Raw genomic sequence first — 274,121 nt, forward strand, 5'->3', positions numbered from 1 at the left:
TAAAGTAAGGCTACATTTAAGACTCAATTCTCTTTTGAGTTTTGCATACTTGATTCTAGGAAACAAATTTTAATTTATTCGTTTTTTTTCTTCATGTGCTATCAAAGTCCATTAAAACGTGTTAACGACAATTTAAATTTCCAAATTCAGACTCGACTTCAAGTGGAAATTATCACATGTTTCAATTAAAAACATCTCCTTTTGCTTTGTAGTCAAGGCAAAAAAAGTCAACAAATTTGAAGATGATTTCATTAATTTGGAAGAATTTCGTAGAATTATTAAAGCCAAATTTACGTTATTCGAAAAAAATGTTCTTTCATGTGAAGACTTCCAGTTTTATGTCGAATCACAAAACGACTTTATTTAAAAATTTATCGGCTTTTGGATCGAAAGCTTTATGTCAGAGAAATGCGTCTTCTATGCTAAGCTAAGATTCGCATTCGTTATTTGCGCTCACTTTTTTTCACTATTTTTTTTTTTTCAATGTGAAAATTTTTGAATAATTGCTAATGCAGTTTACTGAGTATTAAGATCACTGTTCACAAAGCGAGGAAATCGATGGACCGGACCATCAGTATATGCGTGAGCAGTTTTGCAATGGTAATCCAATTTTTATGCATGGCAGCAGTGCAAGCATTGGTGTTGCATTTTTTCTTCCAATTCAGTATGATATGCCGTCATATATTATATTACGTATCCATGTGGGGTAAGCCATGGGATATGATCAGGCTGAATGGCTTCTTTTAGGTTGAATGGTTGTTACTCCGACACTTGTTACCACGAATAAAAGACCACAGATGAGGACGTGGACATGCACATTTTTCATTTCACAACATGGAAAACGCACTATATTGCAGTCAAAATGCGTTATACGGATTTTAGGATATCTTTCTCGCTCACTCTCGTTCACTAAGCGGCGAACGCATATGTCACTGCCAAGGTGAATTTATGACTGTTTTTTGTCTTCACAGTTTTTTTTTTTTTTTGAGATTTTCAAAATTGTTGTCGCGTGAGTTGAATTTTCGTGCATAGTCTATTTATTATTTGCTATGATGACGTTTTCCGCCCACTAATTTGCCGGTTATGTTTATTTTTTCATTAATTTTTATACAAAGATATTCGTACTTGTTGTACCGAACATGCTGCATGTTGTTTGGTCATTCATGTATGACTGCAAATTGTCGCGTATTACATATTATTATTAATGAATAATTTCATCGAAAGTATTTTTTCGTCTCGTCCACGGGCTGGTGCTTTGGTAATTTTCACTTAAATTATTTTTTTTTTGTTTGGTTTTCAAGCATGAAGTAAAAGCGAAATTTCACTTGTTAAGAAATTGCATGAGTGCGTAATTGAACTTTACGCAATATTGGCAAAGCCCATTTAACAGAAGAAGTTTATCTCAATCAGCAATACAAATCCTTTTGAAGTTGCGTCATTGTTGGTTATGAAGAGAGAGAGAGAGAGAGAGAGAGAGAGCGAGTCCGAAACTGTAGTCTTAAGCGGTTTGGTTTATATGATTCGCAAAGTTATCCAATGGGTTTAGGTAAGGAGGAAAATGAAAGTTTCAAAAAATTATATACATGCTTCCTATACGGTGTTTTTGATATGTAATGCAACAAAGTAAACAGCTAAATTTTTTTCATTATTTTATTGTTCAAAGCAAAAATTTCGACATTTTAACGAAAACTTAATTTCCATGAACTAAATAAAAATAAAATTGACTTTAGTGCCATGGAGAGTTAACTTTTGTTGAGTGTATGAATCCCTTAATTTTTATAATCCATTCGCTTTATCATACTCGTATCATCAGTTTACATTAGTAATCCTTTTACTTTTCGCATTCGCAATTTCCCAATCACTTTATAATATTATCATAGATATTTGAAAAATTTTCCAAACATCTCAAATAAAAAAATCTCTCTGGTAAATTTAAGGATGTTAATGATAATAAATCATTTGCAATAACTTTCTCAATAAACATTAATTCAACATTTGGACATCATTAAACGGATTTGTCCATTCACTTAGTCATTGAGACGCCCCATTACAGTCAAAATCGAAACGATGGCAATAAAAACATTTTTAAAAATCTTGGCCAAATAATTTCATTTCATATATACAAATCACATAGAAATCATTAAAATGCGTGCAGATTAATAAGTGAATTTTTGGCCAAAGCCAAATGCAATACCCGCGACCACATCGTCGGGTCTCTGTATCGGCCTTTCATTTGCCAATACGACTTCAAAGAGTGACAAAACATTATGTTTTTGCTCACGCATAGATTTAGGAGCACATGCGCCCGGTACATTGTACGCATGCGTAAGCCGCCAATAACGATGGCATGGAACGTGACTTAAATTTTCTTTTTTTTTCTTTCTTTTGATATTTTAACGTTTGTGAACCAAAAATGGAAATTTGCCATCCATTTATCATGAATTGTGTGAATGTCATGAAATATAAATAATTTTTGTTAATTCAAAACCTGTAATCATACCTTAGGCGTTAATGTTACTTTTATTATTTGTAAAACATTTCTTTCAAAATGCCTTTTTTGTAGCGGCTCCTCTATAGCCAATATTGGCTTTGACAATAAAAAACTGGATAAAATCAATTAACATAACTTGGCTTGTTATATTTGAATGGGAATTGATAATTGGCGCGTATGGAATTGTAATTAATTACATTTTATAGCCCATTTCTTATACTTAATTTATGGTGATCGTCTGGTATAATTGCTGTGATGGGAAATTATTTAAATTGTGGGAATTTCGTTTTCTGAAATAAAGCAAAGATGCTCGTGTAAAGAAAAAAAAATGTCACCCTAATATTGAAAGTGTAATCAATTAAAAATATTAAAAAAAAAAAAATAATTGATACAACTAACTTTTAATAAAATTAAAAAATAAAAACAGTTATTGCAAATTGTTAAGAACAAATATGTTTGAGACGAAGATTTTCCATGTTCTCCGTGTAAACGTAAAATTGTGCTCTTGAAATCAGTTTAGAAATCCCAAAATTTTCGTGGCAAATTTTTCATTTTGAATCCCGGGATTTTCTGTGATGTTTTCGTCCCCAAAAATCCCCAATTTAAATTCCTCACAAAAATCACCAATACATTTTGGACAATTTTTTTGAAAACAAACAGCATATTAATCCAGCAAGCTGCAATAAGATCAAGATTTCGAGCCACAACACCAAGAGACTGGTGATCGTCTTCAAAATACTGGAGACATGAAAATGCGAGTTTGGAGTTCCTTGTATTTATGAATGAATACAGAAATCAAAATTTGAGAAAATTGTCTATATCAAAAAAAAGGTTTTTGACACAATGTTCTATATAGAAATACAATTTTGACAGAATGTTCTATATAGAAATACAATTTTGACAAAATTTTCTACAGAAATAAAATTTTGATAAAATTTAGTATAAAAATAAAATGTTGATAAAATTTTCTATAAAAATAAAATTTTGACAAAATTTACTATAAAATAAAATTTTGATAAAAATTACTATAAAAATAAAATGTTGATAAAATTTTTTATAGAAAAAAAATTTTGACAAAATTTTTTATAGAAATAAAATTTTGACAAAATTTTCTATAGAAATAAAATTTTGACAAAATTTTCTATAGAAATAAAATTTTGACAAAATTTTCTATAGAAATAAAATTTTTAAAAAATTTTCTATAGAAATAAAATTTTGACAAAATTTTCTATAGAAATAAATTTTTTAAAAAATTTTTGTATAGTAATGAAATTTTCACAAAATTTACTATTAAAATAAAATTTTGACAAAATTTACTATAAAAATGAAATTTTGACAAAATTTTCTATAGAAATAAAATTTTTAAAAAATTTTCTATAGAAATAAAATTTTTAAAAAATTTTCTATAGAAATAAAATTTTGACAAAATTTTCTATAGAAATAAATTTTTTAAAAAATTTTTGTATAGTAATGAAATTTTCACAAAATTTACTATTAAAATGAAATTTTGACAAAATTTACTATAAAAATAAAATGTTGATAAAATTTTCTATAGAAATAAAATTTTGACAAAATTTTCTATAGAAATAAAATTTTGACAAAATTTTCTATAGAAATAAAATTTTGACAAAATTTTCTATGGAAATAAAATTTTGACAAAATTTTCTATAGAAATAAAATTTTGACTAAATTTTCTATAAAAATAAAATTTTTACAAAATTTTCTATAGAAATAAAATTCTGACAAAATTTTATATAGAAATAAAATTTTGATAAAATTTACTATAAAAATAAAATGTTGATAAAATTTTCTATAAAAATAAAATTTTGACAAAATTTACTATAAAAATAAAATGTTGATAAAATTTTTTATAGAAAGAAACATTTGACAAAATTTTCTATAGAAAAAAAATGTTGACAAAATTTTCTATAGAAATAAAATTTTGACAAAATTTTCTATGGAAATAAAATTTTGACAAAATTTTCTATAGAAATAAAATTTTGACTAAATTTTCTATAAAAATAAAATTTTTACAAAATTTTCTATAGAAATAAAATTCTGACAAAATTTTCTGTAGAAATAAAATCTTGACAAAAGTTTCTATAGAAATAAAATCTTGACAAAAGTTTCTATAGAAATAAAATCTTGATGGCTTTGTGATGGCACGTAAGTGGCAATGTGGTATTTTGGTTCATTCCCGGCGAAGCGCCGACTTGAGATGATCCAAACATTATTATTTTTTAGTGTCATCCTCACTCTCCAAAATGCCCCAAGCGCAAAAGTCCAGCGGATTGAGATCCAAAGATTATTGTATCCATTGGTGGGGAAGAAATGAAGCGATAAACCTGATTTTTTAGTCATTCATGGTTGACCCGTATAGAGTGCGCTCAGTGTTGCCAGTATTTTTCTGGCTCTTGTCCCCAACTTATGATGTTTTCGTCCCCAAAAATCCCCAATTTGAATTTAAATTTATCACAAAAATTCACAATGCATTTTTGACAATTTATTTGAAAACAAAACAAACAGTATAATAATCCAGCAAGCTGCAATAAGATCAAGATTTCGAACCACAACACTAAGAGACTGGTGATCGTCTTCCAAATGCTGGAGACATGAAAATGTGAGTTTGGAGTTCCTTGTATTTATGAATGAATATAGAAAACAAAATTTGAGAAAATTGTCTATATAAAAAAAATGTTTTTAACACAATGTTCTATATAGAAATACAATTTTGACAAAATTTTCTATATAGAAATAAAATTTTGACAAAATTTTCTATAAAAATAAAATTTTGGTAAATTTTTCTATATAAATAAAATTTTGACAAAATGATCTATAGAAATAAAATTTTGACAAAATTTTCTATATAATAATGAAATTTTGACAAAATTTACTATAAAAATATAATTTTGATAAAATTTACTATAGAAATAAAATTTTGACAAAATTTTCTATAGAAATAAGATTTTTCATTCGTTTTGTTTTGTTATTGTTGGTTTTTTTCTTTAATCATTGTTGTTGTTTTTGATTTGATCCAACAATAACGAAACAAAACGAATGAAAAAAAGAGGTAGTATGCTTAAAATAAACCCAGCCAACTGAAAAGAGATATGTTTGTACGAATTTATTTCGGCATAAGCCGTCTATCGTGTAAATCTTTTTTCGGAAGGTTCACGTGTGGTTCACTTTTGAGTTTAGTGAACTGCCTGACTTTATTCTGATAATTGGTTGATAGTTTTGCTGCAAGTAGGGGATGCTGATGAGGAATGTGGTAATTCCGAAACGTGCGTCCATCTAACCATTTTGCAGTCTATAGGGCTTTGCCCAAATAAATTTGACAAACATTATTTTCCTCTGTTGGTTAAGCTACACTTGTAGTTTAGTCAATGCATGGTTTTAAGCTGCAATCAAAAACAACAACAATGAAATAAAATTTTGACAACATTTTCTATAGAAATAAAAATTTGACAAAATTTTCTATAACATAGAAATAAAATCTTGACAAAATATTTGACTAAATTTTCTATAAAAATAAAATTTTGCAAAAATTTTCTATAGAAATAAAATTTTGACAAAATTTTGTATAGAAATAAAATGTTGACAAAATTTTCTTTAGAAAAACAATCTTCATAAAATTTTCTATAGAAATACAATTTTGATAAAATTTTCTATAGAAATACAATTTTGATAAAGTTTTCTATAGAAATAAAATTTTGAAAAAAGTACTATAAAAATTAAATTTTGACAAAATTTACTATAAAAATAAAATTTTGACAAAATTTTCTATAGAAAAAACATTTTGTTAAAAAAGATTAAACCGATTTTCTTTAGAAATAAAATTTTGACAAAATTTTCTATAGAAATAAAATTTTCACAAAATTTTGTATAGAAATAAAATGTTGACAAAATTTTCTATAGAAATAAAATTTTGACAACGTTTTCTATAGAAATAAAATTTTGACAAAATTTTCTATAACATAGAAAAAAATGTTGATAAAATTTTCTATAAAAATACAATTTTGATACAATTTTCTATAGAAATACAATTTTGATAAAATTTTCTATAGAAATAAAATTTTGCCAAAATGTTCTATATAGAAATGAAATTTTGACAAAATTTTCTATAGTAATAAAATCTTGACAAAAGCTTCTATAGAAATAAAATCTTCATAAAATTTTCTATACAAATACAAAATTTTGACAAAATTTACTATAAAAATAAAATTTTGACAAAACTTCCTATAGAAATAAAATTTTGACAAATTTTTCTATAGAAGAAACATTTTGTTAAAAAAGATTAAACCGATTTTTCGAAAAAATCCCCACAAAAATCACAATATTTATGGAAATTCCCATCAAATCCCCAAGTCCCTAACTCAAAAATTTCATCCCCATTCACAAAATCCCCAATACTGGCAACACTGAGAGCGATGGTGCTGAGTTGCAGTGTCCATGGTCTGCACTGAAAAAAAAGCATACCCGGTTCCAAAGATTTTGTCTTTACTTTAAAAAATTTGGTATTGATTCCGAGCCAAAAAAGCGGAGAATACAAGTAAGGATACTTTTAAGACACTTGCTTCTAGGAAGCAAATTTTAATTTTTCGCTTTTTCAGCTTTTTTTCTTCATATGCTATCAAAGTCCTTTAAAAACAAGTTAACGACGACTTTATTTTCCAAATTAAGACTCGATTTCTAGTAGAAATTATGCTGTGTTTCAAGTAAAAAACGTCTTTAAAATAAAGTGTTGAAAAACATGTCCTATATTTGAACGATTTTTTGCTTTGTAGTCAAGATGCAAAAAGACAACAAATTTAAAGACAATTTCATTAAATTTAAAGATTTTTTCTAAATTATTAAAGTCAAGTTGACCTTAGCCCAAACATTTTTTCTTTCATGTTATGATATCCATTTTTAAATCAAATCACTTAATTATAAGGACAATACGACTTCATTGAAAAGTTTATCGACCTTTGGTCAAGGAAAAAAAACTTTATACTAGAGAAATGCGTCTTCTATACTAGGCAAAATTTACATTCGTATTTTAAAGACATGAAATCTTTGACTTCACGACAATATTTTTTTCAGTGTGCGGTCGAAATCTTTGTCTGCCCGGAGCTTGAATACTGTATGGTATATTTTTCGATAATATTCGCAGAGAAGAAATTTGATCACCCCAAACATCTTTTAAATGTTATTTTTGTACGGCGAACATTGAATATTTTTGTCGCAAGAATGTAATTTTCTCGGCAATCATATACATGGTTGCCGAAATCAAATCCATATTTTTCGAGAAAGTAGCATGGTGGCGACAAACATGTTCACCGGTCAAAAATAACATTTTGCTCTTAAAATATGTTTGGGGTGATCGTATTCCTTCTCTGGGTCTAGAAGTGGGGAGTGATCATCGGCCGTTACAGTGGTCCACACCATTACCGTCTGGTGGTCAAACGAAGGCATACATTTTCAGCTGACCTTAATGGCATGTAAACCAGATCATTTTGATTGTTCATAAACAGCTGAATTCCTTAAGGGAAAGTCAAAATCTTTGGATCCAAGTATTTTTATTTTTTGAGTGTGTATTCAAATTTTAAGACAATCGTGGAAAATCTTCAAATTTTCTTTTTCTACATGTTCTTAAATAGTTTGCAATTTAGGCAAAAAACTCGAGATGATGCTGAAATATAATTAGCTAAGAGGAAGGAATTTTGTTTTTTGGGTTGATTATCATAATTGGCAGAGCATTGGTGCCTATTGTTTTCTGACAGCCGTTCATTATTAACAGCCTTTCAGATATTTCACGGTGTAATATAAATTGTTTTGTTTTGATTGGTTTAATGGAATACACAAATCATTGATGGATAATTGTTTTTAGACAATTTAAGTACAGCAAGCAAATAAGTTAATTTATAATAATGATCATTTCTGGCGAATATTCATTCATAGATTATTTTTTTCCCTGAAATGAGTATATGTATGTCTGAGACTTCTGCACAAAAATACACTAGCCAACAAGTAGTAATGTTTTCTAGCTTAGAAGTGGAACTTACTAAAAAAAGACAACATTTGCAAAATAAATCTTACGATAGTTTGTTTTAAGATCTTTAGCCCCAACTTCAGGGATTAACAGGTTGGCTGATAAGTCCCCGGTCTAACAAAGAAAAACACATTTTTTTCCAAAATTCGTTTTTATTATTCAACATAGTTCCCTTCAAGAGCGATACAACGATTATAACGACCTTCCAATTTTTTGATACCAGTTTGGTGGTACTCCTTCGGCTTTGCCCAATTCATGAATTTTTGCCATCGTTCTCAATGACTTGTGGCACGGTGCGTTGTCTTGGTGGAACAACACTTTTTTATACCCTCCACCATAGGATGGGGGTATATTAACTTTGTCATTCCGTTTGTAACACATCGAAATATTGCTCTAAGACCCCATAAAGTATATATATTCTGGGTCGTGGTGAAATTCTGAGTCGATCTGAGCATGTCCGTCCGTCCGTCTGTTGAAATCACGCTAACTTCCGAACGAAACAAGCTATCGACTTGAAATTTGGCACAAGTAGTTGTTATTGATGTAGGTCGGACGGTATTGCAAATGGGCCATATCGGTCCACTTTTACGTATAGCCCCCATATAAACGGACCCCCAAATTTGGCTTGTGATTGCTCTAAGAGAAGCAAATTTCATCCGATCCGGTTGAAATTTGGTACATGGTGTTAGTATATGGTCTCTAACAACCATGCAAAAATTGGTCCATATCAGTCCATAATTATATATAGCCCCCATATAAACCGATCCCCAGATTTGAACTCCGGAGCCTCTTAGAGGAGCAAAATTCGTCCGATCCGGTTGAAATTTGGTACGTGGTGTTAGTATATGGTCTCTAACAACCATGTAAAAATTAGTCCATATCGGTCCATAATTATACATAGCCCCCATATAAACCGATCCCCAGATTTGAACTCCGGAGCCACTTGGACGAGCAAAATTCATATGATTCAGTTGATATTTGGTACGTGGTGTTAATATATGGCCTCAAACACCCACGCAAAAATTGGTCGAAATCGGTCCATAATTATATATAGCCCCCATATAAACCGATCCCCAGATTTGACCTCCGGAGCACCTTGGAAGAGCAAAATTCTTCCCATTCGGTTGAAATTTGGTACGTGATTTTAGTATATGGTATCCAACAACCATGCAGGAATTGGTTCCTATCAGTCCATAGTTATATATAGCTCCCATATAAACCGATCGCCAGATTTGACCTCCGGTGCCTTTTGGAGAAGCAAAATTCATCCGATCTGGTTGAAATTTGGTACGTGGTGGTAGTATATGATATTTAACAACCATGCCAAAAGTGGTCGATATCAGTCCATAATCATTTATAGCCCCATATAAACCGATCCCGAGATTTGGTTTTGGAGCCTCTTGGAGGAGCAAATTTCATCCGAGTGAGTTGAAATTTGTGGATGACAGTCTTTCGTAGAAGTTTCTACGCAATCCATGGTGGAGGGTACATAGGATTCGGCCTGGTCGAACTTACGACCGTATATACTTGTTTAAAACTCAATTAAGACTTTAACTTTTAAAAAAATTTCGTGAGTTTTTTTTTCTGTGTTAAGTAAAAATTCAATTAGGTTTTTATCCTAAATTTATTTATAAACCTGTATTTAAAGCTGGGTTGCTTTTTTAGTAATTCAAGTAAACTTTTTCTTTTTAACTGTAAACGTTGTTCATCATAATAATATTGAATTTTGTTTTATTTATTATTTTATTTAAATTTTTTTGTTTTTGTTTTCAATTGCCAAACAGTGTTAATAATTACAAACTTGAAAACTTTATGAATTGAAATTTTAATATAAAGGGTGATTTGTTAAGAGCTTGATAACTTTTTTAAAAAAAAAAACGCCTAAAATTTGCAAAATCTCATCGGTTCTTTATTTGAAACGTTAGATTGGTCCATGACATTTACTTTTTGAAGATAATTTCATTTAAATGTTGACCGCGGCTGCGTCTTAGGTGGTCCATTCGGAAAGTCCAATTTTGGGCAACTTTTTCGAGCATTTCGGCCGGAATAGCCCGAATTTCTTCGGAAATGTTGTCTTCCAAAGCTGGAATAGTTGCTAGCTTATTTCTTGACGTAGCCCCACAAAAAATAGTCTAAAGGCGTCAAATCGCATGATCTTGGTGGCCAACTTACCGGTCCATTTCTTGAGATGAATTGTTCTCCGAAGTTTTCCCTCAAAATGGCCATAGAATCGCGAGCTGTGTGGCATGTAGCGCCATCTTGTTGAAACCACATGTCAACCAAGTTCAGTTCTTCCATTTTTGGCAACAAAAAGTTTGTTAGCATCGAACGATAGCGATCGCCATTCACCGTAACGTTGCGTCCAACAGCATCTTTGAAAAAATACGGTCCAATGATTCCACCAGCGTACAAACCACACCAAACAGTGCATTTTTCGGGATGCATGGGCAGTTCTTGAACGGCTTCTGGTTGCTCTTCACTCCAAATGCGGCAATTTTGCTTATTTACGTAGCCATTCAACCAGAAATGAGCCTCATCGCTGAACAAAATTTGTCGATAAAAAAGCGGATTTTCTGCCAACTTTTCTAGGGCCCATTCACTGAAAATTCGACGTTGTGGCAGATCGTTCGGCTTCAGTTCTTGCACGAGCTGTATTTTATACGATTTTACACCAAGATCTTTGCGAAAATCTTCCATGTGGTCGAATAACACAAACCCAATTGCTGCGAACGGCGACGAATCGACATTTCACGGTCTTCAGCAACACTCTCAGAAACAGACGCAATATTCTCTTCTGTACGCACTGTACGCATTCGTGTGGTTGGGTTAATGTCCAATAAAGTAAACTGAGTGCGAAACTTGGTCACAATCGCATTAATTGTTTGCTCACTTGGTCGATTATGTAGACCATAAATCGGACGTAAAGCGCGAAACACATTTCGAACCGAACACTGATTTTGGTAATAAAATTCAATGATTTGCAAGCGTTGCTCGTTAGTAAGTCTATTCATGATGAAATGTCAAAGCATACTGAGCATCTTTCTCTTTGACACCATGTCTGAAATCCCACGTGATCTGTCAAATACTAATGCATGAAAATCCTAACCTCAAAAGAATCACCCTTTACAACCAACACACAGGGAACTAAACTAAATTACAAGCACTTGAATAGCTAAAATCCCTACCATAATATTAGCATAGCAGATTATTAAAAACAAAATCAAAATAAAACAAAATGATATTTAAACGATACGCTGGTCAATATCGATTCACACTATACGAAAATATTGAATTTAATTCTAAGCAAAAACTTGAGAATGCTAAACAAATGGCCCCTACAGCTATGAGATATGTAGCCACAAATAACAAAATATTTAATCGATTTTTGTGGTTGTACGCTCAATTTTCCCCGCAATCTATCATTGTAGTTTTATTGATGTTGTGTTTTTGTTATTGTTGTTGTGATTATTGTACGTTATATTAATATTGTTATTATCTTATCGTCGTTTAAATAAACCAACCAAATGGAATAGTGAAAATTTTGAACAAGAACAAAAACGGTGCCTAGAAAAACGGGAATAGTATTCCATTACATTTGATACAATTCAGTTCAGTTAAATTAAAGAAACTGAATGAATATATCGGAATATAGTCGGTAGTTTTCGCCAAAAGTTTTTTTTTATACTATAGCAAATGCCTAAAATATAAGAAATCAAGCATATGATAGAAATCGCATTCAAGTTGTTGGTTTTTTTTATCTTAAAAAAAAAAAAACGTTCATAAAAACCTTACTTAAATGTTAATGGAATAATAAAATGCAACAAACTTCCCGTTTGCTATTAAGTTTTCCAAAAAAAAAAAAGATTTAATGTTAATTGTTTGTAACTCGTGTGCATAAGTGTATCTTGTAATTCAAGATAATGTCGATGAATTAATTAATACATACAACATAAAAACTAATTAAAAATCTGTGTGTAACAACAAAAGACCATAACTTTAACCGAAAAGCAAAAATTACAAAATCCTATCATCTTTGGCAAGATCAGAGGCAAGTGTTGAAATGTGGTGCATTTTTTTATAAAATGTATTCGGTTTTTGGTTAAGACATTCGTTCAATACGATTTCTAGTTTGTTATCAACCGGCTCATCTCTTCTCTCACTCTCAGTATGCAGTTTAAGATAAGCATGTGTGTGTGTGTTTGCTCATATGCTTATTGTTTATGACATGCAAACAGCAATCACCGCACCCCACTAACAACTACAACACTTTTGGGAATAACAAAGGTGTGATGTCCATTCACTTCGTGGCTTATTAGTCAGACTCAAAAACTCGTACAAGTACAATGCAATAGGGATGTAAAATTGCGCTAAAATGGAATAAAGGAGTTAAATAAATCATGGGTAAAATAAGAAATAACACTTGTTATACAGTGTTTTTTTTTTTAGAAAATAACTACCCTCACTAAAATTTGTTATTGGTAAAATGAAAACAATAACTCCGACACTCAAAAAAAGTTTACTTGAATCCAAAGATTTTGACCTTCCTTCAATGAGATGCGGATTCTTTAAAATAAGGAAATTTTTTTGCGACCTATCTGGCTTTAAATCTAGGATCTATAAAATTAAAATTAGGATACAGATCTCATTTATTGAATTTTTCCGGTATATTAATGAAGCTATTCACGTACAAAAAAATGCCAGTTTAAAAATCCAAATTATGACGGATATTTCGAAGTACAAAATATTTTGTTAATTCCAAAAAACCTTTAAACCAAAGATGCTAAATCCTCAAAATAAGTATTAACCTATATTTTAAGCGTTTTTATCTTAAATCTAAAGATTCAATATTTCAGTTAATTTAAGGACGATTTCTTTAAATCCAAAATGTGTTTTTTTACTTTAACGAAAATTTGCTTTAGTTTAAAGTCATGCAACTTTAACGAAGGGACGCAAATTTTCAAAATGTGTGTCCTAAATTTAATGAAAAAAATTTTTGAAGCAAAGATTATAAACTTTCTTTTAATTAAAATTTCATTATTTTAAAGAAATTTCTACTTAATAGTGTGTAAATTGCGCATCCTAAAATTGAGGTTGCGTAATCTTTAATATCACGTAAATATTTGTTTCAGTGTACCAAATCTGTCCGTCCAGTGTTAAATAAAGCAACGTGTGAAAATATAACGCTGTATAATAAATTATTTTTTTTTTAGAAAATAACTGCACAGAAAACAATATCATAAAATTTTGTTTTATCAAATTAAAAAATATAGTCAGTTAAAAACTGTTATATTAATTAAATAATGTTTTAATTATATGAACAAATATTCAATTACAAATATAATTGAAAAATTTGTTCGGAAGCAAAATTATTTCATCTAAGGGTAGAATAATTATAAAAAATAACAGGTTGGCTGATAAGTCCCCGCTCTGACTTGGCGTCGCTAGTATCAAATGCATAATATTTTTATATAGTACACGCAGAGAAGGAATATGATCACCTCAAACATGTTTCAAGAGCAAAATGTTATTTTTGTATGGTGACCATGTAACATGTTTGTCACTAAAATGTTATTTTCTCGTCAAATATAACCTGCTTGCCGAAATCAGATACATGATTTCCGAGGAAATAACATGGTTGCGAAAACCATGTTACATGGTCACCACCCAAAAATAACATTTTGCTCTTAAAGCATGTTTGAGGTGATCATATTCCTTCTCTGGGTGTACCAACCTTCAAATGATTCGTGTCAAAATTTGACGTCTGTAAGTCAATTAGTTTGTGAGATAGAGCGTCTTTTGTGAAGCAACTTTTGTTATTGTGAAAAAAATGGAAAAAAGGAATTTCGCGTTTTGATAAAATACTGTTTTCTGAAGGGAAAAAATACGGTGAAAGCAAAAACTTGGCTTGATATGAGTTTCCGGACTCTGCCCCAGGGAAATCAACAATAATTGATTGGTATGCAAAATTCAAGCGTGGTGAAATTAGCACGGAGGACGATGAACGCAGTGGACGCCCGAAAGAGGTGGTTACCGACGAAAACATAAAAAAAATCCACAAAATTATTTTGAATGACCGTAAAATGAAGTTGATCGAGATAGCAGAGGCCTTAAAGATATCAAAGGAACGTGTTGGTCATATCATTCATCAATATTTGGATATGCTGAAGCTCTGTGCAAAATGGGTGCCGCGCGAGCTCACATTTGACCAAAAACAACAATGTGTTGATGATTCTGAGCGGTGTTTGCAGCTGTTAACTCGTAATACACCCGAGTTTTTTCCGTCGATATGTGACAATGGATGAAACATGGCTCCATCACTACACTCCTGAATCCAATCGACAGTCGACTGAGTGGACAGCGACCGGTGAACCGTCTCCGCAGCGTGGAAAGACTCAAAAGTCCGCTGGCAAAGTAATGGCCTCTGTTTTTTGGGATGCGCATGGAATAATTTTTATCGATTATCTTGAGAAGGGAAAAACCATCAACAGTGACTATTATATGGCGTTATTGGAGCGTTTGAAGGTCGAAATCGCGGCAAAACGGCCCCATATGAAGAAGAAAAAAGTGTTGTTCCACCAAGACAACGCACCGTGCCACAAGTCATTGAGAACGATGTCAAAAATTCATGAATTGGGCTTCGAATTGCTTCCCCACCCACCGTATTGTCCAGATCTGGCCCCCAGCTACTTTTTCTTGTTCTCAGACCTCAAAAGGATGCTCACAGGGAAAGAATTTGGTTGGAATGAAGAGGTGATCGCCGAAACTGAGGCCTATTTTGAGGCAAAACCGAAGGAGTACTAGCAAAATGGTATCAAAAAATTCGAAGGTTGTTATAATCGTTGTATCGCTCTTAAAGGGAACTGTGTTGAATAATAAAAACGAATTTTGACAAAAAAATGTGTTTTTCTTTGTTAGACCGGGGACTTATCAGCCAACCTGTTACAGCCTCCATATAAACCGTTCCCGAGATTTGGTTTTGGAGCCTCTTGGAGGGGCAAATTTCATCCGAGTCAGTTGAAATTTGGTACATTGCACTAGTATACAACAAAAATTTTGAATTCAAAAATTAATTGAGGTTTTCTGCGACAAAAAACAATTATATTAATAAGTGAACCAATTAAAAAGGTAACTGAAAATGCCAAAGAAATTATTTAATCTTTACATTAAGTGTATTTTTTACTTCTAATTCATTATGTTTAATTTAATACTATCATTTTCGAGATTGAAGCAATTGCAATTAAAAATTTTATTGAATCAATTAATTTCGTGATTGAATCGCAAATTATTTTTCTTTGTATACCATGGACCGGTACGGAAAATGTCAGAAACAATATAACATTTAACTTCTAGCAAATAATTTTCTTCAAATAAAAATAAGTTAAATTTAGCGTTAGCGTTAACTACGGAAATTTTTTTCTGTGTAGACGTGTAGGAAATTTGAAGTCATTTTTACAAGTTTTCAACTTAGCAGTGTCGTTTGTACAAGGAAAATGTGGGTATTTTGGCCAATTTTGCCGAAATCACAAAAAAAAAACATATATATGGGAGTTATATCTAAATCTGAACCGATTTCAATCAAATTTGGCGTGCAAAGCTACAATGTTAATTCTACACCCTGTGCAAAATTTTACTTAAATTGGATTACAACTTTGACTTCTGTTGTGATATGAGTGAAAATCGGGGGAAAGATATATATTGGAGCTATATATAAATCTGACCCGATTTCAACCAAATTTGGCATGCATAGCTATAATATTAATTCTACTCCCTGTGCAAAATTTAAAGCAAATTGGGGCAAAACTCTGGCTTCTGGGACCATATAAGTGCATATTGGGCGAAAGATATATATAGGAGCTATATCTAAATCTGAACCGATTTCAACCAAATTTGGCATGCATAGCTATAATATTAATTCTACTCCCTGTGCAAAATTTAAAGCAAATTGGGGCAAAACTCTGGCTTCTGGGGCCATATAAGTGCATATTGGGCGAAAGATATATATGGGAGCTATATCTAAATCTGAACCGATTTCAACTAAATTCGGCACAATTTACGACACTATCAATTGTATTTCTTGTGCAAAATTTAAAGTAAATCAGGCTGAAATTCTGGCTTCTGGGGCCATATTAGTAGATATCGTGCGAAAGATATATATTGGAGCTATATCTAAACGATTTCTCAATAGAGTTCTATTTTGGCCCAAAATACATACTTGTGCCAAATTTGAAGTCGATTGGAGTTAAATTGCGACCTAGACTTTGATTACAAAAATGTGTTCACAGACATACGGACGCACGGACAGACGAATTTATGAGTCCGATTTTCCAATTGTTAAAGTTAAAATTCTTATAGCAAAACTATTTTATTCAAATTCATAATAGAAAATATATGAGCTTCGATCACAGCCTCTCTAATTAGTTCCACACAAAGCCTATGATGTGCCAAAACTTTTGAAAATAAAAATAAAAAAAAATTCCGCCCAAGAAATAATTGTAGTCTATATTACATTTCCCCATAGCATTCTCTAAACCTCAATCTCAGTCATTTTGCAAATGCAAATATGTATATCGAATAATAAAATTAAAAAGACTTTGAACATCTACACATCTGTGGCACATGAAATTTTTGCGTGTAAAGTAACAATTAAGTTCAACAATTTTATTTTGATTTTCTGTTATGTTTAAAATTTATTTGTTCACTTTGATTGTATTGTACGATTTAATTTTAATTTTTCTCTGTCTTCAAAGAAGGAAAGACAGTGAAGTACATATATGAAATATTTGCGTTTTTTTTTTACTCTGCCGCTATTGTATTTATTTAGCACAAGCTCATATCTAAAATGGTATTTTGTTATATCTTAACAACAGATGAATGGCTAGCTCCTCGTTTGTTTGCCAACCAGCCTGGTTAGGCTGACTGACTAGCCTGCCAAAATCCATAATTGCATGGTATGTCGGATTGGCGCTATTTAAAATAGACATCATCTAATCTAGTTTAGTACAAAAAAAAAACATTAAAACTCAACCGTTTTTTATTTACAAATTTAATAACGAATTTAAAAATTGGATATGGGACCTCTTACAAAATTATAAAAATCAACGTTATTTTAATTACATTTGGAAGAAAAAATCGGTTCGTAGTAAATGTAATTGTAGTAATTATTCACCAAACAAAACGGAGAATTAACTAAGATAATTTTAATGATATTTCCAACAAAAATATGGAGTAACAAATTGCCAAAGAGAGAGAGAGAGTAAAATTAGGGTTCACTCCCTTTATTAAAATTAGTAGTAGAAGCAACCGCATCCGGGAAATATAAGTACCTCTTACAGCAAAATATATTTTTTTTAGGCGCTGAACATTTAACATAAATGTCGAAACTATGTTTTTTCGCGGACATTATGTAACTATTTTTTTTTTTTAGAAAAAACTACTTTTTTGCGGCAAAAATTGTCCATGTTCACCATCCAAAAATAACGTTTTGGTCTAATATGTAACCTTATTCCTTCTTTGTGTGCATACAATTGCAGTTAATTGAAACAATTAATTTTTTATTTGAAAATTTTATATGAATTGATAGTTTATTAAAATCGTAATCTTTGATTACGATTATTATTATAAAGAAAAATCAATATTGGTCATATTTTTTATTAAATGGCATTTCGATAATACTTAATTAAATGAAATATATTAAAGTAATACTAATTTGAAATTAAATGTTAATAATACATCATTTTTTTATAGTTATTATAGTTTATATTTATATTATATTTAGTTACATTTCTATTATTCTAAATTAAATACACAAAGGATAGATAAATGTTGTGACAACCGAGTTTTCATGATTGTAGCTACAAAGCAATAGTCGTACAATTTACGTCGTCAGTCACAAATATGTAGCCTACTTCACATGAAACTTTTTTCAAATCTAGCGAAACCTTTTTTATAGAAAATGTAATCAAAATTTTATTTTTATAGAAAATTTTGTAAAAATTTTATTTCTATAGAAAATTTTGTCAAAATTCTAGTTCTATAGAAAATTTTGTCAAAATTTTATTTTCATAGAAAATTTTGTCAACTTTTTCTATAGAAACATTTGTCAAAATTTTATTTTTATAAATTTTTTATTAAATTTGTATTTCTATAGATTTTTTTTTCAATAGAAAATTTTGTCAAAATTTTATTTCTATAAAAAATTTTGTCAAAATTTTATTTCTATAAAAAATTTTGTCAAAATTTTATTTCTATAGAATTTTTTCTAAAAACTGTACTTGTATAGAAACATTTGTCAAAATTTTATTTCAATAGATTTTTTTTCAAAATTTTATTTCTATAGAAAATTTTGTTAAATTTTAATTTCTATAGAAATGTTTGTCAAAATTTTATTTTTATAGAATTTATTTCTATAGAAAATTTTCTCAAAACTGTACTTCTATAGAAACATTGGTCAAAATTTTATTTCTATACATTTTTTTTCAAAATTTTATTTCTATAGACAATTTTGTCAAAATTTTATTTCTATAGAAAATTTTATGTACATTTTATTTCTATAGAAAATTTTGTCAAAATTTTATTTCTATAGAAAATTTTGTCAAAATTTTATTTCTATAGACAATTTTGTCAAAATTTTATTTCTATAGACAATTTTGTCAAAATTTTATTTCTATAGAAAATTTTGTCAAAATTTTATTTCTATAGAAAATTTTGTCAAAATTTTATTTCTATAGAAAATTTTGTCAAAATTTTATTTCTATAGAAAATTTTGTCAAAATTTTATTTCTATAAAACATTTTGTCAAAATTTTATTTCTATAGAAAATTTTGTCAAAATTTTATTTCTATAGAAAATTTTCTCAAAACTGTACTTCTATAGAACAATTTGTCAACATTTTATTTCTATAGAAAATTTTATAAACATTTTTTTGCCAAAATTTTATTTTTATAGATAATTTTGTCAAAATTTTATTTCTATATAAAATTTTCTCAAAATTTGATTATTATAGAAAATTTTGTCAAAATTTTATTTCTTTAAAAAATATTGTCAAAATTTTATTTCTTTGAAGAATTTTGTCAAAATTTTATTTTTCTCAAAACTGTACTTCTATAGAAACATTTGTCAAAATGTTATTTCTATACTTTTTTTCAAAATTTTATTTCTATACATATTATTTTTCCAAATTTTATTTCTTTAGAAAAATTTCTCAACATTTGATTTCTATAGAAAATTTGGTCAACATTTTAGTTATATAGAACATTTTTTTAAAATTTTATTTCTATAGAATTTTTTGTCAAAATTTTATTTTTATAGAAAATTATATCAAAATTTGATTATTATAGAAAATTTTCTCACAATTTGATTATTATAGACAATTTTGTCAAAATTTTATTTCTTTAAAAATTTTTGTCAAAATTTTATTTTTACGGAAAATTTTGTCAAAATTTTTTTCTATAGAAAATTTTCTCAAAATTTGATTATTATAGAAAATTTTCTCAAAATTTGATTATTATAGAAAATTTTGTCAAATTTTTATTTCTTTAGAAAATTTTGTCAAAATTTTTTTTCTTTAGAAATTTTTGTCAAAATTTTATATTTATAGAAAATCTTGTCAAAATTTTATTTCTATAGAAAATTTTGTCAAAATTTAATTATTATAGAAAATTTTGTCAAAATTTTATTTTTATAGAAAATTATATCAAAATTTGATTGTTATAGAAAATTTTGTCAAAATTTTATTTCTTTAGAAATTTTTGTCAAAATTTTATTTTTATGGAAAATTTTGTCAAAATTTTATTTCTATAGAAAATTTTCTCAAAATTTGATTATTATAGAAAATTTTGTCAAAATTTTATTTCTTTAGAAAATTTTGTCAAAATTTTATTTCTTTAGAAAAGTTTGTCAAAATTTTATTTCTTTAGAAAATTTTGTCAAAATTTTATTTCTTTAGAAAATTTTGTCAAAATTTTATTTCTTTAGAAAGTTTTGTCAACATTTTATTTCGTTAGAAAATTTTGACAAAATCTTATTTCGTTAGAAAATTTTGTCAAAATTTTAGTTCTTTAGAGAATTTTGTAAAAATTTTATTTCTATAGAAAATTTTGTCAAAATTTTATTTCTATAGAAAATTTTGTCAAAATTTTATTTCTATAGAAAATGTTGTCAAAATTTTATTTCTATAGAAAATTTTCTCAAAATTTGATTATTATAGAAAATTTTCTCAAAATTTTAATTTTATAGAAAATTTTGTCACACTTTTATTTCTATAGAAAATTTTCTCAAAATTTGATTATTATAGAAAATTTTGTCAAAATTTTATTTCTTTAGGAAAATTTGATAAAATTTTATTTCTCTAAAAAAATTTGACAAAATGTTATTTCTTTTCAAAATTTTATTTCTTTAGAAAAATTTGACAAAATTTTATTTCTTTAGAAAAATTTGACAAAATTTTACTTCTTTAGAAAATTTTGTCAAAATTTTATTTCTATAGAAAATTTTTCCAAAATTTTATTTCTTTAGAAAATTTTGTAAAAATTTTATTTCTATAGAAAATTTTGTCAAAATTTTATTTCTTTAGAAAATTTTGTCAAAATTTTATTTCTATAGAAAATGTTGTCAAAATTTTATTTCTATAGAAAATTTTCTCAAAATTTGATTATTATAGAAAATTTTGTCAAAATTTGATTATTATATTTTATTTCTATAGAAAATGTTGTCAAAATTTTATTTCTATAGAAAATTTTCTCAAAATTTTATTTCTAAAGAAAATTTTCTCAAAATTTGATTATTATAGAAAATTTTGTCAAAATTTTATTTCTATAGATTTTTTTTTCAACATTTTATATGTAGAAAATTTTGTTAATTTTGTTAATTTTTTTGTTGTTTTATATATAGAAAATTTTTTTTTTAAATTTAATTTCTATAGAAATTTTGTGAAGTACCATTTAGTTAGAGAGGAATAACATGCAAAATCTACCAAAAAAATCAAGAATTCTACCAATCTACCAAACAGTAAAAAATCTGCTATTTTTGGTAGAATTCTACCAGCTGTGACAACCGTGGTCCCCTCAGTCGTCCTTCTATTGACATATTTGTTGTTCGCTCGGCAGAGGTTGCACTTTTGATCCGGTTTAAATAGTTATAAAACTCTATTTATTTAAAAAAATGATACTTATAACGATTGTAGTTTTATCAAATGCAAAAAAAAAATGAAACAAAACGAAAATTTGGAGGTGTCATTTCAAATGAAAAACGTTTCATTTAAAGTGAAAATGTAATAAAATTCCGGCTAAAAGGAATTTGTGAAGGGATTTAAAAGCGTCATTAGAAACGCGAAAAGCTTTCATTAAATTTGAAAAATATTTGATTTGGGTTAAAACAAAATGTTACATTTGAATTGCAAAATATTTCTCTTAAAGTGAAATTGTTATAAAAAGAGTTTCTGCTTCTATGCTCCCTTTAGACGAAACTTCTTTCATAAAATTCCGGCTAACCTTTATTTGTCTAAAGGTCTTAAATTTCATTTGATTTGAAAAAAGTTTCATTCGAATTGTAAACTATTTAATTTTAAATCAAAATGCTATAAAAAGTGTTTCGTCTAAAAGGGATTTGTGTGGAGGTCTTAGGGTCTCATTTGAAATGAAAACGGCTTCATTTGACTTGAAAATGGTTTCATGTGATTTGAAAAAAAGGTTTATTTGGATTTAATTTGAAGGGAAAATGCTATAAAAAGAGTTGCAGGGATTTGTTTAGAGGTCTTATAGTTTCATATGAAATGAAAATAGTTTCATTTTATTTGAAAAAAGTTTCATTTCGTTTGAAAAAATTGTCGATTGAATTGTAAAATGACTCATTTGGAATCAAAATGGTATAAAAAGTGTTGCGACTAAAAGGCATTTGTGTGGAAGTCTTAAAGTGAGGGAATATTTAAGTGGTTTTATTCAAGTGTCTTCTTATTTTTGTAAATATTTCCCTAAATATGAGGAACTTTATCTAAATGTGAAATGTTCGTATAAATATGCTTAAGCAGTTTATAAACTTTTAAATTTCTATAAAGAATGTAACAATAGATCACTTTTAAAGTTTACGTTTACTCCCCAACCCCAGATAGCAGCTTTTCAAAATTCCATTTGCCAGAGAATTCCAACTATTATCGAAATTTACCACTCTCTAATCATAAGTGTGTTTCGTGATTATTCTAGGACATATCAGTGTTATCAATTCGACTTATATGTACGAGTATCTCAATGAGACGTTTGGTGTCTATCGCTTCAACAACTATCAGTGCAGCTTTCTTCACCCAATCCATTTAACCTAAATGGTTGGTGCATCCGTTCATTGGGTTCCATTACTGGGTGACCATTTAAATTTATTACAACTAAATTTTCCTGAACATCTCACCTCATGCCCTGACCAAGTTTAAGCACGCTGTGCATGTCTGACTGCATGCATCTCTCTTAACAAATTGTCCAAGTCCAAGTCCTGTCCATTTTCCTGTTTTCACTTTAGTTTGGTGGTGTACAAGTGGGGTTCTCCATTTTTGCTTTGGCCTTTTTGTTCATGTATCGTGTCTATATTAGTTTCATATCGAATGAACGCAACGCAATCAGGAGCCTGATCCATATAATGCAGGAGTTTTTTTTTGTGGACTCTAAAGTTTAAGCTCTAAATTGGAGTTAATTGAGATTTAGTTTATGTTAAGATTTGTTTTCAGCTCTCCTGTGTTAACGAATATGCTAGATTTGATGATCAATATGTGGCACTTGCGAAAATGGGATGTGATTGAGCAAAAACAAATTGTGTGTTTTAAAATAGATTTAGGTAAAAAAATATAGTGAGTGATTTTTTTTTAAATATTGAGAATGTGAGTTCTTTATAAATAAACCAATATATTAAAGCAAAATATTAGTCAAATATCCTTTCTTACTCTTATAGCCACATAACAACATGTTCAAGCCTCTTATAAGAAAAATAAATTTTAAATTATTATTATATTCGAAGTATTAATTAAAATATTTTGGCCGCAAACAAGTGGAAAAGTTAAATGATCACGAAAAAATTTACCTGGTATTTGTGACCATACATACAAAAAAAGTTTCCGATTCAATCACGAAATAAATTGATCCAATAATTTTTTTAACTGAAATATCTTCAACCACAAAAATGATAGTATCAATTACAAAATTAATTGAAAGTCAATTTAAAAATTAATTGATCCAATTCAAAAATGAATTGATACTATCAATTTTTGTGATTCATTTTTGTTTCAATTAAAACATTTGTTGAATCAATTAAATTTTTAATTGAATATATTTCTTTTTAACTTAATTAAGACTTTAATTGGAAGCCGCCGTGGTGCAATGGTTAGCTTGCCCGCCTTGCATACACAAGGTCGTGGGTTCGATTCCTGCTTCGACCGAACACCAAAAAGCTTTTCAGCGGTGGATTATCCCACCTCAGTAATGCTGGTGACATTTCTAAGGGTTTCAAAGCTTCTCTAAGTGGTTTCACTGCAATGTGGAACGCCGTTCGGACTCGGCTATAAAAAGGAGGTCCCTTGTCATTGAGCTTAACATGGAATCGGGCAGCACTCAGTGATAAGAGAGAAGTTCACCAATGTGGTATCACAATGGACTGAATAGTCTAAGTGAGCCTGATACATCGGGCTGCCACCTAACCTAAGACTTTAATTGGAAAAATTTTCGTGATATTATTTTTTGTATACAATAAATCTGGGTCTATACACAAAAAAAGTTTACTTGGATTCACAAATGTTGACTTTCTCTTAAGGATTTTAATACTGATTCCGGGCCAAAGATGTGGCTTCTTTAAAATGAGAATATTTTTAGGGACCATTGTAACTTTAAATCTAGATCTCATTTATGGAATTTTCATCCACTTTTTGCGATATATTAATAAAACGATTCACGTAGAAACAAATGCGAGTTGAAATATCCACACTAAAAAAAACTGAACCCTCTATTTCATTAAAGCCAATTTAACTTTATTTTCAGTTCACGGAATTATTGTTTGGAGAAAATTTCCTTCACTTTAATAATTTTTGCGTACGTTAGTTAAATTAACCAAAAAGTTTTACTAAATCCCTACTTCTCACAAAATAGTTCATTATTTCTTAAAATTTGTAAATTTTTCTACAAATGCGCCCATCTTGAACTTCGTATGGCACTAAAGACATTCTTGCAATTTTGAAGTCCGATTTTTGTTTCTTTAACAAGTGAAAATAATTAATTATGTCTAATAAATTTTCTTGAATTTGTCGAAAAATATTTACGTTTTTTTGTGATATCGGCGTAATGTCAGCGTTTGTAATACTCTTTGGTAAAAATTTTTTAAAAATAATCTAAATTTTCTAAAATTAACCAAAACTTTTCTTCCTGGTGAGTTTACTGTTTTTTTCAGTGCAAATTATATCGGATACTTCAAAGTACAAAAATGTTTTCTTTATTCCAAAAAACTTTAAACCACAGATACAAAGTCTTCAAAATAAGTCTTAGTCTATATTTGAAGCGTTTTTATCTTAAATCTTAAGATTCAATATTTCAGTTAATTTAAGGAGGAGTTCTTTAACTCAGAAATGTTTTTCTTTACTTTAACCCTTTCACTACCGATGTCCACTTAGAAGGACATTCGAAAAAGACATCAAATTCTATTTTCCCACTTAGTTTCGATTTATTTCTCGATGTCATTTTAAAGTAGAGGCTTTAATCTAACTAAGCTATAAATATTTTCCATATTGGTGAGCATAAAAATACATTTTTATAAACTTGTTTAACAATAAACGAAAAATATGAAAATTTGAGACAATTTTTCTACTATATGTCTTTAGAAAATTGACATTTATACAAAAACTGTAGCTGATAATTTTTCGGATTCTTTTTTGTATTTTTTCTTACACTTTGAAAAATATTATAGACCAAATAGCGCTTCTTTTCGTAAGGCCATTTGGTCACAATTCAAGAATCAAATTTTCAGAACAAGCTCATATAGCTCTTGAAGTAATTGAGGTAGGATCTCAACATGACAATTTTTGTTTTACATGCTGTTAGTACTAGTAAAAACAAGCGAAAAATTAAAGTGTTTATCCTTAGGTTTATTTCGGTAGTGAAAGGGTTAAGGAAAATGTGCCTTAGTACAAAGGTATACGACTTTAGCAAAGTGGCGCAAATTTCCAAAATTTGTGTCCTAATTTAATTAAAATATTTTTTGAAGCAAAGATTATAAAATTTATTTTAATTAAATTTACATTTTTTTAAAGAAATTTTTCCTTAATATTGCCTAAATTGCGTATTCTTAAATTTAAATTGCATAATCTTTAATACAACGTAAATATTTTTTTTTTCAGTGTATATTGTTTCAAGTTCTATCATATAAATAATAGAAAATGTTTGTCGTATTTTGAGGACCATTCAACTGATTATTGCCACCATATTTTCTTCTCTGCCAGAAAACTCTTTTTCACAAGGACAAAATCGCAAAAATCGCTTCAAGAGTTTAATGTGTTACTTTAACAACGTAACTTGTTTGCCTCAAAAATATTGGTTTCTCGCCAAACATACATATACTTGCCGTAATCAGATACACAATTTCCGAGAAAAAAAAGCATGCTACATGTTCCCCGTCAAAGGTTTGCTTTTGAAATAGGTTTGAAGTGATCACTATCCTTTTCTGGATGTATACAGGGTATATGCGATTCGTTGAAGCCCAATAAACTTTTCACATACTTCTCCTCCTCTACTCCTCTTTCTGCATCTCCTCTGCGTTTGTCCTAACTCGAAAAAAAATTGTCATTTGTTGTGGTCATCGCCGCCATGGTGCTTGTCATCTAGACTAGAGTTACTATTAGACAATGTCGTTGTGTCGTTTATATTTTGCGTTAATTGGCCACGTTAAATCGCTTCTGACCATGTGTGTTCAGTGTTCATTTACTTAAAGTTTTTGTGTTTTTTTTATTTCGTTCAAGAGAAACATTTAATGGTCGCATGGGTTTTTCATTTTGCCATCACCTCTTATTTGTTGTTGCTTGACCGTTGATGTTTCTTATGCTGGTTTTATGCTGACTTGGTTTTAGTTTAGTTTTTTTTTGTTCAATATTTGTCATTAATTATCGCAAACACCCAATCTTGTTTTTAACCTCCTCATTTTCTCTCTTTCTGCCTGTCTTCCTTTAGTATTGAAGAGTTAAGTTTGAAAAACTAAAATTTATTTATAGCGGATTTTCTCACTCCCCTGTGAAAATGGTTAATTTCCATAATCTACAGGGTGAGAAATAAACGTTTAAAATTGATAAAGAAAAAATTACTAACACTCAGAAAAATTTAACTAAATGTATTAGTAGAGTACACAAATAATTATTAAAGTTAAGAAAACTTTCTCATTTTGTAGATTTTTTTTAACTAAAGGTGCACGGACTTTAGGGCCTCAAGTGCTAATTTCTACTTTTACTCAACTTGGCTAAGAAGTTCTTCTACATTGGTGACATCATTTCGTGATGAATCGGGTCCAATGTTGCCCACTCATCAGTGTTCATGACTGATTTGGACAATACATCGAAAAAATATCACCAAATGTGGTATCACAATGGACTGAATAGTCTAAGTGAACTACTTTAACCCATCACCAAACTTTTTCCAATAAACATTTTAATTGAATTTAAAAAAAAAATATTCAATTAAAATTTTAATTGGTTCAACAAATTTTTTAATTGAAATAAAACTCAATCACAAAAATTAATTGGATCAATTAATTTCGTGATTGAATTTTTTTCTGGGTATTGATCTAGCACCTAACTTTATTACTTTACAAGGTAATTTACGTTCGCAGAAACACGGTGACCGAACTCCAATTTTCATTTCTCGAACATTTGGAAGAGGATCACCGCTCTCCTCGAATTGTGTTTCGATGTCTTGATCTGGTTTCACAAAAATTTATATTTATATACTGATTTTCTATAGCAGATCCTATTTCTATAACATTTACATAAATACTTGTCAAACACTTATTGGGGATTTTTATAACGAATTTTAATTGAAATTGAGGATTTTTAGGGACGAAAAAGCATCCTACTATGGGGACAAGAGCTAGAGAAATGCTGGCAACACTAGAGACCATTTAATGAGAGTTTATGGAAGCACATGAGATGGCTACATCGCCTCAGAATTGCACGACGAAAAGAATATTTATGAGATCTAAAATCAATATTTCTATGTTGTTTTTTTTAGAGTGTAGAAAATAAAAAATAGGAAAAATGAATTCATCAGCGTTTTATTTTTCTCAGGGTGATTATTACTTTTATTACGCTACTGTAATCTTTTTTTTTTTGCTTGGAACCTTTTTTATTGCAAGTTTTTTAATGTTATTTTATTAGAAACATGGTAATTTAGTTTAAACCAACTTTACGAAAAATAAATTGTTTCCGTTGTGGAAAAAAGCATGACTGTATGGCAAAAGCAACGCATTGCGCTGTTTTTTATTTTTTTTAATATACCTTAATTATCAAGATCAAACTAGGGTAACATGTTTAAAGCAATAAAAAGTATAATGTAAAACCTACATCATGAGTTAATGTGGATATGACCTAAGAGTAATTAAAATATTTAACTTATAATAGTTTACGGGTTTATTGGAGAAATTTAAAGAAAATACTCGTAATGCTTTGTGGAAAACATAGAGACTAGTAACAGAAATAATTTATATTCCATATCTTCTTTCGTCTCAATTATAAGGGAACTTCTTCTTATAGCCACACGGGGAAAACCGGGAAAAAAGTTTCAAAATTTTTTTCAATATTTTTGAAAAAGTAGTTTTATACCGCATTCTAAAAACCTCATACGGTTCTCGTATTGTAAGCACGGTTACCACGCTTGGTAGAATTAGATTTTTTTCTGTTTGGTACATTGATAGAACTCTACCACAAATGAAATTTTTTTACCGCGTGGTAGATTGGTAGAATTCTTCATGTTTTGGTAGATTTTGCTAAATATTCCTCTCCAACTAACAGGTACAATATTTTCTATATAAATGACATGTTGCCTAAATTAATAAAATTTTGACAAATTTTTCTACAAAAAAAAATTGACACAATTTTCTATAGAAATAAAATTTTGACAATATCTTCTGTAGAAATAAAATTTTGACAAAATTTTCTATAGAAATAAAATTTTGACAAAAAAATTTTCTTTAAAAATAACATTTTAACAACATTTTCTATAAAGATAAAATTTTGACAAAATCGTGTATAACAAAAATGTAACAAAATTTTCTATATAAATAAAACTTTGACAAAATTTTCTATAGAAATAAAATTTTCTATAAAAATAAAGTTTTTACAAAATTTTCTATAAAAATAACATTTTGACAGAATTTTTTATAAAAATAAAATTTTGACAAAATTTTTTATAAAAATAAAATTTTGACAAAATTTTTGTATAAAATTAAAATTTTGACAAAATCGTCTGTAGAAATAAAATTTTGACAAAATTTTCTATAAAAATACAATTTTGACAAAATTTTCTATAAAAATAAAATTTTGACAAAATTTTTTATAAAAATAAAATTTTGAAAAAATTTTTATAAAAATAAAATTTTGACAAGATTTTTGTATAAAATTTAAATTTTGTCAAAATTTTTGTATAAAATTAAAATTTTGACAAAATCGTCTGTAGAAATAAAATTTTGACAAAATTTTATATAAAAATAAAATTTTGACAAAATTTTCTTTAAAAATAACATTTTAACAAAATTTTCTATAAAAATAAAATTTTGACAAAATTTTCTATAAAAATAAATTTTTACAAAATATTCTATAAAAATAAAATCTTGACAAAATTTGCTATAGAAATAAAATTTTGACAAAATCATCTATAAAAATAAAACTTTGACAAAATTTTCTATAAAAATATAATTTTTACAAAATATTCTATAAAAATAAAATTTTGACAAAATTTTCTATAGAAATAAAATTTTGACAAAATTTTCTATAAAAATAAAATTTTGACAAAATTTTTGTATAAAATTAAAATTTTGACAAAATTTTTGTATAAAATTAAAATCTTGACTAAATCTTCTGTAGAAATAAAATTTTGACAAAATTTTCTATAAAAATAAAATTTTGACTAAATTTTCTACACAAAAAAAAAATTGACAAAATTTCCTATGAAATTAAAATTTAGGGAAAATTTTCTATAAAAATAAACAAAATTTTTTATAAAAATGAAATTTTGTTGTTGTTTTTTATTGCAGCTTAAAACCATACACTGACTAAACTACAAGTGTAGCTTAACCAACAGAAGAAAAGAATGTTTGTCAAATTTATTTGGGCAAAGCCCTATAGACTGCAAGATGGTTGGATGGACGCACGTTTCGGAATTACCACATTCCTCATCAGCATCCTCTACTTGCAGCAAAACTATCAACCAATTATCAGAATAAATTCAGGCAGTTCATTAAACCCAACAATGAACCACACCTGAACCTTCCGAAAAAAGGTTTTGTATGATAGCCGGCTTATGCCGAAATAAATTCAAAACAAACATATCTCTTTTCCTATGCCACTGTCAAATCATCGATTTGAATTCAGTTGGCTGGGTTTATTTTGAGCGTGCTTCCTCTTCTTTTTCCTTTCGTTTTGTTTTGTTATTGTTGGTTTTGTTCTTTAAGCATTGTTGTTGTTTTTTTATTGCAGCTTAAAACCATACATTGACTAAACTACAAGTGTAGCTTAACTAACAGAGGAAAAGAATGTTTGTCAAATTTATTTGGGCAAAGCCCTATAGACTGCAAGATGGTTGGATGGACGCACGTTTCGGAATTACCACATTCCTCATCAGCATCCTCTATTTGCAGCAAATTTTGACAAAATTTTTGTATAAAATTAAAATTTTGACCAAATCGTCTGTAGAACTAAAATATTGATAAAATTTTCTATAAAAATAACATTTTGACAAAATTTTCTATAAAAATAAATTTTTGACAAAATTTTCTATAGAAATAAAATTGTGACAAAAATTTCTATAAAAATAAACTGTTAACAAAATTTTCTGTAGAAATAAAATCTTGACACAATTTTCTATAGAAATAAAATTTTAACAAAATCTTCTGTAGAAATAAAATGTTAACAAAATTGTTGTATAAAACTAAAATTTTGACTAAATTTTCTGTAGAAATAAAATTTTGACAAAATTTTCTATAACAATAAAATTTTGACTAAATTTTCTATAAAAATAAAATTTTGACTAAATTTTCTGTATAAATAAAATTTTGACAAAATCTTCTGTAGAAATAAAATTTTGACAAAATTTCCTATAAAAATAAAATGTTGACTAAAATTTTGACAAAATTTTCTATAAAAATAAACTGTTGACAAAATTTTCTATAAAAATAAAATTTTGACAACATTTTCTATAAAAATAAAATTTTGTTGTTTATTTGATTTCAGCTTAAAACCATGCATTGACTAAACTACAAGTGTAGCTTAGCCAACAGAGGTAAAGAATGTTTGTCAAATTTATGTTTGTACGAATTTATTTCGGCATAAGCCGGCTATCATGTAAAACCTTTTTTCGGAAGGTTCAAGTGTTGTTCGTTGTTGGGTTTAATGAACTGATAATTGGATGATAGTTTTGCTGCAAGTAGAGGATGCTGATGAGGAATGTGGTAATTCCGAAACGTGCGTCCATCCAACCATCTTCAAGTCTATAGGGCTTTGCCCAAATAAATTTGACAAACATTCTTTTCCTCTATTGGTTAAGCTACACTTGAAAAACAACAACAATGATTAAAGAACAAAACCAACAATAACAAAACTAAACAAAATAAAATAAAATTTTGACCGGTTTTTGGTAAAATTTGCTCCAAATTTTGGTAGATTATTTTTGGCTCGAGTGGCAACCGTGATTGTAAGACCAAAAATCTTTGTGTGTCAGTGTATTCGAACATTGTGAAAATGAATACTTTATATTCACGTCCATTATAATTATTGTAATTTGCGAATGTAAAATAATTATAATGTAAAAATATTATCTCAAATAATTTGTTTTTTCGTGAAAAATTGTCTTTTACTGTTTTTTTTTTTTTGATATTTTTTGTTCATTTATTAAAACCATTTTTAACAATGTGTTGAGTTTTGCAAATTTATCAAATGTGGTTCTTAGTATCGTAAAAAACGAACGGAATATGATATCATCAGCTATATTTTATTCCATAGTAGCGTTTCTTTTTGGTTGTTAGTGTTATTTTCATAACTTTTTATAAATTATCAAAGTTTCTTTTTAGGGTCTATAGAGTATCTATGTGTGTGTGTTTTTTTTTAATATTCACTATCCTCTATAAAAACAAAAAAATATTGTATATGTGTACATTTCCGTTTTCCAATACAAAAAAAAATACACGCAGAGAAGAAACATGATTGCCACAATCATATTCGAAGAGCAAAATAATATGATAGCAGCTATTTTTGCGGCGACCATGTAACATTTTAACCTGCAACCATGTTGGCTCAGTGAACATGGTTCTAAGAAAAATACAATTGTCCTCATCTAAAATGTTATTATATTGATAAAAAGAATTTTGTTTCCATTAAAAGACAATGGTCACGATCTAAAATGTTATGTTATTCGTCAAAAATGTTTTTCTTCTAGTTAAAAGAACATGGTCACAACCTAAAATGTTTTGATTTTTATGAAAAAACTTTTTTCGTCGTCGAAAAAAGGACGCCACTTGAGAAAAGAAAACACAAAATCAACTTTATTTATTTGTTTTTATTTATTTATAAACTAATTCATTGTTTGTTTGTATTTATAATGTCGTGCAAGCAAACTTCACATATTTTTACACACTCTAGTTTGGTTCAATTTCAACAATAAGTAATCATTCCATATTTACTTCGTGCCCATAAAATGTACAAACGCAGACATCATGTAACTGCAAATAAAAATAAATTATACCATATATCAAAATGCAGAACAAAAACCAGGTATATTTTTTTTCAATTACACTTTCCTTTTTTGTATTCACATAAAACCACGTGCCATTTCTGAATAAATAAATTAACACAAAACACAATAATTCCGTATTCTCCGTCCATTCCAAGAAACAATCAACACACGACTGACGCGCAAAATGAAAATCGTGTGTACCTGCTCAATGTTTTTATAAAATTCTTGTCGCTGCAAAAAAATTAAAAAATTAAATGGTCACGAAAACAATGTACATGGTCTTTATGGCCATGTAATGGTTGTAGACATGTCTATACGTAAACTATAAAAATATTTTTTTCTCTGCAAAAAAGTCAAAAAATTGAATGGTCAGATACATGATTTTCCTGACCATATAATGGTCTCAAATTCTATCATTTAAATAATAGAACATGTTTGCGGCATTTGAGAACCATTTAAATGCTTATTACCAACATATATTTTTCTCCGCTCGAAAATTATTTTTACAAAGACAAAATACATGGTTTTCGCGACAATTACATACTCTAAATAAGCATTAAATGGATGCGGCAACCATGTCCAAACATGTTTTTTCTGTGCGTGTACTTAAAAAATCTATAGAATTACAAACAATCGGCCCCAACACAAACCCCAACTCCCATTTCGTATTTCATTTGAATTTGACTTGAATGTTGAGAAGTCATTTGAAACTCTATAAAACACTATAAAAAACACAAAGCTAAATAGCCAACGTTTCGCTCCAAATAATTTAGACTAATTTGTAATTTCATTTAATCTACATGTGTTTTCCAATTTTATGTTAATTTTGGGTTTTGTTCTAGTTTTTGTTTTTTTTTTTTGCTACCACTTAAGCGAGTTATTTCAACATGCATTCATTGTTAGTTGATTTGAGCTTCACTCCCTTTAGAATAAAATACAATAAATCGAAATTGTTGCTAAAACAAAGGTTAATTATATCAGTTCCAGAGTTTGTAATTTATTTCACGTCAACGCATTGAAGGTTAAAATCATTTAAGGTCATATATGACATATTGGGAAAATTGCAACTACAGTAGATAACGGATATAAGAAAGTCAGAAAAAAAAACAAAATTTTTTGTTTATAAGAAAATGTTTCTTTTGTATGGACCTAAGATTTTATTTTCTTATATAAATACGACTATATTTTATATAGAATAAAAAAATAAAAATCAAGTTATACCTTTATAAGTGTACATAGTTTCGTTTGCTTTTCTGTTGTTCGTGATAGTAGTTCGGTAATTGATTAACAGTCCAGCAAAAAAAGCGTCGCCAAAAAAGTAGTGAAAATGTTCTTTTTGGATCCGGAAGTGGTGCAAAATTGGCGCAGAAGCGATGATTTTAACATGGGCTTGTCATAGGACGGATGTCCACCATTTCAATAACCGTTGCACTGAATTTGCATCACTTCTTAAGGTGTGATGCGAATCCAGTGATTTATATGTGAATTAAGAAATTTTATGATATAAATAATTTTAAAAATTTTTTTATGATTTTTAATGCATTATAACGCTTGTCTGGAACGTTTGACATCAAATATTTTCAAAAATTCGCAATTTTTCTAGAAAGCATTTAGCATTCTTTTCCGCAAAATTTAAATAATTTGCACTATTTTATTAATTTTTAATCTGTTTTTAACCCATTTGAAACAATAAAATTTTAAATTTCCCATTAAAAATATGAAAAAAGCGAGTTATAAAAATTTTACTCAAATGAACTTCCTGGTCAGTTAAAATAAAGAACATCTTTGGGAGGACATTTTTGGAAGCGCTTTTAAAGTTGGGCTTTTAGAAAAACTTCAAATTTGTTTGCTGGGAGGATTTAAATATATTTTTATTTTTCTTTTATTGATATAAAAAGATTTCCATGTTGCTGATTTTAATACCGTTCGATCCCATACTGTTTTAAACAAATTTCAAAGATTCGTGTACTAAATTTAAATAAAAAAATCTGAAAACAAATATTATGGTCTTTTTTTAATTAACAATTCTTTATTTTAAAGAAATTTGTCCTTAATATTGTGTAAATTGAGATTCGGATTCCTTTACTTAAAAATTAATAGAAATTCACTGTAGATACAAACAATTTTTTCCGATTCCATCACGTTTTTGATTGCTAAAATTTTTTAATTGAAAAGTCTTCAGTCACGAAAATTATAGTAGCAATCACAGCAATTTAATTGGGCATTAAAAAAATACTTGATTAAAAAATTAATTGATTTCATTAGCAAATTGATTTTTATTGCAAAACTTTATTATTATTATTTATTTTTTCATTAAAAACGTAACTATTTTCAATTACTTTTTTAACTAACTTAGTGTTTTTAGTTTAATTAAAAATTGAATGTTTGAAATAAATTTTAAATTAAAAATTTAAACAACAATCCATTAATTTTGTTTACCTGACCCAATCTTCCGAGTTTGATTAAAAAGTTAAATGTCTCAATTAATTGTTTTTAATAATCAATTTATAAACTTTCATCATTTTAATTAACTTAATGTTTCTATCTTGATTAAAATGCTAATTGTGTTAATTAATTTATTAATTGAAAAATTTTTCAACTTCAATCAACTTTTTAATTTAACTGTTGGTGATATATATATATTTTTGTATGTAGCGTAGTCGTGGAAAAATACCAATAACCAAATAAAATTTTCTTGTAGGAGTTTTATTTTCAAAAGGATTGTCATCAAGCGTGATTGCAATGAAAAAAAGCATGTCCGGTTCCGGTTGAACGTCTTTTGGGCAAGGAAAAACTTTATATCAGAAAAATTCTAAACAAAGTCGTATTCGTATTTTAAAGACACGAAATTTTTGGCCTCACGACAATATTTTTTTCAGTGTGTAAAATTGTGTATTTATCAGTTCTTCTTATTATGCGAACCGTTTTCTTCAAAAACACCAAATAGACATGGTGTTTCGATAAAATTTTCTTATATGCGTTTTTTTCTTATATGAGAAAACTGGATTGCTTGCTTTACAGTAGGTTACGGATATAAGCACAATCCGTAACCTACTGTAAAGCAAGCAATCCAGTTTTCAATCGACCTATTTATTGTAATAAATATATACATCCCAGTATATGGACCCTGCTATAACCTAGCGCATGATAGTTCATTGAACTGTAAATCTATAAATTTCTCAAAATTTCCTAAAAATGCAATTATTTCATGTTTACACCACACTTATTGGGGCAATAACAATACACTGCTGATACAATGATTGATTACTTTCCTTCGATTATTACTGGGAAATTAGGTTTGCAAAAAAAGTAAATTATATTGTATTTGATAAAGATGAGATCATCGAAATTTCTATAAACTACCTCAAGGCAGAAGGGGCACTATCGCAAAAAACTGGACGAATCAGTAGATCATAAAATATACACATGCCTCAAACACTTCCAGAACATCACAATTTTTATACACGATGTTATACAAGAAACGACTACAGAAAAAAAAACTTATCAAATTGATAAATAATTAATAATTCATTATCTTTGTTTTGCGGAAAATAACATACATATGAGCGGCGTGAAACAGCAAAGACAAGTTCCAAGCAAAATCCATATTAAAAAGAAATTCACCTTCTCCCGAAGGCAAGTGCCAAAACACGTCAGACGATAGAAGAAAAGTGTGAGAATTATGAGGGGCTTGCTATTCACACCCCTTAAAATCTGATAAGAAACCACTTGATAATACATGACAACCATTGCGGAGAAATAGCCAGACCAGACAAAAGGGTGTAAACATTGTCTGGCAGAGATGAAGATTGCAAGTAGATTTCATTGTTCTCGTATGTGGAACTTTTGATTTTTTGCCTTTTAGTCATTCGCTAGACATTTACCGGAAAGCATAATATTAATATTTGCCAAAACAAGTTTTAAAGCGGATCTCTGTCATTTTAGGATATCAAGGAGTGGGTCTCTACGTGTCAACAAAGTTAATAAGAACACTGTTCTTCGTCATCTGAAACATTCTGAAACTTAGTCAATGTGAACAAAGAACCATATAACGTAGATAAAATGAGACCGATATAAATTCTATTATTATTGTTTTCTCAGGGGAGCTGATATATAATGCAATAAAGTAAAGCGCTATATTTTTTTTTTTAAGTTATTGTTCAAAAGCACAAATGTCGGAAATAACACCAATTTCTTGGAATAAATTTAGGTTTGTTCGTTTTGGCAACCTTTGGCAGGAATTATGGCCTTCAAGCGACCGACAAAGTTATCATATCATCGCTGCATAAAAGTAGCTATGCGGTATTTTGGACCGATCCCATCGAAGCATCGTATGGAGATGATCGACACTCTGGTATTTTTTTTTTTGCTTTACTCTCTAAATGGGAGCCACCGTGGTGCAATGGTTAGCATGCCCGCCTTGAATACACAAGGTCGTGGGTTCGATTCCTGCTTCCACCGAACACCAAAAAGTTTTTCAGCGGTGGATTATACCACCTCAGTAAGGCTGGTGACATTTCTGAGGGTTTCAAAGCTTCTCTAAGTGGTTTCACTGCAATGTGGAACGCCGTTCGGATTCGGCTATAAAAAGGAGGTCCCTTGTGGTATCACAATGGACTGAATGTGGTATCACAATGGACTGAATAGTCTAAGTGAGTCTGATACATCGGGCTGCCACCTAACCTAACTCTCTAAATGCCACAGGCGCAAAAGTCCAACGGATTGAAGTCCGGAGAGTTTGGTGACCATTGTGCACTAGAAATTAAGCGAGAGACCTCATTTTTATGCCATTCTCGGCTGAAGCTTGCTGAGTGCGCTGGTGCCGAGCCTGGTTGGACATTTTCCCAATAACATCTGCCGTTACAGCGGCCCTCACAACCATGTTATTTTCTCGGACACTATGTATCTGATTTCCACAACCATTTTATGTTTGGCGAGAAAACAACATGTTTGCGAAAAACATGTTACGTGTTCACCATCCTACTCTGGATATATAACACTGCCAGTACCACAGTACCGAGAAATGTTACGAAAAACAAAAGATTTATTCACATTTAAATACTGGAGGGCTCTACAGATAGCCATTTGTGGTCTTCTAGACAAATATAAAACCATCACACTATCACGCTTCTATTCCAATAAGAATAACATATTTTCTGAATGCAATAGATCAAAATGCCTTTGTAAGGTTGTAAAAAATAATTTGAACTGTCACTGGAATAAGTCTATCAGCTGTCAGAAATGATAGCAACCTGAACTTGGTTGCATTGCATATCAGCCACCCTGTATTGTTTATACATGTTTTCTTGTTGTTACATCCAAAAACATCCAATCTAATGTGTGAATACTATACACGGATCTGAGATGGAAAACATGTTGCTTTTATTTTGAACGCATATTTGATTCCGATTCCGATACACCACTCACTGTAAATTTTCAACTGTGTGTCAAATTCAAATCAACTTCATTGCTTATGCGTAACGAATTCTGTTCTCTTTTTCTTTGGCAAAACATATTTGATCTTTTGACCCCTCAAGCCATGAGAGTGTGTAAAGTCATTGTTTGACAAAATGCAATTTCACCCTAATTTAGATTGTATATGTTTGTCATTCTCTCTCTCGTTCTCTTTCTCTCTTGGTCTCTTTTTATGAGTCTAATTTTCACCGTTAACTACTAAGCCCAACTTAATTCCAGGCAATAGTGTTGTAATGGGACCAATCTTGTATTAGCTTGCCTTTATTTTTGTTGTTGATGGGTGAGAAGAGGGGATTTTTCAAATGTAGGGTGCATTTTGTAACTGTCATAAACTATGACCAGTTGCTTTGTATTTTATTATGATTATTTTTTTATTATGGTCGCTTCTTTCTTTATGATTGAACATTAGTTTCGTTGCCGTCGTAGTTTTGCTATTGTTGTCATCACCATCACTCGTGTTTTATTAATTGTATGTTTTGTTTTTGTATTTCTCAATCATTTCTACTTGTTTTCATATACATACATACGTTTTATTTTGTTTTTTCCTTTGATATTCTCATGTGTATTAATTTCGATGTTGTTGCTCTCTTTTTTCCATTTTCCATTCATCCATGCCTTCTCGGTCGGTGCCTTTGGATTGTTATTGTTGTGGGATTTGCCGCCTTGTTCTCTTCGTCTCTTTTGGTATACGACGGACTCTCACCAACCAACAAACCATAACAACAATAATAATATAAACAGGGTAAAGTATCGCATGAATCCATCAAACAGTTGGTACTCGAAGCAGAGCATTTAGTACGTGACGAAGCTTTGAAAACACCAACCAAGCCAAAGCAGCATTCCATCAATAGCAGTGGTCTAGTGCAGATATCGTCGACCATTAAAAAACGTGAAGTCAGTATAATGCCGGGTCCCATCAAGCGAGTTCAGGTGAGTGTACACACACACACAGTCAGAGACAGACAAACCACAACTAATTATCCACAACATTGTTTTTTGTTTTTGTTAGGAATGGCTCGAACATCAACCCTCAACACCGGCTCAATTGAAATCGTCACACACACAACAGGATCAAAATCATTTGTTAGTACCTTCGCCTGTGAGTTTGGCGGCAGTTAGTCCCGCACGTACCGATGATTGTGAGGCATCGGGCGAAGCCTCCGAAACCGATTCCATACCACAACACTGTTCAGATGATACATCGGAAGGTTTTACTGAATCTATTGCCACTTGCATGCAAACTAGCACCAATTCCTATGGCAATTCCACTGAACGCATGGGTGGTTCAGCTGAACCAATGGTGGTAGCCAGTAGCAATCAAAGTCTGAATGTTAAGGTGGTCAAACGCCAGCAGACACGTCGCAAGTCGGAGAGACCCTGGTCGGTATCTTGCCTATCGCAACTGACCACCGATGCCAAGCAAGTGGCAGCCAAAGTAAGCACCATTACCAATGTCCAGTCCGGTTTGGCTTCACATTCGATAAGTGAATCGGCCTTGGACTCTTTGTCGCCGGGTAGACCACGCACCTCCTCAACGGCTGCCGCAGTCAAAAGCTACGATAGCAAGGGTTCCTTAAAACGGCGTAAGACGCGCAAGAAGAAACTCAACTATGCCTCCAATGCAGGCAAAAAATCCGAAACCAATTCGGAAGATAATCAACAACAAACGGCTGAGTTGAGTAAACATCCACAGCCTATGCTATTGCAGTCTTGCGAATCCATGACGCCTCAACAAATGGCAGAAATTACCCAAGCTTTGCTACAACTACAAAATAGCAACGGCAGTGTTAACACCTCAGAACAAATGGTATACAATTGTCCCACTGCTGGAACATCAACAGCTATGGCAAACAACCATACCACTGGGGAGAGTGGTACAGAGGAGAATCATTTGATGAAGCCCAATTTCCGTGTGGGTTCCATTACAACCGCCTACATGACCAATGAGGCACGTTTGGGCTCCTTGGCCAAACTGGCCAATTACATGAACGACGAGGAACAACTAGGAGGTGAGTAGCAGTGAAGCAATAGTAGTTGCCAAAGAAGTGTATTGTGCCTCTAGGATGATTTATTTCTTTCATAAGTTTATTACATTTGATTTTATGATTATGATTTATACTCTGTTCAAGCATTGGCACCCAGTCTTTTTTTTTTTTTTTTGGAAAAGAGTATTAACTCAAAATGATGAACTCACAGAGATAAGTTGTCATTTTAAAAGAATTGCTTAGAGATTGATCATATTGAAGCAGTTCGGGAAATGTCAAACTAAGAATTGTCGAACAAAAATGTCCACACAGAAAAAAAATCACGAAATGTTTTCCAATTGAATTCTTAATTGACTTTTAAGACATATTCAATCAAAAATTTAATTGATTCAATAAATTGTTTAATTGAAACAAAAATCAATCACAAAAATTAATAGTTTCAATTAATTTTGTAATTGACTTTCAATTAATTTTTTTTTTAATTGATACCATCATTTCTGTGATTGAAGACATTTCAGTGAAAAATTAATGGGATCAATTAATTTCGTGATTGAAGATAAAAATATTTTTTGGGTGACAAAAGTAAAATGCTTGTAGCAGAGAGTTTTTACTGCTTCAAAGAATGAGGCAACCGACAAACATTTCATGATCCGAAAGAAGCAAGGTCACATATATCAATACACCAAGAAAATCGTGTTACATCCAGTGAACAATGATTAAGAGTTTTCTTTTCTGAGGAATGAAATTTCACACAAACACAGTCTTCTATTGACTCCAAAAAAAAAAAAAATTCTTTAAAAGCGAATTAAAATGTTTAGAGCAAATTGTGAAATCGTTGAACATAAATAAGAAAATGGGAATTTCGTTTGTTTAAAAATTCCCTCCAGAAGGAAAAGTATTTTTTCTTTGGGAGTGCCAAACTAAGAATCTGTCAAAACAAAACATGAGCCTATGTTGATACCCTAATACCCTATGGTGCTAATCGAACTTTTCACGAAGTTTCAAAGTTTTATGAAAAAAACTTGATTTTGGCCTACATAAAAAGTTGATTAGTCGATTTGAGTCTATTCTATAATATATCAAAAAACTTGAACCAAAGAACCAAGCCTCAAAAATCTTAATTTTCGATGAGTCAAATCTTCATACTCCCTCATGTTCCGAATAAATAGACGAACTAAATCGACTAAAGAACTAAGTTTAAGTCAATCAGTATTAAAAATTGAGGCCTCGACCAATTCCATCGCAGGACAAGATATGTGATCCGATGCATTATAATAGGAGAAGGATAGTACTATATTGCTGACCTGTGGTACACCTTCTGAAGCCCAGAAAATGGTGATCATCCCCTTTTCGGCCAATCTGAGGTCTTCCGTAACAATGGATCCATATTTATCGACTGTCATGAAATTACGCAGAAACATCCTTGGATTCCGCAAAAATAAACGGAAAAAATTATCTTTAAAGGCTGTACTTGTTGTTCAGTGTGAGCAAAAATGGAACCTATGGGACCGACACGTTTGTCATGCCTGAAATTTCTCGCAGAGTATTCTCCACGTGATCCTTTTCAGATATCGGTAGTCTGCCATAACGATATCCTACATCCTCAAAAAAAAAAATCGCTTCGGTAACATATACCCCAAACACATTTTGCTTCAAGCATATATATTTTCAGGATTGGTCCAAACAAAATATTGTTTGTATTATTCAAACATATTATGTTTCACCTTAGGGCATACACTGGTAAAAAAAATTAATGAAATTTTCTTTGTGTGGATATATTTTTAAGGCGCCATTATTTTACTTGCAGCCAGGGTTGCCAATTTGGTCCGATCGGACCAAAATTTTTCCAAACAATTTTTTTTAATTTTTAAATTTGGTCCGATGGTCGGAATTTGGTTGATTTTGGTCCATTTTCATCAAATCATTAATTCTTCAAAATTTTCTATAGACATAAAATTTTTACAAAATTTTCTGTGGAAATAAAATTTTGAGAAAATTTTCTGTAGAAATAAAATTTTAACAAAACTTTCTATAGAAATCAAATTTTGCCAACATTTTCTATAGAAATAAAATTTTGCCAAAACTTTCTATATAAATAAAATTTTGACAAAATTTTCTATATAAATAAAATTTTGACAAATTTTTTTAGAAATAAACTTTTTTCTACAGAAATAAAATTTTGACAAAATTTTCTATAGAAACAAAATTTTGACAACATTTTCTATAGAAATAAAATGTTGACAAAATTTTCTATAATAATAAAATTTTGACAAAATTTTATATAGAAATAAACTTTTCTATCGAAGTATAATTTTGGAAAAATTTTAGCTCTTGAAATGATATTAATTTAATTTGGAAAAATGGTCCGCTGGTACGAATTTTGGTCCAATTTCGGAAAAATGTTGGTCCAAAATAAAAATTCATTGTAGCAACGCTGCTTGCAGCATACTCTCTACCCACAAAAATTTTTTTTTCTAATTCAGTCACGAAATTAATTGATCTAATTAATTTTTAATTGAAATGTCTTCAATCACAGAAATGATAGTATCAATTAAAAAATTAATTGAAGGTCAATTAAAAAGTTAATTGATCCAATTAAAAAATTAATTGATACTATTATTTTTGTGATTGATTTTTGTTTCAATTAAAAAAAATGTTGAATCAATTAAATTTTTAATTGATTATTTTTTAAAACTCAATTAAAATTTTAATTGGAAAAATTTTCGTGAAATTTTTTTGTGTGTAGGTCTCCCTTTCTAAACACATATATGTTAATAGGCTATTTCTAAATTAATATATGTTTGCATCTAAGCATATTATATTTACAAACATTTTATGTCCCAAACATAATATGTTCTAACATATTAACATGTATGTCTCAAACATGTTATATGCTTGCACTTAAAAATATTTTGTTAAAAAATTTTAGTTCCAAACATATAATTTTTACACCCAAACAGTCTTTTTCGTCCGTGTAGTTTTTTGGTCTCTTTATCCTCCGTTATAGATATTCTCGTAAGATCTAACCGTGGCTCATATATAATAGACGTGCAGCCACTTGGATATCGTTAAAATTTTTTTTGACAACATTTTTGCGGCTCCGTACAAAAATATCATTTTGCTCATGAAACGTGTATACATACGAATATTTATTTGTTAACATCACAAATATTATAGACATTAACATAGTAAAACATTTTAATTTTTAATTAAATTTGAGTTAAAATTTTGAGTAACTGGTGCAGTGCGATTCTTTAATTTTTAAATTAGTTCCATAGATTTTTTTTCTTTTTTTGTTTAGTTATTCTAGTTATTTTCTGTTGAGTATTATTTTTCTTTCTATGCGTATATGCAATGTTATTTATGTATTAATGAAAAAACAAAAATCTTTTATATACTAAACTTTTAATCTTCACATTTCAAGCTGTCACTCCTGTACCACAAACACTCAAATCAAGAGGTATTTCGACACAACGAGTAGAACTTTGCCAGAAACTTTCCTTATATCCTATTGTAGATTTAGACATGTAGTTCAATTGATGATAAATAGATAGACACTTTATCTTGTAGAGACATAGTTTTGAATAACAAATAACAAATTTATAAATCATAAACCATAAAATATATTTTTATTTATTAGCGATCAATATAAACCAAGATCTTACTTATTGGGATCTTCAGTTTCATGGCAAACAAAATTTTCATCGTATAATTTCTTATATCACATTTCATTTCCCAAGAAGGTATTTTGAGGTTATATATACATAGTCTATAACTAAAGAAATCTGTTGGTAGGACTGAATAGTCTAAGTGACCCTAAAAATAACAGGCTGCCAATATACCTAACCTAACTTAACCGCTGAAAAACTTTTTGGTGTTCGGTCGAAGCAGGAATCGAACCCACGACCTTGTGTATGCAAGGCGGGCATGCTAACCATTGCACCACAGTGGCTTATATCGAGTCACCAAACACTCGTTAAAAGTTATGATGAAGCAATTGAGTTAATTAAGTTAGTACACTCATAAAAAAAACAGTCTGCGAAAACAGCAGTCGGGGTTTGATGTTTTATTGTTCTTATTCCTGATCTGCCAAATACATTTTTTTTTTAATTTTTTTGGTTTGAAAATGTTACCCAAAAAATATTCAATTTTCTAAATGCGATCAGCAAACATTTCGTTCGCTTCGTTATGTCTCAATTTAAGAAAATTTCAGAATTTGTAGCAAATACCAGACAGATTGTTTTATTGTGGCTGAAACAATTTTTTTGATTATTTCAGCCAAAGGAGGAGGAGCAGACAAAGTTTGCTAAATTAGCGAACAGCAAATCTTTTCTATTTTTCCACAGATTTTCCCCCTATTATGTTAATTTTAAACAATTTTTTTGATTGTTTCAGCCAAAGGAGGAGGAGCAGACAAAGTTTGCTAAATTAGAGAACAGCAAATCTTTTCTATTTTTCCACAGATTTTCCCCCTATTATGTCATTTGTTTTTTTTTTTGTGTTTACTGCCAAATTATTTGGGTGTATATTTTCTTGCAGCGTTTTATTTAACATCAATTGGAAGAAATGACGAAATGTCCATATTTCATAGTCATTTTCAGCAAACTGACTTTCTAAGATTGTTTTGTTTTTTTACAAAACTGCAAAGTGTTGCAGTAATTCGTTGCCTGAAATTATCTGTTATCTGCTGTCTCTGTAGTCTCTGTATTTTATTTTATAAAATATTACATAAATTTCCCCAATTTTGAATACACACAAAATTTTTTTTTTTCTGATTCAATCACGAAATTAATTGATCCAATTATTTTTTAAATAGAAGTGTCTTCAATCACAGAAATGATAGTATCTTTTAAAAAATTAATTGATACTAACAATTTTTGTAATTGATTTTTGTTTCAATTAAAAAATTTGTTTAATCAATTAAATGTTGAATTGAATATTATTTTAAAACTTAATTAAGACTTTAATTGGAAAAAGTTTTCGGGAAAATTGTTTCTGTGCAGAAATTCTAGTCAAAGCCAGCCTACAAAATCTTTCAAAGTTTAAGTCTCAAAGGTTGAGGATTCGTATTTAGAATTTTTTAAATATTGTACATACATAAATGTTTTCCACTATATCTAATGTAACATAGAAAAACATTCTCATTTAAAGAGTCATCTCTTGCCATTCGAAATAAATATTGGAACTTATTAATTGTATGTTTATATTCCTCTGTAGGAAAATATTAAAAAGAAATTTTTTTCTGTTTTGATCAGTAGTCATTTTCTCTAATCACATTGTAGATTCAAAGCGCTGAGTGCATGGTCAGCATTTTCTTTATATATTGTCATCGAGTACAGTTGTGGTCAAAGCGATTTATTTTAAATCGCGATTCTTTATTTATATAAAGTTTACTATGAAAAAGTCAGTAACATAAACTCTTTTCAATACGGAATAGAATCAGTATCTATCCAAACAAAAAAAACATATCACTAAATTTTTTCAATGAAAAATTTAATAGAAATTGAAAACAAAATTTAATTAAGAATTTAACTGATAAAAATAAACATTAATCTCTGTGAAATCCGTTTTGCAACAATTTAAAAGACTTAAAAAAAATACGATTTATTTTTATCTATTGCAAGAATTATATACATGTAGCATCGGACACCGACTTCCTCTTGTTTACAGTGTTTTTTGTATGACTGGTATAAAGCAATTTTATGTCTGTCTTAAGTTTTATACTTTCTTCTTTTCAAATACACATGTTGTTTTTCTTTATGTTTTTCACATATGCTATTCTTCTGACCACAACTGTATATCTAATACGGACATTGCTTGTAGAATTTTTTCGTTTATTTTATATATAAACAAAACGCAAACATATCAATAAATTAATTTTCCTCTTCTTTTTTTTCTCTCTCTCTGTCTATAGAATACACAACAGGCACAGAAGATCATCACAGTAGTTTTTCAGAGACAGCCTGGGACAATTATCAAGAGAAATATAATTCGGAAAATTATTCCGAAGGTTTTGATTCAGATGCTGCCCGCAAATTGATGGAATTCGGTGATGATTATCGGTAAGTACACAGTTCGATGACATAATTTCTAAGACTTCTTTTTCCAATTGAAGTGAAAATTTAAAATAATTTTAATTTTCTTTGGTGTTTTCGTTTTTTTTTTTGCAGTAATTTCATTGACTCCCAATCGGATTGTTGCTCTTCATTGTCGGCTGCCAACAATTTGGATTCATTTTCACCACCGCGCATGGATTCATTGCAACAAAATGAATCAAAGATTGTCATAACACAAGACGCTATTGTCAGTAGTGTGGATCATGCCAGACGACGTAGAGCTCTTGAATTGGAATACGAAAGACGTCGCAAAAATTTAGAGATCAGACGCAAGTCTTGTCAAGGTAATAACCGCAGATGATGATGATGTGAATACCCTATAAGAAAACAAAGAAACATTGGAAAATTTGCAAAAGTATAAACCAAAAAAATGCTAATTTCGTGCTTATGTGTGTGTGATGAAAGATCAATGTGAAAAAATTGGACATGAGCTTTAGTTTTTCAAGGCAAATTCGTTTTGATTTTAAATATTTGAAAAATAATTTTCTAACATTTTCGCGATTGTCCAATTTTTTTTTTTTCAAATAATCAAAACTTCAAGAAATTTGTTCCCTACATCATCTATCAGTCAGGACCAAGTATTTGTAAACTGGATCTCTACGGGTGGCGCGCCCAATTTTATTCGAGATTTAGTATGCCGAAATGTATGCCGATATTCAAAACCCAGCAAACAAATTTGGAAGTTCTTCTGGTAGTGAGTCGGCTAAAGCTTATATAGGTTTGGCTAGGCAAGCGAAATGGTGACGCGTTTCATATGGCTCTCGAATACAGATGGGACACACGAAAGCTAAACTACTATCAATCACTGCTAGGTAGAAATTAAGGGGTTGGACTTGCCTGATCTTAGTTGGGACAAAACTGCCGTCGGAAGTGATTTTCCTCCGGTGCTACGGGCGGTGGTTGGACTCCGAGAATAGGATTTACCTTATAGCTTCTTACGACTACAGCTACAGTATCTTTACGAACCCTATTCAGGCATGCCTAAAATGCTGCTATAGGCTTTCTTTTGTAACGCTGGATTGGCAATCTAGATACTGAAGATCCACCTTGAAATACCTGGGTGGAGATTCATAAGATGTTGGTTTGGATGGTTACAACAAGAACAACCCAGGAGATACAGCTTTGACAATATGTAATTGTGCCTAGGCACGGGGAGGATCTTGGACTACAGGGGTATACGGCAGAGACAACCAGTCGCAGTTCTAAGGGCAGCGTTCTTACTGATCCGTATGTTATTCTACTGCGTATCACTTATCTGAGGTGTTCACACTGGAGTTGAATATCGCGGAGCTTATCATAAATTGAAGTGGCTGTGGCAGACGAGAATCTTGGGGTAGTTTGAATAGTGTGGCTGAGGATTTGGTGACGCATATCCTCAAATTTCTGTCAGCGACAACAACTGGTAAGATCGGCAATGTAGATGTTTAATCGCTCGCAGATATTATCAACAATGGGCCCAAATGCCATGATTGTCCAGTCGTCCGTCAATAGGCTATTTAGACGAAATGGAGAGGTTGAACAGTGCCGGAAATAGTATTCCACCGTGGGGATCCTTTCACTCTACGAGGTTTAGATTTTTTGTATCTAAATTCCACCTACGACAATTTGACATGGTTGACCGTACCGAAGGCCTTCGATAGGTCAAGCGCCACGAGGGTAGTCCAATGACACGGATTGGACTGGTTGAGTCCTCTAATAACATACATCGCAAAATTTGAAATTTTTTGTTGATTATAAAAAATTTTAAAATGCATCTTAGTATCCAGCAATATGAAAAATATTCGTAGAATGTTTCTATAACATCCCACCGTGGTGCAATGGTTAGCATGGCCGCCTTGCATACACAAGGTCGTGGGTTCGATTCCTGCTTCGACCGAACACCAAAAAGTTTTTCAGCGGTGGATTATCCCACCTCAGTAATGCTGGCGACATTTCTGAGGGTTTCAAAGCTTCTCTAAGTGGTTTCACTGCACTGTGGAACGCCGTTCGGACTCGGCTCGATTCCTGCTTCGACCGAACAACAAAAAGTTTTTCAGCAGTGGATTATCCCACCCCAGTAATGCTGGCGACATTTCTGAGGGTTTCAAAGCTTCTCTAAGTGGTTTCACTGCACTGTGAAACGCCGTTCGGACTCGGGCTTACCATGGAATCGTTGGGCTTACCATGGAATCGGACAGCACTCAGTGATAAGAGAGAATCTCAGCAATGTGGTATCACAATGGACTGAATAGTCTAAGTGAGTCTGATACATCGGGCTGCCACCTAACCTAACCTAACATCCCTTATTTAAAATTGGATTTAAGCTAGACGTTAGTTTGTGGGCTCGCAACTAAAGGTTCCTAACTGAAGGTCCCAGTTGATCATTTTTTTTAATGTTTTCCTTTCGTTTCTCATTAATCTTTAACTCCCATTTATTTCCAGAATCTTTGGAATATCAAAATCCCAAAAGTCCAACTGTGGCCACATTGTCATCGTCCACACAAGCTTTGACACCCAAGAATACGGAACGATTCAATTTCCAACCACACAAATTGGAATCAGCCACAAGAAAATTAGAATTCGGTATGAGTCATTCGGCACAATCGCTGAGACGTACATCGGAGAGTGATACGTCCCAGAGACGTCGCAAGGCCGATGAAAGGAGAAGGTCTTCGCGTAACTTAGAGAAATGCATTAAGTTAATACCAGCCACATCATCATCTTCAGGAGATGATAGTGATGATGAAAAGGAAATACGAAATTTATTGCAACAATCCCATAATCGTTTGGATGATACCAGGGCATTAAAGATACGCTGTCATCTTTTGAGACCCGAAGACTATGTGAGTATTTGTGTTTTATTTTCTATTTTCTTTTACTTACATTTTACGTTATGATTTCAGACTGAAATTATCAATACATGCCGTGACAATATACGCTGTTTGGAGTCGGTTTTGAAAGGTCCTTCTAGTTCCGTACTCTCCTCTCAATGCGTTACCCAATCGAAAGGTGAGTTGAGCGTTTGCATTCATATCGATTGCCAATGTGCGCCCATTACCCGCTTTATAGCCCGCATCATAGATTTCATACTGGATATTAGCAATTTTCTAGAAAATTTTACCCTTTATCGATTTTTTCTCACAACCTTGAGACACTTGTATCGAATGGCCAATTGCCAGTTGAGTAATATTGAAAAAGCTTTAGAATATTTTCGAAATATCCTATAAAGTAAAATTGTATAGCTATAGGGCAATTTTTTTTTTAGAAGAAATTATTTTCCTTTAATATTTAAATATATTATAATATATAATTAAAAAATCACTAGGTGAATACTATGTTAAGATTATAAAAGGGCTTTAAGTGTTTTTAACCAGCTTTAGTTTTATTAATTTTTCTGTTACCTTTCTCATTTCATAAACATATTTTTTTGTTTTAAAAGAAATTAATTGTTTAATCTTTTTTCAAAAAAATAAAATATTTTTGTTAAAACAATTATCTTAAACACATATATTTTTGTTTGTTTTGAATATATACAAAGAATATTGTCATATACCATTTTATATAATAAATAAATAAATTGTTACATTTACCTACTTACAAAAATACACACACACACATCTTTCGATCACACAATGCATTTTCATTATGACATTTATTTGGAAATTTCCATTATAAATTTGATACCTTTTTGTGTTTGTCTTTTGTATATGTGTTTAATTGTAGTAAATGCCCGTATTTATTTGTTTGTTTAAATTGTGTATAATATTAAAAATTATTTGTATATATTTCTATGGAATATATTCCAAAGATAATCGAAAATATTGTGGTATTTAAATGGTAATGGGCTCACATTGTATTGTATTTAGTATAAAATGTTATTTTCTTTATATTCTATATACAGAAAAAAATATGTGTTGGTTTCAATTATTAAAATTTATTTATTCAATTTAAAATTCTTCATTCACAGAAATAATAGTATCAATGACAAATGTCAATAATAATTAATTGATCAAATTAAAAAATTAATCACAAACCTCAATGAAAACAAATAGCTGATCCGGTTACAGAATTAACATAATTTATACAATTCATTTTTGTGATTATTTTTTTTGTCCCAGTTCAACAATTATTTAAATCAATTAAATATTTAATTGAATATTTTTTTTTTTTTAATTCAGTTAAAAATTTATTTAGTAAAAATTTATTAATAATTTTTTTCTGTGTATATATACATACATATTTATTATATCTATTTTATAATATTTTGGGTTTAATGTATTTCAAGAATCCATGTTTCCATTTGAACTTTATTGTTGTCACTTTTTACTTATATAGCTGTTTCAGTGATGATAAAATATTTTAATGTTTATTGGAAATTTGTTAGATTCTGTCTATCATTTAGAATATATTTTGATGTAGAAAAGTTTTACTTAAATCGAATATATTGCATAAAATGTCTCTAGCAGACACAAGGAATGATAAATAGCGTTCTTCATATTGCATTGAATCAGCTTCGTAAAATCACATTTTTTAAGAAGATTATTATCACAATGGACTGAATAGTCTAAGTGAGCCTGAATCTTAATCGGGCTGCCACTTTAACCTAAACCTTTTACGGTGGGAAAAAGCCCTAAAACTGGAATGAATTACTTATTGGTTTTTTCATTGTACCAACAACTTAGTAATGCCAAAATTCATGAAGTTTGGCACCAAAGTCTTATCGATAATTTGAAAACGAAAATTGAATTGAACTATGGGTATTCAAGTCAGTTGACGATGATCATCTCTAGCAATGCGTGACTTACGATCGGTCTCATTCGGGTTAAATACGTCTATCACCGTTAAAAACAAAAATGTACTAAATGTTTCGTGGGGGTACCTTTATTGCCCTCATTATTGGCTAATATCATAATTTTAATTTTGAGGCCTTTGGCGTCAAAATTCTAACATCGCAAATAATTTAATTATTACGCAAGTGAACATTTTTAAAGCCAATTTAACTGTATTTTAGTTCGTAAAAATTTGATGTTTCTAGTTAAATTTTCCCTAAATTAATTATGTTTATATAAGTATGACCTCATTTGTACTATGACGCAACTTGCAATATATTTTTATAAACATTTTATCGTGGTTTCGTGGTAATTTTGTTAATGTAACATGTTACACTCATAGAAAAAGGTCTGTTAAAAATAAAAGTCAGTATCTGCTATCATAATTTTGTAATTCATTGTCTAGGGAACATCAATTGGTCAGAGTTCTAGTTTCTAAAGTGTTATCCAAAGTATTTTCAAAAATGCAAAATACGTTTTAGAATATTCCTGCTCCCTTATATGCTTAAAAGCTTCTAAATGTCATCAGCAAACATTCTGTTTGCTGTTAGGTCTTAATTTGAAAAACATATTGTTTTATTGTGCGCAATCGATTTTAAGAAATAGCAGACAATATTTGCTATTTCAGCAAATAATTACTGATGTCCCTTTTTCAGCAGACTGTTTGCTGTTCTAGCAAACATTACTGTTTTGCCTATTAACAGTTTTTGGGGTGTATGTTTAAAATGTGTAAAAAATATTCCAACGGCAATTTTATATATTTTTAATTGGGATTGAATCAATAATAGGCCATAGATCAGTGTTTTTAGCAGATTTTATATTATTAGGTTAGGTGGCACCCCGATGTATCAGGCGCACTTAGACTGTTTAGTCCATTGTGATACTACAGTTGTGAACTTCTCTCTTATCACTGAGTGCTGCCCGATTCCATGTTAAGCTCAATGATAAGGGACCTCCTTTTTATAGCCGACTCCGAACGGCGTTCCATATTGCAGTGAAACCACTTAGAAGCTTTGAAACACTCAGAAATGTCACCAGCATTACTGAGGTGGAATAATCCACCGCTGAAAAACTCTTTGGTGTTCGATCGAAGTAGGAATCGAACCCACGACCTTGTGTATGCAAGGCGAGCATGCTAACCATTGCACCACGGTGGTTCCCCATTTTGGGGGAATATACATTGAGGGTGTCTAATATATGTTTATGGCATATGTTTGAAATATTCATAGTTTTACGTTATTTGTGAAAACACTAAGAAAATATTTTAAAATATGTGCATTTATGACCATCGTTATATTTAATCCTTTCACTAAACCTACTGTCAAAGATTTTAATTATTCTATAATTATAATTGATTGTAAGAAAGTTATAAAAATTCGTCTTAGCACTCACCAACAGGGAAACTATTAGAGGATATTTAGATAACAGTCCCTATATTAAATTAACGTTGAGAAAAAAATCGAAACTTAGCGGGAAGTTGTAGAAGGTGGTTGTGTATGAATGTCCTCTGTAGTGGACATAGGTAATCAAAGGGTTAATTAGCAATACTATAAAACAACAAATGTTGCGATATACCAAAAAAAAACAACTTTTTGCATTTTGCATAAATGCAAATTCTTTCTTTGGCGATAGACCACTAATTTAACACTATAAATGTTTTGTGAAACCCTCTATATTTGCAATATTGTTTCGGATTTGGATAAACCTCCCATTTTTACTTCAAATGAAAACATAAATCAAATGAAATCTTTAACAAATCAAATGAATCTTATTTAAAAACGAATAAAATAAAAAAAAAATCAAATACTTACTTAGCTTCTACACAATTGCCTTAACTGTAGTGTTCAAATTCATTTTGTTCAGAACAATACCAATTCCTAATAATTAAAGGCTCCACCCCAATGTTAACATACCTTATATTCGTCGATGTAGATGCATATATTATACGATGCCGTTCTGCAAACAAAAAAAAAAAACAAAAATAGGCAAATGAATATGTTAAATGAATATATGGGAAATTAAAAATAACAATTGTTAAATGTTCTGCTTCAGCAATTATTTCTCTTTATGGGTTGTTTAACTTCAAAACGGATAACAAAATCAACGGTACTTTCACATAATTTAAATTTGAAAATCCCATGCAACCGTTTTTTTTTTTTTTGTTTTTGTATAACATTGTCCACCCATATTCTCCATATCTGAAATAGTAGTATAAAAAGCTTTCTCAAGCTTTTTTACTTTTGATAATGTTAATGTTAATATTGTCTAGAGTCTGTTAAGCACTAACATTGGGGATAGGTTTGTGTGGTGTGTTTTGCAGTGGGGAGCTTATTGTTTACATTCAAACACTTTACTAGGTAGCACAGTGGTGTATTTATTGTGCTGCGAAGGGGAGTGTCGCTATTGTTTTTGCGTTTATGTCAACATGGTATGGGTGTAAGAGAGTTTTATTGATTCCTTTCTCTTCTCTCACCATTGTTAACATCTCTTTTTTGTTGTGTTTTTCTCATTGTTTCTATTCTCTTGTCAAAGTCTCTTTTTCAAGTTCATCTTAGCAATGATGTTATATTTTGATGATTGGGGGTCGTTTGGCGATGGCTTCGTCATATGTTTTGGATTGCCACCAAAAAAAAGCTTACGAAGTTAAACAACGTGTTTTTGTGTTTCATTGTCTCCCTCTTCGTTTGTTGTTTGTTATTGATGGTTCGCCGTCTGGTTTCTTGACTATTGTTTGTCTTTTCTGAAGTCACTGAATTATTTTTATGCGTTTTTCAATTTCGATTACCATTTTCAGCTTATGGTGCGCGTTGCTTCTTCCTCCCCTTTTGTCTATCATTGGTCATCTTTATTCTTTTCTTTATGAACGAAATACATATATTTGAAATATATAGTTTCTTTTTATGTTATGACGTAGTGCTAGTTGATTAAATTTATTGTTGGCATTAGTACACGTTCATTGTGTAGTGTTGTTGTTATTTTTTAAGATGTTCCCAAACATGTTTTGAATCACAAAAGGTAAGGGGAGCACGATGCATTTCATTAATGACGAACGTTTGAAGGTAAGCAGAACCTCGCATTTTTTGAAGATGGGCAAGTTTATGGGTCTGTGAGTCTTTTATTACAAACTTATTTAGGCTATTAGACTATTTATGTTGACATACGCTATTGTCGTTTGACAAATTTAAATAACATAACCGATCTTAGGCCACATTTTTGAAAATCCCTCCATATATCTACATATATCCAAATCAGAACATATATTTCTGATAGATGTAGAAGATATGCCCATTTTGCAATTGAATTTTTTTCCAATTCAATTAATTTCCAATTGTGACTTTACAAATTGACAGCAAAGCGTCACATATGGCAACGCCGTCAGTGACATACTTCTTTAAGAAACTCCATGTGTCTTAATAGCAACTGCCGTCTAACCATTTAAGAACTGCTGCTACATTAAAAACACCACACGCCACATTATGCGAAATTGTTTAACCCAATGATGATGATATACCTTCTCTGGACGAACGTTTGAATGAGGAACGACTGAGTAAGTGACTCGCTATGCCGAGCAAAGTATTTGGTCGAGCGGTGAAACAAAACTTTTTGGTTACGTTTTTTTCTCAGTTGCTTGTTGTTTCAGTAACAGAAGAACACACAAAGCCAACGGTTGTTTACGGTCGGATATGAAACAACGAAATTAAATGACCAAACTAGCGAGCTTATATCGAAAGTGTAACGGTCGTAAAATGACGTTAGATATGCGACAATTCATCTAAAATGAAATATCAAGAATCTCAATTAAGTCTGGAATTAATTACCAATCATGATGAAAATTTTAATTATTTATAAACAAAAGAAAATTCCTAAATAATCTGTGATATATTCATTCGTATACTATTTAATAAATGGTAAAATCATATAGCCCCAACAAAAGCAAATAAATGTGTGTGTATGTGCATATAGTGTAAAAAAAAATGATTTTGATTCATTGCCAAAAAAGATGGTTGATAGGGATGAGGAGAAAATGGAAAACCCTATATATTCTCAGAGAGAAAGCCTAATTGAAAAAAGAGAAAGTGAAGAGAACATCAATGACTAGGCAGTTGTGATGTTCTATGTGGTCATTGTTATGGCAAAGAAAATAATAAAAACGAGTTTTTGTTGTTATTTTCTGTCCATTGCATTTTATATATTTTATATTTTTGAAACCGTTCACCAATATTCATTCAGAATGACGCCATGTAACTTTTGGCGATGAGTTCATTTCTTTTCAAGTGTTGTTGTTGTTGCTCTTCCTATAAAAACAATTCGAAAATTATCGCCCAACACTTATATGGAAAAACAAGTGGTTTATATTGAATTAATTACACTACTTTACAAAACGTTTGTAATGTGTTTCACAAAATTTTGGTAATCTTCAACTTTAAATTTCTATGAAGAAATTACTGATGAGAGAATCTATAAACAGCAACAAAACAGAGAGTAATGGTTTTTGTAAACACGTGTTAGTGTCACAATGCCAAATTCCAAAATTTTTCATGAATATTCCTGTAAGTTGACTACACTGAAAAGTGAAAGAATGTTTACAAGACATTTGAATAGCTGTATGAGTGATATCAATTTGAAATCATATCCTAGTGTATAAAAAACATTTGATGCAAATCTTGCATTTTCGCACGATAAATTAGGCAAGTCAAGTTATACATGCTGATATTCGTTTTTCGCAGAAACGAACGATAATTGTTGAATGAAATAACATTAGTGATTTTCTATGTAGTGAAATTAGTTTTAGTTACAGTAAAAACATTGTACCTTCATCTCTACAGGATGCTTTGGCAAAATTCTATTCCCTTCTATTCTGAGAAGGGAGTGAAGTCAAAGACGATAGCGTTTTTGTAAACATGTGACAATTATACCTTTATTGGTAAAAAAGTATTCGGTAAAATTCGTACTTTTCACTAAAGGGGTTTTTCGTGTTAAAACATAAACGTACTACACATCTTTTTAAAACAAATAAATATCTACAGTGTGCTCGGTCCACGTTTCAGGAGCTTGGATATAAAAAATAAAAACGAAGTTCCCTTTTGGGAAAGTTTTTTCTTTACACTGAAAAAAAAATATTGTCATGAGGCCAAAGATTTCATGTCTTTAATATACTTAACATAGAAGACACATTTCTCTTATATAAAGTTTTTTCCTTGTCCAAAAGTCGATAAACTTTTCAATGAAGTCGTATTACACTAATAATTAAGTGATTTGACTCAAAAATGGGTATCATAACATGAAAGAAAAATTCATCTTGACTTTAATAATTCAGAAAAAATCTTTAGCATTAATGAAATTGTCTTTAAATTTGTTGTCTTTTTTGCCTCTTGGCTACAAAGCGACAAATCGTTCAAAAATAGAACATGTTTTTCAACACTTTATTTTAAAGACGTTATTACTTGAAACATAGCATAATTTCTACTGCAAGTCGAGTCTGAATTTTGGAAAATAAAGTTGTCGTTAACTCGTTTTTAAGGGACTTTGATGGTTTATGCAGAAAAAAAAACTGAAAAAAGAAATTAAAATTTGCTTCCTACACGCAAAAAAATAATTCTTTCCTCCCAAACGAAATTTTAGACAAACAAAGTTTTTTTCTCATTTGCTTTTCGCTGTAAGGAAGTATATTTGGGAGAAAAGTATATACTTTTTGTGATAAACGTTTATTCTTTTCCAGGATGTAAAAACAATTTCATAAGGACAAACTCAAAAAAAACATCGTTTTCTTGCTAATTGCATTTTCCCTCACATCTTTCTCACATCCATGATGTTTTTAAGTTCTTAACACCTTTTCCTGTAATACCAACAATGTAGAAGAAATTATACGATTTTATAAATTTTAAAAATTTTTTTTACCTTTCGCCTGGACGGAGAATCGAACCGTGGACCATGCTCTTTGTAAGCCAACACACTAACCACTGAGCTATGTACCTGTTATGGTCATCAATAGATAAATATCCATATAAGTTATATTTATATAGCATAGCTTGCGGCGCCCACGAACCGAATAAAGAAAGTTTATTTAACAGAAACAAACATTTAGTTTGGCACCGTGGTGCAGTGGTTGCTACGTCTGACTTGCATGCCAAGGGTCGTGGGTTCGATCCCTGCTTCGACCAAAGTTTTTTTTTTTTTTACATATATTCCAGATATGTTCGGAAGATTCCGAAAAAATGTTCAACATTACATTGTAGTGTATTAAATTTTGAACTGTAAAATGTGTCTTATTAAAGACCTAAAGTCAGAAAAGAACAGTGTTTGATATAAACGAAATGGACTGTGTTGTTGTTTCAAAAATAACTTTTTTTATTGAAAAAATAAAAATTTTGTAACAAACGAATTTTTTTGGTGATAAAAGTTTAAAATTTTCGAAGCAATTCAAAAAACTCTAACAAAAGAAAAACGTTTTCCAAACGTTTTTTTTTCTTTGCGTGTAGAAGCAAGAACACAAAACCCAAATTTTAAAAGAGAAGTGTCTTAAAAGTATCCTTACTTGTATACTCGGAATCAATACCAAAATTGTCAAAGTAAAGACAAAATCTTTGGAATCGGGCATGCTTTTTTTCAGTGTAAGTGCAAATAAACCTGAACTGTTGGGCCGGTTTATCCTTTTAGGCCGATTTTGGGTTTTGTCGAAAATATACTGTTCGTAGTTCCGAACAGGGCCCACCTGTTCATCACGCCGATTTGTGGTGGAGCGTTAGGACCGATGTTTTCAAGTCCTCACATAAAGAAAATATCCGTACCTCAGAAAAGAAAACTGTGTTTTTTGTGTTGTGAAAAGAAATCTTTGTCTAAAACTTTGTTACTCAGGAAAAAATAACTTTTCTATTTGGCTGTAGTCCATACTGAAAATTTGATAAATTCTATGACATTTTGATCTTGGATGAAGACTTCTTCATTAGCGATCAATAAGCTATTCAATAATATTTCTCATATAAGACATCCGAAATCAAATTTCTGTCTTTTTGTTTATATTACGAAATTTTTAAATATTTTGATTATTAGAGGATCAATTCAATGATATTTTTAACAACTTTTTATTAGGTTTTAGGAAAAATATTTAATTGAATTTATTACACGTTTAAAAAAAACTACATTTCCTTTGTTTGTAGTTTCGTGTAAGTTTTCGTCTTTGAAATCTACAATGCCACTCAACAAAACAAAGAATTTCCATATGCCTTCGAGAACTTCTCCAAAATACTACAAAGTACTCATTCAATAATTCTTGGGGCATAATAATGAAGAGAACTATTTCACAAGTACCGGCCTGCTGTGTTCTAAAGGCTTCTTTCAGTCAAAACAACGAGAAATCATTTGAAAATCCACAAAATTGTATTGCAAAATGAAGAGAATTTCATAATGCTCATTGAGTTTGTATGTAATTTTACAATAAACAAACTTTGCTATTCATTGTGTAAACAGGCAATGGGGTGGTTGGGGAGAAGATTATTCATTTAAAATATGGGTCAATGTTCTCATGGAACTTGAACTGAATTTACATAGATTTTCATATGTGCTTGAGTTTATGTGGTGGGGTGAGTGGTACAATGAGAGTTGAATGTATCTAGAGAAATTGGTTCTCTTAAAATAAACACCCTTAGTAGGGGGATGGTTATATGAAATTGTTGTTACAGAGAATCTTGAAATCATGGCTAAACCCCAGAATATTTTTGGAATGTTAGTTATAACAGCATAAAAAAGCATGGAAATAAAAGCTCATCCAAAGATATATTAAGCTCAGGTAGCCTCACATGCAGTTTTTTTTTGAAGAGTAGAATTGGGCATATTTTCGTGATATAAAAATAAAATCAAATAGAAAATAATTATTCAAGCTTGAGATCGTGCTTTAATAAAACAGAAAGAATCGAAATCAAAATTTCGAATAAAAATAAATTTTTTTATCTCAGACATGTTTAAAATGTACGGGCTCATCTAACATAATATAATAAAGTAAATGTTGTCATATCTGCGACTGAAGTATTTGGTTTAAAAGCACATGATCGTCCTTGAAGAGATTGTTATCTCGCGGGAAAAAATATTCTCCGTTTGAAAAATCATTAATCTAATTCAATAAAAGTAACAAAGATTTCCCACAAAAGTGTTGCAAGTGGCTGACACTCATTTTGAATATACCAGCATACAAAAATAATCCCAATCAATATATTAAAATAATGAAAATCGTGTTGATTTTTTTCACATTAACAAAAAAGGAAACTTATAATGATTTGAAATTTTTGTAGTGATAAAAAAAATTATAAAAAATAAAGAAACCCATTTTCCAAAAATTTTATTTTATTTTATTTTTTTTTTTTTTTGTGATATATCTACTTGAAATGTAAACACAATGATTGCGTCTTGAAAAAGTCAAAATAAAAATATAAAATCGCGGTGAGAATGAACGTCCGTAACAATCGTTGCCTTGTAAGTGATAACCATTTTTTTAATGTATCAGAAAATAACAACAAAATCTTTTAAACGACAAAATTTAATAAATTTATATTACCTCTTAAAAAATTCGTAACCTTGCCAAGTAAACCAGTTATGTACCAACTACAGCAAAAAAGAAAATTAAATCTTAAAACGCATTGGACTGTTCCTCTCTGCAAAATACCAATTTCAACCACAATTTGTGCTTTTTTTATTTAAGTAATTTTAGCTTTACAATTGTGGTTAAATTTTTTTCGTAACTACAATCATATCAAATTAGTTTATTCAATACAATATTGAATTGCATTAACATAAAAAAACAAGTGACTAGTAATAAATCAAACTCTGTTATCACATCTACACATATTTACAAAATAAAAATGGTACTTAAACTTGATGTGGCCGTTCAAACAGAACTTTCGGAGTGCCTATGGTCTTCGAGTTCAAATTCATCGTCAGCAACATCCCGTACATCTTCAATGCCAGGTAATATTTATTGTTAATAATAATAATAGAAATTGGCAAAACTACCATAAATTATTCATGAAATTTTGGGATTTAATAAATAATTATTTATTGAACAATACTGGGTGTCAACACTGAAAAAAATATTGTCGTGAGGTCAAAGATTTCATGTCTTTGAAATGCGAATGCAAATTTTGCTTAGCATAGAAGACGCATTTTTCTAATATAAAGTTTTTTTTTCCTTGTCCAAAAGTCGAAAAACTTTTCAATGAAGTCGTATTGCCCTTATAATTAAGTGATTTTAATTAAAAATGGGTATCATAACATGAAAGAAAAAATGTTTGGACTAAGGTCAACTTGACTTTAATAATTCAGAAAAATTCTTTAAAATTAATGAAACTGTCTTTAAATTTGTTGTCTTTTTGCATCTTGACTACAAAGCAAAAAATCGTTCAAATATAGGACATGTTTTTCTAAACTTTATTTTAAGGAAGTTTTTTACTTCAAACATAGCATAATTTCTACTGGAAATCGAGTCTTAATGTGGAAAATAAAGTTGTCGTTAACTCGTTTTTAAAGGACTTTGATAGCATATGAAGAAAAAAAGCTGAGGAAGCGAAAAATTAAAATTTGCTTCCTAGAAGCAAGTACACAAAACCCAAATTTAAAAGAGAATTGTGTCTTAAAAGTATCTTTACTTGTATTCTCCGCTTCTTTGGCTCGGAATCAATACCAAATTTTTCAAAGTAAAGACAAAATCTTTGGAACCGGGCATGCTTTTTTTTCAGTGAAACGAGTAAAACATTTTATACTTGTTTTAAAGAAAAAAATATTTAGCATATATTAATTTTATTAAAAGAATATTACTAGGAAGCACATTAAGCTTAGTAGCTGCCTTTAACGAAGAGAATGAATCGTAGACTCAGACAAAAACTCGTAAGAAACTTTCGTCAACGAAAATAAAACCCCTAGACAATTTTTGTTTTTCGTGTACATTAGCCTAATAAATCTTCTCATCAAATTTCCCCTGCCATTGTGTGGCACGACATTTCCCAGCTATTAGAACAAAGTCCTTTTCTATTATTATTGGTATGAGACAAATTCGTCCTTGTCATTAATGGAATCTCACTGGGTAAGTTGTTGAGGTGAAAAACTGCTTACCAATAGATGTTGTACTATAAAGTAAATCAAATGTCAAAGGCGTTGAAAACAACACGAGATAAAACCTTCCAGAAATATTTGGGTAAGCAGTTGAGGTGAAACAACTGATTATCAAGAGCATGTGTGCCATACCCCCAGCAATACCGTATGCCAGAGTATAATGACATTTCATTAACGGATGGTTTCGGTTACCAAATGTCAGATTTCATGAGTACTATACGTACTACATATATTTATTATTTATTTCACAAGCAAAATTGTTTGCTCATATCCGATCCACGCTTACAATTTAGCTCTTCGTAATGCTGCAAAGAAATACTTTCCTCATGGGGTTTGCTTGATGATTTCTGTATCCTTATTTTTGCGTTGTAGCATCATTAAAATGCAATTTTTACATCCAAAGAAAAAAACAATTTCTTCCGGCAAGAAATTCTAGACAAACGAAATTACCTTTTGTAAAAAAATCTTTTTCATTAAGAGCAAATAAATCCAATTTTATAGCAATCGTTACAACAATTGTCTTCAATATGTGTAATTGTTTTTAAAGACTTTTTTTATCAAAGGAAAAATTTGTTTGTTTCAAATTTCATTTGTCAGAAAAGAAAATTTGTTTTCAGGGCATCATAACAATTTTGACTTTATTGTTTATTATAGACTAAAAAAAATCAAGCAACAAAAATTAAGAATATTTAAGCTACCATCTATTCCAAGATCAAAAATGGATCAAAATACTAGAACAACCTGTTACACACCATTAAAAACTCACCCATTATTCTTGTAGACGTGATATAAATATTTCTCATTCTGTAGATTGGAGTTTTTTCTGCTTATCTAAATGGTAAATGATGTATGTAAAGGGTGATTCTTTTGAGGTTAGGATTTTCATGCATTAGTATTTGACAGATCACGTGGGATTTCAGACATGGTGTCAAAGAGAAAGATGCTCAGTATGCTTTGACATTTCATCATGAATAGACGAACGATCTGCCACAACGTCGAATTTTCAGTGAATGGGCCCTAGAAAAGTTGGCAGAAAATCCGCTTTTTTATCGACAAATTTTGTTCAGCGATGAGGCTCATTTCTGGTTGAATGGCTACGTAAATAAGCAAAATTGCCGCATTTGGAGTGAAGAGCAACCAGAAGCCGTTCAAGAACTGCCCATGCATCCCGAAAAATGCACTGTTTGGTGTGGTTTGTACGCTGGTGGAATCATTGGACCGTATTTTTTCAAAGATGCTGTTGGACGCAACGTTACGGTTAATGGCGATCGCTATCGTTCGATGCTAACAAACTTTTTGTTGCCAAAAATGGAAGAACTGAACTTGGTTGACACGTGGTTTCAACAAGATGGCGCTACATGCCACACAGCTCGCGATTCTATGGCCATTTTGAGGGAAAACTTCGGAGAACAATTCATCTCAAGAAATGGACCGGTAAGTTGGCCACCAAGATCATGCGATTTGACGCCTTTAGACTATTTTTTGTGGGGCTACGTCAAGTCTAAAGTCTACAGAAATAAGCCAGCAACTATTCCAGCTTTGGAAGACAACATTTCCGAAGAAATTCGGGCTATTCCGGCTGAAATGCTCGAAAAAGTTGCCCAAAATTGGACTTTCCGAATGGACCACCTAAGACGCGGTCAACATTTAAATGAAATTATCTTCAAAAAGTAAATGTCATGGACCAATCTAACGTTTCAAATAAAGAACCGATGAGATTTTGCAAATTTTATGCGTTTTTTTTTAAAAAAAAGTTATCAAGCTCTTAACAAATCACCCTTTAGAACAGATCCATGAGATAACAATAAAGTATAAACATACAATATGAGTATTCAGTCAATCTTAGTGTTTAACAAAGTTTTTTTGTTTATGATTCACAATTTAAATAGCATCAGCATAGCTATTTAATAAAAAAATGAGGAAAATTTTTATTAGTTACACCAGAAAGTTTATTGACTCATTACTTTTTAAGGTAATTTCTTCTTGGTGAGTAATTTCTTTATAATAATTTCCATGAAATAAAGTAAAGTCAATTGGCTTTAGTAACACTAAAAAAAAAATTTTTTCTAAATATTAGAATTATTCTCTCATCCTAATTATGAGATCTATATAAAATACCTACAGTTTCTCTCCCCAGTAAAATGTTAAATGATCATATGTGGGATTTTCTCTTTGTTAACTTTTATACTAAATAAGCTTTGATTCGGACGTTTTTCAAGTGCATGAGAAATATGTGTATTACATTCAAATTTACCATTACGGTTGATATATTAGCTTGATCTAGTTCTGTTCTTGTTGACAATGACTTTGATCTCTCTTCTCTATCTAGCAAAATAATTCATGAAAAAAAACGTTTATATTCTTTAAATATATTTAACCTATTATCGTGTCAAGAGGTTAATATGCATAACAAAACTTGGTCGTAAACATAATCATAGTATTCCAAACATAAATATTTGAAATACTTTGTATGCATGTCGTGTTATTTGTTTATTTGTCACACTCTCACTTGCATTGAAAATGTTTGAGAGGAAGGGTTTCATAGTTTAAAGCTTAGGCATATTTCTCCCAGACACACACATATGACAAATGCTGAACAATGCTGCTTTTATATTGATCGAAATGCTTAGGAATTTCCAAAGAAAAACATTGTCACGCATTGCAATCCCATCAAATGGATTACCGTTAATTTCATTCATTAACTTGCATGGTGGTAGACAAGAAAAACAAAACGAATGGTCAAAAGACTGGAATGTGCAATTGTATTGTCGATATGTCTGTTAATTGGGAAGTTTAAGACCAAATTAGTGTTATAAACAAAAAGCGAAGGGGCGAAACATTGGCCTAAGGCAAATGGGAATATGAGGAAAAGCAAACACGTCATTGAAGTAACTGTTATTACTCATGCAAAAAAGAAATTATTAAATGAAGCAGTGAGAGAAGAGCCTTATTTTTGTGTCTCTCTACTTGAAGAGTAACCAAGTTATTTTAATGCATTATACTCTCAATGAGAACAGCTTATCAACCAAGTGATTTTAAAACAATCTACTCTCACTGAGAACAGCTTATCATCTTTAATGTTATGATCTCTTAAAAAGAGTATTTTTTAACATCGGACAATGTAGCGATCATCAAATCATTATGGTTTTAATATTTGTATACAGAGAAACCTCTCCGAATTGGCATCCATGTTTTCCAATATACAGGGAATCCTAATAGAATTGGTTTCGCCTATATACTTTTTCCAATATTGATAATATATCAAGCGTCTCAATGACATATCACACTGAAAAAAAATATTGTCGTGAGGCCAAAGATTTCATGTCCATAAAATACGAATGCAAATTTTGCTTAGAATAAAAGACGCATTCTTCTAATATAAAGTTTATTTCCTTGTCCAAAAGTCGATAAACTTTTCAATGAAGTCGTATTGTCCTTATAATTAAGTGATTTGCCTTAAAAATGGGTATCATAACACGAAAGAAATTTTTTTGGGGTCAACTTGACTTTAATAATTCAGAAAAATTCTTTAACATTAATGAAATTGTCTTTAAATTTGTTGTATTTTTGAATCTTGACTACAAATAGGATCTTGTCACAAATAGGACATGTTTTTTATTTTAACACTTTATTTTAAAGACGTTTTTTACTTGAAACATAACAAAAATTCTAATGGAAGTCAAGTCTAAATTTGGAAAATAAAGTTGTCGTTAACTCGTTTTTAAGGGACTTTGATGGCTTATGAAGAAAAAAAAGCTGAAAAACGAAAAATTAAAATTTGCTTCCTAGAAGCAAGTACACAATACCCAAATTTAAAAGATAATTGTGTCTTAAAAGTATCCTTACTTGCATTTTCCGCTTCTTTGGCTCGGAATCAATATCAAAATTGTTAAAGTAAAGACAAAATCTTTGGAACCGGGCACGCTTTTTTTTCGGGGCAATTTTGAGAGGAGTTACTGTATATTCCTATTTAAATATTTATTTCGTGGTACGTGTGTGAAAGGTATGAAATCCTACTATCCGCTATTTTGGAGCTGAAGCACCTCTTCAGTATTACGCGTAATTTTAATGATAGCCAAAAAATTTCTTAATTAAATAACTCTGAATCTATGATATAATAGTTTTTACTTAGGAAAATAAACATAAAATAATAATTTTCTTAATTCCATTGAACTACCTAGTTTTCGATACACAGCACTTTTTAAGGAAATATTTTTACCTACACCAAAACCTAACCTCCCATAACAACCTAGCACAATATTATTTTATTGTTCTTATTTTCCATATCGTTTTTCCATACAATCTTATTTTCTTGCATTGAACTTACTTATACTTATTGTGTTTCTGATGGTTGCGTGACTCAAAGTCATACAATTGCCACTTAAACATTAAGATATAAAACGTTTTTCGTCGTTCATGTATTTTATAAATAAAATTACAATAAAAAAGTGCAATTCGCAGAATGTAAAAATTACTAAGCGCAAAAGAAAGTGTGACAAGGTCTTTGGTGAATGGGGAAAAATATCATACATATTTATAACATATAATGGAATTGCAATATATTATCTGATTCTTACTATTTTTTTTATCGAACGCAAACAAGTATGTAAAATTTGTTTCTTTGTTACCATGTTACCGACTCAATAAAATTGTCCGTCAGTCTTATGTTTGTATGATCCATAAAATTAAAAAATTGGTCCAATAAAGTAATTACCCGATAAGTACTTAGCCCCCCTCAAATAAAACACTCCCCCACCGAGTAAAAACGAAAATACTTGCCCGATCTGGATACTAGCTGTCTACGAGAATATAGATGTATCCAGAGAAGGAATATGATTACGCCAAACTTGTCTCAAGGCAAAATGTTATTTTTGGACGAAAATGTTCCATGTTCACCGTTCAAAAATAAGATGTTGGTCTTGAAACATGTTTGGGGTGATCATAATCCTTCTCTGGATACATCTATATTCTCGTAAACAGCTACACTCAAAAAAAAGTTTACTTGGATCCAAAGATTTTGACCTTCCTTTAAGGATTTTGGTATTGATTCCGAGCCAAAGAAGCGGCTTCTTTAATATAAAGACATTTTTTAGGGACCTCCCTGGCTTTAAATCTAGGATCGATAAAATTAAAATTGGTTGCAGATCTCATTCATCGAATTTTTACTCTCTATTTGCGATATATTAATAAAGGTATTCATGTACAAACAAATTCCAGTTTCAAAATCCAAACTATACCAAGTACTTCAAAGTAAAAACTGTTTTCTTAACGCTAAATAAAAAACTTTAAACCAAAGATGCAAATCCTTAAAATAAGTCTTAGCCTATATTTGAAGCATTTTTATCTTAAGTTTAAAAATTCAATATGTCAGTTGAGTTAAAGACGATTTCTTTAAATTAAAAATGTTTTTCTTTATTTTAAGGAACATTTGCCTTACTTCAAAGATCTACAACTTCAACAGAGGGACGCAAAATTTCAAGATTTGTGTCCTAAATTTAATGAAAACAATTTTTGAAGCAAGGATTATAAACTTTATTTTAATTAAAATGTCATTATTTTAAAGAATTTTGTCCTTAGCATTGCGTAAATTTCGAGTCCTAAAATTTAAGTTGCATAATCTTCCATATTAGGTCAATATTTTTTTCAGTGTAGTATCCAGAACGGGCAAGTATTTTCGTTTTTACAGTTCCAAAAAAAAAAAAATTAAGCACTATTTGTTTACATGATAATTTTTCATAGAAAAAAATTAAGCAAAATTGGGAACCAAATTATAAATCAATATTTTTGAGCTGTGACAAGCATAAAACTTTTCGGCGAGCAATAATTTGCATAATTATATTATTAATAGGGTTTGCTAAATGCTAACATTTTGTAAATTGCGTTAAGCACATGGAGGACCGAAAGATTTGGCATCTGTTTGAAAACTGGGGAAACAAAAACGTTTATTATTAAACCTATGACGTTTTCCAAAGACACGCGGCAGTTCATTCAGAAAATCAACAGAACGGATCACCAATGTGAGAATTAGCTAAACAAATGTCTTGGATTTAATTAATTATCAAACAAAACGTCGTATTTATTCGACAAACGAAAGGGCGGACGGAAATTTCATTTCTCTTCAAGTGTGAAGGTTTAGCGGATAATGACCAAATAGATTTTTTTTTAATAAAAATCAAACACCAACTAATCTCAAGGTCATTTTTGAATTTGTTTTTTTTTTTTTTAATATTTGAACATTAAGTTGTTTGACTAAGAAATATATTTTTTTTATTAACAATTCTAATGCAAATGAGGATAACAAACAAAAATGTTTAATTACGTACATTTGTCATAAGGTTTTTATTGTAAAACAACCCAGCAAAAAAAGCGTCGCCAAAAAAGTAGTGAAAATGTTCTTTTTGGATCCGGAAGTGGTGCAAAATTGGCGCAGAAGCGATGATTTTAACATGGGCTTGTCATAGGACGGATGTCCACCATTTCAACAGACGTTGCACTGAATTTGCATCACTTCTTAATGCGAATCCAGTGATTTGGATGTGAATAAAGAAATTTTGTGATATTTTGACGAATAAATAATTTTTATACGCTTGTCTGGAACGTTTGACATTAAATATTTGCAAAAATTTGCAATTTTTCTAGAAAGGATTTAGTATTTTTTTCGGAAAAATTTAAATAATTTGTACTATTTTATTAATTTTTAATCTGTTTTTAAGCCATTTGAAACAATAACATTTTAAATTTCCCATTTAAAATATGAAAAAAGCGAGTTATAAAAAATTGACTCAAATGAACTTCCTGTGCAGTTAAAATAAAGAACATCTTTGGGAGGACATTTTTGGAAGTGCTTTTAAAGTTGTGCCTTAAGAAGAATTTCCAAATTTTTTTGCTGGGAAATATATAACAATATTTCAATATTAAAATGATCTCCTTCAAAAAACTTAATTTTTTTCTAAGTTTTGCTTGTTAGATGTTTTTGCATTTTCAGTAATCTTTAATATTTTAGAATATCCCAGTAAAAAAGCGTCGCCAAAAAAGTAGTGAAAATGTTTTTTTTTTTTTTTTTGGATCCGGAAGTAGTGCAAAATTGGCGCAGAAGCGATGATTTTAACACGGGCTAGTCACAGGACGGATGTCCACCATTTCAACAGTTGCACTGAATTTGCACCACTTCTGTGATTCAAATTCAGTGTTTTGGATGTGAAATCAAAAATGTCATATTTGACAAATAAAAAATTTTTATAATTTTTTATGATTTTTAATGCATTCTAATTAAAATGTTTTGAAAAATTCGCAATATTTCTTGAATGGATTTTGAAGCTTACTCTGTTTTTAACCTTTTTGAAACAAAAAACAAATTAAATTTACCCATTAATAAAATTAAGAAACAAGCGAGTTATAAATAATTGAATTAAAAGAACTTCCTGTGTAGTTGAAATAAAGAACTTGGGAGTATATCTTTTGCAAGTGCTTTTAAAGTTGTGCCTTTTGAAAGAACTTCCAAATTTTTTTGCTGGGATCATTTATGTGACATTCAATTGTTAATATGATGCTATTGATACATGTCTCTGATATGATGATGATGATGACGGACGGAGTAATTGATCACTGTTGATAATTTTACAATATTCATTGACCACAATTAAAAAACTTGAATTTAATATTTAATTACATACATTGTAAATGTATTGATATACAATAACAAAGCTTCTTTCCCAGACGAATTACAAACACAAGCAAATATGATTTAATTTTAAAAATTTTCTAAGCTTTTTTTGTAGTTTTCTAACATTGGATTTGAAATCAAATTTATAACAACTAGAATATTTAAGTTTATGGCGTCATGCCAAGCGACCGGTTTTAATTGACTCCACAGTAAGCAAAGTCGGACTCTTTTTATTTTTATTTGTTTTATTTTTTTTAACTAATGGCGCCTTGTTTTCATTGATTTTATTTGAAAGTGGTAATATTAGGTTTTCTATAATAAGAGAATAGGTGGGCATTGCCTGCAACTATAACAAATATTGAAATTAGTTCATTAAAAGTTATTTAACATAATGTACTAAAAAAGTTAGCTTTCAATGCCCTAGAAAAAAAATTTAGTTCAACAAACATACAAAAGTTAATATGCTCCAAAATAAAGTCTCCTTAAACTCGATAACTTAATGTTAGAGAATATGTAGTTCATATTTTCGGATACCAGAATTATAAAGTAAAGACATTTTATATTATTATTAATTACATTTGACCAGCGTTGCCAGAATTGTTTCACCAAAAACCGCTAGATTTGCCCAAAAAAATAGCTAAAAAAAGCTAAAAAATGCAAAAAAAATAGCTAGAAAAAAAGCTAAATTTTTTTGTATAAAAAGTCACATTTTTGATTGAAATTTAACAAACTTAAAGGCTTTATTTCACTTAAAATTCATATTATTTTCATTTTAATTCATTTTAATTCCACTTCTCTGAGACTGTAACAATATCTAAGGCATATTAGCTCTGTTTGCGTATTCAATACATTTTAATTACTATCACAAATTTTTTACTGGAAGTCCTTCGTTTTGTGGGAGCTACCTTCCCAACACCTCTATTTTATTTACTTGTTATTTTAAAATATTAAATAATCTAAGCATGCTTTGGATTTTGTAAAAAAAATGATTTGTCATTTTTTAAAATAAAATTTTAGTTTGGTTGTGAAATTGTGAGAAATTCGAAATACATTACTTTTATTTAAATTGTAGAAAATACCTACAGTTTACATTTCCCAGTAAAAACATTTTCCTTTTTTTCATGAGCTATCAAAGTGCTTTAAAAACGTGCTAACGCCAACTTAAATTTCCAAATTCAGACTCGACTTCAAGTAGAAATTATTGTATGTTTACGTTTTAAAAAAAAAAGTGTTGAAAAACATCTATTTTTGAACGCTATTTTGGTTTGTGGTCAAGAAGTAAAAACTCCTCACATTTAAAGACTATTTCATTAATTCTTCCTTCATTCATGAAAAGAAAAAGGACAAAACGACTTTATCGTCTTTTGGACAAGGAAAACAGTTTATATAAGAGAAACTATTATAACCAAAATTCGCGTTCGTATTTTAAGGAGATTAAATTTTTGGCCTCACGACAATATTTTTTCAGTGCACAAAGCAATTCACATTTACTATTTTAATTTAGTAATATCGTAATAACTTTAGAATGTTATAATAACATAAAAACGACAAACGAGCCAAATGACAACTTTTATGAATATGATGAAAAAACTACAACAAGGTGTATTTGTTACAAAAATGCCCGCGTAATGGCTGGAATCATTATTAATGTTTCAACTGAGCTTTGGAATATGTGGAAACCCTTATTCTTCCAGCAAGGCTTAGATAAAAACGTCGTTTTATCCATATTTCAATAGAAACATGTCGAAAATAAAAAAGCCAAAAATAGCTAAAAGGGTCATGAAAAAAAGCCAGAAAAAAAGCTAAAAGCTAAATGCATTTTTTTCCCGCTAAACGTCTTCAAAAAAAGCCAAATCTAGCGGGAAAAAAGCTAAATTGGCAACGCTGTATTTGACTTACGACTTAAAACCGGTCGGTGAAAACCGGTGGGCCGGATTTTCGTTTTGCACCGATTGTCGGCTTTGTATAAAATCCCATTTTCGGTGTACCGGTAGAACCAGTTTTTTAATATCATTAAAACCTGTTTTCGGTTTTTATACCCTCCACCATAGGATCACATCGAAATATTGCTCTAAGACCCCATAAAGTATATATATTCTGGGTCGTGGAGAAATTCTGAGTCGATCGGAGCATGTCCGTCCGTCCGTCTGTCTGTTAAAATCACCCTAACTTCAGAACGGAACAAGCTATCGACTTGAAACTTGGCACAAGTAGTTGTTATTGATGTAGGTCGGATGGTATTGCAAATGGGCCATATCGGTTCACTTTTACGTATAGCCCCCATATATACGGACCCCCAAATTTGGCTTGCGGAGCCTCTAAGAGAAGCAAAATTCATCCGATCCGGCTGAAATTTGGTACATGGTGTAAGTATATGGTCTCTAATGACCATGCAAAAATTGGTCAACATCGGTCTATAATTATATATAGTCGCCATATAAACCGTTCACCAGATTTGACCTCCGGAGCCTCTTGGAAGACCAAAATTTATCTGATTCAGTTCAAATTTGGTACGTGGTGTTAATATATGGCCTCAAACACCCATGCAAACATTGGTCGAAATCGGTCCATAATTATATATAGGCCCCATATAAACCGATCCCCAGATTTGACCTCCGGAGCCCCTTGGAAGAGCAAAATGCATCCGATTCGGTTGAAATTTGGTACGTGATGTTAGTATATTGTATCCAACAACCATGCATGAATTGGTATAGCTCCCATATAAACCGATCCCCAGATTTGACCTCCGGTGCCTTATGGAGAAGCAAAATTCATCCGATCTGGTTGAAATTTGGTACGTGGCGGTAGTATATGATATTTAACAACCATGCCAAAAGTGGTCCATATCAGTCCATAATCATATATAGCCCCCATATAAACCGATCCCTAGATTTGGTTTTGGAGCCTCTTGGAGGAGCAAATTTCATCCGAGTCAGTTGAAATTTGGTACATTGTTCTAGTATATGGCCGTTAACAACCATGCCTAACTAGGTCTATATCGGTCTATAGTTATGTATAGCCTTCAGATAAATCGATCCCCAATCATACAAAAATTGGTCCATATCAAGTTCATAATTGTATATAGCCCCAACATAAGCGACCCCCATATTTCAATTCTGGCTCTCTACGTATCGTGCAAAAAGTCCATATCGATTCGTAATTATTTGTAGACTTAAATATACATAACTTTTTTGTCTAATATATACCACGTATGGACTAACTCACAATTTAGAAAACGATGTTAAGAAGTTTTAAGATACCAGAACCCAAGTTATTCGATTGTGGATGAGATTCTTTCGTAGAAGTTTATACGCAATCCATGGTGGAGGGTACATAAAATTCGGCCTGGCCGTATATACTTCAATGTAACCTGAAACCCGAATGTATTTTCTTTGTACTTCCAACTCGTTTCTGAACACTTCCAACATAGTATTCGTCCAAGATGTCAAATAAACTACGTTGGTTTTCTGAAGGAATGCAAGAGATATTCCAATGAAATATAAGCAAATCGTACTTGTTCAATTAGGAGCTATATTTTGTCAACAAAATCTATGATATTTCTTACGATATTATTTTTCGACTTAATTTGGTAGAAAATGAACTCTTGAAAAACAACAAAATGATTCTTCGAAAGCCAATTGCAGTATGTACAAGAAAATTTTTAGTTGTCGAGACTCTTCAACACCGTCTTTAATATAACATTTCAGAAAAAATCGCAACATTTTAATGTTTATCTACGGTATTGTTACCGCAATTACAGCCAAGGAATTTAACATTGAAGTATTTTTTTCCTTCATTTACTTTAAAGTAAGGGTTTTTGCTACTTTTGGGAAAAATCGATTGGACCGGTTATGCCGGTTATTTAATTTTTAAAAATGGTCCGGTTTTTTAGAAACCAGAAAAACCGACTGGTTTTTGATCACTCTAGCTTTGTTCTTCTGTTCAAATCGAATCGTTAAAGAGACAAGACGAATTGTTCTTAATCAATATTTGTATTTCGTCTCGTGTACCATAGATCTTAATATTTAATTTAGTTTCATTAATTATTTTTTTAATTTAGGATCAAATTCCGAAGTTAATAGATAATTTCTTTAAACAATTAAAGCGAATTGTACTCAAATGAGGTGTTGTATTATGTCAAGCTACACAACAATCAGCTATACAGGCTTTGCTCTTGAACGATTGGTTTTTCGTTTTGCAAAAATATATATTTATATTGCAATAAATTCAATTTCCTCATTTTAACATCGTGCAATGCACTTCGTAAATACCTGACTTCAGGGAAATATTCGAGCTTGCATGTTGTTGTTGTTGTTTTTTGTCTGATGTATTTGTGCGTAGTGAAATTATTTAATTTTTCCAAGTGAAAATCATAATTTTTAGCAATAACTTGTTTTGTTATTTTATAGTTATAGACAGGGTGTGTTGTACGCATATCATGCAATAAATAACATCAGTTAACGACCAACATCCAGTTGGACAGACAGCCAATTTTAAAGTCCAATATAATATTTCCAAGTAGCAAAAAAAAAACAAAATTCCACAAACACCTTGTTGAATACATTGGCGAATACAAATTTTCCAACATATTTCGCACCAATTGTGCAAATCATTACAAGATGAGGACTTTAGAGATGGAAAAATCGTAGAAACATACATAAACAGCCTGTTAAAAATTAAGTAATAATGACAACAAAAAGACTGTCGGACGAACTAAAACAACAAAAACCGACCAAGGCCAATGTACAAAGTTGTAGTCAACAAGCTACCAAATATGGCTTGAAGCCAAAGGCGACCATTTCGTTTCGCTTGGAACTCCACGATCACCCCAATAGCTGACTGGAGCGTCCACCGTACATTGTTTAGCCGATGGCTACTAACAGGAGCCACTTGACATCTATCAATTAAAAATCATGTTAAGGCGTTTTTCTTCTAACCCCTTGAGATATTTAAGAGTGATTTAATAGTTAAAAGCCATCAGTTTGCTTTAATATTGCATAGTTTCCTTTGATATTTAATTTAATTAAAAAATTGCTTTGGAGAAATTGTTATATAAAAATACAAAAACAAAACTTAGTTATTAATAAAATTTTAAAACCTTTTTTATATATCTTATATATCTGGCGCACAATATGATAAAAACAACGTTCCTAAATCGCTATAAAGTAAAAATATTTAAATATAATGTTTTAATATTCCGCAAAACCTATTATTGATTAAAAACAAAGAAAATTGCACTTCAAACTTAATTTATTGTGATGTAAATATGTTTGATTCCCAGCCAAAGGCATGGTACCTTCCTTTGATCGGAATGAATACCAAATTAATTAGTGTAGAGACAAAATCTTTGCAAAGGGGCAAGTTTTTCTTTTTCAGTGTACTCCGCAATTAAGGCATTTAATCAAATAACAGAGTGAAAAAAAAACAACTCCCAACGTCTGAATGCGTTCTGCATGGATGGTTACTTCAAACATTATGCGTTTTATAGTGAATAACTATTGTATTGCAACAATGACAGATGAAATGGCACAATGGTGGAGTTGGTTGGTTTTGAAATGGTTGATTTTTAGAAATCAAGAGATATTTACAGTATAAAAAGTCATGGCACCCATATTATCAATTGACAATACATATAAATGAATAATGAAAATAAAACTAATACTACAACAATTTTGAAATATTGCCATACACGGACGAAAAATACTGTTTTTCATATGTTTGGGTGTAAAAATTATATGTTTGGAACTCAATATTTTTAACACAATATTTTTAAGTGCAAGCATATAATGTTCATAAGCTAGCATAACATGTTTGGGACATATATGTTAATGTGTTAGAACATATTATGTTTCGGACATAAAATGTTTATAAATATAATATGCTTAGATGCAAACATATATTAATTTGGAAATAGCCTATAAACATATATGTGTTTAGAAAGAGAGACCTAGAGAGTATGCTGCAAGTAAAATAATAGAAGTAACCAATTGGAACCTAAAAATATATCCATACAAAGAAAATTTCATTAAAATTTTTTACTACCAGTGTATGCCTTAAGGTGAAGCATAATATATTTGTTTAACACAAACAATATTTTGTTTGGACCTATCCTGAAAATATATATGCTTGAAGCAAAATGTGTTTGGGAGTATATGTTACAGAAGCGATTTTTTTTGAGGGTGTAGGTACTCTGACTTTTGCTGATCACTGTATATATTCCAGGGATATATATATATTTGCAATAATTATTACACTAAACAATGTATTAGTTGTCTTTAAACAGTTTTCTTTACACGCAAATATCGGATGGCGCAAACGCAAAAATTTTGACAAAATTTTCTCTAGAAATAAAATTTTGAAGAAAAAAATTGCAAAAAAAAATTTTTTTGGCAAAATGTTAAAAAAAGTAAATTTTCAATAAATTCAATATCTTTAAAATTTCGTGTAAATATCAAAAATATCAAAGGAGCCACCGTGGTGCAATGGTTAGCATGCCCGCCTTGCATACACAAGGTCGTGGGTTCGATTCCTGCTACGACCGAACACCAAAAAGTTTTTCAGCGGTGGATTATCCCACCTCAGTAATGATGGTGACATTTCTGAGGTTTTCAAAGCTTCTCTAAGTGGTTTCACTGGAATGTGGAACGCCGTTCGGACTCGGCTATAAAAAGGAGGTCCCTTGTCATTGAGCTTAACATGGAATCGGGCAGCACTCAGTGATAAGAGAGAAGTTCACCACTGTGGTATCACAATGGACTGGATAGTCTAAGTGAGCCTGATACATCGGGCTGCCACATAACCTAACCTAACCTAATATCAAAGTCCATTGTAAGTAAAATATATACATCTCAACACATTTACAATTCAAGGGATATTTATACACCCAAGAAATATTTTCATACTAACCATATAAATTTGATCGAAAACTTCAAAATAAGATTTCGTTTTAAATGTTCTGGATTTTTGGTAACATTTTCTTCAAGTTTTGGTAGATCAAATTTGATACGAGTGGCAACCGTTATGGCAAAAGAATTTTTGTACACGCAAAACCATTACTTTCTTATCTCGGAAACGAAATTTTAGACCAACGAAATTTTCTTTTGTGGAAAATGTTGTTTACTTTAGGCCAAAGAAAGTTCGATGGGAACAAACGTGGGTGGCTAGGGTATATAGCTGAAATTTTGTTTCTGAACATTTTTATTTTTGGAGAGATTAAAAAAAACGTACATGTGTAGTTAATTGAGTGTGTTATCTGCAACTAATATTTATTCTCTTCCACTGTGTAAAAGTACTCCCTGCCACAATGTCTCAAAACGATGAGTATGTGCCTACCGTTAAACATAGCCACCACAGTCTCATTTCTTGCATCGAAAACTATTGACTGCACTGCGCAAGAGTGCATTTGGTTGGGATTTTGGTTTTAATTTTCTTTTTTCGTGGAAATACACACAAACATCCCACCATTTTACCTACGATGTATGGTTGATTCGAGGTCTCCTTTACTAGTACTTCACCACCAACATAAAGCAGCCAACTTCATGGTTTTACCTGACTGTGTAAAATAATGCTTGTGCCACTGCGTGGATGTACCTGTAACCAGTTTAGTTGCAACTCTCCAAGCGTTTGGTGGTTGACAATATTATTGTGCATTATTTTTGATACCAAATAGTTTTTGTGAAGAAAATATTACAAGATATAAAAACTGCTTGCTTCCAACTTAATTCAATGATAATTTTTCGCGATTAACAAAATATAAGAAATTCTTTTATATAGAGTAAGTGTTACCTACGAGTGCAGTGAGTGTTTAACTGAATGGCACGCATGCGTAGTTCGTCCGTCATTTGGATTATAAATACAGTAATAATTTGGTGTTAAATGTTGGTATAATAAAATTGATTGATAAAAGATTTAACTTAATAAAATATAATATGAATATCATCTTCATGATGTCCTGAAAATATTTATCGTAAATTGTTTATAAGAGGAATAAAAGAAATACTCCTTTGATCTCGGTGTGTACAAAATATCGACGAGAACAATATAAAGCCTAGGAAGAAAAATATATTATCAATGAAACCTGATTCTTTCTACCTGTTTCTTCTTCTTCTCTCTCAAATTCACTCTTAGATATGGTGCAATTGAAATTTCTTTATGAAAATGTTTAAAATATTCTCTTTGAGCGATTATGTGATAAAAATACAATGATTATGAAATCAATTCCGTCGTACTATAGACTGTATTATCCAATATAAATTAAATACATTCCTTATAAAGACCTCGAAGGTTTTTGTGCAATGATTGATGAGCTAATTTAGTGGTGTATAAAAATAACAGCGTAAATATTGTTCTCATTGTTTTAAGGTGTGCTTATATTTTGTGAATTTTTATGAACAATTGTATTGAAATATATAATTCTATGTATTTCTGTATCTACATTTCAACAGATGTGCCTTATAATTTAAGGGGGATTCGTGGGGTATTACAAAGGGGGTATTGCTTTTACCAAATATGAAAACAATCAGTGGACTAAGGATGACAATATAACAACATCTCAGCAAAAAAAATGTCACCGAAAAGCAATAAAAGAATGTAATCTTTTTTAAGCATCCGATACATGGATTTTGTATAAGTTCTTCAGGTGTGATGTTACTTTGAATTATCTATATCTATGGTTTTTGTCCAACTCGAGGTCATAAATAAATGAAAAATATCAGATGTTTTTGAGTTTTATTCAATTAAAGCTAATATTTCGATTTAACATCGTCAATCTTCGTCAGCGCCAAGTAATTTGATTAAAATAGAGTGAATTGCACTTTACATGCAGTAAGGTGCCATAAAACGCTGAAGTGAAATTCACTATGGTTTTATTCAAAATTCCCTGTCCCTTATGAAGATTGACGACTTCAAATCGAAGTATTGGTTTTACGCAGAAAAAATATCACCAACATATTTCTAATTAAAAAGTTGATTGAAGTTGACAATTTTTTCAATTAATAAATTAATTGATACAATTAACTTTTTAATCAAGATAGAAACATTAAGATAACTAAGTCAATGATTGAAAATTTTTTAAATTTTTAAATAAAAAAAAAAATAATTTATACAATTAACTTTTTAGTCAAACTCGGAAAACTAAGTCACTTAAAAAAAGTGATCGATTTTTTTTTTAATTTTTAACTAAAAATTTATTTCAAACAATTGTTTAATCAACTAAAAAGAAAGTAATTGAAAATAGTTAAGTTTTTAATGAAAAAATTAATTGAGTTTTGCATTAAAAAAATAATTGAAATTTGCTAATGAAATCAATTCATTTTTAATCAAATGTTTTGTTTTTAATTTCCAATTAAAACTGTGATTAATACTATCAATTTCGTGATTGAAGACATTTCAATTAAAAAAATAATGATTGAATCAGAAAAAAATTTTTGTGTCTATTTAAATAAAATTCAAATAGAAACATCTGAGTTCTTTCATTTATGACCTCCAGCTGGACTAAAACCTAAGATAAAAAATATTTTCTTTTCTTTACTTTTCCCTATTTTATTCGTATGTAAACATGTAAAAAATAATAAAATATATTTTATTGCAAATTCCATATCCACGAAATGAATCGACAAACTTTTTAAAAATATATATTTTTATAATGTTTACCTGACTATTTTAAGCTATCTAGACAAGAGCAGTTTAAAAGTAAATTTAAACTAATATAAAGGGAAGAACTCCAAAATGCCTCTTTATGCATTTGATGGTAACATTCATCAAATTTAGATTTATTGAGAAAGAAGCATAAAATAAAAATGATATATTTTTTTTAATTACCTCGAAAGAACTTCTTGTACGAGTAAAGTGAAAATTCCGTAAAACTAATGTAACGGGACGAACTTTCAATTTTTGCTAGGTGACATATTCATATTTTTAATTAATTAATTAAATTTTTAATTCGATGATTTTGTTTTTTTTTTTAATTTGCGTAAATGATTATTATCATCATCAATTCATTTTGTGATTGAAGCCAAAAAAAATTGTTTCGGGTTTCTATGAAATGAATGGTTTACAAGTTATTGGATAATGAAGTTACACCGAAAAAAGTAAACTATTTTATAGGAAGCATGAACTACTTCGCGCGAAAATTTAACTAGATTGTAGTCCATATTCTGAGATTTCCATAAAGAGTAGTAAAAACCTGGAAAATTTAATGCAAATTAAATATAAATAAAAATCATTTTATAGTGTTAGAAGAAATAGTGCTAAAAATTATAGTATTGGACGCATTTGATTGATTTAATATTAAGGCATCATATATCATAATTGAAACAAATTAAATATAAATAAACCCAAAAATCATTTTATAGTGTTAGAAGAAATAGTGCTAAAAATTATAGTATTGGACGCATTTGATTTTAGTATTAAGGCATCGATCATAATTGAAACATAGTACAACATGGCAAGATGGCACAATAATGTTTAAAGTATGTAAAAAATGTCAACGCTTAATAAAATGGCTAATTTGCCACTAAAATTGCATATTCCTTTCAATGGTAACTCGAATCGAGTACAAAACATTATGGATCTTCAGTCACTACTTGTATATACTACTTATGATGTGGGGATATAGAAATATAATTTTTCAAAATGTAATTATTTTTACTTGAACTTCTTGTGAAGGATTGATGAAACTTGAATACAATTGATGTTAATATAAATTGCTTTTTCAGCAAAAAAATGTTCATAATCATCATTGTTTTTTAGTTCTCCAGAAATTCAAATATATTACGACCATATGGAAATCACACTATCTCTTCATCATCACCCATTATGCTTAATTAATTTATGTCATTATGATATGATGAAGCTTAATTAATTATAGAAGCTTTGCTATAAAGTTACTAATTAGTCGGTAAATAGATCTTCTATCACCGATTCATTTAATTTGAACAGCTAATTAACAAAATAAATATAGTCTTCAATTAACATATTATTATTTTAAAATTTGTGATGGAACTCATAGTCTTTCATTAGTAGTACATATTATTATTCAGAATATATGTTGTGAAAATCGATTTAATACAATTACAAAATTATAATTAACCAAATATTGATTTTCAAAACCGACTCAATTATATTACAGGAATTTTGATCTTGAGCCCATTTTACAGTTTTTGTTGAACGGTGTATAGATTAGTTTGCTTTTTATGTTGGAAAAACTCTACTAATCGAAGAAAGCCTGTTTTTAGAAAAAGACGATTAGTAGAAAGGTACACTGAAAAAAGAGTTTTCTTTTCTGAGGAACGAATTTTCTTTAAAGGCAAATAAAATGAAATAGAGACAATCGTTGAATCGCATATCATAAATTTTGGTCTAAACGAAAATACTTTATAAGAAAGGGGAATTTCATTTGTCTAAAAGTTCGTTCCTGAGAAAATTATTTTTTCTGTCAGTGTTGAATTAGCCACATTTGTGTCTTTACTACATATGGTGCTATTGTCTATGATGCACTTCAGAAGAACCTCTTGGAACATCTATGGTAAGGACTCTTCATGTTTTATACCTTTATCAGGAGTGATACCTGACTGACCGCTCAGTCATCTTGTTGAGATTTTAACGGCAGTCTATAGCATTTCTTCAAGTTACAAAAGGATTTGAATACCGGATTTGAGAGATAGGTTTATCTTAGGTGGCAGCCCAATATATCAGGCTCACTTAGACTATTCAGTCCATTGTGATACCACATTGGTGAACTTCTCTCTTATCACTGAGTGCTGCCCGATTCCATGTTAAGCTCAATGACAAGGGACCTCCTTTTTATAGCCGAGTCCGAACGGCGTTCCACATTGCAGTGAAACCACTTAGAGAAGCTTTGAAACACTCAGAAATGTCACCAGCATTACTGAGGTGGGATAATCCACCGCTGAAAAACTCTTTGGTGTTCGGTCGTAGCAGGAATCGAGCCCACGACCTTGTGTATGCAAGGCGGGCATGCTAACCATTGTACCACGGTGGCTCCCATTTGAGAGATATCTAGCTTAATTTTACAATTGCCTCTATTGCGTCAATTTGGCCAATATATCCAAGTACAATAGATGCAATATGACATTACGAGCATATGTCAGTGTTTTACAAATGTAAACGTTACAGTACAGGATGGTAAGATACATTTACTTACTTACCCCTCAAATGTGGTAACATTTTTTGTAGAAACTTAAGTTGCAATTTTTACAAGCTGCCTGTAGAGTAACCACGTTTGCTAAGAATCAGGTTAAAAATTTCCCGAAAATTATCCACTGAGGACGGCATTATGCCAGTGCCCCTTTCGATGTTATATCGATGGCTCACCTTGCCTTTCTGTCGTTTTTAGTATGAACTGTTTGAAGTGTCGGCGACCTGGTTTATTTATTATTTTACATTTTCTCCTATTGGACACAATCACTACACATCGCTTGGGTTTAGTCCCCACTTTTACAATATTGCCATTTTATACCAGTATAAAGAAACTGTGGCATTCCTCGCCCTTTTTGCGTTCTAAACCCAGCTTTCTGCCATATATAAGACAAAAATTCTTCAAATATTCTCCGACACAAATAATGTTTTTTATGTTCCATAATTTTTAAACCTCCCTCGTAGTGCTTGCAATGAATAACACTAATTATATATGCCTATCAGTTGTCACAACGGTACTTCGAAAGTACCATGCAATGGTGATTGTAATAAATTATCCTGATATCTATTGATCTCCAAATATTTCGAATTGATTAATTTCCCAATCAGCAGGAAAGGAAAGTGTCAAATTCCCTCCAATTCAAAATAATTAACATAAAAGTACTGAGAGTGATGTTGTTATTGTTAATACTATCATGTATTGTAATATCTGTTATTATTAACACATAACATATAAGCAAGTTCATTGTACCTGAATTGCTAATTGACTTTGATGGACTTATTGGATAAAAGCAACACAACAACGAATCGAGATGGAAAATGGAGAAAATTTTCAAATCGCATAATAGTAATAATAATGGACAGAGAAAAATAGTAACAAAAAATGGGATAGTGTAGAAAGTACAAAGAGAATATCATTATATACCGCTGTAACCAATCCCCTCAACTTAAAAAAAAAAAATCATTATAATAAACGTGATAGACTTGGACATAATCGTTGGAGTGTAAATGCCCGCTGCCATTTGTTTTTATATTCCATTTTAAGGCATTACTTTGTTAACACTCCCTTCATCCACGATGACGATGGTGTTGTTTTTTGCAAAGTAATTTGTTTATAACAATCAGCGTTGGAAATTTCTTGTTTATTTTATTTAAATCATCAACAATAAATAAGCATTGGGTTCGATTACCCCCTGATGAACCCACACCTTTGTTTCATAGTTATTTGGGGTTTGCATGAAATTTAATTCTTCCTATACAGAACGAAGAGGTTTCTTTTGTGAGGACCAAAATTTTAGACAAACAAAGTTTTCCTTTGACACCAAATAATTGCTTCTACTAAATATACTTACCATCAAAGGAGAATTTTGTTTATCTGAAATTTCATTCAAGAGAAATGTATTTTTTGTTTTATTTAATTGATTCAACAAATTTTTTAACTGAAACTAAAATCAATCACAAAAAAATTTTAATTGTATAAATTTATTTTTTAATTGACTTTCAATAAATTTGTTTAATTGATACTATCATTTCTGTGACTGAAGACATTTCAATTAAAAATTATTTGGATCAGTTAATTTCGTGATTGAAGACAAAAAAACACTTTATGAGAGTTTGGTTCGACCTCATATTGAGTATCTGTGTATTATATGGGATCCATTTTATAACGAAGGAATAAATAGAATAGAAAAGGTGCAAAAACGTTTTTGCAAGATTTGCTTTAAGAATGCTTTATACATGGGATAGTATGCCATCATATACACTGAAAAAAAAACATGCCCGGTTCCAACGATTTTGTCTTTACTTTAAAAATTTTGGTATTGATTCCGAGCCAAAGAAGCGGAGCTATCAAAAACCTTTAAAAACGAGTTAACGACAACTTTATTTTCAAAATTAAGACTCGATTTCCAGTATATATTATGCTATGTTTCAGGTAAAAAACGTCTTTAAAATAAAGTGTTGAAACTCATCTCCTATATTTGAACGAGTTTTTGCTTTGTAGTCAAGATGCAAAAAGACAACAAATTTAAAGACAATTTCATTAAATTTAAAGAATTTTTCTGAATTATTAAAGTCAAATTGACCTTAGCCCAAACATTTTTTCTTTAATGTTATGATACCCATTTTTAAGTGAAATCACTTAATTATAAGGACAATACGACTTCATTGAAAAGATTATCGACCTTTGGACAAGGAAAAAAACTTTATATTGGAGAAATGTGTCTTCTATGCTAAGCTAAATTTGCATTCGTATTTTAAAGACATGAAATCTTTGACCTCACGACAATATTTTTTTCAGTATATAGAACGATGTAGAATTCTTTGCATTCAGCAACTTAATTTTAGGAGAAAGCTTCAAGGTATTGTTTTTATAAAAGATCCTATGGATACGAATATGGATTGCCCAGAATTATTGTCTTTTTTGCCATTCAATGTTCCTAATCGATTTTTAAGGGAACATCATTTATTTAATATTCCTTTTCATAGAACATGCTACGGGATAAATGAACCCTTAACACGATGCCTCAATTTATTTAATTCCATTGCAAACCGAATAGACTATCACACAGAACGAATGCTTGGAATTTTGCTAGATAATGATAATGTAAATTTTGTATAATTAAACCAAAAAATTTTTGTGTAACTAAAGGGTGATACGGTCAAAATTTGGTCAAGGGAAAACGCGTGTAAATCGGTGAAATCGTTTATTTAAAAAATCAAATTAAATTTCTTTTTCAAGTTCAATTAGTATAAAATTCCGGAAAAATATTCAGTTAGGCTTTCGCTTTTCCAAATCCGAATTGCCGGGCCTCACGCTTGACACCTGCCATCAGATTTTGTACAGCCACCTTGTCCACCTTCTTCGCCGCAGAAAGCCAGTTTGCCTTGAACTGCTGCTCGTCCTTAGCAGTTTTTTTGGTCTTCTTTAGGTTCCGCTTGACAATAGCCCAGTATTTCTCAATTGGGCGGAGCTCTGGCGTGTTGGGAGGGTTCTTGTCCTTGGGAACCACCTGCACGTTGTTGGCGGCGTACCACTCCATGGCCTTTTTACCGTAATGGCAAGATGCCAAATCCGGCCAAAACAGTACGGAACAACCGTGTTTCTTCAGGAAAGGCAGCAGACGTTTATTCAAACACTCTTTCACGTAAATTTCTTGGTTGACAGTCCCGGAAGCTATGAAAATGCAGGTACAGATGGCTTGCCAAACCAGATATTTCTTGCCAAACCAGATATTCTTTATTTGGCTCGATGCACGGTTGTAGACGATACACCCAGCTTATTTGCGGCATCTCGGAGAGAGGGGTAAGGGTTTCGCTTGAAACTACCGGCAACTCTCTTTGTCGTCTCAGCGGCTTCCGGTTTTCGATTTCCCCCCGGTCCAGACTTCCTGGCTGTCGACAAACGTTCCCCAAACGCTTTAATTACATTTGTAACGGTTGATTTGGCAACTTTTAGCGATTTTGCCAGCTTTGCGTGCGAGTAGCTCGTATTTTCGCGATGCGCGAGCAAAATTTTGATACGCTGCTCTTCTTGCTTGGACGGCATTTTGACAACTGAAGAGTGAATTCCAAAATCAAAATAGGAGCAACATTCTACACACACACACCTTCAAAATGAGGGGTGTTCAGGTTTTTTAAATGCAAAATTTAAAGAAATACGTCAAATTTATATTGACCAAATTTTGACCGTATCACCCTTTAACAACGCTTGGGCTGAAAGAAACAACTTTGATCTCAATTTTCATTTGAGAGAAAAGAAATTAATTTTGTACGTATGCAAAACACACAAAGAAAAAATACTTTCCTTCGGAACGAAATTAGTTTTTGTTAATAAAATAGTTTCTTTAAGAGCAAATAAGCCCGAATTTATAACATACAACAATTCCGGCCACACTCAAAAAAAAAAGTTTACTTGGATCCAAAGATTTGGACCTTCCCTTAAGGATTTTGGTATTGATTCCGAGCCAAAGATGTGGCTTCTTGGAAATAAAGACATTGTGTACGGGCCCTCCTGGCTTTAAATCGAGGATAAATAATATTAAAATTGGATACAGATCTCATTCATCGAATTTGTAGTCTCTTTTTGCGATATATTAATAAAGGTATTCATGTACAAACAAATACCAGTTTCAAAATCTAAATTATGCCAAGTATCGTATTTGAAGCTTTGTTTATCATTAAGCCATACATTTAATATCTTAGGGTCTTGAATTTCAAAGATTCGTGTCCTGAATTTAATTTGAAAAAAAAAACTTAAACAAAGAAAAATTTTGGTTGAATTTTTGGCGAAATGAAAACGAAGAACGTGTACAGTTTGAGATGGTGCTTTGAAAAATACACTCTCGTTTGGTAAATACACAGAAAAAATACACCCATAGAAAAAATCGTGAACGGCGTGGTCATTTCGAAACGATCCGTTCATGAAATTGAATCAACACACATGTGTTGTCAAACTGAGAACAGACGGGGTCAATCTGACAACGTAAAAATGACACCATACGTTGTCAAAATAACAACCAGCGTTCATTATCTGAATACGTAATGGTTACGAATTTATAAACAAAATTTAAAAAAAAACAATGTCCGCTACCATGACTCGAACCTGTGTTGCCTGCACCCTACGCGTTAACAGTCGCCTTAGCACATTGCACCAACGGCGGAGTAGCCATAACAACGTCTAACGATTATTTTAAGACTTTTCATGGCCAAAGAAAAACGAATGCCGATAATGAAATCGTGAGCGCCCGTGGACAAAATCATGAACATTCAGTTTTGATTTTTTGTGAACGTTTCCGTTTCATTTTGACAACGTCCGTTCACGATTGTGGAACGCAATTATTTCTATTAGTGTATCACCCATATTTTTACAATTAAAATTTTTTAATGAATTTAAAAAAATATTTAACTAAAAAAATTATGGATTTAATTAATATTAGTTGTACATATTAATATTCCAACACAGAAACAAATTTTGTTGGATGTAATGTTATGAGTTTAATGCGAATTCTACTTTTCTTATTCAAAAAACAAAACACTTTTATTTGAGTGTATTAATCCCTTTCATTGGTAAAGTATAAACCTCATTACAAAAATAGCTAATACAATTTGCACAATTTCTTGGTAAATAATGGAAAAGCAATCGAATCGACGTATATAATCAATTTGGTACAAATTTATGTAACTTTCATTTTGTGTAGTTTGTAATTTTGTGGAACAAGCAATGCGTGTTTAACGGCTAGTTTTTCTAAGACAGCAACAAGAAAATTTTTACAAAAAAATAGAAAGGGCCCTAGATATACAAAAACATAGGGAAAATGACATGAAATTCGAAAGGTTAGTGTTTGTTTTTTTTTTTTTTTGTTTTTTTTTGTATACAAGGTTTTCCTTTCATCGTTTAGTGCAAATAATTACAATAATGGGATGTTTGGTCTTTGGCAATTTTTTTGTTTGTTTGTATTTTCTAATGTCTAATTAAAGTTTGCTAATGTCTACTTCACATTTTTTATTGAAGTTTTCCATCATGCAGTTGTTTTTTTTTTTTTACACAAAGTAGAAAACAATTGTATACCTCTATTTAAACTAATTTTCCGTTTTTCTCGTTTGTTATTTTAGATTTATTGGCTGCCTGGGAGGATTTATTGGGTTGGAGTGAAAATGCTGCTGCTGCACGTAAAATGCAAGAGGATATGATCATCTTGAAGCATGCTCTTAATCGTTTAGGCAATAAATCTTCATTTGAATTATTAGATACAGAACCATCCATACAAATTGCTATTGAAGAACTCAAGGTAAGATTAAATGTTTTTTTTTATATTTTTAATCAATCATACTCGCAAACAACAATCAATTGTGTACAAGCATTAAGTAAGAAAGTAAGAAAAGTCATACACAGAAAAAAATTAGATAAATTTTGGATATGCAATTTATACTATACTCGTAGGGTGAGTGCAGCAAATGTGGTATACCCATTTGTTTTTCGATGGCCAAATTTGTTGTTTTTCTCCGATTTTACCACATTCCGTTTACTAGTGTTAGCCATCTACGCAACTATGAGCGAAAAATAAGAAACCCATAATTTCGGATATATTTGCGAATTTATTTTTTTAAACATTAAGCACGAATTCATAAAATGTGCAGGTACGAGAGCAGTTCGGAAACTTCTTAGCCTAGCACAAAAAGCGCGGTATAAACAGAAAAAATTTAAGTGTTTTGGAAACTTTCATCTCTGTTATGAACACATGTTAAATTTTGTTTCGATCTGGCAATTCCTTCATATAGAAACAGGCGTTCAAAAAGACGCATCCGCAAATTTTTTACAATGGAAAAATTAGGACGGATGTCCACCAATTCAACAGCCGTTGCACTGAATTTGCCAAATAAACAATTAAAAAATCTTGTCGAATATTTTCAAAAATTATCGATTTTTCTAGAATGGATTTAGCATTTTTGCTAAATCCACTTTTTTTTTGTAAAATATGAAACAAACGAGTTATAAAAAACTTTTTGTGTAATTAAAAAAAATTAACTTCTTTGTGGGGACATTTGTTGAAGTGTTTTTAAAGTTATGCCCTTAGAATAACTCCCAAATTTGTTTGCTTGGGAAAAAGTGATGGCAAATGTTCGATGGGAGAATTGCAAGGGTTGTAACGACACCAATAGGGCACCATTTAAACTTAAACCGCACACTAAATAGATATGCTAGTGTTCTCGCGACGTCAGATATCACTTCTGATCAGAGAACGGCTGCGATCTACCGCAACCGACCAGTGTATTTAGTAAACACCAATATTTGCAATCTTAAAACACCAATTGGTAAAAAAAAATTTCAAGCACCAATATCCAATGCAACCGACGATGTTTGTTAATAAGAGTGTTGGTCTCTCGAAAACACCGTAGTAAAGCAATCCCACAAATTGGTTACCCATATCTCAGCAGTTTGGTATTCTCTTATTTGGTACTCTCTCAATTCTCTTGAGCTAATGCCAACTGCTGGTAATTGTTGTTGTTGAGTGCAATCACACTTAAGTGCCACACTCGTTTTTGTTTACCGAGCGTTGTTACGATGCCGATTGGTATAAGATTGCAAGACACTGCATACGAACATTGTTATATAAAGGGTGATTCTTTTGAGGTTAGGATTTTCATGTATTAGTATTTGACAGATCACGTGGGATTTCAGACATGGTGTCAAAGAGAAAGATGCTCAGTATGCTTTGACATTTCATCATGAATAGACTTACTAACGAGCAACGCTTGCAAATCATTGAATTGTATTACCAAAATCAGTGTTCGGTTCGAAATGTGTTTCGCGCTTTACGTCCGAGGCTCATTTCTGGTTGAATGGCTACGTAAATAAGCAAAATTGCCGCATTTGGAGTGAAGAGCAACCAGAAGCCGTTCAAGAACTGCCCATGCATCCCGAAAAATGCACTGTTTGGTGTGGTTTGTACGCTGGTGGAATCATTGGACCGTATTTTTTCAAAGATGCTGTTGGACGCAACGTTACGGTGAATGGCGATCGCTATCGTTCGATGCTAACAAACTTTTTGTTGCCAAAAATGGAAGAACTGAACTTGGTTGACATGTGGTTTCAACAAGATGGCGCTACATGCCACACAGCTCGCGATTCTATGGCCATTTTGAGGGAAAACTTCGGAGAACAATTCATCTCAAGAAATGGACCGGTAAGTTGGCCACCAAGATCATGCGATTTGACGCCTTTAGACTATTTTTTGTGGGGCTACGTCAAGTCTAAAGTCTACAGAAATAAGCCAGCAACTATTCCAGCTTTGGAAGACAACATTTCCGAAGAAATTCGGGCTATTCCGGCCGAAATGCTCGAAAAAGTTGCCCAAAATTGGACTTTCCGAATGGACCACCTAAGACGCAGCCGCGGTCAACATTTAAATGAAATTATCTTCAAAAAGTAAATGTAATGGACCAATCTAACGTTTCAAATAAAGAACCGATGAGATTTTGCAAATTTTAGGCGTTTTTTTTAAAAAAAAAGTTATCAAGCTCTTAACAAATCACCCTTTAGAATAAAACAGTAATTGAACCTATAACGTCAGTCTATTAATTTTTAGCTAGGGGGGCTATAGCCGCCCTCGCCCCCTAGGAAAATTGTCTAGCTACGCTAATGATCTAGGCTCTATAAAATTAAAATTAGGACACAGTTCTCATTTATTCTAGTTTCATTCTCTTTTTGCGATATATTAACAAAGCTTCTCATCTAGAAATATAAGCTAGAATTGTTCCGAACGTCTTTACAAAGAGGTTAAAGCCGAACAAGTAAAGAATAGATTTATTTTATTGAGTTGAATTGTTTCGTATTTTATCGAATGATATCCGATCCAAAAATTACATTTTCAATGCTTTGTGGGCTATATTATGTATGCTGGGTTGATGCAACCATAACAATAATGTCTCGATTCTCTTTAGAGAAGATTTTCTGTTATTCATAGTTTCGGTCCGACCACCTCTTGCCACATTTTTAGTTCTTGTTTTTTTTTTTAACTCTTAATAATTCAATGCCTTATATACATTTCTATTTAATTTCCTGTGTGTATTGAATATTTGTCTTTCCTTCTTTTTTTGTAGAATGAGAAAGTCCACTTGCAAAACTATCGCACGAATATGTTAAAACTGAATGCATCCGTTCATAGTTGGTTAACAAAACAGGAGAGACGTCTACAAAACGCCATTGTTGAACAACAATTGAAGGAAGCTTCGGCCAAGATTAGTAGCATAGAAATATTGGAAGAAAAAGACGAAATTGAGTCCGAACACAAATCAAAGAAGGCGGCAGAAATACATAAAACTACAACAGAACCAGATAGCACAACAACTGCCACGACGGCTACGACGACGGCAACAACATTAAGCAAAACCACCATGATAACCGTCACCGATAGCAATGGCAATCAATTGGAATCACACACTGCCACAATGACATCGGCGGCCTCGGCCAGCAATGTGGGAACAAACAGTGCATCAACCAACACAGCCACCCAAATGACAACAACGATGGCAGGAGAAAAGAATTGGGATTTACAATCGCTGATAACATCGGAAAATGAATTCCACAAACATTTGAAAGATGAAGTGAGTGATATGTATATGGCCTGGGATGAGGCTGATTCAAGGTAAGAGTCATTACATCAACCCTATTGTAAAGATCAAATCATCAATGATTACACCTCTGTTTAGGATCAATTCACAATTGGAAGTTTTAACATCGTCCTTAACGGCCTGGCATCAATTGGAATGTGGCCTTTCCGAATTCCAATTGGCTTTGGGTCAAGATCGTGGCACTTTACAAGGTTTGGAGGGTGCTTTAAAAACGGGTCAGGCCACACCAGGAGAATTGGCACAAAATGTAAAACTGGTAGCTAAACTATTATCGGAGAAGGTGAATGTTAGCCAGGAGCAGGTAACTTACATAGTTAGTTTTCTATATGAAACAAAAAAACTAATATGCATTCCCGTTCTTCTTTCAGTTGACCGCTGTCCAGGATTATTTAGATCCCAATCATATTCTATATATCGCCAAATTTACTGCCTCTAATGGTTCTCTTTCGGATTCTGGTATATCCGATGGTGGTGCTACTTCGGACGGTGGCCTATCCGAACGCGAACGTCGTCTAGGTGTCTTGAGACGTTTAGCCAAACAATTGGAATCAGCTTTGGCCCCTGGCAGTGAGGCCATGAAATCCATTGCAGCCCGCATGGAATCTGCAGAAATTGAATTGAAAAGTCTACAAAATACCTGCAGAGATTTAATTGTGAGAACAGCAGCTTCTCATCAAAACAAAAAACAACAGTTACAAGATCAAGTCGGGGATAAAAAGGAGCACTCCGACAACAATAATCATTTGGCTCAATTGCAACATACAAATGGTTGCATCAAGGCCCCACAAATGGCGAATGGACATATGAAGCAAGTGGGTGAAGGCGAACGAGTTCAGCTCGATAGCCTTACCGCTAATGGTTCCTCATCGACGGGTAGACGTAAACGTAGAAATCGTCGTTCTTCTGCCCTAGCACCCACCAATGCGGTTGCATCTGCCGATATGGCTCAAAGTAATGCTATACAAATGTCCTCCGTCACAACGGGTGATGGTGATGGTGATGATCCCTCCGATGATCCTTCCACTTATGACATGGACTCCTCGGACGATGAACTCAATCCAAAATCGAAACGTGGTTGGGCTTGGCGCATTGCCCGTGTCGCTGTACCCATGCAATTGGCCCTGTTCACCGTTTTCTGTGCGGCTTGTTTGATGCAACCCAACTGCTGCGACAATATTAACAATTTGTCCATGAGCTTTACACCTCAATTGCGCTACATAAGAGGTCCTCCGCCCATTTGAAGGGTTCACGCAGAGAAAACAAAAGGTCGGATGAAGAGCTTCAAAAGCCTTCTCTTTGTACCTAATGATTTTGCATGCATTACTAAGGTCTCTATAAGTTAGGGATTATGTTAAGCTTAAGTAGGACCCAAATTAGGGTTCCTCCACTGGAATTTCATTCAACCACAAATAGGGCATTCAGTATACAAATCACTTAAGACCATGCCAATACAGCAGTGAATAATCGCAAAGCATTTGCGTGATTTCCGCAAATGCTACTAACAAAGAGCAAAAGAGCATATTTTGTCTAAGTATTTGTTTTATGTATCTTAAGATATATACAGAGATATGATAGTTTAAGGAAAGTACGGGCATTTCAGACTAAATTGAAAATGTTAAGCCCAACACCTGAGCAATAGCAACAGCAGTAACAGTTTGTAAGAAACAGTTTTAAGAGGTTTTTAATATAATGAAATGAAATTTTATTTTATTTTTGAGTTTAGAAATGAAAAACAAAAGAATTAAGAAAAAAAGCTAAAGATAAACTATTTTACAAAATGAAACAAGGATATCACAAGAATCCATCCATAAATCTATAGCATACCCACGTGTGATTCGTTAAATCACTGAGAAATAGGTATGGCCTACTTTTTATAGCATCAAAAGAAAGGGCCAATAAATCTTCAAAATACTTGGTTCGAGCTTAATGTTATGATGACAATATGAGCTCACAAAATCGCAAATTACCATAGAAATTTCCCATTGGAACTTTTAAAGATGCATCAAGAGCATATCTAAGAACATATTGTGGTCAACAAAGGGACCCTTACTTTTTTGCAGAAATTGGGCCAAAAACAAACCACATAGCCTACTATTGTATCGTTATATGTCCAGCAATTTTGTTCTTCTTCACCACAACATCTCTATATAAATTCATTTAAAATTTCTGGATTCTTTAGTACTACTTTTTATTGTTAGTAATTCATTCGTTCGTTCGTATGGCAATCTTTAATTTATCTCTAAAGCCAAATGCTAAATATTCACATTTCATATTATTTTTTTTTTTTATTATTTTTCTTGTATAAAGAGTAAAAAAAATCGTTTTGTATTTAACTTTACCCCTGTACATTATCTTCTACATTATGGAAGTTAGCTTAATTTATGTTTCAATTTTAGTTGTACTTCGTTTTTCTCTTTCTAAACTTCTTACTATAAATATATATGTATTGTTATTAAATTCAATAATCAAAAAATATATAAATATATAATTTGCATAAATAAATTAATTTAAATTGCATATTATTTTTAAATAAAGCAAAACAAACAAACACTAAATCAATTTTCAATTTGTTAATAATTTATTTCGCATTTTCAACAAGTAAGTGTTTACAACTAGCGAAGCCGACAATATCTATAGTGTGATTGCTTTATATGTGGCTGGAAAATCATAAGTGGCCATCCAGTATTTTGAGTATCTACACAGAAAACAAATTGACGAAAAATTTTCCTATTAAAGTTTTAATTGAGTATTAAACAAGTAAGGAAAGTCTAAAGTCGGGCGTGGCCGACTATATTATACCCTTAACCACCATGTAGACCAACATTTGTGTTACCATCTCAACTACTTTCAATTTGCTGGGAGCTATATAAAGGTTTGCATTTCCAGATACAAATACTTATAATGGAGACAATTTTTTGTACTTCTACAAAATCTCTAGAATTAAAATTGAAATCGGCTAACGCCCTGGAATGAAACACAATGTTAATAAAAAACAAGTAAGTAAAGTAGAAAGTCGGGCGGGGCCGACTATATCATACCCTAAACCACCATTACAGAATTAGTAATCATAAGCATTTGTGGGGTAACATATAGGTCTGGGAGATAAACCGCAGTTGCATATTTAAGAAAATTAAGGGGTACATGTCTGTGGGTGCTTTGTGTCAATCTGACTATAGCTCATAGTCAATGTTGCCAGGGAAAATGTTCGGTTTACCCTACAAGGACAAAAAAAAGTTCCCTACTTTCCCATACATTCCGAAACAATTTGCCCTACTATATTTTTCGTTAAATTTAAAAAATTTTACAAAACAAAAATGGTTCTAAGTACTTTATTATCTTAAAACATGAATATGCAACGTATATAACTTAGAATATAAATTTGTATTACCACCACGGTTGCCACAGTTGGTAGAATTCTACCCAAATTAGTAATCTTTCTTGTTAAATCCCTATAAATATAAAATTTTGGAAAAAGTTTCTATAAACAAATTTTTGTGAGAAATTTTTCTATAGAAATAAAATATTGAGAATAATTTCTATAGAAATAAAATTTTGAGAAAAAATTCCACAGAAATAACATTTTGAGAAAATTTTTTATAGAAATAATATTTTGAAAAAAATTTCTATAGAAATACAATTTTGACAAAATGTTTTATAGAAATAAAATGTTGACAAAATTTTATACAAGAATAAAGTTTAAAGATCAAGCCTTGCCGGCTTCTAATTTCCTCCTCTAGAGATACCAAAATGTAAAAATTATTACAAATTGTGTTGAGTGAAAATGTCCTACATTGTGTCCCTACGTCCCTACAAGACGCAAAATATTAGAAAAACCCTACTTCTAGCAACACTCGTTGTAGTTGATATTGAACCTACGGGGTTAGTATGCCACTAATATTGAGCCCATTCTTAAAAAAGAGAAAATCGCTTAATTAGTGTGGGTAATAAAACCAAATTTGTAAAAATCGAGCAATATTCTTATGCAAGAGCTACAAGTACGTATAAGTACGATCAGCTAGTACATCAAATTTTGAAATTTGAGTAACATTGGTTAATAAATAAGAGTACACGCAAAAAAATAATTCTTTCCTCCCAAACGAAATTTTAGACAAACAAAGTTCGTTTCTCATTTGCTTTTCGCTGTAAGGAAGTGTATTTGGAAGAAAAGTATATACTTTTTGTGATAAACGTTTATTCTTTTCCAGGATGTAAAAACAATTTCATAAAGACTAGCTCAAAAAAAAAACATTATTTTCTTGCTAATTGCAGTGTCCCTCGCATCTTTCTCACATCCACGAGGATTTTTATTTCTTAACACCTTTTCCTGTAATACCAACAATGTAGAAGAAATTATACGATTTTATAAATTTTTAAAATTTTTTTACCTTTCGCCTGGACGGAGAATCGAACCGCGGACCATGCACATTGTCAGCCAACACACTAACCACTGAGCTATGTACCTGTTATGGTCATCAATAGATAAATATCAATATAAGTTATATTTATATAGCATAGCTTGCGGCGCCCACGAACCGAATAAACAAAGTTTATTTAACAGAAACAAACATTTAGTTTGGCACCGTGGAGCAGTGGTAGCTACGTCCGACTCTCATGCCAAGGGTCGTGGGTTCGATCCCTGCTTCGGCCAAAGTTTTTTTTTTGCTTTTGTTTTTTTTTTTACATATATTCCAGATATATTCGGAAGATTCCGAAAAAATGTTCAACATTACATTGTACTATATTAAATTTTGAACTGTAAAATGTGTCTTATTAAAGACATAAAGTCAGAAAAGAACAGTGTTTGATATAAACGAAATGGACTGTGTTGTTATTACAAAAATAACTTTTTTTATTGAAAAAATAAAAATTTTGTAACAAACGAATTTTTTTGGTGATAAAAGTTTAAAATTTTCGAAGCAATTCAAAAAACTCTAACAAAAGAAAAACGTTTTCGGTACACGTTTTCCAAATGTTTTTTTTCTTTGCGTGTACTACGGCCAAATTTGGGAAAATCGAGCGATACATATATATGGAAGCTATATCTAAATCTGAACCAATTTGCATAATATTTTGCGGGTTTGATTAATACCACAAAAGGTTTCCTTGTGCAAGATTTGAGTAAGATCAGTTAAGAAATGAGGCCTGTATGGTCAAACATAAGGTTATTAGGAGCGAATTTTTCAAAATCGGGTGATACATATATGGAGCTATATCTACATCTGAACCGATTTCGATGAAATTTTGCACATATAGTTAGTACTATAGAGGACTAGATCTAGGCAATTTTTAGTAAGATCGGTTAATAAATAAGGGTTCTATGGCCAAATTTGGGAAAATCGGACTATACATATATATGGAAGCTATATCTAAATCTGAACCGATTTCGATGATTTTTTGCACATATAAAGGGTGATTTGTTAAGAGCTTGATAACTTTTTAAAAAAAAAAAACGCATAAAATTTGCAAAATCTCATCGGTTCTTTATTTGAAACGTTAGATTGGTCCATTACATTTACTTTTTGAAGATAATTTCATTTAAATGTTGACCGCGGCTGCGTCTTAGGTGGTCCATTCGGAAAGTCCAATTTTGGGCAACTTTTTCGAGCATTTCGGCCGGAATAGCCCGAATTTCTTCGGAAATGTTGTCTTCCAAAGCTGGAATAGTTGCTGGCTTATTTCTGTAGACTTCAGACTTGACGTAGCCCCACAAAAAATAGTCTAAAGGCGTCAAATCGCATGATCTTGGTGGCCAACTTACCGGTCCATTTCTTGAGATGAATTGTTCTCCGAAGTTTTCCCTCAAAATGGCCATAGAATCGCGAGCTGTGTGGCATGTAGCGCCATCTTGTTGAAACCACATGTCAACCAAGTTCAGTTCTTCCATTTTTGGCAACAAAAAGTTTGTTAGCATCGAACGATAGCGATCGCCATTCACCGTAACGTTGCGTCCAACAGCATCTTTGAAAAAATACGGTCCAATGATTCCACCAGCGTACAAACCACACCAAACAGTGCATTTTTCGGGATGCATGGGCAGTTCTTGAACGGCTTCTGGTTGCTCTTCACTCCAAATGCGGCAATTTTGCTTATTTACGTAGCCATTCAACCAGAAATGAGCCTCATCGCTGAACAAAATTTGTCGATAAAAAAGCGGATTTTCTGCCACTGATTTTGGTAATAAAATTCAATGATTTGCAAGCGTTGCTCGTTAGTAAGTCTATTCATGATGAAATGTCAAAGCATACTGAGCATCTTTCTCTTTGACACCATGTCTGAAATCCCACGTGATCTGTCAAATACTAATGCATGAAAATCCTAACCTCAAAAGAATCACCCTTTAGTTAGTGCTATAGAAGACTACATTTAGCCAAATTTGGGTAAGATCGGTTGATAAATAAGGGTTTTATGGCCAAATTTAGAAAAATCGGGCGGTACATATATATTGGAGCTATAGCTAAATCTGAACCGATTTCGATGATTTTTTGCACATATAGTTAGTGCTATAGAAGATTATATTTAGCCAACTTTGAGTAAGATCGGTTGATAAATAAAGGTTTTGTGGCCAAATTTGGGAAAATCGGGCGATACATATATATGAGAGCTATATCTAAATCTGAACCGATTTGGATGAAATTTTGCAGACTTGAAGGGCGATGGAAAAGATTACCTTTTGCCAAATTTGGTGACGATCCGTTTGAAAAAAAGCGCAACGTGACCCCATTTGTCGAAATCGGGCGATACATATATATGGGAGCTATATCTAAATTTGATCCGATTTCTTCCAAATTCAATAGCGTTCGTCCTTGTGCCCAAAAACCTCCCTGTACCAAATTTCATCAAAATCGGTTAATAATTGCGACCGGAATCCTGTGAACAACAAATACATGGACAGACGGACGGACACCAAGCGCTAGATCGACTCAGGAGGTGATTCTGAGTCGATCGGTATATATTTTATGGGGTCTAAAATCAATATTTCTGGTAGGCACATTTTTTGGCCGATCAAACTTATTATACCCTGATCACTATGTGGTCTAGGGTATACAAAATATGGGAAATATGAAGCGAGAGAAATTTTGAGGCAATTGTACAAAAGAGCATTTGCGATTTATCAGGCTATACTTATGTATTCGAGATATAGGACAATTTGAGTAACATTTACAATTTTTGCTACTCAGCAGTGACGATTTTACAAGGATATTGGTTAGATCTTGCCAAGATATGTGGTCAAGTGTGGGTTGTGATATATTATTTGGTCAAGTCGGGCGACTTGGAGCCTTATTTAAAACTCAACCGCTCTGTGGAAAGTCTGGCATTACAGTGTGTAGGATATGACTAAGATATGGGGAAATTATCACAGAATTTTGTGTAAAGTGTGGGAATTTTGGCCATATTTGTATAAACAGGAAAAACGAATATATGGAGGCTTTATCTAATTCTGACCCAAATTAGATCAAACTTGACACACTTAAATATCATATTAAATATATTCTCCGTGCAGTCAATTGGAGGAAAATCCCATTGAAAATGGGTCTAAAATATGAAATGGTCTACCATATTTTCCCAACTCTGGTGTACATATAACGGGAGCTATATATAATCTGATCCGATTTCGACTAAATTTGACATGCATAGTTAGAATAATTCTGTTATCTGTGCAAAATTTCACGTAAATGGGAGTTTAACTTTGGTCCCCATGGTCATTTGAGTATAAATCGAAAGATATATATGGGAGCTATATCTAAATCTGAACCGATTTCAACCAAATTTGGCATACTTACCGATACTGCTAAACGTACTCCTTGTGCAAAATTTGAACCAAATCCCGGCAAAACTCTGGCTTTTGAGACCATATAAGTTCAAATCGGACGAAAGATATATATGGGAGCTATATCTAAATCTGAACCGATTTCAATCAAATTTACCAAACATTGGTAGAATGTTAATTCTACTCTTTATGCAAAATTTCACGTAAATCGGTAGTAAACTTTGGCCTCTGTGGTCATATGAGTCTAAATCGGACGAGAGATATATATGGGAGCTATATCTAAATCTGAACCGATTTCAATCAAATTTACCAAGCATTGGTAGAATGCCAATTCTACTCTTTATGCAAAATTTCGCGAAAATCGCTAGTAACCTTTGGCCTCTGTGGTCATATGAGTCTAAATCGGACGAAAGATATATATGGGAGCTATATCTAAATCTGAACCGATTTAGCTGATATTTTGCAAGTTTTTCGAGACTCATAAAATATTCGGATGTACTGAATTTGAAGAACATCGGTTGATAAACACGCCAATTATGACCAGATCGGGGATAAATATATATGGCAGCTATATCTAAATCTGAACCGATTTTTTCCAAAATCAATAGCGATTGTCTTTGTCCCAAGAAACGACCCTATGCCAAATTTGAGGACGATCGGACTTAAACTGCGACCTGTACTTTGCGCACAAAAATACATGAACAGACAGACGGACGGACAGACAGACAGACGGACATCGCTAAATCGACTCAGAATTTAATTCTAAGACGATCGGTATACTAAACGATGGGTCTCAGACTTTTCCTTCTTGGCGTTACATACAAATGCACAAACTTATTATACCCTGTACCACAGTAGTGGTGAAGGGTATAAAAACGATTTTTGACAAAAAATGTGTTTTTCTTTGTTAGACCGGGGACTTATCAGCCAACCTGTTATATCTCAATCTGAACCGATTTCAATCAAATTTGGCACACCTGACTATAGTACTTAATGTTCTCCTGGTGCAAAATTTCAAACAAATTAGGGTAAAACTCTGGCTTATGGATATATATGGGAGCTATATCTAAAGATATATATGGGAGCTATATCTAAATCTGAACCGACTTCAATCAAATTTTGCACACTTGACTATACGACCAAGTGTTATGTTTGTGCAAAATTTCAAGCAAATCAGGGTAAAACTCTGGCTTCTGGGTCCATATAAGTGCATATCGGGCGAAAGATATATATGGGATCTATATCTAAATCTGAACCGATTTCTTCCAAAATCAATAGGGTTCTATTCTGACCCAAAACAGGAACTTGTGCCAAATTTGAAGGCGATTGGACTTAAACTGCGACCTAGACTTTGATCACAAAAATGTGTTCACAGACAGACGGACGGACGGACGGACGGACAAACGGACATGGCTAAATCGACTCAGGGACCCACCCTGAGCATTATTGCCGAAGACACCATGTGCCTATCTCGCAAACATATGCACTAACTTATAATACCCTGTTCCACAGTGTGGCGCAGGGTATAATAATAAAGAGAAGAGGCCCCAAAACTGAACCCTATGGGACACCACTTCTAACAGACAAGGTAGCAGACTCCCCGAACATGAACAAACTGATCCCTGTCTATCAGATAAGAATAAATTAGCCTATATGCACTTCTACTAAACCCGAATTTACTAAATAGCTTCTTAATTAACCCGAAATAATCAACCCTATCAAACGCCTTTTCCAAATCAAGAGAAACCAAGACACCAATATTACCCTCAGATAAACATTTGCGAACTGAATCCGTTAGCCCCGCGAGTAACATAGCAGTACTCCTACCATTTCGAAACCCGCATTGACAATCATGCAGCAACACTCTTAGAAAAATATGTTTTTCATATGTTCCGATATAAACAAAATGTGTTTCGGGCACAATTTTAAAACACAATATATTTAAGTGCAAACATGTAATGTTCCTAAACTAACACTAAATGTTTGGGACATCTATGTTAATATGTTAGAATATATTATGTTTGGGGCATGAATGTTTCATAAAAATCATATGTGTGAATGCAAACTTATACACGCAAAGAAAAAAAACGTTTGGAAAACGTGTACCGAAAACGTTTTTCTTTTGTTAGAGTTTTTTGAATTGCTTCGAAAAGTATACACTTTTATCACCAAAAAACTTCGTTTGTTACAAAGTGTTAATTTTTTTAATAAAAAAAGTTATTTTTGAACCAACAACACAGTCCATTTCGTTTATATCAAACACTGTTCTTTTCTGACTCTAGGTTTTTAATAAGACACATTTTACAGTTCAAATTTTAATATACTACAATGTAATGTTAAACATTTTTTGGAATCTTCCTAACATATCTGGAATATATGTAAAAAAAAAACAAAAAACAAAAAAAAAACTTTGGTCGAAGCAGGGATCGAACCCACGACCCTTGGCATGCAAGTCAGACGTAGCAACCACTGCTCCATGGTGTCCAACTAAATGATTTTTTCTGTGAAATAAACTTTGTTTAATCGGCTCGTGGGCGCCGCAAGCTATGCCATATAAATATAACTTATATAGGTAATTGTCTATTGATGACAATAACGGCTATTGGATTGCTCCCAATTGATTAATTTATTGAATGGGCTGGACTACCAGTTAACATTTAAGAGAGAGAACATTTATATTCTTAGATGAGACATAGATCGCTAAGAAAATGTACTTTATTTAATTATTTGAATGATAATTATAACGATATTTAAAAGAAATGGGAAATAAAACAAAGATAAAAAAACAATAACGGCTACATAGCTCAGTGGATAGTGTGTTGGCTTACAAATTGCATGGTCCGCGGTTCGATTCTCCGTCCAGGCGAAAGGTAAAAAAATTTAAAAATTTATAAAATCGTTTAATTTCTTCTACATTGTTTGTATTACAGAAAAAGGTGCTAAGAACTAAAAACTTCGTGGAAGTGAGAAAGATGTGAGGGGAAAATGCAATTAGCCAGAAATTTTTTTTTTTTGAGTTAGTCTTTATGAAATTGTTTTTACATCTTGGAAAAGAATAAACGTTTATCACATAAAGTATATACTTTTCTTCCAAATACACTTCCTTTCAACGAATAGGAAATGAGAAATGAACTTTGTTTGTCTAAAATTTCGTTTGGGAGGAAAGAATTATTTTTTTGCGTGTATATATTTACAAATTTCGACTAAACATACATATGTTGTGATATTTTAATCAAAGCGACAGAGAGAGTATAGAGAAAGAAATAGAGATGGAAACCGGGAGAGTTGACGAAAGATATCAACATAACACATCGAGAGAATCAAAAGAGAGCGATTTCTGTGAAACCGCTTGTATGTTGTTTCGGAAAACTGTTTTATGATAAGGCCAAAAATTTGATATGCTTAAGTCTAAATATTATTTAATTTGAATAAAGAGAATGGACATTCGGAACCAAGAAAATAGACATTTGAAAAACAAACAGCATATGTTTTCGACTTGAGAGCAGCATTTTATGTACACCCAGAAAAAAGTGACCCCATCTTTAAGTTAAAATGAACTCATTGTGAAGAAAGTTGAACTTCGTATAGCGCCAAAGACATTTTTATTTGTTTGAACGATGTGATTTTCGTAGAAATTAGGAATAATGCATTCCATATATTAGTTAACATTTTCCTATATTTATATACCACTATACTACAGAATGAAAAAATTTAACTAATTTGAATTCATATATGGAATGATTTTATTGAAATTTTTTCATTCATTTCGACAAATCTTACACATTTGTGGTAAAACTTTTACTTCATAATTAGAACTGCTTACCTTCGTTTTTAAATACAATTTTATTTATTTCTATAAGCAATTTTATCTTCAATAAAAGACATGTTTTATTAATATATTGAATATATTTATTAAGAATCAACAGCATCGAAACTCTTTGAAATATTAGTTTTTTATTCCACTATTTCCAATTTCCGTGTGATATTATCAACTGTAAAACGCACTTTTTCTTCTTCTTGTACTTTTCACTTTTAATAAGTTGCTGCCTAACGATGTTGTCCTCCTTTTACAATTTCAATACCTACAAATATAAAAAATCATAAAACATTTTTGTTGCAAAAGGTTAGCGTCACTGTATATTACCTGATAATTGAAGATTCCAAAATGAAGACAAATGAAAGGGTTGTTATTCTGCTGGTGTTTTCTTTCTTTATACACTATCACGAACATTGATAGATTTATTTAAAAAAACGAAAATTTTTCTCACTAATTTAAAATAACAAATATTTTATATATTTTATTTGTTATTTATTATATTATTTTACCATATTATTTTTTAACAATCTCTCCGTATACCAAAACAACGCGATTCCAACAAAAAAACAACCGACGCGCAAATATATCGATTACACCCACGCGCAAACACATCGATTACGATGACAGGTATCGATTACAGGTAGACAATAGAAATTTAGGAAAATTTCCTATATTCTAACAAGTGTGTTTCCTTAAGTTTTGAAAGGATTGCATACTTCTTAGTACGAATGAACTAAAATATTTTTCTATGCCAAGTGTTGTTCGTATGTATGAAAAACTTTCTATTATAAAGGAAGTCGCAATTATCATTTTATAAGAAATTTTACTAATTTTGAGGAAACTTGGTTTTAGTTCGGTTTTTGTTTATTTTTACGAATGCTTTGTTATCGGTGAATAAAATTTTCTTTTTCAGTAGTAAATTCTTATACCCAGCGAAGAAAATAGTATGAGTAAAATTCCATGCCTTATTCTAGTTAATGAACTATTCCTAACTGCTTAAAGTTTAGGATTTTTTTACTGAAACGAGTAAATTTTATTATTATTCACAAAAATTTACCTTAATGGAAATAAAATGGATAAACTATATTGATGAACATTTTTTCCTTTAGTTTCGAAGGCACTTTTTTCTGGGTGTATGTGTGGACATGTGTTTTGTTTATCATTTTGGCATTATGGGCACAATTTTTTTTCTTGGTTCGTTAAAATAAATCAGGGGTCTTCATAAAAATAACGAAAGGGCACTATACTCTTTTTAGAGTTGGGACAGTAAAATGAAATAAGGAGGAAATAGTGAAAAATTAAACAGTAAAATGTATAAAAACAAAGTTTAGTTCCTCTTAATTAATAAGTAGTCCACGAGGAGTTGACGGACACCTTCAAATATAACAGCGGGCATTAAGTTCGAGTTTTGCAGCTAAAACAATTTAAAAAGTTTATTTTCTTTAAAATGAATTATTAAAGAAAAATAAAAGGCATTTTAGAGCGATGGTGTTAAATGCTAGTAAAAAACTGTTCATGCCTAAATAAATTTATGTTTATATTATAAAATTATTTATGTACGTTTATACTCGACTCCACGTTCTTCTTTTGTTAGAGTTTTTGAATTCCTTCCAAATTTTAAAGTTGTACCAAAAACAGTTTTTTGTTACAAATTTTTTATTTTTGCAAAAAAATAATATTTTATCCAAAAATCAGTCAATTTCGTTTATATCAAACACTGCTACTGCCTATAAATCTTTAATAACCCACATTTCGAAGTTTCATTATAAAAATTTAATATAGTATAATTATAAATGTGTAAATTAAAAAAAAAGTGTTCGGTCGGAGCAGGGATTGAACCCACGACCCTTTGCATGCAAGGCAGACATGCTAACCACTGCTCCACGTGGCAAACAAATGTATGTTTCTGTTAAATAATGTTATGTTTGCATGGGCTCGTGGGCGCTGCAAACTATGCTATATAAATGTAACTTATAACGATAATTATCTGCTGGTGACCATAACAGCTGTATGGTCCTCGGTTCGATTCTCCGTGCAGGCGAAAGGTAAAATTTAAAAAATTTATAAAAGTGAATAATTTCTTCAACATTATTTGTATTACAGAAAAAGATGCCAAGAACTAAAAAATTTCGTGGAAGTGAAAATTACGAGTATGTTAGGGAATGAGGACAATCGTCTTTGGGAAAAATTCTTCCAAGCATATAATATTTTTGGGCTCAAAATGCTTCCAAACATATAATATGTTCACATAAAACAAACATATTAATGTTTCGGCAGTATCCAATAATATATGTGCTTCCTGCAAAATATGTTTGGAACATATGTTAAAGGAGCGATTTTTTTTGAGGGTGAAGGAGCTATTCTCCAAATATGTAATCAGCTGTTGTTTCACCACATGCTCAACCGTCTTAGAAAGAACTGGGAGGAGTGCTATCGGCCGGAATTCAGAGCTGTCCTTTTTCTTAATAGGGTTAATTTTCGCAGTCTTCCAGACTCTTGGGAATGTGGATGTCGTAATTATTTCATGTACAATGTGCAATAGGAAAGGCGATACCATATCGAAACCCGTTCTCAAAAATTTCACAGAGAAACCATCACTACCTGCTGCATTGGACCTAACTGCACAAAACCCCATGTAAAGCTCTGGAAGTGTAATATTACTAAAAGAAAATCATTTCCAAAAGAATGAAGAAAATCTTCCACACTACCTACGATATCGGACTGACTGTTAACAAACGAGGAATTCATATCATTCAGATATGAGGACGAAACACTTAAGGAATTGACGCCATTGCGCGCAAGCCCAGACCATTATCCCTGACTACCTTCCATAAATCCCCCGGACTACTACCCTTGTCAAAAAGTCTAAAGTGAGCAGTCTTCTTCATGTTCCACTTAATTCTCTTACAACGGTTTCTTAATCTGCAGTAGTCCTCCAAATCGAATCACTTCTATCACGCAGGAATTCCCTATACGCAAGATCACACATCGACTAATGGTACCTAATAACTGGACTACTCTATATAACTGGACCACTCTTTATCTAATAGAACTACTCGTTATCTAACAGGTTGGCTGATAAGTCCCTGGTCTAACAAGGAAAAACACAACACTTTTTTCTTCTTCATATGGGGTCGTTTTGCCGCGATTTCGACCTTCAAACGCTCCAATAACGCCATATAATAGTCACTGTTGATGGTTTTTCCCTTCTCAAGGTAATCGATAAAAATTATTCCATACGCATCCCAAAAAACAGAGGCCATTACTTTGCCAGCGGACTTTTGAGTCTTTCCACGCTTCGGTGACGGTTCACCGGTCGCTGTCCACTCAGCCGACTGTCGATTGGACTCAGGAGTATAGTGATGGAGCCATGTTTCATCCATTGTCACATATCGACGGAAAAACTCGGGTGTATTACGTGTTAACAGCTGCAAACACCGCTCAGAATCATCAACACGTTGTTGTTTTTGGTAAAATGTGAGCTCGCGCGGCACCCATTTTGCACAGAGCTTCCGAATATCCAAATATTGATGAATGATATGACCAACACGTTCCTTTGATATCTTTAAGGCCTCTGCTATCTCGATCAACTTCATTCTACGGTCATTCAAAATCATTTTGTGGATTTTTTTGATGTTTTCGTCGGTAACCACCTCTTTCGGGCGTCCACTGCGTTCACCGTCCTCCGTGTATTTCGCATACACGAAATTCCTTTTTTCCCATTTTTTACCAATAACAAAAGATGCTTCACAAAAGACGCTCTATCTCACAAACTAATTGACTTACAGACGTCAAATTTTGACGCGAATCATTTGAAGGTTGGTACTATATAAAAATAATATGAATTTAATATTAGCGACGCCATCTATGTGTCAGACCGGGGACTTATCAGCCAACCTGTTAATAGAACATTTTGAACCAATATAAAGCCTAGTCAAAACGACTTTTATGGGACGATTCGACAGATTAATACCTCACTGGATGTGACAAATATGCGACAAGTTTCAAGAAAAATTTTACTTATCTTTGTTATTTATCGCAGTTTTTGTAGCACACGCTACAACTAAAAGTTTTTTCATCATATTGTAAATATTTCTCTCATTATTATAACCTATGGTTTTTTATTTTAATGCAAGCATGAAGGCTAAAAAATTAAACCAATTTCCGGTCACAATTATTTTATTTAGCAAAATGCTAATGAAAGTTTAATTTGTCGCAATTACAAATCGGTATTACCGAATACAAACACTCCGAGCATTTCTGTATACATTTTCATTCGAACTAAAATCATGACATATCGCTATATTTATTTTAAAACTATTTTGTTTATAATTTTGTTAACTTTTCCCATAAACGGCATGGTAAGTAAATATGATAAGAAAATCAATTTAGTTGTTTGTTGCGAAAATCAGTCTTTTTTTCGAAACTGCAGGAATAGTGAAATTGTTGGCCATATTAATTTGATAAAAATTTAGACCAACGATATTTTTTTTATTTATTTTTTTTTTTTAATAAATAATTTTTTGCGTGTACCCTTACATGAATTTTATTTAGTTTTACGTTTGTAAATCCTCTTCTTTTTTATGTACAATTAGCGCCATTTTACCGTAGATGTATTGAGAGCAAACATAACTTATCTCAATACAGAATTTATCCAATCAATTAATGTTAACGTCTATGACCGAAAAGTTATCTATCTTGATTTTACTATTAATGAGGATATGAAAGAATTTGATATTAACATTGTAATGGACATGCTGAAAAAGGATAACCGTCCTTCACGTCTACTAAATCTGACTACATCTGGATGTGAATTTTTGGCAAGCAATCACAAGGGTAATTTGTTTGGTATAATTACTCGAGAAATCTTCCGTGTTTCAAATATACCTCGAAGATGTCCCATTTTAAAGGTGAGTATCATTAATGTTGCAAGAATCTTGATTCTACACTCAAAAACAAAAAAAAAGTTTATTTGAATCAATAGATCCAAATTCAAAGATGCAAAATCCTCAAAATAAGTCTTAGCCTGTTTTTGAAGCGTTTTTGTCTTAAATCTAAAGATTCAATATATCATTTAATTTAAAAACGATTTCTTGAAATTAAAAATGGTTTCTTTAATTTAAGGAAAGTTTGCAACATTTTTCAAGATTTGTGTCCTAAATGTAATGAAATAAATTTTGAAGCAAATATTATAAAATTTATTTTAATGTTAAAGAAAATTTTCTTTAATATTGTGTAAACTGCATGTACTACAATTTTGGTTGCATAATATTTTATTATTTGAAAGAAATTTGTCCTTGACATTTTTTAAATTGCGCATGCTAAAATTTAGGTTGCGTAATCTTTAATTTCACGTAAATATTTGTTTCAGTGCATGATATATACATTAAATATTTTATAACATTTCAGAACAAATTGTACGCAATCGTGAACTATACCATTAAAGACGATGATTTTCCGATTGTCACACCCCTTATGGAATGGAGAATAAAAGGAGAGTTTTCTGTTGATAAAAAACCAATTGTACATGGCCTGGTGGAAGGACGTATACGTAAATTATGAAAAGTTAATATAGAATATATTATTATGTGTTATTATTATTTGGATTTGGTAAAAGAAATATAAAATATGTGGGGCTTCGAAAATATAAAAATTGGATTTTGAACAATATTAACAATAAAAGAGTTGGTGTTTGTTCTATAATTTAATTTCCGAGAAAAGATAATCATTTGTCGTGTATACACTCAAAAAGAATTCAGGTACCTACTTCAAAAAATTGGTCAAAATTCGGTCATTTTTGAAATTTCAAATTGTCGTGGTATTTACAACTGTTAATCTAAAACACATATGAACACAGTTTTTCTTTTAAGGTGCGTTGAATTTGGAGTGCAAAAAATTTTGGAAAAAAAATAAATTATAAGGTCAATACCTCGATCCCACGCACACGATCTTTTTCGTAGGGGGTTGCAAGTTCTATCTGGCAAAATCATTATGATCAGCTCATAATTGGGGATTTTGCAGCTAAACCAAAATTTCCTATTCGCGAGATCGCAAAACTTCAAACAGGTCAACTGAAGACTTGGACATTCAATTGGCCACCAAAACTGAAGCGCCGCCCATGGTTGATGTCCGCTCATGTTCATCGACCATTGGGTCAAAATAAATGCCGACATTTCGGCCTCAGGCCCTGGACATTTCAGCCTCAGACCATAGACATTCCAACAGAACTCATTTTAGATTGTGGTCATGTTCAATTAACTGGGAGAAAAACATTTTTTAACGAAGTCCATAACTTTTTAAGTGGTGACCTTATTATTTTCATTCGAACCAAATTCTTTTCATCAATTTGATTATTACTATTATTTTTCTGAACACTATTCTAACTGGGCGAACAGGGTTGTGGTGAAAATGTTTCACGAAAAATAACAAAAACAACAACTGTTACCTGTAGACGTATTCACCTGGGGCTCCTGTATTCCGGTTACCAAAACTAAATATTTTTTAAAGGTTTGTCACACGAATTATAGGTGCAAACTGTACACACTACACAAATGGTTTCGATACTTGTTGTCCGATAAGAATTGAATTTTTAATAAAAACAAACATAGTACAATTGCGGAGACTTGGTTAATTATCACTGCCACGAACACTTTAATGCAGCTGGTGAAGGTATTTGGATCGATTAACCAAACCGATATGTAAACATTATTATCGTACCACTTTGATTGGCAATACTGCTTTATGATAGAAGTAACAGGGTGACATGCACAAATATTTTTCAACGAGTAATACAAGTGGTGTATAACCATACTACAAAAATGAGGTTACCATATCACAGAATTTTAATATGCTTCGAGGAGAGTTTTCTGTTGATAAAAAACCAATTGTACATGGCCTGGTGGAATGACGTATACGTAAAGTATGAAAAGTTAATATAGATTATATTATTATGTGTTATTATTATTTGGTTTTGATAAAAGAAAAATAAAATACATATGTGGGGTTTCGAAAATATAAAAATTGGATTTTGGATTGGATTGGCTGTCCGCTCATGTTCATCGACCATTGGGTCAAAATAAATGCCGACATTTCGGCCTCAGGCCATGGACATTTCAGCCTCAGACCATAGATATTCCAACAGAACTCATTTTAGATTGTGGTAATGTTCAATTAACTGGGAGAAAAACGTTTTTTAACGAAGACCATAACTTTTTAAGTGGTGACCCTATTATTTTAATTTGAACCAAATTCTTTTCATCAATTTGATTATTATTATTATTTTTCTGAACACTATCCTAACTGGGCGAACAGGGTTTTGGTGAAAATGTTTCATGAAAAATAACAAAAACCACAACTCTTACCTGTAGACGTATTCACCTGGGGCTCCTGTATTCCGGTTACCAAAACTAAATATTTTTTAAAGGTTTGTCACACGAATTATAGATGCAAACTGCACACACTACACAAATGGTTTCGATACTTGTTGTCCGATAAGAAGATATTTCATTTTTTAATAAAAAACAAACATAGTACAATTGCGGAGACTTGGTTAATTATCACTGCCACGAACACTTTAACACAGCTGGTGAAGGTATTTGGATCGATTAACCAAACCGATATGTAAACAATATTATTGTACCACTTTGATTGGCAATACTGCTTTATGATAGAAGTAACAGGGTGACATGCACAAATATTTTTCAACGAGTAACACAAGTGGTGTATAACCATACTACAAAAATGACGTTACCATATCACAGAATTTTAATATGCTTCGAGGAGAGTTTTCTGTTGATAAAAAACCAATTGTACATGCCCTAGTGGAAGGACGTATACGTAAAGTATGAAAAGTTAATATAGATTATATTATTATGTGTTATTATTATTTGGTTTTGGTAAAAGAAAAATAAAATACATATGTGGGGTTTCGAAAATATAAAAATTGGATTTTGAACAACATTAACAATAAACGAGTTGGTGTTTGGTCTATAATTTCATTTCCAAGAAAAGATAATCATTTTTCGTGTATACACTCAAAAAGAATGCAGGTACCTAATTCGAAAAAATTGGTCAAAATTCGGTCATTTTTGAAATTCCAAATTGTGGTATTTACAACTGTTAATCTAAAACACATATGAACACAGTTTTTCTTTTAAGGTGCGTTGAATTTTATAAGGAATGCAAACAATTTTGAAAAAAAAAATAAATTATAAGGTCAATACCTCGATCCCACGCACACGATCTTTTTTTGTAGGGGGTTGCAAGTTCTATCTGGCAAAATCATTGAGATCAGCTCATAATTGGGGATTTTGCAGCTAAAACAACATTTCCTATTCGCGAGATCGCAAAACTTCAAACAGGTCAACTGAAGACTTGGACATTCAATTGGCCACCAAAACTGAAGCGCCGCCCATGGTTGCTGTCCGCTCATGTTCATCGACCATTGGGTCAAAATAAATGCCGACATTTCGGCCTCAGGGCCTGGACATTTCAGCCTCAGACCAAAGACATTCCAACAGAACTCATTTTAGATTGTGGTCATGTTCAATTAACTGGGAGAAAAACATTTTTTAACGAAGTCCATAACTTTTTAAGTGGTGACCCTATTATTTTCATTCGAACCAAATTCTTTTCATCAATTTGATTATTACTATTATTTTTCTGAACACTATTCTAACTGGGCGAACAGGGTTGTGGTGAAAATGTTTCATGAAAAATAACAAAAACAACAACTGTTACCTGTAGACGTATTCACCTGGGGCTCCTGTATTCCGGTTACCAAAACTAAATATTTTTTAAAGGTTTGTCACGCGAATTATAGATGCAAACTGCACACACTACACAAATGGTTGCGATACTTGTTGTCCGATAAGAAGATATTTCAATTTTTAATAAAAACAAACATAGTACAATTGCGGAGACTTGGTTAATTATCACTGCCACGAACACTTTAATACATCTGGTGAAGGTATTTGGATCGATTAACCAAACCGATATGTAAACAATATTATCGTACCACTTTGATTGGCAATACTGCTTTATGATAGAAGTAACAGGGTGACATGCACAAATATTTTTTCAACAAGTAATACAAGTGGTGTATAACCATACTACAAAAGTGAGGTTACCATATCACAGAATTTTAATATGCTTCGAGGAGAGTTTTCTGTTGATAAAAAAAAACTAATTGTACATGCCCTGGTGGAAGGGCGTATATGTAAAGTAAGAAAAGTTAATATAGAATATATTATTATGTGTTATTATTATTTGGTTTTGGTAAAAGAAAAATAAAATATATATGTGGGGTTTCGAAAATATAAAAATTGGATTTTGAACAACATTAACAATAAAAGAGTTGGTGTTTGGTCTATAATTTCATTTCCGAGAAAAGATAATCATTTTTCGTGTATACACTCAAAAAGAATTCAGGTACCTAATTCGAAAAAATTTGTCAAAATTCGGTCATTTTTGAAATTCCAAATTGTGGTATTTACAACTGTTAATCTAAAATACATATGAACACAGTTTTTCTTTTAAGGTGCGTTGAATTTTATAAGGAATGCAAACAATTTTGAAAAAAAAAAATAAATTATAAGGTCAATACCTCGATCCCACGCACACGATCTTTTTTTGTAGGGGGTTGCAAGTTCTATCTGGCAAAATCATTGAGATCAGCTCATAATTGGGGATTTTGCAGCTAAAACAACATTTCCTATTCGCGAGATCGCAAAACTTCAAACAGGTCAACTGAAGACTTGGACATTCAATTGGCCACCAAAACTGAAGCGCCGCCCATGGTTGCTGTCCGCTCATGTTCATCGACCATTGGGTCAAAATAAATGCCGACATTTCGGCCTCAGGGCCTGGACATTTCAGCCTCAGACCATAGACATTCCAACAGAACTCATTTTAGATTGTGGTCATGTTCAATTAACTGGGAGAAAAACATTTTTTAACGAAGTCCATAACTTTTTAAGTGGTGACCCTATTATTTTAATTCGAACCAAATTCTTTTCATCAATTTGATTATTATTATTATTTTTCTGAACACTATCCTAACTGGGCGAACAGGGTTGTGGTGAAAATGTTTCATGAAAAATAACAAAAACAACAACTGTTACCTGTAGACGTATTCACCTGGAGCTCCTATATTCCGGTTACCAAAACTAAATATTTTTTAAAGGTTTGTCACACGAATTATAGATGCAAACTGCACACACTACACAATTGGTTGCGATACTTGTTGTCCGATAAGAAGATATTTCAATTTTTAATAAAAACAAACATAGTACAATTGCGGAGACTTGGTTAATTATCACTGCCACGAACACTTTAATACATCTGGTGAAGGTATTTTGATCGATTAACCAAACCGATATTTAAACAAAATTATTGTACCACTTTGATTGGCAATACTGCTTTATGATAGAAGTAACAGGGTGACATGCACAAATATTTTTCAACGAGTAATACAAGTGGTGTATAACCATACTACAAAAATGAGGTTACCATATCACAGAATTTTAATATGCTTCGAGGAGTTTTCTGTTGATAAAAAACCAATTGTACATGCCCTGGTGGAAGGACGTATACGTAAAGTATGAAAAGTTAATATAGATTATGTTATTATGTGTTATTATTATTTGGTTTTGGTAAAAGAAAAATAAAATACATATGTGGGGTTTCGAAAATATAAAAATTGGATTTTGAACAACATTAACAACAAAAGAGTTGGTGTTTGGTCTATAATTTCATTTCCGAGAAAAGATAATCATTTTTCGTGTATACACTCAAAAAGAATGCAGGTACCTAATTCGAAAAAAATGGTCAAAATTCGGTCATTTTTGAAATTCCAAATTGTGGTATTTACAACTGTTAATCTAAAACACATATGAACACAGTTTTTCTTTTAAGGTGCGTTGAATTTTATAAGGAATGCAAAAAAATTTTGGAAAAAAAATAAATTATAAGGTCAATACCTCGATCCCACGCACACGATCTTTTTTGTAGGGGGTTGCAAGTTCTATCTGGCAAAATCATTGAGATCAGCTCATAATTGGGGATTTTGCAGCTAAAACAAAATTTCCTATTCGCGAGATCGCAAAACTTCAAACAGGTCAACTGCAGACTAACCTTACCTAACCTAACTGCAGACTTGGACATTTAATTGGCCACCAAAACTGAAGCGCCGCCCATGGTTGCTGTCCGCTCATGTTCATCGACCATTGGGTCAAAATAAATGCCGACATTTCTGCCTCAGGCCCTGGACATTTCAGCCTCAGACCATAGACATTCCACCAGAACTCATTTTAGATTGTGGTCATGTTCAATTAACTGGGAGAAAAACATTTTTTAACGAAGGCCATATCTTCTAAATTTTCTTTAGAAATAAAATTTTGACAAAAATTTCTATAGAAATGGAGTTTTGACCAAATTTTCTATGGAATTAAAATTTTGAAAAAAAATCTACAGAATTAAAATGTTGACAAAATTTTCTATAGAAATAAAATTTTGAACAAAATTTTAATAGAAGAGGAAGCGTGCTTCCTCTTTTTTCAAGTGTGGTTTACTTTTGGGTTTAGTGAACTGCCTGAATTTATTCTGATAATTGGTTGATAGTTTTTCTGCAAGTATAGGATGCTGATGATGAATGTGGTAATTCCAAAACGTGCGTCCATCCAACCATCTTGCAGTCTATAGGGCTTTGCCCAAATAAATTTGACAAACATTCTTTTCCTCTGTTGGTTAAGCTACACTTGTAGTTTAGTCAATGCATGGTTTTAAGCTGAAATCAAAAACAACAAAAATTTGCTATAGAAATAAAATGTTGACAAAATTTTCTGTAGAAATAAACTTTTGACAAAATTTTCTATAGAAATAAAATTTTGACAAAATTTTCTAAAGAAATAAAATGTTGACAAAACTTTCTATAGAAATAAAATTTTGACAAAAATTTCTATAGAAGTAAAATTTTGTACAAATTTTCTAGAAATAAAATTTTGAGAAATTTGCTATGGAAATTAAATTTTGACAAAATTTTCTATAGAAACAAACATTTTTTTCTATATAAATAAAATTTTGACAAAATTTTCTATAAAAATACAATTTTCACAAAATTTTCAATAGAAATAAGATTTTCACAAAATTTTTTATAGAAATTAAATTTTGACAAAATTTTCTTTAACGTCAATGTCTTCAAAAATTCTAATTTTAGTGTTAGATCATTCTATCAAAGTCCATTGTAAGTAAGCACTCCTTTTTTGTGGAAGTCCCTTGTTGAAAAAAAACTTTAAAATTTGGTAAAGCATTCCAAATTCGACACATTTACAGTGTGATGGATATTTATACCAGAAAACTTTTGCTAATAGGAGATAAACTTCTAAAATAAAATATTTATTTCTATTGCAGAAAAAACAGTTTTTATACTAACTACAACAATTTGGCAAAAATTTCAAAAAAGGTTTTTTTTGGTTTGCTAGAATTTTGGCAAAATTTTCTTCAAATTTTGATTATTTTTTGGCACGAGTGGCAACCGTGATGCCGATACCTATTTCGAAAAAAATTGTCAAAATTCAGTGTTTTTTTAAATTGTGTAGTCTACTTTAACTTTTATCCACTACTTTTAATCTAAAACGCATATAAATACATACAGGTTTTCTTCTAAGATGCGTAGGGAGCCACCGTGGTGCAATAGTTAGCATGCCCTGCTTCGACCGAACACCAAAAAGTTTTTCAGCGGTGGATTATCCCACCTCAGTAATGCTGGTGACATTTCTGAGGGTTTCAAAGCTTCTCTAAGTGGTTTAACTGCAATGTGGAACGCCGTTCCGACTCGGCTATAAAAAGGAGGTCCCTTGTCATTGAGCTTAACATGGAATCGGGCAGCACTCAGTGATAAGAGAGAAGTTCACCAATGTGGTATCACAATGGACTGAATAGTCTAAGTGAGCCTGATACATCGGACTGCCACCTAACCTAAACCTAAACCTAAGATGCGTAGAATTTTGTAAGGTATGCAGATACTAACCCACTTTGTTCAAATTTTGAAAAACAAAAATCAATTGTAAGGTCCATATCTCGAAAACTATTAGAGATATGGGGTTTATAAGTTCTATCTGGCAAAATGGGATCGGTTCATAATTGCAGATTTGGCAGCTAAAACAAAATGTCGTAGACCAATTAGAGATACACAAACATACAAACTTAGAGGAAAACACTTTATTTGGTATGTATTTGTAACGGACCTCATATAAACCGGTCGCCAGATTTGACTCCTTCAGCCTGATGGAGGAGCAAATATTATCCATCATCAGGTTGAAATTTGTTATGCTATGTTAGTATATGCATTCTAACTACCAGGCAAGTATTGGTCCATATCACTTCATAGCAAAAAAATTTGGAAGTTCTTCCAAAGGCACAACTTTAAAAGCTCTTCCAGAATATGCACTCCCAATGATGTTCTTTATTTTAACTACCCAGAAATTTATTTTAATTCAATTTTTTTATAACTTGGTTTTTTTTTCATATTTTTAATGGGTAAGTAATTTTAACTTTTTTGTTTCAAATAGGTTAAAAAGAGAGTAAGAATTTAAATTTCATTTAAATTTCGTCGAAAAATATGCTAAATCCAAATATTCGAGGGCAAACGTTTCCAACAAGCGTTAGAATCAATTAAAAATTATAAAAAATTATAAAAATTATTTATTTGACAAAATATCACAGAATTTTTTAATTTACATCCAAAACATTGAATTCGGATCAACCCTAAAAAAGTGATGCAAATTCAGTGCAACGGCTGTTGAAATGGAGGACTTCCGCCCTATGACAAGCCCATGTTAAATTCATCGCTTCTGCGTCAATTTTGCAACACTTCCGGATCCAAAAAGAACATTTTCATTACTTTTTGGCGACGCTTTTTTTGCTGGGTTCATAATTACCCAGCAAAAAATTTGGAAGCACTTCTAAAGGCACAACTTTAAAAGCACTTCCAAAAATGTCCTTCCAGAGATGTTCTTTATTTTAACTACTCAGGAAGTTCTTTTAATTCAATTTTTTATAACTCGCTGTTTTCATACTTTTAAAGGGCAATTTTAACATTTTTTGTTTCAAATATGTTAAAAACAGGGTAAGGATTAATAAAATGGTATAAATTATTTAAATTTTGTCGAAAAAAATTTAAACTCATTCTAGAAAAATTGTGAAATTTTGAAAATATTTGAGGTCAAGGGTTTCAGACAAGCGTTAGATTGCATTAAATATCATAAAAAATTATAAAATGTAACTATTTGTCAAAATACCACAAAATTTTTTAATTCACATCCAAAACACAGAATTCGGATCACATCTAAAGAAGTGGTGCATATTGAATGCAACGGCTGTGGAAATGGTGAACATCCGTCCTATGACAAGCCCATGTTAAATTCATCGCTTCTGCGCCAATTTTGCACCACTTTCGGATCTAAAAAGAAAATTTTCACTACTTTTTTGGCGACGCTTTTTTTGCTGGGTATATATAGACTCCTCTACCGCTCGTCTGACAGCTAGCAGCTCGTGTGACAGTGACAATTTATTTTAATGTTATTTAATAACAACGTTGATCTATTGCATTCAGAAATAAAGATATTCGGGATGGAATTCAAGCGTAAAGGTGAGTATTAAGTTCGAATTTAGCCGCTAAAATCGCAATTTTTTCACGATTACTTTTCTCTAATAATACTTTTTAAGGAATACAAACTTTTTGAAAACTTGCTTTGGGCTATTCCCCATCAAGTTATAATAAAATCTGCAACAAATATGTATAATTTTAGGCCTTTTTTTACTGTTTTAGTTTTCACTTTAGTGAAAAAAGTCGAACTTAATACCCACCTTAAAGGTGAGTACTATGTTCGGGTTTTTCACCAAAACACTAAACTAAAAGTACAAAAATATGTATGAGGACGATTATATTTTGATCAAGTCTTACCAAATAATGGAAGGAAAAGATCAAAGGAATTGATTGCAAATAATTTTATATTTCTATATTAATTAATTAAAAAAAGTAACCATGAAAACAAGCTGGTTTTCAGCTTGAAAACTGAACATAGTACTCAGCTTAATAGAGAACATATCACGAGAAAACATGGAGCACATATGTAAAATGAGTCCAAAGCCATTAAAATTCCAAAAAGTGCAAGAGCTTAACGATGCGCAAAAAAATGTCCAAGGAGTTGCTACTCATGCATGAAAATGACCACTTACCGTATTTGGTTTTCTCCAAGCAATTCGAACAAAATTCTTTTCGTCAATATGATAAGATCTTTGATCACTATCCTCACTGGGCGAACAGGGTTGTGGTGAAAATGCTACATGGAAAATAAGAAACAATAAATGTTACCTATAGACAGTGTTGCCAGTATTGGGGATTTTTCCCCAAATCGGGGATATTTTTTCGTGGATGGGGACAACATTTTTGAGTTGGGGACTTGGGGATTTGATGGGGAATTTCCGCAAATTTGTGGAATTTTCGAAATAATAATTAAGATTCAGAATGATGGTTTATATGAAATTCTTTACTTCTACATGCATAAAAAAAGGCTTAAAGAAGTACAGAGAATCTCCAAAATATATATATAAAAAAAAAACTCCTCTTTATTCCACTGCATTTATATGGCCATCCAGGAGCTACTTTACATTTTACTCTGTTTTCTAAGAAATTTTTTACTATTGTGAAATTATTTAATAAGGACTCATCTGCGTAAATCACTAATTTGGAAAATATATCCCATACATACAATGTTCATATCGGGACAACAACGCCTTTTGATCGATCACCCAATTTTATTTCTTGACTAATTAGAACTAAGTTTTGATTCATAAATACACATGGTGACCGTACTCCCATTTGTATTTCTCGAGTAATTAGAAGATGATTTGCATAATGACTATACCAATTAGCTCTGATAAGGGCTTGTATCAGATGATATTTTGAGCACCCGTCTCCTGGTTTTGTAATCTTCATCTTTTTGTAACTCGCAAACTGGTATAACAAAAATTGCATATTCTTCCAATTTTTATTTTTTACGGATTTTCTACAGCAGTCTTTTCCTTTACCTTTTTCAAAAAAATTTGCTAAAACTGTATTGGGGATTATTGTGAGGAATTTTAAATTAAAGTGGGGATTTTTGGGGATGAAAGCGTTCCATTTTGGGGACAATAGCTCGGGAAATACTGGCAACACTGTCTGTAGATGTATTCACCTAGGGCTCTTGTATTTCCGTTTCCAAAAGTAAAGAAATAAACATTTTTGAAAGGGCTGTGATCCAAATTATAGGTGCACACTTCATACACTACACAAATGGCTGCGTTACTTGTTGTTATTCCGATGAGGAGACACTACAATTTTTAATAAAAATAAACAAAGTACAATTGCAGCACGGAACACTTAAAAGTTATTTAATTATCACTGCCGCGAACACTTTAACACAGCTGGTGAGAGTATTTGGATCGATTAACCAAATCGATACATAAACAACAATAGGGCTGTTTTCTTTTTGCACTGTATGCAACATTTGTATGGGCTATACAGAACATCGTTGCACTGGTGTTCTATCCAGAACATCTCATCAGTGCAAGTCGTGCCGATGTTGCCAGATTGTATTTGGATAAAGTGACGCTTCTTCGATTCACAATAGCAATTTATTGTGACTATTTTATCGAAAAACATGAAATTCAAAGTGATACAGTGTCATAAATAATCGCAGCAGTAAACATTTATTATCATCTGCGTACATCACTAATTTGGAAAATATATCCCATACATACAATGTTCATATCGGGACAACAACGCCTTTTGATCGATCACCCAATTTTATTTCTTGACTAATTAGAACTAAGTTTTGATTCATAAATACACATGGTGACCGTACTCCCATTTGTATTTCTCGAGTAATTAGAAGATGATTTGCATAATGACTATACCAATTAGCTCTGATAAGGGCTTGTATCAGATGATATTTTGAGCACCCGTCTCCTGGTTTTGTAATCTTCATCTTTTTGTAACTCGCAAACTGGTATAACAAAAATTGCATATTCTTCCAATTTTTATTTTTTACGGATTTTCTACAGCAGTCTTTTCCTTTACCTTTTTCAAAAAAATTTGCTAAAACTGTATTGGGGATTATTGTGAGGAATTTTAAATTAAAGTGGGGATTTTTGGGGATGAAAGCGTTCCATTTTGGGGACAATAGCTCGGGAAATACTGGCAACACTGTCTGTAGATGTATTCACCTAGGGCTCTTGTATTTCCGTTTCCAAAAGTAAAGAAATAAACATTTTTGAAAGGGCTGTGATCCAAATTATAGGTGCACACTTCATACACTACACAAATGGCTGCGTTACTTGTTGTTATTCCGATGAGGAGACACTACAATTTTTAATAAAAATAAACAAAGTACAATTGCAGCACGGAACACTTAAAAGTTATTTAATTATCACTGCCGCGAACACTTTAACACAGCTGGTGAGAGTATTTGGATCGATTAACCAAATCGATACATAAACAACAATAGGGCTGTTTTCTTTTTGCACTGTATGCAACATTTGTATGGGCTATACAGAACATCGTTGCACTGGTGTTCTATCCAGAACATCTCATCAGTGCAAGTCGTGCCGATGTTGCCAGATTGTATTTGGATAAAGTGACGCTTCTTCGATTCACAATAGCAATTTATTGTGACTATTTTATCGAAAAACATGAAATTCAAAGTGATACAGTGTCATAAATAATCGCAGCAGTAAACATTTATTATCATCTGCGTACATCACTAATTTGGAAAATATATCCCATACATACAATGTTCATATCGGGACAACAACGCCTTTTGATCGATCACCCAATTTTATTTCTTGACTAATTAGAACTAAGTTTTGATTCATAAATACACATGGTGACCGTACTCCCATTTGTATTTCTCGAGTAATTAGAAGATGATTTGCATAATGACTATACCAATTAGCTCTGATAAGGGCTTGTATCAGATGATATTTTGAGCACCCGTCTCCTGGTTTTGTAATCTTCATCTTTTTGTAACTCGCAAACTGGTATAACAAAAATTGCATATTCTTCCAATTTTTATTTTTTACGGATTTTCTACAGCAGTCTTTTCCTTTACCTTTTTCAAAAAAATTTGCTAAAACTGTATTGGGGATTATTGTGAGGAATTTTAAATTAAAGTGGGGATTTTTGGGGATGAAAGCGTTCCATTTTGGGGACAATAGCTCGGGAAATACTGGCAACACTGTCTGTAGATGTATTCACCTAGGGCTCTTGTATTTCCGTTTCCAAAAGTAAAGAAATAAACATTTTTGAAAGGGCTGTGATCCAAATTATAGGTGCACACTTCATACACTACACAAATGGCTGCGTTACTTGTTGTTATTCCGATGAGGAGACACTACAATTTTTAATAAAAATAAACAAAGTACAATTGCAGCACGGAACACTTAAAAGTTATTTAATTATCACTGCCGCGAACACTTTAACACAGCTGGTGAGAGTATTTGGATCGATTAACCAAATCGATACATAAACAACAATAGGGCTGTTTTCTTTTTGCACTGTATGCAACATTTGTATGGGCTATACAGAACATCGTTGCACTGGTGTTCTATCCAGAACATCTCATCAGTGCAAGTCGTGCCGATGTTGCCAGATTGTATTTGGATAAAGTGACGCTTCTTCGATTCACAATAGCAATTTATTGTGACTATTTTATCGAAAAACATGAAATTCAAAGTGATACAGTGTCATAAATAATCGCAGCAGTAAACATTTATTATCATCTGCGTACATCACTAATTTGGAAAATATATCCCATACATACAATGTTCATATCGGGACAACAACGCCTTTTGATCGATCACCCAATTTTATTTCTTGACTAATTAGAACTAAGTTTTGATTCATAAATACACATGGTGACCGTACTCCCATTTGTATTTCTCGAGTAATTAGAAGATGATTTGCATAATGACTATACCAATTAGCTCTGATAAGGGCTTGTATCAGATGATATTTTGAGCACCCGTCTCCTGGTTTTGTAATCTTCATCTTTTTGTAACTCGCAAACTGGTATAACAAAAATTGCATATTCTTCCAATTTTTATTTTTTACGGATTTTCTACAGCAGTCTTTTCCTTTACCTTTTTCAAAAAAATTTGCTAAAACTGTATTGGGGATTATTGTGAGGAATTTTAAATTAAAGTGGGGATTTTTGGGGATGAAAGCGTTCCATTTTGGGGACAATAGCTCGGGAAATACTGGCAACACTGTCTGTAGATGTATTCACCTAGGGCTCTTGTATTTCCGTTTCCAAAAGTAAAGAAATAAACATTTTTGAAAGGGCTGTGATCCAAATTATAGGTGCACACTTCATACACTACACAAATGGCTGCGTTACTTGTTGTTATTCCGATGAGGAGACACTACAATTTTTAATAAAAATAAACAAAGTACAATTGCAGCACGGAACACTTAAAAGTTATTTAATTATCACTGCCGCGAACACTTTAACACAGCTGGTGAGAGTATTTGGATCGATTAACCAAATCGATACATAAACAACAATAGGGCTGTTTTCTTTTTGCACTGTATGCAACATTTGTATGGGCTATACAGAACATCGTTGCACTGGTGTTCTATCCAGAACATCTCATCAGTGCAAGTCGTGCCGATGTTGCCAGATTGTATTTGGATAAAGTGACGCTTCTTCGATTCACAATAGCAATTTATTGTGACTATTTTATCGAAAAACATGAAATTCAAAGTGATACAGTGTCATAAATAATCGCAGCAGTAAACATTTATTACTAATTGGAGCATTTCATACATTAAAAAGGCAAGATTTCACTTCTTTTCTTTGATTGTTTTTAAACAGCTGATGACCGTGTTGCATATTTTTGGAGATGTCCTGGATAAACGAGTACTCTGTTTTCTTTTAGTCCTTAACGGCTTAGCATATCCAGTGCTAAAAGAAAACAGCCCTAATATTATCGTACCAATTTAAGGCCGGTACTCTGTTCGGTTTTCGCGTTGAAACTCCATACAAAACCAAAAAATGCGAAAAATTTGCGAAATTTTTTCCATTTGTGATACTTTGTTTTTTCGTGTTGAAAAACTGACGTTTATAGCACGGCGCCATTTGCAATGTGAATTAAGAAATAATTTATTTATTAAAAACTATTTGTGCGGGTTTATAAATCAAACACGGACCATATTTTTGTTCCGAAACTATACAAAGGATCAAAGGAATAGCAGATCAATTGCCCAAGGAAAAATAAAATGTTATTTTGTAAAAACAAGCAACAACCACCAACTTAATCCAATTACGCTCCCTGTAAAATAGCGCTCCAAGCTACCTAAAAAAACGCCGCTTTCTATGTGCGAAATAATGGTTTCCATAAAAATTTTTCGCAAGAATGAACATAGTACCGGCCTTTAATTGGCAATACTACAGTAACAGGGTGACTCGCACCAATATTTTTCGATGAATAATACAAGTGGTGTATAACCATACTACAAAAATGAGGCTACCATATCACTGAATTTTAATATGCCTCTAACACCACTGGAAAATTTACCTGAGCATACAACAAAAATAAGAGTTAAGGCCTGGTTATGCATCTAAAATGTAACGTAGCCGTAACATAACGGCAACGTATGATTTTTTGCGATTAGCCTAATTGATAAAACCTACAAACAAACTATCAAGAACGGGCAGAAAATGGTTGATTTATTACACTTAATCCTTTCATGCCCGAATTTTTTCCAGTGCGGCAAAATTATGTTAATTACTGAACGAAGACCATAACAATTTTAACGGAGACCATAACATTTTTAACGACCTATTATTTTAATTCGAGTAAAATTCTCTTCATGCATGTGATATCTTTGATGACAACCATGTTATTTTCTGAGCACTATCATCACTGGGCGAACAAGGTTGTCGTGAAAATGTTACATGAAAAATAAAAACAACAACTGTTACCTGTAGACGTATTCACCTGGGGCTCTTGTATTCCGGCTACCAAAACTAAACATTTTTGGAAGGGTTGTTACCCAAATTATTGGTGCACACTTCATAGATTACACAAAAGGTTCCGTTACTTGTTGTTATTTCGATTAGGAGACACTTCAAATTTTTAATAAAAATAAACAATGTACAATTGCGGAGAGTTGGTTAGTTATCACTGCCACGAACACTTTAATACAACTGGTGAAGGTATTTGGATCGATTAAACAAACCGATATGTAAACAATATTATCGTACCAATTTGATTGGCAACACTTCTTTGTGATAGATATAACAGGGTAACACACACCAATATTTTTCGACGAGTAATGCAAGTGGTATATAAACATACTCAAAGATAATTGAGTATAACAAGATTAAGCATTGTGCTCTTATAAAGAGAAAACAAATGTCAAGGTGTAGAGGGTTATGAGAAAAAAGTTGTTTTATTTGTCAATTTTTTCCAAAGCAGCTCTGCCCAGGAATAAATTTAATAAAACCATAATGAATATTCGCTTTAAAATACACATATGTTTTATTTTAATTTACAATCGTTTTGGTATTGCTTTTGTGGGTTTTTATTCAGACATTTATGAAAAACACAAATGTTATGATATTTTCCGACGCAAACGGCAGTACATTTGAGAGACAACGCAAACTTTATGATATTTTGTTGGCAGAGTCCTCTGGTGCTTCAGTTTTGCTATGACAAGACTGCATTTTCTTCTCAATTATCTTTGCCATACTACAAAAATGAGGTTACCATATCACTGAAATTTTCTATGCCTCCATCACTACTGGAAAATTTACCTGAGAAATAAGAGTTATCCGTAAATAACTGTCGGCATCGTACGTTATAACAGAAATGGACCCCAACTCGTTAATTTCATTAATAAAAGATAAAATAAATAGTAACAAAGATGAAAAACTAAAAAAATTGTCATCATAGGATGATTTTTGAATATGACTTAAATATTTTGAAAAACGCAAGAATAATTAACTGGTTCCAAAATCAATAACAATCTTGCAAGCTGTTCACTAAAGGTTTTAATACTTACGAAAATCCACGAAACAGATGGAAATCCGAGGGCACAATCGCAAAATAGGTACTCAAGTCAGGCGAGTTTAAAAATTATTTTAAATATCTACTTGATCGGATTGAAATCCAATATGCTAAAAGTTGTCGATTTAGATAGACTCATCACCATAGCCACTATGGCAAAATCGGAAGTAACAATTTTTCGCAACATAGGGATTCCCAGGAGTAATGGACAATCCATGTTTTGTTGGTAGAAATGTTTACCCAAAGAGAAACCGAATCATTCTGTGATTTGGGAATTCCATAAAATTGTTTTAAATCTCCATATTTACTTTGTTTCTTTTTGCACTTACCACAGTAAAACAAAATTGAATGTAGATTTCTAAATTTAATTGAAAATAAACGTTACTATTCTATATACAGTAGTAGAGTATGTATATACGCATTTCTTAACAATCTTCTACATCTAAATGTATGAATTTATGTATCTCTAGTGATTCTAAAGCAATTATCGAACAAACAAAATTGTTAAATATGCATATTTTTAACGACACAAAAAAAACATTACAACTAAACTAACTTAAAGGCGAGTAATTAAAAAGAAGATGGTCACATAAACATTAAGATTTTTTTTTCATTTCATTAAATAATGTTTAAAACAAATGCAAGTTTATGGCATGGTTGATGGCTAGGAATATTGATAGCTCTAATGTATATAGCAGTTGGGAGTGAACTGATTCCCAATATGTATATCCATTCCTGGCTAGGTGCGGAATTGTAGAGACAAGCCCTTTTCAGATCCTCAATCATTATATCAGCAGCGACCGTAGAAGAAATTCTTTCGATCGATATCCTGAGGAATGCAACGAATGTGCACACAGAAAAGGATTATGATCACCTCAAAAATGTTTCAAGAGCATAATGTTACTTTTTCACGGGGAACATGGAACATTTTTGTGGTCTAAATATTGTTTTCTCGCCAAGGATACACATACTTACTATGCGAAAATAATATGATTTCTCTTAAAACATTTTTGGGGTGATCATATTCCTTCTCTGGGTGTGGAAAGAATGTTGAGTAGTTGGTTGAGAGGACGTGGTGAAGGTCTATCATCATATATCTAAAGGCCTAAGGTTAAGCAGGTGTTATTAACTAAAGTGTAGGTTTTTGTGTGAGTGTGTTAATTAAAGTATATTCGTACATTAAACAAATCTGAATAATTAATAATGACATTAGTTAGTAATTTTAAGGATTATGGAGATTTTAGGGATTTTCGGGCGGTTCATCCGGTTGTAATAGATTCTGGGGTGCGGTACCATAATCGGCCAGCACTTTCGCATGATAATCTTCGTGTATCGCATTCGATTTGGAGTCCTCATCAATGAGAATATCAGGTGGCTGATGCTGCGGCTTTGCGGCTTCCTCAACACTGTGAGGATTTGGTTTTTCTGCACTAGGAATATATTCTACGGTTGCATATTCTGATTCCACTACAGGTTTTGTGGCCACCTTTGAAGTAGCTTGATCCTCAATATTTACTACCACTAGTTCCGGCCTGGGTGCTGCAGTATCCCTTACTTCGGGAGGTATTAGAACCTCTGGTTCCGAAAATGTCTCACGAGAACTAGAATTTTGCTTAGATGCTAACTCAGTATTCACATCAACTACAACATTTTCAGTGACAGTTTGCAAGCTTGCATTTATATTCCCTTCTAATGATTGATTATTTGAAGTTTCATTATTCTTGAATGTCTGTAAATTTCCAACTGTATTATTAAGATCCATAGGCTTTATAGCATTGGCTGTGGTCTGGGGCTCTATTGGGCGAGGAGTTGTAGTGGTTGTAGTTGTCGTTGTTGTTGTTGTGGTCGTCGAAGAAGTACTAGTTGTTGAAATAGCAGTAGTAGGTGTCAATACCGGAGCTTCGATAATTTTTATAGCTGGAGCTATTATTAATGGTTGGATATTGGCCGTTCCACCACCCAATGGTGCGAATAGAGGAGGCAAAAGATTATCGGCCTGTTTCAATAGCTCCGTCGAAGGTACTATTACCGGAATCACTTGTTGTTGACTCAGATCCATATTGGGTAACATCAAAATATATTGACGACTCTTGCAAAGTTCTTCGTAGGCTTCGAAGCATTTAGTTCGCAATCTTATACGTTTCTCAGTATTTTGCATCAATGGACAATACTCATCGAGTAACATATTACAAGTGAATGGATTATCTAGAAAGAGTTAAGCAACATATGTAGAATTTAAATAAAAGTAGAGAAGATTATTGTCATGAAATACCTTCAAGATGTAATTCCAATTTTCCTGGTACATTATGGTTGGCACAGTTAGTCTTAGCTACCAGCTCCCGGGATATGGAGACAATCTGGTTGTGTGTTAAATTGGCTTGACACAACACCGGTAGGCCATGGAAGTCCTTATCGAGAACAGTTAAATTATTGAAGTCCACTTTAAGAATTTTCAAACTGGGCAGCACTGTCTGCAAGAATTCCATAAAAATTGTCATTATGATGAATGTGTTGTGGTTCGCAGTGGAATAAAAAATGGTAACGATATGGAAAATGTTGTATATTATAAATGTCTTATTAAGATTGAATAGCCTAGCTGGTGTAATCCAACTGGTAATGAAGCCATTCAGAGCTTAAGCTCTTAGTTTCCAATTTTAATTGCATCTTAATAAATAAGTAAATAAAACAAGTATATACGCCATAAGTTAGGGCAAGCCCAATCTTAACTACCACCACTATGAATCATATTCCATTGAAAACCCCTTGTCATAATGGGTTGCCTCCATTACTCGAATGGGCAGAAGAAGTAAAATCGAGAAATGTTACTTCTGGTTTCAGGCAATTTGGATGATCAGTGCGCCTTCTATATATTTGCAGACCGCAAATGGCTCTATACTTCCAATTTCAAGCACATCGGAAAAAATGGGCGTTTCTAGAGGTCCAATAAGTCGTGAGATCGGGTCAATACTTCCAGGGAATTTGCGTTCGAGAATTGGCAACTAACAGTCAGAGACCCTACTGATATCATTTTAATTTTCTTGAAAATTGCGTCGCTGAAATTGTGGAAACTCTACCTAAACACCTCTAGATTTCCAATTTCAGGCAAATCCCATAGATGTCTAGTTGTCGGTTTATATGGAGGCTACATCAAAACCTGGACCGATATAACCCATCTTCAAACTTGACCGGTGTAAAGACAAAAACCAATCAGAGCCAAATTGCAGAAAGATAACACCATTATTGAAGGGTTTAGCTTGATTACGACAGACGGGCATCGTTAGATCGTTGTAGAATTTCTAACTACCTTATCAAGAAATACCGTCGCCGAGGTCCACCGAAAATGGAAACCGAAATCGGTGTAAGAAGATATACCGGCCCTCCGGTTTTCATTTACCGGTTATGATCACACTACTTTAGACCGCAAACGTTTAAGTCGACGTTTTGTAACCTTCAAATTCGACTAATTTAATTTTGATATTGATCACAATCGACCATCAGGGAATTGGTGTTCGAGAATCGGCAGTTGGAATATCTTGAAAAATAGCGTTGCGTTAACGTCTTTGACAGATGTGTCGCGAAACGTCCATGCCTTCGATCCGAAAACATAGGATCGATCAATCGTTCACCACTTATGTTAACACAAAGCTATAGTCTAAATGAGCCTAAAATAATGGACAGACACTACACCTAACCATCGATTGCGCGAAGCTATTCGTAAAAAAGATCAAAATTGTTAGACGACAACTATTGGTTTTTGCACCACGATAATACACCGTCGCAAACTGCATGATTCTTCGAAAGCTTTTCGCTAACAATCAACCAATATCGTTTCACAACCACCGTATTCACTTGATTTGGATCCTGAGATGAATCGCTACGATTCGCATCGCGAAGCTCATAAGTCGACTTCCTTGTTTGGGGTGATCATATTCCTTCTCTGCCTGTACTCACATAAGATAATTCACGAAACCAAATTTTGAGCGTATGTGCTCTTCACTGATCCCTGTTCTAAACTAATCCCTGAGTATTCTAGCGATATTAAAATCGAAAACACACACAAAGAAAAAAAAACGTTTGGAAAAGTTTTTCTTTTGTTACAGTTTTTTATACCCTCCACCATAGGATGGGGGGTATATTAACTTTGTCATTCCGTTTGTAACACATCGAAATATTGCTCTAAGACCCCATAAAGTATATATATTCTGGGTCGTGGTGAAATTCTGAGTCGATCTGAGCATGTCCGTCCGTCCGTCCGTCTGTTGAAATCACGCTAACTTCCGAACGAAACAAGCTATCGACTTGAAACTTGGCACAAGTAGTTGTTATTGATGTAGGTCGGATGGTATTGCAAATGGGCCATATCGGTCCACTTTTACGTATAGCCCCCATATAAACGGACCCCCAAATTTGGCTAGCGATTGCTCTAAGAGAAGCAAATTTCATCCGATCCGGCTGAAATTTGGTACATGGTGTTAGTATATGGTCTCTAACAACCATGCAAAAATTGGTTCACATCGGTCTATAATTATATATAGCCCCCATATAAACCGATCCCCCGATTTGGCTTGCTGAGCCTCTAAGAGAAGCAAATTTCATCCGATCCGGCTGAAATTTGGTACATGGTGTTAGTATATGGTCTCTAACAACCATGCAAAAATTGGTCCACATCGGTCTATAATTATATATAGCCCCCATATAAACCGATCCCCCGATTTGGCTTGCAGAGCCTCTAAGAGAAACAATTTTCATCCGATCCGGCTGAAATTTGGTACATGGTGTTAGTATATGGTCTCCAACAACCATGCAAAAATTGGTCCATATCGGTCCATAATTATATATAGCCCCCATATAAACCGATCCCCCGATTTGGCTTGCGGAGCCTCTAAGAGAAGCAAATTTCATCCGATCCGGCTGAAATTTGGTACATGGTGTTAGTATATGGTCTCTAACAACCATTCAAAAATTGGTCCATATCGGTCTATAATTATATATAGCCCTCATATAAACCGATCACCAGATTTGACCGCTGGAGCCTCTTGGAAGACCAAAATTTATCTGATTCAGTTGAAATTTTGTACGTGATGTTAATATATGGCCTCAAACATCCATGCAAAAATTGGTCGATATCGGTCCATAATTATATATAGGCCCCATATAAACCGATCCCCAGATTTGACCTCCGGAGCACCTTGGAAGAGCAAAATTCTTCCAATTCGGTTGAAATTTGGTACGTGATGTTAGTATAGGGTATCCAACAACAATGCAGGAATTGGTTCCTATCATTCCATAATAATATATAGCTCCCATATAAACCGATCCCCAGATTTGACCTCCGGTGCCTTTTGGAGAAGCAAAATTCATCCGATCTGGAAATTTGTGGATGACAGTCTTTCGTAGAAGTTTCTACGCAATCCATGGTGGAGGGTACACCCTCATAAAAAATCGCTTCTGTAATATATACTCCCAAACATATTTTGCTTCAAGCATATACATTTTTGGGTATTGCCCAAACATTTATATGTTTGATCTCTTCCAATATATAATATGTTTGAAAGCATATTGGTCTAAACAATATATGTTTGGGTAGTCTAAGTTCCAAACATTTTGTATTTTTGCATCCAAATTCAATAATGTTGTCTTCAAAAAAACAATATGTTATTTTGTGAACATATAATATGTTTGGAAGCATTTTGCACCCAAAAATATTATATGCTTAAAAAAATTCTCCCAAACAATATTGTGCTCAAAATTTTATTTATTTATTTATTTATATATTTACAATCATAATGAATTATGAAAATAAACAGGTAATATAGGTGCTAACAACATAGGTTTTCGACCTGAATGCTCAAAATTTTGTTTCTGCCTAATTGTATATTCCCCCACATCTTTCTCACTTCCACGACATTTTTTAGTTCTTAGCACCTTTTTCTGTAATACAAACATTGTAGAAGAAATTAATTGTATCAATTGTATGATTTTTTTATTTTAATTTTACCTTTTGCCGGATGGGGATTCGAACAGCGCACCACACAGTTTGTAAGGATCAAAGAAGTAGCTGATCAATTGCCCAAGGAAAAATAAAATGTTAATTTTGTAATAACAAGCAACAACCACCAACTTAATTCAATATCGCTCCCTGTTAAATAGCGCTCCAAGCTACTAAACACATATATGTTTATAGGCTATTTCTAAATTAATATATGTTTGCATCCAAGCATATTATATTTACAAACATTTTATGTCCCAAACATAATATGTTCTAACATATTAACATATATGTCCCAAACATGTTATGCTAGTTTATGAACATTATATGCTTGCACTCAAAAATATTGTGTTTAAAAATTTGTGTTCCAAACATATAATGTTTATAGCCAAACATATGAAAAACAGTCTTTTTCATCCGTGTACATAAGATTCGGCCTGGCCGAACTTACGGCCGTATATACTTGTTTTTTTTTTTAATTTCTTCGAAAATGTTAAACTTTTATCACCAAATTTTTATTTTACAAAATTTTTATTTTTGAAATTCCAAACAATTATTTTTGATCCAAAAACACAGTCCATTTCTATTATATCAAGCATTGTTCTTTCCTGACTTTGATAAGACACATTTTGAAGATTCATAGTAAAAATTTAATATAGAACTATGTAATGTCGAACATCTTTACGGAATCTTCCGAACATTTATGGAATATATGTAAAACAATAAACTTTTTCTAGGCAGGGACTGAACCCATGACCATTTGTTGCTCGTGGGCGCCAAAAACTATGCTATATAAATATAACTGTTTGACTGTTTGCGTTGCTTGTGCGTTGATGGCTATAGCGATAATTGTCTGTTATGAGCAATAACTGTCACGTAGCGTGGATAGGTGTGGACCGAATCTTATGTATCCTTCACCATGGATAGCGTAGAAACGTCTACTAAAGGCTATAATCCATAATCGAATTATTTGGGTTGTGGTAACACTTGCCGATGGAAAGGTATCTTTAATATTCTTCAGATTGTCTTCAAAATTGTAAGTCAGTCCATATGGGATATATGTTAGCCAAATAAGTCAGATTTCACACCTATACTGAGTTAGTTCTTGACCGGTATGTATAGGGGAGACTATAAATAATTACGAACCGATATGAACAAATTTTTGCGCGGTTTATATGGGGGCTTTATATAATCATGAACCGATGATAACCAATTTATTCATGGTTGTTAGCGGCCATATACTAACTCAACGTACAAGATTGTAATCGAATCGGATGACATTTGCTCCTCCAAGACTCACCGGAGGTCAAATCTGGGGATCGGTTTATATTGGAGCTATATATAATTATTAACCGATATGGACCAGTTTTTGCATTGAATGTTAGAATCGGATGAAATTTGCTCCTCCAAGAGGCTCCGGAGGTCAAATCTTTGAATCGTTTTATATGGGGGCTATATATAAATATGGACCAATTTTTGCATGAATGTTAGGTAAATATACTAACATCGCGTATCAAATTTCAACCGGATCGAATAAAATTTGTTTCTCTAAGAGGCTCTGAAAGCCAATTCTGAGGGTCAGTTTTTATGGGGGCTATGCCCAAATGAAATTTTAGACAAACAAAGTTCGTTTCTCATTTGCTTTTCGCTTTAAGGACGTTTATTTGGAAAAGTATATTATTTTTGTGATGGTTAGGTTAGGTTAGGTTAGGTGACAGCCCGATGTATCATGCTCACTTAGACTATTCAGTCCATTGTGATATCACATTGGTGAACTTCTTATTCTTATTTTTGTGATAAGGTGAGTACTAAGTTCGAGTTTAGCCGCTAAAGTGAAAAGTAAATCAGCAAAAAAAGACATAAAATTATACATATTTGTTTCAAATTTTATTATAACTTGATGGGGAATAGCCCAAAGGAAATATTCACAAAGTTTGTATTCCTTAAAATGGATTATTAAACAAAAGTAATCGTGAAAAAATGAAAATTTTAGCGGCTAAACTCGAGTTTAATACCCACCTATAAACGTTTATTATTTTCCAGGATGTAAAAACAATTTCATAAAGACTAACTCAAAAAAAAAAACAATCTTTTCTGACTAATTGCATTTTCCCTCACATCTTTTTCATTTCCACGAGGTTTTTTAGTTCTTAGCACCATTTTCTGTAATACAAACAATGTAGAAGAAATTATTCGATATTATAAATTTTTTCAATTTTACCATTCGCCTGGACGGAGAATCGAACAGCGGACCATGCAATTTGGAAGCCAACACACTATCCACTGAGCTATGTTGCTGTTATTGCCAGCAATAGACTATTATCCATATAAGTTATATTTATATAGCATAGCTTGCGGCGCCCACGAGTCGATTAAACAAACTTTATTTAACAGAAACATACATTTAGTTGGGCACCGGTGGAGCAGTGGTAGCAACGCCTTGCATGCCAAGGGTCGTAGATTCGATCCCTGCTTCGACCAAACACCAAAAAGTTTTTTTTACATATATCCCAGATATGTTCGGAAGATTCCGAAAAGATGTTCAACATTACATACTACTATATTAAATTTTTGATATGAATTGTAAAATGTGTCTTATTAAAGACTTAAGTCAGAAAAGAACAGTGCTTGATATAAGCGAAATGGACTGTCTTCTTGGTTCTAAAATATTTTTTTTATTGAAAAAATAAAAATTTTGTAACAAACGATTTTTTTTGATGATAAACGTTTAAAATTTTCGAAGCAATTCAAAAAACTCTAACAAAAGAAAAACGTTTTCGGTACACGTTTTTTTTTTTGCGTGTGGATGAGAGAGGATCATAAAATTACAACTCACCGTTTGCATTTCTCTCAATGTCAATAGGCGATTATGTGACAGTTCCAATATCTCCAACTTTTCCAAGCCAATAAAATCTTCCGGTAGTATACGCTCCAAACGATTGTGTGTCAAGCCCAAAATACGCAAACTATTTAAACCCATAAGGGCACCATCGAGAGACGTCAATTCATTGTAATCCAAATAGAAATCAATCAAATAGGAATTTTTGTCAATATTATTCTCCTGGCTGCCAGCTAATTTACGTATGCGATTATGCGACAAGTCCAACTGTTTCAATTTCAAAAGGCCACGAATTTCATCCATTGAAAACTCTTCGATAGCATTGAATGAGAAATTTGCCTTGTACAGCTTTTTCAGTGATAGCAGGGAACTATTCAGAGATACTATTTCATTGCCGCACAGATATAATTCCTCTAATTTGGTGGCAAATTCGAAATCATCACTAGCCAAAAGGTGTATACGATTATTCGAGGCATATAGTTCATTTAAATTGTAGGCATTTTTCAAAATACGATCCAAATTCCGAATGCGATTATGTTGCACATATAGCGTTTCCAATTTATTCATAGCCCGCATGCTCTCCGGCAATCGTTCCAAACTATTGTTTTGTGCTATAATAAGCTTGAGACGATTCGTTTCTGGTAATTCGTTATCCAAACTGACAATGCGATTCATATTAATGAAAAGAGATTCAAGTTTATTGAGATTCCTAAGCGTTCCATTGAGATGTTCGATCTGATTGCGACCCAAATGCAATGTAACCAGACCGGGAGGGAAACAATTTCGATCCAGCCTTGTTATGTTGTTACTTGGCATAAAGAGATTCGTTAACAATTGTATGCCTTTGAAGTCTTCCTGTAGTACAGAGCGTATTCGGCATCGTCCTATGTCCAGCGTTTTTACCACGGGCATATGATTCAGCATATGCTTGGGCACCTCCTCAAGTTCATTATCTCCTATACCCAAATACTCAACATTTGATAACCCTCGAAACGGCAGTTCAGGTATGGATCTGAAATGGAAATAATAAAAATAAAACATTGTATCAATTTTTGATAGTTTCGTATCATCAACATTTTACTATAACATGGAAGAGTTGAATTTTTTAAATTTACAAAATATTACCAAAATATTTCCAATTAAAAAGATGGCCGAAGTTTGAAACATAATTTATTAAAAAGTGTAGTCAGTTAAGAAAATAATTGAAAATATTTACGTTTTTCATTAAAATATTTATTAAATTAAATAATTAATGTCCAACTAAATATATAATTGGAAATAAAAAGTTTACATATAAAGAAAAAATGCATAAGAAGACGGAAAATATTTCATTTAAAGGTGCCTAAATTAAAACATTAATTGAATTTTGCAACCCAATCAATTAATTGTTTAATTGAATAATTTAAAAAATTAATAGAAAGTAAAGAGAGAATTTATTCATTTTTGTATCTATTATACAGTGTGACTGATATGTATTGCAACCAACTTCAGGCTGCTATCACTTCTGACAAGTGACATATTTATAACAAGGCAGTTCATTTTATTGTTTACAAGCTTACCAAAGCATTTTGATATATTGACATTCAGAAATAAAGTTGTTCGTGATGGAATTCAAGCGTGATAGTTCGATTTGCTTTATACTTGCCTGGAAAACCACAATTGTCTATGGTTAGGTTTAGTGGCAGCCCGATATTTCAGGCTCGCTTTGACTATTCAGTCCATTGTGACACCACAGCGGTGAAATTCTCTCTTATCACTGAGTGCTGCCCGATTCTATGTCAGGCTCAATGACAAGAGACCCCCTTTTTATAGCCGAGGCCCAATAGCAAACCGAGAAGCTTTTGAAACACTCAGAAATGTCATCAGCATTACTGAGATGGGATAATCCACCGCTGAAAAACTTTTTGGTGTTTGTTTGAAACTGTGTATGCAAGGCGGGCATGCTAACCATTGCACCAAGTGGCTATAGTTAGAGCTCTCCAGCATTTAAATGTGAATAAACCATTTGTTTCTTGTACCATTGCTCATTACCGTGATACGGGGCAACACTGCGCTTCTAAAAAGTAGACGAATAACCAATTACCACAAAAGCAATAATCCGAAGAGTGAAGGCCAGATGTGATCGAAATCCACAACACAGTGGCAGAAAAATTGCTCGTGAGCTGAACTTATCGTGAGAATGGATGCAACACATATTGAACAATGAGCTTGGACTAAAGCCAATAGATAAAAGAGTTCAACGATGCACAAAAAACAGACTGGAAAGAGCCAAGGGTTTACTTCGCTTGCACGAAGGTGAGAATTTGCAGTATTTGGTTTTCTCCGATGAGAAGTCATTCCAAGCAGTTTGTGAACACACAAAATGATCGGGTTTACTTGCCAAAGAGGCCAGTTGATACCTTCCATTCGCACCCTGAACCTAAGCGCATCCGATGGTAATGGTATGGGTCGAACGTAACGGCCTATGGTCGTTCCCTGCTTCATCTTGTTCATCGAGCATGGGCTCAAAATAAATGGCGAAAATTATCGGGGAAATGTCCTAAAGACAGGCAAAGATTTCGGCCGCAGACCATGAACATTCCAAGGGCACTAAGAACATGTTAACCAAGAATGGCTTATTGGCTGCACAATCTCCCGATCTCAATTAGTAGACCGATCTTCCGATTTGTTATCCGCTTTTTTGAAATTGGAAATCTAACGGGTATTTTAAGTCCACACAAACCTGTTTCGTATATATCGTTGCATGTTTTCGAATAACCACCTATATAGAGCGATCTGCCGATTTCACTTCTTGCGCTTCTAGATCATGGTTGCCACAGTTGGTAGTATTCTACCAAAAATGGTAGATTTTTTACTGTTTGGTAGATTATGTTTTAGTAGATTTTGCAAAATATTCCTCTCCACTTAAGAGGTACTTCGCACATTTTCTACAGGAATAAAATTTTGCCAACATTTTCTATAGGAATAAAATTTTCAAATAGACAATTTTTTTTTTTTATAGAAATAATGTTTTGATCAAATATTCTATAGGAATAAAATTTTGAGCAAATTTTCTATAGGAATACAATTTTGAGAAAAATTTCTATAGAAATAATATTTTGATAAAATTTTGCCAACATTTTCTATAGGAATCAAATAGACAAATTTTTTTATAGAAATAATGTTTTGATCAAATTTTCTATAGGAATAAAATTTTGAGCAAAGTTTCTATAGGAATACAATTTTGAGAAAAATTTCTATAGAAATAATATTTTGATAAAATTTTCTATAGGAATAAAATTTTGACAAAAATTTCCGGAGAAATAAAATTTTTTATAGGAATAATATGTTAATACAATTTTCTAGTATAGGAAAAACAAATTGACAAAATTTTCTATAGGAATAAAATTTTGACTAGATTTTTTATAGGACTAAAATTTTGACAACACTTCCTATAGGTACAAAATTTTAACAAAAATTTCTATAGGAATAACATTTTGAAAAAACTTTCTAGTATAGAAATAAACTTTATAGAAATAAAAATGTTTGTTGTTTTAATCTCAGCTTAAAAACCATTGCGTTGACTAAACTACAAGAGTAGTTTAACCAACAGAGGAAAATAATGTTTGTCAAATTTATTTATTTATTTAGTTTAGTCAACGCAATGGTTTTTAAGCTGAGATCAAAACAACACATATGATTGAAGTACAAACCAACAATAACAAAACAAAACGAAATAAAATTTTGACAAAATTTTCTAAGGAATGAAATTTTGACAAAATTATCTACAGAAATAATTGTTAATAAAATTTTGACAACATTTTCTATAAAAATAAAAGATTGTTTCTTTTATTGTTGGTTTGTTCTTCAATCATATTTGTTGTTTTGATTTCAGCTTAAAACCATTGCGTTGGCTAAACTACAAGAGTAGCTTAAACTACAGAGGAAAAGAATATTTCTCAAATTTATTTAAGTAAAGCCCTATAGACTGTAAGATGGTTGGATGGACAGCCGTTTCGGAATTACCACATTCCTCATCAGTATCTTCTCCTTGCAGCAAAACTAAACCCACACTAAACCCAATGTAAATTACACTCGAACCTCCCGAAAAAAGGGTTTCAATAGTCGGCTTTGCCTAAAATAAATGTATACAAACATTCACTTTTCAAACCATATTTGTATAAAATTTATTTATTATTGTACACGGACGAAAAAGACTGTTTTTTATATGTTTCGGTGTAAAAATTATATGTTTGGAACTCAATTTTTTAACACAATATTTTTAAGTGCAAGCATATAACATAACGTTCATAAACTAACATAACATGTTTGGGACATATATGTTAATATGTTAGAACATATTATGTTTGGGACATAAAATGTTTGTAAATATAATATGCTTAGATGCAAACATATATTAATTTAGAAATAGTCTATAAACATATATGTATTTAGAAAGAGAGACCTAGAGAGTATACTGCAAGCAAAATAATGGAAGTAAACAATTGTCGCCTTAAAAATATATCCACACAAAGAAAATTTCATTAAAATTTTTTTCTACCAGTGTATGCCCTAAGGTGAAACATAATATGTTTGAACAATACAAACAATATTTGGTTGGGACCAATCCTGCAAATATATATGCTTGAAGCAAAATGTATTTGGGGTATATGTTACAGAAGCGATTTTTTTTGAGGGTGTATTAGGTACAAAAGGAGCTCTTTCGAATTTTGCTTGGTAAAGAGCCAATTTAAACCAATATTTCGATTTGACTTCTTGCACTTCTAGATACCTACATTTGTATCCGATTTATTCGAATTTTGAAATCGAGAGGCATTTCAAGTTCACAGATACATAGAATGCAATTTTTATTCCATTGTCTTTATAGTATATCTATAAGGATTTGTTAAGAGATATGATCATTCAAATATCCCGAAACTAGAAGTAAATTTTCCAAATTTCTCTTCTCCTGTTCAATGGTGTAATGGGGATATAAAAATCTACGGAATTTAAAGTTCGAATCATATGAAAGGCGTCATTTCATCGGATTTTCTTGCACCCTCATACGATATGTTTAATTCCTCTAAAACTTAAGCAATAATGGTTCTTATAATTCCAGAATCTCTATATATTTTCCAGGAACTCGCTTCGACGAGGGGTTCTGAATGCAAACTTTATTTGATTCATGGTGGTGAGCAATTAAGATTCGGTTCATGCTTATTTTTTCGTTTATATTACACATGTTTATACCCTTCACCACTACTGTGGTACAGGATATAATAAGTTTGTGCATTTGTATGTAACGCCAAGAAGGAAAAGTCTGAGACCCATCGTTTAGTATACCGATCGTCTTAGAATTAAATTCTGAGTCGATTTAGCGATGTCCGTCTGTCTGTCTGTCCATCTGTCTGTCTGTTGATGTATTTTTGTGCGCAAAGTACAGCTCGCAGTTTTAGTCCGATTGTCCTAAAATTTGGTAAAGTGTCCTGTTTCGGATCAGAGACGATCCCTATTGATTTTGGAAAAAATCGGTTCAGATTTAGATATAGCTGCCATATATATTTTTCACCGATCTGGTCATAATTGGCGTGTATATCAACCGATCTTCCTCAAATTCCGTACATTCGAATATTTTAAGAGTCTCGAAAATATCAGCCAAATCGGTTCAGATTTAGATATAGCTCCCATATATAGCTTTCGCCCGATTTACACTCATTTGCCCACAGAGGCCAATTTTTTGCTCCGATTTAGTTGAAATTTTGCACAGGGAGTAGAATTAGCATTATAGCTATGCGTGTCAAATTTGGTTGAAATCGGTTAAGATTTAGATATAGCTCCCATATATAGCTTTCGCCCGATTTACATTCATATGACCACAGAGGCCAATTTTTTGCTACGATTTAATTGAAATTTTGCACAGGGAGTAGAATTAGCATTGTAGCTATGCGTGCCAAATTTGGTTGAAATCGGTTAAGATTTAGATATAGCTCCCATATATAGCTTTCGCCCGATTTACATTCATATGACCACAGAGGCCAATTTTTTGCTACGATTTAATTGAAATTTTGCACAGGGAGTAGAATTAGCATTGTAGCTATGCGTGCCAAATTTGGTTGAAATCTGTTCAGATTTAGATATATCTCCCATATATAGCTTTCGCCCGATTTACACTCATATGACCACAGAGGCCAATTTTTAACTCCGATTTAGTTGAAATTTTGCACAGGGAGTAGAATTAGCATTGTAGCTATGCGTGCCAAATTTGGTTGACATCGGTTCAGATTTAGATATATCTCCCATATATAGCTTTCGCCCGATTTACACTCATATGACCACAGAGGCCAATTTTTAACTCCGATTTAGTTGAAATTTTGCACAGGGAGTAGAATTAGCATTGTAGCTATGCGTGCCAAATTTGGTTGACATCGGTTCAGATTTAGATATAGCTCCCATATATATGTTTTTCTGATTTCGACAGAAAGGGTGAAAATACCAACATTGTCCTCGTAAAATCGCCACTGCTTTCGAAAAGTTGTAAAAATGACTCTAATTTTCCTAAACATCTAATACATATATATCGAGCGATAAATCATAAATAAACTTTTGCGAAGTTTCCTTAAAATTGCTTTAGATTTAAATGTTTCCCCTATTTTTTTACTAAAATTGTGTTCCACCCTAGTGCATTAGCCAACTTAAATTTTGAGTCTATAGATTTTGTAAAAGTCTATCAAATTCTGTCCAAATCGAGTGATATTTAAATGTATGTATTTGGGACAAACCTTTATATATAGCATCCAACACATTTGACGGATGTGATATGGTATCGAAAATTTAGATCTACAAAGTGGTGCAGGGTATAATATAGTCGGCCCCGCCCGACTTTAGACTTTCCTTACTTGTTTATTGGTTGAGAATGTGTGAAATCTTGCCGTACTCATGGTGTGTAAAAAGTTTCCTTTATTCTTGCTCCTTATCGAATAGCTCCAATACATTACCTGATCAAATATTTCTATAGCTGATATTAGGTACCCAAGGACAATTTATATGGCAAAACGACACAATTTTCTTTGTTCCCATTATAAGTTTCATTTCAAAAGATTTATATCGATGGAACAAGGAACATACCTATTATCATCGTCTAGGTATTAATAACAAGATTATGCCAACATTGGAGGACATGAGTTTAACACATGTTTTCATCTTCTAACATTTAACCATGATTGATTGATCTGCTCTATAAATAGAATCGAAGTGAAGAAGTTGTTTGCTATAAATGGAATGTGTCTCTTTTGGCGCCTGACAAAGGAATTCTAACACGTCTATGGATCGACATACATGTCAGCAACACATTTTTAAAAACTAACAACTATTGCTCTCCTCCTATCTCAAATGGCATCCATTATATGGCGCCTTGCCAAATGCATAATTAATATGTGTCTAGCTGCTGGCTCAATACTGGGACAAGGATGATAGCATCTACCAGAGGAGGCTAGATTGATTTTCACTTTATGCATAATTCATATGGGAATTGAGACGTCGTTGATGCTACATTGAGGAGGAGTCAGAAAAGCCACATCCCAACTTTAATAGCAAAACAGTGAATTTTTGAAATACGTTCAAATCCCAAAGAAAAGAGAGCGATTGATCGATTATAACATAATCATCAAGACGATGAAGTTTCTTAAACGTTCGCCTCTCAGTTTCAATACCGCGCATTGAAATTATTATTTTTTTTTTTAAGTAAATTACTTGATTAAATTGATTGTGGAGTGTATGAATGAACAGTGTTGGAAAATCGCAAAGTTGATGGTGTCAAGTAAAAACTTGATATGGTGATGTGTATGAAATTCGGACGCTACATACATGCACAGAAAAAAACATGGTTGCCGTATCCATTTAATGCTTATCTAGAGTAAGTAATTGTCGCGAAGACCATGTATTTTGTCTTTATAAAAGTAATTTTCGAGCGAAGAAAAATATATCTTGGCAATAAGCATTTAAATGGTTCTCAAATGCCGCAAATATGTTCTACGAGGGCGGTTCGGAAACTTATTAGCCTATCAATGAAAGTGAATAGTTAGTTTTTCAAAAATATTTTTATTTTTCAATATAATCTCCTGAAACTTCAATGCACTTAGCCAACGCTTTTCTAGCAATTCTATCCCTTGATTAAAATAATTTTCCTCAAGGTCTTCAAAATAGTGGTTTACAACCGTAATCTCATCGTCATTTGAGGTAAAGGATTTTTTTTTAGATTTGGGAACAAGTAAAAGTAAGTGGGAGCTAAATCAGGAGAATAAGGTGGGTGGTCAAGCAACTCGTAGTTTAATTCGTTGATTTTAGCCATTGTTAAAACACTCTTGTGCGCTGGTGCGTTGTCTTGATGAAAAATTATTTTTTGTGTTGTAAGCCAGGACGTTTTTCTCGAATTTGTAAATTTAATTGATCCAAAAGGTTGCGATAGTACTCTGAATTTATTGTTTTACCCTTTTGCAGATAGTCAATAAATAAAATACCTTTGAAGTCCCAAAAAACCATTGCCATAACCTTACCAGCCGATTGAATTGTTTTTGCCTTCTTTGGGGCAAAGACAATACACAAAGGAAGATAGGAAATTGGCTGCTGAGGAGATCAAACCATTTACGGTGTTAGTTTCATACTTTTCGTTTATCGAACCAAACGCGTATACGACAAGTATTGACAAAATGAAAATAAAATGAAATTAAGTGCACGAAATAAATTTCCATGAAAGGGAAAATGTAATTGTTTTTGTTGTTGCCTACAATTTATCATTGTTTCATTAAGAAAATTAAATCTTTCATTTAAAAAATAAAAACGAAAAACAACTAAAAGATTACAAACATGTATTAAACCAATCTGATAAATGCAACATTTGGTATGACGCAAGCCAATTTCCTATCTTCCTCAAATCTATAATCTTTGCTTTGGGGCACTTCCTCCACACGCTCACAAAAAATCGCTTCTGTAACATATACTCCCAAACATATTTTGCTTCAAGCATATATATTTTTGGGTATTGCCCAAACATTTATATGTTTGATCTCTTCCAATATATAATATTTTTGAAAGCATATTGGTCCAAACAATATATGTTTGGGTAGTCTGAGTTCCAAACATTTTGTATTTTTGCATCCAAATTCAATAATGTTGTCTTCCAAAAAACAATATGTTATTATGTGAACATATAATATGTTTGGAAGCATTTTGCACCCAAACATATTGTATGCTTAAAAAAAATTCTCCCAAACAATATTGTGCTCAAAATTTTATTTATTTATTTATATATTTACAATCATAATGAATTATGAAAATAAACAGGTAATATAGGTGCTAACAACATAGGTTTTCGACCTGAATGCTCAAAATTTTGTTTCTGCCTAATTTATATTCCCCCACATCTTTCTCACTTCCACGAGATTTTTTAGTTCTTAGCACCTTTTTCTGTAATACAAACATTGTAGAAGAAATTATTCAATTGTAAGATTTTTTTATTTTAATTTTACCTTTTGCCGGACGGGGATTCGAACAGCGGACCACACAGTTTGTAAGGATCAAAGAAGTAGCTGATCAATTGCCCAAGGAAAAATAAAATGTTAATTTTGTAATAACAAGCAACAACCACAAACTTATTTCAATATCGCTCCCTGTTAAATAGCGCTCCAAGCTACTAAACACATATATGTTTATAGGCTATTTCTAAATTAATATATGTTTGCATCCAAGCATATTATATTTACAAACATTTTATGTCCCAAACATAATATGTTCTAACATATTAACATATATGTCCCAAACATGTTATGCTAGTTTATGAACATTATATGCTTGCACTCAAAAATATTGTGTTTAAAAATTTGTGTTCCAAACATATAATGTTTATAGCCAAACATATGAAAAACAGTCTTTTTCATTCGTGTACCTGAGGATTGAAAAGCAGCATTTTCATAGCTTCCGGGACTGTCAACCAAGAAATTTACGTGAAAGAGTGTTTGAATCAACGTCTGCTGCCTTTCCTGAAGAAACACGGTTGTTCCGTACTGTTTTGGCCGGATTTGGCATCTTGCCATTACGGTAAAAAGGCCATGGAGTGGTACGCCGCCAACAACGTGCAGGTGGTTCCCAAGGACAAAGAACCTTCCCAACACGCCAGGGCTCCGCCCAATTGAGAAATACTGGGCTATTGTCAAGCGGAACCTAAAGAAGACCAAAAAAACTGCTAAGGACGAGCAGCAGTTCAAGGCAAACTGGCTTTCTGCGGCGAAGAAGGTGGACAAGGTGGCTGTACAAAATCTTATGGCAGGTGTCAAGCGTGAGGCCCGGCAATTCGGATTTGGAAAAGCGAAAGCCTAACTGAATATTTTTCCTAAATTTTATACTAATTGAACTTGAAACAGAAATTTAATTTGATTTTTTAAATAAACGATTTCACCGATTTACACGCGTTTTCCCTTGACCAAATTTTGACCGTATCACCCTTTACTGTGTTTTGTGTTAATTTATTTATTCAGAAGTGGCACGTGGTTTTTTGTGAACGCAAACAAAGGAAACTGTAATTGAAAATGTATCTGTTTTTTGTTCTGCATTTTAATATATGGTATAATTTTTTTTATTTGCAGGGTCATGATGTCTGCGTTGGTACATTTGATGGGCACGAAGTAAATATGGAATGATTACTTATTGTTAGGTTAGGTTAGGTGGCAGCCCGATGTATCAGGCTCACTTACACTATTCAGTCCATTGTGATACCACATTGGTGAACTTCTCTCATATCTCTGAGTGCTGCCCGATTCCATGTTAAGCTCAATGACAAGGCACCTCCTTTTTATAGCCGAGTCCGAACGGCGTTCCACATTACATTGAAACCACTTAGAGAAGTTTTGAAACCCTCAGAAATGTCACCAGCATTACTGAGGTGAAAAACTTTTTGGTGTTCGGTCGAAGCAGGAATCGAATCCACGACCTTGTGTATGCAAGGCGGGCATGCTAACCATTGCACCACGGTGGCTCCCGTGAAATTGAACCAAAATAGAGTGTGTAAAAATATGTGATGGACGACATTATAAATACAAATAAACAATAAATTAGTTTATAAATAAATAAAGTTAATTTTGTGTTTTCTTTTTTCAAGTGGCGCCATTTTTTCGACGATGAAAAAAGTTTTTTTATAAAGATCAAAACATTTTAGGTTGTGACCATGCTCTTTTAAGTGGAAGAAAAACATTTTTGACGAATACCATAACATTTTAGATCGTGACTATTGTCTTTTAATGGAAACAAATTTCTTTTTATCACTATAACAACTTAGATGAGGAAAATTTTATTTTTCTTAGAACTATGTTCACTGAGCCAACATGGTTGCAGGTGAAAATGTTACATGGTCGCCGCAAAAATAGCTCCTATCATATTAATTTACTCTTCGAATATGATTGTGACAATCATGTTTCTTGTCTGCGTGTACAAGGCAGTTGACACGAAATATTACGAAGTTCGTTCTGATATCTCTTTCGAGCTAAGCAGGACAGGTAGATTTCTTTTGTAATATTGTTTGTATGGAAAAACTATCACGAAAATATAGCCAATTAAAAAGTTGATTGAATCTGCAATTTTCAGAAAATATTTGAAAAGTGCACCTATCTATCCATTTCTTGACTTGTCTGGTAAATAAAAAGTTTATTACACCCTCATCCATAGGATGGTGAATATTGAAATTAAGCTAACTAATTTTCTATAGACATAAAAATTTGACAAATTGTTCTGTATAAAAAAATGTTAACAAAAATTTCTATAGAAATGAAAACTTAGCAAAATAAGATTTGGTGGTTTTTGTTTAAATTTTCTCAAAATTTTTGTAGGATATTTTTGGCTTGAGTGGCAACGTAGCTGTTCATCCGATCAGATGAAATTTGGTACGCTACAAGCAAAATATAATTGATTCCTCCCAAACAAAATTTTAGACAAACACCATTTCGCTGTTTGGAAGAAAACTATATACTTTTTCTGATAAACGTTGATTATACAGGATGTAAAAACTATTTCTTAAAGACAAACTCTATTTTCTTCTGGCTAATTGCAACTTTCCTCACAACTTTCTCACTTCCACGAGGTTTATTTAGATATTAGCATCTTTTTCTGTAATACAAAATTTGTAATTTAAATTTGTAAGTAATTCAGTGGGCTACGTAGCTGTTATAGCCATCAACGCACACGCAACGCATACAGTTAAGCAGTTATATTTATAGAGCATAGTTTTGGGCTCCCACGAGCCGATGTAAAGAAACTTTATTTGACAGAAGCATAAATTTTGTTGTTTGGCAATCCCTATTTCGACCGAACACCAAAAAGGTTTTTTACTTGTATTTTTAAATATATTCTAAAAATGTTCGGAAGATTCGTAAAAGATGGTCGACATTGCATGCAACTATATTATATTTTAACTATGAAACTTAAAAATGTGTCTTATTAAAGACTTAAAGTCTGAAAAAAACGGAGCTTGATATAAAGGAAATGGACTGTGTTTTTGGATCAAAAATTATTTGTTTTATTGCAGAAATAAAAATTTTGTAACAAAAAAATTTGTTTGGCTTAGTTCTCCCTACTGAAAAGGTTGTTCGCATCCCTAAATTGCGTTAAACATAAAATTGGGAGCCACCGTGGTGCAACGGTTAGCATGCCCGCCTTGCATACACAAGGTCGTGGGTTCGATTCCTGCTACGACTGAACACCAAAAAGTTTTTCAGCGGTGGATTATTCCACCTCAGTAATGCTGGTGACATTTCTGAGGGTTTCAAAGCTTCTCTAAGTGGTTTCACTGGAATGTGGAACGCCGTTCGGACTCGGCTATAAAAAGGAGGTCCCTTGTCATTGAGCTTAACATGGAATCGGGCAGCACTCAGTCATAAGAGAGAAGTTCACCACTGTGGTATCACAATGGACTGAATAGTCTAAGTGAGCTTGATACATCGGGCTGCCACATAACCTAACCTAACCTAACCTTGGTTATAAAAGCTTGAAATTTTCACAGAAACTCAAAAAAATTCAAACGTTTTCGGTATACGTTTCCAAACGTTTTTTTTTTCGTTGAGTGTATAATTTCAATTCAAAATTTGTATTAAAATAAAACAATTGAAGTAAAACAGCTGACTTTGAATACTCTAAAATATTTTTCCCTTTCCGTACTGTTTTTTTTTTTATTCCCGGGGAAAATGAACTTTATTCCCGGGGAAAATGAATTACCAGAGAACGCATTCCCCATGAAATATCATTCTGATATATCTTTCAAACTAAACATATCAGGTAGATTTCTTTTATAATATTGTTTGTACGGAAAAACATCACCAAAATATATCTTATTGAATCTGCAATTTTCAGAAAAGATTTGCAAAATGTATCGATCCTTTTCTTCGCTGACGTGGAATTTGGTATTGTTCGGGCCTGCCCGGTAAATAAAAAGTTTATGGTACCCTCCACCATAGTATGAGGGTATATTAACTTTGTTATTCCATTCGTATATATTATTGGTCGTAGTGAAATTCCGAGTCGATCTGGCCATCGATCGAATAAATAACAAGTATATACGGCCGTAAGTTCGGCCAGGCCGAATCTTATGTACCCTCCACCATGGATTGCGTAGAAACTTCTTCCAAACACTGCCATCCACAATCGTATCACTTAAGTTGCGGTAATGCTTGTCGATGGCAAGGTATCTTAAAACTTCCTAACATCGTCTTCTAAATTGTATGTAAGTCCATACGTGGTATATATTAAATCAAAAAAGATCGATAAAATACGTATATAATTCAGTTTGACAAAATTTTCTATAGAAATAATATTTTAACAAAATTTTCTATAGAAATAAAATTTTGACAAAATTTTCTATAGAAATAAAATTTTGACAAAATTTTCTATAGAAATAAAATTGTGACAAAATTTTCCATAGAAATAAAATTTTGGTAGATTATTTTTGGCTCGAGTGGCAACCATGATTATGAACCGAATAACATTTTAACAAAATTTTCTATAGAAATAAAATTTTGACAAAATTTTCTATAGAAATAAAATTTTGACAAAATTTTCTATAGAAATAAATTTTTCTAAAGAAATAAAATTTAAACAAAATTTTCTATAGAAATAAAATTTTAACAAAATTTTCTATAGAAATAAGAGTTTTACAAAATTTTCTATAGAAATAAAATTTTGACAAAATAAATATAAATCTATAGAAATAAAATTTTGGTAGATTATTTTTGGCTCGAGTGGCAACCATGTTTATGAACCGATATGGACCAATTTTTGTGTGATTGGAGATCAGCTATATATAACTATAGACCGATATGGACCAATTTTGGTATGGTTGTTAGCGGCTATATACTAACACTACGCTCCAAATTTTAACCGAATCGGATGAATTTTGCTCCTCCAAGAGGCTCCGGAGGTCAATCTGGAGAACGTTTTATATGGGGGCTATATATAATTATGGACAGATATGGACCAATTCTGGCATGGTTGTTAAAGATCATATACTAACACCATGTTCCAAATTAAAACCGGATTGGATGAAATTTTCTTCTCTTGGAGACTTCGCAAGCCAAATCTGGGGATCGGTTTATATGGGGGATATATATAATTATGAACCGATGTGGACCAATTTTTGCACGGTTGTTAGAGACCATATACCAACATCATGTACCAAATTTCAGGCGCATCGGATGAAATTTGCTTCTCTTTGAGGCTCCACAAGCCAAATCTGGGGATCGGTTTATATGGGGGCTATATATAATTATGGACCGCTGTGGACCAATTTTTGCACGGTTATTAGAGACCATATACCAACACCATGCACCAAATTTCAGCCGGATCGGATGAAATTTGCTTCTCTTTGAGGCTCCGCAAGCCAAATCTGGGGATTGGCTTATATGGGGGCTATATATAATTATGCACCGATGTGAACGAATTTTTGCATGGTTGTTAGAGACCATATACTAACATCGTGTACCAAATTTCAGCAAGATCGGATGAAATTTGCTTCTCTTTGAGGCTCCGCAAGCCAAATCTGGGATCGGTTTATATGGGGGCTATATATAATTATGGACCGAGGTGGACCAATTTTTGTGTGGTTGTTAGAGACCATATACCAACATCATGTACCAAATTTCAGCCAGATCGGATGAAATATGCTTCTGTTAGAGGCTCCACAAGCCAAATCTGAGGGTCCCTTTATATGGGGCTATACGTAAAAGTGGACCGATATGGCCCATTTGCAATACCGTCCGACCTACATCAATAACAACTATTTGTGCCAAGTTTCAAGTCGATAGCTTGTTTCGTTCGGAAGTTAGCGTGATTTCAACAGACGGACGGACGGACGTTCTTAGATCGACTCAGAATTTCACCACGACCCAGAATATATATACTTTATGGGGTCTTAGAGCAATATTTCGATGTGTTACAAATGGAATGACAAAGTTAATATACCCCCATCCTATGGTGGAGGGTATAAAAATAAAATAACAAGTAAGTAAAGTAGAAGGTCGGGCGGGGCCGACTATATCATAATAATTTTTTCATAATCGGGCGATACATATATATGGGAGCTATATCTAAATGTGAACCGATTTCCATGATTTTTTGCACATAAATTTACTACTATAGAGGACTAGATTTAGTCAACTTTGAGTAAGATCGGTTAATAAATAAGGGTTTTATGGCCAAATTTGGGAAAATCGGGCAATACCTATATATGGGAGCTATAACTAAATCTGAACCGATTTCGATGATTTTTTGCACATATTGTTGATACTGTAAAAGATTAGAGTAAGCCAAGTTTGAATAAGATCGGTTGATAAATAAGGGTTTTATGACCGCATTTGGGAAAATCAGGGGACAAATTTTTGTGTGATTGGAGGATATGTGGGAGCTCTATCTAAATCTGAACCGACCTCGATGATTTTTTGCAGGCTGGCAGAGTGATGAAAAGTAATACTTTGTGCCAAATTTGACGACGATCAGTTAGTAAAAAAGAGCAAAGTGACCCCGAAATCGGTACATATGTATGGGAGCTATATTTAAATTTGATCCGATTTCTTCTTGTGCCCAAAAAACACCCAGTACCAAATTTCATCAAAATCGGTTAATAATTGCGACCGGAATGCTGTGAACAACAAATACATGGACAGACGGACGGAAGGACACCAAATGCTAGATCGACTCAGGAGGTGATTCTGTATCGGTATATATTTTAAATCAATATTTCTGGTAGGCACATTTTTTGGCAGATCAAAGTTATTATACCCTGACCACTATGGGGTTTAGGGTATAAAAACTCTAACAAAAGAGAAACTTTTTAATACGTTTTTTTTTCTTTGCATGCACCATGCAAACATTAGTCCATATCGGTTTATAATTATATATAGCCCCTATATATACCTTCCCCCGAAAAAAATTGGTTCATATCGCTTCACAGTTATTATTAACCTATCAAGAACTGAAATGGTTTATGTAGGAATTTAATCTGTATTTTTTTTACCACGAAAAGAGAATGGAAATTCGATAAATATCCTAATTTTATTTTTATTGATCCTAGTTTTAAAGCCAGATAGGTAGCTAAAAAATGTATTTTTCCTTAAGGGAAAGTCAAAATCTTTGGATCCAAGTAAACTTTTTTTAGAGCAAAAACTAGCACATGTCCATTCTATTATTTTTGATAATAACAAACAAAATCTTCATATCTGCATCCCTTCTTTCTTCAAATATTTATTTACTGGGATATTGTTAGCAAGAGTAAAAAGGAGCAGATACATTGATATTCGGTTGTACACTGCCATTCCGAGATATTTGTAAATGAAAATGTCAACAGAATCGAAATTTAATTGTCGCACGACCTGAATGGCCTTCTGATCATTGATTGAATGTAATAAAAAATGAAATTCAATTAAACGACTTCGTCATATTTTGCTTTCGATGCTTTCAAACACACACTGACCCTGCCTGCTCACAAATGGTTGATTATTTGATACAGAAATATAAAACGTGATAAAAATGGGTATTTACACTATTCAACTATAGTAAATAAAAATCACATTTGTACCACGAGTGGATAATCGAATCTTATGGAGAATATCCCGTAAAAATGTCGTATACTGTATGAGTGATTTTTCGAATAATAATTGTAAGTAACATTACTAACAGGAAACCATGACATTTTTTTATTTAATCACGAAATTAGTAGATCCAATTAATTTTATCATTAAAATTGCTTCAGTCACGAAATTGATAGCATCAATCGCCAATTTATTCGAAAACAAATGCAATTCTTGATTAAAACAAGTATGTTCGACCGGACCGAAGCTTAAATACCCACCACCATGGAAATACAGAGAAATTCTATTAACATTGAGTTTTTTCATTATTGAAAAATACCCAATCAATGATCTAGGAGTGATTTAAATCGCTTCGTTAGTAGTTGTCTATCAGTCAGGTTACCGACAACATTTCTGTAGATGTTAAAATCACCACACGGATGAAAAAGACTGTTTCTCATATGTTTGGCTATAAACATTATATGTTTGGAACACAAATTTTTAAACACAATATTTTTGAGTGCAAGCATATAATGTTCATAAAATAGCATAACATGTTTGGGACATATATGTTAATATGTTAGAACATATTATGTTCGGGACATAAAATGTTTGTAAATATAATATGCTTGGATGCAAACATATATTAATGTAGAAATAGCCTATAAACATATATGTGTTTAGTAGCTTGGAGCGCTATTTAACAGGGAGCGATATTGAATTAAGTTGGTGGTTGTTGCTTGTTATTACAAAATTAACATTTTATTTTTCCTTGGGCAATTGATCAGCTACTTCTTTGATCCTTACAAACTGTGTGGTCCGCTGTTCGAATCCCCGTCCGGCAAAATGTAAAATTAAAATAAAAACAATCATACAATTGAATAATTTCTTCTACAATGTTTGTATTACAGAAAAAGGTGCTAAGAATTAAAAAAATCTCGTGGAAGTGAGAAAGGGGAATATACAATTGGGCAGAAACAAAATTTTGAGCATTCAGGTCGAAAACCTATGTTGTTAGCACCTATATTACCTGTTTATTTTCATAATTCATTATGATTGTAAATATATAAATAAATAAATAAAATTTTGAGAATTTTTTTTAAGCATATAATAATTTTGGATGCAAAATGCTTCCAAACATATTATATGTTCATATAATAACATATTGTTTTTTGGAAGACAACATTATTGAATTTGGATGCAAAAATACAAAATGTTTGGAACTTAGACTACCCAAACATATATTGTTTAGACCAATATGCTTTCAAACATATTATATATTGGAAGAGATCAAACATATAAATGTTTGGGAAATACCCAAAAATGTATATGCTTGAAGCAAAATATGTTTGGGAGTATATGTTACAGAAGCGATTTTTTGTGAGCGTGCAGGAATAAAAAGTTCGAACGATCCTATTATATTATCTCTTAAATCATATACACGTAAAAAACAAATTCTTTCATCCCAAACGAAATTTTAGACAAACAAAGTTCGTTTCTCATTTTCTTTTCGCTGTAAGGAAGCTTATTTGGAAGAAAAGTATATACTTTTTGTGATAAATGTTTTTATTTTCTAGGATGTAAAAACAATTTCAAAAAAAACTAACTCCAAAAAAATCTTTTCTGGCTAATTGTATTTTCCCTCACATCTTTCTGACTTCCACGAGGTTTTTTAGTTCTTAGCACCTTTTTCTGTAATACAAATAATGTAGAAGAAATTATACGATTTTATAAATTTAAAATTTTTTTTTACCTTTCGCCTGGACGGAGAATCGAACCGCGGACCATGCAATTTGTAATCCAACACACTATCCACTGAGCTATGTAGCTGTTATTGTCGCTAGAGGTGTGCACGTGTCACGAAATTGTCGTGACTCACGCGTGAGTCGTGATTCTTCGACAACTTTCTTTTCGTGAGTGTGCGTGAGTCCTACCAAACAATATCGTGCGTGAGTAAGATTTTTCCGTCGTGAGTGTGCGTGAGCGTGAGTAAACTATTACTCACGTGCACATCTCTAATTGTCACCAATATAAAATTATCCATATAAATTATATTTATATAGCATAGCTTGCGGCGCCCACGAGCCGATTAAACAAACTTTATTTAACAGAAACATACATTTAGTTTAATAAGCATATGCAAAACAGAAACAATGAAGCAAAAAATGCATTTAATGCTACATGGAAACAATTTATAGGAAGAGAGTATATCAGCGTAAATGCCAAGTGGAGATTGTTTCTTGCTGTCGGCCGATCAATCCAGACATATGGAGCTCAAGTTTGGGGGTTTTCACACTTCGAAGAAATTAATATGGTACAGCGATATTTTCTAAAACGGATACTGAGAGTACCAAGTTATACCCCAAATTATATATTAATGCTTGAGACGGAAGTGGAAGACACCTAAATTTATACGCTGCACGCACAGAAAAACCATGTTTGGACATGGTTGCCGCATCCATTTAATGGTTATCTAGAGCATGATTAGGTTAGGATGGCAACCCGATGTATCAGGCTCACTTAGACTATTCAGTCCATTGTGATACGACATTGGTAAACTTCTCTCTTATCACAGAGTGCTGCCCGAATCCATGTTAAGTTCAATGACAAGTGACCTCCTTTCTACAGCCGAGTCCGAACGGCGTTCCACCTTGCAGTGAAACCACTTAGAGAAGCTTTGAAACCCTCAGAAATGTTACCAGCATTACTGAGGTGGGATAATCCACCGCTGGAAAACTTTTTTGGTGTTCGGTCGAATCAGGAATCGAACCCACGACCTTGTGTATGCGGGATTGCTAACCATTGCACCACGGTGCAATGGAGAAAAATGTATGGTGGCAATAAGTATTTGAATGGTTCTCCAATACCGCAAACATGTTCTATCATTTAAATGATAGAATTTCAGACCATTAAATGGTCGGGAAAATCATGTACCTGACCATTCAATTTTTTTACTTTTTTACAGGGAAAAAAGTATTTTTATAGGTTAAGTATAGACATGTCTAGAACCACTACATGGCCATAAAGACCATTTACATTTTTTCGTGACCATTGAATTTTTTTTTTAACCTTTTTGCAGCGAAAAGAATTTTGTAAAAACATTGACCAGGTACACACGATTTTCATTTTGTCGTGTGTTGATTGTTTCTTGGAATGGACGGAGAATACGGATTTACTCTTTTGTGTTAATTTATTTATTCAGAAGTGGCACGTGGTTTTGTGTGAATACAAAAAAGGAAAGTGTAATTGAAAAAATGTACCTGTTTTTTGTTCTGCATTTTGCTATGTGGTATCATTTTTTTTATTTGCAGTTACATGATGTCTGCGTTTGTACATTTGATGGGCACGATGTAAATATGGAATAATTACTTATTGTTGAAATTGAAAAAAGAGTGTGTAAAAATATTTGATGTTTGCTTGAACGGCATTATAATAAATACAAATAAACAATGAATTAGTTTATAAATAAATAAAAACAAACAAATAAATTTAATTTTGTGGCGTCCTTTTTTTCATAAAGATCAAAACATTTTAGGTTGTGACCATGTTCATTTAACTAGGAGAAAAACATTTTTAATGAATACCATAACATTTTAAATCGTGACCATTGTCTTTTCATTCAAACAATTTTTTTTTAACAATATAATAACATTTTAGATGAGGACAATTATATTTTTCTTAGAACCATGTTCACTGAGCCAACATGGTTGCAGGTTAAAATGTTACATGGTCGCCGCAAAAATAGCTCCTATCATATTATTTTGCTCTTCGAATATGATTGTGACAATCATGTTTCTTCTCTGCGTGTGGGACTTCATTTGAAATATATAGAAATAACTCTGTTCCATTACTCACAAAAAGTACTCCCAAATAGGCTCTCTGAGAAAGTATTTCATTAACCCTCTAATGCCCCAATTATTTTGCCAACTGATTACGTTTTCAATGTTAACGACACAAAAGCAAAAGAACTAAGCAAGAAAAATGTATAAGGTAAAATTCAGGATATGCTGCAAAGCCTCTTGAATAGTTTCAAATAAGTTTTCTTTTTATTTTGCCCATTTTTGTTGTCTTAAGGTGTGTCTTACTAAAAGCTTCCTTATAAAATGAAGACCGCCTAAAGGCGGGCTTGGACATTAGAGGGTTAAGCTTGTTTCTGGGCAAAAGACTTGAAAACACTGTCACAAACCTTTAATATGACATGGCCAAATATACCCTCTTTATCGGACTGGAAATTAGTTTCACAAAAGTTAATAAGTAACATGAAACAGCAGAAGAATGAAGAAAGACTGAATCGAAAACATGTTAGTCAAAGTCTACGGTTATATAAATATTTGAACTCAAGCAAAGGAAAACTACACATACGAAAAGGTTGTGTGGACTTCGAAAATTTTAAACTTTTATCACCAAAAAATTCGTTTTCTCAATAAAAAAAGTTATTTTTGAAACAACAACACAGTCCATTTCGTTTATATCAAACACTGTTCTTTTCTGACTTTAGGTCTTTAATAAGACACATTTTACAGTTCAAAATTTAATATACTACAATGTAATGTTGAACATTTTTTCGGAATCTTCCGAACATATCTGGCATATATGTAAAAACAAAAAAACTTTGGTCGAAGCAGGGATCGAACCCACGACCCTTAACATGCAAGTCGGACGTAGCAACCACTGCTCCACGGTGCCAAACTAAATGTTTGTTTCTGTTAAATAAACTTTGTTTATTCGGTTCGTGGGCGCCGCAAGCTATGATATATAAATATAACTTATATGGATATTTATCTATTGATGACCATAACAGGTACATAGCTCAGTGGTTAGTGTGTTGGCTTACAAAGTGCATGGTCCGCGGTTCGATTCTCCGTCAAGGCGAAAGGTAAAAAAATATTTAAAAATTTATGAAATCGTATAATTTCTTCTACATTGTTGGTATTACAGGAAAAGGTGTTAAGAACTAAAAAACCTCGTGGATGTGAGAAAGATGTGAGGGAAAATGCAATTAGCAAGAAAACAATGTTTTTTTTTTGAGTTTGTCTTTATGAAATTGTTTTTACATCCTGGAAAAGAATAAACGTTTATCACAAAAAGTATATACTTTTCTTCCAAATACACTTCCTTACAGCGAAAAGCAAATGAGAAACGAACTTTGTTTGTCTAAAATTTCCTTTGGGAGGAAAGAATTACTTTTTTTGCGTGTAGTGGAATGATGCATCTTGGATATAATCAATTTAATACTAACGAACAGAACAGAATATGTAAGCAATGCAATGCGCGTGAGATTGAGACTCTTCAACATTTTTTGGGAATATGTCCTGTCCTCAGAGAATATAGAACTGTCATATTTGGGAAACCCACGGTGTGGAGGAAGTTATAAAAATACTTGATGGAGATGACGAAGGAGATAAACTAGTAAACTATGTACAAATCTGCTGCAAATATCGGCAATTTTTGATGAATGAATATCATTAACAAAAAAAAACAACAACAAAAACATAGAATTATAATATTAATATGGTATGCGACTGACGTAGTTGTTTCTTTACATAGTCACAAAAAATATATCAAATCTTCTTAAAATAAATATTATGTTTAATTGTTCCTTTAAATAATTGTAGATTTTCATTGAGTTTGATTTTGCTGTGGCTGTGAATTTATAATTTTATTTGGTTCAGCAGAAATTTTCAGCAAACTACTGACTTTTCAGCAGTTTGTCTGTTTGTTCAAAATAACAGATTGTTTGTTGTTTAATCAAAAAAGGCTAAAACAACAGTTTTTTTTCTATTATATACCAAGAATTTTCTTCGTAAAAGGAACGAAAAATTTCGTTAAAAGCACGAAATTTGTCATTGTTTTACAACGAAAGAAACTTTTCATTAAAAGTACGTAATATTTCGTTATTTTTACGAGGAAAAGTTCTTCCAAATTTTTCGTAGTTTGTAAGAAACAACTTCGTATTTTTATTAAAAAGTTTCATACTTTTTTTTCGTTCTTGTTATGCAATTGTTTCGTACTTCTTACGAAAAATTTTCATACATTTTATGACATGGTTACGTAGTTTTACTGGAACAATTTCGTACTTTTTATGAAAAACGTTCGTATTTTTTGTGAAAAATGTTCGAACTTTTAGAAAAAAAATATGTAGTCCAAAGTGCATTTGGCTGTAGTAATAAGTATGAAAAATTTCATCACTACTTTACATTTTAAATTTTTGAATAACTTTTAGTGTGGTTGCTTCACTTTTAGTCATAACTTGCTGTCACCCAAATGAGAAGTAGCATAGGCATGCATTAAAAATTGAATAAAGGGATACACTCAAGCACAGTATCAAAGACAATTTAATGTCGCGAACGAAAATTTTACAATTTCAATGAAACTTTTTCGTTATTTCAAAGAAAATGTTTCGTATTTTTTATGAAGAAATTTTAATGCAGAATGTTTCATAAAATATTCATAAATGAGTAAAAACTTTTTCACAAAAGTCAAGAAATTTGAAAAAAAAAGATTCGTTAATAGTTCGAACATTTTTCAAAGAAAAGTTAAAGTAGAATATTTCGTAGATGTTTCGTATATTCGTAAAACGTTCTTCGTAAAATTTACGGAACTGAATGAAAATTTATTTGTTTTAATGAAGAGTTTACGAAAAATGGTTAATGAAGAATTCTTCGTAAAATTAACGAAGAGAATTCTTTCGGTGTAGGTGGCAACCCGATATATTTTCAGGCTCCAATATTTTCAGAAACTATCGATTTTTCTAGAATGGAGTTTGCCTTTTTGCGAACAATAATTTGTACCATATTATTAATCCTTACTCTTTTTACCTATTTGAAAAAAAAAAAACAAAGAATTTCCCTTTAAAAATATGAAAAAACGATTTAAAAAGTGAATTGAAAAACTTCCTGTGTAGTTAAAATAATGAACTTCTTGGTGAGGACATTTTTCGAAGTTCTTTTAAAATTGTGCCCAAAGTTTTTTGCTGGGAAAAATGTGTAACTACTTTTAGTTGCTTTATTATAAATTAATTGTCTAGTTATGTTGAAGTCTACTTTTTTTTAATTTTTTGTAAAATAAAACATTAATTGAACCTATAATCCAGTCTATTTATTTTTGTTTTTTTGTCTAGCTACGCTAATGGTCTAATAACTTTATTTCTAAATGCTATAAATAACATTGATTTTGTAAACTTGTAAACAATAAAATGAATAGTCACTGGAATAAATCTGTCAGCTTTCAGACAAGCGTGACCTGAAGTTGGTTGCAATACATGATAGGAACCTGAAGTTGGTTGCAATAGATATCAGCCACCCTATAGTGATACACTTAGAATCAACACCTATATGGCTGTAACCTATTGCGAACGACGTATTAATCTATATTAAATTGTTTTCACATACCGCAAAATTTATCACAAAAATTCCTTTCAATTCGCTGTAAAAAAGTTTTGATGGAACTTTTTTTTACAGCGAATTGAAAATGCAAAACGGTGTTCGTTGGTCTAAAATTTCATTCGGAAGCATAGAGTTATTTTTGCGTGTAATGAGCTGTCAATAAACCAAATATTAAACAAATAAATATTATATTTCAAAATCAAAATTAGCATACAGATCTCATCTATGGAACTATCATTTTCTTTTCGCGGTATATTCACTGAAAAAAAATATTGACCTAATATGAAAGAAATTTTAATTAAAAGAAAGTTTATAGTTATTGTTCCAAAAATTTATTTAATTAAATGTAGAACACGAATCTTGTAAATCTTCATCCCTCAATTATGGTCGTGTGTCTTTGAACTAAGGCAAATATTCCCTAAAATATAGAAAAACTTTTTTGATCTAAAGAAATCGTCTTTAATATTACTGCTACTTGAATCTTTACATTTAAGATAAAAACGCTTCAAATATAGTCTAAGACTTATTTTGAGGATTTTGCATTTTTGGTTTAAAGTTTTTTATTTGGAATTAAGAAAACATGTTACTAATTTGAAGTAAATGTTATAATTTGGATTTTTAAATCGGCATTTGTTTGTACGGTAATTGCCTTATTTACATATCGCAAAAAGAAAATTAGAATTCGATAAAAGAGATGTATATCCTAATTTCAATTTTACCGATCCTAAATTTAACGTCCCTCAAAAATGTATTCATCTTAAAGAAGCCGCATCTTTGGCTCAGAATCAATATCAAAATCTTTAAAGGGAAGGTCAGAATCTTTGTATCCAAGTAAACTATTTTGTTTGAGTGTTAATAAAGCTATTCACGTACAAAAAAATGCCAATTTAAAAATGTATTCTTGATGATTGAAAAATGTATTCTTAATTCAGAAAAAAACAAAACTTTAAACCAAATATGCTCAGTTCTCAAAATAAGTCTTAGCCTATATTTGGAGCGTTTTTATCTTAAATCTAAATATTCACAATTTCATTTAATTTAATGACGATATCTTTAAATCAAAAATGTGTGTTCTTTACTTTAAGAAAAATTTGCCATAGTGCAAACACATACGAGCGACGCAAATTTCCAAAACTTGAGCCTTAAATTTATTTATTTATTTATTATACCCTGCTCCACACTGTGGAACAGGGTATTATAAGTTAGTGCATATGTTTGCAACACCCAGAAGGAGACGAGATAGACACATGGTGTCTTTGGCAAAAATGCTCAGAGTGGGCTCTTGAGTCGATATAGCGATGTCCGTCTGTCCCTGAACACATTTTTGTAATCAAAGTCTAGGTCGCAGTTTTAGTCCAATCGACTTCAAATTTGGCAAAAGTATGTGTTTTGGCTCAGAATAGATCCCTATTGATTTTGGAAGAAATCGGTTCAGATTTAGATATAGCTCCCATATATATATTTCGCCCGATGTGGACTTATATGGCCCCAGAAGCCAGAGTTTTACCCTAATTTGATTAAAATTTTGTACAAGAGGAACAATTAGTACTATAGTCAAGTATCTCCCATATATAGCTTTCGCCCGATTTACACCCATGTGACCACAGAGGCCAAGTTTTAACTCCGATTTGGTTGAAATTTTGCACAGCGAGTAGAATTAGCATTGTTGCTATGCGTGCCAAATTTGGTTGAAATCGGTTCAGATTTAGATATAGCTCCCATATATATGTTTTTCTGATTTCGACAAAAATGGTCGAAATACTAACATTTTCCTTGTAAAATCGCCACTGCTTAGTCGAAAAGTTGTAAAAATTACTCTAATTTTCCTAAACTTCTAATACATATATATCGAGTGATAAATCATAAATAAACTTTTGCGAAGTTTCCTTAAAATTGCTTCAGATTTAAATGTTTTCCATATTTTTTATACCCTGCGCCACACTGTGGAACAGGGTATTATAAGTTAGTGCATGTACCTAATTTGGGTCAGAATAGAACCCTATTGATTTTGGAAGAAATCGGTTCAGATTTAGATATAGCTCCCATATATATCTTTCTCCCGATGTGCACTAATATGGACCCAGCAGCCAAAGTTTTATACCGATTTGCTTGAAATTTTGTACAAACATAACACTTAGTCGTATAGTCAGGTGTGCAAAATTTGATTGAAATCGGTTCAGATTTAGATATAGCTCCCATATATATCTTTCGCCCGACATGGACTAATATGGTCCTAAAAGCCAGAGTTTTGGCCCAATTTGGTTGAAATTTTGCACAGGGAGTAGATTTAGCATTGCAGCTATGCGTGGCAAATTTGGTTGAAATCGATTCAGATTTAGATATAGCTCCCATATATATCTTTCGCCCGATATGCATTTATATGGACCCAGAAGCCAGAGTTTTATCCCGATTAGCTTGAAATTTTGCACAAGGAGTACAATTGGTAGTATAGTCATGTGTGCAAAATTTGATTGAAATCGGTTCAGATTTAGATATAGCTTCCATATATATTTTTCGCCCGATATGGACTTATATGGCCCCAGAAGCCAGAGTTTTGGCCCAATTTAGTTGAAATTTTGCACTAGGAGTACAATTAGTAATATAGTCATGTGTGCCAAATTTGATTGAAATCGGTTCAGATTTAGATATAGCTCCCATATATATGTTTTTCTGATTTCGACAGAAATGGTCAAAATACCAACATTTTCCTTGTTAAATCGCCACTGCTTCGTTGAAATGTTGTAAAAATGACTATTTTCCTAAACTTCTAATACATATATATCGAGCGATAAACCATAAAGAAACTTTTCCGAAGTTTCCTTAAAATTGCTTCAGATTTAAATGTTTCCCATACTTTTTTACTAAAATTGTGTTCCACCCTAGTGCATTAGCCAACTTAAATTTTGAGTCTATAGATTTTGTAAAAGTCTATCAAATTCTGTCCAAATCGAGTGATATTTAAATGTATGTATTTGGAACAAACCTTTATATATAGCACCCAACACATTTGACGGATGTGATATGGTACCGAAAATTTAGATCTACAAAGTGGTGCGGGTATAATATAGTCGGCCCCGCCCGACTTTAGACTTTCCTTACTTGTTTTTTTTTTTTTTTGAAGCAAAGATTGTAAACATTATTTTTATTAAAATTTCATTATTTTAAATAAATTTGTCCTTAATATTGTGCAAATTGCACATCTTAAAATGTAGATTGCGTAATCTTTAATATCACGTAAATTTTTTTCTAGTGTACTGTTCTGTATTTCTGCTGAAACAAAAAAAAAACATTGCGTATTTTGGTTTCATTTTGATTAAAAATAGTTTTTTACACGAGTTAAGCTTCTTAATACCTAAAGTAAATTCCCGGGAAATTTGGAAAATGTTTTGGTAATTGGTGCACCCCAACAACATATAATCGCTTATTCATTCATATGCTGATCTGCTCTTATCAAAGCATTCAAATGCGAAATCGAAATTTTACGACTTGGCGCCTTTTTCAACTCAAATGGAAAAAAATCACAAATTATATTAAACTGAGTCGTAAAAGTGATCGTAAAAATATTTTGTGGCGCCACTAAAAGACAAAAACATCTTTCGCCTCTGTATATTAATTTAATTCATTAAAATTATAATATTAATTGGTTTAGAAATCCCGTTTATTACAGTGGTTCACATGAACTTTATAATTAAACCTATAGACAGAAAACAGTGGCTACACTCAAAAAAAAGTTTACTTGGATCCAAAGATTTTGACCTTCCCTTAAGGATTTTGGTATTGATTTCGAGCCAAAGATGCGGCTTCTTTAAACTAAAGACATTTTTAGCAACCTATCTAGTTTTAAATCTAGGATCAATAGAATTAAAATTAGCTTACATAGCTCATTTATCGAACTTTCATTCTATTTTCGCGGTATATTAACAAATCTATTCACGTACAAACCACTGGCAGTTTAAAAATCCAAATTATAACGGATATTTCAAAGTAAAAAATAATTTAAAAAAATTAAACTAAAGATGCAAAATTCTCAAAATAAGTCTTAGCCAATATTTGAAGCGTTTTTATCTTAAATCTAAAAATTCAATATTTCAGTTAATTTAAGGACGATTTCTTTAAATCAAGAATGTATTACTTTGAGGAAATTTTGCCTTAGTTCAAAGACAAGTGACTTTAACCGAGGGACGCAAATTTAAAAAAATGTGTGTCCTAAATTTAATGAAAAAAAATTGAAGCAAAGATTATAAACTTTATTAAAATGTCATTATTTTAAAGAAAATTGTCCTTAATATTTTTTAAATTGCGCATCCTAAAATTTAGTTTGCGTAATCTTTAATATCACGTAAATATTTTTTTCAGTGTAGGGAATTATATCACATTACAAACTAGTGAATGACGAAACCGTATTTCTTTAAATGCGTCTCTTTCAATGTGTTTAAATGGGTATGCCTTACACACGCTTTCGTCCACCAGGAGAATCGCACCGCGCATCACAAAGTTTGTAAAAACATACACCCAAAGAAATTTGTTAACAGGGACAGCAGACTGCTAAAACAGCAGAAAGTATGCAGAAAAAGGGAAAGCAGTGACTGCAAAAATATACCAAAAACTACTTTTGGTTCTTAAATAGGCTTTGGGGAAAAATGTATAACCTAAAAATTGTATAATTTGTTGTTCGTTAGACCCTGAAGTACAAAACTATAACAGCAGACAACTACTGCTGATTTTAGCAGATTTTTTTGCAATAAATGTACACTAACCACCAGGACAGGTAGCTCTTATTGTCATCAACACACAAATATCACTATAGCCATCAACACACAAGCAACGCATACAGTCAAGCAATTTTATTTATAAAACGGATTGTTTTGTGCATACGAACCGATTTAAAGACAATTTGTTTAGAGACAAACGATGCACCAAATAATGTAATTTTACATATCGATTGCAAATGCTAAGGGGAATTGAATATAGGTGGCGTAGTCCATGTTATCGGTCCATGTTTCGGTATAGCCCCCATATAGACCGATCTCCCGATTTTATTTTTGGACGTCTAGAAACTGTATTTTCTATCCGATTTGCCTGAAATTGGATATCTTGACGTGTTTTAGGACGACAAATAGGTGTGGCGAAAATGGGGCGTATTGGTTCATGTTTTGGTTTAGCCCCCATATAGACCGATCTCCCAATTTTACTTTTTGAGCTTGTAGAAACCGTATTATAAATTCGATTTACCTGAAATTTTAAATCTAGAGGTATTTTAGTACCGCAAATAGGTGTAGCGGTGTATCGGTCCATGTTTTGCTATAGCCCTCATATAGACCGATCTCTCGATTTTACTTCTTGAGATTCTAGAAATTGTAGTTTCAATCCGATTTGCCTGAAATTTGAACTCTAAATGTATTTTAGACCCACAAATGTTATACCGAAAATGGTGCCTATGGGACCATGTTTTGGTATAGCCCCCATATAGACCGATGTCCTGATTTTACATCTTGGGCTTCTAGAAATTGTAGTTTCTATCCGATTTGCCTGAAATTTTAACTCTAAAGGTATTTTAGACCCATAAATAGTTGTACCGAAAATGGTGCCTATGGGACCATGTTTTGGTATAGCCCCCATATAGACCGATGTCCTGATTTTACATCTTGGGCTTCTAGAAACCGTATTTTCAATCCGATTTGTCTGAAATTTTAAATCTAGATGCATTTTATGACCACAAATAGGTTTGCAGAAAAGAGGGTCTATATAATTCATTTTTTGGTACAGCCCCCATATAGACCGATTTCAGATTGAGATATAGCTCTCATATAGACTTTTATGGCCCCAGAAGCCAGAGTACAATTAGTGTGTACTAGGAGTACAATTAGTAGTGTAGTCAAGTGTGCTAAATTTTCTTGAAATCGGTACAGATTTAGATATAGCTCCCATATATATCTTTCGCCCAATTTTCCGTCATATGACCACAGAGTTCAAAGTTGTAGTCCGATTTACGTGAAATTTTGCACAGTTAGTAGAATTAAAATGCTAAGTAAAATGCTAGAATTAAAATGCTAAGTATGCATGTCAAATTTGGTTGAAATCGGTTCAGATTTCCATATAGCTTCCATATATATGATTTTCCGATTTGGGCAAAAATTACCAAAATACCCACATTTTCCTTATAAAATCGCCACTGCTAAGTCGAAAACTTGTAAAAGTGACTCAAATTTTCCTTTATTTCTAATACATATCTATCGACCGATAAATCATAAATACACTTTTGCGAAGTTGCCTCAAAATTGGTTCAGATTAAAATGTTTCCCATTTTTATACCCACCACCATAGAATGGTGACGGGGGTATAATAAGTTTGTCATTCCGTTTGTAACACATCGACATATCGATTTCCGACTATATAAAGTATATATATTCTTGATCAGGGAGAAATTTCTAAGACGATATAACGATGTCCGTCTGTCTGTCTTTTGTAATCACGATACAGTCTTCAATAATGAAGCAATCGTGCTGAAATTTTGCACAAACTCGTCTTTTGTCTGCAGGCAGGTCAAGTTCGAAGATGGACTATATCGGTCCAGGTTTTGATATAGTCCCCATATAAACCGACCTCCCGATTTGGGGTCTTGGGCTTATAGAAATCGTAGTTTTTATCCAATTTGCCTGAAATTTGAAATCTAGAGGTATTTTATGACCATAAAGAGGTGTGCCAAAAATGGTGAGTATCGGTCCATGTTTTGGTATAGCCCCCATATAGACCGATCTCCCGATTTTACTTCTTGGGTTTATAGAAACCGCAGTTTTTATTCAATATACCTGAAATGGGAAATCTAGAGGTATTATAGGACCACAAATATGTGTGCCAAAAATTGTGAGTATAGGTCCATATTTTGGTATAGCCCCCATATAGACCGATCTCCCGATTTTACTTCTGGGGCTTATAGAAACCGCTGTTTTTATTCAATTTACCTGAAATTGGAAATCGAGAGGTACTTTAGAACCGTAAAGAGGTGTGCCAAAAATGGTGAGCATCGGTCCATGTTTTGGTATGGTCCCCATTTAAACCGACCTCCCGATTTGGGGTCTTGGGCTTATAGAAACCGTAGTTTTTATCCAATTTGCCTGAAATTATAAATATTCTGGTATTTTAGGCTCACAAAAACGTGTATCGGATTAAGTTTTTATCGGTCCATTTGGTAATGCCTCCATATAGACCGACTTCACTTCTTGAGGGAGCACTGATCATGAAAATTGCTTGAAACTCAATGAAAAATTTCCAGATTTTAATTCTCGGGTGAAAATCTACAGATTTAAGATTTCAAATCAAGACGTTATTTTATAATTTCTTGCACATTTACAAGAGATGTCAATGATTCCTCTAATACTCAAACAAAAATGGTTCTTATAAATCCAGAATCTGATATAGCCCTCACAGGTGAAATCTTTAAATTTATCTTCGGGAAGTGTTCTCAAGTCCTCAAGCCCTCCTGAAATTTCAATGGAAACCCTAATATTTGGTTCATGGAGGTGGGTAAGATTCGGCCCGGCCGAACTTACTGCTGTATATACTTGTTTTTTACTAACATATGTTATGTACTCTAGTTAACCAAAAAAAATTTGAAGACACCAACCTACCAAATACATCAATATAATAGAAATAAATATATTGTAGCAGGGCTTTCAACTTTATTAAGTTTGTTTTGATTTCAGACATTATGACGTTTGATAAAAATTCATTTGTACTGAAATTTTTCGGTGAAATCTGATTAAAAGCAGTTTCTCAAAAAAATTACGTTCCTTATATTGTGATTTCTATACAGACGAAATCGTACGACGTAAGAACTATAAATGCCAACCTATAATCGCATTTACTTAAAAAATATTTCTCTCCCACAGCACGAATATCAATATATGTATGTACATATATGAACGAGACAAATTCTATAAAAACATATAGAAAACAGTAAACAAGATTCTAAGTCAAGCTAAGCCGACGGTATGATAACATAGACTGCTTAACTAGAATTATACGAGAAAATAAGCGATGACCAATATAAAAATGACCGGTTGAAAAATTTAGATATGTCACCATTTGTGAATATCGCGTTATACACTAAAAAAATATTTACGTGATATTAAAGATTACGTAACCTACATTTTAGGATGTACAAAATATTTAGGAAAATTTTTTTAATAATAACATTTTAATTAAAATAAAGTTTATAATCTTTGCTTGAAATTTTTTTTCATTAAATCTCGAATACAAATTTTATAAATTTGCGTCCATCTGTTAAATTCGCATGTCTTTGAACTATGTCCTTAAAGTAAAGAAACACATTTTTGATTTAAAAAATCGTCCTTACATTAACTGATATATTGAATCCATGGATTTAAGATAAAAACGCTACAAATATAGGCTAAGACTACACGCTCACAAAAAATCGCTTCTGTAACATATACTCCCAAACATATTTTGCTTCAAGCATATATATTTTTGGGTATTGCCCAAACATTTATATGTTTGATCTCTTCCAATATATAATATGTTTGAAAGCATATTGGTCTAAACAATAAATGTTTGGGTAGTCTAAGTTCCAAACATTTTGTATTTTTGCATCCAAATTGAATAATGTTGTCTTCCAAAAAACAATATGTTATTATGTGAACATATAATATGTTTGGAAGCATTTTGCACCAAAAATATTATATGCTTAAAAAAATTCTCCCAAACAATATTGTGCTCAAAATTTTATTTATTTATTTATATATTTACAATCATAATGAATTATGAAAATAAACAGGTAATATAGGTGCTAACAACATAGGTTTTCGACCTGAATGCTCAAAATGTTGTTTCTGCCCAATTCCACGAGATTTTTTAGTTCTTAGCACCTTTTTCTGTAATACAAACATTGTAGAAGAAATTATTCAATTGTATGATTTTTTTTTTGTTTTAATTTTACCTTTTGCCGGACGGGGATTCGAACAGCGGACCACACAGTTTGTAAGGATCAAAGAAGTAGCTCATCAATTGCCCAAGGAAAAATAAAATGTTAATTTTGTAATAACAAGCAACAACCACCAACTTAATTCAATATCGCTCCCTATTAAATAGCGCTCCAAGCTACTAAACACATATATGTTTATAGGCTATTTCTAAATTAATATATGTTTGCATCCAAGCATATTATATTTACAAACATTTTATGTCCCAAACATAATATGTTCTAACATATTAACATATATGTCCCAAACATGTTATGCTAGTTTATGAACATTATTTGCTTGCACTCAAAAATATTGTGTTTAAAAATTTGTGTTCCAAACATATAATGTTTATAGCCAAACATATGAAAAACAGTCTTTTTCATCCGTGTATTTTGTGGATTTAGCATATTTGGTTTAAAGGTTTTTTTTTCGAAACTAAGAAAACCATTTTTGCTTTGAAGTATCCGTTATAATTTGGATTTTTAAAGTGTCATTTTTTGTGAGTCAATAGCTTTATTAATATACCGCGAGAAGAAGAAAATAGAGAAAATCCGATTAATGAGATTTGTATCCTAATTTTAAAATTATTTATTCTAGATTTAAAGCCAGATAGGTCGCTAAAACATGTCTTTATTTGGCTCTTTGGCACGAAATCAATACAAAAGTCCTTAAGGGAAGGTCAAAATCTATGGATCCGAGTAAACTTTTTTGAGAGAATTGATACTAATTATACGACAGTTTTTGGTAATGATTTTTTTACATCAACAACTCACCAATCCTGCAAAAATATTTGAAAGCTCTTCCTAAGTCAAAACTTTTAATGTACATCCAAAAATGATTTTCTCAAGGTGGGACTAATGAATTCTGGATCGAAAAAAAAATACAATATTTTCATAGCTTTTTTAGCTATGCAATGCCACATTTCCTATACAGAACAAAAATATTTGCATTCAATCACAAAATTAATTTTTAATTGAAATTTCTTTAATCACAATTAAAAAAATAATTGACCCATTAAAAAAAGTATTTTTACTATTAATTTTTTTGATTGACTCTTGTTTTAATTAAAAAATTTGTTTAATCAATTAAATTTTTAATTGAAAATCATTGAGCATTTAATAAAATTTTAATTGAAAATATTTTGGTGATGTTTGTTTGTTCCCTTTCGAAATTATACCATAAATAGGGCTTTTTCCGGGAACGGGATCTCGGGAATTCCGGGGAAATTGCTATTTTTTCGCTCCCGCTTTCCCGGGAATGAAGTGTGGGAATTTCCGGGAAATTTTCTTTACAATATTTTATGTATAATATGCTCTCAACGTCTTTTAAAAACGTGTTAACGACAACTTCAGACTAAGCATCAAGCAGCAATTATGCAGTTTCAAGTAAAAAACGTTTTTAAAATTAACACTTTTTTGCTTTGTAGTTATGATGCAAAAAAAAAACAACAAATTTAAAGACAATTTCATTAATTTTAAAGAATTTTTCTGAATTATTAAAGTCAAGTTGACCTTTGTCCAAAAAAAATCCAGGCTACAGTTTAATTTGTAAATATATTTTCATTTTTCCCTGATGTTCTAACAGGTTGGCTGATAAGTCCCCGGTGTGACACATAGATGGCGTCGCTAGTATTAAATGCATATTATTTTTATATAGTACCAACCTTCAAATGATTCGTGTCTAAATTTGATGTCTGTAAGTCAATTAGTTTGTGAGATAGAGCGACTTTTGTGAAGCAACTTCTGTTATTGTGAAAAAATGGAAAAAAAGGAATTTCGTGTTTTGATAAAATACTGTTTTCTGAAGTGAAAAAATACGGTGGAAGCAAAAACTTGGCTTGATAATGAGTTTCCAGACTCTGCCCCATGGAAATCAACAATAATTGATTGGTATGCAAAATTCAAGAGTGGTGAAATGAGCACGGAGGACGGTGAACACAGTGGACGCCCGAAAGAGGTGGTTACTGACAAAAATGAAGTTGATCGAGATAGCAGAGGCCTTAAAGATATCAAAGGAACGTGTTGGTCATATCATTCATCAATATTTGGATATGCGGAAGCTCTGTGCAAAATGGGTGCCGCGCGAGCTCACATTTGACCAAAAACAACAACGTGTTGATGATTCTGAGCGGTGTTTGCAGCTGTTAACTCGTAATACACCCGAGTTTTTCCGTCGATATGTGACAATGGATGAAACATGGCTCCATCACTACACTCCTGAGTCCAATCGACAGTCGGCTGAGTGGACAGCGACTGGTGATCGGTCTCCGAAGCGTGGAAAGACTCAAAAGTCCGCTGGCAAAGTAATGGCCTCTGTTTTTTTGGGATGCGCATGGAATAATTTTTATCGATTATCTTGAGAAGGGAAAAACCATCAACAGTGACTATTATATGGCATTATTGGAGCGTTTGAAGGTCGAAATCGAGGCAACACGGCCCCATATGAAGAAGAAAAAAGTGTTGTTCCACCAAGACAACGTACCGTTCCACAAGTCATCGAGAACGATGGCAAAAATTCATGAATTGGGCTTCGAATTGCTTCCCCACCCACCGTATTCTCCAGATCTGGCCCCCAGTGACTTTTTCTTTTTCTCAGACCTCAAAAGGATGCTGGCAGGGAAAAAATTTGGCTGCAATGAAGAGGTGATCGCCGAAACTGAGGCCTATTTTGAGGCAAAACCAAAGGGGTACTACCAAAATGGTATCAAAAAATTGGAAGGTCGTTATAATCGTTGTATTGCTCTTGAAGGGAACTACACTGAAAAAAAGCATACTCGGTTCCAAAGATTTTGTCTTTACTTTAAAAAATTTGGTATTGATTCCGAGCCAAAGAAGCGGAGAATACAAGTAAGGATACTTTTAAGACACAATTCTCTTTTAAAATTAGGTTTTGTGTACTTGCTTCTAGGAAGCAAATTTTAATTTTTCGCTTTCTCAGCTTTTTTTCTTCATATGCTATCAAAGTCCTTTAAAAACGAGTTAACGGCAACTTTATTTTCCAAATTAGGACTCGAATTCCAGTAGAAATTATGGCCTCACGGCAATATTTTTTTCAGTGTATGTGACCATAAGGGATTTTTGGAAACATTTTAAGTATGGTGATATACTGTGCACGAATGTTTCATGGCTTATGCATAGAATCTTCTGTTAAAATATGGCCCATATATTATTCTCAACTGCCTGAAATTGTACACTTAAAAAAAGGTGAACCCTCTATTTCACTAAAACCTATTTAACTTTATTTTATTTCATGGAATTATTATGCTTGGCCCATATATTATTCTCAACTGTCTGAAATTGTACACTTAAAAAAAGTGAACCCTCTATTTTACTAAAACCAATTTAACTTTATTTTAGTTCATGGAATTATTATGTTTGGAGAAAGTTTCCTTTACTCCAATAATTTTTTGCGTACGTAAGTTAAATGAACTAAAAAAAATGGGAAAAAATTATACACATATGAAGTATAAAGATTTACTAAATCTGTACTTCTCACAAAATAGTTCATTATTTCTTTAAAGACATTCTTGCAATTTTTAACTCAATTTTTTCTCTTACCAAACCACAAAATTTTCTTTAACAAGTGAAAAAAAAAATTAATTATGTCTAATAAATTTTCTTGAATTTGTCGAAAAATATTTACTTATTTTTGTGATATCGGCGTGATGTCAGCACTTGTAATACTGCTTAGTTAAAATTTTCTAAAAACAATCTAAATTTTCTAAAACTAACCAAAATTTTTCTGCCTGGCGGGTTCACTGTTTTTTCAATGTAATGGCCAATTTCTCATATTCCGATTAGTACCCAGCAAAAAAAATGGAAGTTCTTCCAAAGGCACAACTTTAAAAGCTCTTCCAAACGATGTACACCCAAAGATGTTCTTTATTTTAACTACAAAGGAAGTTTTTATACCCTGCGCCACACTGTGGAACAGGGTATTATAAGTTAGTGCATATGTTTGTAACACCCAGAAGGAGACGAGATAGACACATGGTGTCTTTGGCAATAATGCTCAGGGTGGGTCCCTGAGTCGATATAACCATGTCCGTCTGTCCGTCCGTCTGTCCGTCCGTCTGTCTGTGAACACATTTATGTGATCGAAGTCTAGGTCGCAATTTAAGTCCAATCGCATTCAAATTTGGCACATGTTCCTAATTTGGGTCAGAATAGAACTCTATTGATTTTGGAAGATATAGGTTCAGATTTAGATACAGCTCCCATATATATCTTTCGCCCGATATGCACTAATATGGACCCAGCAGCCAGAGTTTTATATCGATTTGCTTGAAATTTTGTACAAACATAACACTTAGTGTGCAAAATTTGATTGAAATCGGTTCAGATTTAGATATAGCCCCCATATATATCTTTCGCCCGATATGGACTTATATGGCCCAGAAGCCAGATTTTTGGCCGAATTTGGTTGAAATTTTGCACTAGGAGTACAATTAGTAGTATAGTCAAGTGTGCCAAATTTGATTGAAATCGGTTCAGATTTAGATATAGCTCCCATATATATCTTTCGCCCGATATGGACTAATATGGTCCTAAAAGCCAGAGTTTTGGCCCAATTTGGTTGCAATTTTGCACAGGGAGTAGATTTAGCATTGTAGCTATGCATGCCAAATTTGGTTGAAATCGATTCAGATTTAGATATAGCTTCCATATATATTTTTCGCCCGATATGGACTTATATGGACCCAGAAGCCAGAGTTTTATCCCGATTAGCTTGAAATTTTGCACAAGGAGTACAATTGGTAGCATAGTCATGTGTGTCAAATTTAATTGAAGTCGGTTCAGATTTAGATATAGCTTCCATATATATTTTTCGCCCGATATGGACTTATATGACCCCAGAAGCCAGAGTTTTGGCCCAATTTGGTTGAAATTTTGCACTAGAAGTACAATTAGTAAGATAGTCATATGTGCCAAATTTGATTGAAATCGGTTCAGATTTAGATATAGCTCCCATATATATGTTTTTCTGATTTCGACAAAAATGGTCAAAATACCAACATTTTCCTTGTTAAATCGCCACTGCTTAGTCGAAAAGTTGTAAAAATTACTCTAATTTTCCTAAACTTCTAATACATATATATCGAGCGATAAATCATAAATAAACTTTTGCGAAGTTTCCTTAAAATTGCTTCTGATTTAAATGTTTCCCATATTTTTTTTACTAAAATTGTGTTCCACCCTACTGCATTAGCCAACTTAAATTTTGAGTCTATAGATTTTGTAAAATTCTATCAAATTCTGTCCAAATCGAGTGATATTTAAATGTATGTATTTGGGACAAACCTTTATATATAGCACCCAACACATTTGAAGGATGTGATATGGTATCGAAAATTTAGATCTACAAAGTGGTGCAGGGTATAATATAGTAGGCCCCGCCCTACTTTAGACTTTCCTTACTTGTTTTAATTCAATTATTTATAATTCGCTTTTTTCTTATTTTGAATGGGTAAATTATTATTTTTTGTTTTGTTTCAAAAAGGTTAAAAACAGAGTAAGCACTAAAAAATGGTACAAATTATTGAAATTTTGTCGAAAAAAATTCTAAATCCATTCAAAAAATATTGCGAATTTTTCAAAATATTTTAATTCAAACGTTTCAGATAAGTATTAGAATGCATTAAAAATCATAAAAAAATTATAAAAATTATTTATTTGTCAAAATATGCCAACATTTTTTAATTCGCATCCAAAATTTGATGGAGACATTCCCGCTACCAGTTCTTCTTGATTGTCTCGGTTTTCGTTCTCTCCTCTAGGATTTCGAACTGGAGAACGAAACATATTTTTATAATTCGATCGTTTGTCGGGGTCACCAATTGACGTGGTATTTTGTAATTCAAAAATTGAAACACAAATTTTACAAAAAAAGATGGTAGATTTATTTTTTCTTTTTAACACGTCTACAAATATTTTCTAACTAACTCAAAAAAATATGGATTGGAAAATTAAGGCAAGCAACAAAAATGCAATGCCTACTAGATATTCTCTTGCAAATTTCAAACATTAAAACAGAAATATATTATGCTAGCACTACATACTTGACAAGAAAGGTAATGTTAAAACTACTTTGTTAAAATATTTTGTTTGGTTTGATTATAATAAAGTTACATGAATACAAACACAAATAAGAAAATTCAAATCTAAGGTTACTTGAAGAAAATTGAAATAAAAATAATAATAAACACACTGAATTCGAATCACAGAGTAAGAAGTGATGCAAATTCAGTGCAACGGCTGTTGAAATGGTGGACATCCGTCCTTTGACAAGCCCATGTTAAATTCATCGCTTCGGCGCCAATTTTGCACTACTTCCGTATCCAAAAAGGGAATATATTCACTACGTTTTGGCGACGCTTTTTTTATACCCTCCACCACACCCTCAAAAAAAATCGCTTCTCTAACATATGTTCCAAACATATTTTGCAGGAAGTACATATATTATTGGATACTGCCGAAACATTAATATGTTTGTTCTATGTGAACATATTATATGTTTGGAAGCATGTTGAGCCCAAAAATATTATATGCTTGGAAGAATTTTCCCCAAAGACGATTGTGCTCATTCCCTCACATAATTTTCACTTACACGAAATTTTTTAGGTCTTGGCACCTTTTTCTGTAATACAAATAATGTTGAAGAAATTATTCAACTTTATAAATTTGTTAAATTTTGCCTTTCGCCTGGACGGAGAATCGAACTGAGGACCATATAGTTTGTAAGCCAACACACTATCCACTGGGCTACGCAGCTGTTATAGTCACCAGTAGACAATTATCGTTATAAGTTACATTTATATAGCATAGTTTGCAGCGCCCACGAGCCCATGCAAACATAAGATTATTTAGCAGAAACATACATTTGTTGGCCACGTGGAGCAGTGGTTAGCATGTCTGCCTTGTATTCAAAGGGTCGTGGGTTCAATCCCTGCTCCGACCGAACACCACTTTTTTTTAATTTACACATTTATATTTATTCTATTTACTTCTCTTTAATAATTCATTTTAAAGAAAATAAACTTTTTCAATTGTTTTAGCTACAAAAAACGAACTTAATGCCCGCTTTTGTATTTGAAGGTGTCCGTCAACTCCTCTTGGACTACTTATTAATAAAGAGAACTAAACTTTGTTTTTATACATAATAATATTTAGACTTAAGCATATAAAATTTTTGGCCTTATCTTAAAACGGTTTTCCGAAACAACATACAAGCGGTTTCACAGAAATTGCTCTCTTTTTCATTCTCTCGCTGTGTTATGTTGATATCTTTCGTCAACCTTCCCGGTTTCCATCTCTATTTCTTTCTCTATACTCCCTCTCTGTCGGTCTATGAATAAAATATCACAACATATATATGTTTATACGAAATTTGTAAATTTATATATGTTTACATTCACACATATTATTTTTATGAAACATTCATGCCCCAAACATAATATATTCTAACATATTAACATATGCGTCCCAAACATTTAGTGTCAGTTTAGGAACATTACCATTGTTTCCACTTAAATATATTGTGTTTAAAAATTGTGCCCGAAACACATTTTGTTTATATCGGAACATATGAAAAACATATTTTTCTAACAGTGCATAGGATGGGGGTATATTAACTTTGTCATTCCGTTTGTAACACATCGAAATATTGCTCTAAGACCCCATAAAGTATATATATTCTGGGTCGTGGTGAAATTCTGAGTCGATCTAAGCATGTCCGTCCGTCCGTCTGTCCGGCTGTCCGTCCGTCTGTGGAAATCACGCTAACTTCCGAACGAAACTAGCTATCGACTTGAAACTTGGCACAAGTAGTTGTTATTGATGTAGGTCGGATGGTATTGAAAATGGGCCATATCGTCCCACGTTTACGTATAGCCCCCATATAAACCGATCCCCAAATTTGGCTTGCGGAGCCTTCCGGAGCAGCAAAATTCATCCGATCCGGTTGAAATTTGGTACGTGGTCTAAGTATACGGTCTCTAACAACCATGCAAAAATTGGTCCATATCGGTCCATAATTATATATAGCCCCCATATAAACCGATCCCCAGATTTGACCTCCGGAGCCTCTTGGAGGGCCAAAATTCATCCGATCCGGTTGAAATTTGGTACCTGATGTTAGTATACGGTCTCTAACAACCATGCAAAAATTGGTCCATATCGGTCCATAAATATATATAGCTCCCATATAAACCGATCCCCAGATTTGACCTCCGGAGCCTCTTGGAGGAGCAAACTTCATCCTACCCGATTGAAATTTGGTACGTGGTGTTAGTATATGGTCTCTAACAACCATGCAAAAACTGGTCCATATCGGTCCATAATTATATATAGCTCCCATATAAACCGATCCCCAGATTTGACCTCCGGAGCCTCTTGGAGGGGCAAAATTCATCCGATCCGTTTGAAATTGGGTACCTGATGTTAGTATGCGGTCTGTAACAAGCATGCAAAAATTGGTCCATATCGGTCCATAATTATATATAGCTCCCATATAAACCGATCCCCAGATTTGAACTCTGGAGCCTCTTGGATGAGCAAAATTCATCCGATCCAATTGAAATTTAGTGCGTGGTGTTAGTATATGGTCTCTAACAACCATGCAAAAATTGGTCCATATCGGTCCATAATTATATATAGCTCCCATATAAACCGATCCCCAGATTTGACCTCCGGAGCCTCTTGGAGGAGCAAAAGTCATCCGATGCGGTTGAAATTTGGTACATTTCGTTAGTATATGGCCTCTAACAGCCATGTAAAAATTGTCAAATTTTATTACTATAGAAAGTTTTGTCAAAATTTCATTTCTATAGAAAGTTTTGTAAAAAGTTTATTTCTATAGCAATGTTTGTCAACATTTAATTTCCATAGAAAATTTTGTCAAAATTTTATTTCTATAGAAAATTTTGTAAAAAATTTATTTCTGTAGAAAATTTTGTCAACATTTTATTTCTATAGAAAATTTTGTCAACATTTTATTTCTATAGAAAATTTTGTCAAAATTTTATTGCTATAGAAAATTTTGTCAACATTTTACTTCCATAGAAAATTTTGTCAACATTTTATTTCTATAGAAAATTTTGTCAAGTTTTTATTTCTATAGAAAATTTTGTCAAAATTTTATTTCTATAGAAAATTTTGTCAAAATTTTATTTCTATAGAAAATTTTGTCAAACTGAATTATATACGTATTTAATCGGCCTTTTTTTGTTTAATATATACCCCTTATGGACTAACTTACATTTTAGAAGACAGTGTTAAAAAGTTTTACGATACCTTGCCATCGGCAAGTGTTATCGCAACCCAAGTAATTCGATTGTGGATGACAGCCTTTAGTAGAAGTTCCTACGCAATCCATGGTGGAGGGTACATAAGATTCGGCCTGGCCGAACTTACGGCCGTATATACTTGTTTTTACTGGGTAGTTAACCGGTTAGTAGGTTTTTTGTATGCAATCATCTGTTTTATCGAAGACATTGAGAAAATATTTTCATTATTCAATTAACAACAAAACAAATTAGCATTTTACGTTTATTCTTACAATAAGGATTTATACAATCAAGATCCACAGCACTGTGCTCTGAGCATTTACTCATTCCATAAATTGCCTACTGTCAATAGTTACGGACATATATTTTGTGTCATAATCATATCAGATCCATGTCTGGGGTACTTTGCTAATTAAAGCAATAATAAATACCATAATATTGAGACTACCAATTTGATAATTAAGTAATTTTGTCATATTTGTATCATACACGGAGAAAAATATACATATTCTTTACTATTTCCAAGTCAAAGATCCGGATCTCGATATATCGACTTTAATGGTTTTTATGCTACGAACTCGTGTTTGAATTTTGCTCATAAAAGATATGAAAAAAACATGAAAACCCCATTTTATTTGAGAGATGGAGCCTGTACGGGCTCAGTACACTGCAAAATATATTGTTCAAGCGCGAAGATCTGTTGTTCTTAAAATCTTAAAACGTCAATAATAATGAATTTGTGAATTACTTTTACTTTTAATTCATTTTTGCTTGTTTGCAGTATTCTTCCCTCTTCTTCTTCTCGTTATTTTAAGAACGCATTATGGAAATCTCCAAAAATGGAATACACACTCAAAAAAAGTTTTTGACCTTTCTTAAAGATTTTGGTATTGATTCTGAGCCAAAGATAGGGCTTATTTCAATTAATTCTATCCTTCATTTATTGAATTAATTCTTCATTTTTTGAATTTCCATCTCCTATTTGCCAAATATTAGTAAAACTATTCAGTAAAAAATAATTGTCAGTTTAAAAATCGAAATTACAACGGAAAGTTGAAGATAAAAGATGTTTTCTTTGAAATCCTAAAAATAAATCATTGCCTATATTTGTAGCATTTTTGTCTTAAATCTAAACATTTACTATATTTAGATTAATTTAAAGACGATATATTTAATCAAAAATACTTTTCTTTACTATAAGGAATATTTTCCTTAATTCAAAGACATACGACTTTAACTAAGTGACTCAAATTTCTCAATTTCGTGTCCTAAATTTAACGAAAAAAAGCAAAAGTTATAATTTTTTTTAATTAAAAGTTCATTATTTCAATGAAAAGTTGTCCATAATATTGTGTAAATTCCATGCCCTAAAATTTAGTTTGCATAATCTTTCATACTCGGTCAATATTTTTTCAGTGCAATTTCGTTAAATTTTTGTACGAGGTAATTCATTCTTCTTATAAAACAGTTCACTTTTTGTCTGTGTATAGCCAGCTAGTTACGTTAAGATGCAAAAAAACAGCTGAGTAAATTGCCTTAAAATAATAGGTACACTGAAAAAAAAATCACCTTAAAATCATAGTACACTGAACCCACCAAAAGGAAAAAAAATTTAGATCAGTTTTAGAAAATTTGAACTAAACAGTATTACAAACGTTGACATCACGTCTATATCACCAAACTAGGTAAATAATTAATAAGTCATTTTTCCTTTGTTAAAGAAGATTTTGTAGTTTGAAGGAAAAAATTGGAGTTCAACATTGCAAGAATGCGAAGTTCATGATGGGCGCATTTGTAGTGAAATTTACAAATTTAAAAAAATTAAAAGTACGAATTTAGAAAATCTTTTTGTTTCATTTGTATATAACTCTTTCCCGATTTTTATTTAAAAAATTACGCAAAAATTATTTGAGTAAAAACATTATAATTCCATGCACTAAAATAAAGTTAAATTGGCTTTAGTGAAATAGACGGTTCACTCTTTTCTGAGTGTATCGTGGGCATTTTCGCGAGCTTGAGTATTTCCGTTAGCGAAGTTTCTGATATTTGCCACTCTAGAACAGATTATTTTCGTTACTCACTCCCCAGCACGATATTTGAGTGATTAACCCTATCTGTGGACTTTTCGGGCAACTGCTCACACAAAAAATTTTCTTATTCTATCACGAAATTAATTGATCCAATTAATTTTTTAATTGAAATGTCTTCAATCACGAAATTGATAGTATCAATCACAGTTTTTATTGGAAATTAAAATATTAATTGGTTTCAATTAATTTATTAATTAATTAATTCAATTAAAATTTAATTTAAAAAATTTAATAAAATTAATTAATAAATAATGCAAAATTCCATTAATTTTTTCATTAAAAACGTAACTATTTTCAATTACTTTCTTAACTGACTTAGTGTTTTTAGTTTGATTAAAAAATTGTTTGAAATACATTTTAGTTAAAAATTTAAAAACAATCGATCATTTTTTTAAGTGACTTAGTCTTCCGGGTGTGACTAAAAAGTTAATTGTATCAATTAATTTTTTAATTAAAAATTTTTAAATTTTCAATCATTGACTTAATTATCTTAATGTTTCTAACTTGCTTAAAAAGTTAATTGTATCAATTAATTTATTAATTGAAAAAATTTTCAACTTCAATCAACTTTTTAATAGAAAATATTTTGGTGATATTTTTTTCTGTGTGTAGTTAACATTTCGTTTTTTTGGGCAAACAAATTAAGCTAAATAAAGTTTTTCTAATAGAATAAGATCAATATATAAATTAAAAAAAAATACATCAAATAACGTTAATTAAAAAAAAATTAATTACACTCACTTTAATTCATTCCATTGCATTCGAAGTTTTTTCAAATTCATTTTCATATCCATAAAAGACCACATTTCCAAATCCTCCAAATGCGAATAGGATATTTTCAGGCTGACATTTATATTGGGATCAAATTTATTCGATAGGGCGTTGACAATGGTATGAAATGAATCCACTTTCTCACACAACAACTCCACATTGTTGTGGGCATAGGTGGGTTCGCAGGTGCAGGGTGAAATCTCAGGCCGGGCCGCACAATGGACCGAGGCCACATTGGTAATACTCCATACGGCATAAACGAATGATGCCATATTGCTTTAATGTTTAAATACTTGGTCCTTTTTGTTTTCGTTAAAATGCACAGTACAAAATTAGCTTTCGTATCTTATGAACATTTTTACACAATAAATAATTATTTTTTTTTAATTGCTTTCGCTATTTAATACTAATAAGGCTTTTGATTTTTCTTTTTTTCTTATTTGTTTCGTTTTGTGATTAATCTGGGAAATTTTCCCTTTTTTCGGTTGGATTGTTTTTACACATACACAAACTCACACACACACATCGATTCATAACACATGAACACACAGATGTTTAACGATTTTTCAAATCGATTGGTTATTTGCATGGATGCAGGGAAACAAATGCCCTCTTCGAGTCGGGTTTTATTATATGGTGATGATATTCAAATGAAATTCCTCAGCCACAATTTCCAAAGCACACAGATGTTAGTTGGTTGGTTCTTTACTATAGGTTTTCCCGTATGGGAAAAAACACCACACAAAAACAACACTGACAATTTACACTACTATTATTATCACTAGAAATAGGATGGTGAGAGTAGGCGAACGGAGCAATTTAGTCAAGAGCAGAGGCGCCAGCGGCTGCGACCATCAAAACACCAAGAGATGACTTAAACGCTCAGAGAGGTCTAGTTAGCGCAGTTTTTTTCTTCTTACTTAGTGTTATCAATTCAAAGATGGACGGACGGACGAAGTCGATTCACGACATTCATCAAAATTATCACCAACTTTGCAGGCCACCAATACCAGACTGCTTGAATTCTCACAAAAATTCACCAAACAAACGGAATTCACTGGAGTTTTAATTTTTTTTTTAATTTTAATTCAGCAGATCTGTATTGCTTTGATTTTTAGTTAGTAGAAAGTCTAATTTTTATTTCGAAAAGTTTTTGGAATTCACTGCGATTTGTGATTTTTAAAGGTTTTTTATGTCATTCGAAAATCTACTCTAACAATAACCAGGCATTATTTTAGTCAGTTGGTCGGTGTCTCATACGTAATAACATACGACAACAACATCAAATTGACATTTGACCCATCAATATATCAATTGAATTAATCTAATAGAAATTCCACCGAAAAGCAGCATCAACAGTAGTAGGCAACGCCAACAATTGACATCTCACCCGGAATACTCAATGCTATGGAACGTAGAATGAATGCTGCGAATATTTCAATAAATTTCATGAGATTTATTGTTCACTTTTTCGTTCGTGGTCCTCGTACAACATATATATTGGTTATGGTGGAGCACTTTGTTGGACGTTACAAAATTTGAATATTCGCATTCGTAAATAAATAGCCGTTATTATTACAAGAATGAATTTGATTTGATTGAAGACGGCTTTTCGCTTTCAGATTTCCCTCTCTCCCTTTCTCTCTTTTACAGTTTGTTCTCCTTCACTTTATGTTTGGTTTCTTTTTTGAAGATAACTTCTTATAATTTTTTTTTTTGATTTTTTTCCATTTAATGATATTATTTAAATTCTCTCTTTTATGTGTTTTGTTTTTATTTCAATATTTTCTGATTCGAATGAAACGATTATTTTTTTTTTGTTTTTCTTCGGTTCAATTTTGATACTGAGAGACTTTTCTTTTGCCGTTGGCTTCCTTCGACTCGAATTCGTCGACGACGTCTGTATTCCAACACGTTCCGTTTACGACTGGGAAATAACTTGGCTGGCCGTTTTATGTTTTTAGTTGGACGAAGAATAATAATCGATCTGGTAGTGGTTTCTTCTGTGGCGACAGTCTCAGTATTTATTCCCATTGTTGTTTTTGTTGTATAGTGATTGCTGTTGCCGCTACTTGAAAATGTAGTGTACTTGCTACTGTTGAACGCATGCTGGAACTGCAGATGCAAAGACTATTCCGACTATGCAATCTCTGATATCGATCTTTGACTAATTGTATCGGTATTAGTTAGTCGATTAACCGAATCATATGTAAGGATATTTAAAAAGATAACACAAGTTTACATAGAATCTGAATGAACGGCTGCCCATGAAACTCTTTGGGATAAATTAGTATTCAAAACTCGAGGTAAGTGTATACAAGTGGGAAAGAAAGTTAGAATTTATGTCCTCGCATTTAAGTTAACATTTAATTTAACTATGTCTTGCAGCAATTTTCCAAAACCTGTCATCTTCCAACTACACTCAAAAAAGTGAACCCTATATTTCACTAAAGCCGATTTAATTTTATTTTAGTTCATGGAATTATTACGTTTTAAGAAAGTTTCCATGACTTTAATAGTTTTTTTTTAACTAAAACAGAGGAAAAATTATATACAAATGAAGCATAAAGGTTAACTAAATTCATGAATTCAGAATTTTTTAAAATTTGTATATTTTACCAATAATGCGCCCATCTTGAACTTCGTATGGCGCTAAAGATATTTCTCTAATAAGTGAGAAATAATAATTTTGATTTGAAATGTTTTACCCATTTTTGTGAAATCGGCGTGACATGTGCGTTTCTAATAGTTTAGCTAAAATTTTCTTAAATTCACTAAAGTTTCTAATAGTTTAGTTAAAATTTTCTAAAATTCACTAAAATTTTCCTTCTCGGTGGGTTTACTGTTTTCTCAGTGTACTGTTCACAATACAAATAATAGACTTTTTCTGATTTAATCACGAACTTAATTGATACAATTAATTTTTTTATTTTAAATTGCTTCAATCACGAAAATTATATTATCAATCACAGAATTACAGTGCACTCGTGGTAACGTGAACTAATTAAAACCAAGAGCGTTCACGTTTGCGAAAATGTTCACGTTAGCGAACTTCAGTGAATTTCAGAATATAGCAATATTCGGGAGTTTTACACGTTCTAGTCTATTATTTTTGTTATTAGTAATATTAAAAACTTAATTTAATTTCATGAAATAAATTTAAAAAAGAGATCGGAAAAGGAAAAATATCAGTGGGTATGGAATTATAGAGCAATTTAAATTAATATTTAAAATTCACGGAAAAAAAGCAAAAATAGATCACTAAAAAATTCCGTAGGTGTATTTGAAATTGTATATGGCATTGTGAATCTGCCTTTAACGTAGTAGTACACACAAAAAAATTTCACGAAAAATGTTTCCATTAAAATTTTAATTGAGTTTTAAAAAATATTCAATTAAAAATTTAATTGATTCAACAAATTTTTTAATTGAAATAAAAATCAATCACAAAAATAATAGTACCAATTAATTTTTTAATTGAATCAATTAACTTTTTAATTGACCTTCAATTAATTTTTTAATTGATACTATCATTTCTGTGATTGAAGACATTTCAATTAAAAATTAATTGGATCAATTAATTTCGTGATTGAATCAAAAAAAATTTTTTTTGTGTGATAGTTAGTTTAAGAAAAAGAGAGTTCACGTTATGTGGTGTTCACGTTACCGCGAGTTCACTGTATACTTGAGTAAAAAAGTTAATTGATTTCATCGGCACTTTCAATTCATTTTTAATTTTATTAATGTTAATATAACAAATTTATGTTTTATTTGAGACATCAATTATTTCTTAATTAATTCGATTTAAAAGTGATTTAGTAATTTCTTACACACAAACAGAAATTCTGATTCAATCACGAAATTATTGATCCAATTATTTTTTTATACCCTCCACCATAGGATGGGGGTATATTAACTTTGTCATTCCGTTTGTAACACATCGAAATATTGCTCTAAGACCCCATAAAGTATATATATTCTGGGTCGTGGTGAAATTCTGAGTCGATCTGAGCATGTGCGTCCGTCCGTCCGTCTGTTGAAATCACGCTAACTTCCGAACGAAACAAGCTATCGACTTGAAACTTGGCACAAGTAGTTGTTATTGATGTAGGTCAGATGGTATTGCAAATGGGCCATATCGGTCCACTTTTACGTATAGCCCCATATAAACGGACCCCAAATTTGGCTTGCGATTGCTCTAAGAAAAGCAAATTTCATCCGATTCCGGCTGAAATTTGGTACATGGTGTTAGTATATGGTCTCTAACAACCATGCAAAAATTGGCCCACTTCGGTCCATAATTACATATAGCCCCCATATAAACCGATCCCCCGATTTGGCTTGCGGAACATCTAAGAGAACCAAATTTCATCCGATCCGTCTAAAATTTGGTACATGGTGTTAGTATATGGTCTCTAACAACCATGCAAAAATTGGCCCACTTCGGTCCATAATTATATAGCCCCCATATAAACCGATCCCCCGATTTGGCTTGCGGAGCCTCTACGAGAAGCAAATTTCATCCGATCCGGCTGAAATTTGGTACATGGTGTTGGTATATGTTCTCTAATGAGCATTCCAAAATTGGTCCATATCGGTCCATAATTATATATAGCCCCCATATAAGCCGATCCCCAGATTTGACCTCCGGAGCCTCTTAGAGGAGCAAAATTCATCCGATCCGGTTGAAATTTGGTACGTGGTGTTAGTATATAGTCTCTAACAACCATGCAAAAATTGGTCCATATCGGTCCATAATTATATATAACCCCATATAAATCGATCCCCAGATTTGTCCTCCGGAGCCTCTTGGAGGAGCAAAATTCATCCAATCCGGTTGAAATTTGGAACATGGTGTTAGAATGTGGTCTCTAATAAACACGCAAGAATTGGTCCATATGGATCCATAATTATATATAGCCCCCATATAAACCGTTCCCCAGATTTGATCTCCGGAGCCTCTTGGAGGAGCAAAATTCATCCGATCCGGTTGAAATTTGCAACGTGGTGTTAGTGGTGTTAGTAGTACCAAAATTGATCTATATCGGTCTATAGTTATATATAGCCGATCCCCAATCACACAAAAATTGGTCCATATCGGTTCATAATCATGGTTGCCACTCGACTCAAAAATAATCTACCAAAATTTTATTTCTATAGAAAATTTTGTCAAAATGTTATTTCTATAGAAAATTTTGTCAAAATTTTATTTCTATAGAAAATTTTTTTCCAAATTTTACTTCTATAGAAAATGTTGTCAAAATTTTATTTCTATAGAAACTTTAAACTTAATTATATACGTATTTAATCGGCCTTTTTTAGTTTAATATATACCACGTATGGACTATGTGGTATATATTACGGTGTTAGGAAGTTTTAAGATACCTTGCCAACGGCAAGTGTTACCGCAACCCAAGTAATTCGATTGTGGATGACCGTCTTCAGTAGAAGTTTCTACGCAATCCATGGTGGAGGGTACATAAGCTTCGGCCTGGCCGAACTTACGGCCGTATATACTTGTTTTTACTGAAATATCTTCAATCACGATAGTATCAATCACAGTTTTAATTCTACATTAAAATAATACTTGATTAAAACATTCATTGATTACATCAGCAAATTTCAGTTAATATTTTAATTGATTCAATTAAAAATTTAATTGATGTTGATTGCAAAACTCAATCAATTTATTCATTACAAACGTAACTATTTTCAATTACTTTCGTAATTAATTTAGGGTTTTTAGTTTAATTAAAAAATTGATTGTTTAAAATAAATTTTTAGTTCAAAATTCCTTGACTTGTCAAATTGAAGAAAATTGAATAATATTTTTTTGTGTTGCTTAAAAAAGTTCATATTTTCAAGGAAAAAAATTGACTACTTTGATTACTGATGTCCACTTAGGAGGACATTCGAAAACAACACCAAACTCTATTTCCCCACTTAGTTTCGATTTATTTCTCGATATTATTTTAAAGTAGAGGCTTTAATCTAAATAAGCTATAAACATTTTTCTTATTGGTGTTCACTAAAATGTATTTTTGTAAACTTATTTAGAAATAAACGAAAATACGAAATTTTGCAACCATTTTTCTACTGTATGTCTCCGATTCAATCACGAAATTAATTGATCCAATTAATTTTTTAATTGAAATGTCTTCAATCACAGAAATGATAGTATCAATTAAAAAATTAATTGACAGTCAATTAAAAAATTAATTGATCCAATTAAAAAATTAATTGAAACTGTTAATTTGTGTGATTGATTTTTATTTCAATTAAAAAAATTGTTGAATTAATTAAATTTTTAATTGAATATTTTTAAAAACTCAATTAAGATTTTAATTGGAAAAATTTTCGTGAAATTTTTTTCTGTGTAGTAAATGGACATTCATTCAAAAACTATAGCTGATTTTTTTCGTTTTTTTATACCCTCCATCATAGGATGGGGGTATATTAACTTTGTCATTCCGTTTGTAACACATCGAAATATTACTCTAAGACCCCATAAAGTATATATATTCTGGGTCGTGGTGAAATTCTGAGTCGATCTAAGCATGTCCGTCCGTCCGTCCGTCTGTTGAAATCACGCTAACTTCCGAACGAAACAAGCTATCGACTTGAAACTTGGCACAAGTAGTTGTTATCGATGTAGGTCGGATGGTATTGAAAATGGGCCATATCGGTCCACTTTTACGTATAGCCCCCATATAAAGGGACCCTCAGATTTGGCTTGTGGAGCCTCTAACAGAAGCATATTTTATCCGATCCGGCTGAAATTTGGTACATGGTGTTGGTATATGGTCTCTAACAACCATGCAAAAATTGGTCCACATCGGTCCATAATTATATATAGCCCCCATATAAACCGATCCCCAGATTTGGCTTGTGGAGCCTCTAACAGAAGCATATTTCATCCGATCCGGCTGAAATTTGGTACATGGTGTTAGTATATGGTCTCTAACAACCATGCAAAAATTGGTCCATATCGGTCCTTAATTATATATAGCCCCCATATAAACCGATCCCCAGATTTGGCTTGTGGAGCCTCTAAGAGAAGCATATTTCATCCGATCCGGCTGAAATTTGGTACATGGTGTTGGTATATGGTCTCTAACAATCATGCAAAAATTGGTCCACATCGGTCCATAATTATATATAACCCCCATATAAACCGATCCCCAGATTTGGCTTGCGGAGCCTCAAAGAGAAGCAAATTTCATCCGATCCGGCTGAAATTTGGTACATGATGTTGGCATATGGTCTCTAACAACCGTGGCAGAATTGGTCTATATCGGTCCATAATTATATATAGCCCCCATATAAAACGTTCTCCAGATTTAACCTCCGGAGCCTCTTGGAGGAGCACAATTCATCCGATCCGGTTCAAATTAGGAACGTGGTGTTAGTATATGGTCTATATATATACCAAAATTGGTCCAATCACACAAAAATTGGTCTATATCGGTTCATAATCATGGTTACCACTCGAGCCAAAAATAATCTACCAAAATTTTATTTCTATAGAAAATTTTGTCAAAATTTTATTTCTAGAGAAAATTTTGTTAAAATTTTATTCGGTTCATAATAAAATTTTCATCTTTGTCAAAATTTTATTTTTATAGAAAATTTTGTTCAAATTTTATTCGGTTCATAATCATGGTTGCCACTCGAGCCACAAATAATCTACCAAGATTTTATTTCTATAGAAAATTTTGTCAAATGTTTATTTCTATAAAAAATTTTGTTAAAATTTTATTTCTGTAGAAATTTTTGTCAAAATTTTCTTTCTATAGAATATTTTGTCAAAATTTTTATTTTTATAGAAAATTTTGTGAAAATTTTATTTCTATAGAAAATTTTGTTAAAATTTTATTTCTGTAGAAAATTTTGTCAAAATTGTATGTCTACTTTGTCAAACTGAATTATATACGTATTGGCTCGATTTTTTTGATTTAATATATACCACGTATGGATTTACATACAATTTAGAAGATGGTGTCAGGGAGCCACCGTGGTGCAATGGTTAGCATGCCCGCCTTGCATACACAAGGTCGTGGGTTCGATTCCTGCTACGACCGAACACCAAAAAGTTTTTCAGCGGTGGATTATCCCACCTCAGTAATGCTGGTGACATTTCTGAGGGTTTCGAAGCTTCTCTAAGTGGTTTCACTGCAATGTGGAACGCCGTTCGGACTCGGCTATAAAAAGGAGGTCCCTTGTCATTGAGCTTAACATGGAATCGGACAGCACTCAGTGATAAGAGAGAAGTTCACCAATGTGGTATCACAATGGACTGAATAGTCTAAGTGAGCCTGATACATCGGGCTGCCACCTAACCTAACCTAACCTAACCTAACCTAACCTAGGAGGTTTTAAGATACCTTGCCATCGTCAAGCGTTACCGCAACTTAAGTAATTCGATTGTGGATGGCAGTGTTTAGAAGAAGTTTCTACACAGAAAAAAAAGTGTCTCGTAAATTTAAGAAGATTTTTACAATAATTTATTACAAGAATTTTCCAGAATTTTAGTTCATTTTTCGTATTTTCAACGAAAATTAACTACTCGAAAGGAAATTTTACAAATTCTAAGTAGCAAACGTTTAGTTCATGGCCTACAAAATACGATGGAAATTTCCTTAAAAAATTTCTTAACTGGTAGTTAAAAATTCGTTTGTCATGCTATAAAACTACTTGTGAAATGTAAAGTATTTTCTAAATAATAAGTGCAATTTACTATAAGATTTTTTTGTATGAGAAAATATTTTTTTACGAAAAATGAACTTGAAAGTGGATAGGAATTTCTTACTGACAATTCCTATAGTTAATAATTGTTGGTAAAAAATTACCCAATGAAATATTTTTAGTTCACATGTAATTAAATTTATAGACATTTTCATCAAAAATGGTAGATAACATTTCATGAAAATTTTGCAAATTTTAAGTTAAACGTTTCATCGTTCATAAACTGGTGTGCCTTTACGAACATTATTCTTAGAGTAAATTGTCAGCAGATGCGATGAACTAATGCATAGTACAGAGATCTTTATCGGCATAGTGGAATGTGATTAATGTAAAGATGATGTTACTTGAGTTTTGTTGTGTATACATGAGCGTGGGGTTGTTTTTATTTTTGTTCATTTAGTGGTTTGTGTGTGTGTGTTTTTTATTCGCGGATGGTTTATTTGGCTGGATGAGGTGTTGTTTTCAATAAAGGCACATGTGTTTTTGTTGTTGTAGGAATGTTTTGGCTTTGCTTGGTTTTGTTTGGCATGCTTCAGTTGTGTAGTTGGCGTTGGCGTGGATTGTTGCATCTTTTAAGCAGGTATGCAACAAGGGAATATAAAGGCATGGAATATTTTGGATTTTTGAGACATATATTGGTGTTTGTTTATTAAACCTTTTAAATGAAAGTTATTAATATTTTATTGGTAGTGTAGAAAAAAGTTATGAAGAATATTTAGGAAAATATGTATGTTGAAATTAAAAGTGTATTGAAATTTTTATTATTCAATATAAAAAATTAATATTCAATTCCAGATGAATTTGGAAAACGTTTGTTATATCTCAGCGTATAGTTTAGTCATAAATTGGTAAGTATATATTTTTTTAAATGGCTTTCTTTTAAAAAGAATATTTTTTATGTATATTATTATTTGTTAATTATTTTTTTGGAAACCAGTTTAATATTTTTCTTTCACGAAAATTTTGCAAATTTTAAAAAACAACATTTAATTTCAGAGCAACTCCAGATGGATTCGAACAAATTTAAAAAATAGAGAATTGGTAAGTTTTCTTTTAGAAATTGGCTTTATTTCATCTAGAATATTTACGTTTTTGTGACCTTTTTATCATCAAAATTACAGGTTTTTAATAGCTTATTTTAGTATTTCTTCAATCAAATTTTTTGGAAACCAATATAATATTTTTAATGTAAAAACAAATATATAATTTCAGAATAACCCCTTAAAAATTTGGACAAATTTTTAGTACTCCTTTGCCTGTAGTTTAATAGTGAATTGGTAAGGATTCTTTAACTTTCTTTCAACCCTGGACAGTCATACATATTTTTTGTACATTAACTTCATCCTTCGTCATTTTGACTACGGCTGATTTCAAGACGCTATAATTTTCATCGTGAGCGAAAAAGTGAACCAAACTTGATTTTTTTTTCTTATTCAATTTGGTTTTACGTAGTATAAAACAAAAATTCATAAAACGGTCGAATTAGTGTAACTTAATTTTACCATTTCCCAATATACTAAAATGCATTTTAAATCGAAAATTAAATTACGTGTCGTCATTTTGACGAATGATGACTGTCTAGGGCTATCAAGAATATTTGGTTTTTTATGCATATTATTATTTTTTCATTAGATTTTTTGAAAACCTATTTAATAATTTTATTTAATGTAAAAAATAAATATTTAATTTCAGAGTAACCCAAATAAATTTGGACAACTTATTATATTTCCCCTCAGCGTACAATTTAATAGAGAATTGGTAAGTTTTATATTAAAACTTTGGATTTCTTTCAACTACAATATTTATTTTATTATATCCTTCACAACGATAACAACACAGTTTTATGAGTTTATTTAGAATACTTCATTATTTCTCTAATTGTTTCAGGTACAAATTTTATGAGATACGTTTTCCAAACGAAAGTTGAATTCCTTACACCATTTGATAAAATGCCCCCAAATATGGTAAGTTGCAAGCTAAAATGAAGAATTAAAAATTATATTTCATAACATGGTGTTAATTTTTAACAATTTTCATTATTGTTTCCATTTTTTTCCAGCAAGATATGTGAAATAATTACCTACGATGAATAAAAAAAGGATAAGTCAAAATGTCCAAACAGCGGGTTCAAATGAACTACTCTCTGTTCCACGTGGTCATAATTTGTATTCACAAAAAACATTGTATTAAGAACTTTCATCATAAGTTTTTATAATAAAGTACTTTTGCTTAAAGAAAGTTTAATTTTAATGTATGAAAATTTTCATAATAGTAAAACGGTTTGTTGTTCCTTTAATTATTTAATTTCTGTGTACTGTGGAATGATTGATTTAAAAATAGTTTAGTCGTCGACATTTTAAAGAGACTGTTAACCAATTTTTATTATCGGGTTTCCCACAAAATAAGCAAGTAAACCAAAATAATACTGACTTTTTAACTTGGTAGGGGTATATAAATCTTATGGTGTTGTAAAAATGAACTAAACTACAATGTTATAGATGAACTAAAATTTAAGAGAATTATAAACTAGACAAGTTGAAAAAAATCTTAAGGGCTAAATCATGGTCAATATTACTACAGTTTAGTTCATTTTGCAATGGAAAAGGGTTCACTGTTTTTTCAGTGTACGCAATCCATGATGGAGGGTACATAAGCTTCGGCCTGGCCGAACTTACGGCCGTATATACTTTTTTTTGTGATTTTTTTTCCTCACATTTCGAAAGATATTATAGGCCAAATAGCTATTATTTTCGTAAGGCCATTTGCTCACAATTCAAGAATCAAGTTGTCAGAACAAACTTATATCGCTCTTGCAGTAATTAAGGTAGGTCTGCAAAATTAAAATTTTTATTCTACATGCTGTTAGTACAAGTAAAACTAGATGAAAAAATGTTCTTAAAATTAGGATTACTGCGGTATTGAAATGGTTAAAAAATGTTTAAAATGTCTATATGTAGTTCAAGACAGACACAATTTAAGAAAAATTTACTCATTTGAGAAATATATGAATGTAATTACATTTGAAGTCGACTTTTTGTAATCGTCTAATGTGGAATTATGTACGTTCCCTAACTATCGGATCGCCCCATTACGTTTTATGAAACTTTTGAAAAGAATAGTTGTACACTATTGCAATCCCTCAAAATAACAAACTGACTCATATTTATTGTTGATATCCAAATTGCCCATAGCAAAAGTCAATTCAAGCAAATTTGAAAAATCCTAGTATCGATACATACACATTTTGGGGGTAAACTTACACAGAAAAAATATCACGAAAAAATGTCCAATTAAAATTTTGATTGAATGTTAAGAAATATTCAATTAAACATTTAATTAATTCAACAAATTTTTCTATTGAAACTAAAATCAATCAAGAAAAATTAGTTGTATCAATTAGTTTTGTAATTGACTGGTGATTGATACTATCATTTCTATGATTGAAGACGTTTTAATTATAAATTAATTCGATCAATTAATTTCGTAATTGAAGACAAAAAATATTTTTTTTTGTGTGTTATATGGCTTTTAAAATTCATCTCCAAGCGTTTTGTTCTAAAAATGAACAAATCGGCCGAATAAGTTAAACATGTTTCAATTAAAAAATAAACGAATTGAATCCAATGTTTTAATTGGAAAATAATTTTTTTTAACTTAATTGAATCAATTCTTTAAATGAATACGTCAAAAATATCCATCCCATCACTTGTCTAATTTGCAAAATTTTCCAAAATTGGTTAAAAGTTTAAAATTATTTTTTTTAATTTGTTTTTAACTTCATTAAATGGTTAAATTTTTTTAATAATAAATGCAACAATATACATTTTGAAAATTTCTCTTCTGAATTGTCTTTATAAACTTGTAGATTGCTGATTCCTGTGTAGAATTCGTTCGGCTAACCGATCAAACTTCAAGTATCTTATTTTGTTATTCGTTGAGCTTTTAAAATTCGAATTATGTTTAATCGAATAATCCAAATCATCAAATAGTTGTACACCCTAGTTAAAAAAAAATTCAGAAGATTGCAATTTATTCCCCAACTCATTATATTTTCCCGGTACTCTCTAATACATACAGTGAAATGCACATATAGGTATGTTTCATATTATTCCAATGAATGGATTGTTTTGAACTTCAAGATTATTTGTTGATATGAGTCGAATAATGGATGCTGTCGTTTCGGCTCTGTAAACGTATGCGATGATGCATGTGGAATACATTCTCCTATAGAGAATGGAGAGAAATTCCCAAAGATCAACAGCGCATATCAGTTAGCAATAAAAGAAACAGAAAAGAGAATAAAGAGAGAGAGAGAGACGATGATTTATCTCAGTGAACAAGAGACCCTCTAATCCTTATCAGTTTGGTTAGAGTATTCGTAAAATGCGAATAATAAAGCCGTCATTTGTTTGGAAAAAATCGGCTTTCCTAAGCGATAATACCTTCTTAGTGACTGACCGATTGTTTGAATGGTCGGTAGTATGTGAATGCCAATCAAAATTTATTATGAAATGAAAAAAGATTAATGCAAAACAAATAACAAAATTGCAAACGTATTTACATTCATTTCTATACAAATCTCTTTCGCATCTTACGAAATCACAAAGTGACGAATTGGGCAGCAATTTGGAAATTTTTGTAAAGTATTTCAGATACGGAAAGTTACGTACACCGGTTTTCCATTGCAACAGTTCAATTCAAACCAAAACAAAAACCTTCCGAATTATCTTCCCTAATCGATTACAATATTAAAATAATTATATTGTTCATAGAATCGATTAATTTGATAGAACAAAGTTTGTTAAGATCTTAAACTGACGAAAATGTTGACCAAACATGAAATATTATGCAACCCAAAATTTATGAAGGAAAAATTTCCTTAATATAAAGAAATTTTAATTAAAAGAAAGTCCAAGATCTTTGTTTTAAATTTTTTTCTCACTAAATCTGGACAGAAATCTAAATCTACTTCCATCAGTTAAAGTCGTATATCGTTGAAGTAAGGCCAATTTTCTTTAAAAATAAAGTTTTTTTTAATTTAAGAAATAAATTTACATTAATTGCAGTATTTGGATAAAAGATTAAAACGCTTCAAATAAAGGCTAACAATTATTGACGAGTTTGCATTAGAGGTGTGCGCGTGACACGAAATCTTCGTGACACGCGTGAGTCACGTGATTCGTGAATGAAATTTTGACCAAATCACGTGAATGTGCGTGAATGGGACTGAACAAAAATGTGTCGTGCGTGATCGTGCGTGAACATCAAATTCTGTTCGTGAATGTGCGTGAGTAAATTTTTTTCAAAATCACGCTCACGACAAAATTCACGTTCACGAAAAAATTCACATTCACGAACAATTCACGCTCACGACAAAATTCACGCTCACGAAGAAATTCACGTTCACGAAGAAATTCACATTCACGAAAACTTCACACTCACGATGACATTCACGTTCACGAAAAAATTCACGTTCACGAAAAATTCACGCTCACGAGAAAATTCACGCTCACGAAGAAACTCACATTCACGAAAAATTCACGCTCACGATGAAATTCACGTTCTTCTTGTGCAAAATGTTAAGCAAAGTGGGGTAAAACTCTGGCTTCTGGGGCCATATAAGTTCATATCGGGCGATAGCTATATATGGGAGCTATATCTAAATCTGAGCCGATTTCAACCAAATTTGGCACGCATAGTTACAATACTAATTCTACTCCCTATGCAAAATTTCAACTAAATCGGAGCAAAAAATTGGCCTCTGTGGGAAAATAAGTGTAAATCGGGCGAAAGCTATATATGGGAGCTATATCTAAATCTGAACCGATTTGGCTGATATTTGGCAAGTTTTTCGAGACTCATAAAATATTCGGATGTACGGAATTTGAGGAAGATCGGTTGATATACACGCCAATTATGACCAGATCGGTGAAAAATATATATGGCAGCTATATCTAAATCTGAACCGATTTTTTCCAAAATCAATAGGGATCGTCTTTGAGCCGAAACAGGACCCTATACCAAATTTTAGGACAATCGGACTAAAACTGCGAGCTGTACTTTGCACACAAAAATAAACCAACAGACAGACATCGCTAAATCGACTCAGAATTTAATTCTAAGACGATCGGTATACTAAACGATGGGTCTCAGACTTTTCCTTCTTGGCGTTACATACAAATGCACAAACTTATTATACCCTGTACCACAGTAGTGGTGAAGGGTATAATAATGATTGAACATTTTTACATTTTTAAATTGAAAACATACTTCCAAATAAAAAATTAATAATTTTCGGAAATAATTGGTTTCATTGGTTCATTAAATTTTGGCTTAGATGTAAAAAAAAATAATTCTATATACTATAATTATAATATATGCAATTATAATATAATAAAAAATAAAATAAGTAAACAATAACACTATAAATCATTGATTGCCTCAATTAAAAATTAATTTAGTTTTTCGGCCAAAATCAATCCAAATTTTAATTGAATTTATATTTTGATTTGATTAAAATGTTAATTGTATCTGTTAATTTTTCAATTGAGTACGTTTTCAACTTCAGATTTTTAATTAGAAATATTTTGGCGAATTTGTGTGGGTAGCTCATTTGTATCACGAGCGACAGTGAGTAAGTTTTTAAGTTCGTACTCATTCGTGAATTACATTTTTTCGTTTGTTTTGTAAGTATAATAGTCGTGAACGTGCGTGAGTTGCATTTTACATCGTGAGCGTGCGTGAATAGTTTTTTTATGAATCGTGAGTGTGTGGAAGTACGTTTCATTGTTCGTGAACGTGCGTGAGTAGTTTTTTTTCGAATCGTGAGTGTGCGTGAATAAGTTTGTTGTTCGTGAACGTGCGTGAGTTGATATATCCCGTCGTGAGCTATTCTATTCTGCAATCGTGAGTGTTTATCTTTGCAGGATTTTGGTTCGTGAACGTGAGTGAGCGTGAATCAATAAAAACCTTCGTGCGTGAATGTTACGAATTCATTCGTGAGCGTGCGTGAGTGTGAGCAATTCCAAAACGGGCGTGCGTGATCGTGCGTGAATGTTACGAATTCATTCGTGAGCGTGCGTGAGTGTGAGCAATTCAAAAACGGGCGTGCGTGATCGTGCGTGAGTGTTACGAATTCATTCGTGAGCGTGCGTGAGTGTGAGCAATTCTAAAACAGGCGTGCGTGATTGTGCGTGAATGACCTTTTATAATTTGTGAGCGTGCGTGAGCGTGCGTGAAAACTCCCTCACGCGCACACCTCTAGTTTGCATCCTTTGTATCCAGTTTTTTATTTTTAAATTTGAAAAGACATTTTTACATTAAAATAAGAGACATAAAAGACATTTTTACAATAAAAACTTCCATGTTATATAAAAAATATAATTTTTGTAAGTTTTTAAAATTAATTTTATATTAATTAACATATTTTCAATTTAATAGAAAATAAAAAATCCCTTGAAAATGTCCATATACATCGACGACACGTCGGGAAATATGTAACTAAAACTTGTTTTTATTTACATCAATGCGATAGGCCGTATTAACTAAAGGAAGAATATAAAAAACAAGCATATACGACCGTAAGTTCGGTCAGGCCGAATCCTATGTACCCTCCACCATGGATTGCGTAGAAACTTCTACTAAAGACGGTCATACACAATTGAATTACTTGGGTTGCGGCCGATGGGAAGGCATCTTAAAACTTCTTAAATTGTGAGTTGGTCCATGCGGGATATATATTAGGCAAAACAAAGGCTGAATAAATACGTATATATTCAGTTCTTGACCGGTAATAATTGCGAACCGATATGAACACTTGTGCGGTAATTATAAAGTCAGAATTGAAATATGTATGGAAGTCGCTTTATATGGGGGGCTATATACAATTATGAACCGATGTGGACCAATTTTTGCATGGGTGTTAGAGACCATATGCCAACATCAAGTACCAAATTTCAGTCGGATCGGATGAAATTTGCTTCTCTTTGAGGCTCCTCAAGCCAAATCTGGGGATCGGTTTATATGGGGGTTATATATAATTATGAACCGATGTGGACCAATTTTTGCATGGTTGTTAGAGACCATATACCAACACCATGTACCAAATTTCAGCTAGATTGGATGACATATGCTTCTCTTAGAGGTTCCGTAAGCCAAATCTGGGGGTCCGTTTATATGGGAGGTATACGTAAAAGTGATCCGATATAGCCCATTTGCAATACCATCCGACCTACATCAATAACAACTAATTGTGCCAAGTTTCAAGTCGATAGCTGGTTTCGTTCGGAAGTTAGGGTGATTTCAAGAGACGGACGGACGGACGGAAATGCTTAGATCGACCCAGAAATTCACCACGACCCAGAATATATATATACTTTATGGGGCCTGAGAGCTATATTTCGATGTGTTACAAACGGAATGACAAAGTTAATATACCCCCATCCTATGGTGGAGGGTGTAAAAACCATAAAATAATACTATTGGCCAAAACTAAAAAATTAAGACATAACGGATAAAATTTATATTTATTTAGGCAAATAGCTTTAATGATATATCACAAAAAGAAAATGAAAGTTCCATAAAGAAACTTTATTTAAAGAAAACAAACATCTTTAGTTCTATTTATGGACCATATTGTTCGACACACACAAGCCGATGCAAACAAACTTTATTTGAAGAAAACAAAAACTTTGGGAAACGGAAATAATGTAATTTTGCCTACATATATTCTAAAAATATTCGCCATTTTCAAAAAAATGTTGGGCATTACATGGTAAAGGGTGATACGGTCAAAATTTGGTCAATATAAACTTGACGTATTTCTTTCAATTTTGCATTTAAAAAACCTGAACACCCCTCATTTTGAAGGTGTGTGTGTAGAATGTTGCTCCTATTTTGATTTTGGAATTCACTCTTCAGTTGTCAAAATGCCGTCCAAGCAAGAAGAGCAGCGTATCAAAATTTTGCTCGCGCATCGCGAAAATCCGAGCTACTCGCACGCAAAGCTGGCAAAATCGCTAAAAGTTGCCAAATCAACCGTTGTCGTTGTCGACAGCCAGGAAGTCTGGATCGGGGGGAAATCGAAAACCGGAAGCCGCTGAGACGACAAAGAGAGTTGCCGGTAGTTTCAAGCGAAACCCTAACCTCTCTCTCCGAGATGCCGCAAATAAGCTGGGTGTATCGTCTACAACCGTGCATCGAGCCAAAAAACGAGCCGGACTATCGACTTACAAGAAGGTAGTGACTCCAAATCGCGATGATAAACAAAATACGACGGCCAAAGCGCGATCCCGGAGGCTGTATACGACGATGCTGACGAAGTTTGACTGCGTGGTAATGGACGACGAAACCTACGTCAAAGCCGACTACAAGCAGCTTCCGAGACAGGAGTTTTATACGGCAAAAGGAAGGGGAAAGGTAGCAGATATTTTCAAGCACATAAAACTGTCAAAGTTCGCAAAGAAATATCTGGTTTGGCAAGCCATCTGTACCTGTGGCTTGAAAAGCAGCATTTACATAGCTTCCGGGACTGTCAACCAAGAAATTTACGTGAAACAGTGTTTGAATAAACGTCTCCTGCCTTTCCTGAAGAAACACGGTTGTTCCGTACTGTTTTGGCCGGATTTGGCATCTTGCCATTACGGTAAAAAGGCCATGGAGTGGTACGCCGCCAACAACGTGCAGGTGGTTCCCAATGACAAGAACCCTCCCAACACGCCAGAGCTCCGCCCAATTGAGAAATACTGGGCTATTGTCAAGCGGAACCTAAAGAAGACCAAAAAAACTGCTAAAGACGAGCAGCAGTTCAAGGCAAACTGGCTTTCTGCGGCGAAGAAGGTGGACAAGGTGGCTGTACAAAATCTGATGGCAGGTGTCAAGCGTGAGGCCCGGCAATTCGGATTTGGAAAAGCGAAAGCCTAACTGAATATTTTTCCTGAATTTTATACTAATTGAACTTGAAAAAGAAATTTAATTTGATTTTTTAAATAAACGATTTCACCGATTTACACGCGTTTTCCCTTGACCAAATTTTGACCGTATCACCCTTTATAAATTCAAAGACGAGTTTATGATTACAAAAAGTCCACTTCGACTTTTTAATGTTTTATCAGATTAACCGTGAAAAGTTCAATGCGAAAAACGAACATAGTACACGCAAACAAAAAGTTTGGGAAACGTGTACCGAAAACGTTTTTCTTTCGTTAGGGTTTTTTGAATTTCTTCGTAAATGTCAAATTTTTATCGCAAAAAAAAAAATTGTTACAAAATTTTTATTTTTGGAAATAACAAACATTTTTGTTCCAAAACCACAGTATATTTCGTTTATATAAAGTTCGTTCCACTGTTCCTTGCTGACTTTAAGTCTTTAATAAGACACATTTTGATGTCTCGTAGTAAAATTTTAATACAGTAGTATGTATCTTTTCGGAATCTTCCGAACATTTTTGAAATATATGTAAAATTCCATTATTTCCGTTTCCAAACAAAACTTTTTGGAGTTCGGTCGAAACAGGGTTTGAACCCACGACCTTTTGTATGCAAGGTGGCCAATTAAAGGTATCATTCTGTCAAATAAGGTTTCTTTACATCGGCTCGTGGGCACCCAAAACTATGCTTTATAAATATAACTGCTTAACTGTATGTGTTGCTTATGCGTTGATGGCTAAACGCAGAGAAAAAAAATGTTTGGAAATGATTCCCGCATCCATTTAATGCTTATGTAGGGCATGTAATTGTAAAAAAGTACTTTTATAGGTTATGTACATTACATGGCCATAAAGACCACGTACATTTTTTTCGTGACCATTTAATATTTTAACTTTTTTGCAGCGAAAAGAATTTTATAAAAACATAAACATTGAGCAGGTACACACGATTTTCATTTTGCGCGTCAGTCGTGTGTTGATTGTTACTTGCAATGGACGGAGAATACGGAATTACTGTGATTTGTGTTAATTTATTTATTCAGATGTGGCACATGGTTTGTATGTGAAAAAAGGGAACATGGTTGCAGGTGAAAATGTTACATGGTCGCCGCAAAAATAGCTCTTATCATATTATTTTGCTCTTCGAATATGATCGTGACAATCATGTTTCTTCTCTGCGTGTATAGGGATAATTGTGTATTGATGACATTAACAGCTACGTAGCCCAGTGGATAGTGTGTTGTCTTACGAACTCTATGGTCCGCGGTTCGAACAGTGTTGCTAGTATTTTTCTGGCTCTTGTCCCCAAAGTGGCTTTGTCCACAAAATTCCCCAATTTAAATTAAAATTCACCACAAAAATCCTCAATAATTTTTGACAAAATTTTATGAAAAAAGAAAAAACAAATTAAGAAATCTGCTCTGGGGTAAAACAAAATCAGTAATAGTTTAATGTCAAAGGTTAGGTTAGGTGTACTAAGTACTCAATTAATAAAAAGTTAGTGGTAGATAAATATGAAGGGGAACCATCTTCATCATTTCTATATGTATGGAATCCTAAATAGTGATGAATACTGATGAGAGGGCAACATTTAGGTCCGAGTCCTCATTAAATGATTTTATTATTGTAGAAAAATGCCTTAGCCAAGCTTCATAAAATTATAAATAAGCTGTTTAAAATAATAATCGAAATGCATCACTTTCACTTTTGTATTTTTTTTATATTATGTAGAAATAAACATAATTTCATGAAAATCTGATTTATTATACTTAACCGATATCCAAAAAAATCCACACAATAAAGCACAAATTTATGAATTTCCCCATCAAATCCCCAAGTCCCCAACGCAAAATGTTCATCCTCATCCACCAAAAAATATACCCAAATTGGAGAAAAAATCCCCAATACTGCATTGAAAAAAAGCATGCCCGGTTCTAAAGATTTTGTCTTTACTTTAAAAATCTTGGTATTGATTCCGAGTCAAAGAAGTGAAGAATACTAGTAAGGATACTTTTAAGGCACAATTCTCTTTTATACTTGGGTTTTGTGTACTTGCTCCTAGGAAACAAATTTTAATTTTTCGCTTTTTCAGCTTTTTTTCTTCATACGCTATCAAAGACCTTTAAAACCGAGTTAACGACAACTTTATTTTCCAAATTAAGACTCGACTTCCAGTAAAAATTATGCTATGTTTCGCGTAAAAAACGTCTTTAAAATAAAGTGTTGAAAAACATGTCCTATATTTGAACGATTTTTTGCTTTGTAGTCAAGATACAAAAAGACAACAAATTTAAATACAATTTCATTAAATTTAAAGAATTTTTCTGAATTATTAAAGTCAAGTTGACCTTAGCCCAAACATTTTTTCTTTCATGTTATGATACCCATTTTTACACAGAAAAAAAAATCCGTAGTTAAACTAACGCTAAATTTAACTTATTTTTATTGGGAAAAAATTATTTGCTGGTAAAACTTTCGTCACGCGCATGATCACAAAACTGTGCAAATAGTTCGTAGCAAAAATAAAAAAAAATTTACTTAGTAGATAAAATAAAAAATTAATCACAATAAAAATTCCTACATGTAAATATTTTCTACATGGTTTCTTTTGAATTGAAAAAGCTTTCATTTAGTCCAAAACAAGTTTTCATTTCATAAAAGGATTCATTTGAAGTGAAAATTCTATATACCTGTTAGGGTATGGTCACACTTGGCATATATTTGATCAAATGAATGTCAAACTTTTTTCCAGGAGCTTTGTCAAAATATTAAGATACCGATTTTTGATTAAACTTTTATCGTGATGTTAAATGTCCAATATGAGCTAAAAAGTTTGCTGGATTGATTTCTGGAATTCTCTCAAATATTTATCCAGCATGACCGCACTTTTTATTCGCTAGTTACGTAACATCTTAGATCATATACCAACTACAGATTTTTTTCTATGAGTGCACATATACACATCACTTTAAGGTGAACTGATCTTAAAAACATATTTTTATATGACTGACTTGCCAAAAAATAATTCATTTAACTCATTACAACAATTTAAACTCGGAAGTTTTATGAAATAAAATTTGAAGTCATATACGGCGTACAAATACGTACGGCGTACAGTACGTACAAATGCCTGCTTTTTTCACTGATTGACGATTATTTACAAACATGTGAAAATCAAGACCACTCTCTTATAATTATGCTCTTTGCAAATGATTTTAAATTGAAACCACCCGTAAAACAATGCATCGAATCTCCAGCCAAAATCAAAACAAAATTTATGATTCTTAATACAATGTATTCGTTTTATGACATTTGCGGTTGTTGTTGATCTTCCTCCTATAGCTGATCTATAATCAGTATTCGGGACAGTTGAAAGATATACCCTAATTTACGACACAATATTTTTCCGAACCATAATGTATACAATATCGGTTGCCACTATTGGTAGAATTCTACCAAAAATGGTGGATTTTTTTTTAATGTTTAGTAGATTGGTAGAATTCTTGACGTTTTAGTAGGTTTTGTCAAAATATAGAAAATCAAAATACCTTGAAGTCTGTAGATATGAAAAAACTTGAAGCCATCGAGATGTGGACATACCGACGCATCCTTAAAATATCATGGACACATTTCATATCAAATAATGAAGTTCTAAGGCGATTACATAAAGATAAAGAACTACTGAATACCATAAAGAGACGAAAAACATCATATTTGGGTCACATTATGAGCAATCAGAAATACAAATTGCTACAAATAAGGAAAGCCTACTAGAGGGAGGAAACAACTTCTGTGGATCAACAACATTCAACAGTGGACCGGCATACGCGACATCGCAAATCTGCTAAGCGAAGCCAGAAACAGAGAGACTTTTGCCAATATTATAAACAATATTTGATTATATATAAAAAGCTACGTAATAATATTATTTATTGTATTTGCATTTTGGTCGCCAATATTCGAAAATCGAATAGGCAAATAAAGAAGAAGAAGTCAAAATATCCCTTTTCAACTAAAAGCTACTTCAATTTTATATAGAAATAAACTATTAATGAATAGAATCTATAGATATATAGATAAAAAATTACAAAAATTTCTATAGAAAAAAAAATTTTTTCAACAGAAATAAAATGTTCACAAAATTTTCTATAGAAATACAATTTTGAAAAAATTTCTATAGAAATACATTTTTGGAAAAATTTTCTATAAAAATAAAATTGTGACAAAATTTTCTATAGAAATAAAATTGTAACAAAATTTTCTATAGAAGTAAACTTTTGACAAAATTTTCTATAGAAATAAAATTTCGACACAATTTTCTATAGAACTAAAATTTTGACAAAATTTTCTATAGAAATAAAATTTTGACAGAATTTTCTATAGAAATAAAATTTTGACAAAACTTTCTATAGAAATAAAATTCTGACAAAATTTTCTATAGAAATACAATTTTGACAAAATTTTCTATAGAAATAAAATGTTGGCAAAATTTTCTATAGAAATAAAATTTTGACAAAATTTTCGATAAAAATAAAATTTTAACAAAATTTTCTATAAAAATAAAATTTTGACACAATTTTCTATAGAAATAAAATTTTGACACAAATTTCTATAGAACTAAAATTTTGACAAAAATTTTCTATAGAAATAGAATTTTGACAAAATTTTCTATAGAAATAAAATTTTAACAAAATTTTCTCATTCGTTTTGTTTTGTTATTGTTGGTTTTGTTCTTTAATCATTGTTGTTGTTTTTTTGATTTCAGCTTAAAACCATGCATTGACTAAACTGCAAGTGTAGCTTAACCAACAGAGGAAAAGAATGTTTGTCAAATTTATTTGGGCAAAGCCCACTGCAAGATGGTTGGATGGACGCACGTTTCGGAATTATCACATTCCTCATCAGCATCCTCTACTTGCAGCAAAACTATCAACCAATTATCAGAATAAATTCAGGCAGTTCAATAAACCCAAGGTGAACCACACTTGAACCTTCCGAAAAAAGGCATTGTTGTTGTTTTTTTATTTCAATTTTGACAAAACTTTCTATAAAAATAAAATTTTGACAAAATGTTCTATAGAAATAAAATTTTGACAAAATTTTCTATAGAAATAAAATGTTGACAAAATTTTCTATATAGAAATAAAATGTTGACAAAATTTTCTATAGAAATACAATTTTGAGAACATTTTCTATAGAAGTAAATATAACGTTTTAGTAGGTTTTGTCAAAATATGCCTCTTTAACTAAAAGTTACTTCAATTTTATATAGAAATAAACTTTTGATAAATAGAATCTATAGACATAAAAAAATTTACAAAATTTGTATAAAAATAAAAAGTTGACAAAAATTTCTTTAGCAATAAAATTTTGACAAAATTTTCTATAGGAGTCAAAAAGATTGAAAAAATTTTGAAAAATTTTTCTATAGATGTTTTGTTTTGTTATTGTTGGTTTTGTTCTTTAAGCATTGTTGTTGTTTTTTTATTTCAGCTTAAAACCATACATTGACTAAACTACAAGAGTAGCTTAACCAACAGAGGAAAAGAATGTTTGTCAAATTTATTTGGGCAAAGCCCTATAGACTGCAAGATGGTTGGATGGACGCACGTTTCGGAATTACCACATTCCTCATCAGCATCCTCTACTTGCAGCAAAACTATCAACCAATTATCAGAATAAATTCAGGCAGTTTATTAAACCCAACAAAAACCACACTTGAACCCTCCGAAAAAAGGTTTTACATTGATAGCCGGCTTATGCCGAAATAAATTCGAAACAAACATATCTCTTTTCCTATGCCACTGTCAAATCATCGATTTGAATTCACATGGCTGGGTTTATTTTGAGCGTGCCTCCTCTTCTTTTTCCATTTGTTTTGTTTTGTTATTGTTGGTTTTGTTCTTTAAGCATTGTTGTTGTTTTTTTATTTCAGCTTAAAACCATACATTGACTAAACTACAAGAGTAGCTTAACCAACAGAGGAAAAGAATGTTTGTCAAATTTATTTGGGCAAAGCCCTATAGACTGCAAGATGGTTGGATGGACGCACGTTTCGGAATTACCACATTCCTCATCAGCATCCTCTACTTGCAGCAAAACTATCAACCAATTATCAGAATAAATTCAGGCAGTTTATTAAACCCAACAAAAACCACACTTGAACCCTCCGAAAAAAGGTTTTACATTGATAGCCGGCTTATGCCGAAATAAATTCGAAACAAACATATCTCTTTTCCTATGCCACTGTCAAATCATCGATTTGAATTCACATGGCTGGGTTTATTTTGAGCGTGCCTCCTCTTCTTTTTCCATTTGTTTTGTTTTGTTATTGTTGGTTTTGTTCTTTAAGCATTGTTGTTGTTTTTTTATTTCAGCTTAAAACCATACATTGACTAAACTACAAGAGTAGCTTAACCAACAGAGGAAAAGAATGTTTGTCAAATTTATTTGGGCAAAGCCCTATAGACTGCAAGATGGTTGGATGGACGCACGTTTCGGAATTACCACATTCCTCATCAGCATCCTCTACTTGCAGCAAAACTATCAACCAATTATCAGAATAAATTCAGGCAGTTTATTAAACCCAACAAAAACCACACTTGAACCCTCCGAAAAAAGGTTTTACATTGATAGCCGGCTTATGCCGAAATAAATTCGAAACAAACATATCTCTTTTCCTATGCCACTGTCAAATCATCGATTTGAATTCACATGGCTGGGTTTATTTTGAGCGTGCCTCCTCTTCTTTTTCCATTTGTTTTGTTTTGTTATTGTTGGTTTTGTTCTTTAAGCATTGTTGTTGTTTTTTTATTTCAGCTTAAAACCATACATTGACTAAACTACAAGAGTAGCTTAACCAACAGAGGAAAAGAATGTTTGTCAAATTTATTTGGGCAAAGCCCTATAGACTGCAAGATGGTTGGATGGACGCACGTTTCGGAATTACCACATTCCTCATCAGCATCCTCTACTTGCAGCAAAACTATCAACCAATTATCAGAATAAATTCAGGCAGTTTATTAAACCCAACAAAAACCACACTTGAACCCTCCGAAAAAAGGTTTTACATTGATAGCCGGCTTATGCCGAAATAAATTCGAAACAAACATATCTCTTTTCCTATGCCACTGTCAAATCATCGATTTGAATTCACATGGCTGGGTTTATTTTGAGCGTGCCTCCTCTTCTTTTTCCATTTGTTTTGTTTTGTTATTGTTGGTTTTGTTCTTTAAGCATTGTTGTTGTTTTTTTATTTCAGCTTAAAACCATACATTGACTAAACTACAAGAGTAGCTTAACCAACAGAGGAAAAGAATGTTTGTCAAATTTATTTGGGCAAAGCCCTATAGACTGCAAGATGGTTGGATGGACGCACGTTTCGGAATTACCACATTCCTCATCAGCATCCTCTACTTGCAGCAAAACTATCAACCAATTATCAGAATAAATTCAGGCAGTTTATTAAACCCAACAAAAACCACACTTGAACCCTCCGAAAAAAGGTTTTACATTGATAGCCGGCTTATGCCGAAATAAATTCGAAACAAACATATCTCTTTTCCTATGCCACTGTCAAATCATCGATTTGAATTCACATGGCTGGGTTTATTTTGAGCGTGCCTCCTCTTCTTTTTCCAACAATGCTTAAAGAACAAAACCAACAATAACAAAACAAAACAAATGGAAAAAGAAGAGGAGGCACGCTCAAAATAAACCCAGCCATGTGAATTCAAATCGATGATTTGACAGTGGCATAGGAAAAGAGATATGTTTGTTTCGAATTTATTTCGGCATAAGCCGGCTATCAATGTAAAACCTTTTTTCGGAGGGTTCAAGTGTGGTTTTTGTTGGGTTTAATAAACTGCCTGAATTTATTCTGATAATTGGTTGATAGTTTTGCTGCAAGTAGAGGATGCTGATGAGGAATGTGGTAATTCCGAAACGTGCGTCCATCCAACCATCTTGCAGTCTATAGGGCTTTGCCCAAATAAATTTGACAAACATTCTTTTCCTCTGTTGGTTAAGCTACTCTTGTAGTTTAGTCAATGTATGGTTTTAAGCTGAAATAAAAAAACAACAACAATGCTTAAAGAACAAAACCAACAATAACAAAACAAAACAAATGGAAAAAGAAGAGGAGGCACGCTCAAAATAAACCCAGCCATGTGAATTCAAATCGATGATTTGACAGTGGCATAGGAAAAGAGATATGTTTGTTTCGAATTTATTTCGGCATAAGCCGGCTATCAATGTAAAACCTTTTTTCGGAGGGTTCAAGTGTGGTTTTTGTTGGGTTTAATAAACTGCCTGAATTTATTCTGATAATTGGTTGATAGTTTTGCTGCAAGTAGAGGATGCTGATGAGGAATGTGGTAATTCCGAAACGTGCGTCCATCCAACCATCTTGCAGTCTATAGGGCTTTGCCCAAATAAATTTGACAAACATTCTTTTCCTCTGTTGGTTAAGCTACTCTTGTAGTTTAGTCAATGTATGGTTTTAAGCTGAAATAAAAAAACAACAACAATGCTTAAAGAACAAAACCAACAATAACAAAACAAAACAAATGGAAAAAGAAGAGGAGGCACGCTCAAAATAAACCCAGCCATGTGAATTCAAATCGATGATTTGACAGTGGCATAGGAAAAGAGATATGTTTGTTTCGAATTTATTTCGGCATAAGCCGGCTATCAATGTAAAACCTTTTTTCGGAGGGTTCAAGTGTGGTTTTTGTTGGGTTTAATAAACTGCCTGAATTTATTCTGATAATTGGTTGATAGTTTTGCTGCAAGTAGAGGATGCTGATGAGGAATGTGGTAATTCCGAAACGTGCGTCCATCCAACCATCTTGCAGTCTATAGGGCTTTGCCCAAATAAATTTGACAAACATTCTTTTCCTCTGTTGGTTAAGCTACTCTTGTAGTTTAGTCAATGTATGGTTTTAAGCTGAAATAAAAAAACAACAACAATGCTTAAAGAACAAAACCAACAATAACAAAACAAAACAAATGGAAAAAGAAGAGGAGGCACGCTCAAAATAAACCCAGCCATGTGAATTCAAATCGATGATTTGACAGTGGCATAGGAAAAGAGATATGTTTGTTTCGAATTTATTTCGGCATAAGCCGGCTATCAATGTAAAACCTTTTTTCGGAGGGTTCAAGTGTGGTTTTTGTTGGGTTTAATAAACTGCCTGAATTTATTCTGATAATTGGTTGATAGTTTTGCTGCAAGTAGAGGATGCTGATGAGGAATGTGGTAATTCCGAAACGTGCGTCCATCCAACCATCTTGCAGTCTATAGGGCTTTGCCCAAATAAATTTGACAAACATTCTTTTCCTCTGTTGGTTAAGCTACTCTTGTAGTTTAGTCAATGTATGGTTTTAAGCTGAAATAAAAAAACAACAACAATGCTTAAAGAACAAAACCAACAATAACAAAACAAAACAAATGGAAAAAGAAGAGGAGGCACGCTCAAAATAAACCCAGCCATGTGAATTCAAATCGATGATTTGACAGTGGCATAGGAAAAGAGATATGTTTGTTTCGAATTTATTTCGGCATAAGCCGGCTATCAATGTAAAACCTTTTTTCGGAGGGTTCAAGTGTGGTTTTTGTTGGGTTTAATAAACTGCCTGAATTTATTCTGATAATTGGTTGATAGTTTTGCTGCAAGTAGAGGATGCTGATGAGGAATGTGGTAATTCCGAAACGTGCGTCCATCCAACCATCTTGCAGTCTATAGGGCTTTGCCCAAATAAATTTGACAAACATTCTTTTCCTCTGTTGGTTAAGCTACTCTTGTAGTTTAGTCAATGTATGGTTTTAAGCTGAAATAAAAAAACAACAACAATGCTTAAAGAACAAAACCAACAATAACAAAACAAAACAAATGGAAAAAGAAGAGGAGGCACGCTCAAAATAAACCCAGCCATGTGAATTCAAATCGATGATTTGACAGTGGCATAGGAAAAGAGATATGTTTGTTTCGAATTTATTTCGGCATAAGCCGGCTATCAATGTAAAACCTTTTTTCGGAGGGTTCAAGTGTGGTTTTTGTTGGGTTTAATAAACTGCCTGAATTTATTCTGATAATTGGTTGATAGTTTTGCTGCAAGTAGAGGATGCTGATGAGGAATGTGGTAATTCCGAAACGTGCGTCCATCCAACCATCTTGCAGTCTATAGGGCTTTGCCCAAATAAATTTGACAAACATTCTTTTCCTCTGTTGGTTAAGCTACTCTTGTAGTTTAGTCAATGTATGGTTTTAAGCTGAAATAAAAAAACAACAACAATGCTTAAAGAACAAAACCAACAATAACAAAACAAAACAAATGGAAAAAGAAGAGGAGGCACGCTCAAAATAAACCCAGCCATGTGAATTCAAATCGATGATTTGACAGTGGCATAGGAAAAGAGATATGTTTGTTTCGAATTTATTTCGGCATAAGCCGGCTATCAATGTAAAACCTTTTTTCGGAGGGTTCAAGTGTGGTTTTTGTTGGGTTTAATAAACTGCCTGAATTTATTCTGATAATTGGTTGATAGTTTTGCTGCAAGTAGAGGATGCTGATGAGGAATGTGGTAATTCCGAAACGTGCGTCCATCCAACCATCTTGCAGTCTATAGGGCTTTTCCCAAATAAATTTGACAAACATTCTTTTCCTCTGTTGGTTAAGCTACTCTTGTAGTTTAGTCAATGTATGGTTTTAAGCTGAAATAAAAAAAAAAACAACAACAATTTTTCTATAGAAGTAAAATTTTGAAAAAAATCTATAGAAATAAATTTTTGACAAAATTTTCTATAAAAATAAAATTGTCTATAGAAACAAAAAATTTAGAAAACTTTCTATAGGAGTAAAAAAGATGAAATTTTTCAATAGAAATAAAAATGTTTAAATTTTCAATAGAAATAAAATTTTGACAAAAATTCTATAGAAATAAATTTTTGACAACATTTTCTATAACATAGAAACAAAGTTTTGACAAAATCTTCTATAGAAATACAATTTTGACAAACTTTTCAATAGAAATAAAATTTTCACAAATTTTTCTATAGAAATAAAATCTTGACAAAAATTTCTATAGAAATAAACTTTTGACAAAATCTTCTATAGAAATAAAATTTTGACCAAATTTTCTAAATAAATAAATTTTGATAAAATTTTCTTCAAAATTTTCTCTAGAAAATAAATTTGGAGAAAATATTCTATAGAAATAAAATTTCGATTCAATTTTCTAAAGAAATAAAATTTTGACAAAATTTTCTAAATAAATAAATGTTGACAGAATTTTCTATAGAAATAAAATTTTGATAAAATTTTCTATATAAATAAATTTTGACAAAACATTGACAAAATTTTCTGTAGAAATAAAATTATATAAAATTTTCTATAGGAGTAAAAAATGTTGACAAAACTTTCTATAGAAATAAAATGTTGACAAATTAAATTTTTGACAAAATTTTCTATAAAAATAAAATTGTGACAAAATTTTCTATAGAAATAAAACATTGACAAAATTGTCTATAGAAATAAATTTTTGACAACATTTTTTTAGAAATAAAATTTTGACAAAATTTTCTAAAGAAATAAAATTTTTGACTAAATTTTCTATAGAAATAAAATTTTGGAAAACTTTTCTATAGAAATAAATTTTGGAACAATTTTCTATAGAAATAAAATTTAAAATTTTGAAAAAATCTATAGAAACAAATTGTTGACAAAATTTTCTATAGAAATGAAATTGTGACAAAATTTTCTATAGAAATAAAACTTTGACAAAATTTTCTATACAAATAAAATTTTGAAAAAATTTCTGTAGAAATAAATTTTTGACTAAAATTTCTATATAAATAAAATTTTCTATAGAAATAAAATTTGGAGAAAATTTGCTATAGACATAAAATGTTGACAAACTTTTCTATAGAAATAAAATTTTGAAAAAATTTCTGTAGAAATAAAATTTTGACAAAATTGTCTATAGAAATAAAATTTTGAGAAAATTTTCTATAGAAATAAATTTTTACTAAAAATTGGACAAAATTTTCTATTGATATTTCCTTGACTATAATAATTTTCATTTTCGTTTTAAGTCATACTCATTGGCGTAGCTAGGGGGTGCTAGGAAAATCGGGTGATAATAGCAACCTATAGACCAGAAGTAATGGAAAATATGTAACGAATATTAAAAATGGATGAATTTATATTTGTATTTTATGTTGTAGCCTTAAAGCCCGTGTTAAGCCAGCTGTATCGGGCGAAAATAATAATTGTTTCTTGGGTAATTTTCGTTAATATTTCATAGAAATATTAATATTAGAATAAAGCTAATTTTTGGCGTTAATACATCATTTCCCTTTCTTATATAATAGAATGTGCCATATAATTTATTCTGTTTTAACTGATTAATTTTTTATTTTACCTGCTAAACTCGAACTCAAGTCTCAAAAAAGTGAACCCTCCAGGGCAATATGAGAAAGTTTCCTTGACTTTAATAATTTTTTTGTATACGTTAGCAAATTTAACTAAAAAAGGTGAACAAATTTTATATTATAAAGATTTACTAAATTCGTATTTCCCACAAAATAGTTCGGAATTTATATTGTGAACTCCAAGATTTTTTCTTCCAATTTTTACGGGTAAAAAATAAATTATTATGTCTAACAAAATTTCTTGAATTTGTCGAAAAATGTATACTTATTTTTTCATATCGGCGTGATAGCGGGATTTGTAATAAATTTTATTTAAAATTTTCCACATTTTCCTTTGTAGTGATTTCCAATTCTTTGAGTGTATAATTAACAATGCTATTTGCACATCTTGCCTTTGCTCATAATTTTTTGAAAATTTCTCCTTAAATTATTCACAAAAATTAAGTACATATAATTTTACTTATCACGCCAATTTTTTTCGTTTTAAATTTTTGAGACGAAAATTTCAAAATTTCCTGTGGTGGGGAATTTGAAATTTCCTAGCTCCGCTAATGGTCATACTATCAAAGTCCATTGATCAAAGTTAAAAACTTAAAAATATTTTTTTTTTTTAACTTGGCAAATTTTTGGTAAAATTTTCTTAAAATTTTGGTAGATTATCTTTGGCATGAGTGGCAAGCGTGTATACAATACGATATTTTTATAAACGTTTCTTATGGATACGGACTTTATCCTAGAACAAAGGACTATACAGTGTAGTTGATATGGATTACAACCAACTTCAGGTTTGCTGACATTTCTAAATCGCTCGTCTGACGACTGACAGATCGACCGTGCACAGAAAAAAATTCATGAAAATTTTTCCAATTAAAGTCAATCACAAAATTAATAGTATCTATTAATTTTTTAATTGGATCAATTAATTTTTAATTGATACTATCATTTCTGTGATTGAAGACATTTCAATTAAAAAATTAATTGGATCAATTAATTTCGTGAGTGAATCAGAAAAAAAAAATTGTGTGTGGGGTTAAAATAAATATTGTGTAAAGACAATATTGAAACTCTGGGTTGACGAACATTTTGGCCGCAGACCATGGACATTACAACACGACTCGGCATAATCGCACTCCAAACACAGAATGGTACAAAAAGGAGTTTTTTCTTCCTATCCTAATCCATTTAAATTTTGGGCCTGGGTCATTTTGGATAGTAAATACCAATGTGTCGATCATCTCAAGACGACAGGGTTTGACCGGAATGGGCGAAAATACTGCAGAGCCACTTTCGAGCAGCGTGTGGTGGCTTTGTCTGTCGTCCACCCTAGACATCGATTGCGTACTGAAAAAATATTGACAACCTAAATTTTAGGACACCCAACTTACATAATATTAAGGACAAATGTTTTTGAAATAATGACATTTTAAATAAAAGAAAGTTTATAATCTTTGCTTCAAAAATTTGTTCCATTAAATTTAGGACACAAATCTTGGAAATTTGTTTGTCCTTCCGTTAAAGTCGTAGGTCTTTGAAGTGATTCTCATTTTTCTTAAAATACCGAAAAACATTTTTAATTCAAAGAAATCGGCATTAAATTAAATGATATATTGAATCCTTATATTTAAGATGAAAACGCTTCAAATAAAGGCTAATACTTATTTTGAAGATTTTACATCTTTGGTTTAATGTTTTTTTTTTAGAATTAAGAAAATATTTTTACTTTGAAGTATAAGTACTAATTTAGATTTCTAAACTGACATTTGAATTGCTGTTATGTTTTTTTTTTCAAAAAATTTTTTCACAAATTTAACGAAAATGTGTCTTAGTTCAAAGACATATGATTTTAACGGAAGAAGATGAATTTCAAAGATTTCTGTCCTAAATTTAAATATACTTAAAGCAATGATTATGATTATTTATTTTTTAAATAATTAATTTTAAAGAAATTTGACCTTAATATATTCTAAAATTTAGGTTTCAGAATCTTTCATATTCATTATAATTCAAAATATTCATAATAATTCAATATTTTCAGTGTTTTCAGTTTTTAATTACTTTTCTTTTTGAGGAAATAAAAACAAATTGAGAAACAAATACATAATCATTAATTTTTGTTCTACCATTTGAAGACATTTGATTTGTGATACAAATGGGCGTAGATCTTCACTTCAAGTGGTCATGTGAATTCCTAATAGAATATACAAAAAATGGAAGCTTTCCTATATAATCGTTTAATTGAAAATAGATCACATTTTGAAAACCCTTTTGGCATAATTTTGTGGCGACTATGACGCAAATGAAGTCGGTCAAAAACAAATTTAAAAACGTCACTGGCACAATATCACCCACATTCCATAAATGTTTGATTATTCTTTCATTCATTCCCATAGAAATTTTTATTTAAAAACCACTTGAACCCTTTTGCCTTACAAATTAGGCCATAACCGCAAACGTCATACATTTTGCTTGTTAAAGAAAAGTGGCAAAAGCATGGCGTAGTTGCCTTTCAGATTCTCAAAGGCGCCACATTCCACACGGCGATGTGGTAAATTATGGTATAAAGGGTGATACGGTCAAAATTTGGTCAAGGGAAAACGCGTGTAAATGTGAAATCTTTTATTTAAAAAATCAAATTAAATTTCTTTTTCAAGTTCAATTAATATAAAATTCAGGAAAAATATTCAGTTAGGCTTTCGCTTTTCCAAATCCGAATTGCCGGGCCTCACGCTTGACACCTGCCATCAGATTTTGTACAGCCACCTTGTCCACCTTCTTCGCCGCAGAAAGCCAGTTTGCCTTGAACTGCTGCTCGTCCTTAGCAGTTTCTTCTTTAGGTTCCGCTTGACAATAGCCCAGTATTTCTCAATTGGGCGGAGCTCTGGCGTGTTGGGAGGGTTCTTGTCCTTGGGAACCACCTGCACGTTGTTGGCGGTGTACCACTCCATGGCCTTTTTACCGTAATGGCAAGATGCCAAATCCGGCCAAAACAGTACGGAACAACCGTGTTTCATCAGGAAAGGCAGCAGACGTTTATTCAAACACTCTTTCACGTAAATTTCTTGGTTGACAGTCCCGGAAGCTATGAAAATGCTGATTTTCAAGCCACAGGTACAGATGGCTTGCCAAACCAAATATTTTATTGCGAACTTTGACAGTTTTATGTGCTTGAAAATATCTGCTACCTTTCCCCTTCCTTTTGCCGTATAAAACTCCTGTCCCGGAAGCTGCTTGTAGTCGGCTTTGACGTAGGTTTCGTCGTCCATTACCACGCAGTCAAACTTCGTCAGCATCGTCGTGTACAGCCTCCGGAATCGCGCTTTGGCCGTCGTATTTTGTTTAGCATCGCGATTTGGAGTCACTACCTTCTTGTAAGTCGATAGTCCGGCTCGTTTTTTGGCTCGATGCACGGTTGTAGACGATACACCCAGCTTATTTGCGGCATCTCGGAGAGAGAGGTTAGGGTTTAGCTTGAAAGTACCGGCAACTCTCTTTGTCGTCTCAGCGGCTTCCGGTTTTCGATTTCCCCCCGATCCAGACTTCCTGGCTATCGACAACGACAACGGTTGATTTTACAACTTTTAGCGATTTGGCAGATTTGCGTGCGAGTAGCTCGGATTTTCGCGATACGCAAGCAAAATTTTGATACGCTGCTCTTCTTGCTTGGACGCCATTTTGACAACTGAAGAGTGAATTCCAAAATCAAAATAGGAGCAACATTCTACACACACACCTTCAAAATGAGGGGTGTTCAGGTTTCTTAAATGTAAAATTGAAAGAAATACGTCAAGTTTATATTGACCATATCATATTTTGACCGTATCACCCTTTATTTCTTTTCTGCAATCTTATAAAAACAATTTGCTTGTATTTTTGAAATTTTTTGTAGTATGGCTAGCACAGGTAGCGACGAGCATTTGTACCAGAGAAATTGTAGCAGAAGGTTGTAAGGTTGGACATTCTGAATAGCTAACACTGCTATTTTTCTTTGTGCACAAAATTTAGGAAATTATCTTTAAATAAAAAAATATTGCTTATAACTTTGTCATTTTTCGGCCGTTTTTCTTCTTCAAGGTCATCTATACGACCTTGAAGAGAATCTGGACGTTTTTTTTTCGATGGTTTATACTTTTCTGGCGGAAAAGGTTCATTGTAAAATACGATTTGCTTTTTTAAATTTGGCTTTTTCGCATCGATATTGAACCACTTAACTTAACAGGTTGACTGATAAGTCCCGGGTCTAAACACATTTTTTTGTCAAAATTCGTTTTTATTATTCAACATAGTTCCCTTCAAGAGCGATACAACGATTATAACGACCTTCCAATTTTTTGATACCATTTTCGTAGTACTCCTTCGGTGTTACCTCAAAATAGGCCTCAGTTTCACCTCTTCATTGCAGCCAAATTTTTTCCCTGCGAGCATCCTTTTGAGGTCTGAGAACAAGAAAAAGTCGCTGGGGGCCAGATCTGGAGAATACGGTGGGTGGGGAAGCAATTCGAAGCCCAATTCATGAATTTTTGCCATCGTTCTCAATGACTTGTGGCACGGTTCGTTGTCTTGGTGGAACAACATTTTTTCTTCTTCATATGGGGCCGTTTTGCCGCGATTTCGACCTACAAACGCTCCAATAACGCCATATAATAGTCACTGTTGATGGTTTTTCCCTTCTCAAGATAATCGATAAAAATTATTCCATGCGCATCCCAAAAAACAGAGGCCATTACTTTGCCAGCGGACTTTTGAGTCTTTCCACGCTTCGGAGACCGATCACCAGTCGCTGTCCACTCAGCCGACTGTCGATTGGACTCAGGAGCCATGTTTCATCCATTGTCACATATCGACGGAAAAACTCGGGTGTATTACGAGTTAACAGCTGCAAACACCGCTCAGAATCATCAACACGTTGTTGTTTTTGGTCAAATGTGAGCTCGCGCGGTAACCATTTTGCACAGAGCTTCCGCATATCCAAACATTGATTAATGATATGACCAACATGTTCCTTTGATATCTTTAAGGCCTCTGCTATCTCGATCAACTTCATTTTACGGTCATTCAAAATCATTTTGTGGATTTTTTGGATGTTTTCGTCGGTAACCACCTCTTTCGTGCGTCCACTGCGTTCACCGTCCCCCGTGCTCATTTCACCACGCTTGAATTTTGCATACCAATCAATTATTCTTGATTTCCATGGGGCAGAGTCCGGAAACTCATTATCAAGCCAAGTTTTTACTTCCACCGTATTTTTTCCCTTCAGAAAACAGTATTTTATCAAAACACGAAATTCTTTTTTCCCCATTTTTTCACAATAACAAAAGTTGCTTCACTAAAGACGCTCTATCTCACAAACTAATTGACTTACAGACGTCAAATTTTGACACGAATAATTTGAAGGTTGGTACTATATAAAAATAATATGCATTTAATACTAGCGACGCCATCTGTGTCAGACCGGGGACTTATCAGCCAACCTGTTATGTTATATAATTATGGACCGATATGGACCAATGGTTGTTGGAGACCATATACTGACATCATGTACCAAATTTTAACCGGATCGGATGAAATTTGCTTCACTAAGAGCCTCCATAAGCCAAATCTGAGGGTCGGTTTATATGGGGGCTATACGTAAAAGTGCTCCGATATGGCCCATTTGCCATACCATCCGACTTACATCAATAACAACTACTTGTGCCAAGTTTTAACTTCGATAGCTTGTTTCGTTCGGAAGTTGGGTAAGGACCAATTTATTTAAAATATAGAAATTTTAATTAAAAGATGGCTCATTAAACTTTGCTTCAAACGAAATTTGTAAGTAAGAACAAGCCGAATTTCCCCCAAAGTAGAAATAAAAATTTCTGATTTAAAGAAATATCCGTAAAAGTTAAAGTAAACTTTAAACCTACTATTACCATACAAATTCCTTCGATAAACTGTCAGTAAATTATTATGAATATGGGCAATACTCTTTAAATTAACTGAGATATTGAGTCATTGGATTAAATAATGTACGAATATAGGCTAAGATTTATTTTGAAGACGTTGGTTTAAATATTTGTTTTAAGTTAAGAACCTTATTCGTTGGCTTTTCTTGTTTTTTAAAAGTCAAAAGTCACATTTATTTACTTTTTTAATATTTGACAAAAAATTTCACGAACATTTTTCCAATTAAAGTCTTAATTAAGTTTTAAAAAATATTCAATTAAAAATGTAATTAATTCAACAAAAATTAATAATATCAATTAATTTTTTAATTGGATCAATTAATTTTTTAATTGATACTAAAAAATTTTTACAATTAAAGTCTTAATTAAGTTTTAAAAAATATTCAATTAAAAATGTAATTAATTCAACAAAAATTAATAATATCAATTAATTTTTTAATTGACTTTCAATTAATTTTTTAATTGATACTATCATTTCTGTGATTGAAGACATTTCAATTAAAAATTATGTGGATCAATTAATTTCGTGATTGAAGACAAAAAATATTTTTTTTGTAGTAGTCTTCAACTTTTTTAAATATGGGAAAATTAAATTTTTTTTCCAAATTTTATAATAGTCGAAAAGTCAGCTTTCAGCAAACAGTGACTGCGTTTCCTTTTTCAGCTGTTTTTTTTTTTTTTGCTGTATCTACTAAAAAATTTCTTTGGGTGTAGTTTATGAACATTATGCTTTTATTTACAAATAATGTGTTAAAAAAAGTTGAATCCCAAACAAGGGTTCTCTACAACGAAGCATATCGATGTCTCCATTCCAAAGTACGTCTAAAGTCTAAAAACTGAATTTTACAGGAAACAAGTTCAAAGTTTTTTTTTTGAATTTCTCAAAAACCGTATAAGTTATAAATTCACTCTTAAAACCATGTTTATTGTAGATTTTTTAGTATGTACGAATTCCAAATACATAGTGATAATAGAACATGGCTAAAAATGACTTAGATCACTTTAGACCGAACAAAGGTTTTTGTCCTTTTTGGATTGGCAATTTTTAAAACTTTAGTCACAGGCTACGTACAATATTAACCATAACTTTTGATAGAAGTGTCCAATAAATTCGAACTTTTGACAGGATGCAATTCACATCAATCCGGATAAAAAACAACGAACTCCATCAAAAAATGTTAAGTCGACTTAGCGTACTCTGGAATGAGGACATCGATATGAAAAACACACTTTTTTGTCTGTGTAAATAATATAGTTGACAAATTTTAGTCCCTCATAACAGGTTGGCTGATAAGTCCCCGGTCTGACACATAGATGGCGTCGCTAGTTTTCAACCTTCAACTGATTCAAGTCAAAATTTGACGTCTGTAAGTCAATTAGTTTGTGAGATAGAGCGTCTTTTGTGAAGCAACTTTTGTTATTGTGAAAAAAATGGAAAAAAGGAATTTCGTGTTTTGATAAAATACTGTTTTCTGAAGGGAAAAAATACGGTGGAAGCAAAAACTTGATAATGGACTCTGCCCCATGGAAATCAACAATAATAGATTGGTATGCAAAATTCAAGCTAGGTGAAATGAGCACGGAGCAGTAGACGCCCGAAAGAGGTGGTTACCGACGAAAACATCCAAAAAATCCACAAAATGATCATTAGGGTAGCTAGACAATTTTCCTAGGGGGGCTATAGCCCCTCTAGCTAAAAATGTATAGACTGGACTTATAAGTTCAATTATTGTTTTATTTCATAAAAAAGAATAAAAAATAGACATCAAAATAATATATAATAATAATGCAACTAAAAGTAGTTCCACACTTTTCCCAGCAAAAAATTGGGATTTGTTTTAAAGGCACAACTTTAAAAGCTTTTCCAAAAATGTCCTCACAAAGAAGTTAATTATATTAACTACACAGAAAGTTTTTTACTTCAGTTTTTTCATATTTTAATGCGTAATTTTTGTTTTCTTTTTTCAAATAGTTTAAAAAAAGAGTAAGAATAAATAAAATGGTAAAAATTATTCAAATTTTGCCACAAAAATGCTAAATACATTATAGAAAAATCGATAATTTTTTCAAACAAGCGTTAGAATGCATTAAAAATCATAAAATAATATAAAAATTATTATAAATTAATGTTTCTTGAAGCTCGAGGTCTTTATAAATATTTATATAATTCTAACAAAAGGTCGACCAAAAATCAAATAAAAAACGAATAAATAAAAATTATTTATTTGGGAAAATATCACACAATTTTTTTGGCGACGCTTTTTTGCAGCATTATTAAGATATTAATTTATGAAAGAACAGTTTTAATACCAATTACTATTTTTGTTAATTAAGATGACTAAACCAGACTAAACAATATAATAAAGGAGCTTTACAGCCTGTTTATGTATGTCGAGTGAGCTCTGTGGATCGACTAAAATGAAAACAAACAGCTAAATTTATAACCAAAAAACAGCTGTTTCTATGCATTTCAGTTGATCGATTGAACTCGTTCGACATAGAGAAACAGGCTGTTAGTTATTCAACTAAACCATAAGTTCAATCACAGCTGTATTTCATAAATATCAGACTTCAAACATTGCCATCGGCAACTGCTACCACAACCCAAGTAATTCGATTGTGCATGAAAGTCTTTAGCGGAACTTTGTGCGGTTGTATATACTTGTTTAATTTTTATAAAAATGTAAAATCGTAAATAGATTTTCAAATTCTGGGGGGGGGGCTAAATTTTTTCTGGGGGGTCTAAGCCCCTCCCCAGAGGCCTTCCTACGCTTATGAAAATGATTTTGAATGACCGTAAAATGAAGTTGATCGAGATAGCAGAGGCCTTAAAGATATCAAAGGAACATGTTGGTCATATCATTAATCAATATTTGGATATGCGGAAGCTCTGTGCAAAATGGTTGCCGCGCGAGCTCACATTTGACCAAAAACAACAACGTGTTGATGATTCTGAGCGGTGTTTGCAGCTGTTAACTCGTAATACAACCGAGTTTTTCCGTCGATATGTGACAATGGATGAAACATGGCTCCATCACTACACTCCTGAGTCCAATCGACAGTCGGCTGAGTGGACAGCGACCGGTGAACCGTCTACGAAGAATGGAAAGACTCAAAAGTCCGTTGGCAAAGTAATGGCCTCTGTTTTTTGGGATGCGCATGAAATAATTTTTATCGATTATCTTGAGAAGGGAAAAACCATCAACAGTGACTATTATATGGCGTTATTGGAGCGTTTGAAGGTCGAAATCGCGGCAATACTGCCCCATATGAAGAAGACAAAAGTTGTTGTTCCACCAAGACAACGCGCCGTGCCACAAGTCATTGAGAACGATGGCAAAAATTCATGAATTGGGCTTCGAATTGCTTCCCCACCCCCCCGTATTCCACAGATGTGGCCCCCAACGACTTTTTCTTGTTCTCAGACCTCAAAAGGCTGCTCGCAGGGAAAAAATTTGGCTGCAATGAAGAGGTGATCGCCGAAACTGAAAATGAATTTTGACAAAAAAATGTGTTTTTCTTTGTTAGACCGGGGACTTATCAGCCAACCTGTTATAAATATATTGATTTTCCATACCGGATATACAGATTGCAGATATTCAAGGAAATGGTTCTTAAAAAATTCCAAAGATTTTATTACTTAAATAGATATCACTTACCATTTCAATATAAAACATGTGTTATGTGGCGCCACTTGCTAATCCAAAAGACAAGTACGCCATCTTTGTGCCAATTCTAAAGCATGCAAACCGTATGATGTTCATGGCAATGGCCTATATGTAAGACAAAAGTTACCAATTGCAAATCAAGTGTTTTTTTTAAATCAAATTCTTGTATGAATGAAATAAATGAAAGAAAAATCAAATATTTTTGGAATGTGAGTGGTATGTTGCCAGTGACGTAGTGGCATTCTTTAAAATGTTTTCGAACTGAAGAAGACTAATTTCATTTGCGTCATGTTGATTTTGTCGCCACAAAATTGTGCCAAAAGGATTTCCAAATGTAATATATTTTCAATTAAATCATTATATTCTTCCAGATTTTTCTTGGTTATATTAAATTCGGAATTCACATGATCACTTGAAGTGAAGCATTACCTTCATTTGCGTCTTAAACGAATTTTTAAGTATTTAAACAGCAATTCAAGATTATAATATAATTCACTCAATAAAGGGTGATACGGTCAAAATTTGGTCAATATAAACGAAAATCCGAGCTACTCGCACGCAAAGCTGGCAAAATCGCTAAAAGTTGCCAAATCAACCGTTACAAATGTAATTAAAGTGTTTGGGGAACGTTTGTCGACAGCCAGGAAGTCTGGATCGGGGGGAAATCGAAAACCGGAAGCCGCTGAGACGACAAAGAGAGTTGCCGGTAGTTTCAAGCGAAACCCTAACCTCTCTCTCCGAGATGCCGCAAATAAGCTGGGTGTATCGTCTACAACCGTGCATCGAGCCAAAAAACGAGCCGGACTATCGACTTACAAGAAGGTAGTGACTCCAAATCGCGATGATAAACAAAATACGACGGCCGAAGCGCGATCCCGGAGGCTGTACACGACGATGCTGACGAAGTTTGACTGCGTGGTAATGGACGACGAAACCTACGCCAAAGCCGAATACAAGCAGCTTCCGGGACAGGAGTTTTATACGGTAAAAGGAAGGGGAAAGGTAGCAGATATTTTCAAGCACATAAAACTGTCAAAGTTCGCAAAGAAATATCTGGTTTGGCAAGCCATCTGTACCTGTGGCTTGAAAAGCAGCATTTTCATAGCTTCCGGGACTGTCAACCAAAAAATTTACGTGAACGAGTGTTTGAAACGTTTGCTGCCTTTCCTGAAGAAACACGGTTGTTCCGTACTGTTTTGGCCGGATTTGGCATCTTGCCATTACGGTAAAACGGCCATGGAGTGGTACGCCGCCAACAACGTGCAGGCGGTTCCCAAGGACAAGAACCCTCTCAACACGTCAGAGCTCCGCCCAATTGAGAAATACTGGGCTATTGTCAAGCGGAACCTAAAGAAGACCAAAAAAACTGCTAAGGACGAGCAGCAGTTCAAGGCAAACTGGCTTTCTGCGGCGAAGAAGGTGGACAAGGTGGCTGTACAAAATCTGATGGCAGGTGTCAAGCGTGAGGCCCGGCAATTCGGATTTGGAAAAGCGAAAGCCTAACTGAATATTTTTCCTGAATTTTATACTAATTGAATTTGAAAAAGAAATTTAATTTGATTTTTTAAATAAACGATTTCACCGATTTACACCCGTTTTCCCTTGACCAAATTTTGACCGTATCACCCTTTACATGGACCGCTAATGCCAACTGAACTTATTTTAGTTCATGAAGATTACAATAATAGAAAAAATTGCGGTCTTCAATCGTGAACGAACGGTGACAACATGAAACGGAAACGTTCACAAAAAATCAAAACGGAATGTTCACGATTTCATCCACGGGCGTTCACGATTTCAGACAACACATGTTCGAGTCACGGCAGCGGAAATCTTTTTTTTAATTTTGTTTAAAATTCGTAACCGTTGCGTTGTCAGATCATGAACTCTGGTTGTTGGTTTGACAACACATAGTGTCATTTTAGTTAAATTTTTGGAATATTTATATTTGAATAATTATACCATAAACCACATAGTGGTCGGGGTATAATAACTTTGATCTGCCAAAAAATGTGCCTACCAGGGGGCTAATCACGGCATTCGATATCGAGAACTTTTGATCGAAATCTAAATTTTTCGGATCACGGGAGTCGATATCGAGTTTTTTCGATCGACAATTTTTTTGATTGGTAAATTGCAATCGTAAAACATTTTTCACTTGTTTTTTACATTGTTTTCGCCATATAGGAATAGTAAATATAATAGTTTTAGTTCGAATTGTTGCTAATTTGTAGTAAATTTATATATAATGAACATATTTTGAATATTTAGGACTAATGCAACCCCAATAAAAGTTAATCAAAAATTGGTCATAGTCGACTTCGGGAGCGAGCATCCTAGCTTGGCAAAGAACCATATATAAAGTGCACATGCTAGATCGATATCCAAGAGATTGTGATCAACCAAATACCGTACCATTCCGTGACAACATAACGCTCCTGCACCACCTTGTAAGAATAGTGAATTATGAAGGCTTCCACTCGCAAAAAATTGTAAGACGGCAGACAAATGTAAAGTGATAGAATTGACGTTGACATGCCACCAAAAATTATTTTCCATTTGAACGCCTCCTTCGTCAGCCGAAATCGTCCATTGAGCCTGCAAAAGGCGACTTTCTAACACCAGTGCACACCATTTCAAACCCATGTACTTACACCAATAACAATGTGCACTTTTATACCTTATTTGTCGCCGAATTATTTTATATTCATCTCATCCTCCAATTAGGAAGGAATTCGGAGGAATGCATAGGTCCATAAGATATAATGCAATACAATGTACTTTTTACTTTGAAGCCTCCAAAAACATGTTTTTTCTACATTCTATTTTGTGACGCTAACTTTATTTTGTCATTTCATTTTGTTCTGCTTCGTTTTTTGCTGTTGGCAACGCTTAAAAACTTGCATCACATTTCGATCGAATCCCGTGATCCAAACTTTTAATCGTATCGACAATTTTTTCGATACGATTATGAATTCGATATCGAATGCCGTGATTAGCCCCCAGATTGGAAATATTTTTGGAACTATTCTGGTTGCCCTTCCCATTGTGTCGAAGTGTGCATCCTACAATATTAATCATACTTTTGTATTCTACACCAAAAGAAATTTGTTAGTAGACACAGCAGAAAAGTCAGCAAAAACTCATTCACACCATTGGCTAATACTGTACCGGTCCTGGGTATGATCGATTTCCCGTAGGGTAAAGCCGACCTAATTTGTCTATGTACTGTTATGACCCATTGTATTAGTCACTTATTATCTTAGCATATTGTTTCTATAATTCAATATTTGTTTTTAAATATACCGATTGCTTGACCACCCACATTTTTTAATTTAAAAATATAGTCTGTATTTTTAGATATTATTTATATTTTTGATATCTAAAAATATATAAATTCGCAACAAATAACGTCATTCGAGAACCGTTGGAGACATGGTGGGAAAAAATTTTATAAAACAGGCGTAGGCGTTTCACAATGGAACAATAGAATTTTCGTCCATACAATGTTGACATTTTTATTAAAACTAAAGCATATAAAATGTCATATTTCTGTCACGAAATCATTTTTTAATAAAAAAATATCTGCTATACATTATTATTAAACCTCTAATATATATACAAACTGAGAAGTTTGTGAACACAGATCGGGTCGATCGGGTTTACATGGCCAAAGAGGTCATGTGAAAATTTAAACCTTCAATAGGTCACCAAGCAGAAACAAAAACATCACCAAAATATTTTCCTATTAAAAAGTTGATTGAAGCTGACAACTTTTTAAATTTAAAAAATAATTTATACTTGAACCCACCAGGAAGAAAACTTTCTGTTAATTTGAGAAAATTTTGAATATTTTTAGAAAATTTTAACTAAACAGTATTACAAACGCTGGCATCACGCCGATGTCATAAAAATAAGTAAACATTTTTCGGCAAATTCAAGAAAATTTATTAGACATAATTACGTTTTTTCACTTGTTAAAGAAAAATTTGTAGTTTGAAGGAAAAAATTTGAGTTCAAAATTGCAAGAATGTCTTTAGTGACATACGAAGTTCATGATTAACGCATTTGTAGTAAAATTTACAAATTTAAAGAAATACTGAATTATTTTGTGGAAGACACGAATTTAGTTAATCTTTATAATGTTTATTATGTTATGCTTCATTTATGTATATTTTTTTCCTCGGTTTTAGTTATCTTAACTAACGTACACAAAAATATATTAGAGTAAAGGAAACTTTCTCCAAACATAATAATTTCATGAACTCAAATAGAGTTAAATTGGCTTTAGTGAAATAGAGAGTTCACTTTGAGTGTAATCCAATATCCAGAAATAATAAGTCAATGATTGCAAAAATTAAAATTTTTAAAATTTTCATTAAAAAATTAATTGATACAATTAACTTTTTAATCAAACTTAAGTTCCTAACTGGCATATGGAATATATAGACAATATGACAGATATGTCCCTAGTATGGTATTAAAGTTATTTAGCTAACGTAGCACAAATACGGTTACCACAGTTGGTATAATTCTACCAACAATGGTAGATTTAACAAAATTTTCTATAGAAATAAAATCTTGACAAAATTTTCTATAGAAATAAAATTTTGACAAAATTTTCTATAGAAATAAAATTTTGACAAAATTTTCTATAGAAATAAAATTTTGACAAAATCTTCTATAGAAATAAAATGTTGAAAAATTTTTCTATAGAAATAAAATGTTGACAAATTTTTCTATAGAAATAAAATTTTGACAAAATTTTCTATAGACATAAAATTTTGACAAAATTTTCTATAGAAATACAATTTTGACATAATTTTCTATAGAAATAAAATTTTGACAAAATTTTCTATAGAAATAAAATTTTGACACAATTTTCTATAGAAATAACATTTTGACAAAATTTTCTATAGAAATAAAATTTTGACAAAATTTTCTATAGAAATAAAATTTTGACAAAATTTTCTATAGAAATAAAATTTTGACAAAATTTTCTATAGAAATAAAATTTTGACAAAATTTGCTATAGAAATAAAATTTTGACAAAATTTTCTATAGAAATAAAATTTTGACACAATTTTCTATAGAAATAAAATTTTGACAAAATTTTCTATAAAAAAAATGTTTGACAAAATTTCTACAAAAATAAAATTTTCCATAGAAATAAAATTTTGACAAAATTTTCCATAGAAATAAAATTTTGACAAAATCTTCTATAGAAATAAAATTTTGACAAAATATTCTATATAAATAAAATTTGACAACATTTTCCATAGAAATAAAATGTTGACAAAATTTTCTATAGAAATAAAATTTTGAAATAAATAGAAATAAAATTTTGACAAATTTTTTTATAGAAATAAAATGTTGACAAAATCTTCTATAGAAATAAAATTTTGACAAAATCTTATATAGAAATAAAATCTTGACAAAATTTTCTATAAAAATAAAATTTTGACAAAATTTTCTATAGAAATAAAATTTTGACAAAATTTTCTATAGAAATAAAATTTTGACAAAATTTTCTATAGAAATAAAATTTTGACAAAATTTTCTATAGAAATAAAATTTTGACAAAATCTTCTATAGAAATAAATTTTTGACAAAATTTTCTATAGAAATAAAATTTTGACAAAATCTTCTATAGAAATAAAATTTTGACAACATTTTCTATAGAAATAAAATTTTTACAAAATTTTCTATATAAATAAAATGTTGACATTTTCCATAGAAATAAAATTTTGACAAAATTTTTTATAGAAATAAAATTTTGACAAAATTTTCTATAGAAATAAAATTTTGACAAAATTTTCTATATAAATAAATGTTGAGATTTTCCATAAAAATAAAATTTTGACAAAATTTTCCATAGAAATAAAATTTTCTGTAGAAATAAAATTTTGACAAAATTTTATATAGAAATTAAATTTCTACAAAATTTCTATAGAAATAAAATTTTGCCAAAACTGTCTATAGAATGTAAATTTTGACAAAAATTCGATGGAAAACTTCATTTTTATATTGGGCAGGGTTTTGCTAAATTTTGCTTAAAATTTTGGTAGATTATTTTTATGAAAATAAAGGTGTCAGTTAGAAAAATGATCGACCATGGGGTCAAAATAATTGGCGAATATTATAGGGAAAACTGTTCTAAAGACAGCTTAAAGAATTGGCCAGACAAACATTTCGGGCCCATGGACATTCCAACAGAAGAGTTTTCTCGCTTCCGAACTAAATCTCCGGATCCCACTCCGTTGGACTTTGCGCCTGGGGCATTTTGAAGAGTAATGTTGGAACTAAAAAATACCAAAGTGTCGATCATCTCAAGACTGCACTTCACAGTGAATGGACCAAAAAACCGCAGAGCCAATTTCGTTCAGAGTGTGATAGCTTTGGCTCGTCCGTTCGATGGTCATAATTCGTGTCAAAGGTAGCCAATTTGAACTAATCTAAACTGATTCTAAAATTTGGTGTTATTTCCGACATTTTTGTTGCATTACATGTCGGCACACTGTACATCCTCCCATACCCACACCACTGCAAAAAATACAAAAAAAAATATTTTAACATAAAAACTGAACTTTTGTTTGTTGATTATGTATAATTTTGTTTATTTGCCTTAGTTTATTTTAAAGTCCTCTATACATAAATGTGATATATTGTGTTCATATTAATTTAATCTTTCTCCACAGTTCCTTCAATAGGTTCTTTACAATTTTCCATTTAATTGCTACTATGCCACTTTTAGTATGAGTGCACATTTGTCATGTGTTACGTACATCAATTTGCACACATATGCTTCAAATTTCGTTTGTTTTAAAGAAATTTGTATCGCATAATTTAGTCATTTTTTCATATGCTCACAATACAGAATTTTAATGATGTGGCGAAAATGGTTCTGATTTCTTGTAACTTTATTAAAAAAAAAATAATTAGATAATGGTTGGATGCATTTCATGCCTTTCTAAGCAAAGTGTTTCTAAAAGTTCTTAAAAACATATCGTTATGTATAATTAATATGAATATACATCGTATTTATTCGTATTAGGATTATTATATTATAAATTCTTATGCCTTTAGCGTTCGATTTTATTTACTTTTATATAATTTAAAAACAAAATATGTGATCTCTGCGTTTTTATGAATTTTAAAATAAAAATAGCATTCAAATAAGAAATTATAAAAATGCCTTATTGAATTTAATCCATATTTGTAACAAACATAAATGTTTTTCTTTGTTTTGTGTTTTCATTCTCAACATTACAGTATACATCAATCATGATACATAAAAATTATACCCTACGTATGAAAAACAAAAGTAGATTATTTTTTCATATAAAATTAACACACCTGTGAAAAAGCCAAAATCATTTCGTAAAAAGATCAAGACCTTTCTTTTTAATAAACCGATGTGGTGTGTATGTGTTGTCTTGCTTAGTCCTTACTTATAAGTCTACGTCCTTGCTGGGTATAGAGTTATTTGGGTGGCTACTTGTGTTTTAAGGAGGATGTGTGATAGAGGGGGAAAGAAGGTTGTTATCTATTTCTGTATAAACTTTGCAGATTTGGGAAATTTTTCAGGCTCATAGTCGGGTTCTTTCTTGAGACGCTCGCGCACATTTACACGTACGGTGTCGATGCAGGCGGACTGTACAGCTGAATCACTAGCAATTGCTCGTGCAATTTCATCGGGTGTTTGAGGTTGATTGGACGACGTTGATGATCCTACTGCGGCATTTTGTATGGCTTTACTTACACTGTCGGCAATTAGGGCGTTAATTTCTGTTGGTGGTTTAGTGTGCTGCACCAATTTTCTTCGTTTAGATGACATGCCTGATATGTAAGCATCGGAATAGGGTGGTTGGCTTGGAGGATTCTATAAAGATATAATTATATGTAACATAACCGTAAATAAAAAATATCATCGCATAAAATAATGCTGTAATTATGAAAGGATCTGTGGGTCCATGGCTAGCCCCGTTGGAAGCAAACATTAAAAAAAAATTTAAGATATACAGAGAGCACTTTGTACGAATAGGGCGAAGACGGATGATTTAAGAGTAAATAAAACAAAGATATGAGAAATGAACCAATTTAAGGTTGCTGTCGTCTCTAAACCGCTCGTCTGACAGCTGACAGGTTTATTCGAGCGACAGTTTATTAAGGTCTCTAAACCGCTCGTCTAACAGCTGACAGGTTTATTCCAGCGACAGTTCTTTTTTTTATTGCAAACTTACAAAAGCGTTTTGATATATTGCATTCAGAAATAAAGTTATTCGTGATGAAATTCAAACGTGATGATGAGATTGAATAATATTTGGTTGGAAACCACCAGTGACTATCGTTCCTCCAGTATTTAAATGTGAATAAATCGTTTGCTTCTCCCACCATTGCTAATTACCGTTCAATGATACAATTAACCTTTTAATCAAATTAAACAATTATTTAAAATTAGGATAGGCCAGCGCCGCCGATGGTGTGTGCCGCCGTAACGATCGCTACCACGGTTGCCACTCGAGCCCAAAATAATCTAGCAAACTTTGGAGAAAATTTTACCAAAAAACTATTAAACAAAAAATCTTATTTTGCAAAATTGTATTTGTCAAAATTTTATTTCTATAGAAAATTTTGTCAAAATTTTATTTCTATAGAAAATTTTGTCAAAATTTTATTTCTATAGAAAATTTTGTCAAAATTGTATTTCTTTAGAAAATTTTGTAAAAATTTTATTTCTTAGAAAATTTTATAAAAATTTTATTTCTATAGAAAATTTTGTCAACATTTTATTTCTATAGAAAATTTTTTCAACAATTTACTCCTAAGGTAATTTTGTCAATTTTTTTTTTCTATAGAAAACTTCGTCAACATTTTATTTCAATAGAAATTTTTGTCAAAGTTTTATTTCTATAGAAAATTTTGTTAACATTTATAACAAATTTAATTACCTCTTATTTGGAGTGGAATATTTTGCAAAATCTACCTAAACATCAAGAATTCTACCAAACAGTAAAAAATCTACAATATTTGGTAGAATTCAACCAACTGTGGCAACCGTGGTAGCTACCCGCTCGTATTTTTCGACCGTGAAGTCAAAATAAATGCCGAATATTTTAAAGACAGTATTGAAGCCTTGAGCAGATAAAAAACTCGGCCATATACCACGAACAAGACTCAGGACGCGTCAACCAAGACTGGCTTAAAAATGAGGTCCAACATTTCGTTCCCAACACACAATGACCACCACCAAAATATCCGGATCTTAATTCGTTGCACTTTGCAAATTGCCCTATTTGGAAAATAAATTCGGCCCTAAAAAATACCAAAGTGTCGATCATCTCAAGGTGGCGCTTCTCCAGGAATGGGCCAAAATACAGCAGATCTACTTTGTTAGAAGACCATAATTCGTGCCAAATGTAGCCGATTCGAACAAATCTAAACTAATTCAAAAATTTGATGGTATTTTCCATTTACCAATAAATTACCAATAAACAATAAAATTAAAAAAAAAAAAAAATAAAAAGTGTAGAGCTTTACTATTTTTTGCATTGAATATCTGCCAATACGCCCAGAAAAAAATAGTTTTTGTCTTCAATCACGACTTTAATAGATCCAATTAATGTTGAATTGAAATTTCTTCAATCAGATATGCTAGTTACCAATCGCCATCATCAATTTATATAATTAATTTTGTAATTGATTCTTATTTTAATTCAAATATTTTTGAATCAATTCAATTTTTAATTGAATAGATTTTTAAAATGTCATTAAAATTTTAAGTGGAGAATATATGCTATACAACATGAAATTATCCTTGCTATTCGTTCGTTGATTCATTTACTTACATCAGTTTGTCTTTGTATATCACGTGTAATAATAGGTAACCACTCATTGGGGAAATTACGATGCCATGGGGCCGACCCTGGTATAACTGATGGTAGTTGTTCAACATCAGCTTCATTTTGGGAGCTACCGGCAGGCATATCAGCCATTTCAACATCTGTGTCCATAAGCTGAGGATGAAAGAAATTTGGAGGTGAAACAAAGGTCTATATATATGTTATATATTTAATAGAAGAATAGTTTAAATGAAATACTTAAACACTTGCCATTTGTGAGCTATTATTAGGTGAGGTCGATGCTGATCCACGATGTACAATAAATTGTTGAGCATCAATTTCGTCGCAACTGTTGGGTATATTAGGGTTGACATAGAGTGTTAAGAACTCCACAACTTCACCATCAAAAGCTACATTGGGAGTTGGGAGAGGGGGAATATTTTGAGAGCAATTGGTTAGTCAAAGATTTAACACCATTATATATTTGCCCATGGTACTTACTTGATTGAATGGATACACATAGCAAACGCATCAACTGGCTCCAGTATAAATCAGCATTGGCCCGTCCAATACACACAATTAAGACGCTGTATAGACGTTTTCGAAATTGTTCGCAAATTTCTCGTAGTTTTTGTTCAAAATCGGGCAAATTCACAGGATTCTTTTTCATAAGTTCTATGACAATTGGCAAAGTTTTCCGCAAAATATTTATTATAGAATCTCTGGAATCATACTCGGGCTTTTCGTATTGTGGCAAATACAATAGGGATTCACCAAACCACTGGACAGCACGATTAATGGCTGGATTCATGTTTTCATCATTTATAGGTTTACCCTTGAACATTTGATTTTCAATAAAGGTCATCAATTGACTGTGGATGTTAAGCCTACGAGTTTCTGTAGAGGAAGAAGCATTGGATGATCCCGATTGCGGCACAAACCACTCGAAACTAGGTCGAACTCTGGCTGTTGAATTATTAGATGAAGATGCAGTGCTGTTGCCAGTTCGCGAAACTGGGGGATCTGTCAATGTTGAGCCAACGGCACGAGCTGCTGATCGACGTATGGGTAGTAAAATATCAGGCATAATACGATTTGGTCGCCGTGCGATAATATTGGCTAATGCATTAAAACAGTTTTTGTTTTTTTTTTTTCAAACAAAAAAATACAACAATTGATATAAAATGGAAAAATGGATGGATGCAGGTTGCGATAGGTTATGGTATCAAATGCTGTATTTTTTAAAAAAGTAAGTACATAAAATGCCATATTCACCACTATTGAGCTTTTATGTTATGGAACGATCCACTTTTTTACTAACGATCATGAGCTTAATTTTTTCGCGAACGTGATTTTTTCGTGAGTATAATTTGGAAGAAATTTTACTCACACAAGCTCACGAACAAAATTAGTTTTTTATTCACACTCATGCACGACATATTTTTGTTTAGTCCCTTTTCACGTACATTTACGAGATTTATTTTCACGACTACACGTGAGTAACATGTGTCACGAAATTTTCGTGACCTTTAATTCAGTCCATCACCCATATATTTACTCATAATCTTAAAATGTTTATGAATTTAAAAAATGATACCTCTAGACTTTCGGAGTCGAAATTTAAGATAATTAAAATCTATTTTCTACGAAGGTAGATGGCGAAAATTTTGATTTTAACCGTCATAAAAAATTTAAAGGTCGATTGGAGTCAAATTCGAACTTGAAGGTGACAAAATGACAACTATGCCTATTTTCTCACTACGAATAGAGTCCGTTTTCGTCTACATTTTATATCATTATATTTCAATCCATTAATGATGTAATGCGAGATTTTGATAATCGATTTTTCGAAACTATCACCAAACAAGTTATATGCAAAAGATACCATCACCATGATGCTAATGAGGGACGAATGGTTAAAAAACATACACATTCATATGTACATATATCTGTGATTTTGAAATTCATTATATAATTTCGGTTATTATTTTCTGCATCACGATTGAATAAATAAATAAATAAAAATAAATAATCAATTGAAATATAAAAATCTTTATTTGCAAACATTGGTATCAGAAGCTTTGTACACTTATTAAAATTGCGCCGTTTTCACTTGCACCGCATTAGGAGGTACATGGAAAACATTAATACCCATGTTCGGATTTTCACTTCAATTCCATTTCCACTATTCACCACAAATCTATAAACGTGGAGATTTTGTAATCAACTGGGTTGTACACACAAAAAAATTTCACGAAAATTTTTTCAATTAAAATTTTAATTGAGTTTTAAAAAATATTCAATTAAAAATTTAATTGATTCAACAAATTTTTTAATTGAAACAAAAATCAATCACAAAGATAATAGTATCAATTAATTTTTTAATTGGATCAACTAACTTTTTAATTGACCTTCAATTAATTTTTTAATTGATACTATCATTTCTGTGATTGAAGACATTTCAATTAAAAATTAATTGGATCAATTAATTTCGTGATTGAATCAGAAAAAAAATTTTTTGTGTGTACAAATCACCAAAAATTTTTTCAGAAATACATCCCTCGCGGACATAATTTAACTTTCACCATGACTTGTGCTAGTAAATTAATTAATCGAATATTCAATTGTATACGGAGAATAGAGCACCAAGATTGTGGAATTGATTCATATTCACCTGGTGGTGGTACATGGACAATAAAAGCGCTTTTGGAAGAACCGAAATTTTAAAAGTTTAAACAATCAGATATTGTTAAATGTCAACAAAAATTGTTCAAAACTTTGAAAATTATTTCTCTTCTAATATTGTGGATTGTTTTTTATATCAAAGCGTTACATATCCAGAATTTTAATATCACAGATATCTTTAATAAAACATGAATGCATTTTTCACTTACCTCTGCCACTGCGCCCCACTCCGGCAGCATTCGTATTCATTTGAGTGGCATTTCTATTTGCACTATCATTATTTGCATTTGATTGATGATCACGGACATGGTGGCTATTACAAGGTAAGAAGCGATCAAACGATGACACATTGGTAGTTGGTAACACACGGCCATTCCATCCGGGTGCCATACCCAAAACGGGTATATTTCCAATGTGGACTTGTGGTCGTGATGTAGAACGTGTTTGTGTCGATGTAGTAGGCAATGTGGCTGTAGTAACACGTGCATGATTGGCATTTGCCGTTGTGGAAGATGATGTTGAATTGGACCCCGCAGATGGGGCTTCTGAAGATGATGCAGCTGTTGCACTAGCAGGACCACTATCAGACGTTGTTCCAGAGCTATTTTGTGCAGTAGCATTAGCACCAGTGAGTGGTCCACCAATAGGTACATCAATTGACACAACATTCGGGCTATTGATGTGAACATGAAATTCTGTTTCAAATGGTGCAGCACTAACAACGTCCTGAAGCAAGCGCGCCACTTGTCGCTGGAAATTGCCTATGCATAGAACAGATTTAAATAAAATAAGTAATAGAATTAAAATGAGTTCCATATTACACGAAATATATGGAAAAAAAATTAAAGCAGTAATACTCTTAAGCTTTTCCAAATGCTGTTTTTTTTTACACATATAGGTTATAGTAATATCGGGCTCACTTAAACAATTGTGATTATCCTTCACAGGTAATTGTTGGTCTTCAACCATTAAATTAATCCAAATAATTTTTAATTGAAATTATCTTCATCTTCTAGAGCACGTTATCCCGCATTATAAAAGAGACCCTCTCGATCAGACAGCTTTGAGAATGTACAAGGTTAAAACTGAGTCCCATTAACGCCCATGGCACTGGAAGAAAGACGTCTTAATTCCAAATTTTCAATGATGACACGTGGTCTATCTGTAAGGGCCACATTCAGCGCTACATTTGGGAATTTCTAAAAAGTGGCACATAAAGTAGCAATGACAATAAAAGGTGGCACATTTATTTAAAAAAAAGGGGCACACTTCTTCATAAAGAAAAAGAACCGATATCATTGTTCTATATAGAGTTGTGAAATAACTATAGAAAATGTATTTTGCATACTTTTAGGCGGAATACTTGTCCATTGAGATCATTATTACACAAATGGGAAAAATGTTCACAAATATAATACGCGACTGTTAAGACGCCGTTCATATCCGTAATTTGGGATCCAAATACAATAAAAATCGTACAGTACAAATGAATGTAATTCAAAAGAGGCACAATAAGACGGAAATGTGGCACAAACATTTAAAAAGTATCTCATTTAGTGGCACAAAAGTATCACTGCTTGAAAAAAAGCGACAAATTTGCAGCAAAAGTGGCACAACGGTAACACTGGCCACATGACATGCATCATCTTTTCTCTAGCACGACTAAACCTACCGGACTCACCACCAGATCACTCTGGACGCATCCCACTTTAGTCTCAGAATTCCTGGATCTGGACACAAACTAATGTCTTGATCAGCACAAGGACTCTCCTCTTGTCAAAAAAAATATTAGAAAGCTTTTTATTGGCTTGTATAAAATAATAACCAGAAATTGGCAATAATAGTGTAAAATAATATGTGATCGAGACAACAGTATAGGAACTTTGCAACGTGTCATTATATTTCTTTGGATCGGAAACAATATAGTTAGATATACATATATAAAACTGATCGAATGGTAAAAACCTTGCAACGAAACCGGTAAATTTTTCGCAAAATGTCTTTAAGCAAAATAATTAACCGTTAGTTATAAGGGTAACAAATTTATCGCAAAGCCAAATATTTTAGTAAATTTATAACAAAAACGGCCTTTTAAACACTTCACACGTTTTAGTTTTAACGATATTAGTAAGTAACTTAAATAACTGGCTAAACTATGGATATTTAACATACGCTCTAGGTAGTAAGTTCGTGTAGGTTGCAGAACAATTTCAAGGGTACCACCACCGCTTTGAGAAGATGCTTATATAGATTTGAATGTAAATTATCCAAATACAAAAAATTACTCTTAAGGAAGATGCTAATATTAAAAATAAAAAATCCATCCTAACTTACCTCTGCCAGCCGCATTACTTGCTGTTGCATTAGTTGTATTATTGTCATTAGATGCAGCTCCAAAATTAATGGTAGGAGGCCAGGTGACGGGATCATCAATGGGATCATCAACCGCCGCATTGTTGGCATCATTACTAGAATTTGCAGATGTGTTTGAGGTTGATGCCGTTGTAGATGAAGAAGTATTCGTTGCTTGTGGAGCATTAGATGGAGCCGGTGCAGTTGTTGCATTTGTCGATGCAGCAGTTGAGTTACTCTGTGATGGTTGCTGACGCAAAGCCGCTGGCAACATAGCGGGTGTAATGAAATTGTTGGAACTAACATAGCCACTTTGTTCTACCAAAATTGGACGACATGTTAAATATCTAGGTGCCGCTTGGGAAACATCTAGCATTAAATCAGAAATTGCATGCTGGGCATGCGATAAGTAGTGGAATGCTTCAGATACGCGGTCAAATAGGCGTTGAGCATTTTCACGACCTGTTGTATCCTGGAAATTGACAAATAAACATTTTAGGCTAATAATGTAACAAAATAATGAAATATTTTTCAAACCAAATGAAACCTGTTTCGAATTAAAAGAACCCTTTTTCAACTAAATGAAACCTTTTTCCATTTGAATGAAACCTTTTTCAAATCAAATGAATTGTAGAAAGTTTCATTTGATTTCAAAAAGTTTCCTTTTGACATTGAAAAGGTTCCAGTTTTTCTCCTTCGTGTTTGAAAAAATTTCCGCTTGAAATGTAAAAGATTTCATTTCAGTGAAAATTCTTTATATTCACTACAAACTCACATTTTCTTCAAAGGCCTGCTCTCCTTGCAACAGTTCGTAGTATTGATCCACAAAGGGATTAAGGCGAGTCTGAACATTACGCATTTGTTCAATAACACCGGCCAAGACACGGGTACTAGTTCGACGCCTGGAGGCATCACCATTACCATCATCGGGGCTTGAAGCTCCAGCATTCTCATCGTTTGTAGCTTCGGTACTAGTACCACCACCAGTTGTAGGCGATGCAGTGTTGTTTGCGGTACTTTGCTCATTAGTTGGTGTATCATCATCTTCATCATCGTCAATAACATCTTCAATGACTACAGAGGAAGCAGCTGTATTCGGATTATCTGTTGGAGCGCTAGCCTCATCAGTTGATGCAGTTGCATCAGTGACAACTGCTGGAGTTGGACCACCAGACGCAGCACTATTAGCTTCACCTTCACTCGAACTGTAAACAGTAGGTAATTGAACTAAAGTAACATTCGTATTACCGCTACGACGTAAGGCCGCTTGGACAGCTCCTTGTACCATTTCCACAATTTGTTGACTTTGTGGTATATCAGATGTTATACCGACTTCTACAACGGTTGATTCCATGGTCCATCGACCACGTGCGAGAATATCCAAAGATTGATTATTCAATCCCTACAATAAATATATGATTATGGTAAAAAAATTGAATGTCAATAATAATTAGCCATTGTATGGTCTTACCCTAGATGGATCTTCCAAATAGGCTGCAATATTATTGGCGCATTCGAGCATGTGACGAGCTACCGTAATACGATTCATGCAAAATGATGATGACGCCGCCAATGGATTAACAGGAGCCTGACCATTAGCCTGGAAGAAAATAAGCATTATAAGGCAAAGTTTTTTGGACAAAAAGACAAGTTATATAAAAATACGGAAATTAAACTGTTACATAAATAAAACAAATTGAAGGAACGAGGCCCTAGCAAAATTTGGTGTGGTTCCGGTATACTTCACTGATTATATTATATATATGGGTATGGGTATGGGAATGGGTATTGGTTGAATTTTGCCGCTATTCTAGGGGCGCTGTTGGTTACTTCTATTTAAGGCTTCTTTGTTGGTGTTAGTATATCCACAAAGGCCTCGTTTTTAAGGTAGTTCTCATATATCGGAAACTTTGTTCTTCGGTAATGCGGAGGAAATGCGCTAGTCTTGTATGGCGAAAATGCAGTTTGATTTCAGGTCGGGATCGGACAAGCAAAACTAAAGTTCATTGTTGCTCAAGTTTGCATTTCAAATACCAGGGGAATGGGAATAAATTCCACAAATTTCGTGTTCTACTTCTATTTAAGGCTTCTTTGTTGGTGTTAGTAAAGCCACAAAGGCCTCGTTTTTAAGGTAGTTCTCATATATCGGAAACTTTGTTCGTCGGTAATGCGTTAGTCTTGTATGGCGAAAATGCAGTTTGATTCCAGGTCGGGATCGGACAAGCAAAACTAAAGTTCGCTGTTGCTCAAGTTTGCATTTCAAATACCAGGGGAATGGGTATAAATTCCACAATTTTCGTGTTCTACTTTCCATATTCATTGGAATTTTCGTGAAACCTATTCACCAGCATAAGTCATGGTAACCTAACCTAAGTCATGGTGAAAGTTTAATTATGAACGCAACGGATTTATTTCCGAAAAAAAAAACAATTTGAAAGGATTTATTTATAACACATGGGCCTTAAAAAAATAATTAAACATTTCTCGTGATCCCACTTATTTTGATTCCCACCCCATTGAATTTATTGGTGATTTGTGCAATTATAGAAAAGATAAAAAAGACCCGAAGTTTTTGCTAAAACGTTTACATACGATCGCACTTACTTTCTATAAAAAGACAAAACTTTCAAAACACCAAGAAAGCTCTACAAAAAAGGACGACAGTTCCTCTAATTAACAGTTTGTTATGAGCAATCTTTTAAAGCACTATGATGAGCACTGCCCAGGGTTCTCAGGTGAGAGTCCCAAAGCGCATACCATAGCCCAAGATGCCAAACAAAACAAAATAAGAAGGTACAAAGCATCGTCCAAAAATAAGCATAATCTTAATAAGCATAATATTATATTAAGAAAGGTGTAATCAATTCTAATTTTTGGTCAAGTCTATGAACTAACACCAAACGGAGGCGAAGGAATAAATCAGGAAATTATTGTGCGCGTTTTACATGTAATCTGGGACATAAATGCAATTGACCTTTTAGCAGAGTCGATCAACGGTGTTAGCTTTTGCAGACTAACCTACGTTAGCTGATGGCGGGTGATTCTGCTGCCGATGGCGTAACCATTCATACAATAAGCCAGCTCAAAATTCACGCCTCTACCCAAGCCATTGCTATTTGTTATACGTTTCGTAAAAACAATGTCCTCAGGTCACTTCAGGGCAGCAGTTGGGGTGCGGCCAAAGAAACCTTGTCGACTTACTTTAGGGTAATTGGACGGTCAGTACCCAAGACAATGCCTGTATGAAGTCATGTTGTCTCAGTAGTATATTCTGGGACGTTTGCAATAACCATCCGGATCACCATCTTGTGGATAGGCCACTTCAGGGTAGTCCGCGAGATTCAGTGCTACAAAAGAAACCCCCTAGATCATGCAGCTTTCCAGAGAGGTCCGAACAGAATTCATGAGGATACCGTAGCCGAAGCTGTGACAAACTACACACAAAAAAAAAATTTTCTGATTCAATCACGAAATTAATTGATCCAATTAATTTTTTAATTGAAATGTCTTCAATCACGAAAATGATAGTATCAATCACAGTTTTAATTGGGCATAGAAAAAATTCTTGATTAAAATATTAATTGATGTCATTAGGAATTCTTTAATTGATTCAATTAAAAATTTAATTGATTTTGAATGCAAACCCTAATTAATTTTTTATTTAAAAAGGTAACTATTTTCAATTACTTTCTGAATTGGCTTAGAGTTTTTATTTGGATCACTTTTTTTAACTGACTTAGTCTTCCGAATTTGATTAAAAAGTTAATTGTATCAATTAATTTTTTAATTAAAAATTTTAAAATTTTCAATCATTGACTTAATTAACTTTATGTTCTATCTTGATTAAAAAGTTAATTGTATCAATTAATTTATTAATTGAAAAAATATTCAACTTCAATTAACTTTTTAATTGGAAATATTTTGGTGATATTTTTTTCTGTGTAAGGGGTTAACCATCTTCTCGGAGAAATTAAGGTGAAAGTAAAATTTCTCGCAGTGAAATAACAGAAAAGATCAGGAAAATCGACCCAAATCGAATTTAAATAGTCGCCATTAGTTTAGAAAAGCAATATCATGCAAATATTTCTATGGTAATTCTGAGAGTATTTATACACGGTATCACTTATTTTAAAATCAACTTTTCCAAATTAAAAAAAAGTCCAAAGGTCGAAACATCGAAATTCCCAAATTTCCAAAAAAGTCTAAAAGTCGATTTTTTTAATTTCTGAAAAGGTTGAAAATCAGAAAAGTCGACTTTTCCAAATGTCGGAAGGTAATTCGATTTTTAGATCCTGACCACAATCCCAAATCCGATTCCATTGAATTAACTTATACCAGACATTGTAATTTCCACCCCAATTTGGAGCAATGATCACAAACATATTTGGAGATTCTTTTGTTTTTGCTAAAGATAACAAGTGTTTTGGTAACCAGGTTACCATACGTATCAAGTGTCATGTAAATAAAGTCAAGAAACAAGTAAATTGTTTGTCCCCAAGACATAGCATTGAGTATATTATGAGCTAAACTATGTTCGTGCATATGTACACCAATGATAATGACACTTACGTTGGCATTCACAGGAAAAGCCATAGTCCCGACCACCATTCCATCCAAGGCTCGAAACAATGGAGAATTACGCATGCCACCCGGACCAGATCTAGCGCGAGTGCGTCGCTCATTTGTAGGCGCATTCGAATTAGTATTGGATGAATCTGTGCTTGTCATACGCTGTGATGGTGGTGGTCTCTCAGCTACATGCACTACTTTTCCATCAACATCTGCAAAACGAAACAATAGGTATAGCAATAAACAAATTGGATAAATGTCAAAAACGCCTCCCCATCCCACGTAAATGACTCACCGTATTCCTTCAACTGCTTGTCATCAACCATAACACGTCCACAGTAAATAATGCGCTGTTGATCAGCTGCAATATTGGTCTTCTCCGCCACCTTATCCTTAAATTCGCGCACTGTAATCTACGGATAAAATTGTACGAAAATTTGGTAACAACCACCATGGGATACATAGAGAACAAATACAAGAAAATGTCCACACCAAAAAGGACTCGCCCATCGATCGGCATCAATATGCATTTGACGACGAACATTATTGTCTTTATCAAATGACTTACCTCATTGTCAATGCTGAATTCATGGGTCTGGGCATCTAAAGTTTTCACTTTAAGATTTATAAGCATTTTCTTGGCAAGTTTCTCCTTCTCCGTCGTTTAAGAGCAATTTTCTTCCGTAATGTTTATCAATGCACACAAATATTAAACCTGGAATCGAACGAAAATGTGCGATGAAATTCCAAAGCAAAATTGATTAAGCCACTGTTTATGACTGTATCCCAATCACTAGTTTCTTTTTTTCTATTCTTATTTTTAACAAAAAAAATCTTCACAAGACTTTTGACGGCAAACACATCAAAACCGAAAAGAATGACGTTTGGCCATTGACAGCTGATGGTAGCAAGTGAAAATTTGCACAGTTATTGCTGTCTCGCTTGATGAGTTTCACCTTTTCATTCGCTCACATTCACGGATTAAAGTCTGGAATTTGACAATTCTTTATAGCCCCGTCTTAAAGTTAGCAATTATTGTTTATAGCTGAGACAACTTGCAAGTTTATGCTTGGGAAAATAAAGAATAAAATCTTTCCGGAAAAATAAATAGCGTTTGTTTGGCTTTCCTCAAATCTTCAACACTTCCTTTCTCGTACGTTCTCTACCAGGTAATCAGCATGGTTAAACTACCGAGTACCGGGTATTATTGACAGCAGTAACGAACGTGTAGTTGTACAATTACTGTTTTAATTAGTCATCGTTAAAGTGAAGTAGAACGTAAAAACAGTGATTCTCAAACTATTGGAGTACTACAATAAAACTATGGACGACATTTCGAAATTCACGAAATCTGCTTAAAGAAGATCTTGTCGGAAATCTCAATTGATTTCAGTTGACTTACAAAAGGGAAATATCAGCAGGCTCATAGTGGAAAATCTCCTTCGAAGTCCACTACACTGTCTAATTAGGGATGCCAGATTTTGAAGAGGCAAAAAGAACACATTCAGTTTAAAAAAGAGCACATACGAAAAAAGAGCAAACTTTTCAAATAAAATAAAAACATTTAATTCCATAATAATTCATTTAAACATAAAAAAGGTTCATAACATATACATAAAATAAACCACTTTCAACGCAAGCTAATTTTCTTACAATACTTTGTAATGCGCTTTACAGACTATCAGTTTTTACGGACGGAAGTTCGATGTTTGTAAAGAATCTTTCAGTGTGTCGGATCGATACGACTTGTCGGGGATGACTAAATAATCGATAAATGTGTTATCGATCCCATAAACATGCAGCAGTATCGATTATGCCCTCGGACTTAATTTATAATGTGCACAATATATGGGATATGTTCGACACGAGCACTGTCGTCCGGAATAACTGATAGTCTGTAAAGCGCATTAGTCCCAAAAAAGCATGTGATTCTATATTACGCTTCCACACGAACAATTTCTACATAAAGGCCGGTACTCTGTTCGGTTTTCGCGTTGAAACTCCATACAAAACCAAAAAATGCGAAAAATTTGCGAAATTTTTTCCATTTGTGATACTTTGTTTTTTCGTGTTGAAAAACTGACGTTTATAGCACGGCGCCATTTGCAATGTGAATTAAGAAATAATTTATTTATTAAAAACTATTTGTGCGGGTTTATAAATCAAACACGGACCATATTTTCGTTCCGAAACTATACAAAGGATCAAAGGAATAGCAGATCAATTGCCCAAGGAAAAATAAAATGTTATTTTGTTAAAACAAGCAACAACCACCAACTTAATCCAATATCGCTCCCTGTAAAATAGCGCTCCAAGCTACCTAGAAAAACGCCGCTTTCTATGTGCGAAATAATGGTTTCCATAAAAATTTTTCGCAAGAATGAACATCCCTGCCAGCATTTCAAAGTTCCATTTCAACCTCATCGTTACCACAGACTCGTAAATGTCACTTCAACCATCATGAAAAGGTACATCAAAAAGTACATGCAAGAAATTTGCCATCCCTACTGTTAAAAAAGCCATTTTTTTTGTGAAACGCCAAGCGCAACCAGCTTGTTATATTTTAATTAAATAAAAACGAAAATAAAGTTCTGAAAACATAGATTATACGCTTAAAATTGTGAAAGGTATATTGGTGAACAATTTGGTGATTTTCCAAATGGAATAAAGTGATTGTTTTTCAGATATTTTACAGACACGCTGCCTCCATGGAATAAAAACACTGGTTGATAGACGCAGCAACATGTAACTCGCTACTTGTAACTCAACATCATCATTAATGCCAAAAATTATGTTAAATGTAATGTGATAGTGGTATAAATGTTATATTTTTAAGAATTTGTAAATGTTTAATCAAATTAATAAATATCTAAACAAACGTGTTTTACTCGACCACAATGATTCTTATACAACTATCTTAAAATGCACTTTTTCTGATTGTTTGGAGGGTCCCTTATTGGCGTCGTTCTAAATTGATCTATAAAGGCACCTAATAATTGCACTCATGCGAAACATTTTTGTAGTAACTTGGCGTGGTACAACTTCTCAATAGTGACGGCGCTTTTCCGACGAGTTTTTGATGTCGTATATGATTGTTTTCGACGTAGTGGGGATTCTCAAAAGAGTCCCCAAATTCAAAAAATGTTGGCAGGGATAGTACCGGCCTGTAACCGCGAAAATTTCAACGCAAAAACAGAACATAGTACCTACCTTAAGACGTTATCGATCGCGTACTAAAATAATACGAACAACCCTGCCAGCATTTCAAAGTTCCATTTCAACCTCATCGTTACCACAGACTCGTAAATGTCACTTCAACCATCATGAAAAGGTACATCAAAAAGTACATGCAAGTAATTTGCCATCCCTACTGTTAAAAAAGCCATTTTTTTTGTGAAACGCCAAGCGCAACCAGCTTGTTATATTTTAATTAAATAAAAACGAAAATAAAGTTCTGAAAACATAGATTATACGCTTAAAATTGTGAAAGGTATATTGGTGAACAATTTGGTGATTTTCCAAATGGAATAAAGTGATTGTTTTTCAGATATTTTACAGACACGCTGCCTCCATGGAATAAAAACACTGGTTGATAGACGCAGCAACATGTAACTCGCTACTTGTAACTCAACATCATCATTAATGCCAAAAATTATGTTAAATGTAATGTGATAGTGGTATAAATGTTATATTTTTAAGAATTTGTAAATGTTTAATCAAATTAATAAATATCTAAACAAACGTGTTTTACTCGACCACAATGATTCTTTTACAACTATCTTAAAATGCACTTTTTCTGATTGTTTGGAGGGTCCCTTATTGGCGTCGTTCTAAATTGATCTATAAAGGCACCTAATAATTGCACTCATGCGAAACATTTTTGTAGTAACTTGGCGTGGTACAACTTCTCAATAGTGACGGCGCTTTTCCGACGAGTTTTTGATGTCGTATATGATTGTTTTCGACGTAGTGGGGATTCTCAAAAGAGTCCCCAAATTCAAAAAATGTTGGCAGGGAAGTCACGGTCGAAACTTGAGACAAAAGTAAACTACCAACATTTTGAGAAAAACTTACCAAAAACTACCTAAATATAATATTTTGCAAAAATTTAGTTTTGTCAAAATTTTATTTCGATAAAAAATTTTGTTAAAATTTTATTTCTATAGAAAATTTTGTCAAAATTTTATTTCTACAGAAAATAGAAATTTTATTTTTATCGAAAATTTTGTTTCTGTAGAAAATTTGGTCAAAATTTTGTTTCTGTAGAAAATTTTGTGAATCCTTTATTTTTTTGTCAAAATTTTATTTTTATAGAAAATTTTGTCAAAATTTTAGTTCTTTGGTCAAAATTTTTTTTCTGTAGAAAATTTTGTGAATCCTTTATTTTTTTTGTCAAAATTTTATTTTTATTGAAAATTTTGTCAAAATTTTATTTCTATAGAAAATTTTGTCAAAATTTTATTTTTATAGAAAATTTTGTCAATATTTTATTTTTATAGAAAATTTTGACAAAATTTTATTTTTATAGAAAATTTTGTCAAAATTTTATTTCTATAGAAAATTTTGTCTAAATTTTATTTTTTATAAATTTTGATTTCTAAAGAAAATTTTGTGAAAATTTTATTTCTATAGAAAATTTTGTGAAAATTTTATTTCTATAGAAAATTTAGAGGTGCTCTTGAAAATAATCTTCCAACGGAATTTTTGTTGAAATTAGTGTAAAGTACTTTTTCGCTCAAAAAATACCTTTTTTGTACTTTCTTAAAAATTGTATTTTCCATCCCTGTCATGTGCTCTTTAAAAGAGTACGTCTGGCATCCCTGTCTAATACAACTAGGGATGACATTCGTGATTTTGTATTTTTAATTCAGGGATTTTTGCCCAATTTGTTAAATTTGTGGCTTTTTAAGATTTTTTATCAATAAATTGGAGTCTTCATTCAGCGTAAACGACCAGTGTCGACTGTGAGATAAGATATTTTTTTACTTCATAGTCCAGCGAACAATAATTCGTAAAAATATTAGGTTAATCTAAATATTTATCGTAAAGCATAATAGCAAATAAAATGTTTGCTGATCGTATATAGGAGCTTTTAAGGATATTAGAGTGCAGGAATATACAAAAACTTCTTTTTGGCTCTTAAATATGCTTTTGGCCAACATTTTAAAAAGATTTTAACATTCATGTGCACTAGACCCTAATGTAGAAAAATATATTATATATTTAAATTGACTGCTGTTTTTAGCAGGCGAGTGCCTCAAAAGCTCTAAATGCGATCAGCGAGCTTTTTGTATTTTTGAGAACCAAAAAATGTTTATACCCTAAACCACATAAGGGTCAGGGTATAATAACTTTGATCTGCCAAAAAATGTGCATACCAGAAATATTGATTTAAGAACCCATCAAATATACACCGATCAACTCAGAATCCCCTCCTGAGTCGATCTAGCGCATGATGTCCGTCCGTCTGTCTGTCCATGTATTCGTTGTTCACAGGATTCCGGTCGCAATTATTAACCGATTTTGGTGAAATTTGGTACAGGATGTTGTTTGGGCACAAAGACGAACGCTATTGTATGTATGTATCGCCCGATTTTGACAAATGGGGTCACGTTGCTCTTTTCCACCAACCGATCGTCAAATTTGGCACAAGATAATCTTTTTCATCGCCCTTCAAGTCAGCAAAATTTCATCGAAATCGGTTCAGATATAGCTCCCATATATAGTACGTATCGCCCGATTTTGCCAAATTTGGCCATAAAATTCTTATTTATTAACCAATCTTACTCAAAGTTGGCTACATCTAGTCCTCTATAGTACTAACAATATGTGCAATAAATAATCGAAATCGGTTCAAATTTACATATTGCTCCCATATATATATTTCGCCCGATTTGGCAATAAAACTCTTTTTTTATTAACCAATCTTGCTCAAAGTTGGCTAGATCCAGTCCTCTATAGTACTAACTGTATGTGCAAAATTTCATCGAAATCGTTTGAGATTTAGATATAGCTCTCATATCGCCCGATTTTGGCAAATTTGGTTGTAAAACCCTTATTTATCTAACGATCTTACTAAAAGTTGGCTTACTCAAACATTCTCTAGTACTAAGTATATGTGCGAAAAATCATGGAAATCGGTTCAGATTTAGATATAGCACATATATAGCCCATATGTATGCATTGCCCGTCATATATGTATATACACACAAAAAAAAAATTTCTGATTCAATCACGAAATTAATTGATCCAATTAATTTTTTAATTGAAATGTCTTCAATCACAGAAATTATAGTATCAATTAAAAAATTAATTGAAGGTCAATTAAAAAATTAATTGATCCAATTAAGAAATTAATTGATACTATTAATTTTTGTGATTGATTTTAGTTTCAATTAAATTTGTTTATTTTTTAAAACTCAATTCAAATTTAAATTGGAAAATTTTTCGTGAAATTTTTTTCTGTGTGGCCTTATTTATTAACCGAACATACTCAAATTTAGCACAAGGTAATGTTCTGTAATAACCTGCTAAATATTATCCAAATTGGTTCATATTTAGATATAGTTCCCATATATGCGTCGCTCGATTTTGCCAAATTTGAACATAATACTCAAATACAATGTTACTCAAATTTCAAATTTTGATGTACTAACCGATCGTATTTAGACTTACATGTAGTTCTTACATAATAATTTTGCCCGATTTTCCAAATTTGGATTTATTACCCACGCTCATTGATCGATTTTCTCTTTTTTAATAAACATGTGCCCTTAATTTTCATAGATATGGAACTACGCTTTATCTCCCAAACCTATACCAATGATACCCCACAAATGCTTATGTTTACTACTTCAGTAGGGGTGGTTTAGGGTATGATATAGTCGGCGCCGCACATCCCTAATTCTGATATAAAAAAAACACATATATTTGAAATATTTGTTCTTTTTTCCTTTATTATTATTTTTATGTTTTTTTTTTTTTTTTTTTATATATAAAATTTCTCTATTTTTGTTCACAGATGCACATATCAAATAATTTTATAGACTTTGGAATAAAAAAATTCAAAATTTTTTTTATAAACTGGAAGACTTTGAACATTTTCATTCACAAGCACAATAAGATTTTGTATTTAATTTAAAATTATTGTCCACAAATAAAATTTCTCATTACAAATAATTGCAATGAAGTACTCATAATTTGTCGCCTATTTTTTATGTATGTTATACGCATATATGTAAGAGCACTTAATTACAATAATCACATATGAAATGATAATTTTGATACAAATTCCAGGTTTCCTATATATACAATTTTAATAGTTTTAAAAAATTGCCAGCGTATAAAAAGTTGTAATTTATGCTTTTTCACTTAATGTTATGATTTTTTTGTAACATTGACCTAAAAAACTGTTTTCTATACAAAAATATTTTAAAAATATTGCTTTGCTGCGAATCGAGAGTGATGCTTTGAAAAGAGAATGAGAAAAGATGGGGCGAAATCACATGTGTATGTATTGCTACCATGCCCATTTGGGTGAAACCTTGCTAAAGTTCCATTCATCTGGATGACCTGCGTGTTCTATGTCGGATATTTTATCCGAAACTGAGGACCATTTGAAGGGACCCGCTCCAGTTTGGCGCATAGCTATAGCACGCATATCATTACGTACAGGTCTGCGTTCGGTGATCATCTCCATTTCTGCCAATTCGGCAGCATCATCTATGGTTACACTCAACCGGTCATCGAGAATGGAAGAGTTGATGGTTCCATCAGGATTGGGCATAGATTTCTCAGGAATCGATCGCACTTGCATATGTTGCAGACGCATAAACACTGGCCCGGCAAACGCATGATAATCGCTTATACCCAAACGAGCATTATAAGCAAACAATTTGATGTCTGTATTTCCATAGGCCAATAACTCTTCATCGCCCAAGAGATCTCCTCGGAAGGCTCGATTTCTAAGAAATTTATCGACAGCTTCTAAGTTGGTTATTACTTCATTGTCGGCAGGCAGCAAATAGTTGGGATAGATATCTACATTAACATTGCTAACTTCCAACAGCTCATCGAAGTATGGTACCCCATTTGCTAACCACGCACTGGTGTTGTCATTTAAAAACCTTTCTGTAACATCCTTCATATGCATGCGTCCTGGCAATTGCTCGGTGATCCATATTAGGCCCTTGTGTCTGTTATGGAGTTCTGAGATGAATGCCTCATCGTTGGGATCCAGAGCAACGGGTTTGTCATCCAAAATCTCATCTTCTGCCAGGGCTTGATACAGTTTATCAAGCGGTGCTAATTTATTCAAGTCAACAGTCACCCATTGCTTAGACCCAGTATATGGATGTTTGGCCATTGCCTTGGCCCAAGTACGACGATTTTGGGCTATGCGATTAGCTGCCATAACACGGGCTGACAAGGGTACAGCCTGATTGACATCAACCGATTTCCATAAGTCCAAATTTTCATTTTTCATAGCTACTCCCGCAACTATCGATTGCACTTGTCGTCCTTTCACAATATAGAAGTCATCTGTTGACGCCAGAATTCCCGGATAGCCTGTAAAAGTAATATCCACTCCGGGAACAGTATTTGTCCTTTGATTGGGACCAAAGTGATAATGGAATTTATAACGTTTCTGTATTCTCAACATTGATGCATAGCTGCCTGCTGTACTATGGCCAAATAGTAATTGCCAACTTGGTGCATCATCATCGGCGGGAAAGATTTTTGTGAGCATTGTTGCACTTGGCAAAAAGAAATTTTTGTTTGCCGTTGTAAATTCCGCCCCAGATTCTGGATGATTCTCGCCCTCCAGTATGGATTTCTCATTACCGCTAAGCACATAATTTTCATAATAAATTTTCAAATCCTGAATATCGGCTGCTGCATTCATCAGGAGGAAATCTGAGAATGGTATCTCTTCTTCCAGATCAGAACGAGCTCTCTTTGCCCCCTGACGATAGCCAGTTTCCAGGCCTTCCAATTGGAAAAAGAACAAACCAATTTGATGCCAATAATGTTCATGATCCTGCCGCAAAAGAGCAGTCTCTTTGATTTTCACATAATTCTCAGTTAGCAAATCTCTTAGCCAAGTGCAGAAGTTTTGTGCATCTTCATCGCGTTCGCATGATGATTTTATGGTACTGTAAGAAAAAAGGAACATACTTAGTTGCAGTCATTCTGGAAGATTTCACAAAAGCTTACTTTAACCATTGATTGTAGACTTGATGCCATGTTAATGATCCCTCAATTATGCCAGCACCATAAGCCTGAACCCAATCGGGAAAGGAACGTTGTGTTTCTATTTCGATTTGAGCCCAGCTGCAATAAAAATACAACAAACAAATCATTAGCATATCCTGGAATTCACACCAAAGGCTCTCGTTTCATACATACCCATTTTCATAGATGGAATCTTTGTAGCATATTCTAGCAGCTCCCTTTGGAATGTTAAGAAGATCATTTTGTTGTTTCCAATATTCAATTTGGAAACCAACCTGTTTGGTCCAAAACGCTGTGGCACAATAGGTACCATCATATTCTGGCCTCTCAATGTAACCTATGAAGAAAGCACCAATCACTAGCAAACCAGCACCGATGAGAATGTATGTCCCAATCCGGGTCTTTTGCCATGATGCACCAACAACTTTCAGCACTGTGCCCGCCGTCTTGAAGCCGTTACACCACCTACAAATACGGTTATGATGGATCCTAATACACTCGATCAAGGAGTGTATTTAATTTATGCTACTTGGGCTATCTGACGGGAGTTCACTTAACGACTTCCGTTTAAACACGATAATTGAGATCTGCTCGGGCGGCGTAGGAGTGTCCCGTGTTCAGTAGAATGCGGTGAATGGCGTTGATGTTATTGTCAATATCAATAACCTCTTGACCTGTACCGTAGCAGCAACAGTAGCAGGTGGTGTCCACTTTCTCTTTGTTAACGACCTCGTTGGTCATCGGAGAAAGTCTTTATTCTTTGGTGGACTTATTAATATATGGACGATCGATGTTTGTCTGAACTATCAAAACTAAATCCACCTTAGTATAATAAATTAAGTACTTGATTTCAGATGGATGGATATATGGGATGAAGGTTGGACTGGATTAATTCGAGTATATTTTGTTTGAACTTATTTTTGATCAATAAAGAATTCCTGTATTGGTTTGTAAAAATTCCTGTTTCTCCAATGCAATTATTGTTGAAGTTTTTTTTTTTTGACCAATTTCTATGTTTCTCTTGATGTAATGAATAATATTGTCTTTTGTTGATAATAGGAACGGAATTATTAAAAATTACTTTAAATTAGTTGATTCCCTGCAAAGAAATTAAAAACGAAAGAAATCCGAATTAATATAACAAATTTAATCACAAAATAATGAAACACAATAACATAAACGAGCACTCAAAGAAATGAGTTGGCAGAAAACAATTGCTAAAACACCAAAAAGTCTGCTGAAAATGGAAAACAGTCACTGTTCTAACATACAGTGGGGAACAAAACCCAGTGCATGTTTACCACTTACGAGTATGCTTTAAAAGACGTCTATTGACGTCGCTTGACATATTTTCTACAAAGTTTCCTATTATTTCTTTTGGAATATCCGACTAATTGTGCTGAACTTGGCTCTAGAGCTCATCGCTATTTTTTGTTGGTTTTTGGTGTAATCCCACACTCACAGAAAAAAGTCTGCTGAAAACAGCAGTCGATGTCTGCTGTTATATTTTTGTACTTCAGGGCCTAATGAACAACAATTTATAAAATTTTTAGGTCATACATTTTTCCCCAAAGCATATTTAAGAACCAAAAGTAGTTTTTGGTATATTTTTGCAATGTAATATATTTACAAGCTCCTAAATACTATCAGCAAACATTTAGTTTGCTGTTATAGGTCAATTCGATAAATATTCAGATTTTTGGTCAAATACTATAGATATTCATAAAATATTGTTTTAATTATGTTAGGATAGCTCCTAAGTTGACATTGTTATTTGATTCGGCCAAAATAAAACATGTTTTTGGTGTAATCAAGCTTAAAAAATAGCAGGAAATGTTTGCCATTTCAGCAAACAGTGTCTGCTGTCCCTTTTTCAGCAGACTTTCTGCTGTTTTAGCAGACTTTTCTGCTGTCCCTACTAACAAATTTCTTTGTGTGCAAGCGCCTTTTAACCAGAGACCTTTAATTCTCAATGGGATTGAGATCGAGGCTTTGTGTGGCCATTCGAGCATTTGAAAATTTTGCTCCCATAATAATTTCTTTACTATTTCGCTTGCATTGGTCGTCTTGTTGAAAAAAAAACATACTTCACCAGCTAGGCGCAAACCTCCAAAATCTTAATCAAATTTGATTGCAAAACATGAAAATATCAACCAGCGGTCAAGTTTGCCACCATTCCCATACCATTAGTCTTACCCCTCCATGTTTAACGGTTTGTTTGATTTGGTGTTTTTGGATAGTTTTTCGTTACCAGGTGAGCAAAAGAAGAGCTTCTAAAAAAGTAGTTTGGATTCCCAATTTGTCATCCGGACTTGAATCAACTCCGGCAAATTTTTTTATTAAATATTTTTCTAAAAAAATATATATTTTTTTATGTTATACTTCGTTTTTATTTTGTTCTTTTTTTGGCGTATATTTTTGTATAAATATTAAAAATCAACCAAAAATTAAAAATTATCGTTATTTGCAAAACCTTCTCAAAAGAACTTCCATGGAAGTGAAAAAGTAAAACCGCACAGGTTCAAATCCCAGCGGGGATATATTTTTTACTTTTTTATTGATTCTTTTTTGCGAAAATTAATTGTCCAAATCTTAAATTTTCACTTAAAACGGCCTAATTTCGTACTTTCTAAGAATTGTCCAAAAGGACTGCATTGGCAGTGAAAAAATCGATAGGGGATCCCGGGATGTGCTTTAAAAGAAATGTTTGTGGACTTGTCCAAAAGGACTGCATCGAAAGTGGAAAAAACTTTATGGGGGATTCCGGGATGCACTTTAAAAGAAATGTTTGTGGAACAACTTCCGTTTTTTTTTTTTTGGACAGTAAAATTCTGAGGTGGTTACAAGCAGGGCTGTGGAGTCGAGCCAATTTTGCTCGACTCCGACTCCAGCATTTTTCATCAGCTCGACTCCGACTCCGGGTAATATAACTAAATCTCATTTTAATACCACTAATTTGTAGTTCTATTGTGGGGGTACCCTAAGTGAATCGATATAAAGTATCGTATTTATTTATGTGTGCAAAAAAAAAGGTCTTAATTTCACATTAGATGCCAATTGAACTCTATATTTCAAATTTGGGGCAATGTGTAATAAATAAATAAATAAATAAAATAATGATATAAGTACCCATCATAATATGAGAAGATACCAACAGTATATGTATTGGTGGACCAAAATTATTGATACTATCTCAAATCTTTTAAATTTGTTGCGAGCTATATAAAGGTTTATATTCCCATATGCATGAATTTGAATCTGAATCGATTTAGACAAAATTGTATATACTTCTACAAAATCTATGTACTTAAAATTTAAATCTAAAGTTTTGGAACGTAACACAATTTTAACAAAAAATAAAAATGCAAGGAAAGTCTAAAGTCGGGCGGGCCGATTATAATATACTCTGCACAATTTTGTATTTAGATCTACATTTTGATAAAATCTTAAATCAGACTTCTACAAAATCTCGGGCAATATTTGGGAAATATTTATAATTGTTTAGACAATTTCGCAAAAATGCATTTATGATTCATTCATTGAAAAATTTGAAAATTTGAGTCGTTTCTACAAGTTTTCGACTTAGCAGTGAGTATCAGTGAGCATACAATTTTGGAAAAAATTTTGTCTAGTAAATAAAATTTTGCAAAATTTTCTACAGAAACAAAATTTTGACTAAATTTTCTATAGAAATACAATTTTGACAAAATTTTCTATAGAAATCAAATTGTGACCAAATATATAGAAATAAAATTTTGAATAAAATTTTTATAGAAATAAAATTTGGGAAAATTTTTTATAGAAATAAAAGTTTGAAAAAGTTATCAGCAGAAATACAATTTAAAACAAAAATTGTGTAACAAACATAATTTTGCAAAATTTTCTATAGAAATAAAATTTTGCAAAATATTCTATAGAAATAAAATTTTGACTCAATTTTCTATAGAAATAAAATTTTGACTACATTTTGTATAGAAAAAAATATTTCTATAGTAATAAAATTTTGAATACACTCTTTATAGCAGTGAGTATCAATGAGTATCAGTAAAACAAATTTGAGAAAATTTGTTATAGAAATAAAATTTGACAATTTTTTCTTATAGAAATAAAATTTTGAAAAAATTATCAATAAAAAAAACAATTTTATAAAAATTTTTTTGTAGTAAATAAAATTCTGCAAAATATTCTACAGAAACAATATTTTGACTAAATTTTCTATAGAAATAAAATTTTGGCCAAATTTTCTAATAAACAAATCTGTTACTATAAAATTTTGGCAAAATTTTCTATAGAAATAAAATTTTGACTTAAATTTTTATAGAAATAAAATTATCAATAGAAATAAAATTTTGAAAAAATTTTTGTGTAACAAACAAAATTTTGCAAAATTTTCTATAGAAATAAAATTTTGCAAAATATTCTATAGAAACAAAATTTTGACACAACTTTCTACAGTCATAAAATTTTGACAAAATTTCCTATAGAAATAAAATTTTGACTAAATTTTCTATAGAAAAAAATATTTCTATAGTAATAACATTTTGAATAAATTTTTTATAGAAATTTTGACAAAATTTGCTATAGAAATAACATTTTGACAAAATTTTTTATAGAAATAACATTTTGACAAAATTTTCTATAAAAAACAACTTTGAAAACATTTTCTGTCAATATTCCACATATGTATATGGCCTTAAAATAAAATTTAAAAAAAAAATAATTTCGATTGTTCGAAATATTTGAAATAAATTGATATGGGCATTAAAATGGATGGATCCAGCCCATCTGCTAGTCTAACATTCTAGGAAACATAAAAAGATAGCCGTAATCGGAAGTTGATTTTCATTTACAATCATGCTGTACATTGATCGAATGAATAACGCAATGGAAACTAATTTGCGTAAAAACTTGCTTAGTTACAAAAATGTGAAGTGTTTTAAAAAATTTGGTTTAGCCGGAGTCGAGCAAAATTTTTACGACTCCGACTCCGACTCCAGCAAAATCTTCAGACTCCGACTCCGACTCCGGCTCCACAGCCCTGGTTACAAGTAATGTTCCTTTGAATCAGATTGAAAACAGTTTATTTTTTTTTCATCTGACCATATAACTTATTTCCAGTCATCAACAGTCCAATCTTTGTGGACCTAACTAGACATTAGGTCTGTTCGCGTACTTTTCCAGTGAAAAATATCGAGTAAAAACTAGCAAGAGAGTAAGAGTGTATTTTACACTCTTTGCTTAAAGTTGCTATTTGCACATTGAAAATTTCAGCTGCTAAAACATTGAAAACAAAAAACGAATCATGTATATTTAACTTCCAATTGTAGTTGCCGAACATGTACATTGTATTGGTACTTTGTTTGTTATCAATAACCAGCTGGCAACGTATGCTATGGTTTGCAAGATTTTACTGGGAAAAAAATCTCTAGCAAAAATTTGCAATTTCTCTATCTCATAACTGTCAAATGTAGTCTCTCTCCGGCTCTCTTTTGCTGGCGTTTTGGTGTAAACGAATGACTTCCAGTAAAAATTTGTAATAATTTTCAAAAATTATCGGGTTCTCGAACGGAGCTATTTTCTATTTAATAAAGATTGCAAAAAAATCAAAACATCCACTCGGTTTTACAATCCCCCTGTATATATAACAATCGGCACTAAAAGTACATAACATAAAGAATGAAAATACGGGTTTTCTTGAGCCTAAAGAAATTTGTTAGTAGACGCAGCAGAAAAATATGCTAAGACAGCAGAAAGAGAAGACAGTCCAATATTGGCTGAAATAGCAAAAATTGTCTGTTCATTTTTAAAATACTCAAAATAAGTCTTTGCCTATATTTGAAACGATTTTATCTGAACGATTTCTTTAAAACAAAATTTTTTTGTTTTTAATTTAGTTCAAAGGCATACGACTTTTACGCAAATATTTTGGAAATTTAATGAAAAAAAAAAATAATAAAATTTAATGAAAAAAAAAAAATTGAAGCAAAGATTATAAATTTTCTTTTAAATAAAATTCCATTATTTTAAAGAAATTTGTCCTTTGTGTAAATTGCGCATCCTAAAATCAAAGTACACTGAAAGAATTCTCTTCGTAAAAAGAACGAAAATTTTCATTAAAAGTACGAAGTTTGTCATTGTTTTAAAGCCAAAGAAACTTTTCATTACATGTACGACATATTTCGTATTTTTCACGAAGAAAAGTTCTTCTAAATTTTTCGTAGTTTGTAAGAAATAAATTCGTACTTTTTATGAAAAAATTTCGTTCTTTTTATGAAAATGTTTCGTACCTTTTATGAAAAATTTTCGTACCTCGCACTCAAGCTCATTATCAAAGACAATTTTATGTCGCGAACGGAAATTTTACAATTTTAATGAAACTTCTTCGTTATTTTAAAGAAAATGTTTCGTACTTTTTATGAAGAAATTTTAACGCAGAAAGTTTTATAATATATTCATAAATTCGTAAACCTTCTTCACATAAATCATGAAATTTGAAGACGGTTTCGTTAAAAGTACGAATTTTTTACGAAGAAAAATTAATATAAAATATTTCGTAGACGTTTCGTATAGTCGTAAAATGTTCTTCGTAAAATTTACGAAAATTAATGAAAGTTTCGTTCACGAAAAATAGTTAATGAAGAATTCTTCGTAAAATTAACAAAGAGAATTCTTTCGATGTAGCGTAATCTTTAATATTACTTAAATAATTTTTTCGGTGTAGACACTATCGTAACTGATCGCATTTCCCTGTCAATGTGAATCAACTATTTTTGATGTACACTGAAAAAAATATTGTCGTGAGGTCAAAGATTTCATGTCTTTAAAATACGAATACAAATTTTGCTTAGCATAGAAGACGCATTTCTCTAAAATAAAGTTATTTTCCTTGTCCAAAAGTCGATAAACTTTTCAATGAAGTCGTATTGTCCTTATAATTAAGTGATCTGACTTAAAAATTGGTATCTTAACATGAAAGAAAAAATTTATAGGCTAAGGTCAACTTGACTTTAATAATTCAGAAAAATTCTTTAAATTTAATGAAATTGTCTTTAAATTTGTTGTCTTTTTGCATCTTGACTACAAAGCAAAAAATCGTTCAAATATAGGACATGTTTTTCAAAACTTTATTTTAAAGAATTTTTTTACTTCAAACATAGCATAATTTCTACTGGAAGTCGAGTCCTAATTTGGAAAGTAAAGTTGCCGTTAACTCGTTTTTAAAGGACTTTGATAGCATATGAAGAAAAAAAGCCGAGAAAGCGAAAAATTAAAATTTGCTTCCTAGAAGCAAATACACAAAACCTAAATTTAAAAGAGAATTGTGTCTTAAAAGTATCCTTATTGTATTCTCCGCTTCTTTGGCTCGGAATCAATACCAAATTTTTTAAAGTAAAGACAAAATCTTTGGAACCGAGTATGCTTTTTTTTCAGTGTAGTTACATTTCTTAAACTCACTTTTGTCACAATCTTTACAACTTCATTGAAAATCCATACAGCTTTCACTATTTTATAATTATTTCATAAGACAATTTTTAGTATATTAAGTAATCTCCAGACTTTAAACCAGATATTTCCACTTAAATGTCGTTTAAAAACCCGTATACGTATATCTTCTCTAGCCAACGATCTAACACAGACTGTTTGAAAAACTCTTCGGAATTTAGACTGACCACTTTTAATAAGTGTATCAAATTTATAGCAAATTTTATATGAAAATCTCCAGTGTATGCGGAGGTAGCAAATACACGTCTAGACATAAATACTGCCGTATGTGTATTCTTATCTCATAACTGAAGTAATCTTTTTGCAATTTCAAACAAAATATACCTTAGTTTTAATTGTTTTTTGTTGTTTTGAGAGAGAAAGGGATATACCTGGAGTAAGAGAAGGGAACGAGAGAGAAAGATATGTTTAAAATGGCTTGACAAATTTAGAAATATTATCATTGGCACGAGTGTCAGGCAAATTTTTTGGAACTGATATGGTTTCAAGACAAGATTAATATTACAAAAAAAAAAAAAAAAAACTTAAAAAAATTTCCATGAATACAAAGGGCAGATGAAATTGTTTTCAAACCAAAAAAAAGTGACATACATTTTACGAGACAAAATTATATCCAACAAGTAAGTAAAGTAGAAAGTCGGGCGGGGCCGACTATATCATACCCTAAACCACCTCTACTGAATTAGTAAACATAAGTATTTGTGGGGTATCATTGGTATAGGTTTTGGAGAACATACATGTTTATGGGTGTCTTGTCACAATCTGAGCAGAAATGTCTAATATTAGGAGCTATAGTTTATTTTGCACCAAAAGAGTTAGTATGCCAATATTGAGTCCATTATTAAAAAAGAGAAAATCGTTAAATTAGTGTGAGTAATAAATACAAATTTGTAAAAATCGAGCAATATTCTTATGTAAGAGCTACAAGTACGTATAAGTACGATCGGCTAGTACATCAAAATTTGAAATTTGAGTAACATTGCTTAATAAATAAGAGTACTATGGCCAAATTTGGGAAAATCGAGCGATGCATATATATGGAAGCTATATCTAAATCTGAACCAATTTGCACAATATTTTGCGGGTTTGATTAATACCACAAAAGGTTACATTGTGCAAGATTTGAGTAAGATCAGTTACGAAATGAGGCCTGTATGGTCAAACATAAGGTTATAAGGGCGATTTTTTCAAAATCGGGCGATAAATTTATGGGAGCTATATATAAATTTGAACCGATTTCGATGAAATTTTGCACATATAGTTAGTACTGGAGAGGACTGGATCTAGCCAACTTTGACTAAGATCGGTTAATAAATAAGGCTTCTATGGCCAAATTTGGGAAAATCGGGCTATACATATATATGGGAGCTATATCTCAATCTGAACCGATTTCGATGAAATTTTGCACATATAGTTAGTGCTATAGAAGACTACATTTAGCCAAATTTGGGAAAGATCGGTTGATAAATAAGGGTTTTATGACCAAATTTAGAAAAATCGGGCGGTACATATATATGGGAGCTATAGCTAAATCTGAACCGATTTCGATGAAATTTTGCAGACTTGAAGGGCGCTGGAAAAGATTACCTTTTGCCAAATTTGGTGACGATCCGTTTGAAAAAACGCGCAACGTGACCCCATTTGTCGAAATCGGGCGATACATATATATGGGAGCTATATCTAAATTTGATCAGATTTCTTCCAAATTCAATAGCGTTCGTCCTTGTGTCCAAAAAACTCCCTGTACCAAATTTCATCAAAATCGGTTTATAATTGCGACCGGAATCCTGTGAACAACAAATACATGGACAGACGGACGGACTTCAAGGCCCAGTGGACGGGTTACGACTGAAGTTATAAATTTGGGCAGCGACCAAGAGTCAGGCCCAATTAGTCGACCTGTAGACGGGTCGACTGGCGGTGACACTTTGGCAAGTCGAACCTTTTCTAAGGTGACGACATCAAAAGGAGGCAATCCCTCTCGAAAGAGATTCAAGGAACGAAGAAATGCTTTGTTTATCCTAAAGAAATTAGGATCAGTCGACCCAAGCACGTTGTCGGCTAAGCAAAGCGATTCCTTAAAATGGGCTCAAGGAATTCTTGAAGCTGGAAAAAGGGAACGATCACCGGATGAGCTACCATCCTCTAAACGGGATCAAAGATCGTTTGCCTCAGTTGCAAAAGACAGCCTTGTGATGGCTATTATTAATAAAGGAGCATTGGACGGTATGATTCCAAGGCAAAAATGGGGGGAAATTGAGAACGCGATGTCTGGTGTCTACTCAGAGGTGCGAAAAAAGTTTCCCGGATCAAGTCCTCGACGGCAAGATGCTGGATGGTATCAAGGACGATATAAGTTAATAGCTTTTGCAGATCAGAGGTCTATGGATTGCTTTAAAGCTGCATTGATGCTAATTGGTGAAGTTTGGGAAGGAGCCGCTTTGGAGTTAGTCGATAAAAAAGACATACCAGCTAAACCTAGAGCACATGCATGGATACCGGCAAACCCTCCTGATCCTGAGTCAATACTAGAGAGACTAAAAGAATGTAACCCAGATCTTCCAACCGCCGATTGGAAGGTTGGTCGTTTGGATGAGGTGGATGGAACAAGACGACATGCGGTGTTTATATTAAACATAGAGTCGCTGCCACATCTAGCCCAGACCCAAGGACGCGTAAGTTATGGCTTTCATGATATCCATATGAAGGTATACAAAAGCGATCAGCCAAAGGATACCGAAACGGACAAGCCTCCGGTAGAGTCAGCAGTGAAAAAATCTCCTAGCGAAGCCGAAGGAGACATAAAACCGGCAGACTATGGCGAAAATCGTATGCGGGAAGTTTGTACAGGCTCAAGCCTCACCAAAGCTGAACCGCGGATTGTTGCGAGAGTCACCGAGATCTGTGAAGAGGAAGCCCTTGATGACTCAATTGAAGCGGCTGATGTGACGGTGGTTGAAAATTTGGATGGTTCTACGGTTCCTCCAGATAAATCTTCACCATTGTAAGGCCGCTTGTGCTGCCTTAAAAGTTCTCCTGATGAAAGGAGACATAGATATAGTTCTTATTCAAGAACCATGCATATATAAGAACAAGATCTGTGAATTAAGCACTCCGGGTTTCAAACTTTTGCATAATACCGGTAACGATATAAATCGAGCATGTATAATTGCTAAAAACGAACTAAACTTGTTTCTGCTTCCTTCATTGAGCAATGCAGACACTGTCGTAGCCAGTCTAGAGATATCCACATGCAAATATTGGGTATCTTCGGTCTACATGGGACATGATAGGGATATGCCACCCTGTGCCGTTAAGACCTTAGTTGAGGAGTCACTAAAAATAAAGACAAAACGCATTATGGGATGCGATGCAAATGCACATCATAGTATTTGGGGAAGTAGTGATACTAATGCAAGGGGAGAGTCGCTAATAGAGTTTATTTTGCGTACTAACCTGGTAGTTTGCAACAAGGGAGATGCACCAACCTTCGTCACCAGGAACAGACAAGAGGTTTTGGACGTAACGTTGACCTCTCCGGAACTGAATGATAAGATATCTGAGTGGCAAGTTTTGAGGGAACATAGCTTCTCAGATCATCGCTACATCAGTTTCAGATTGGCTGTTCGTACTTCAAAGACCATATTTCCGCCAAATGTTAGGAAAGCTGATTGGAATAGGTATAGGGAATCGTTCAATTTGATGATACCGGAAGTGCCGGAGACAAATATGAGCACTGTGCAAGATATCGAACACGCAGTGGAGCGGATTACTAAGGCCTTCAACATTTCACTGAAAGCTGCATGCCCTAGAGGAAAGCCAAGGGGAAAAAATCGGCCGCCATGGTGGACTACGGAGTTAAGTAATATGAGGAAATCCTGCAGGAAGCTCTTTAACAAAGCAAAGTCCACAAGAGCTCCGGAGGATTGGGACACTTACAAGATGAATCTGAGAGAATATAAACGAGAACTGAGAAGGTCTCAACAAAACTCTTGGGATGATTACTGTAGCAGTATTGAGAATACGTCAGAGGCTTCCAGACTACGGAAGGTACTAGCATCCACTAACACCGCTCCAGGTTTCATTAAAACATCGGAGGGAAATTGGACAACGTCCAGTGTGGAGACGTTGGAGGTACTTTTGGACACACACTTCCCTGGAAATCAGACGGTTGAACCATGTTCCGGCGGTGTAACAGAGGCTCAGCGATCATTTCCTATCGAGGAAATTGTGTCGGAATCTAGAATAAAATGGGCTTTAAATAGCTTTGGACCATTCAAATCCCCCGGACCTGATGGAATTACTCCGGCGGAGTTACAGGCAGTGGCTGAAAGAATTATCCCCTGGTTGACGGTGATATATAAACAATGTGTAAACTTAGCATATATTCCAGAAAAGTGGAGGGAAACAAAAGTCGTCTTCATACCTAAAGCAGGAAAAGCCTCTCACTCGAGTGCGAAGGATTTCCGACCAATCAGCTTATCCTCATTCCTACTTAAGACCCTGGAGAGGATGATAGACATGTATCTTAGAACTAGCGTGGATTCAGGTTTGCTCTCGAAACGACAGCATGCATACTCGAAGGGCAGGTCTACTGAGACCGCATTGCATGAACTGGTCAGCTTTATTGAAAGCTCACTATCTGTCAAAGAATACACAATCGTGGCGTTTCTAGACATCGAAGGGGCGTTCAATAATGTCCATCCGAGCTCGATATTAAATGGACTGACAACTCTGAATGTTGATCCAGGTATACTTAGGCTGTTAGACGAACTTCTAATGAAGAGACGTATTTCAGCCACACTAGGACAAGCAAACATACAAAGGTATGTGAACAGAGGCACTCCCCAAGGAGGAGTTCTATCACCTCTTCTTTGGAATGTTGCTATAAACAACCTTCTGGTTTCTCTAGAAAAAGAAAGGATAAAAGTGGTGGCATACGCAGATGATGTGGCGCTAGCAGTCAGGGGAAAATTCCCATCCACAATCAGAGATATTATACAGAGAGCTCTCCGGATGACTGAGAAATGGGCGAAAGATAATGGTCTTGGTGTAAATCCAGCAAAGACAGAAATAGTCATGTACTGCAAAGATCGCAAAACTCCCACGGTTAGGCCCATTTCCTTAGGGGGTACTGAAATTCCCTTTGGTGAGTGTGCAAAATACCTTGGCGTTATTTTGGACAGGAAGCTGAATTTTAGGCTTAATATTGAAGAGAGGGCGAGAAAAGCCACGGTAGCTTTGTACTCGTGCAAAAAGGGAATAGGAAAAAAGTGGAGACTAAGACCAAAAATTGTGCATTGGCTATACACGGCAGTGGTTAGACCTATAATGTTATATGGTGTTGTAGTCTGGTGGCCGGCACTTCAGAAACCGACTTGTTTAGATAAAGTTCAGCGTATGGCGAGCTTATGTATCTCAGGCGCATTTAGTAAGACAGGAACAGACTCCCTTAATGTCATGCTACATCTATTGCCTTTAGACATTTTGGCCAAACAGTCAGCTGCAACAACGGCTGTGCGGTTGCGCGAGCTATCGCTGTGGTCGGAAAAAATGTACGGTCATAGTTCGGTCCTCAAAGTAATGCCAGATGTGCCTAACGTAGTGGATTACACCCTGGCAAAACCACTTTTCGACAAAAAGTTTGAAACTCTAATTCCCAACAGTGAGGCGTGGTGTACACGGACCCCGGGGAATAAAAGATATATAGATTTCTATACTGATGGCTCCAAATTGAATGGACAAGTGGGGTTCGGAGTATATTCTAAAGATCTGGAAATTCGAATAGCGAAAAGATTACCTAATCACCGTAGTGTTTTTCAGGCTGAAATATTGGCAATAAGAGAGGTGGTGAATTGGCTGAGAAGTAATGTTCCAACAAATATTGGCATTAATATATACTCAGACAGTCAACCTGCAATAAAATCCTTGGACTCTGTGTTCCTTAACTCAAAAACGGCCATAGACTGCCGCAAATCTCTCAACGAGATGGCTGAGCAGTACAATATTCACCTAATATGGGTGCCTGGTCATAGGAACATACCGGGGAACTGTGAAGCAGATGTGTTAGCAAGGCTAGGAACTACCTTACATATTCCAGGGGAACTAGAATCTGTTGGTATGCCTCTGGCCACCTGCAAGCTCTTACTGCGTGAGAAGGCTGTTATGATGGCCAATATTCGATGGGAAAATTGCAAGGGTTGTAACGACACCAAGCAAATATGGCCCCATTTAAATTTAAACCGCACACTAGATATGCTAGTGTTCTCAAGGCGTCAGATAGCACTCCTAATATCTGCTATAGCGGGTCGCTGCCTGATAGGCGAATTTGCAAAAACTATAGGTGCGAAGTATAATGACTATTGTATAAGCTGTCATGACGTGGAGGAAAAGGAATCAATTAAACATCTCTTGTGTGAGTGTCCTGCTTTTTGTGTAAGGCGTAAGCGAATTTTAGGAGCATATAGCTTTAGATTACTGGCTGACCTGGAAAACGTTAACTTAAGCAGTTTGTTAATGTTTTTGGAGCACTCTGGTTGGTTCCACAAAAGTAAATAATAGAGAAGGTTCAGTGGTTAAGACTAGAAGTGCCCATATGTAATAGGTACTTTTAGTCATTAGCGTAGCTAGACAATTTTCCTAGGGGGGGCTATAGCCCCCCTAGCTAAAACTTTATAGACTGAACTTATAGGTTCAACTAATGTTTTATTTCATAAAATTGAATAAAAAAATAGACATCAAAATAACTCGACAATCAATTTATAATAAAGCAACTAAAAGTACCCTACGGGAAATTGGTGCAAATTGCCACAGACGGACCTATCACAGAACTGGTACCTGTGCTCCAGTTAGTTGCAATTTTCACATTTAGTGAAATAAAATTATCAGAATAACCTTTTGTTCGACATATTTCAAAAGTTTTTTTTTCATTTCGGGTTCGATTAGGAGCCCAAATTGAAAGAGATTTCTAAGAGTTTGTCCGAGACTGGTTCCTGAGGACCTGTTTATGGGTTGCTCCTGCTAAATTGTCCCAGGACGTGTCCTTTGGGATGAGTCCAAGACGCGTCCTAAAATGTAAGTTTACTCCGTCAATGACAAACCCATGTTAAAGTGGACGGTCCCTTCCATCAGAACTGGGACTGGTCCATACACACCAGGGGCTAGTCCTGTACCAGTTCTGTGGTTGATCCATTTCCTGTAGGGTACTTCTACACCTTTCCCAGCAAAAAATTGGGAGTTGTTCTAAAGGCACAACTTTAAAAGCACTTCCAAAAATGTCTTCACAAAGAAGTTAACTATTTTAACTACACAGGAAGTTTTTTTACTTCATTTTTTTTATATTTTAATGCGTCATTTTTTGTTTTCTTTTTTCAAATAGTTTAAAAAAAGAGTAAGAATAAATAAAATGGTACAAATTATTCAAATTTTGCCACAAAAATGCTAAATCCATTATAGAAAAATCGATATTTGAAAATATTCGAGGGAAAACGTTTCAAACAAGCGTTAGAATGCATTAAAAAACATAAAAAAGTATAAAAATTATTTATTTGGGAAAATATCACACAATTTTTAATTCACATTCAAAACACTGAATTTGGATCACACCTTAAGAAGTGATGCAAATTCATTACAACGCCTGTTGAAACTGTGGATATTCGTTCTATGACAAGTTCATATTACATTCATCGCTTCTCCGCCAATTTTGTACCACTTCCAGACCCATAAAGAACTAAATCATAAGTTCAACCACAGCTTTATTTCATAAATATCAGACTTCTACCACAACCCAAGTAATTCGATTGTGCATGAAAGTCTTTAGTGGAACTTTGTGCGTTGTACGAATATATACTTGTTTAATTTTTATAAAAACGTAAAATCGTAAATAGGTTTTCAAATTCTGGGGGGGGGCTAAAATTTTTCTGGGGGGGTCTAAGCCCCCTCCCCAGAGGCCTTCCTACGCTTATGCTTTTAGTTAAATGTGGTATCACAATGGACTGAATAGTCTAAGTGAGCCTGAAATTTAATCGGGCTGCCACTTTAACCTAACCTAACCTAACCACATTCAGATCGTTAGTCCTCAAATTCTAGCATCACTCGTTTTATTATCTTGTTCCAAACATAAAAATTGTAAAGAGATTAGATGATCGACGTGAAATCGCGTTCACGATTTCTTCCAATTAACTATCAGCAGCATGTCGAAAATCTCGTCTCTTTGCAATTTTCATTTTAAAATACATAATTTTCAATTCAGCATTTGTCTGGTTTGCTCAAAAGAAAAAAAATGCATTTTTCGAATTTTCATGTTTAAATATATAAAATCAAATGTCTTTGGGCTGAAACTGACCTATTTCACGAGCGAAAGAGGTCTTCGTAGTGCCACTTTAGCCGCTTTTTCATTTCTGTCAGACACTGAGAAGGAAAATGGTCAAAAATGCTGATCCAGTAAAAAAACAATTAAAATAAACGATGAAGTCAGGATATGCTCACTGAAAAAAATATTGTCGTGAGGCCAAAGATTTCATGTCCTTAAAATACGAATGCGTTTTTTGCTTAGAAAAAAAAGACGCTTTTTTCTAATATAAAGTGTTTTTCCTTGGCCAACACTTTTGCTTATAATTAAGTGATTCGACTTAAAAATGAGGGAAAATTTTGTTTGACTAAGGTCAGTTTGTCTTTAATTAGTGTGAACAATTCTTTAAAATTAATGAAATTGTCTTTGTATTTGTTGCCTTTTTGCATCTTGACAACAAAACAAAAAAGCGCTTAAGAATATGAGACGCTTTTCAACACTTTATTTTTATTTGAAACATAGCATAATTTCTATTTGAAATCGAGTCTTAATTTGAAAATTTAAGTTGTCGTTAACACGTTTTTAAAAGACTTTAATTGCACATGAAGAAAAACGACCAAAAAACAAATAAATTAAAATTTGCTACCTAGAATCAAGTACGCAAAACTTAAATTTAAAAGACTTCTGTCTTAAAAATATCCTTACTTCAATTCTCCACTTCTTTGACTCGGAATCAATATCAAAATCATTAGTGTAAAGACAAAATCTTTGGAACCGGGCAGGCTTTTTTGACAAAATTTTCTATAGAAATAGAATTTTGACAACATTTTTTATAGAAATAAAATTTTGACAAAATTTTCTATAGAAATAAAATTTTGACCAAATTTTCTATAGAAATAGAATTTTGACAAAATTTTTTATAGAAATAAAATTTTGACAAAATTTTCTATAGAAATAAAATTTTGACAAAATTTTCTATAGAAATAAAATTTTGACAAAATTTTCTATAGAAATAAAATTTTGACAAAATTTTCTATAGAAATAAAATTTTGACAAAATTTTCTATAGAAATAAAATTTTGACAAAATTTTCTATAGAAATAAAATTTTGACAAAATTTTCTATAGAAATAAAATTTTGACAAAATTTTCTATAGAAATAAAATTTTGACAAAATTTTCTATAGAAATAAAATTTTGGCACAATTTTCTAAAAACATAAAATTTTGACAAAGTTTTCTATAGAAATAAAATTTTGAAAAACTTTTTATAGAAATAAAATTTTGACAAAATTTTCTATAGAAATAAAATTTTGACAAATTTTTGTATAGAAATAAAATTTTGACAAAATTTTCTATAGAAATAAAATGTTGACAAAATTTTCTATAGAAATAAAATTTTGACAAAATTTTCTATAGAAATAAAATTTTGACAAAATTATCTATAGAAATAAAGTTTTGACAAAATTTTCTATAGAAATAAAATTTTGAAAAAATTTTCTATAGAAATAAAATTTTGAAAAAATTTTCTATAGAAATAAAATTTTGACAAAATTTTCTATAGAAATAAAATTTTGACAAAATTTTCTATAGAAATAAAATTTTGACAAAATTTTCTATAGAAATAAAATTTTGACAAAATTTTCTATAGAAAAAAATTTTGACAAAATTTTCTATAGAAATAAAATTTTGACAAAATTTTCTATAGAAATAAAATTTTGACACAATTTTCTATAGAAATAAAATGTTGACAAAATGTTCTATAGAAATAAAATGTTGACAAAATTTTCTATAGAAATAAAATTTTGACAAATTTTTATATAGAAATAAAATTTTGACAAAATTTTCTATAGAAATAAAATTTTGACAAAATTTTCTATAGAAATAAAATTTTGAAAAACTTTTTATAGAAATAAAATTTTGTCAAAATTTTCTATAGAAATAAAATTTTGACAAAATTTTCTATAGAAATAAAATTTTGACAAAATTTTCTATAGAAATAAAATTATGACAAAATTTTCTATAGAAATAAATTTTGACAAATTTTTGTATAGAAATAAAATTTTGACAAAATTTTCTATAGAAATAAAATTTTTAGAAAATTTTCTATAGAAATACAATTTTGACAAAATTTTCTATAGAAATAAAATTTTGACAAATTTTTGTATAGAAATTAAATTTTGACAAAATTTTCTATAGAAATAAAATTTTGACAACATTTTCTATAGAAATAAAATTTTGACAAAATTTTCTATAGAAATAAAATTTTGACAAAATTTACTATAGAAATAAAATTTTGTCAAAATTTTCTATAGAAATAAAATTTTGACAAAATTTTCTATAGAAATAAAATTTTGACAAAATTTTCTATAGAAATAAAATTTTGACAAAATTTTCTATAGAAATAAAATTTTGACAAAATTTTCTATAGAAATAAAATTATGACAAAATTTTCTATAGAAATAAATTTTGACAAATTTTTGTATAGAAATAAAATTTTGACAAAATTTTCTATAGAAATAAAATTTTTAGAAAATTTTCTATAGAAATACAAATATAGAAATAAAATTTTGACAAAATTTTCTATAGAAATAAAATTTTGACAAAATTTACTATAGAAATAAAATTTTGACAAAATTTTCTATAGAAATAAAAATTCTGACAAAATTTTCTATAGAAATAAAATTTTGACAAAATTTTCTATAGAAATAAAATGTTGACAAAATTTTCTATAGAAATAAAATTTTGACAAAATTGCCATTAATGAAAAGTTGATCAATTTTTGGTCAACTACAGAGTCATTGCATCATTGCATTGCATTACGTATTCTATGCTACGCAAAAATGACATTGATTCCTTCAAAATATGATATTTTCTTAAATAACAGACAAAATGTATTATTTTTAATATATGTTTTTTTAAGTTGACAAAATTTATTAATTTATTTTTATCAGATTGCAAATATAATGAAAATAACATCAATTGCAAAGGCATTTAACAATTTTTTAACTCCAAATTATTTCCTTTTAAATATGAAAGTAATTTGTTTTTTTTTTGTGGATGCGGATATATGTGTTCATTTATTTTTATCATGTTGCATTGTTAAATTATTCTAGTTAAAAATTTCTAACATAAACCTACATTTTCTTCCATGGTGTTTTCGCTTTTTGTGATGCTCAATGATTTTTTTTATTTAAGCACCACATTGTTTACGAAAATCATCTTTCAAATAAAACGCAAAAATATTATGAAAAATAATATCAATTGCAAAAGCAAAAAAAAAACTACTCTTGAATTTTCCATAAATTCTTTCCAAATTAGATATCAAAACGTAGGATGTAGGTATTTCCTCTGAAGAAATTTGAATAAATAAAAAAGAAATTTGAAAATGTGAGAAACATGGTGAAATGTATACAAACAAACTGAGGAATAAAAATAAAAAAAACAACTAAAGAATCTCCCTCAAATTAATAAAAGTTAATGGATTGTTGGTGGTATGACCGAGAAGCCAAAATTAAAAATGTATGTGTTTTTTAAATAAACTACTTGAAAAATAAATTTAAGTAAACAACAATTATGGGTTTTCCTCCATTATTTTAGACCATCAAAATTTTTATAAATCCATCTGGTGGTGATGGTATTGTCAGTCAAAATTCAATCAATGCGAAAAACAAATGGTATTATTGTTAATTGTGGAAAAAAATTACGAATTTTTTATTAAAAAAAAACAACTCAAAACACGCATTATTTATTTAAATTAAATGATTTCAGCCCATTACAATGTTAACGAATATACATTAAATGAAATATTTATTTTCTAAATAGTAATAAAATTTCGATTTTATAAGAATTCTAAGTGGAATCAATTAGATAGAAATGAGAAAAACCTGGAAGATATTTTCCCCTTTAACCTATAGACTTATTTTTTTTTTAAATGACGATAAAGCATTCGTATATATTTATGCATATACTTATATCCATTAAATGTATGTATGTTTAAATAATTATTCTTCTTCAAAGCAATGTTTTTATGCCTTCTTTTTATTGCAATAAAATAGAATTGTTGAAATCATTCATCATGTATTTTTATGATCGAAAGAAAACGAGAATATAGTAAACATGTTTTAAACTCATATGGATAGAATGTAGTATACCCGGTAGTATTCGAGGCCATTCATTGACATCGATTGATAATACACTGAACAAAAAAAAAATAAATTGACCTAATATGAAAAGTTCATAATTTTCATTTTAAAACTTTGTTCCTACAAAAGTAGGATACTAATATTCTCAATTTGCGCCCCACCCTTACATTCGTCAAAATTGTCCTAAAAGTACACTTTTAAGATCCTTTTGGATCTACGACTCTTTCACGCAGCTAAGGATGATGATCACCCCAACCATGTTTCAAGAGCAAATTGTTATTTTTGGACGAGGAACATGGAATATGTTTGTCGTAACCAAATGAAGTAAGACTTCAGAAAAATATGTGGAAAATGACAGCACCATTTTTTTTTAAGTGACCTCATTTTATTTTTGTATTATATACAAAAATAAAATAAACCGCAATATTTCAAATGAAAATTAACTTTAATTTCTTGTTTAGAATTTTATGCCTATTTTTGTTTTTTTCTGGGATTTGGTAAATGTGGTAACTATACACGTTGTCCCGAATTGCATTGTATCGCATGAGATTCCTTCTTTGTGGGATTTAAGACGTTCCCCTATGGAACTTCATAGTTTTTCCTTTAGTTTGGGTAAATTTTCACGCGGTCTTTTAAATCAGTAATGAAAATGAACCTAATTTTATTTTGGGGTCGATTTTCATGACTCATTTACATTTTGTTGGGGCTCTTATTCAACACGTCGCCCCACATTTGTGGTCTTGTTTCATTTGGATTTGGGCTCTTTTTTCTGGGGTCCATTTTCATACCGCCGAAAATAACACCAAATTTGTCTGTTACTCCCCTTCTTCTATTTTGCTCTAGTTTGCATTATGAAAACAAACCCCAATATTTCAAATGAAAATTAACTATAATTTCTTGAAAATAGGAGTTGTTCGAAAATAGGCCTTACTTCAAAAAGAAAACAATTTCGAAAAGGAAATACAATTTATGAAACCAATTATTGGAACCAAATCATAACAAATACCATGCACACAAAAAAAATATTCCTTACTCCGAAACGAAATGTTAGACCAATCAAGTTTTATTTTAAAACTTTAATCACAAAAGAAAACTTCATTGGTCTAAAATTTCATTCCCTAGGAAAAAAATCAAATTTTAACTTAAATTAACCCAGCCATTTTTTAAAGTTTCGAAAAAAATATAAAATTAACATATTTTTATTGTAAAAAAATAATTTAAATTTACAAACAAAACAATATGACTAACATTTTTCCAATTAAAATTATTATTGAATTCTAAAAAAAAAAAATCAATAAAAAATTTATTTGGTTCAACAAATTTTTTAATTGAAACAAACATCAATCACAAAAATCATGGTATTAATTAAATTTTTAATTGGATCAATTAATTTCTTAATTGACGTCGATGATTGATATTATCATTGTTGTGATTGAAGAAATTTCAATTAAAAATTAATTGGAACAATTAATTTCGTGATTGAAGAAAAAAAATATTTTTGCGTAGCATCAGTTAAAAAATTAAATTTTTTGTGTAACATATTCCAAAACGAATTTTAAAATCTCTTGATTTAGAGCAAAACTATTTCGAAAATCCTAAATTGAAAATCAAAATCTTTGGACTTCTTTTAATGTACACTTCCTTATAGAAGTAGATAAAATTCTAATACTAAATCTTAAAACAATGCACTTCTAATATAAGTAGAAACAAATCAAAATATGAGGAAAAATATAAATAAAATGTTATTGTTATATTATAAATAAAATGTTATATTAGAACACTACAAATTTCTTTGCTGGGATGTTCTTGAATACTTTATTTACAATCTCGATTATTTTCTTTAACACTTTGTTTTATTTATATATATATTCTTTTACTGATTTTGTTTTATATGAAAATATTTTCAAGATATATCGAAATAAAAATGTACTTATTATAAGTAGTATATATTTTTCCATTGTTTCGACAGAAATGTTTATAATTAAAATCGATTAATTTAATTGCTTTCATTTAATGATGTTTCCATTTATATTTTTTTAGAGGAGCAATGCCTACGTATCACTCGATGTCTACCATCGTTGATATTATTTCCATTTAAACCAGAGCTAAGAGAAAATTATGCCTTGAAATTTATAAAAGAATGTTTGATATTAAGAGATTGCACTGAAAACAAGTATTGACCTGTTATTATGCAAACAACATTTTAGGACACGCAATTTTAGTTTTTTTTTTAATACACAGAAAAACAAAAAAGCACAAAAAATTTGAAAGCGTAATCAATTAAAAAATTAATTTTAATCAAATTTAAAAAAACCTAAGAAAATGATAGAAATTGTTTGGTTTTTAATTAGAGTATTAATTTACCTAATTAACATTTGAATTAAATTTTAAGAATATAATTTTAGTTCGGAGATAATACTATTCATTGGTTCAATAAATTTTGTCTGAAATGCAAAGAAAAATCCAACTATGACTATAATCGGAAAATTCATAAGAAATGCTAAACATTAATACAATTAATAATTGATTGTCTTGTTCCCTGTCCAAAAATAACATTTTGCTCTTGAAACATATTTGAGGTGATTGGGTTTAATCCCAATTTCAGGTTCACTTAGACTATTCAGTTCATTGCCACAGTTGTGAATTTATCTCTTATCACTTAGTCCTGCTTGATTCTATGTTTTTTGTATACTTTTTGAAAAAGACTAGCAAAGATTTTATGGCAAATTCCACTTCTGCACCCAGAGAAGGAATATGATCACCTCAAACATGTATCTGATTTCGGCAAGCAGGTTATATTTTACGATAAAATAACATTTTAGTGACAAACATGTTACATGGTCACCATACAAAAATAACATTTTGCTCTTGAAACATGTTTGAGGTGATCATATTCCTTCTCTGCGTGTGCTGAGAAATAGGTCGGTGCACATTTTTATGTTTTATACACAGCAATATCCAGAAAATTTAAATGTATTGTGAAAATGTCGTAAAACAAAGAAGAGCATTTTTGAATGCACATAAAAAACAATGACTTAGAAAGAACGTCCAAATTGGTTGCTGGGTTGTAACCAATCAATGAAAGAAGTAGAACAAATTTGGATCATCTCTAATGAGTTTTACATGAGCTTGTCATAAGACGGAAGTACTCAGTTTTTTAGATCCTTTGCATTGCTTTACAAGTTATGCCTTGGAAGTTCATTTAAATGGGGAAATTAAGACAAAAAATATCACCAATTTTATATTTATTCCATAAATTCTTCACTTGATTAAATATTTTTTAAAAATATTTTTTGCGCTTTTTCTAAGATTTGTTTAAAAGAACTGCATCCGAAATGAAAAAAAATGGGTAGAGAACACGGTTGCCAAAGTTGGTAGAACTGTACAAACAATGGTAGATTTTTTACTGTTTGGTAAATTGGTAGAATTCTTGATGATTTGGTAGATTTTGCAAAACATTCCTCTCCAACTAAGAGGTACTTCAATTTTCTGACCAAATTTTCTATATAAACAAGTTTTTGACAAAATTTCCTGTAGAAATAAATTTTTGTGAACATTTTCTGTAGAAATAAAATTTCGACAAAATTTTGACCAAATTTTGTATAGAAATAAAGTTTTGAGAATTTTTTCTATAGAAATAAAAGCTAAACTCGTTAAAACGTTCAAAATTCGACACATTTACAATTCAAGAGACATTTATACACCTACAAAATTTTCGCTAGTAGGTGGGATCCAGTGTTCCCAGGTTAGGGGTTTTCCCCCCAAATTTAGGGGGTTTTTTCACGTTTAGGGGGATTTTTAGGGGTAAAATTTATTTGGGGGATTTTTGGGGGTAAAAAATTATTTCAGACCTTATAAAGTGGAGCAATTCTCAAGCAAATTCGAAACAATTCTAGCATGAGCTATGAGAAAAAAGATGCGGGAAGTCAACAAGAAGATCCTAAATACAAACAAGTATGCAATAGCATTATTTTCGTTATCTTTTTAAACTCTTCTGTTGAAAGGGCATTTTTAATATTTGACAAATTTAAAAACAAAACTTAGCAGCTGAAACTTTATTAAGTGTAAGCTCGCTTGTTAAATTGATATACATATTGTATTATTACATCCAAAGAAAAAATAATTTCCTCAGGGATGAAATTTTAAGCAAACGAAAATCTCTTTTGTTTTAAAGTATTTTCTTAAATAGCAAATTTTATTTTTTATTTCCTTCAAACGAAAAAAAATTTAGCATCAAAAGAAAACTTAGTTTGTCTAAAATTTCGTTTCTCAGGAAAGAACTCTTCTTTCAGGATATATATTTATGTTAAATTTAATTTTTAAAGTCTATCACTACAGGATTTTTTTCACGAAATTTTGGGACCACTTTTTGTACTTTTTATATTCTGAAATTTTTTGGGGGTTTTTGAAAAAAGCTTAGACCAATTTAGGGGTTTTTTTCTTAAGATTTGGGGGGGAAGAATCAAAAATCACCTGGCAACACTGGTGGGATCATTCATGCATGCGAAGAATTTTTTTTTTTCATACTAACCACAAGAATTTGATTAAAAACTGCAAAATAAGAATAAGAAAAAACATTTTAAAATTTGTTAGGTAATTTTTGGCACGAGTGGTAACCGTGCCTTACTTGGATCCAAAGATTTTGGACGGGACACAAAATTCATGGATTCGTGGCTTAAATTTAAATAAGAACCTTTTTAAAGCAAAGATTATGAATATTCTTTTAGTTAAAGTTTTTAATGGGAAGATATTTATTTTTTTCATTCTTCCTTTAGTACAGTTTACTTTATTTTCTGTACAGATCCAACGACGACTTTTTTTTGCTGAGATGTCTAATAATCCAAATCTATATCTAGGGTACGGGACATTCCTGCAGGTCGAATTCGGCACCGAACCGGTTCGTTTTCATTTCAAAATCATTTCGCATTTCAAAAACAGTCTACGATTGAATAGTAACAGGTTGCCTGATAAGTCCCCGGTCTTACAAAGAAAAACACATTTTTTTTTTTGTCAAAATTCGTTTTTATTATTCAACATAGTTCCCTTCAAGAGCGATACAACGATTATAACGACCTTCCAATTTTTTGATACCATTTTGGTAGCACTCTTTCGGTTTTGCCTCAAAATATGCCTCAGTTTCACCTCTCTCATTGCAGCCAAATTTCTTCCCTGCGAGCATCCTTTTGAAGTCTGAGAACAAGAAAAAGTCGCTGGGGCCAGATCTGGAGAATACGGTGGGTGGGGAAGCAATTCGAAGCCCAATTAATGAATTTTTGCTATCGTTCTCAATGACTTGTGGCACGGTGCGTTGCCTTGGTGGAACAACACTTTTTTCTTCTTCATATGGGGCCGTTTTGGCGCGATTTCGACCTTCGAACGTTCCAATAACGCCATATAATAGTCACTGTTGATGGTTTTTCCCTTCTCAAGATAATCGATAAAAATTATTCCATGCGCATCCCAAAAAAACAGAGGCCATTACTTTGCCAGCGGACTTTTGAGTCTTTCCACGCTTCGGAGACGGTTCACCGTTCGCTGTCCACTCAGCCGACTGTCGATTGGACTCAGGAGTGTAGTGATGGAGCCATGTTTCATCCATTGTCACATATCGACGGAAAAACTCGGGTGTATTACGAGTTAACAGCTGCAAACACCGCTCAGAATCATCAACACGTTGTTGTTTTTGGTCAAATGTGAGCACGCGCGGCACCCATTTTGCACAGAGCTTCCGCATATCCAAATACTGATGAATGGTATGACCAACACGTTCCTTTGATATCTTTAAGGCCTCTGCTATCTCGATCAACTTCATTTTACGGTCATTCAAAATCATTTTGTGGATTTTTTTTGATGTTTTCGTCGGTAACCACCTCATTCGGGCGTCCACTGCGTTCACCGTCCTCCGTGCTCATCTCACCACGCTTGAATTTTGCATACCAATCAATTATTGTTCATTTCCCTGGGCCAGAGTCCGGAAACTCATTATCAAGCCAAGTTTTTGCTTCCACCGTATTTTTCCCCTTCAGAAAACAGTATTTTATCAAAACACGAAATTCCTTTTTTTCCATTTATTTTCACAATAACAAAAGTTGCTTCACAAAAGACGCTCTATCTCACAAACTAATTGGCTTACAGACGACATTTAATACTAGCGACGCCATCTATGTGTCAGACCGGGGACTTATCAGCCAACCTGTTATTGTCCAATATATTGGCCCCCATTAAATTCCTATAAATATATGGTTATATGCATTCGAATGTTATCGATTAAATAAAATTTTCATTACAATATTTGGATGGAAAGAACCATCAAATTGAGTAAAATCACTCAACACAGCAAGCCGCGTGTAATCAAGATTAACCAGACCCCCAACGATGGGTCACAACAAATAACCCCCTTCGCCCGTCATTGCTGCCCGAGAAAGCAAATGCATTTAAAGAAAAAATGCATTCCAAAAATAATAAATACCCCTTGAAATCTCACTCACTCGTCCAAGACAATATCAACTGGCGTGGAATGTGTAATGAAAGCTTTTAATTTTCCTTTCTTGCTTGCTATTTTTGAAAACACACTTCCACAAAACAAATTTTCAACAAAAAAAAGCAATTTTGAAAGATTACAATAATTACTAATGATATTCATAAACAAATCAATTGTTCCTCGTTTATGATCAATACAGCACACATAAACGATCATTAGTAGCGTTAATAGTTAAACAAAAACGAAAAGAAATTTTGAAAACAAAATTATTGCAAATTATTGCATTTCAATCAATATC

At 32.2% G+C, this 274,121-nt stretch overlaps 5 protein-coding genes and 3 long non-coding RNA genes across 18 annotated transcripts in view; 5 read left to right on the top strand and 3 right to left on the bottom strand.

Moving 5' to 3' along the window:
* The window catches only part of klar (klarsicht), a 609,907-nt gene extending 517,445 nt beyond the window's left edge, over positions 1–92,462 (top strand). For 2 of the 6 annotated variants that reach the window (XM_075304373.1, XM_075304374.1), the window contains 10 exons: positions 38,687–38,875; positions 38,955–39,954; positions 45,845–45,992; positions 46,101–46,330; positions 48,468–48,868; positions 48,929–49,034; positions 86,385–86,560; positions 89,373–89,917; positions 89,982–90,204; positions 90,272–92,462. In XM_075304373.1, the coding sequence (XP_075160488.1) occupies positions 38,687–38,875; positions 38,955–39,954; positions 45,845–45,992; positions 46,101–46,330; positions 48,468–48,868; positions 48,929–49,034; positions 86,385–86,560; positions 89,373–89,917; positions 89,982–90,204; positions 90,272–91,144 (3,891 nt within the window). In that variant the 3' untranslated portion in view covers positions 91,145–92,462. Of the gene's footprint in view, positions 1–12,380; positions 12,574–36,427; positions 36,450–38,686; positions 38,876–38,954; positions 39,955–45,844; positions 45,993–46,100; positions 46,331–48,467; positions 48,869–48,928; positions 49,035–54,497; positions 54,763–59,546; positions 59,813–76,365; positions 76,390–86,384; positions 86,561–89,372; positions 89,918–89,981; positions 90,205–90,271 lie in introns of those variants that run through there. The other 4 variants (XM_075304375.1, XM_075304376.1, XM_075304377.1 and 1 more) reach the window with 4 other exon arrangements.
* Positions 92,463–104,019: 11,557 nt separating this feature from the next.
* LOC142235783 (uncharacterized) lies at positions 104,020–107,170 on the top strand. The gene is made up of 4 exons (XM_075307041.1): positions 104,020–104,123; positions 104,417–104,486; positions 106,084–106,398; positions 106,898–107,170. Exons 1-4 carry the CDS (start codon positions 104,020–104,022, stop codon positions 107,048–107,050), a joined length of 642 nt encoding a protein of 213 aa, XP_075163156.1. The 3' UTR covers positions 107,051–107,170.
* A 16,779-nt stretch (positions 107,171–123,949) lies between these two features.
* On the bottom strand, positions 123,950–180,000 carry ltl (leucine-rich repeat-containing larval translucida). The gene is made up of 4 exons (XM_075305834.1): positions 177,982–180,000; positions 132,424–133,438; positions 125,871–126,069; positions 123,950–125,803 (listed from the first exon to the last, which is right to left on the bottom strand). The coding sequence occupies exons 1-4, from the start codon at positions 178,281–178,283 to the stop codon at positions 124,839–124,841; spliced, it is 2,481 nt and encodes an 826-aa protein (XP_075161949.1). The 5' UTR covers positions 178,284–180,000; the 3' UTR covers positions 123,950–124,838.
* An 86-nt stretch (positions 180,001–180,086) lies between these two features.
* LOC142234662 (uncharacterized) lies at positions 180,087–232,513 on the top strand. The gene is made up of 3 exons (XR_012721675.1): positions 180,087–180,317; positions 232,152–232,200; positions 232,270–232,513. It is a non-coding gene; the product is annotated as an uncharacterized LOC142234662 (long non-coding RNA).
* On the bottom strand, positions 225,314–239,348 carry LOC142234660 (uncharacterized). 6 transcript variants are annotated; one of them, XM_075305833.1, is made up of 13 exons: positions 239,131–239,348; positions 238,743–238,889; positions 238,470–238,587; positions 238,175–238,386; positions 235,077–235,205; positions 234,381–235,007; positions 233,588–234,077; positions 233,426–233,494; positions 231,463–232,014; positions 229,070–229,618; positions 228,839–228,978; positions 228,575–228,778; positions 225,314–226,608 (listed from the first exon to the last, which is right to left on the bottom strand). In XM_075305833.1, the coding sequence occupies exons 2-13, from the start codon at positions 238,806–238,808 to the stop codon at positions 226,273–226,275; spliced, it is 3,492 nt and encodes a 1,163-aa protein (XP_075161948.1). In that variant the 5' UTR covers positions 238,809–238,889; positions 239,131–239,348; the 3' UTR covers positions 225,314–226,272. The 6 variants fall into 6 exon arrangements, with proteins under 6 accessions (XP_075161948.1, XP_075161946.1, XP_075161944.1 ...); XM_075305831.1 differs by having other exon boundaries at positions 229,070–229,621; XM_075305829.1 differs by having other exon boundaries at positions 229,070–229,687; positions 239,147–239,347.
* Positions 239,349–240,417: 1,069 nt separating this feature from the next.
* LOC142235219 (uncharacterized) lies at positions 240,418–241,072 on the top strand. The gene is made up of 2 exons (XR_012721831.1): positions 240,418–240,801; positions 240,859–241,072. It is a non-coding gene; the product is annotated as an uncharacterized LOC142235219 (long non-coding RNA).
* Positions 241,073–241,308: 236 nt separating this feature from the next.
* LOC142235220 (uncharacterized) lies at positions 241,309–241,935 on the top strand. Its single transcript, XR_012721832.1, has 2 exons — positions 241,309–241,664; positions 241,722–241,935. It is a non-coding gene; the product is annotated as an uncharacterized LOC142235220 (long non-coding RNA).
* Positions 241,936–245,103: 3,168 nt separating this feature from the next.
* On the bottom strand, positions 245,104–247,923 carry lama (phospholipase B domain containing lamina ancestor; the record flags this gene model as incomplete). The annotated part of the gene is made up of 3 exons (XM_075307042.1): positions 245,104–247,329; positions 247,391–247,507; positions 247,583–247,923. Coding segments are annotated over 3 exons (2,094 nt in total), but the record flags the coding sequence as incomplete, so codon positions are not given.
* Between the last annotated feature and the right edge of the window lie 26,198 nt (positions 247,924–274,121).

Source organism: Haematobia irritans, chromosome 4, assembly GCF_050003625.1.
Source record: "Haematobia irritans isolate KBUSLIRL chromosome 4, ASM5000362v1, whole genome shotgun sequence".
Classification (NCBI taxonomy): Eukaryota; Metazoa; Arthropoda; class Insecta; order Diptera; family Muscidae; genus Haematobia; species Haematobia irritans.

Coding starts and splice junctions, on each gene's coding strand:
- LOC142234660 (XM_075305829.1), bottom strand. CDS start 238,808: ATGCTTATAAATCTTAAAGTGAAAACTTTAGATGCCCAGACCCATGAA. Junction 229,688..231,462: donor AGTGGGGCGCAGTGGCAGAG/GTAAGTGAAAAA, acceptor TTAATGCATTAG/CCAATATTATCGCACGGCGA. Junction 226,609..228,574: donor ATATACAAAGACAAACTGAT/GTAAGTAAATGA, acceptor ATATCTTTATAG/AATCCTCCAAGCCAACCACC.
- ltl (XM_075305834.1), bottom strand. CDS start 178,283: ATGGCATCATTCGTTTATGCCGTATGGAGTATTACCAATGTGGCCTCG. Junction 133,439..177,981: donor ATGCAATGGAATGAATTAAA/GTGAGTGTAATT, acceptor TTTCCATTTCAG/ATCCATACCTGAACTGCCGT. Junction 125,804..125,870: donor ATTGGAATTACATCTTGAAG/GTATTTCATGAC, acceptor AACTCTTTCTAG/ATAATCCATTCACTTGTAAT.
- LOC142235783 (XM_075307041.1), top strand. CDS start 104,020: ATGTGCAATAGGAAAGGCGATACCATATCGAAACCCGTTCTCAAAAAT. Junction 104,124..104,416: donor CTAACTGCACAAAACCCCAT/GTAAAGCTCTGG, acceptor CTTAATCTGCAG/TAGTCCTCCAAATCGAATCA. Junction 104,487..106,083: donor AGATCACACATCGACTAATG/GTACCTAATAAC, acceptor ATGTACAATTAG/CGCCATTTTACCGTAGATGT.